Source organism: Pan paniscus, chromosome 1, assembly GCF_029289425.2.
Source record: "Pan paniscus chromosome 1, NHGRI_mPanPan1-v2.0_pri, whole genome shotgun sequence".
Classification (NCBI taxonomy): Eukaryota; Metazoa; Chordata; class Mammalia; order Primates; family Hominidae; genus Pan; species Pan paniscus.
Window position 1 is genome coordinate 44,761,257 of NC_073249.2, and position 213,012 is coordinate 44,974,268.

At 46.3% G+C, this 213,012-nt stretch overlaps 3 protein-coding genes, 1 long non-coding RNA gene, 2 other non-coding genes and 2 pseudogenes across 19 annotated transcripts; 5 read left to right on the plus strand and 3 right to left on the minus strand.

Moving 5' to 3' along the window:
• Window positions 1–34,950: 34,950 nt before the first annotated feature.
• On the minus strand, window positions 34,951–44,260 carry LOC134729305 (uncharacterized). Its single transcript, XR_010110279.1, has 2 exons — window positions 42,863–44,260; window positions 34,951–37,351 (listed from the first exon to the last, which is right to left on the minus strand). It is a non-coding gene; the product is annotated as an uncharacterized LOC134729305 (long non-coding RNA).
• A 9,837-nt stretch (window positions 44,261–54,097) lies between these two features.
• Window positions 54,098–54,206, plus strand: LOC112438219 (5S ribosomal RNA; annotated as a pseudogene).
• A 4,297-nt stretch (window positions 54,207–58,503) lies between these two features.
• On the minus strand, window positions 58,504–102,714 carry MDM4 (MDM4 regulator of p53). Of its 11 annotated transcripts, none has more exons than XM_055109302.2 (12): window positions 100,102–102,690; window positions 98,104–98,183; window positions 91,047–91,159; window positions 90,211–90,285; window positions 85,828–85,961; window positions 84,400–84,455; window positions 79,148–79,215; window positions 78,336–78,435; window positions 73,710–73,870; window positions 71,985–72,119; window positions 69,779–69,859; window positions 58,504–67,544 (listed from the first exon to the last, which is right to left on the minus strand). In XM_055109302.2, the coding sequence occupies exons 3-12, from the start codon at window positions 91,122–91,124 to the stop codon at window positions 66,975–66,977; spliced, it is 1,458 nt and encodes a 485-aa protein (XP_054965277.1). In that variant the 5' UTR covers window positions 91,125–91,159; window positions 98,104–98,183; window positions 100,102–102,690; the 3' UTR covers window positions 58,504–66,974. The 11 variants fall into 11 exon arrangements, with proteins under 11 accessions (XP_054965277.1, XP_034800559.1, XP_063453745.1 ...); XM_034944668.3 differs by having other exon boundaries at window positions 71,970–72,119; window positions 100,102–102,684; XM_063597675.1 differs by having other exon boundaries at window positions 71,970–72,119; window positions 99,992–102,684.
• LOC103786850 (peflin-like) lies at window positions 85,972–90,202 on the plus strand (annotated as a pseudogene).
• Window positions 102,715–109,477: 6,763 nt separating the features above from the next.
• Window positions 109,478–109,550, plus strand: TRNAK-UUU (transfer RNA lysine (anticodon UUU)). Its single transcript has one exon. It is a non-coding gene; the product is annotated as a tRNA-Lys (tRNA).
• A 426-nt stretch (window positions 109,551–109,976) lies between these two features.
• Window positions 109,977–110,049, minus strand: TRNAK-UUU (transfer RNA lysine (anticodon UUU)). Its single transcript has one exon. It is a non-coding gene; the product is annotated as a tRNA-Lys (tRNA).
• Window positions 110,050–120,878: 10,829 nt separating this feature from the next.
• Window positions 120,879–199,236, plus strand: PIK3C2B (phosphatidylinositol-4-phosphate 3-kinase catalytic subunit type 2 beta). 4 transcript variants are annotated; one of them, XM_055109324.2, is made up of 34 exons: window positions 120,879–122,223; window positions 125,820–126,660; window positions 145,933–146,949; window positions 150,492–150,592; window positions 151,209–151,363; window positions 151,682–151,802; window positions 155,160–155,271; window positions 155,418–155,497; window positions 155,880–155,943; window positions 157,942–158,088; window positions 158,746–158,779; window positions 159,745–159,940; window positions 161,005–161,127; window positions 165,755–165,922; window positions 166,476–166,587; window positions 168,193–168,335; window positions 169,627–169,815; window positions 171,348–171,441; window positions 171,610–171,704; window positions 172,175–172,355; window positions 173,139–173,246; window positions 174,211–174,303; window positions 175,450–175,579; window positions 176,701–176,837; window positions 181,167–181,336; window positions 181,828–181,984; window positions 182,352–182,461; window positions 183,375–183,576; window positions 183,992–184,116; window positions 185,747–185,864; window positions 187,577–187,658; window positions 188,043–188,149; window positions 190,051–190,179; window positions 190,752–191,260. In XM_055109324.2, exons 3-34 carry the CDS (start codon window positions 146,017–146,019, stop codon window positions 190,938–190,940), a joined length of 4,905 nt encoding a protein of 1,634 aa, XP_054965299.1. In that variant the 5' UTR covers window positions 120,879–122,223; window positions 125,820–126,660; window positions 145,933–146,016; the 3' UTR covers window positions 190,941–191,260. The 4 variants fall into 4 exon arrangements, with proteins under 4 accessions (XP_054965299.1, XP_008974824.2, XP_063453771.1 ...); XM_008976576.4 differs by lacking the exon at window positions 125,820–126,660 and having other exon boundaries at window positions 190,752–199,236; XM_063597701.1 differs by lacking the exon at window positions 120,879–122,223 and having other exon boundaries at window positions 125,417–126,660.
• Window positions 199,237–203,705: 4,469 nt separating this feature from the next.
• On the plus strand, window positions 203,706–212,378 carry PPP1R15B (protein phosphatase 1 regulatory subunit 15B). Its single transcript, XM_003822966.5, has 2 exons — window positions 203,706–206,270; window positions 209,447–212,378. Exons 1-2 carry the CDS (start codon window positions 204,351–204,353, stop codon window positions 209,666–209,668), a joined length of 2,142 nt encoding a protein of 713 aa, XP_003823014.1. The 5' UTR covers window positions 203,706–204,350; the 3' UTR covers window positions 209,669–212,378.
• The last annotated feature ends 634 nt before the right edge of the window (window positions 212,379–213,012 follow it).

Here is a 213,012-nt window from a genome sequence, read left to right on the forward strand (position 1 = left end):
TTTCGGTATAATTTGCAATGAGCATGGTTTGCTTTTTTAGTTTTTTTGTTTTTAAACTGATTGAGTTCTTAGGACTACATGTGAAGAGGAACATCTGTTGGGAAGCCAACAGAGCCAAGGGCAGAGGGGCCACTGTGGACCCATCAAGGGGCTGTGCCAGAGCCAGAGGCCACTGAGCCACCACTCCCCATTTCTGAGATAGGCTGGGAAGGGAATGGGTTTCCTGAGACTGACAGAAAGCAATGCACATTTGGAGGGTCCCCCTGTGTTACAGAGCACATTTGGCAGACTTGTTGGAAGCAGATCCTAAGCCACCATCAAGACTGCAAATGTATACACGGGCGGAAGCCAGACCAGGGACAGAGCATCAGGCCCCATGGACCTGGAGCACTCACCTAAGCGAGGGTAGTGTCCCTCTCTCAGGAAGCTCAAAGAGAGCAGGCTCTGCGAAGACCATCAGCAAAGAGCCACGGTAGGAGCCTTCTTCTTTTTGGCCGAGGTCCTCACTCAAGGCTACATCAGTCACCTGTGGGGCTTGTTAAACACAGATGGCTGGTCCCGCCCCCAGAGTTTCCCATCTACTAGAGCTGGATAACAACTGAGAACCTGGATGTCTAACCAGTTTTCAGGTGACACTGATGCTGCTAGACTGAGGACAACACTTTGAGAACCACTGGGCGTAGGCCTGCAGTAGCTGGGATTTTGCACTCCTTCTGCTCTAGGCCTCAGCTTTTCCATAGACAGTGTTGTGGCTTATGGCTCCAGAAGAGAGTTGGGAAGGGGCTGGAGGATGGTCCCTCCTCCCCACTCTTCTGACGGGTTGCTCAGCCCCCATTTCAATGACACGCTGTCCTGAGGGCAGCGGCTCCTTTCACAAGTGTTTTTCTGCACGGCCATGTTATACATTCTTTAGGGGAGGGGATGGCAGAGATGCTTTCTACATCTACACACATGCTCCCCTTCCCCTGCGGCACCCTGGCAGACACTCCTAGCACCCCACAGGGTTCTCTGCTATTGAGCTTTGGGATCATCACAGCCATGTTCTAGGCAGCCCTGCCAATGGACTGGAGCTGGCCTGTGCAATTTAGCCTATTCTCCATCCTCCAGGATCCAGAAGCTCTGTAGGGAGGAGGTGGGACAGAGTCTGTGCTGATCATAGAAAACTGGAGTCAGAAATCGACGCCTCTCCTTTCCTCCCAGAAGATCCACAGTGCTGCCTTTCTTCTCTGGCCCACGACACATGGAGAATCAAGGTGTTCCCTTAAATAAGCTCCCGAGCCCTGTAAGAGCCTGTGGAGCCCTGTAACACCCTCCCATCATCACCTCCACTGCCACCCCAGAACTTACCGAAGAGCCCCTGGTCAGTCAATAGCTACCAAAACAGGGACCACTTGCAGATCCAGAAGTCCCAAGGCTTTAGATCCCTCAGGCTGAAAAGACACGTACATGTGCCTGCAGTTGGAAGGTAGAAAGAGGGAGTGTTCCCAGCCCCAGAGGACCATTTGCCTGCTCTGATCTCTTTGCTACCCCCATTTCCACCAGATTCCTCAGTTACAGAATGATTGCAAGCTGTGAGCCCCTGGGGAAAGGCAGAAATCATCCAACCCAGAGGATGTAGCTCTGCCTCCCAGATGCCATGTGCCTGTACTTGACGCACTGTGGCGTCTCAGCTGCCGTGGGGCTCAGAGCTGCTCAAGTCCTTGAATGTGAATGCTTTCTTCTCAGAAGAAAATGTCAGTTATGGGGACTTAATCTGTGTCTCACCTGAATCCCCAGGTCCTGGACTGTTAGGCTACAGCAGAGAAGTTAGGTGAGGTGGGGAAAGGAAAGTAGCTCATGGCATCTCTTCTGTAAAGAGAGATGACACCGCAGGGGCACTCCCCAGTTGGAGAGAGTGAGGACAAGGCACTCTGTGGGTTGCTGTGTCCTGGAATAGCCAGAAATGGAGCAGCTGAACGTGAGCAGCCCCTCCCCTGGTACAGAGCTGGACATGTGGCTCTGGTGTGTTTCGAGCAGGAGGAAGGACAGTGGGACTATCCCCTGCCCTCCTCTGGCTCTATGTGTCCATTAACACAGCCTAACAGGTAACATCTGAAGTCTTAGCTTCAACACTAGACCAGGCATGTGGGCAACTAAATGTACTGGGTTTAAAACAAAACAGCTATTAAGCCTGGTGTCTTCTGTACCTTTCAGATTGCTTTTTTTTCTTTTAATCCTAAATAGGAAATAATACTTACAGCCAGGAGTGGTGGCTCATGCCTGTAATCCCAGCACTTTGGGAGGCCGAGGGGGGTGGATCACCTGAGGTCAGGAGTTCGAGACCAGCCTGGCAATATGGCGAAACCCCATCTCTACTAAAAATACAAAAAAATTAGCCGGGCGTGGTGGCAGGCACCTGTAATCCCAGCTACTCGGGAGGCTGAGCCAGGAGAATCGCTGGAACCTGGGAGGCGGAGGTTACAGTGAGCCGAGATTGTGCCACTGCACTCCAGCCTGGGCAACACAGCAAGACTGCATCTCAAAAAAGAAAGAAGAAAGAAAGAAAATGATACTTACTTCTGTTTAAATTTTAAGCTGATGGCTTATCATTTTTTTCTATTGAAATGATTTCAAAACCTAACCCAATTTGTTGAGTGTATTAGTTTTCCCTCCCTAGTGCACTAGCAAATTCAATCCTGGCTTCTGTGTCCTCATGCATGGCTCAGATAGGTCACAGAGCAGAACTGGGCCCAGAGACAGTTCTGTGGCTCACCACTGCAGCCTTCCCGCCAGCCTGACAGGGGTCCATTAATCAACATGTCTGGTGTGGCCACTCAGCTAGCTACAAACCACCCAAATACACTATCTTGCAGCCTGTATTTCTGCATCTCATCTGTAGGGTTATCAAGACAGACTTTGTGAGAGGCTGAGCTGAGATGAGGATGTAATGAGTGTGTGGCATTCCTGGGAACCATCAGTCTAATCACCATATCACAGAAGTAGAGAAGAACGGCTGGTCTAGTGTAGGGGACCAGTTGGGACTCTCCTGATCTTAGCATTGAAAGTCCCATGTTTCAGGAACTCTCTCTGTCCTGGGGAAACTGGGATGGTTGGTCACCTTGTCTAGTGAACTCTAAGTCTACCCAAGCCATCTTCCTCCCTCCCTTGCAATCAACAAATATTTAGTAAAGAGGACCATGCGATAGGTGCTGTTCTATGAACTAAGGATACAAACAAAAGTCCCAGAGGCTGGAGACCTTGCATTTTAGTAAGGGGAGAAAGCTAATGAACAGGAGAAGTAAGTCAAAATATGTAATATGTTGAATGGGGATGAGTACTAAGGAGAAAAAAATGTCAAGAAAGATAAGTGGGGCCTTGATAGGGTGGCCATAAAAGGCCTCACTGAGAAGATAACATTTCAGCAAAGACATGGGGGAGTGAACTAAGCAGTTGTCTGGAGGAAGAGTGATCCAGGCAGAGAGAATGGCAAGGGTGAAGGCCAAGAGCAAGGAGGCTAGCGTGCCCCGAGCAAGAGGGGGTGGAGGAAAAATACCCGTGAGACCTGCTGTCAGAGAAGCAGCAGGTGGCGGTGTTGGGCCCTGTAGACCACTGGAAGGACTGGCTTTTCCTTTCAGTAAGAGGGGGAGCCCCTGGAGAGTTCTGAGCAGATATGGCATGATTTGACTTAAAGGGAACCCTCTGGTCGCTAGACTGAGAACAGAGCATGGGAGTCTGGGGTGCGCAAGTGCAGAAGTGAAGAGGCCAGATAAGAGGCTACCAGGATTGTCACCTCGGTTAAATAATTTCCTCTAGAATTTTGCCAGGATGGACACTAAATGCACCTTTGTACTGTCTAAATCTATCCTTTACCCTGTTTTTAAAAATTGAAGCCACATTTGCTCTTTTGCAGTCTTCTGACTCCTCTCCATTTCCCCATGATTCTTCAAAGTACTTATGCAAAGTAGTTCATGTAGATCAAGCCTCCGCCATCACATTTGTAAGCTCTATCAGTGCCCTGCAGTGAGAATGACACTCACTTAAGGTGGTGAGGAATGATCTTGACTGGCCTTCAACTCCATCTTAATTGTGTTTGTTGTTGAAGCACATCATTCCAAGGGAGACAACAGTGACACAGGCAAGTCACTATCCTGCTCTTCCATCAGCATCAACAACACTTTGACAGGTCCAGGCATGACGTCTGCCTTCCTTCTTGATGATTTTACCCAAAGAACTCTTGTGTGTTCTTCACAGGTTTCACAAGTGTCAGAGAAACCTGTCCTTTAACCCATCCAGTATATTCTTACCCATTTGCACTATTCTTTTGCAGTTACCCTTTGTTTAAGAACATCTCCTATATTTTGTAGAATGGCAATAATGCTAATATTGATGAAGCACTTACTACATGCAAGGCACTGTAGTAGGAATTTCACAGGTTCCATTTCATTTCATTCACAGTTACCTTATCAAGTGGGTACAATCATCCCCATTTTACAGATTTAGATATTAGAGCTCAGAAAAGTTAAATGATTCATCCATCCAAGGTTGCACAGCTAGTAGGAGGCAGACCCAGAATTCAAATGCTGTCTTATTCCAAAGGCCCTGTTTTCACCCCTCTACCCTACTGTATTCAAATTTATATGCTTTTGGCATGGCGCAGTGGCTCACGCCTATAATCCCAGCATTTTTGGAGGCTGAGGCAGGCAGATCACCTGAGGTCAGGAGTTCGAGACCAGCCTGGCCAACAAGACAAAACCTCATCTCTACTAAAATACAAAAATTAGCTGGGCTTGGTGGCAGGTGCCTGTAATCCCAGCTACATGGGAGACTGAGGTAGGAGAATCACTTGAACTTGTGGAGGTGGAGGTTGCAGTGAGCTGAGATTGAGCCACTGCACTCCAGCCTGGGTGATAGAGCAAGACTCTGTCTCAAAATAAAAAAAAATAAAATAAATATATATATATATATATACTTTCAAAGTATGTCAAAAGTTTTTGGAGAGCAGAAGGACTTCTAAGATCTGTGTGCACTGGAGAGCTCCCTGTGCAGCCACTTTTATTTTTAGAGGCTGCCCTCTTTTTTTTTTTTTTTTTTAACTCAGGATAATTTGTGACTTTATTGTCAGGACTTCAGTTTTAAAACCTCTTGAACTATATTCTCTTGAGAACCACAGCTGATGATTCCTTTCTCTGAAGTTTTGAAGCATGCTTTGTAGAAGTCTGACTTTGTATTCTCACCTTTTCATTCCCTGGATCCTATCAACTCTAAAATTCTGTAGTGGCTTCCTCTGGAGGCTCTGATCACTCCCCTCAACAATCAGTTCTCTTTTGTTGGTCAGAATTAAGTCCAGAACAGCTTTTGTCCATGGGCTTTCTTTGCTTTTGAGCTTAGATGTCAGCTGGGCAAGTCAGGAACTCATCAGAGGCTTAACGCTGAGCTCAGCCCTGCACCAAGCAAGTGCCTAGATGGCAGGAGTCGCCCCTCACTGCTTCCTAATCTGCATGCCTATTTTACAGCATCAATGAGAAAACATGGTCTCCATGGTCTCCTTCTAGCCAAGTGGGCCGTGTCATTCTCATACACAATGTCCTCCCAAACCATTCTCCTTTATCCTCATCCAAATGCTGCTTCTGCCTTTTATTGACCTTCCATGGCCCTGTTACAGACATGAATCAGTACCCCCACCCTCCACCTCCACCACATACTCCAAACCTTTGTGTTTCCCTCGGTTCCTTTATCTACAGCCCCCAGCCAAAGAACCCTCCGCCTGGTTGTAGAAATTTCCAGTCACCATAGTTTCCTACTCCCACCTTCAGTGCCACTGCACACTTAAAGAGACCTGGTTTGTGTTGCTTCTGGATGTCTCAGAGCTCTGAAAGAGCCATTGTTTGAAAATGGCAACTTCCTTCATGACAGAACACTAGTAGGTTGGGAGAATGCTAAGGAGCTATTCCTCAACTTTTAGTTGCCACCCTTATGAATCAAAAGGGCCAGGCTGCCAGCCTGCAAGGAAGGAAGAAAGACCCAGACTCAACCTATGTGAAAAGGATCATGTGTGGTCTATTTTGGAGGATGGCTAAGCTCATTGATATCAACCTTCTCACTTGCTCTTAGTAATAGCTCAGTAAGTTAGGCCCAACAGATATTATCATCCCCATTTTTACAGGTAAAGAGACTGAGGCTTGAAATATTTAAATAACTTACCAAGGTCACACGACTAATAAGGTTAGAGCTGGAGTTAGAACTCAGGTCCTCTCACTCCGAATTCCCATGCCCTGTTCAGTTACCGCACTACCTTCTACATAAAGAACAAGCATGTGGATGGTGTGTACTCCTCTCAGGGGTGTGTAACACTCAACAGAAACAATCAGGGGCTAACTACAGAGGATAAAGAAGAGACGGCATCGCTTATGCCAGTGGGGATTATAGGAGCTGTGTGTGTGGCAGGCAGGAGCAAGAGCCCACAGGGTGGTCCCAGGATGCATGGGGGTGGCACTGAGCTAGGCAGAGGAGCCACAGCTGAGTGTGTGCTTCACCATTCCAAAGCTCTAAGACCATTGATCGGTAAAATCCAAGCTCTCTCAGCTGAAGCCAGCCTCAAGGAGACATCTGATTTAGGCCCCTACCTTCTAATGGCTCAAATACCATTATCTCTATTCATTTTACAGTGAGTGATGGAGGAGGAACTAGAATCCAGGTCTCCTGACTCAGGGAAGGGCTGAATTAAGGATCACTGGAAGACAGGTGGCCATTTTTCTCAGGGCTCTCCACTAGAGTCAGTGGGTCAAAGATGGACTTCCATGAATTGCTGACAAATTTTTCTGTGTACATGTAGATGTAACATTTCTGGAGAGAGGGCACTTTAGATTTAATAAGATACTGAAATAGGTCCAAAACCCAGAAAGGTCAAGAACTACTGCATTAAAGGGTGCGGGAATCATACAGCTGCAGAATTCGAGACTACAGCTGGGAGTTGCCAAGGGAAACAGAGCCACCCACAACAATTTGAGGGTCTGCCAGCGAGGTTTAGATCAAAGAACATTCACCATCTCTACACCTAAATGGAACCCAGATTTATGTATATAGACATTTCCTTTAAAATAGGGAAAATGAAGTGAATTCCCAGTGTTTTCATTTGCAAAGCAAAGGCTCCTATGTCAGCTCTTAACCTTCAAGCTTTCAGCCCATCAAAACCTCCAAGCTTTCTGGAATTTCACTGCAATCCCCCGTATCATCCATGGGTCTCTGGCTCCTGAGAGCCACATTAGAGCTCACTCAACCAGTCAACAACACCTGTCCCACCACCACGTGCCCAGCGAAGGCAGTGGATTCAGCCAAGTGCCATGAGAAACCTAATCTAAAGCTCTTCTCTTCTTTAATCTTGGGTAGATTAGAATCACCCATCCTGTTCCATTGCTCTTTTATGCCTCTGCCACAATTCCTCAACCTCTCTGACCCTACCATGCACACATGCAAATACATGGGCTGTGTTCACACATGCATGTACATGTGCTCGCACAAACACACACAACTTTGTAAATGTCAGGTGCAGCTCTGCTCCAGTCCTCCATTCTACACACACCATCTGCCAGAAGCTATTTTCAGCACCTAATAAAACTGTTTTAGAGTGAATCCTGGGGTGTTCTGCCCTTTGCTTCCCCAGGGCAAGAGCAACTGAGCTCCAGATGGAGCTAAATTTTGCTACCAAGTGAAGAGGAGGAGAAAGAGTCAACCAAGGGCTATCAAGAGACCCTAGTGACCTCTCCACAAGCAGTATGGTGTGTCTCAGCTTTGTACTTACTGTCCCTTACTATAACATCCTTGGGCTAGTAACCAAACCTCCCCACCTCACCCATAGGTGGCTACTACCTTACTCAATGGTTCTCAAATCTGAGCACACATCAGAATCACCTGGAGGGTGGCAAAATCACAGGTTACTGGGCCTCATCTCAGAGTTTCCAATTCCCTAAGTCTGGAGTGGGGCTTGGAAATTTGCATTTCTAACACAAGTTCCCAAGTGATTGCTGGTTCAGGGACTACACCAAGAGCTAGTGACCTAACTCATGAGCTTGTTGTGAAGATTAAATGAGAAAACATGCAAAGCACCTGGCACATAGTAAGGTAGTGGGTCTCAACCTTGGCTGTGCATTAGAATCACCTGGGGAGCTTTAAAAAATCCAGATGCTCAGCACTGCAGACCAATTAAATCCAGGTCTCTAGGGGTGAGATACGTACATTACCACCTTTTAAAAAGCTCCCAGGTGACTTACATATGCAGCCAAGGTTGAGAGTCACTGAATTAAGTGCTCAATAAATTTACAACGCCCTTTATAAGCTACCCAGCCACCCCCATCCTAACAGCCTCCCTCTCCTCCTCCTTCCCCAGGGTCCCATCTCTCACTCTGGCTCCCATGGGAAGACCTGAGTGAAGCCTAACCTTGGCTTTGGCTTCTAGAGTGGATGCTGAGGACCACGTGGAAGATGAACTCCATTCACTCAGTGGCTCATCCACTCAGGCGCTCCTTCACTCAGTCATCATCAACCCAGCTGCCATTACGGCACCCACGAGGTGCTCGGGGGATGCAGGGATGAGTCAAATCCAGTGCTGTCCTCAGGAGTTGGTAACAAAGAACAAAAGATGTAGAATAATAGACTCTCAGATTCCAAAGGGTCCTCCAGCCCCACCTCCCACCCACCACAGAAGTTGTCTTTACAACCTCCCCATCATCTCTTCCCAGCATCAATACTTTAAGTGACAGAAAGCACATCACTTCACAAGGCAGCCCGTCCAGCTTAACAATGCTACTTGTTAGAAAGTTCTTCCTTAGACAACTGAAACCCACTGCCCTGTAACCCCCACTTGTTAGCTCTAAACTCTGGAAGCTCCTCATCCCAGGCTTGGCCTCCCACACGACTAGACTGCAGCTATCCAAATTCCTTCCATGGTAAGGAGAAAATACAGCTGAAAAATCAAGGGTACATTAATCCCATCAAAGTACAGAGGTCCTCTCTATGAAAATTGACTGCCACGCATGGTGGCTCACGCCTGTAATCCCAGCACTTCGGGACACCAAGGTGGGTGGATCACCTGAGGTCAGAAGTTCAAGACTAGCCTCGTCAACATGGTGAAACCCTGTCTCTACTAAAAATACAAAAATTAGCCAGGCATGGTGGTGAGCCCCTGTAATCCCAGCTACTTGGGAGGCTGAGGCAGGAGAATCACTTGAACCCAGGAGGCAGAGTTTGCAGTGAGCCAAGATTGAGCCATTGCACTCCAGCCTGGGCAACAAGAGTGAAACTCTGTCTCAAAAAAAAAAAAAAAAAAAAAAAAACAAAGAAAGAAAGAAAAGAAAAAAGAAAATTTACTTTCTGGCTCTCATAGCTTGTGCTGGGAAGCTAAAGTCAAGATAACACAAAAATATTCACTAATGAACCAACCACAATTTACCCTTAACCCCTCACTAATAGATTCTTTTGGTTTAACTCCAGCCTTAGCCTGACCCAACCTATTGTGTCAAAGGTCTTTGTTGGTCTCTGCTAGTTGTGGGTGGCTACCACCATACAAACAAATATACAAGTCAACTGCAAAGTGAAATTGCATATCCTGCCTCCCAAAATGCAGATTTTAATGAGGTTGATGAAATCAATGTTAGAGAAATTTTTACATCATCCACAAAGCCATTGAAAAGATAAGGAGCTAGGGGAGACCAACTAAACTGAAGAAAAGAAAACCAACAAGGATCATGACAACATAATTACCTCCAAGTCAACGATCTGGGTATCAAAAATTGAGAGGCCTTTGGAAAATGAATGAAGCATAGCAATATTTTTGCAAAACAAGGACCCTCTTTAAGATCCTGCTGCATTGGCTGGGTGAGGTGGCTCACATCTGTAATCCTAGCACTTTGGGAGGCCAAGGCAGGCAAATCACAAGGTCAGGAGTTCAAGACCAGCCTGGCCAATATGGTGAAACCCTGTCTCTACTAAAAATACAAAAATTAGCCAGGCGTGGTGGTGGCCACCTGTAGTCTCAGCTACTCGGGAGGCTGAGGCAGGAGAATCACTTGAACCTGGGAGGCGGAGGTTGCAGTGAGCTGAGATTGCAACACTGCACTCCAGTCTGGGCGAGACAGCCAGACTCTGTCTCAAAAAAAAAAAAAAAAAAGATCTTGCTGCAAAAAAATCGAGGAAGCAATGAAGAGTGTTTCCCTCCAGGAGTCTAACACTTGGTTAAGGAGTCCAGTATTACCAGTGAAAGAATTTCTGTACTATGTCAAGTACAAGTCAGCGATGATCAAGAGTTAGATTAAGGGGAATGCAGATTAACAGTTCAGAAGGGGAGGTCCAAGAAGACTAGAATGGTTGGTGAAGGCTTTGCCAAGGAGGAGGGAGTGGGCTTGTTTTTGGAGGAGGATGTAGATCCACCATCACCACCTTCCTGTTGGCCTCCTATATGGATACCCGCCACACTCCAGTCAAGAGAGGCCCAAAAATCTACATCTAACATGCCAGGCATATTGAGGAATTAAATTGTGATGTATATGGTCAAGATCTCAGGAACATAGACATGCAATGGACCAGGCCATGTGGCAGAGGAAGCCAAGGGCTAGAGGCACCCCTGGAGGTAGAGCAGGAGGGCACATCTGAGAAACCACTCGAGCCCCCAGGTGCCCTATGTCCAGCCCATCTGGGTGTGTGCAGCCCGCCGGTGTTGAGGGTCCCCCATAGGTCTGGCTGCTTCAGCCAGCAGGAGGATGGAGAAGTGCAAAGTCACATTTCACTCAGTGAAAGGGAAATCGGCAGCAATTAGCAGCCTTTCCTTCCATGCTGACGTTCCCCTGTATGGGCAGGGAGGCTTCCCAGCTTTCATCCCGTACATCCTCTGCCTCCACTGGGACCCCAGAGAGGCAAAACAGGTGGCAGGAATAGGAAGGCAGACCTTCCTGGGTATGGGACCCAAAGCAACACTGTGTTTCCACCTCTCAGCCTCCCCACTATTTTTATAGAGAAGAAACAGGCTAAGGTGAATGCCAAGAGGAAAGTAAGTTATAAATACATGCAGAGAAGAGAGAAGAAGTGGGGTATGTGTGTGGAGGAGGTGCAGTTAGGGAAAACGGCAGCTGTGATTCTTGGCTGTTTTGGTTTCAGTTAAGCACCCAGGGCCTTCTCCTCCAGCTGCCTCTCTGGGTCCCCACCCATCCCCAGGCAGGGGAAAGAGTGCCTGGGAATCCAATGCTACTCAAATGGGGGGAGTCTGAGTCAGGTTTGACCTCTCACTTCCTATACCCCTTACCTTCACTTTGCTTTTTTTTGGTTTTTTATCCAAAACCTTACCTTTCCCACCCTTACCTTCACTTTGCTTTTTTTTGGTTTTTTATTTTTATTTTTTTAAAAGAAAGGGCAGGTTCTATGTTTCGTTTTTGTGTATGTGTATGGTTTGTGTGTGTGTGTTTTAGGTTTGTCGTTGTTGTTTTTTGTTGTTGTTGCTGTTTGAGATGGAGTCTCACTCTCTTGCCCAGGCTCACTGCAACCTCTGCCTCCTGGGTTCAAGCGATTCTCCTGCCTCAGCCTCCCGAGTAGCTGGGACAATAGGCACACAACCACCATGCCTGGCTAATTTTTATATTTTTAGTAGAGATGGGGTTTCGCTATGTTGGCCAGGCTAGCCTCGAAATCCTGACCTCAAGTAATCTGCCCACCTCAGGCTCCCAAAGTGCTAGGATTATAGGCATGAGCCACCACGCCCAGCCTTGTTTTTGTTTTTTGAGACAGGGTCTCACACTGTCGCCCGGGCTGGGGTGCAGTGGCACGACCATAGCTTACTACAGCCTCGACCTTCTGAGCTCAAGCAATCCTCCCACCCTAGCCTCCTGAGTAGCTGGGACTACAGGCAAGCACCACCGTGCTTGGCTAATTTTTGTATTTTTTGTAGAGATAGATTTTCACCATGTTGCCAGGGCTGCTCTCAAACTCCTAGGCTCAAGTGATCGCTTGGCCTCCCAAAGTGCTGGGATTCAGACATGAGCCACCGTGCCCAGCCCTGCTTTGCTTTTTTAAAAAATGTAAATCATCTACTTTCTTTTCTTATTATTTTTAATGGTGGTAAAAAGCACATAACAAAATTTATCATCTTAACCATTTATAAGTGTTCAATAGTACTAAGTTTGTTCACATTGTTGTAAACCAATAGCCTGAACTCTTCATTTTGCAAAACTGAACTCTGTATCCATTAAGCAACCACTCGCCATCCCCGCAAGCCCCAGCCTCTGACAACTGCCATTCTACTTTCTATCTCTATGAATCTGACTGCTTTAGATACTTCATGTAAGTGGAATCATACAGTATTTGTCTTTTATTTCACTTAGCACAATGTCCTCAAGGTTCACCTATGTTGTAGAACATGTCAGACTTTCCTTCCTTTTTAAGGCTGAGTAATATTCCCTGGCATGTATGTACCGCATTTTGTTTATCCATTCATCTGCCAATGGGCATTTGGGTTGCTTCCACCTCTTGGTTACTGTGAATAAGGTTCCTATCAACGTGGATGTATGCAAATATCTCTCTTCAAGACACTGTTTTCCATTTGTTTGGATATATACCCAGGAGCGGGATTACTGGATCATATGGTAATTCTATTTTTTATTGTTTGCCATAGTGGCTGCATCATCTTACATTTCCACCAGCAGTGCACAAGGGTTCCATTTCTCCACCCTGCTTTGCGTTTGAGTCTTTGAGAACTAGGGGCTGCCCCAGCACCTCTGGACTTGAAATGAGAACCCAAGACCTCAGTCGGGTTTGGCCCGCGATCTCAGCCCTTCTCTGCCTTCTCTTCAGCACCCCCTATTTTCATTTCTGGAGAAATCTCATGGCCATTATCCAGCCCCTGAGGAGTCATGACCTCCAGCAGGCCTGAGAGGAACAAAGAAAACCAGGGCTTCCAAGGCAAGGAGTAAAACAAATACCCAAGAGCAGTGGTCTCAGGTAGAAGCTCCCACAGCAATGAGACAGATTTGGGATGAGGAAGCAGTGGGTTACCACCTCCTCCTGAGTTGGCTGCGTGGTCCACAGCAAGGGCAAGGAGATGAAAGGAGAGTCTGGACTTGGGAGAACAGGTGTGGAAGTGCAGGAACAGGTGTGGAGGTGCAATGCCACTGCCACCTCTCCCCCATCCACCATGATATCCTCCAACCCAGCCTCTCTGCTTTGTGGTGGAGAGTCAGCAGCCAATAGTCTCATTCTAAAATCCAAATCTGGTGCTACCATGTCCTGGCTTTAAATGTTTCTGAGGCTCCTTACTGTCCTCAGACTAAAGTCCAGATGCCTTGCACAATTACAGCCCTGCATGACCTGGCCTCGGTATCTCATGCTGGCTCTCTCCCGTCACTCTGAGATCCAGCCACATCAAATGTGTTTCAGTTGCTAGAACAAACCACACTTGCTGTCTCCTTTGGGCCTTCATACACAATGTTCTCTCAGCTTGGAACATTCTCCTCCACCCGACCCTTTTTCCTTACCTTTTCATCTGGTTAGTTCTACTCATCCTTTAGGTTTCAGCCTAGATGGCACTTCCTCCAGGAAGCCTTCCATGATGTCCTCCAGTTCTGAGTCAGGACCTCTTCTCAGTACAGCCACAGGACTTATTATACTAGGGGTGTAGTCTGCTGACTTGGCTGTGTCCTTAGAATACTCGGTTCCAAGAAGAGAGCAGAGTCTTGTCCACTTTTTTCCCTAGCACCCAGAACACGGCCTGGTTCAGTGTAGGTGTTTATTAAAAGCTTTTTGAAGAGTGAATGAATGAGTGAATGTGTGAAGGACTGAGCCATGAGGATGTTGAGACCTGGGAGTGGTGGGTGGGCATCAGACTCCTACCCCCCCTCCCACCCACACAACCACAGAGGGCTCTAACCTGCCACCATATCAAGTTAAAAATCAGCCAGAGCTTTTGATTTCTTTCTTTGCTTTTAGTGCCTCCCCAGAATTATGGATAATAAGGGTAGGGAAAAAAAGGGGCAGGGACCACACAAATGAAACACAAACCCTTGAGTTTCTTTGGAAAACTGCTCTAAAGCTCTGGGTGATGGGCATATTTAAATTTATCTGGCTTTACCCTGCCACAAGGCACTTAGTAATGAAGAATTCACGGTTTCTTCAAGCCCCTCCCTGACTTTCCAGCTTCCGACCAAAGATCATGTTCTGCCCCCTCCAGCCCTCACCACCTCCCACCACCCCACCCACACCTCCTCTTCGTCTTGCTAGGAGATGGCTGTGATCTATGGGTGCCTCCCTGGGAGCCGGCCCGGCCCCCAGGCCCAAGGAGCCAGGTGTGACAGTGATGTATGAGTCTGGGCTGGACTCTAATTGGCCATTCCCTGTGGAGCATGGAGACTTAGCAAGACAAAAATCTACCCTATTGCATCCTGAATCTTTTCCTGTGGCTGATAAACAGCAAGTCCCTGAACTGGGAACATTCAGATGGGAAGAGCAATGATTCAGAGGAGAGGAGGGGAGGAAAGCCTGCCTCTAGAAGTGCTCATGCTCACCCCAGGGCACCAGAGCTTCACATTCTAGGGACACAAAGGATTAGAAAATTTTATGTAAGTACTATTGTCATGTCATTTTAACTAAAAACAGCATGTGGAAGCCCAAAGAACTTCCACATCTATTAGCCCTTTCACTCCCATGCCGTCCAGGAGAGGATGGGAGGGGTGGGCAGGGGTCTCTGTACAACTAGAGCTACTATTATGGATTATTATTATTATTGCCCCCATTATTACATTGTTTATGACACATTATCCTCAATCCTCCCAACAATCCCAGGAGGTAGGGAGTCGTTTGTGTCATCTAAAGCAGTATACAAAATTATGTTTTACAAGAAGACTAAGTATAATTCTGAATTCATGATTCACAAATACTTCATGATCTTGTTTTATTTTGCTTTGTGTTTGTTTATTTGTTTGTTTTTTAATGGACTTTACTTTTTAGAGCAGTTTTAGGCTCAGGGCAAAATGGAACAGATGGTACAGAGAGTTCCCACACAGCCCTGCCCTCGTGCTCACAGCCTCCCCCGTGCCCCACCACAGTGATCCATTTGTTACAATCAATGACCTACATGGGCACATTGTTGTCACTCAAAGTCTACAGTTCACATTAGGGTGGCTCTTGATGTTATACATTCTGTGGGTTTGGATAAATGTATAATGACATGTATCGACCATTAATTACAGTATCCTACAGAGTACTTTCACTGCCCGAAACATCCTCTGTGTGGTGGTCAAGAGTTTTAACCTCACATTTAGACAAAGAAACAGAGGTCCAGAAAGTTTATGTGATTTACCCAGTGCCAGGTCCAGGATTCAAACCAGAGTCTATCGTATTCCCGAGCCCAAGCCCTTTCTCCCCTCTAGCACCAACCTCTCCCATGGCAGGTGGGTGAAATGTGGACCTTTGTTACCCAGCTAGCCAGGGGCAATGTTGGAATGGAAGTCCAAGATGCTTGCCCTAGTCCCAGATGTCTGCTGGGTCCCTCCCTGCCCTGGTGGCCAACCTCAGGTATTACCCATGACCCGGGGATAGACTGGGATCGCTGGATCAGAGATCCCAGAACATAAAGGAGACCTTTCAGTTTAGAAAGAAAACGTTGCTGCCCAGTGTCCTCTTAGGCTGGAGCCAGCTGGGAAATTCAAGTCCATCCTCCTCTGGACTTCCAGGCCCTGCAGTCCCACCATGGCAGAGCATAGCAAGTCCTTTCTGTGCCATTGAGAAGAAGGGAGCGAGATGGTTACAAATTTCATAGTAATCATGTAAGTCAGGGTTCTCTGATGCCAAAGGGCCTAGACTAGAGGTGGCCAGGTGGCCAGGTGGCCTGGCCAGGGCTGGAGTCTGGCCAGATTTGTCTAGCATCGAAGGTACTCCCAGCCCACTCCCCTCAAAAAAAAAATGCAGGTATGCACATATACATGCTCTTAATTACTCCTGACCTGGCGCCAGCCTCATCGTTGTGTCCTTTTCTAAGGGACCCTGTCTCCCACAATAGCCATTAAAACTGACAACTCTGAATGCAAGCCGTGGTGACAAAAGGTAAGCTCCCAGCCCACCACCCGCTGGCAAACTGGCATGTCAGTGCTAACATGCTCATCACCACCACTGTAGTCATCCTCGTCCCTACAGCCCCCACATTTGGAAAGCCATTCACAGAGGCTTTTCCCATCCACACCACAATCCCATGAGGTGAGCAGAGCAGTATTTGTCTCTGCAGTTGGCAGATGGGAAATATGAGGCTCAGAGAGGTTAGGTAATCTACCCACGGTCACACAGCTGAGACTGGAATCTCAGCCTCTTTCTACTACCACACATAAAATTGCTTTGCAGCAAGCATTTCTCCAGTTACAGGCAAAACACCAGGCTGCAGAGCTATGATGCTTCGGGAGCGCAAATGCCTGTGATGAGAAAGAACACAGAACTTCCCTTCCCTCCTCCAGGCGGGGAGGCCCAGCTGGAGTCTCTGAAGGTCTCTGAGGACTGTAGCTCTTCAGACTCCCTCTCGCAATGGCCACTCTGGGTCCCTCAGAAGAGAGGGACGTGACAGAGCAAGGTGGCGGCTGAGGAAGAGCAGAGCCCCACCCATCCTTCCTCTGCGCCCACCATCCCCTCGTCCCCCGAATACACTTTGACTCCCCTTCCCTTCCCTATTTTGGGACTTAGGAAAGTCAGATAAAGTATCCAGGACCTCTCACCCTCATTATTCCTGTCTGTCAGGAGCCATGTTAAGTCTTAATTAGAGGAAATCCAAGGCCATTTCCACGGGAGGAGAGCAGTAACCCCCAGCGCACACGCACAGGCTTGGGGGGACAAGCCCGGGCAGCGCAGAGGCCTGGGGCTCAGGTGAGTCCTCACAGGCGTGCTGCAGGCTGCCAGAGCTGGCCTTTTGGACTTGCTGGGCATCCAGGTAGGTGCAGCCTCCTTATCTATCTCTTTGCACTGGGGCTCAGAAGAATCGGGGAGGATCCGGGAGCCATCTCATGCGCAGAGTTCAGTTCGGTCTGCAAGACGGTTTTCCCAGTGAAATGAAATTCAGTCACACCCAAAGTGAGAACAGAAAGGCCCAGATAGGTGAGGCTAAGACAGGTGCTCCACAGCTGTTCTAGGAACTGACCCTGCTCCATCACACACACACACACACACACACACACACACACACAGACATGCCAGTACGTGCACACACACACGTGTACATGCCCCCCAGACTGCAGCTCCCCTCTAGAAGAAACGATTGTCAAGCATCACCCCACAAACCAGGAGCAGCCCCCAGTTCGTGCACTACCTCCCTCACTGCCCTAGCACTTAGACTCAGAGACCATAGTCACACTTGACTCCGGCCAGACCCAGGGGTGCCTGCTGTTCTTGCCCTCTCATATTATTTCCTGCTCTGAGCTAAGCTCCACAGTCATTCAGCCAAGCAGTGGAATAACTCCTCTTGCCAAAAATGCTAATGCGACGTGAAATGGTATTAATAACAGTGCAGTGTCTACACAGGAGGTAATGGTACTGAAACGTTCTGTACTGGTCCACCTTCACCTTCCATAGCCTAAGAGCGAAATACTAAGGACATTGGTAAACTTGAGTTCCTTCAGCAAGGGTTCTTAGCATACAGGTCTAGACAGGATTCTTCCATCCTTGATGGAAGAGAGCCATCCTTAGACAGTGTAGGATGATCACATGGAATTGGGGAGGGGAATCGTTCTCAGAGGTTTGAAAGGAGACATTTAGAACAGTGTATGTGAGTTACAGGGAGGTTTCAACTCAATGGAAGAAAATTTTCTAACAGCCAAAGCTGGCTAACGATAACACAGGGTGTCTTGTGAGGTGGTGAGAGCTCTGTCACAGTATTTATTAAGACAGTACAGCACAGTGCTTAAGAGCTTAAGCTATAGAGTCAGATATACCTGGCTTCAATTCCTGGCTCTGTCATTTACTAATTGTGTGACTTTGAGGAAGTTACCGGAAATTCAGTTTCTTCGTTGGCACATAAATGTAGTAATACCTCCTCAGGTTTTGAGGCTTATATGAGATTAAAGCATATAAACTGGAGTGCCTCACACTAACTATTATTACAAATAAAAAGCAGAAGTTAGGTGGCTACCAGTCGGGGATATCAACAAAGAGACTCCCACAGTGGTTGAGGAGGAACTAGATAATCTCTGTGGTCCCATCTGACTCAAAGGATATATACATTCATTCTTTCTTTTTTTTTATTTTCCTCATCCAACAAATGAAACTACCCCTGTGACAGAATGTATGCTGGACCCTGAATAGACAAGGGGTCAGAGACTGCCTCACTACCTCACTCATTCCTTGCCTTAAAGCCATCCCCAGGCCGGGGTGCGGTGGCTCACACTGTAATCCCAGAACTTTGGGAGGTCGAGGCGGGTGGATCACCTGAGATCAGGAGTTCGAGACCAGCCTGGCCAACATGGTGAAACCCTGTCTCTACTACAAATACAAATACAAAAAAGCAGCTGGGCATGGTCGTAGGCGCCTGTAATCCCAGCTACTCAGGAGGCTGAGGCAGGAGAATCACTTGAACCCGGGAGGCAGAGGTTGCAGTAAGCAGAGGTCGTGCCACTGCATGCCAGCCTGGGCAACAAGAGTGAAACTCCGTCTAAAAAAAAAAAAAAAAAACCGCACCCAGCTGATCAGAAAGATGAAATGTTGGCATGCAACACACACGTGCGCACGCACACACTGCCACACTGCCATGCCCTCATCAGCATGACAAACACAGCCCCGCGCAAAGCACGAATGTGTCAAGACTTGGTTATTCATTTCTTCCTGTAGCTGACTCTGGATCATGTACCACTTCACAGGCTGTCTCTGGACCCTTTTGATGATAAGCCCATTGCAGCAAGATCTATCTGTCACAGCCTGGTGTACCATATATCTATTCCTTGGGCAGAAAAAAAAAAAGGTAACAAAAAATGGTCTGCAGGCTGGCCCCATCATTACAAAAGTGACTGGTTGGCAGAGATCGTCATTCCACAAGGAGTGTATGTTTCAGAAGGACAAAGCATAACTCTTCCATGAGTGGAATCTGAAATAACCAACCTGGCCTGAAGCAGCAGGTTGGTCCCTCCACGGTATGGCACCAAGTCAGGAGCTCAGGGTTGGTTTCTGCTGTAGAATGTTGGGCATTCAACAACGGCTGTAACCAGGTTAGTCTTGGTGAGTCCATGTGGCTAAGCCTATACCAAGCCCTCCACTGAGCCATCAGGGCCACTCTGTCCATGAGCCCACTGAGCAAACCCTGCGTCACTGGAGGAAGAGATTAATCAGCATCCTCAAAGTAGACCACCTTGTCTACCTGTCTACCTGACTACCAATAGGAGCTTGATTAATGTTCACATGAAACATAAATATTCTCATATTTTTTGGTCATTCTAGGAGGCCCATCTACATCTCTGTTATTCTAAACTTCCTTGTCACCAATCCTTGAATCTTACCTCTTCCACATTTTTGATCATCTGGCCAAACCATTAGCAAAGCATGTGCATTAGTAAGAGCCTTACCTCAGTCGATCTCTCCTTCCAAGTAAAGCAGTCAACAAGCAGTACTGCTCAAAGCACGGCCCACTAGAAGGATTTCTGGTCTCTACTTCGGAGGCTCTTCTGAATGGAGCTAGAAGGCTAGAGCAGTTTACTTTGAGTGGGGACCAACATATCATGAAGAGTTTTGCAAAGCAGTCGTGGGTGTTTTCCTCCTCAGTCAACTCTGCATGCAGCCATAGATGCAGATTGAGGGAGAGGGAGTAGAGCAGCAGAAGTAGGCACACTGGAGCTTAAGTGAGTAGCTCATCCCATTTACACCAGCCATTGGTACCTGCTTGGCCCAGTCCCACTCACATCACTTGCACTTGATTATGGAGTGTGGCTGGACATGTCTGAATTCATGGCATGGTTCATGATGAGCAGTAGCTTGGGTTGCATGCTGATGTGGTGTCCAACGGTCAGGGGTTCAGTTTATTAGGGCCAATAAAAAGCCTAAACTACTTATTAAAAGGAGAATAATCACCTGAGAAAGAGAGTATGTCCTTGCTTCCAAAGCCTCGAGATTTCTACATGAGCAGAATAGGCAATAAAAAAATAAAGAAAGAAAGAAACAGGCTGGGCATGACGGCTCACACCAGTAATCCCAGCACTTTGGGAGGCCGAGGTGGGTGAATCACAAGGTCAAGAGTTTGAGACCAGCCTGGCCAATATGGTGAAACCCTGTCTCTACTAAAAACATAAAAAAAAATTAGCTGGGTGTGGTGGCACGTGCCTGTAGTCCCAGCTACTCAGGAGGCCGAGGCTGGAGAATTGCTTGAACCCAGGAGTCAGAGGTTTCAGTGAGCTGAGATTGCGCCATTGCACTACAGCCTGGGCGACAGAGCGAGACTCCATCTCAAAAAAAAAAAAAAAAAAAGAAACAAAGCCTCAGGATCTCCACTGGGATTCTCCTATTGGGTTTGCCCCAAGTTCCACACAGCATCTGAAAATTGGTCTACCAAATCCAAAGAGACTGACCTTCCACCAAAATGGAGTAACAGAGACAGGATTTACCCTCCCACCTAAAACAACCAAAAAGCGACAAAATCTGTGAAACAACCATTTATAAGATACAGTGTACCAGATAATGAAAGGCAATAATCCCTGAGAGATGGGAAAGAAACAAGGTCACTCCTGTGATTGCCCCAGCTTACTGTCTTAAGGGAGTTTCCAGGCCCCCATCCAGGTAGGGAGGAGGGGCCCAAGTGAGGCCTGATGGATTCCCCGAGTGGAGGAGACAATGCTGAGATTCTAGCTACAAGGCAGCTAGAATTCACAGGAAAGAAAACTGGAGAGGAAAGCACTGCACAGAGAGAGAATCCTGGAGATCTAAAGAGACAGCCCCCACCTTATGTATTCAGCTGAGTACCAATCAGCACATGTAGGTCAGGAATCTATGCGAGGCTGGGGAAAGAATCATCTGGAAGGATGAAAGTTTGCCGGGCGTGATGGCTCACACCTGTAATTCCAGCACTTTGGGAGGCTGAGACAGGCAGATCACCTGAGGTCAGGAGTTTGAGACCAGCCTGGCCAACATGGTGAAACCCCGTCTCTGCTAAAATTACAAAAATAAGCTGAACTATACCTGTAGTCCCAGCTACTTGGGAGCCTGAGGCAGGAGAATCGCTTGAACTTGGGAGGCAGAGGTTGCAGTGAGCCACGATCTCACCAGTGCACTCCAGCCTGGGTGACAGAGTGAGACTCCATCACAAAAAAAAGAAAGAAGAAAGAAAAGGATGAAAGTTTAGCCAGGCACAGTGGCGCACGCTTGTAGTCCCAACCACTTGGGAGGCTGAGGTGGGAGGAGGCTCAAGCCCAGGAGGTCGAGGCTGCAGTGATGATTGCACCACTGCACACCCACCTGGGCGACAGAGACAGACCCTGTCTCAAAATAATAATAATAATAATAATAATAATAATAATAATGATGAAAGGGAACAGTGCTCAACACTCACACAAGCTAGGAATGGTGCCTGTTCCTACAGGCCAGATTAGAAAGTCCCATAATTCATGGGGCATTAGATAAAGTACATACAAGAGTCTTGCTTCCGTAGTGGGTAATAATTAGCCCTAGACCCTGGTTTCTCAGCTTTCTCAATTAATAATTAGGCTGAATAGTTCTTTATTGTATACCTATTCTAAGCATTTACATACTTTTTAACAGAGCTCCAAAATACATGAAGCAAAAACTGATAGAACTGCAAGGAGAAATGGACAAATCCAACTCATAATTATAGTCAGAGATTTTAATATCCTCTCTCAATAGTTGATAGAACAAGTAGTCAGAAAATTAGCAAGGATATAGAAGATTTGAATGCTATCAACCAACTTACCTAATGAACATTTCAAGGACACTCCATCCAACAACAGAGGACACATTCTTTTCAAGTCTTCGTGAAACTTGTATCGAGAGATCATCTTCTGGGCCATAAAATAAAACTCAATAAATTTAAAAGGATTTATGTCACACTAAATATATTCCCTGACCACAGTGGAAATAAATTAGAAATCAATAACAGAAACGTAACTAGAAAATCCCTAAATATTTGGGAATCAAATAACAAATTCTAAACAATCCATAGGCCAAGGAAAAGGGAAATTAGGAAATATTTTGAATTGAGTGAAAACAAAAACACAACATACCAAAATCTCTGGGATTGGCCTGGGCACAGTGGCTCACACCTGTAATCCCAGCGCTTTGGGAGGCCAAGGCAGAGGATCACTTGAGGCCAGGTGTTTGAAACCACCACCTGAACAACAGAACAAGATCCCATCTCTACAAAAAGTAAAAATAAAAAACATTAACCAGGCACTTGGCAGGTACCTGTAGGCGTAGCTACTTGGGAGGCTGAGGCAGTAGAATGGCTTGAGCCAAGGCGTTCGAGGCTGCAGTGAGCCATGATTGTACCACCGCACTCCAGCCTGAGCAACAGAGATTCGAGACCCTGTCTCTAAAAAACCAAAAACAATAATAACAACAATAACAAAACCCTGGGATGCCACAAAAGTAGTACTTATGGAGAAATTGGTAGCATTAAACCTGTTTTGCAAAAGAAGGTTTCAAATCAACTCTCCAGCTTCTATCACTGCCCTGCTGTAATCTATTTATACCTCTCTCACAAGATAAGTGCTCTGAGAGCTGTAGATATATCTCATCCATCCTTGTTCTACAGAACCTAACACCTGGTCCACTGCAGGCCTCCAGAAACGCAACTTAACTAGAATTCCACCCTCACTGGCTTCCCTGTCACAGCAGCTGGGAGAAGCCCTCTAGAGCTGGGCCTTCTATCCTATTCTATTTGGAATAAACAAAATTTTGGTCCCCAGACATGTCCCACGGAGACCCTGAGAACTGCAGATAGGCTTATTTTTCAAGCTCAATCTGTGGGGGAAAGCAGAACCCAGCACCTTGGCCATTGAAAACCCACTGAGCTCTTTCGCACCACGGGGCTTCTGCACCTGCGGCTCTCTCTTCCCCCAGCTCTTCATGGGCCCGGCTCCTATCTTTGTCCTGGTTACAGCTTAGAATGGCCTGCAGTACAGTGCACACTGATGTTTCAGCATGCCCAGGTCCATCACCTGGAGCCCCTTCCTGCGGCATCGCCAGATCTTGCTTTGGATAACTCCTCCTCCCCCAGTGGATACAGTCCTGATGAAACTGTCAATCACAAGTCCCTGGTCTTCATCCTGCTCTCCCCTGGCCAAAGAGTGAGGGCCTTTGTCCCTGGACTGCGAATCCTAAACAAAGTGTCACAAACCCAGAACACCGTTGGGAGATATTTGTCCCAGTGGCCACCCCCTGAAGAGACTGTCTTTGAGTGCCTGCCATAAAGATGCCCAAAATAGCACTGGTTCCTGTGCCTTCTTTTATTCTTTTTCTCTCTTCTTCTTTCCTTTGATCCTGTGAACTCCCCTTATCCTTCCAGAAATTTCTTTTTGCTTAAGTTTTCCAGAACTAATTTCTATTGCTTGCAATAAAGAACTCTGATACTAAGGTCCCATCCTCAGTCAACAGCTGCATTTTTCAAAATCTAAACTGATTTTAGAACATGTCTTTGTTTCCTTGTGTATTGTCTGTCTCTGCCACTGGAATGGAAGCGCCATGTCAGCAGGGACCTTTTCTGTCTGCTCCCTGCTGTTCCTCAGCACCTAGCCCCTGCCTGGCACATAGCAGGGACTCCAGAGGAAGGAAGAACCACACCCTGGTCTGTATCTTACCGTGAGGTCCACTTTGAACACGGGGCCGTGTGAAAGAGAAGGAAAGGAGAGGGCTTATGGGAACCAGTGAATGAGCTTCCACCTCTCCCAGGAGAGTGAATTCTAGCTTTGGATTCCAAGCAACAGATTCCAAGACCAGACCTCTCCTCCCCTCCCTCTTTGCTCTCTACCAATCCTTCCTAAGTCTGGAGCAGTGTCTTGTAAATCTTTAATTACAAGAAAATTGCAACCCAACCAACGAACACACGAACAGTGTTGATAAATATTTAAAGTTGCTACAGCAGCAGATCTGAAGGGATTAAGAAAAGATATATTGGAGTGACAGTTGTTAAACACTAAATCCCAGTAAATGTTACCGAGCAGATATATAATGCAGACTCCTGACAGCCGCTCTGTTGCTGACAAGACAGGAGGAACATCTGCTCAGGAACATGGCATCAGGGGAGGCAGCAGGCCCTCACGGCCTGTGACAAGGGTTTGGGAAGAGAGAGGACAGCCATGCACTTAGCTCTCTGCCCCCTGGAGTCATGCCCTGCCTCACAGTCCCTTGGCATCCCTAGCTCCATGGAGGGGTGGCAGATAGTGGCTGGAAGGAAAGGAGAAGTTTCCAGAATGAGTACATTTGGAGGACCCCAGTGGCTGGGCTGTCACCCGTGGCTGTCTGTCAGGTGGACCAGCTCTAACTCTCTCCAGGGCTCTGGAATGGGCCCATTTGTATTGCCACCAGCACATAGCCCTTTGGAAGAAAGGTAACCAGCTTTGCTTCATTCGTTCCTTCACCTTCACTCCTTTAATTCTCTACTCATTTCTTGATTCACCATTCACCTATTTCCCCCACTTATGCACTAATTGTCTCATTCTATTATTCATACATTCACTAGTGTATGCATTCTTTCATGCATTTATTCAATTGCTCATGCATGAGTAACTTAAAAGTTACTCAGTGGTCAAATATTTATTGAGCACTTTTGACAGCTGGGGAGAAGCAAAGCTGAGAAATATCCACGTTGTACCCTCAAGATCTGAAAGCCTAGGAGAGAGTAGGGACCAGAAAGATAAAAATGTTCCAATATAGTAGGCTCTTGGCATTTGCAGATTCCATATTTGCCATTTGACGATTCAGTAAATACCCACAAAGGTCTGTGACTGTCAAAGATCTGCACTGTTGTTGACACACGGCTTTGAATGACACATGCATCAAGGCTGGTGTGTGGAAATGAAGGTACCTGACCAGGTCTGGAGAAGTCAGGGAAGGCTTCCTGCAGAAGGAGCTGCTTGGGCACCAGCTATATGCCAGGCACTTTACTGTATTAGCTCATTTCGTCATCACAACACTCTCCCAGCCCATTTTAAAGATTAGAAAATTGGAGATCAGCTTGTCCAAGGCCACAAATGGCAAAATAGAATCAGAATCAGAGCCTGACTCCAAAGCCAATGTGTTTTCTACCGCATTTAACTGCTTCCTGGGGGCCCCAGCCATCTACCTCTTTACAATGAAGAAGAGTGGGAAAATCTCTTCTTCCCAAGGACAGAGAAAAAGTTGTTTTGTTTGTTTGTTTGAGATATAATTATAATTTATGTTCAGTAAGATGCACAGATTTTAAGTGTACCATTCAACACGTTTAGACAAATGTATACACCCATGTAACCAACATCTAAATCAAGGTATGGAATACTTCCATCACCCTAGAAAATTTCCACCAGAGACCACCACTGTTTTAATTTCTACCACCAGATTTGTGTTGCCAGTTCTTGAATTTCATATAAATGGATTTAATGTATGAATGGTTTCTTTCCCTTAACATAATAAGGCGAGTAATATAGTTTGGATATTTGTCCCCACCCAAATCTCATGATGAATTATAATCCCCAATGCTGGAGGTGGGGCCTAGTGGGAAGTGTTTGGGTCATGGGGATGGATCCCTCATGGCTTGGTGAGTCCTCGAGATAGTGAGTGAGTTATCACGAGATCTAGTCATTTAAAGGCGTGTGTGGGCCAGGTGCAGTGGCTCACACCTGTAATCCCAGCACTTTGTGAGGCTGAGGCAGGTGGATTACCTGAGGTCAGGAATTTGAGACCAGCCTGGCCAACATATAGAAACCCTGTCTCTACTAAAAATACAAAAATTAGCTGGCATGGTGGTGTGCACCTGTAATCCCAGCTACTCGGGAGGCTGAGGCAGGATAATTGCTTGAACTGGGGAGGCGGAGGTTGCAGTGAGCCGAGATTGTGCCACTGCACTCTAGAGCAAGACACTGTTTCAAAAAAATAAAATAAAATAAATTAATAAAATAAAAGTGTGTGGCACCTCCCCGCCGACTCTCTTGGTCCTGCTTTTGCCCTACATTGTGCCTGTTCCTCCTTTGCCTTCTGCCTTGATTGGAAGCTTTCTGAGGCCTCCCCAGAAGCAGATGCTGCCATGCTTCCTGTATAGCCTGCAGAAACATGAGCCAATTAAACCTCCTTTCTTTGTAACTTACCCAGTCTCAGGCATTTCTTTATAGCAACGCAAGAATGCCCTAATACAACAAGATTTTTAAAAAGAGACTTTTCAAGTTGGGCACAGTGTCTCAGGCCTATAATCCCAGCACTTTGGGAGGCCAAGGCGGGTGGATCACTTGAGGTCAGGAGTTCGAGACCAGCCTGACCAGTATAGTGAAACCCCATCTCTACTAAAAATACAAAAAACAATTATCTGGGAATGGTAGTGCATGCCTGTAATCCCAGCTACTCAGGAGGCTGAGGTGGGAGGATTGCTTGAACCTGGTAGGCAAAGGTTGCAGTGAGTCGAGATTGTGCCACTGCACGCCAGCCTGGGCAACAGATCGAGACTCTGTCTCAAAAAAAAAAAGGGGGGGGGTATGGGGGGGACTTTTCTAAGACGTTAGGGACAATTCCTCAGAAATACCCAAAAGTAATGAATTGACCTATCGCCAAGTTCCAGTTCAGTCCTGACTGCACTGAAAAATGGTTAGATTGGTTGGCACTGCTAGGCCACCCAAAACCCTAGTTCCTTTTTTTTGCCCCACCTCTCTAAGGGGTAGGTGTTAACCACAGAAGCTCAGGGGTCAGACTGCCAACATTCTGGGTCTGAAGTCATCTGACCTTCCCGGGGCCTGTTCCCTTAACTCTTCTTAAGGTGCGAGCCCTTGTGTACTTGTGTGTGCCAGCCATCTGCTGGCCTCCTGCACTGGGCCTCAGGAATCTCATTCCAGACTCCTGGGTAAGGAAAGCTCATTCCTCTCTGGGCTCAAGATTCCTCCCCTGCATGTCTGCCTGTCCTATATTTGCTTGGCCACACCTTCCTTATAACTCCAGGAAGCAGGAATCTAGACTGGTTCAGGGAGGCCCGACTTCTTCCTCAGGGTCCTAGGCCACCATCTTGGTCAAGGCTTTCTAGGAGCCTGGCAGGCTCTGAGGGGAACACCATCTTTTCCAGGGTCTTCTGGCTTCACATCAGCTTCTCTGTGAGTCAGCACCTTCTCCACGCCTCTTGTACCTTTCACAGCCTGTGTTCTCATTCTGGAGGCCCACCAAGTCCCTGCTTCCTGCATGAAAATTGCCTCTCTTCTCTTTTAAAGAGCAGGAACAACTGAGGCTGGGTATGGTGGCATGTGCCTGTAGTCACAGCTACTTGGGGGGCTGAGGTGGGAGGATTACTTGAGCCTAGGAGATCGAGGCTGCAGAGAGGACCACTGCACTCCAGCCTGGGCTACAGAGTGAGACCCTGTCTCAAAAAAAAAAAAAAAAAAAAAAGCAGGGACAACTGAAATGCCCTGACTTGCTGAATGAACGAGCTCGCAGAACCAGCCCTGCAGCCCTGTGGATGAAGGTTATGCTCTCCAGGTGTCCCCAGGGAGGAGAATAACATTCCCCGAGGCTCCTCAATTATATTCTCACTGTCGGGGAAAATTCCTTTTAGACATTACAATTGGATAGCAACATTTCCTGACACAGGGTGACTGGAGGAGGCTAAGGAAATGCCCCAAAAGTCTGTAACAAGGCCCCGGATGTGGCCAGAGCCTGGACCAGATGCAGGAATGGGGGCAAGGGCCTTGGGGACCCCCTGGACAATCCAGTATCTTTCTCTAAAAAGGGCTGGAACTGAGCCGGAACTGCTGGAGACAATGGACTGAAGCTTTTTAATTGGTGTCCTGCACATCTCAGTGGTCATCACCTGCAGCCCAGGCTGTCTCTACCCCAGGCAGCTCGGTACTGTGGCACCCTGTGGCATCCTTCCAACATGCCCCTTGAGAAGGACCCAGGCTATTGATCCCCAGAAGGAAAGAGAGGCTGGAGCAGGTTACATATCCCTGTTCCAGACTACATCAGTCAGTCGATCAACAACCATCAGGGAGCCCTTCAGAGACAAATGGTAATTTCATTCGCTCTGGTCTTTAACCAGCTGTATTCTCTTACCATTTCCTAATTGCCTCTGTCTCTTTCTCTCTCATGCTGTCATTCAGTCAACGAAGATATACTGCATTTGAGAAGCAACCCAGTATTATAAAGAACATTAACACTGGAGCCAGATTGTCTGGGTTGGAACCCCAGCTTTTCCACTTACTAGCTGTGTGATCTCAAGCAAACTGGGCCTCAGATATCTTGTCCATAAACTGGCAATAATCAAATACTCACAGAGGTATTGAGAAGAGCAGGGGAGCTAAATATGTAACCTGTTTAGAAGGGTTTCTGGCACGTGGTGCAATAGATATTTTTGCTATTAAAATAATAATTATTACTATATGCAAAGCACAGTGCTAGGTTCTGAAGATAAGACAGTGACCAACAAAGAAATTCCACCTGCTCTCATGGAACTTAACCCTTGAAGCTGCAGGGAAACTGCATCTTATGACTGTGATACATGGAAGGAAATGGAAGTACAGTGGCTGGGGGAGATATAATCAGGGCCTGAGCTGGACTGAGACACCAGGGAAGGCTCTCCCAAGGTAGTGATACTGAGTTGAGTTTCAAAGGATGGTGGGAGTTGACTGGAGAAGAAGGGCACAGCAGGTGCAGTCTGGGGTGGGGAGGGGCCCGGCCGTCTGGAACTGAAAGGCTAATGTGAGTGGAGTTTGCAGAGATCCCCAAAGTGCAGAGCGGGGAGGGCAGGAGATGAAGCAATGCAGGGGAGTCGGGAGTCGGGAGTCAGGAGGCCGTGGCTGGTACAGTCCACATAAAAGTAGACACAAAACCAAAGGCACAATCCATGACAGAGGTGACTGATAAGATGCACGTCATTCAAATGAAAAACTGCTTTGCAAAAGATGCTGTCAAGAGAGGAAGGAGACAAGCCACAGACTAGGAGAAATATTTGCCAAAGACATATCTGATCCAAAATACATAAAAAAATTCTTAAAACTCAACCATAAGAAAACAAACACCCAATTAAAAACTGAGCCGAGGCCAGGTACAGTGGCTCACGCCTGTAATCCCAGCACTTTGGGAGGCCGAGGCGGGAGGATCACCTGAGGTCAGGGGTTCAAAACCAGCCTGGCCAACATGGCAAACCCCCGTCTCTAATGAAGATACAAAAATTAGTGGGCATGGCGGCGTGTGCCTGTAATCCCAGCCACTCAGAAGGCTGAGGCAGGAGAATAGCTGGAACCCTGGAGGCGGAGGTTGCAGTGAGCGTAGATCGCTCCACTGCACTCCAACCTGGGTGAGAGCGAGACTCTGTCTCAAAAAATAAATAAATAAATAAAAAGAAAAAGAAAAAAAGAAAAAACTGAGCCAAACACCTTAACAGACATTTCACCAAAGAAGATGTACAAATGATAGATAATCATATGAAAAGATCACATCACATGCCATTGGGGAAATGCAAATTAAAACAAAGTGATACCACTATATACATTAGAATGCTCCAAATCTGGAACACTGATAATACCAAATGCTAGTGAGGATGTGGAGCAACAGGAACTCTCATTCATTTCTGGTGGGGATGCAAAATGGTACAGCCACTTTGGAAGACAGTTTCATGGATTCTTACAAAACTAAACATACTTTCACCATATAATCTAGCAGTCGCACTCCTTGGTATTTACCCAAATGAGTGGAAAACTTATGTCCACAAAAAAACCCACACACAGATGTTTATAGCAGCTTTGTTCCTAGTTGCCAAAACTTGGAAGCAACCAAGGTGTCCTTCAGTAGGTGGAAGGATAAATAAACTGTGGTACATCCAGACAATGGAATATTATTCAGCGCTAAAAGGAAATGAGCAGCCAGGTGCTGTGACATTCGCCTGTAATCCCAGCTACTCGGTTGGTTGAGGCAGGAGGATGGCTTGAGCCCAGAAGTTCAAGATCAGCCTGGGCAACATAGTGGGCAAGACCCCATCGCAAAAAAAAAAAAAAAAAAAAAAAAAAGAGAGACAAGAGAGAGCCAAAAAAGAAATAAAAAAGAGCTGCCAGGCATGGTGGCTCATTCCCGTAATCCTAGCACTTTGAGAGGCCGAAGCGGGTGGATCACCTGAGGTCAGGAGTTCGAGACCAGCCTGGCCAACCTGGTGAAACCCCGTCTCTACTAAAAATACAAAAATTAGCTGGGCATGATGGCGGGTGCCTATAATCCCAGCTACTCGGGAGGCTGAGGCAGGAGAATCACTTGAAACTTGGAGGCAGAGGTTGCAGTGAGCCGAGATCACACCACTGCACTCCAGCCTAGGCAACAGAGCAAGACTCTGTCTCAAACAATAAATAAATAAAATAAAAATAAAGAAAGACTGGTTAAACCATGAGCACAGAGAGACTGCCCAGCACACCAGGAAGAGACAGAAAAACAGCAAGCCAGGTCTCTACAAGGGTTCCACATATGGCCTGAATGTATAATTTGGAAAAACTGCCACCCCTACCTACCCCATGCATCCCAGCCACCCCTCCGCCCTCCCTCTGAACCCCCAAGTTTGCACCTTCTTACCTGTCCCCAACAAATCGCAGCCAGCCCGGGCCCCCCCTGTTGGGAAAGGAAATCTCGGTCAGAGACTCCACGGCCCACATTTTTAGGTGGGGGTGGGTTTGGCAGATTGGACGTGGGGATGGAGAGAGGGGAGATGTTTGAGGGGGTAAGGGAAATAGGAAACCAGCTGGGAGGGAGGAGGAGGAGAAGAATAGGAAGGGAAAGAGGTAGAGGAGGGAAAGGAAAGGAAAGGAAAGGAAAGAAGAGGGGCCTGGAGGAGGGAGAAGGAAAGACAAAGGCCTGCTGGGAACCAACCCAGTAGGAATTACACTCATTTTTTTTCAAATTTCTGGAAGCTAGCATTTACCTAGGTGGGAAAGGGAGCTTCTTCGCAAATATCCGACACATGTATGAGTGTACGCTGCAGGTATGAATGTGAATGGCAACGGGACATAGCACTGGCTGTGGCGGTGGCTGTGGCTGCGGCTGCGGGTGCAGATGGAGGGGATGTGGGTGCCGTACACATCCTGATAAGGAAAAGAGAAATGGGGAGAGGCCTCAAAATAAGCAAACCACTCTTCGACAGCCCTAACAAATCTGTTTTCGTTTCCTGTGTGTCTTCCCTGTCCTCATCGATGTGTACGTGTGACCTTTACCTCTTTAACACACCAGAGTTGAGGGTGGCAAAGCCATGCCACATCCAGCAGAGTCCCAGACCACAGTCCGCAGATGCCTTCTGAAGTCACCTCCTCCTAGCAAGCCCCTCCCCAACTAATGCCCCACACCTGCCCCACCCCTCCCCACTTCCGCCAGGCTCTGGGCCTGGTCTTGCGTCTGCTTTGCATTTCCCGTGAGTGCTCCACTGCTCCTCTCAGGCTCTAGACATCACCCCTCCCCAGGACTGCAGTGTCTCTGCCTTTTCTGAATCAAGGCCCCCACCCCACTTTCCTGGGCCCAAGGTGGCTGGAAGGTTTGCACAGAGCTAGCGGTTCTGAGGTGCTGGGAATGCACAGGGTCAGTGCCTCCTCGGTGCACAACATAAGTACCTTTCTATGTCATGTGCAGTCTTTGTGGCATAAGGTTACTGACCGTGTTATAGGCCACCCACAAGATGTCCTCTCTCCCTAACCATTGCCCTAGGGTTGAAAACATTGGATGACTACAAAAAAAAAAGTTTTTCCCTTTGAAAAATGTTCCCTGTGAGCCTGAGAGGTGAGGAGGAAGGCATTTCTTCAGCTCCTTGAAGCAGGTAGGTCCAAAAGCTGCCTGCTCTGCAGAGAGCCCGGGAGAATGGGTGTTTCCTGGTGTCCTGACTTACCTGACATCACTCCAGTAGCCCCTGGGGAGCATCTGAGAGGAACCCAATCCCAGGAGCACTATCACTTGGTAGGATTACTACCATTTAATTTGCCACATTGCTTTTTAATATGCTTTTTGTGCCATCTCCTCTGGTAAATCATAAGTGTCCTAAGGGCTGGTTACATTCTATTCATCTCTCAGTGCCTGGCACCTGGCCCAGTGCCTGCCACATTGTGATATAAACAAGCAGAGCAACCACTGAGTGAGCACCTACCCTGTGCCAGGCACAAGCACTTGACAGGCATAAATGACGTATAAATAGATGCCACTATTATGCCCACTTCACAGATGCTGAGATAGAAGCCCAGAGAGGTGAATTAACATGGCCATGGTCACACAGGGAATAAAAACCCAACTCACGTTTAGGCTTCTCAGTTTCTAGGGGAAACTTCCCTGAAATATTCTCAGGCAGCAGAAATCTGGAGCCAGCTCCAGGTCTGAGAGAGATGGCGCAGAAGCAGCACTGCCCCAGGCCCTGCCTCTGTTGTGCAATAAGTGGCGCCAAGGATTTAGAATTTCCCCAGAACTGAAATAATGATCATAAGCATCTTTATTACAAGATGTGCACTGCTTTTGCAATCTGCTTTTGTTTTTTTTTTTGTTTCTTGGTTTTTTTGTTGTTGTTGTTATTTGTTTGTTTTGAGACAGGGTCTCTCTCTGTCACCCAGCCTGGAGTGCAGTGGTGTAATCTCAGCTCACCGCAACCTCTGCCTCCTGGGCTCAAGTGATCCTCCCACCCCAGACTCCCGAGTAGCTGGGACTGCCGGCGTGTGCCACCATCCTCGGCTGATTTTTGTACTTTTTGTAGACACAGGGTTTTGCCATGTTGCCCAGGCTCGTCTCAAGCTCCTGGGCTCAAGTAATCCACCCGCCTTGGCCTCCCAAAGTGTTGGGATTATAGGCGTGAGCCACTGCACTCGGCCTGCAATCTGCTTTTAAAAGCACTTTTCTATCAAATGTCTTTTTAGATGCTATGAGGAAGCCAAGGCAGGTATCATTTCATTTCTGATGAAGAAACTGAGACTCAGAGAAATGACCATCCAAGACCGCACGGCGAGGTGAAGGCAGGAATGGCATCTGTGTGCTGGAAAGACTTTCAGAAGAGGATGCTAGGCCCGGCGTGGTGGCTCACACCTGTAATTCCAGCACTTTGGGAGGATCATGAGGTCAAGAGATGGAGACCATCCTGGCCAGCATGGTGAAACCCCATCTCTACTAAAAATACAAAAATTAGCCAGGCGTGGTTGCGCGTGCCTGTAGTCCCAGCTATTTGGGAGGCTGAGGCAGGAGAATCGCTTGAACCCAGGAGGCGGAGGTTTCAGTGAGCCGAGACTGCACCACTGCACTCCAGCTTGACAACAAAGCAAGACTCTGTCTCAAAAAAAAAAAAAAAAAAAAGAAGAGAGAGAAAAAGAGGATGCTCTTCCTCTAATACAAGTATGGGTAACAGTCCTGCCTTTCTGCCCATTTACCAACAGCTCCAGGTGCCCACAGGGGACAGTCTCTGTCCTCAGGGCTAGGTCTCAGGGCCATGCTGACTGCACACCGACCTGCTCCCTTCTTGAAGGCAGAGGCTGGATTTTGAGCACTCCAATTAGTGCAGGGACAGCACGGGACCCCTGTACCTCAGTGGCTGCACACTCCAAGGCCGAGTTTATGAAGGAGGACCAGCAGTCATCTACTTCCCCTGTCAAACACCATTACAGACTTGCAAACGCCAGTCTCTAAAGTTGGCTCTCTAGGCTGGACCTGTTCAAGTAAGCTGCATCAGCCAGTCAGTCACAGAGGAATTGGCCCCTCCACCCCCAAAAGACCCCTAAACCAAAGCCTGGGTGGCAGAGCAGTTGCCACCATCAAGCCAAGCTTGGACATCTAGGCTGAACTATGAAGGGTACACCGTTGAGATAGACAGTCCCTGGCCTTGTAGCCAAAGTGTCCAGTGTTCTGTTGTGTGGGCATCTAGGGGAGTCCTAAGGGATCAGCTGCCCAGCAGCCTTTTTCTAGAAATACAGGCACATCCACATGGATACAACAAGATCTCCAGGAGCCACGTGTCCTTCCTGTCCCCCGACAGCCACACTGATGGGACCAGCTGTGCATAGCCCACCTAAGCTGCGCATCTCAGAGTCCTTCCCTGAGCATTTGGAACCAAGAGACTCCATGGTAGCCTGGCTTTCTCATAAACACAGGGACATAAACTTCAGAAATATTAGTGGTGGCCGTTCTCCTCCTCGGAGTCAAGAATAGAGAGAAAGCCAGTCTACAGCAAGAGAAAAGAATGAGGCAGCCCTGAAAAGAGGAGGGAGGCCCACTTGCATCCATGCCTTTGGGTTCCATGATACCTTAAGACTTTTCTCACAAAGTCCCCATTTTTGCTTAGAGTTGGTTTCTGTTACTTGTAACCAATAGAGTTAATACAGTATAACTCCATCATTCTCAACCAGGGGCGATTTTGTTCCCCAGGGGACATTTGGTGATGTCTGGAGATATTTTTGGTTATCATAACTGGGGGAAAGGGGGTGCTACTGACATCTAGTAGGTGGTCAGGGATGCTGATAAACATCCTACAACGCACAGGGCAGCCCCTCACACCAGGAACCATCTAGTCCAAAATGTCAAGTTGACAAGCACCATGCTTGTCAAAGACAGGAGCGATCATCATGAAAAAATAGGCTTTGTGTCTCACTTCTCCATTTGGCAAAGACTCTTTCATTTTAAACAATATTCTGGTGGTGAGAATTCTCATACCTTGATAGCAGGAGGACAGACAATGAGTGCAACCTCTATGAAGAATCATTTAACAAGACATTTACCTGGGGCCTTAACATGTTCACTGTTAAATCAGCAATTTACTTTGTAGAATTTATTCTTGGTAGAAAATCTTAATTCAGATATACACAAAGATTTATGCAAAAGGATGTTCAGTGTAGCTTTATTTATAATGGTGAAAAATGGAAACAACTTAAATATCAACCACTGGGTATTGGTTACATAAATTATGATACATTCATAGCACAGAATAATATACGTAGCACTTAAAATTATGTTTATGAAGATTATTTAGTAACACAGGGAAATGCTCATTATGTTAACTGAAAAGCCAGAATATAAAATTTTTGAAATATGCATAAGCACAGAAAAAAAGGCTGCAGGGAAATATATCAAAATATTAACTGTGGCTATCTCTAGGGACTAGGATCACAGCTATTTTTTTGTTTTCCTATTTTTAAAAAATATTTTCCAATTTTTCTGCAATTAACATGTATTATAATTTGGAATTTAATACTAGAAAGGAATCGTGATACCAGAATTGAGGATAGTCTAGATTATTCATTCATCAAAAAATAAATAAATATATATATATATATTAAGAGCCTACCATGTGCTAGACAGACATTGTGAATAGGAAGACAAGGCCCCTGACCTCAAGGGGTTTCCAGTCCAGGAGAGGAAGCACTTCAGAGGTTCCAACTATTTGCAAATTCACTGTTATAGAAACCATCTGAAAAGGATTTGTTATTAACACTTAAATAGCTACCATTTGTTGAGAGCTTATTATGTCAGTACTAGATGCCTTACAATTTTGATCTCATTATCTCTGCATAACACCCCGAAAAAATATGGTTAAGTCTTGGTCACATGGCTGGTGGGCAGTGGCCAGGATTCAAACCATATCTATTTACCATCAGCACAAATTCCCAGTCTCCTCTGCTCCCTGCCTCAGTGACAGGGGTCTTTTCAGGACCATAAGATATGGCAAACTGGAGCCACCAAGAAAGATTTTAAAGTCTAGAAAGCCAGATAGAAAAGGGTATGCAGGCCAGGTATGGTGGCTCACAACTGTAATCCCAGCACTTTGGGAGGCCAAGGTGAGAGGATTGCCTGAGTCCAGGAGTTCAAGACCAGCCTGGGCAACATAGTGAGACCCTGTCAACAAAAAAATTTTAAAAAGACAAAATTAGCCAGGCATCGTGGTGCACACCTGTGGTCCCAGCTACTCTGGAGGCTGAGGTGGGTGGATGGCTTCAACCTGGGAGGTTGAGGCTTCAGTGAGCCTTGATCATGCCACTTGGGCTTCAGCCTGGGCAAGATCCTGTCTCAAAAAAAAAAAAAAAGAGAGAGAGAGAAAAGAAAGAAAGAAAAGAGAGAGGCATGAGTGGGAGGAATGTAGGCCACTGACCAGATATCCAGCAGGAGGCCAAGAGTGAAGTTGTTTGCAGTGTTAGGGAAGGTCGTGGGGCCAGGGCTGGGGCAGAAGGGTGGTCACTGTCACAGATAAGCTCTGAGCTGCCCACGAGAAGGAAGAAACAGAGAAAAAGCAAAACCATTTAAGAAGTGGAGATAGAAAGACGAGCGCTTTGATGTACATTGGAATGGCTGCAGCTGCGGCCAGAAAGGAGCACGTCCTCTCCCCAGAGGTGAGTCTATTAGAGAAGGTTCCACACAGTGAGAGGGGAGCACAGAGGGGAATGAGCTTGTGCTGCAAACCAAAGCTCAGGGGACTCCAAGAACACATGGAAATCAGGAGACCTCATGGGTTGTTGTAAAGGGCTATTGAGATGGCCTCCTCCCAGAAGAAATCAACAGAAAGGGTCCTGCTTCTTGATGACCCAGAAGCCCGGAATAGGCTGGGTGTGGAGGGAAAGGGAAGCTGCGGAAGTCAAACTGGGGACTATTAGGAGCTTGGATCACTGGATTAACTTTGCAAAGTGAATTAAGTAATGAAGCTGGATGCAGATGGTGGAGCAACCGGGGTAGTTTGTGACTGGGAGGGACTAGTTTCTGCACTTCCAACAGCTGGCTGAACAGGTTAAATGCTCCACTCAAAGCCCAGGTCATTACCGTTGGTGGTGACATCCTGGCCCCTTCAGTGACAGACACAGGGGATCACCGTGGAGAAACACCAGGGAAGCCGAAGCTGATTTCCACTCACAATCTCGTTGTGTGCTTTGGTTCAGACATTTTTTTTTTGGTTCAGAAACTTCCAGGGGAAAACACCAGGCTAGGAGTCCAGAGGCCTGAGTGCGAGTCCCAGGACTCCTGTAAGTCACAGGAGCAGATGCATGCCACTTACCCGTGTCCTCAGCTGGAAAGTGAGAATGACGGTGCCACCCTCTCCTTCTCGGGCCTCCCCTGCCCAGTTTTCTCGGTGCCTCAGTGCCCTCCTCCAGACAGAGGGGATGAGGAAAGTGCCTGCTTCGCAGGGCAGTGATGAGGGTCCAAGGAGGCAGCGCACGGTAAACTCCCTCCGAGGAAGCCAGGCTCGCAGTCAGCACTCAGCATCGTTGTTGCTGCTGCTTCTGCTGTTGTTTTTAGGCTAATTGGAGATAATAGATGTGAAAGTGTTTTGAGAAATACAAAGCACTCTATGTTCCAATAAAAGGTGTGGTTTCCATTCTTCCCTCTTCCTGTTTCATTTCTCAAAACTCCCCTCTGCACTGCTGGACTGAGCTATTGAACATGTCCCATCTCCCACAGGCTCCCCTGCCTCCAGCGCCCCCATCTCCTCCCCTTCACCCCCTCCTTCCTGGCACACAAAGCCCAACCCTGCTTCCTCTCCCCTGGGAGCCTCCCCTGACCCAGGCTGGGCTGGAGCCTCCTCCTCTGGGTTTCACCAGCACCCGTTGACTGCTGGCTGCACATACTGCAAATTTTCTGTGCTTTCATTTTTGGTTTTGTTTTGTCTTTTTCGGTCTTTTTCCTGCACTCTCCCCACCCTGACATAAGTTTCTTGGGCATAGAAAGGGTGTCTAACTTGTCACTGCATGCCCAGAATCTAGCAAAGTCCAGGCATATTATCGTAAGCCCAGCGAATGTACATGGATTTGAATGAATGAGGAAATAAGATCACGTATATGAAATCACCTTTTATGGTCTTAGAAATAATCATTATTAATAGCTCACTCAACAATATTCATTGATCACCTACTAATCTTTGAAAGGCCTCTACCAGGTACCTAGGGCAGCACATAATAGGGTCTCCGCTCTCAAGGACTTTTCAAGGGAATAAGGGAGAATCCCTAGTGGAATTTTACCACCTGCAGATGACAATAACATAAATGTAGTAACATACGTATGTGCCCTAAAAGAGGCCAGGCTACCTGTTGCAGAAGTACAGTCAGGGACAGCTCCCCAGGGGCTTCAGGAGGCTCCTAAAGGAGGAGCTGACTTGAGCTCTGCCTTGTCCAGCCTCTCTGCAGCCCTGGGCCCTTCACTTCATCTCTTCCTTCAGCTTTGGGATGACTCAAGAGAGCTTGTGTCCTGCCCCTAGCCGCTCCTGAGGGGCCAGCAGCTCCCTGGGCTTCTCTGAGGCCACCACCTGGCAAACCTGGGGAGTCCTTGATCTGAGGCCCCCGCAGGGTCACGCCTGCTACAACTCCATCTGGCCAAAGCCTCAAGGCAGCAGAGGCTGAGGGATTTGGAGCCCCCCAAACCCTGGTTTGAGTCCTGGCTCTGCCACTTGCCAGTTGTGTGAAGACATAATTACACTTTATCCAGGCCCCAAATTTCTCGTGTATAAAATGAGGCCAAGCCAGGTGCAGTGGCTCATGCCTGTAATTCCAGCACCTTGGGAGGCTGAAGCGGGAGGAGGATCGCTTAAGGCCAGGAGTTCAAGACCAGCCTGGGCAACATAGCAAGACCTTGTTTACATACAAAATCAAACATTTAGCCAGGTGCGGTGGCACACGCCTGTGGTCCCAGCTACTTGGGAGGCTGAGGTGGGAGAATTGAGGAGCCCGGGAGGTCGAGGTTGCAGTGAGCTGTAATGGTGCCACTGCATCCTAGCCTGGGTGACAAGAGTGAGATCCTGCCTCAAAAAAAACAAAAACATAAAGTAAATAAAATGAGGACAATAGCCATTAATGAGATGGTGACACTTCAATGAAACAACAGATACGGAGAACCTGGAACATTCTTTTAAAAGCCTTCAATAAATGTAAACCATTTTTCGCTCTAGGACCTATAAAGCTGCAGTGCTTTGCAGCCAGCGGTGGGTGCACTCTAGGCCTCATGGGTGTGTTAGACATCTCACAGGGCCCTGCCCCACCCTCTGGTCTGGGAATCCTCCTGGGATCCCAGAAAAATGATGCAGGTTAGTAAAACTCAGACCTTCTAAATTTTATAGACACATTTAAGAATCTCTCAGGGTCAAGAACTAGTTGTAATTAAATTTTAAATGTCTGGAAAAGAGAGAATGAGCTCATTTTAGCCTCTGACCCCATGAGGCACAAGAAGGCAGGTATAGTTACCCCAGATGAGGAAACCAGGCCCAGAGAAGGGAAGTGTTTTGGCCAAGGGCACACAGTACACAAGGGGCAGAACCTGGACTAAGTCTGCCCTTTCCTCTCTGCATAGTTACCATCTAATAGGCTGGGTGCCCAGAGGGGCCCCTTCTTGCCTAGGGACCAGTCTGCCTTTGTAGGACTAACAAATTAGCTACAAGATTAGAAATTACAGTTTACGGGTCATGTCGCCTCTGGCTCCAAGAGTCTGAACCTCCCCAAATTGTTCCTGGGAATAACATCACTATTGTAAAACCTAAGATCAGTGCTTGAGATATTTTGCAGACCCTGCACTCGACGGATCAGCTGACACCACCAAGACCAGTAATCTGGCTCCACCAGTTCTGCCATCCCACCCAGGAACAGAAAACAGCAAGAAAACCTCACTCCGACCCCCTGTGATTCCATCTCCAACCTGACCAGTCAGCACTGACCACTTCCCAAGCCCCTACCCACTGAATTATCTTTAAAAACTCTGATCCCTGAATGCTCAAATGCTTGGGGAGACTAATTTGAGTAGTAATAAAACTCCGGTCTCCCGCACTGCTGGGTCTGCATGAATTACTGTTTCTTCACTGTAATTCCCCTGTCTAGGCAGCAGGCAAGGTGAACCCACTAGGCGGTTACACTGTCCTTACAGTCTCTAAGGCTCCTCCTGCCCCAACGCTCAGGGACTCCCGGGCATTCAGTCGAGGGGTGTAAGATCAAGCCAGGCCTGACATCCTGCTGACTTGCCTGTCATAGAACAAAGGTCCCAGGGTTATCTGGCCCATCCTCCTGCTCCTGGCTCCGCCCATCTCCTCTCTGCCACCTGCTCCCAAACCAACCTGTCTGTCCACCCCAGTTAGCACTCCAGCTGGCTGGAGGGGAGGGAAGGAGAGGCTGCATTCATTGCAGCCTTGTACATATAAGCAAGTTTGTGGGCCCACAGCCTTCACCCCACCACCCCTGCTCTGCCACTGCATCATCTCCAGTCTCTTCTCTCCTCCCTGCACCCATCCCCCAACCACAGAAGCCTAACAGATTCCAAGGGAACAGCTGGAACCTCTTTGCTGCTGGAACTTTTGCTGGTGGGAAGGGGTAGGGCATGCCCTGACCTGGGCATCTCAGGGACACACTGCTCGGGCCTCTGCCTTCTGGGTCTCCTCTTGGTTCCATTTGTCCTGTAGCCTCTCCCTGTACAGGAGGTCAGGAGGAGCAGTCACAAGTCGCCCTGTCTGATGCATTAGGACACAGAAACCCAGGAAGGTTGAATGGCTCACTCAGGTTCACACAGAGCAGCCCGAGGAGGAAACCACTCAGTCCAACAGGAGCTCGGCCAAGCTGCCAGCTGGCCTTGCCCTCCTCCCTGAGATGGCCAGCATCCTGTATGGATTCAGGGAGAACTCAAACATCAAAACTGGCAGAGGTGGAAGTGGAGAGTGGCAAAGGGGGAAAAAGATAAATCAAGGCATGCAATCCCACTAAAGACAGAAGGCTTCAATGTATCCGGTGGCCCCCTGCCGGCTCCCAATGCCAGCCACAGCGCCATCCTCCTACTGAATGTTTAATTAAAAGAACAGGACTAATGGGATGGGTGTCAAACTACACACTTAATCTGCACCAGAGACAGCCCCTCTGGGAGCCACTGAAAGAGATCAAAGCTGCTTCTGTGGAGCCCTCATTCTTCAGGGGAGTCGGCAGCAGGAAAAAGATTTGGAAAAACCACCAAAAAAATAAAAATAATAATAATAAATGAGGAAAGAGAGGAGAGTTGGGAGTAGGAGGGTGTGAGGAGCGCGGGCCAAGGAAGGCAGCAGGTTCCAGGCCATGCTTAGTCCCCTAGTGTCTCTCCTCACACCCAGCCCCAGTGACAACTGGTGTCCTCAGCTCAGGCCATGGCGGTGAGCCCCTGCCTCCGTGTGCCTGACCCAATTGAAGGTCCTCCTGTGACTTCCCTCTGTCTCTCTTTCCAGTAACTTAGAACCCTCCCTGACCGCTTTCCTTCTTTTGGGTCTCCAAGCCTTGCAAATGCTGCCTCCTTGCCTGGAGCGTCCTTAGCTTGGGTTTCTGTCACTTGCATTCATAAGAGAAATGGTCAGATAGGAGGGCAGAATGGATCACTGCTAATTATGAGGACTTTGGAGGCAAACTGCCCAGATTCAAATCCCTGTTCCACCCCTTGCTAGCAGTGTGACCCCAAGCAAGTCGTTTAACTTCTCTGTACTTCATCTGTCAAATTCACTCATCACAATACTTAACTCACAGGGCTGCCGTTAATTAGTTAATGTCCACATGTATCTGATTAGAAGAGCACACTGTGTAACACAGCCCATTACGACTGCTCTAACTCCAGCCCACAGGGCCAGCTGGCCGGGGCCCCTTTCCACAGCAGTGGTGAGTCCAGATGGGCCACACCTGCTGCTGCTCCATGGCTGCATCCCCCTTGTGCTGTCCTCCCAAGGCTACATCTGCAAGTGGAGAGGATTTGGCTATCACTCACTGGGGGAGAGATAAGTGTGGAAGCAGGAGGGGGAATTGGGGAAGGAGGGAGTCTGCGTGTGGGACACCTTCGGAAGCCCTTGTCTTCTGCATAGTCCCCAGGGAAAGGAACGCCTGCCTGCTCTGTAGAGGGCAGGCTGAGCTCTGAGTGTGGGTTTCCTATCCTCACAGCAGCTAGTTTCATACTTAAAAGTCTGAAGCCAGATATATTCTGCCACCAGATTAATTTTTTTCTGAAGCTCCCATTTGGTCTGTTGGAGGAATTCACATTCCTCCGGCTATCATAACTTTCCTCTGTCTTTCAAGAGCTCACACCCCTGGCCTTGTTTTGCAAATAGAGCATTCTTTCTCTCCTGCCTGTCCTTTACCTTACAAAGCTTCCCCATACTGAACAAAAACATTTCCAACTGCTCTGTAGTGGAAGGTAGGGAGGCCGGGATGGAAGTAAAGGGTAATTAAATAATTTCTGCTGCAGCACGAAAAGCTGAACAGCATGAAGTATTATTAATACGATGTGCTCTTCCTAATGAATTAACACAGGCAATCCCTCTCTCCTGTCTGGTGTTCAGTAAATATTTGTTGAATGAATGAATGTTAACAGCTTATGATTCTGTCTTTCCTGCTCTGATGAATTATGAAGTCCATGTAGCCAAATCAGCATCAAACCCATTTTATATGCAGTCTGTGTTTTGAGCTCCAGGTCAAAGTGAATAAAATATGTGTGAAAATGAAGTGATAATGTCCATTGGAGACCATTGGCTTCCTGTATTTGTAGGGGATAGGGTCTACCTGGCTTGGTATTGGTGACTTGAGAGTAGCCTTCCAGCTGCTTTTCTCTGGTTCCCAGGTAAACCAGGGTCAGGCTGTCCCTTCTAGGTGGAACTCTGTTGAGACCCCACAGGCAGCTCTGGTGAATGACCAGCATGTGCAAACTCATTGCTCTCCAGCTGACCCCAAAACCATGCAGGAAGAAGGGCAATTCCTGCAGGACTGAGTCTGCCCCCGGCTGAGCCTTGCTTTGCTCATTGCAGATATTTAAGTCTCTCCATAGTGCTGTGACTCACCTGTCTGTCCTTGGTTGGAATTCCACAGGGAAATCACATGCAGAACCTGGTCAGTATCTGTACACAAAGCACATGGAGAGATTCTAGGGACAATCATTTCTAAGTAAATTACTTAAGGGCAGAAGAGTCTGCCCGGGAGCTGGGGGAGAATGGAGCAGGGACAGGAGGTGGGAATAAGTGACTTGTACATTAATCACAAAGTAATCAGCAGATGACAAGGGGCCTTGGAACCACCACGTCTGTCTAGCTGGACGAGGTGAAAGGAAAGGTCACCCTTGTCTGGGAACTCTCATCCATCTTCAAGACACACACTTACCTGGCTTGCATGTGCCTGAGCTTCCTGTTTTCCCTGCCCAGCAGAGATGCTGCCCTGGCCTGGTTCATTGTCCATTATCCACCCTCTGGGCCATCCCAGCATCCACCTGGCCTGCCCCACCTGGCCCAGGCCACAGAGGAGGGCATGGCTTTGGCTAGTTGACCTTTAGGAAGTCATTTACTGGGTGTAACCTACCTCAGTTCCTGAGACCTGTAAACTCCTCTTTCTCTGCCCTGAATCTTCCCCAGTTATCAGGGCCCAAGCAGGAGAGTGGGCGTGAACTCTCAGAGCTCTTCCACTAACTTTTTCCCTTGATCCTCCCCAGTTTCTTCCCTCTCCTGGCAACCCACCCCCTGCCCACTGTCCCCTGAACACAGACGCTCCTGATGGATGGAGCTGTCTTCTTACCTCCGCTGGCCCTCCCTAGGCTGTACACTAGCCCTTGGATCAAAACCTGTTCCCAAGTTCAGATCAATTTCTTTCTGACATATTTTCACAAAAGTGGGTTTTGTCTCCCAGGTCATTTCAATTTGAACTGGAGCAATGTCCTTGCCCAGGTGTAACCCTTGGCAGTGGATTTCGGCAGTGGTGATGAGTTTGGAGTAGAAAAAAAGCGTCCTGATTAGAATGGCTACTCCATGGCTCAGATCACAGATAGAGCATGAGATTTGGATTTAGGCATTGGATTTATTTTATATATTTATTGACTGATTGATTGATTGATTGATTGAGACGGAGTTTCATGCTTTCGCCCAGGCTGGAGTGAAGTGGTGCAATCTTGGCTTACTGCAACCTCCACCACCCCTCCCCCGGCCCTCACCAGGTTCAAGTGATTCTCCTGCCTCAGCCTCCCGAGTAGCTGGGATTATTGGCATCTCCCACCACGCCTGGCTAATTTTTGTATTTTTTTCGTAGAGACGGGGGTTTGGCCATGTTGGCCGGGCTGGTCTCGAACTCCTGACCTCAGGTGATCCACCCACCTCAGCCTCCCAAAGTGCTAGGATTACAGGCGTGAGCTACCGGGCCCGGCCCCTGGCATTGGATTTAAATCCTGGCACAACAACTTCCTAGCTGTATAACCTTGGGTGAGTCATTTAACCTGTCCTAGTTTCTCATCAACAACAAGGACAAACATGTTCACCTCACAGATTTAGCTGAGGAGCGGATTTAATAAAGTATATATTTTTAAATCCTGGTACAAAGTTGTAACCATTCTCCTTAGCATGGTAAGGCCAGCACTCCCAACATGGGGGAAGGGGTGAAGGTCGGGGAACTGAACTGCCCTCTGCAGCTGAATAGCACCTAGGCAGGTTATTTTAAAGGCCCTTGGCCCCCAATATCTGTGGCACCTGTGTACTCCACCCCTCTGGATTTCCACCATTGCAGGAATTCCTCTGGGTAAGCATTATAGTCTCCCTAGGGTCTCCTTTTGAAAGGTGAAAATTCTCATGAAAGTTACTAATGCTGTAATGTGAAAAGTGTAATTAAAAGATTTTATTTATTTTTGTGAGAATACAAGGTGCCCTAGAGCCCAGAAACCAGGAGGAAGCAAGGATTGTCCCAACTATGAGAGGTGAATTCAGGCCCTGAGCCAGGCACTCTCTTATCCATGATCTCATTCTACCTCATAACAACCTTCGGGGGGAGTTATTGTTAAAGAAATGTTTAAAGGTAAAATCAAGGCCCTTGTATAAATACAACCTCTTACAAACATGAAATTCAGACATGCCAATGATTTAACTCGTCGATTAATAAGGGAACTAGTAAGATGTTACGACCGCTCAAAAAAGAATCCAAAGAGCAGATGCATACAGAAGCCGTCGGGAATGCTGACATTAATTTGCTTAATAGATATAAAACTGGTCAATATCCATAGGGCAATAATCAGTTGCATTTCCAATGGATATAATTTGCATTTCTATGGACAAAATCATTTGCATTGTTATCAGTTTTCTACAATTTTCAGAGTCATAAAATAGCTCAAAGACAATGAAAGAAAGGCAGGGGTAACCCATAGGCAAACAGACAGAATGCCCAATAACAACTTTCTTTTGCCATTTCAAAGTCTTGCACAACTTTTTCTAACATTATGACTATCCTCATTTCATCACAAAGCAGAAAGCATGGAGACAGGCACCGAAAGTAGAAATGAAAAGTGGAAATCTAGTCCAGAGGCACCCAAGTGCTAGTCCCATCTGAGGGCCAGGGAGTGTGTAACAAGGATGTCACATGGGGGATGAAATTAGAAAAATAAGAATGAGGTCAGTTTTTTGACAAAGCTAAATGATTTCCTTCAAAAGACTGTCCATTATTGGAGATTATATTCTTCCTACATTTGTGGCATTAAAATGTCTTTTCCATCTGGGCGTGGTGGCTCACGCCTGTAATCCCAGCACTTTGGGAGGCCGAGGTGGGCAGATCACCTGAGGTCAGGAATTTGAGACCGGCCTGGCTAACATGGCAAAACCCTGTCTCTACTAAAAATACAAAAATTAGCGAGGTGTGGTGGCACATGCCTGTAATCCCAGCTACTCGGGAGGTTGAGGCACAAGAATCACTTGAACCCTAGAGGCAGAGGTTGCAGTGAGCCGAGATCGCACCACTGCATTCCAGTCTGGACGACAAAGTGAGACTCCATCTTCTCAAAAAAAAAAAAAAAAAAAAAAAAAAAAAAAGGACAATGCCTGAGCAACATTACCTGGGTCCCCTAGCCCAGCAGGGTTCTCCTTGTCTCAGCCAGATGGGAAGCTGACTTGGTTAGGCTGGGCATCCAGACACCGAGGCTGAATAGAAAAGAGATAAGAAAATTACGACTTACAGACTGACCCTGGGGATGCCAGAGGGTGGTCCAGATGGAGTAAACGCCGAAAATGACCTTCTCTGGTGTTAGCCTCCACATGCATTCTGTCTATTGTGCTGCATGGCTTGTGCTATGGTCTGAATACTGGTGTCTCCCCAAAATTCATATGTTGAAACTTAATTCCCAAGGTGATAGTATTAAGAGGTGGGGACTCTGGGAGATGATGAGATCATGAAGGCAGAGCCCTCATGAATGGGACTAGTGCCTTTATAAAAGAGGCTAGAGGAAGGCTGTTTGCCCTTCTGCCATGTGAGGACACATAGAGAGCACCACCCATAAAGAATGGGCTCTCACCAGACACCGAATCTGCCAGCACCTTGATCTTGGACTTCCCAGCCTCTAGAACTGTGAGCAATAAACAACTCATAAAGATATTTATGAGGCCAGGCACGGTGACTCATGCCTGTAATCCCAGCACTTTGGGAGGCCAAGGCGGGTGGATCACTTGAGGTCAGGAGTTTGAGAACAGCCTGGCCAACATGGTGAAACCCCATCTCTACTAAAAATACAAAAATTAGCTGAGTGTGGTGGTGCACACCTGTAATCCCAGTTACTAGGGAGGCTGAAGCACGAGAATTGCTTGAGCCCGGCAAGTGGATGTTGCAATGAGTGGATATTGTGTTACTGTACTCCAGCATGGGCAACAGAGTGAGACCCTGTCTCAAAAAAAGAAAAAAAAAAGATGTTTATGAGTTACCCAGTCTAAGATATTTTTTATGGCAGTGCAAGGGGTCTAAGGCACTTGTCAGTAGGCTTTACCTACACTGTCCTCCCCGCCTATAATGAAGAAGATCCGATCCTGAAGCTCAATAAAAACCTGGCCTAAGCTGGCATGCAGACCAAGAAAGACAGGAACAGGGCTTGGCACCATCTCCCTTCCTGAGAGTCTGCTCCAGCACCCAGGGTGCAGGGTTGTAAGCAAAGCCAGAAACGAGAGGGATTACAGACTTCACAAGCCAATGACTAACTAGTATCTGGTGAATTGAAGCAGAGATTTCCTAGCATGTGACAATATTAACATTTGCAGCCTGGGTTTTCAACTCGTCCACATCAGGGGTTTGGTTGGCAAAGCCCTGTCACCTCCCCCTCATTTGACTATCTGCTGCTAAAAGTCAGAAATGATCAAAGGCCCTGCTTTTAAAGGCACAGTGGGGCTCCACCAGACAGCGAGAAGCCCAGGTAGGCCCCACCTGGAAAGAACAGAGAACGCACACACACTGGAGTTTGGGTTTTCATTCTAAACAAGTGGGGCATCCCGTCATCACTCCACAGGGGAAGGAGGGTCGCGTCCAGTGGAGGATCTGCAGGCACCAGCATGTTAAGCACTGCTACCTTGTAGAACCTACTTTCTGCTGGGTTAACAGGAGAGGAAACAAGCATGGGGGAGGATACAGCTCCTGGTGGTTTTTAAAGAAGAGTGCGTTTAAACTCAGAGTGTGCCTGAACAGCTGGGCTGGAAAATCGCTTGTTTAGCTCTGCAGTTTGTGTCAGGGACTCACTGGCTGAGAGAGAATAAAAGCAGCTTGATTTTGTAAACTGTCAGTATTATGAACCAAGGCAAAGACCTCTAGGGAGCAGGGACTCACGCGACTTCTTTTCCTCATTCCTACACAGCAGAGGGAATGACAGGACCAAGCTCAAGAACAATTGCCCAGGGGTCTGAGCTGTTAGCACTACAGGCATTGATTAGGGTCTACGGTTTTCATGTTCCCGGCTCTGCCTTCAAGGAATCACAGCCCCAGAATTCCTGAATCTCAGATCCAGAAGGGACCGGAGATGGCACAGGAATCCCTGCTTTAGCTCCTGTGACAGCTCCTGGCCTGTGCGGAGCCCGGTGCCCCAGGGAATGCTTACTACTCCTCTGCCCAGCCTGCTCACTGTTTGCCAGCATAGACTGGTGGTAAATTCCATCTTGTGTGAGCTGAAACCTGTCTCCCTTTCATCAACCAGCAGAGTGGGCATGTACCACAGCACCTTAGATGAGAATGGCCCCTCAGAGATCCCATGAGTCGGACTACCCAAATTCACCTGCAAGCATTTTTCTCTGGGTCTACCTAGTGTTTTAAAACTTTTCTTTTGATCCAATATTTACAACAGAGAGATTTCCTAGAAAAATCTAGCCTTGTGGATTTTCTTGGTATATTGGAAAGGCTGGCAACCACGACCCACACTACCATCTGAAAAGACCTGGCCGGAGTTGGGTGTTGGTTATCCCATTGTTATGGGCATGGATCTCCAGTTTACTCTCACCTCCTGCACTCCCTACTGTCCCCATTCCAGCAGCTCTCCTCTGAGATCGCACTGGTCTCTATAGCTTATGAGTTTGTGAGACCAGACCTTGTTCATCCTCCAAGTTTTACCTGTGACCATGTGCCAGGATCCTCCTTGGCCTATGGTTCATTCCCTTCCTTTATAATTTAACCTCTTCCCTTCCAGAGCCACACTCACCCCAAGGGATTTCCTTCCTCTTGTCCTGCTCCTATTTCCATCTTGTGGCCTTTATTGATATAAAAATAACCAAACTAACAAAGCAACTTTGTTAACTACTCCTTTCCCTGTGCCCATGCATTTAAATCAGTAGTGTTCAGCTGGGCATGGTGGCTCACACCTGTAATCCCAGCACTCTGGGAGGCTGAGGTAGGTGGATGGCTTGAGCCCAGGAGTTCGAGACCAACCTGGGCAACATAGGGACATGGTGGCGCATAGCTATAGTCCCAGCTAATCGGGAGGCTGAGGTGGGAGGATTGCTTGAACCTGGGAGGTCGAGGCTGCAGTGAGCCTAGATTGTGCCACTGCACTCCAGCCTGGTGACAGAGTGAGACCCTGTGTAAAAAAAAAAAAAAAAAAAAAAAAAAAAAAACAGTGCTCAACCAGCAACAGGACCATCTATAGTCTACGTTTAGGGACTTTTGGAAATTTTTTGTATTATAATGACTGGGGCAATTAGTGCTTGGGGTCCAAAAATGCTAAATATCATGCTATGCTAGGAGTAGTCCCATTAAAAAACAAACCAAAACCTTATTCCATTCAAAATGCCGCTAACCCTCATGGGAAAATATTGATTTAAATAGAATGCTAGCTAATTTTGTCCTACATCATTTTTCTCTATGCCTGTGTAAAATGAGAATAATGTATTTCATTCTTATACCAATTCATTTCTTTCATAGAGTTGTTGTGAGGATTGTGTGAGATTTAAAGAACAGATACTTGACACATACTAAGCAAACAACAAATGCTAGCAACGATGGCTGATTCAGAAATGGAATGGTGAGACAGGAACTGGTGTGTCTGCCCATAGACCTGAATTCTAGTTCGAGCTGGAAGAGCTAGTCTGCCATTCACAAACCACATGACCCTGGTCATGTTTCTCCCCTCTGAACAATGAAGGGTTGTACTAGATTTCCAGAGTCCTGGTCATCCCGAATATTCCATGGTTCTGTGTTCCTAATAAGACAAACAGCATACCTTTTTTTTTTTGAGACACGGTCTCACTCTTGTCACCCAGGCTGGAGTTCAGTGCCGTGATCTTGGCTCACTGCAACCTCTGTCTCCTGGTTTCAAGTGATTCTCCTGCCTCAGCCTCTCGAGTAGCTGGGACTATAGGCACACACCACCACACTTGGCTAGTTTTTTGTATTTTTAGTACAAATCCATGTTGGCCAGTCTGATCTCAGACTCCTGACCTCAGGTGATCCGCCTGCCTCAGCCTCCCAAAGTGCTGGAATTACAGGCGTGAGCCACCGTGCCTGGCCAATACCCTTTTTCTAGTCAATATTCTTGTTGGCTTTTCTTGTCTGGGCCAGCATTCCCAGGTGCAATGGTGAAAGCTAGCCCAAGGCTGTATTACCTTCCCCAGCAAATTAAAGAACAAAGACAAAGAACAAACCCTATGTGTATACAGGACACAGATACACATTGGTTATCATTGCGTCCCTGAAGTCTGTAATGTTTTCAGGGAGGTGGTGGTGGGTAGCCTCAACTTCTCCTAGTCGTTTCCCTTCCTTAGATGGGGAAAGAGTTTTCTCCTGGAATACAGCCTTTTGTGATAGGTACCTGTCGACCACTAGGCTCTCATCACAAAGGGATTCAGGGAAACAGCTTCTGAGGCTCTACCCAGGCTCAGAAATAGATCCCTCCCCCTACTGCCTGCTGGAAGGAAGGCTGGCCCGATAGGGTAGGAGGCGGGAGGTTGTACATCAAAGGGAAAAAAACCAGCAGTTCAGTTCATTTGAATAAACCAGGAAGAAGGGAACTGCAATAGGTTATTACTGAGAGAATAATTTGTAACTAGGTTACAGATAGTCTCGAGGAGATGGAGACTGAATGGTAAAAATGGACAAAATACAAAATGGAAATAGAACTCTCTTGGTGGCTGGTGGGGAGTTGGAGCACCATTTACCCTACACTTCTACTCCGTATTTTCCTTCTGGGTGTGAGAGGTATTTTTCAAATGATTTCTTAAAACACCAGGGGTAAGAATATTTCAATAGACTTAAGGGAGTTATCCTCAAGCAGATTCAACGATGTTAAGGGCAAGAGGGACCGCCCGTCCCTTTAGATTTTTATAGGTTACTGGTGCCCTCTGGTGGGAGATAAAGGTTACGTCTGTGGAGTATAGGCCCGAGATTTGATTGGTCATTCGTGTTCAGACGCTGCAATCCTCCAGCTCGATGTGCCAGCAAGAAGAGGCAGTATCAGGTGATAAGCACCTCACAGGCGTTATCTCACTGGTCCATCAGCCTGTTTCACAGATTAGGAAGCTGAGGCTTAGAGACACGAGGTGAACTACCTAAGGTCACCCAGCAGGCAGCTAACTGGCAATCCTAATTCATTGCCAAGAATTCCAGGAATGCTGATGGTCAGTTTTTCAAACATAGACAAACTGTCATGCACACTCACACAAAAAGAAAAGACAAAGAAGAAAGTAGATGCAATTTTCTCCAAAATGTATCCCCTACGAAGGTAGCAGCTTTACCCAGTTTTGAGCATTGTACTTTGCTGGAGTTTAAGATTTCCCAGTTTAGGGCACTGGAAAGTTCGAGTCTCTTTACCTTGAATCAAAAGCATAGCTTATTTCCCACTAGTGATTCTCTTAGAGGTTAATGATGAAGGGGAACAAGCCCTAGACTGAGAGGGGGCAAGAGCTGGTTACCAGACCAAAGGTGTGAATTGGCCATGTGATACTTGATATCACTTCTGTTGTTGTAAAGTAAGGGTGTTCAAGAAAGTGATCCTTAAAGTTATAAAAGATATTTTTTTGCACCCCTTGCCCTAAACTTAAAATAAGTGCTCACTCACCTCTCCCTTCTTTTCTCCACTCTTGCAAGGTTTTCCGTGTATGTATGTGTCAGAAATATCGGAGTATCTGCCTAAGCCTAGTAAAACAAAACAAAAATCCATTCTCATCCCCATGATGCTTTCATAATCTTGTCCTTAACCATTTCCCACTGTTCCTCTTTCTCTCCCCAAACCTTTCCCCTTTAGCCTTAGACTTCAGCAGTGGTTCTCAGAATGTGGTTTCTAGGCCGGAAACATCAGCATCACCTGGGAACTTGATAGAAATGCAAATGCTTGGACCGCATGCAGACCTATGTTACTGAAACCTCTGGGTGAGGCCTAACAACCTGTCAAACACCGTCAGACCTGTCAAACTGTTTGCTCAAGTTTGAGAGCCACTGTTCCAGATCAGGGTTCTTAATCTAGGGACCACAGATGGTTCTAGGAAGTCTAAATGTTTTTTGAATTTTGCATATAACATTTTGCACAAGTACATGCCCTTTTTCTGGAGACAAGTTCTCAAAGCAGTCAACTCTTGACTCCAACTACACTATCATTCTGTTTCTTTCTTTCTTTTTTTTTTTCTTTTTGAGACAGTTTTGCTCTTGTCGCCCAGGCTGGAGTGCAATGTCTTGATTTCCACTCACTGCAACCTCCGCCTCCTGGGTTCAAGCGATTCTCCAGTCTCAGCCTCCTGAGTAGCTGGGATTACAGGTGCCCACCACCACGCCCAGCTAATTTTTGTATTTTTAGCAGAGATGGGTTTCACCATGTTGGCCAGGCTGGTCTCAAACTCCTGACCTCAGGTGATCCGCCCACCTCCGGCCTCCCAAAGTGCTGGGATTACAGGTGTGAGCCACCGCACCCGGCCTATCACTCTGTTTCATAAACAACTTCCTGCCTACATCTGCAAACTCTTCTTTCCTCCTCTTCTTTGCCTTAAAAGATACCTGGCTTTCCCTCCAAAGGATCTTGGTGGTCACTTTCCCATACCTCATGTGCTTTCAGGATAGGGTATGGGGCCTCCCCAGTACTGCACTCAGACCCCTATTCTTCCACACTTCCAAATCTCTGCATATATATATATATATATACATATATATATATATACACACACACATATATATACACACACACATATATACACATATATATACCAAATCTCTGCATATATATACACACACATACACACACACACACACATATACATATATATATTTAGATCTATACTCCCCTTTACTCCTCCTTTACTGCTGTCATCTGCTGACTTTGCTCACACTTTCCCTTGTTCATTACAGACTTTGGGTTCCTACCTCCTACCAGCTTCCTGGATGATAACAACATCACATGAATGACCCATCTAACACCACGGCCTCGTGGGACCTTAACCACTTCACGTCAAAGAATTTCACCTTCACATACTCCAGCCACTCACTCTGTTAGGCCCTGGGGGCTTGCCCTCATCTGGGATGCTCCACCGTATGCCAGTCAGCTTATGCCAAATTACGCTGTGGTAACAAACCCCCAAATCTCAATCGCTTGAATTAACAAAAGCTTGTTCCTTTGTCCATCGCAGGATAGGTACAGCTATGCTCCCTGTTCTCTTCAGTCTTGGAGACAGGCCAAAGGAGCAGCCCCCATTTTGGGACACACTAGCCTCATGTGGAGGAAAAAGAGCACTGACTTACCCACACAATGGTCCCTAAGCCTCTGCTCAGAATAGCACAGTTCATTTCCACTTGCATCCCATTGGCCAGCCCGCTGCCAGTGGTGCAGGAAGTGCAATCTTTTCCAAGGCCTGGTAGAGAAAAGCTGCGCGGGTTTTGACAGTAATACATCTACCACAGCCTTTGAAGTCCTATTAGATCTTTCTTCCTCTCTCTCTCTCTCAACATAGCGATCTGTCTTTTCAGCTCCTGGTCCCCTCCTCCTACTGTACTATTCTTCAGTTTCAATCAGCCCCCTCCTGGAAATGACAATAGATAACATTTACTGAACACTTAGTAGGTTCTATCTTGACATCTATTATCTCGTGAGTCATTGAGAGCTTAGAGAAGTTAGCCTGTCTTCACCTCATTCTGTCTTCTAGGTTAGAACCATTACTTCGCCTATGAGGAAAACAGAAGAACCAGATAGAATTGAGAGGCCAGGTCAGAGCCATAAATGTGTGACACCAATCTGCAGGTTGTGTGATGTTTCCCCTGTAGTACGCATTGGCTGGCCTCAGTGGTCTTCAACCAGAGGCCATTCTCCCACTTAAGTAATATTTACCAATGTCTGTGGACATTTTTTATTGTCATAATTAGGGGAGTGCTACTGGCATCTAGGGAGCAGAGGCCAAGAATGCTGCTAAACATCTTAGAACACACAGGACAGCCCCCATCGCAGAATTCTTCAATCCAAAATGTCAACAGTCCTGAGGCTGAAAAACCCTGGTCTACAAATTGGACAGTCTCAGGCAATTGCCTTGTGGAAATTTTCCTACTCTGTTCTCTCCCCTGTTCTCCAGAATACCTGTTCCAGACCTGCTCCACTCTCTTCAAACTCTTATCCCAACCACCATCTCTGCTGTATGGCTGGAGGTTCTGGGAAGCCGGTGGCAGGCGCAGCAGGGCAGACCGGCGGTGCTTGGGCGTAGAAGGGGAGAGCAGTCCGACCGCAGGCGAGCGGCTCAGGGGTCCCCAGTCCGAGCCCCACGACCCTGGGGTGGCAGTGACGCCTGGAGTCGGGCGGGCGTGGCTGGGCCGGGCTCTTGAAGAGGCAGCCAGGCACCACCATTAGTGTCTACGGCCATACCACCCTGAACACGCCAGATCTCGGAAACTAAGCAGGGTCGGGCCTGGTTAGTACTTGGATGGGAGACCGCCTGGGAATACCCAGTGCTGTAGGCTTTTTGGCTCCCTCCCTCCTTTTGTCTCCGAGCTTCCCAACTGCCCCCTGACTCTGCTCCCCCTTTTCCACCCGCCTGTGTACCCCGCGGTAGCCCAGGACCTCCTCGTGGAGGTCTGCCGCTGCAGCACCGCCAGGCAGCAGCATCCCACCTCTTCCGCCTCACTGCAGCCCCACCCGGAGCTGGCTTCAGCCCTGGCGGGGCAGACCTGGACCTGACCCCGAAAGCGCAGGCGCCGGTTCCCTGCCATCAGGGTGTCTTCCCGTTCCCAGGATGCCCAGGCAATTCAATTCACTCATCTCTCTCTGTCCATGCTTTCAGTGACACTAAACTTTCTAGTTCTTCCCAGATGCCACTGTTTTCTCACCTCAAGACCTTGGCATGTTTCCTCCTAACTACGGCACTTTTCCCTTCCTCTCCTAACTCCTAACCTTCCTTTAATCTCAGCTCATCTCTTCCTGGAGGTTGTTCAGAAGCTCTTGGCTACATTAGGTCCCCCTTCTGTATTTCTCATAGCAGCATGTAGTCTCACAACAAAACATTCACTATGCTAATATTTACATGCTTAACCAGTTTCCCTAGACAGGAGAACAGGAACCATGTTCATCTTCATCACGGTATCCCCCAGTGCCTAGACAATACGAAATACATGATATGTACTTAATATTTACAGCTCAGGTGTCTCCTAAGCTCCACTTCCATTTGGATGTTCTCATATGCACAAACTCAACACAACCAAAACTAAACTCATCATTTTTTCCTATCTCACCACCATCATCAAAAACCTACTCTTCTATTGTCTTTTTTTTTTTTTTTCCCTTGGTCTGTCACCCAGGCTGGAGTGCAGTGGTATGATCTCGGCTCACTGCAACCTCTGCCTCCCCAAGTTCAAGCGAGGCTCCTGCCTCAGTCTCCCAAGTAGCTGGAACTACAGGCTCGCACCACCACACCCGGCTAATTTTTGTATTTTTAGTAGAGACGGGGTTTCACCATGTTGGCCAGACTGGTCTCAAACTCCTGACCTCAGGTGATCTGCCCACCTCAGCCTCCCAAAGTGCTGGGATTACAGGTGTGAGCCACCACACCCGGTCCTATATTCTTTATCTCAATGAATGGCACCACCATCCATCAGTTACCCAGTCATCCTTGACTCCCTGCTTCCCTCAAACCACATTTATTCATCTTTTTTTTTCTAAAAACGATGGTCACTTTAAACATACATTGTTTAAAGTGCACGCATTGTCATGAAGTCTGTCTCTTCTACCTTGATTTCTCTCAAATCCTTGCACTTCTTTTGGGCTTTTGTCTCAAACATACTGGGTTTAACCACTGACTATCTGCAATTCTGAATTGCCTTTGACAGGCTATTTAACATCTCTGAGCCTTAAATGCCTCATGGAATAACAGATGTCAAGTCAGCACCTACTAAGTGTTCTATTACAATAATGCATCTATTACTATTCTTGCCCAGCCCACTGCCATGACTTTAGGAGTATCAATGCAGCCCAGATTACTGCCATGGCCTCACTGTTATCCCTGCTCTAAACAGCACTCCAGTCTACTCTCACCAATGCAGCCAGAAGGATCTTTCAAAAATGCCAATGAGATGATGTCACTCTCCTGCTTAAGACCTTTGTAGCTCTCCACTACCTTCAGGATAACATTCAAACCTACTAGGTTAGTATATCACACTTTCAACACCCAGGCCCCTTCCCACTCCAGCACCATCTCTCATCACTTTTCCAAGCACATCATTTGCTCCAGGCACAACAAACACTTAAGAGTTCCCCCCAAAAGCCATTCTCTCTCCTTTAGTTCTTTCAGCTACTGTTTCCTTGGCTCATGTGGAAACCGTCTTAAGTATCTAACTCCATTGTCTGGCCATAGGCAACTTGAGAGCAGCTTCCTTACTGTTGTATTCTCAGTATCAACCAGTCTCTGGCTCATATTAACATTTAATAAGTATTTATTTGTTAAAGCAAACCAAATATGGCCTGAGAAGGACTCCAGACTTACATATTTGAGTCCCTGTGGATGAACTGTAACCTAGCTTAATAGGCAGACAAGATTGAAAACCTAACTTACGAGTATGTGCCTGTAACAATAGCTGAGTCTTGGCCAATCCCAGCAGCCATACTTCAACCACTCATACACTGCTGAGTGTTCAAACTGTGTTCAAATAAGGCAAACGCCCACCTGTAACCAATCCAGCCAGCTGTTTCTGTACTTCACTGCCTATTTCTTTACGTCACTTCCCTCTTTTTGTCTATAAATTTGTTCTGACCATGAGGCATCCCTGGAGTCTCTCTGAATCTGCTGTGATTCTGGAGACTGCCCAATTCGTGAATCGTTCATTGCTCTATTAAACTCCTCTAAATTTAATTCGGCTGAAGTTTTTAACAAATTGATTGAATGTAATCCTTTATTTTAAAGAGGATTAATCAAATAAATTCAGGGCTGGGGATGTACATCACAAGGTTAACCCTGTATGCCCAAACCTGTAATGACTTGAATTTTTCCTAATAGCAATAACTCTTTTCATACCTTTATATGATGGACTTGTGTAACTCCAGCAAAAACAAACAAAAAACCCCCAAACCCTCAAAACAAACACTGATGTGAAATTTACCTACTAACAATTGTGCCAGGCAAAAGCAACATTTTGGGAGGCTGAGCTAGGAGGATCGCTTGAGCCCAGGAGTTCTAGACAAACATGAGCAACACAGTAAGATCACACCTCCTCACAAAAAAAATATTTTAAATTAGCCAGGTGTAGTGGCATGAGCTTGTGGTCCCAACTACTCAGGAGGCTGAGGAGGACGATCACTTGAGCCTAAAAGGCTGAGGCCGTGGTGAGTTGTGATTGCATCACTGCACTCCAGCCTGGGGGACAAAGCGAGACCCTATTTCCAAAAAAAACTGCAATACTCTGTAAGCTTAGTTACCAGTTTCAGCTTGCCTTCTTCCTCTAGTATCAAGAATACATTCAACAAAAATGATACATCTACAGCACCAGGAACTCAAGGTGAGCAGGATGGAAAACCCCAGGAAACACGTTATGCCATTGAAATTGCATTAGAGTACCTTATACAGGTCACATACAAAATGTGAAAAGGCTTAAGTAGACAAAGAAGCTGGCCCCATTTTTGTTTCTAATGTTCCTTGTTTTGTTTTCATTTAAAAAGTGTTACCCTGGGGGCCCAGTATGGTGGCTCCTGCCTGTAAACCCAGCACTTTGGGAGGCTGAGGTGGGTGATTACTTGGGCCCAGGAGTTCAAGACCAGCCTGGGCAACATGGCAAAACGCCATCTCTTCAAAAACACAAAAAATTCAGCCAGACGTGGTGTACATGCCTGTGGTCTCAGCTACTCGGGGGGCTGAGATGGCTGGATCGCTTCAGCCAGGAGGTCAAGGCTGCCGTGAACCTCTCGCCACTGCACTTCAGCCTGGGTGACAGAACAAGACCCTGTATCAAAAAAAAAAGTTACGATGGTATGTCCATTATCACCCTACCCCATCCCCAAGGCCTCCTCAGATATATATTACACATCTCTAAAAGATATCATTTATATGGCAGCCTATGAACAGTGCCCCAAGAATTATACAGTTCACAGCAATCTGCACCAACTATATGGTAATCCTGCCCCTACCCAAGCTCAGGACAACTAGCCGGATGTTTCACTCACCTTAATGGCTTTAGCTGTAAGTGAATGACCTTTTGAAAAGCATATGTGCTACCAGGCTCTTTGTTGGGCCATTCACTCTTCTTTGGCATCCTGCCAAAGAACAGAACCTGAGGGTCATGGATCAGTGGCTTCAATGAAGCCCTGAAATTGATGTTTAATATTGTGCTACTTATAAGAAGAGGTTTCATGAGGTTCATTAGCTTTTCAAGGAGGACTATAATCCCCAAAGTTTAAGAACCGCCATTAGAGACCCTAGCAGATGCTAGGCATGCCAACTGATTAATGCATATGGTGTGACAAACCCTCAGTACCTCTCGTACTAGCCCCAATTCAAAACCACAACGAGCTCAATGTTAGAAAATACTCTGTAAAGTTTAATGGATTTCTTCAGGATTGGGACCCTGAAAATAAAATATAGCAATTGCTCTAAAAAGTAACTGGGGGAAAATATCCAATGCTGCTGATTTTAAGTCCATTAACTTCCCCAAAGAAGTAACAGAAGTAATTTTCTGTTGTATCTTTGGTCTATCAGACCAAAAGATCTAATAGCAATGAGATTTAACTGTATACACACAAAATTACCTATTTCAAAAATAATGACAACACACAATGGCAAAAGGAAAAACATTTAATACACAAAAAAAGCACAATTAAAAAGTATTAAAAGCATTACATAGTGCAAACACCAAAAAGACAGAGCTATTAACTTAGTGGTGCTTATAAGGAAAACTAGGCAAGAATGCAGAAAATGCCTTCCTCTTTCCTCATCTAGTGAGCTGGCCACATTCAATAAGTTGTTATTATTATTATTATTATTATTATTAGCGAAAGACTGAAGTTTTATTATTACTCAATTCAGTCTCCCAAAAAGTTATTTTAAATTGCTGCTTTCTTCCCACTTGATGAAACCACATTTGCTGCTCTTGTGATTCTCTGATCGGAAATATTTGGAAAATTTCATGTTTTCTATATATTGACAGTGCATTTTATGCCACCTACTCAAGTGTATGTAGAAAGAGACGTTTTGGGCCAGGAGCAGTTGCTCACGCCTGTAATCCCAGTACTTTGGGAGGCCAAGGCGGGCAGATCGCCTGAGGTCAGGAGTTCAAGACCAGCCTGGCCAACATGGTGAAACCCTGTCTCTACTAAAAATACAAAAATTAGCCAGGTGTGGTGGTGCACGCCTGTAGTCCCAGCTACTTGAGAGGTTGAGGCAGGAGGATCGCTTGAACCCAGGAGGCGGGGGTTGCAGTGAACCAAGATTGCGCCACTGCATTCCAGCCTGGGCGACAGAGTAAGACTCTGTCTCAAAAAAAAATTTTTTTTTGTACATCAAGACCACAGCAAGGTGGTTTTATCAGGATAGAATGTACTATCCAAATTTACAAACTTATCTCAGAACACCTAGAGAAAGAACTCTTTTCTGGTCAAGAGCCTCATATCAAAGAAAGAATACCTAAACTAGAAGCATGGGTAAAAGGGCTTGCAGTAATCAAACAGGCTCTGCCAGGCAGGCAATAAAGGGGAGCTAGTGCTCAGCTTCCAGAACGTGAGGTATTCTGAATATATACCCCAGAGCTTGGTACACCAAGAGCATAATAGGTTCTTAGATCTCTTCAAGGAAATTTATAGGCTTCAGAATTGCTCTCCCGGATTTAATCCCTACAACAAACGATGAGGTAGAAAAGGGTAGGTATGTATACTGCTTTTTATATATGAGAAAAACTGAGGCATACGGACGTCAAGACTGGCACTCAATACTTAACTCTACCTCTACCCAAGAGGCACTTAATAGTGCATAGCTAGAGACTAAAGAAAGTCATATTCAAAGGTTGCTATGAGGTCTACCTTGCCAAGTGCTGAGGAAGCCAAGAAGCATTTCATCCATCCTTTGAAACATTTCCTGTTGATTTTAAAAGGGGGGAAAAAAAAACCCAAAAGAAACACTTCGATTCTCATTGAAAAGAAAGTGAAAAAATGAGGCAAACTACAGAGAAAAAAATAATTCTGTAAGAAGGAAGCCTGACCTCAATTTCTTTGAGACAGGGTCTCTGTCACCCACCTTGGATTGCAGTGGTGCCATCTCAGCTCACTGCAACCTCCACCTCCCAGGCTCAAGCGATCCTCCCACCTCAGCCTCCTCAGTAGCTGGGACAACAAGCATGCACCCACCATGCCCAGCTTTTTTTTTGTATTTTTGGTAGAGACAGGGTTTCACCATGTTGCCCAGGCTGGTCTCGAGCTCCTGAGCGCAAGCAATCTGCCCACTTTGGCCACCCCAGTGCTGGAATAACAGGAGTGAACCACCGCGCCTGGCCTGACCTCAATTTCTTAGTGCTGAGACAACAGGGGAGCTAACTCCCTATCCCCCATCACACACAGAAAGGAAGCCTCAACTACGAGTTGTTACTTTATTAGATAGTAGCTCTGCCATCACAGCTTCCCATCTACCGCCTAACTCTGCAACAGAAACATTTCCCAGGACTGACTGGAAAGAGGAATCTTATCTAAAGATGCTGTAGTTACAAGGGCTGATAAGGGTCTTTGGTATAAAAGCAATACCCAGAAATAAGATAACTTTGGAACTAAGGGGATATAAATGACACAGTAAAGGTGGAAGGGTTTTTTTTTTTTAAGGGAGACCAGAGTTTTATTATTACTCAAATCAGTCTCCCAAAAAGTTATTTTAAAATGCTGTTTTCTTCCCACTTTATGAAACCACATTTGCTACTGTTGACAGGGGACTATCTGATCAGAAATATTTGTTTGTTGACATCAGTACTTAACTGTTTAAAAAAAAACAGTGCCTTCAGATAAGAAATTAGGGGCTCTAATAAGATGTTATAATGATAAATGTCCTTTTTTTTGAGACAGAGTCTCTGTCATCCAGGTGGGAGCGCAGTGGTGCAGTCTCGGCTCACTGCAACCTCCGCCTCCCAGGTTCAAGCGATTCTCCTGTCTCAACCTGCCGAGTAGCTGGGACTACAGGTGCACGCCACCACAACCGGCTAATTTTTGTATTTTTAGTAGAGACAAGGTTTCACCATACTGGTCAGACTGGTCTCGAACTCCTGAGCTCAGGCAATCCACCCACCTCGGCCTCCCAAAGTGCTGGGATTACAGGCGTAAGCCACTGCCCCTAGCCTAATATCAATCTTCGATAAAGCATTTGCCAAATTACAGCAACTGCTCTGAAAGAGGAATTGTTCTTCTAGCATTATTTGACCCTTTTTAGGTATCCTTGACCCTCTTTACCTTAAGAAATGGAGAGTTCCGGCCGGGCGCGGTGGCTCACGCCTGTAATCCCAGTACTTTGGGAGGCTGAGGTGGGCAGATCATGAGGTCAGGAGATCAAGACCATCCTGGCTAAGACGGTGAAACCCCGTCTCCACTAAAAATACAAAAATTAGCCAGGCGTGGTGGCGGGCGCCTATAGTCCCAGCTACTAGGGAGGCTGAGGCAGGAGAATGGGGTGAACCCGGGAGGCGGAGGTTGCAGTGAGCCGAGATCGCGCCACTGCACTCCAGCCTGGGCGACAGAGTGAGACTCCGTCTAAAAAAAAAAAAAAAAAAAAGAAATGGAGAGTTCTACTAACTGTCCTGTGCTCCCAGAGGGGATTCAATGAGGATCGTAAGAAGGAAAACAACCTGCAGGGGAAGCAGCATCTTGGATTTCAGATAAAGTACCAAAAAATATTAGCTATCTCTTTCTGCAGACATGCCTCTTTCTCTGTTAACACTTTCAGTCATTCAAAAGGCTATTGGTAGAGGTGCAGTAAATCCAAGTGTAGATTTACTGTAACAGTTTATTTAACTATGCTGTATTCACCAATAACGGCATTACCAATAATGGCATTAGTGCACATCAAAAGATCTGAAAATGCTAATGGGACATTTCCCACAAAAGGAAAGAAATCCAATGGCTCCTATAAAGGGAGAATATAGCAATGGCAAGCAAAATGAAAATTTCTGTCAAAAGAAAGTACTTCTCAAAGCAATCAGGAAAAACTCTTCCCAAATTAGGCCTGGGGAGCCACATTAGCCACTATCTCAGATACTGATTATTTTGTTTAGCCTTAGGGGCCTCAATATTCCCCCTCATCTGCTAAACTTCAACTTGTTTACTCACAAGTCTGATAAATTCCAGCCAAGTAACCTTAACATTCCCTATGGCAGTGCAAAATTCCAGACATTTGTAAACACTGTAAATTTCACGTTTGGTACATGAGACAGCTTACCGGTTCATCTTTGATTCTAAAAACATAGCTAGTTCCTAATCTATGGCCATTTTTAACAAAGGTAGCATCAGGATCAAAACATGCTTGCACACATGCACACTCATGACTGGGAGAACCATCAGAACTAATTGCTCGTTAGGATATAGTTCTGAACAATTTAAGCAGATAACTGACTAAATGGAAAACAGATTCACAGTATCTAAAGCCATATATCAGAAATTCACATAATTCTGAGGGGAAAAAACTCAAATATCTAGTTAACAATTGTCTTCCTTTCAAAAGCGAGTCAAGAGGTAACATTACATAGCTTTGTATTATAGATCAGAAGAATATTCACCAATATATCAAAGACTTCAAAAGGCAGCCAACATTGCATTGAATTGACACACACAAAATGTTACAAATGACCTTGACCCTTAAAAATAAATTCTTACAAACCAAATAATATCACACAATGCATTACATACATCTAACTATACATAAATTATAATTAAAACACAACTGCATATTTCAAATGCTTGGCAGTGACTCAATCTTACATTACAGAAGTTAGTGGCAGTGTGGAGGCTGGCATGGCTCAACTCCAATCCATTGTACAAGCCTAGGATTAGAAACCCATACTATTCCATTGGTAGACTGGGGAAATGGCATACCATATTAAAGATCTGGTCTAAGATTTTTATAAAGTTTGATTTAAGCATTAAATAAAAAAGCATACCAATTACTGTGAAGTACACTGCAAGGAGAGTGAGTTAATATTCAGACAGAAGAACTTTTTAGCCGTAATACTGAAATTCATCGTTGTTCTAATGATTTGTCATCTCTGCTCTGAACTTTTTGCCCAAGATAACAATCATAAATATTAATTTAAATGACAAAACAAGAAATCTGATGGTAATGTGGTGTGATTTCATTATTCATAGTCTACAGCACGTTGCAGCAGAAACAACAAGCTCCAATGACACAGATCCTTCCTCAACAATCAAGATTTCAACTCGAACAAGGCTTACCTATAACTAGGTGACCATATAATTTAACATCCAAATGAAGACGTTTGAAAGTGAAAGGGGACAGGCAGAAAGAAACCAGGTGGGATGCAGAAAAATGGGAGCAATTTGGCAGTCTCCAGAAAACCAGAGCACATGGTCCCAATAACTACAGCTAAAAGGTGAATGTCAGTATTTGGAAGTTTCCTTATAGCAGTAAACTCTGAACACTTCACATATAAACTATGCCTTGCTTTAGTTTAGTGGCAGTGAGTAAAAAAAATCTGTACCGCAGTGGCAAGGAAAAAAGAAAATCAAAAACAGACCAAGAAAATAGTTTAAGCTGGGCGCTGTGGCTCATGCCTGTAATCTCAGCACTTTGCGAGGCCGAGGTGGGTGGATGACCTGAGGTCAGGAGTTCGAGACCAGCCTGACCAACATGGTGAAACCATCTCTACTAAAAATACAAAATTAGCCAGACATGGTGGTGCACACCTGTAATCCCAGCTACTTGGGAGGCTGAGGCAGGAGAATCATTTGAACCCGGGAGGCAGAGGTTGCAGTGAGCCGAGATCACTCCACTGCACTCCAGCCTGGGCGACAAGAGCAAAACTCCATCTCAAATAAAAAAAAAAAAAAAAGAAGAAAAGAAAAGAAATAGTTTAAAGTTTCCTACAAGTAAAGATGAAATTCGGCTCAAGCACATATCTTAGGATCGTCTAAGTACTTAGTGCTAACAGAAGCAGTGAAAAACCCCGGTGGGCAAGCAGGAAGAGGAATGAAGCTGAGCAGCCTAAGAGGATTCTTTCATGGGCAATGATGTGTCAAATTTAGCATCAAATATCTATAAACATAAGTAAAATGTTTACTTAAGTTTTATTAAAAATTACAACTTGGCTGGGTGCGGTAGCTCACGCCTGTAATCCCAGGACTTTGGGAGGCCGAGGTGTGTGGATCATGAGGTCAGGAGTTCGAGACCAGCCTGGCCAACATAGTGAAACCCCCATCTCTACTAAAAATACAAAAATTAGCCGGGCATGGTGGTATGTGCCTGTAGTCCCAGCTACTTGGGAGGCTGAGGCAGGAGAATCACCTGAACCCGGGAGGCAGAGATTGCAGTGAGCAGAGATCATGCCATTGCACTCCAGCCTGGGCAACGGAGTGAGACTCTGTCTCAAAAAAAAAAAAAAAAACCAACAACATTATGAGATTTTTCTTTTTGCGATTTTTTTTTCTTTTTTCTGAGACAGTTTCGCTATTGTTGCCCAGGCTGGGGTGCAATGGCGCAATCTCAGCTCACCGCAATCTCCCCCTCTCAGGTTCAAGCGATTCTCCTGCCTCAGCCTCCCGAGTAGCTGGGACTACAGGCATGCACCACCATGCCCAGCTAATTTTTTGTATTTTTAGTAAAGATGGGGTTTCTCCATGTTGGTCAGGCTGGTCTCAAACTCCCGACCTCAGGTGATCTGCCCGCCTCGGCCTCCCAAAGTGTTGGGATTACAGGTGTGAGCCACTACGCCCGGTCCACGATTTTTTTTTTTTTTTTTTTTTTTTTTTAGCTCATCAGCTATTGTTAGTGTTAGTGTATTTTATGTGTGGTCCAAGACAATTCTTCTTCCATTGTGGACCAGGGAAGCCAAAAGATTGGACACCCCTGTCTAGGGCAAGGATTCCAAAAGTATGTTCTGTATAAAACTTGCATAGAGATTCCAGGAACACTTGTTCAAATGCAAATTCCTGGTCCAGATCTCAAAGATCAGTCTCTGCACGTTTGGGCATTTTTAACAAGCAACCCTCATGATTTTTATGATCCTTAAGTTTGACAATTCCAGGGCCTTGGTCTTCAAAATGACACATGCATACCCTTGAGAACACACCAACATTTTCCCATGGGGGTAAGGATACATGCATAGCTCTATGGAAACCAACTTAAAGATGTCCAATTTCCATATGTGTTGTCCTAAAATATGTGCTCTGATGAGCCCTCTTCAGATCTACCATTTCTCTTTACCTCCCTTTTCACAACAGCCATACTCCGTATCCTCTCAAAAAAAAAAAAAAAAAAAAAAAGAGGCTGCCTCTCAACCATCCAGTATATCAAGGCGTATTGCCTTGGTGTAAGCAGCTCCAGAGGCACTAAACAAAAGGATCAAAAAAAATCTAAATGACTTCTAAGACGCAAAGAGGGTAGGGGGCAGTAGCTCAGGACTGCAATCCTAGCACTTTGAGAGGCTGAGGCAGGAGGGTTGCTTGAGGCTAGAAGTTTGGGACCAGCCTGGGCAACATGGCAAAATGCTGTCTGTACAAAAAATACGAAATTCAGCTGGGCATGGTGGTGGCACGTGCCTACAGACCCAGCTACTTGGGAGGCTTAGGTGGGAGGATTGCTTGGATCTGGGAGGTCGAGGCTGCAGTGAACTGTGATTGTGCCAGTGCACTCCAGCCTGGGCGACAGAGCAAGACCCTGTCTCAAAAAAAAAACAAAAAAAAACAACAAAAAAAAACCTGATGCTTCTGAAGGCTGTGCCAGAGAAGTGTGTTTGTGTGTTTATCTGAATTAAAACCAAGACATGTTCTGACGGAAGTTAAGTCTGATTTGGCTAATTAAATTAAGAACAGGCTTTGCCAGTTTATATGACAAGACTTTTTCTATAAATTTAATCAGCTAAATCTATAGTCCCAGGGCTTTCATAAAAATATCTTTGAGCCAAGCATAGTGGCTCACGGCTGTAAGCCCAACACTTTGGGAGGCTGAGGTGGGGGAATCACTTAAACCCAGGAGTTCGAGACCAGCCTGGGCAACATAATGAGACACCGTCTACAAATTATTTTAATTAGCTGGGAGTGATAGTGAATGCCTGTGAGGGAAGCTGAGGCTGGAGGATCACTTGAGCCCAGGAGGTGGGCTGTGTTTGCACCACTGCACTCCAGCTTGGATGACAAAGTGAGACCCTGTCTCTCAAAAAAAAAAAAAAATCTTTAAAGCACATATATAATATGCAATATGTTGGATAGTATATCCTTTGTAAGTATTTAAATTTTAAAAATTTAGATTTCAGATTAAAGTCTTGCAAAAGGGCCAGACTAGGTGCCTCATGACTATAATCCCAGCAATTTGGAAGGCTGAGGCAGGAGGATTGTTTGAGCCCAGGAGTTCGAGACCAGCCTGGGCAACATAGTGAGACTTCATCTCCACAAAAAATTAGCCAATGTGGTTATGCTAGTCTATAGTCTCAGCTACTCAGGAGGCTGAAGTGGGAAGACCACTTATGCCCAGGAGACCAAGGCTGCAGTGAGCCATGATCATACCACTGCACTGCACTTCAGCCTGGGAGACAGAACAAGACAGACCCTGTCGCCCCACACCTCCCCTATACCCCTGGAAAAAAAAAGTGCAAAAAAAAAAAAAAACTAGGGTGAGAGCCATGAAATAGCTGAAGGACTGTCTGAAGAGGGGCAGAAGGGAGTGTTTTGGGGTGACAGAAACATTCTATTGCTTTTTTTGGGTGGTTACTCAGATTTCTACAACTCGTTAGAAGGAAACACTTTATCATGTTAATTATACCTCAATATTGTAAATGTGCATGGAAGAAACCTCTTGTTTTCAAGAGTTTTTCTTTTGGGTTCACCTAACTATGTACCTGACTGCTGCATAAAGTAATCCATGGCACTTCATAATTTGACTAATCAGATTACTTCTGTTCTTCATTGTTAGCTCCAGTATTTTTCTTACAGCTACCTTGGATTTTGATGCCTAAGAACATTCTCTGACAGGTTGGAAATAAAATTAAATAAAGGACTGATTTTCAAATAATGTGGTAAGTGAACTGAATAAATGCATTTTTATGTTCGTACTACCATTATGCTATAAAAACCTTAATAACCAGCTGAATCTCTTTCTTGCAAATAGGGCATGAAGCCCCAGCCTTCTTTAGTCTTCTGGCACAGTGAAAACAAGTGACAAGATGGCCCGTCCTTCCATGAATAATGTTCCCGTCTCGCGGTCTTTTCTCACATAAGCTACATGGCTTCAAGAGATTCTGGCAATCCTCCATGTTTTCTGTATCTGTTCTCTGTTCAGAAAGGTTATCTAACTGTTCTCCCATGCTTGAGATGGTCTCTTGGCTTTCAGAACTGTGAGCCAAATCCAAGAATTCCACTGAGTTGCAGGGATCAAAAAGTTTGGAGTTTTCTTTCTTTATATACACATCTTTAGGTCTAACGACAGGAGCCGAAATGGTTCTTCGACAATCAGGGACATCATTTCCTTCATTTTCCTTTTCAGGTATGGCAGTGATATCAGACGTGGAGAGAGAATGGGTTAACTTTGAACAATCTGAATACCAATCCTTCCTCAAGGCCCAACAACGAAAACAGTACCTCTTGCTTGGAGAGTTAAATTTCTTGCATTCAGTACACTGCCACTCATCCTACAAAGACAAGTGAAGCCAATTAATACTCAGGGGGTTAATATGATGCTGAGAAAAAGGAAAGGAGGTCAAATTCATTCACATCCTCTCACTAAGCTATTCCACACCAGTGATCTAGCCTAGGATTTGAGCAAATTCTACAGCCACATGAAGGAAAGTCTTTGGAAGGTGTACACTGATAGTGCCACAACTGCTATTTTCAAGCCAAAATCTGATATAGTTATCTTTAAGAAAGTGGCTTTAAGAAAGGTGGCTTTCTACCTCATCTCGGTGAAATTTACGTTGTTTGCTGTACCTTATGGGCTTCTTTGGAGTTACTTTTCTTTGCACAACTTACTCCTTTATCGGGCAAGAGGCTGAAGAATGAAGAGAATACTCTGTCATTCTTTTCTACACTAATAGCAAATGTTATAAAGTTTGGCAAAAAAGAAAGCTAAAACAAATGAGATTTGAAAACTACTAAATTTACTCATGCACTCTCATTGCACCCAGAATTATAGGTATAACTGTATGCCTAAATCATGCCCTCTGAAAAATAAATGTTATTGTCCTTGAATGCCAAGTAATTTTTCCCTACTTCTCCATATTCAAATTAGGAGACACTAGATCTCAATGAATTTTAAATGCTTTGCTTAATTCAAAAATAGCTACAGGGAACAAGAAAGAATATTTAATGCGGTTAACTGGCTTTGACAGGATTTGATTTGACATAAGCTGAACTTGATTACTTTTAGGTCAAAGGCCAAGCACTTCAAGTCTAGAAGTCATAACTCAATTGTCCAGACTGAGGCAAGGGCACAACTATGTGTTAAACTGGGATTCCAGATGGCCTCAAAACACTCATGCCAGTCTAAGATCTTCCAATCTCATTTAAAAGGCTATACAAATAATCAAAGGAACTTCATAAAGATTTGGAATTCATGACTGATGGTGTGCCACAGTTTAATTGGCATCACTTTTTCTTAGTAGGACATAAAATAATAGGGCTTATTAAATTCAATGGCATCTTTGATATGATGAAATACAGTCCATTTGCTTAATAGGTTTTCTGCACCCAAGTAGCCACAGAAGTCTGATTAAGATGTAAACATGGCCGGGAGTGGTGGCTCACGCCTGTAATCCCAGCACTGTGGGAGGCTGAGGCGGGCGGATCACCTGAGGTCAGAAGTTCAAGACCAGCCTGACCAACATGGAGATCCTCGTCTCTATTAAAAACACAAAATTAGCTGGGCATGGTGGCACATGTCTGTAATCTCAGCTACTTGGGAGGCTGAGGCAGGAGAATCGCTCGAACCTGGGAGGCAGAAGTTGCAGTGAGTCGAGATTATGCCATTGCATTCCAACCTTGGCAACAAGAGTGAAACTCCATCTCAAAAAAACAGATGGAAACATTTATCTCTGTTATTTGTATTACGGTCAAGAACACTTACTGGACCAATATATTTTACTTTATTACTAAGCTACACACAGATCATTGGCAATGAACTACCATAATGCTCAACAGTGGTGTGGTGGGAATGGGGGAAGGATCAACACCAGAAACAACCTAAAAATGTTTCTCTTTCCAAGCAGCAAAATGTAAAATCCCCTTCTTATCCTTCCTCCACCAACCTTTTTCCCATAGTGTGTTACCTGCGGCAAGACTAAAAGAAACATGGGGAAATAGCAAGAAAAAAGCAAGGTATACATTTGGGTCTAGACTTGAGTTGTCAACTAGTGACAAATCCATCCCTATTAACCTAAGAGTGGAATATCAAGTCTTCTTTAATAGTCCTCCATTAATACTAATCTGTGTGGAAATTAAGCTGTTTTCCATTTGCTTCTTTTTAAGAAAACAATGACAATATTATTTTTATATTCAACAAATAATTTTAGATAGCCTATGGGTCTGTCTTTGGGATTGCAGAGAGGTGTTGAGTCAGGGAAAGAAGTGCAAGACTATTTTGAATAACTTTGTGTCTCCAAAGAGATTTGATGGCAGGGAGAAAGGCACACAGAGGCATTTATCTCATCCTTTTCAAGGTAGGGAGAGGATAAGATCAAATTATCCCCTTCCCTTCTTAAGTTCCAATAAAAATCTCTTAAAAAATGTAAAGAAACCAACATCACTTAGCAACTAGGCAAGGGAGACAGAAATGAGGGGTAAACAGCACTCTTCAACACAAATGAACTGCTGGGATTACATCATCTGAAGATGGGGCTGGTGCAAAATAGCTTTTGCTAAAGATTCATACCTCAGAGGTAACTTCTACATCGGTATCATCACTTAAGGACTTAGAGTCCTCCAGGTCATCATTTTTTCCCACTTCAATCACCTGTGAAGGCAAAAACATCTCATTAGTAATGTTTACTTGTTTTAGATGAGGCTAATTAACTAAAAGCAAAAAAGACAACTGCTTCAATTTAAAACTCACATTCTTCTCCCATCTCTAGCACTTAAGGAGACAGCTTAAATGCAAGACCAAACACATGATTCTGTACATCTAGTTGGCATTTCAGTAGTAGCACAAATGACAGAAAAGCACCCAGAAGAGTTACCAAATAAATTCTGCATTCAGAAGAGAGAAGATGCCCATATTTATGACTTTAAAGAAAATAGCTGGGCATGGTGGCTATTTTACAGCCAGGTGCCTATAATTTCAGCACTTTGGGAGGCCAAGGCAGGAGGATAGTTTGAGCCCAGGAGTTTGAAACTGGCCTAGGCAACAGAGCAAGACCCTGTCTCTGCAAAAAATAAAAAAAATTAGCCAGGTGTGGTGGTGCACGCCTGTAGTCCCAGTTACTTGGGGGCTGAGACAAGAGAATCGCTTGAGCCCAAGAGTTCCGGCTTGCAGTAAGCTATGATCTCACCACTGCACTCCAGCCTGGGTGACAGAATAAGAGCTTGTCTCTAAAACAATTTAAAAATAAATAAATAAATAAATAATTTCAGAGTAGAAAAGCTCCAAATTGTTAAACGTGAAATTTTTTATCTAAGCAGACAGGAAGAATGAAACAAAGTATCTTAAAAATTTACTTTTCACTTTCAAAAGTGAAACTAGTTATGTGATACTCTGGCTGTCCTATAAAAACATGCCCATAGAAACAGAAACAAACAAAAAAAGTCCATTTCAAAAGTAAGGAGTGTTCTAAATTTTAAAATTTAGAATTTAAAAATTTAAAGCCCTAGTTTTGTGGTCCAATAAAAAGAATAAAACCAATTATGAAACAATTATGAACCTCTGTACAGCAACCTTCTCACAAATGGCCAAGTATTTTAAGTCTCATCTCTCTCTATAGAAGTTTCCTAGGCCAGGTATGACTGCACATGCCTGTGACCCCAGCTACTTGGGAGGCTGAAGTGGAAGGACCACTTGAGCTAAGAAGTTTAAGACCAGGTTGGGCAAAACAGTGAGATCCCATCTCAAAAATAAATAAATAAAAGTTTCCAAATGTCACTTTTGTCTTAATTCAAGCCACCTGCATTCCTTCTAATGCTACCCATATAACTAGTCTAAGAGAACCCAGGTACCATTTGACTACAACGAATATACTAGGGTATCCTTCAGGAACTCAAAATTCTTATGAAAATCCCTTAAATAACTAAAAAGGATGACCCAATTTTTTCTTTGCTGTATTTATCCGATGGATGTTTACCAACACTCTTCTACATGCTGGCCACTGGATCTCCTCCCCAATTTCTTCTGAGTCTTGAGCAAGTTGCCTCTATGACTCTTCATCTGTACATGAGTACATACCATACGCATGAGTACTTCATGAGTACATACCATATGTATGTACTCAGAGTTCAATCTCCCCTCTTTTCTACTATTTTAACACTAAAATAGCTACAAAGAAATAATCTTATCTTTCCATTTAGGTATAACATGGTTATGGAAGCTATCAAGATTTCCAAGAAATAAGTTTTCTCCTACAGACTGCTATTCATTTAGAACAGGGGTGTCCAACCTTTTGGCTTCCCTGGGTCACACTGGAAGAATTGTCTTGGGCCACACATAAAATACACTAACACTAATGATAACTGATGAGCTAAAAGGAGAAAAAAAATCACAAGAAAACTCATAATGTTTTTAAAAAGTTTATGAATTTGTGTTGATTCAAAGTTGTTCTGGGCCGCATGTGGTCCACAGGCTGTGGGTTGGACAAGCTTGATTAGCACCTTACCTTGTTAGCAAAGGGAGACAAAAGGTAGCTTGTTGCTATAAGCAGGGGAAAAAAGAGTAGCTTACTGCTTTTGACTAAGTAGGGGCTTTTAAGGCAGCCCTGGTTAACATTACTTAATGTGAATCTTAAAATTGGATTGAAAAATTAATTAAAAAGGGGATTATGTGAGCAATCTGTTGTAAAAACAGATACAAAGAAATCTGAACAGATGATACTATGAGCATACAAACAGAATCAACATGGAATTTTTCCACAACATACCTTTTTGTCACTTACTTTCCCTACTTCTTCACTTGTTTGTTCAGTATCAGCAGCTTCAACTTTTATTCCAACACCTAACTGCTCTGATACTGACTCATTCAAAAACCACAAGTCATCTGTAGTATCTGAAACAATGGCAGTACCCACATCCTAACAGAAAAAAAACAAACATGAGTTTCTGTATTCAGAGGTTTATCAGAGATGTTGAAACAACACAAATGAACCCAAAACTCAATGTCGTCACACTACATCACCAAAGAACATCTTGCCTTTATTCAGTGGACATGTATTCATTCAACATATATCTACTTGACACCTACTGTGGATAAACTAATGGATGGATATAATGGAGTCAGGCATGGACTTTTCTCTTTTAACACTAAATCAGGTATAACACCTAAGAAACAGTACTGAAGAGTTTAAAAGGTAAGGACTTGTAGTTGCTCAAGTAAATAGAATCTATTCCCTAAATTCCCTTCTACAGGTGACACTCTAAGAAGCTAGAAAACATTCCATTAGTTCTGACATATTCTTTCCCTTAAAATGGTCAAGGATGCTTATTAAAGAAATATGAGAAATACTGATGGTCACCCAAACCTTTTGTCCTGACACTTTCTGAACTCCATATAGAATTAACCTTCTGCATTCATCTATGAATATTTCATGACATGCTTTTCTACAACATTCATGAGAGACAATTTATTATTTTGCACACTGTTAAATACTCATTCATTTATTAAACAAATACTCACTGAATACCTATTATGTGCCACATACTGTTCTAGGTACCAGGTAATGGAAAAAGTAGTGAATAATACAAAAGCCCTGGCCTTACATTTCAGTGGTAAACAGACAACACATATATTAAATATAGCAATATTTTTACAAAGTGAGAAGTACTATGGAGAATAAAATAGGATAAAAGAGAAGAGTGGCTAGAGAGGAGGCTATTTTAACTAGGGATGGGTTTTGCAGGGCCACCACCTATAACTACACAGCTCCAAAACAAAAAGCGAATGGATCCTACTGGAACTGTGTAACATAATAGCCTTTGCGGCCAGGGATGACCTCTTTGAAGAAATTACATTTGAGGTGAGTCCTAAATCATGAGAAGGCAAAGAAAGAATGTGGGGGAACAGTGTTCCAGAAAGAGTAAAGAACAAACTTAAGGTGCCTGAGGAAGGCAGCAATTTTGGGCTACAGTGTCAGAAAGGAGCCTAGTATATCCAAAATGCATATAGTGAACAAAGAAGAATGACAGGAAGTGAGGAAGGAGGGGGCTGAATCAGTTATTACTATAGTAAAACAGGTGCACGCCACCACGCCTGGCTAATTTTTAATTTTTTGTAAAAATGGCATCTATGTTGCCTAGGCTGGTCTCAAACTCCTGGGCTCAAGCAATCCTCCTGTCTCGGCCTCCCAGTGTTATAGGCTGAGACTCCCAGAGATTACAGGCATGAGCCACTATGCACAGCCAAAGGCTCCATTTTGAAATTGTTCAATGTCAAATCCTCTAAGTAGAGTTGTTAGTTAAATAGGCATCTGGAAACTGAAGTTGGGCATTTAGGGAAGAGGTAAGGACTAGAGATACAGATTTGGGTATCACATGCATACAGATGGTATTTAATGCCATAGGAGTAAATAAGAATTCTTAGAGAATATAATGTGTGGTCAAGAGTAACCAAGAATGTTACCCTTTCAAAAGAAAAAAAACCACTCCCCTTCAAATGTGAAATTTACCTGATTTGTCTGTAAATCAGTTGAGCCATTACTTCTAGGTGTATAGTTGCTTCTCAAGTTTCCTAAAAACCACCAAGGCAGGCCAGCTACATCCCACTCCTCAAATCCAAGGTCCAGCCTAGATGTTTCATCTTGGGCTAAATTTTCAATTAAGTCTTCATCTATAGAAGTCAAATGAAAAGAATGATAACTATGCACAATACGTAATAACCAAGACTATCCTTAGAATACTTAAAACTTCTTTATAAAATAGGTAAAAAGAAATTCCTGTTCTAAGAAAGAAAGAACCAGAAATCAAGTATCTGTCTTAGTGGCAGAGCTCAAATCTCCTCCCTTGTTTAGACTTCATTAGCAAGTAATGACACTACAAATAGATCATCGTTTATCAAGTTTAAACTCTAAAAGCATTGTCTTCTAAGAGAAGACAGGAAAAAAAAAAAAAAGACTCTAAAAGCATCTGAACAATGACCTTGTTCTAAAAGAATTTCTAAATGGGCATTTACTGGCATTTTAAACACTCCTACCATGTATAAACTATAGAATTACTTGCTCTAGTACATAGTGCCTGATAATAGTTTGATTAACAGCATTGCAAATGATGGTAACATAGTGGTCTAACCCTTAAGGTCAAAGCAAGGCAATACAAACCATAATAGGTGATCACAAGGTTGTCCAGGCAATCTCACTGGTACCACATATTCTGGGTCATTTCTCAATAATTCGTATGTTTTAGTAGGTAACAACCACTATAAAACACTAAACTCCAGGTTGTCCAAACACATACATATGCCCTCGCTGGATCAATGGGCTCTTAGAGTTAAGTATCTAGACATACCACAAATACTAAGACCCCACATTATTTCAAGTAAAAGATCTCACATTGTACATCTGAATGACACTGAGGGCAGCTAATAACATAAGTCTGTTGTTATCACATGATACTCTTTTCTTTCCCATACTCCAGTCTTTTGTTGGGCTCTACTGCTCCTTTCTTACTTTCTCATTCTCTTCTACCTCCTCCCAATACATTAGGCCTGCCCATAGCAACCATGGGCGTTAACGTGTGCTGAAGTACATGTGGTGAAAGAATTTCTGCAATACATGGGTCCTTGCCAGAACATAAGGTTACCCTATTTACTTATAAATTATGTCAATATTGCTGACTAAAAGGCTTATCTGTGGCCAGGGAAACTTCAATTATGTTTCCACTTATTCATTATTGAAACTATCAGAAGCCAAATTCTTGAAATGGTGCCATATTAAAGTTATTCTTCCCTACTCGAGCTCTACAACTTATGAAAGAAATGAAAATAGGTCATTCTTTCCACAAATAAAAATTCTGTCCCTTCTACCTATAGGTCTTCCTGAAAATACTATTATTTATTCCCAAATTTTCATCACAAACTACATATCCCCCCTTGAGTTGGCTATTCTTAAATACCTGCCCTTGCCAACTTTTTTTTGAGACAGGGCACCACTTTGTTGCCCAGGCTGGAGTGCAGTGACATGATATTGATTCACTGCAACCTCCGCTCACTGCAATCTCCACCTCTTGGGCTCAAGTGATCCTTCCATCTCAGCCTCCTGAGTAGCTGGGACCACTGATGCGCACCATCATGCCCAGCTAATTTTTCACTGGGCTGATTTTTTGTAGAGACGAGGTCTCGCTATGTTACCCAAGCTGGTCTCGAACTCTTGAGCTCAAGTAATCCCCCTGCCTCAGCCTCCCAAAGTGCTGGGATTACAGGCAAGAGCTACCACGCCCAGCCTTGATTTTCTAACAGTGCCCAGCCATGTTCTTATATATCTTAAAATTGCCTTTTGAGTACAAAATAAGCAGGGATTTGCATTAAGGAATAAAATTACACACTTAATATCATATAGACTGGAATAGTTACAAAGTAACTAGGTAGACCAAAATTCAGTTTATGCTCAAATGCAATGTAAAGAAAACAATCCAGCATGATAAACTTATTCAAATTTAAGCTTTTAAAATAACTTCAGCAGCCAAAGTTTCTCAGACATAACTAGAGGCTTAACCTGCCATTGGTCCACATGCCTAGACTAGAAGCCATCATGCCATAAAATGACTTTGGGGAATTTATGATTTTACACATCTTCGCCAACACAAAAACAGAAACAAAAAACTAATTTTAGAAAGTGTTTTTTTTGTTTGTTTTTTGAGACAAAGTCTTGCTCTTGTCCCCCAGGCTGGAGGGCAATGGCGCGATCTCGGCTCACTGCAACCTCTGCCTCCCGGGTTCAAGCAATTATCCTGCCTCAGCCTCCCGAGTAGCTGGGATTACAGGCGCCTGCCACCATGTCAGGCTAATTTTTGTATTTTTAATATAGACAGTGTTTCACCATGTTGGCCAGGCTGGTCTCGAACTCCTGACCTCAGGTGATCCGCCTGCCTCAGCCTCCCAAAGTGCTAGGATTACAAGCATGAGCCACCATGCCCAGCCTAGAAAGTGTTTTTTAAAGTAGAGTTTTGGGGAAAATATGGATGAAATCATTAGCCTGACCACAACATATCTAATGGAATGGCAAAGATCTGGTGACTACCACCCAAGGGCAAAAACAATTTTTCTGGATTTGGAATATTTGCATATACATAATGAGATATCCTGGGGATGGGACCCAAGTTTCCCTTTTGTTTTTTTTTTTTTGAGACAGAGTCTCGCTCTGTCGCCCAGGCTGGAGTGCAGTGGCGCGATCTCGGCTCACTGCTAGCTCCGCCTCCTGGGTTCACGCAATTCTCCTGCCTCAGCCTCCTGGGTAGCTGGGACTACGGGCGCCCACCACCACACCCGGCTAATTTTTTGTATTTTTTTTAAGTAGAGACGGGGTTTCACCGTGTTGGCCAGGATGGTCTCAATCTCCTGACCTCGTGATCCGCCCGCCTCAGCCTCTCAAAGTGCTGGGATTACAGGCGTGAGCCACCGCGCCTGGCCAATGGGACCCAAGTTTTCATGTACACCTTGTACACACAGCCTGAAGACAGTTTTTTATAATATTTTAAATAATTCCGTGCATGAAACTAAGTTTTCACTGCAACCTGTCATATGAAGTCAGGTGTTAAATTTTCTACTTGTGGTGTCATGTGAAAAAGTTTTCAGAGGCTGGGTGTGGTGGCTCATGCCTATAATCCCAGCACTTTGGGAGGCCAAGGCGGGTGGATCACGAGGTCATGACATCAACCCATCCTGGTCAACATGGTAAAACCCCGTCTCTACTAAGAATACAAAAATTGGCTGGGCGTAGTGGTGCACGCCTGTAATCCCAGCTACTTAGGAGGCTGAGGCAGGAGAATCGCTTGAACACGGGAGGCGGAGGTTGCAGTGAGCTGAGACTGTGCCACTGCACTCCAGCCTGGTGACAGAGCAAGACCCTGTCTCAAAAAGAAAAAAAAAAAAAAACAAACAAGTTTTCAGATTTTGGATGCTCAACTTATTCTAAGATCCTTTGAAGGGTCTTGCACCATCCTAGTACTCATGAGTTGCTAAAAGAGCATTACCATCTTTCAAATTGAGAATGCTCAACATTTCAAATTTAGAGTGCTCAACTTATACCTCTTATATCTCATTCTTGGCTTTGTGATTAAGTATATTATGTCATCTTTGCAAACTTCAAAATGTGTAAAAATTGGGCCAGGTGCAGTGGCTCACGCCTGTAATCCCAGCACTTTAGGAGGCTGAGGCGGGTAGACCATTTGAGGCCAGGAGTTCGAGACCAGCCTGGCCAACATGGCAAAACCCCAAAATTAGCCAGGCGTAGTGGCATGCACCTGTAATCCCAGCACTTTGGGAGGCCAAGGCAGGCAGATCACCTGAGGTCGGGAGTTGGAGACCAGCCTGACCAACGTGGGGAAACCCCATCTCTACTAAAAATACAAAATTAGCCGGGCGTGGTGGCACACGCCTGTAATCCCAGCTACTCCAGAGGCTAAGGCAGGAGAATGGCTTGAACCTGGGAGGCGGAGGCTGCAGTGAGCTGAGATCACGCCATTGCACTCAGCCCAGGTAACAAGAATGAGACTCCGTCTCAAAAAAAAAAAAAAAAAGGCCAGGCGTGGTGGCACACACCTGTAATCTCAGCTACTCAGGAGGCTGAGGCACAAGAATCACTTGAACCAAGGAGGTGGAGGTCGCAGTGAGCTGAGATCGCACCGCTGCACTCCAACCTGGGTGACCCAGGGAGACTCTGACTCAAAAAAAAAAAAAAAAAAGTATGAAAATTGGCCTTTGCCTCAAGTAGATAAATCAAAATAAAAATTCTAACCAAATCATATACATACAAGAATACTAAGATTGAAAAGTCTAAGGCAGCTGAATTCATGTATGTAGAAAATTCACCTGGTGGCAAATCAATAAATGTGTAGCTATTTTCTAGTAGCATGCTAGCTCATGGAAGGGTCTTGCACCATCCTAGTACTCACGGGTTGCTAAAATAGCACTACCTCTTCAAAGCTAACAATGGTAGTAACTAGGTTGATAAAAAGGTTTTCAGAAAAGGATGAGAAATTGTGACATATCCCTCTCCTACTTCACATATGGAGAGATTAAAAATAAAAAGGTTGGAAGAGGAAAAGAACAAAAGTCTATATAGCCTTAATCCAAAACATACCTTCTCTAGAATGTAGGCATTTATGCTCTGAGGTAGGCAGTGTGGGGATATTGTCTTCTGTAGTTCTTTTTCTGGAAGTGGAACTTTCCTCTGCACTTTGCTGAAAGAAGGGAAAGGTGTCCATCAGTGCAGTAGAAATAACTGAGACCAGGGGATGTAGCAGTTCCATTCTGGCTCACCAGTTAGTGTGCAACACAATGGGTTACACACAAGAAAGAGAACTCAAGTTCACAACAGTCATCAAATAAAGGCAACACCTCTCCTCAACCCACTGTGAGCAAAGCTAGAAGAATCCCAAACCTGGGGGGAAAAAAAAACCTCTGCACAAAGGCCAAAATCTACTGTTAAAAACAGGCTATCTGTATAAACCCTCCAGTCTACTACAAAACTAGGCATAATTCAGAAAACATATGAAACCCTCACCACGTACCAAGATGACTATAAAGTTTCCCCAGGTTTGGGGAAGCTTTAGGAAATGGCCTGACATGAACTTAACTGCAACACGCCTATTAAAATCTAATAAAGCAATATCCTCAAACACACACACACAGGTACACACAAACCCAAAGAAAAATGCAACTGGAAGAACTGAAGATCAGAAGTGCTACATCCCAAAGAAAGATTCAGAGACTGGAACTCTGTTATGGGCAGAACAGAGAAGGTTCACTCTGTCCCTGGTCTGTGAACTCCCAAGAACCTTTCTTATTAAATTCTTACCACATTCAGGGAAAGGTCTTGGGAGTCCAAGATCCATAGGTACAGAGAAGGGGCCACTCTGTACAACAAAAGAAGTCACCGTGTGGTGATTTTACCTTCAGTTGGTCTTGACTTGGAATATCCATACTGTGATCCTGTGCGAGAGCGAGAGTCTGAGCAGCATCTGGATAGCAAGTAAAACAAAAGGAAAACCTTCCCTGGTAATAACCATTCTTTCCACACAAAAAGGACCTCAGCAAACAACCCGGGAGCCAGGTTTAGTCCCTAGAAATGTACTTCTCCATGTTGGCTGGACAAAGCTCTCATTTGCAAGGGAAAAATCAAAATTGATAAAAATGACAAAGACCAAGACAGGCCATATCCAAAATATATTACCAAAATATAATCGGGAAAAAAAACAGTGAAAAATAGCTAAAAATGTTCTTCCATATCAAGCTTTTAAATTTTTATACGAAAACTGGTTCCAAGCAGGACATAATGGAGTCTATTTTTGTCATCTCTTCCTATATATTACCAAATTCGCCTAACTCACAAACAATAGGAAAAGAGTGTGTGGCTTTTTACATTTAATTTCGACTTCCAAGTGTTAAGTCATACAGGGTTATGGGATCTTAAAATCTGGATTTTTCCCCGTTTGCTTCATAAAACAATAGCATCTTCATCTAAAGCGACATTCTAAGTGTCAAGGATAATTTTATGGTTTAAATTCCCATCACCATCACCTGTATATAAATTAATTTTTTTCATTGTCTTATTTTTCCCAGTTACTATAAACATTTCCTAAGAAGCAGCAGCAAATAAAGTTTTTCTCAAGGCCAATAAAAAGAACCAAGGAAAACAACCCAGTACAGAGAAATTCGTAGATATTACATTAATCTAAAAGAGAAATGCATTCCAAGGACTTACAAAGAAATTTTTCAAGTAGAACAAAAGACAAAAACTTGGCTACACGAAAAGATCAAGCTGCAAACAATTTAATAATCTGGACTATTCATTATTTGAGGCTATGTAAATGAGATACACCCAAAATAAGTCTACTGTGGGTCAGGTTCACCAACCACTACCAGGTTCAGAGATAAAATATGGAAAATATCATCACCATCTGATAAAGGCTGCTAGAGGAAGGATACAGATCCTACAACTGATCTGTCAATGCGGTTCTATTGAAAAAAGCAAACATTTTCAAAATTCTAATTATAAAAAACATTATTTCCAGAAACATTTTTGTGGACAGAGACAACAAAAAGTTTGAGAGACAGCATTTTCTGACCACAGTGGTCTTCAAAGCGAAGTTGGACTAACATATAATGCAGATGGAGCAATTTTTTTGTTTGTTTGTTTGAGACGGAGTCTTGCTCTGTCACCCTGGCTGGAGAGCAGTGGCGCAATCTCGGCTCACTAAAACCTCCACCTCCCTGGGCTCAAGTGATTCTCCTGCCTCAGCCTCCCAAGTAGCTAGGATTATAGGCGCGCGCCTGACTAATTTTTGTATTTTTAGTAGAGACAGGGTTTTATCATCTCGGCCAGGCTGGTCTCAAACTCCTGACTTTGTGATCCACCCGCCTCAGCCTCCCAAAGTGCTGGGATTACAGGCATGAGCCACCGCGCAGGCCAGGAGCAATTCTTTAATAAAGCAATCCTATTACTGTCATTTATATTTCTAAAGCCTTACTACCTTACTTAGGTTAAAACAGTTACAAGCAAAAATAAATTATCTGGTGAAACCACAATGTAAAAAAGAAGTTTTAAAATTGGCCGGGTGTGGTGGCTCACGCCTGTAATCCCAGAACTTTGGGAGGTCGAGGTGTGTGGATCACTTGAGTCCAGGAGTTTGAGACCAGCCTGGGCAACCCACCAGCCTGGTGAAACCTCATCTCTACTAAAATCACAAAAATTAGCCCGGCTTGGTGGTGCGCACCTGTAATCCCAGCTACTCGGGAGGCTGAGGCAGGAGATCACCTGAACCCAGGAGGCAGAGGTTGCAGTGAGCCGAGATCGCACCACTGCACTCCAGCCTAGTCGACAAAGCGAGACTCAGTCTCAAAAATTAATAAACACACACAAAGTTAGTCATATTTATTTCATTTGTATACATGGGAAAATTTGGAGAGATAATTTAGAAAGAACTACCATTTTAGGCTGGGCGCGGTGGCTCACGCCTGTAATCCCAGTACTTTAGGAGGCCAAGGCGGGCGGATCACGAGGTCAGGAGATCGAGACCATCCTGGCTAACACGGTGAAACCCCGTCTCTACTAAAAATATAAAAAATTAGCCAGGCATGATGGCGGGCGCCTGTAGTCCCAGCTATTCAGGAGGCTGAGGCAGGAGAACTGCGTGAACCCGGGAGGTGGAGGCTGCAGTGAGCCAAAATCATGCCACTGCACTCCAGCCTAGGCGACAGAGCGAGACTCCGTCTCAAAAAAAAAAAAAGAACTACCATTTTAAACAATGGCATCTTCTTGATCAAAATGAAAAGTTTAACCCATTTGCAAAGGTATAAAATTATATGAAAAGCACTTCTCTCATTTGTCCTTTCAAATAAAACACAAGCAACCCAAATCACAAAAATCAACAGAGATGGCCATCCACAAGCACCAATGCAATTGCAAGTCAGAACAGATAACCAATCAGAATTACTTGGGGCAATTTTCTGGTTTTGATCATCATACTATTATTATGTAAGATGTTACCATTTGGGGACTCTGGATAAAGGGTATAGAGAAACTCTATGCAATACTTTTGCAACTTTATTAAGTCTGAAATTTTTTCAAAACGACAAGTTAAAAAATAAAAATGGGCCAGGCATGGTGGCTCACGCCTGTCATCCCAACACTTTGGGAGGCCGAAGAAGGGGGATTGCTTGAGTCCTGGAGTTCAAGACCAGCCTAAGCAACAAGCGGAAAACCTGTACCTACAAAAAAATATACAAAAAACTAGCCAGGTGTGGTGGCATACTCCTGTAGTCCCAGCTACTGAGGAGGCTGAGGTGGGAGGATTGCTTGCGCCACGGAGGCGGAGGTTGCAGTGAGCCGAGATCTTGCCACTGCACTCTAGCCTGAGCAACAGAGAGATCCTGTCTCAAACAAAACAAAACAAAACCAACAAAATATTCTTTATATGGCATGTTAAATTCTGCAGAGAAAGTACAAGAAAGAAAATGAGAGAAAAAAGGAGAATTATAGATATTCAGAAAACAGATCAATCCAAAAACAAATTTTACTGAAAAAGTAGATCAGCAATTATAAAATCCTCCATGTATCTCAAACCTTTAGTGACTATCGCAGGAAAGCCATGCTATTTTACAAGTGATTGAATTTCAATAAAGCTGCCATATCATTTGCAGGATCTTCACTCTCAAATTTGCAGCTATGTGAAGTGGGCATATGACTCAATGAGACTAACAGGCTTCAAAATTCAGTAAGTTCAAAATCATGTTTCGGTATGACAGCAATGTCTCTTTCTCTGCCTTTAAAGAATAAATCTTTATTAGGAATTGATTTAGGTCTGGGGGCGGTGGCTCATGCCTGTAATCCCAAGACCTCGGGAGGCCGAAGTGGAAGAATCACTTGAGGCCAGGAGTTCGAGACCAACCTGAGCAACATAGCAAGACCCCATTTCTACAAAAAAACAAAATTAGTCAGGTGCAGTGCAGTGCCGTGCACCTATAGTCCTAGCTATTTGGGAGGCTGAGACAGGAAGATGACTTAAGCCCAGGAGGTAAAGGCTGCAGTGAACTATGATTGCACCACTGCATTCCAGCCTGAGTGACAGAGCAAGACGCTCTACATTTAAAAAAGAAAAGAAAGAAAGAAAAAGATAAAAAGGAATGGATTCTTCTCAACCTACTTATTTCAGTAAACTATCAAAAGACAGTGCAAAAGACAGTTCAGTAAACTATCAAAAGACAGTGGCAGTGGCCAAGTGCAGTGGTTCACACGCATAATCCCAGGACTCTGGGAGGCCAAAGTGGGTGGACTACTTGAGTCCAGGAGCTCAAGATCAGCCTGAGCAACACAGCAAAACCCTGTCTCTACTAAAAATACAAAAAATTAGCCAGGCATGGTGGCATATGCCTATAATCCCAGCTACTCGGGAGGCTGAGGTGGGAGAATCACCTGAGCCCGAGAGGTCCAGGCTGCAGTGAGCTGAGATAGTGCCACTGCACTCCAGCCTGGGCAACCTGAGACCCTGTTTCAGAAGAAAAAAAGATGGTCAATCTAAAAAGATTACTAACTTGGGCTTTCTTCAAAGGGCAATGTTAATATGAAGCTCACAAAAGGGCTTTATGTAGTAGTGGAGAGGGAAAAAGTTTCATTATTTGGAAATGGCTATGTTCAGTCTGTCCAGTTTATTTACCTATCTCTTACAGACCACCATTTTGGAGACTCCAGACTCCAGTACAGCCAGTTTCCTATACATACCTAATAGTTAAACTCAAAGAGCAGTATTTAGAAGGTCTAGAATCAAGCAAAGGGTTAGACAAATTGGCATTCAGATAAGAGATGGCTAAAGCCATTAGGTAAAAGGTTCTTGAGTGACCTGTGTAACAGATGGATCAGACTGATACCACCTGAGCCCACAGATTGTTAACATGACTGACTAAAATAGAGACAGGCAGACCTTACATGACTCTGATGTGATTAAACAGAAGTACAAAGCACCACCTATAAAGCTTTCTTGGCAAAAAATTTAAACTTGAATTTATTCAAGCACTACCAGTTTACCAAAAATAGAGAGGGTAAAGAAACACATTAAACAAAATCACAAGGATACAACCTGCCAACTCTAGAGCGTGGGAAATTCTACAGAACAAATGACCCATTTCTTCAACAAGTAAATGACATGAAAACAAAAGGAAAGTTAAGTTTTATAGATTAAAGACACTTATGAGACATATCAACCAAAGGCAATGTGTGGACTTTGGATCTTAATTCAAGTAAGACAAAAATACAAGGTATTTTTGAGATAACTGGGGGAAATGATACATAAACTGGCTATGAAATAGGATTATGGAATTACATGTTAAATTTGTTATGTGTAATAATGATATTGAATGTTTGGAGAAAAAAGTCCTTATCTGCTAGAGATTTTTAAAAGTGTGTCTAGATGAAGCAATATGACAAAACGTTAACAGTACGTCTAGAAAGTGGAAATCCTTCTACTCTATGTTTGATTTTTCAGTAAAAAGTTAATAACATAACATTCTGTGTGACAGGTAGTATGTATTTCTCCCAGTCATGCCAAAGATAGCATTCCATTTCCACCTTCTTCTTCTTTGTTTTCCCATCATTTGCCCCCTTGAACTCAAAGCTGTGATACAGACTGAAGAAATATGATGTGACATACCTGTAGTAGCAGTGGCTAAAGTGACAAGATTCTTTCTTAGCATATCATAGAGAGGGCTGTTAAAGAGAGAAGATAAAAAATTAACAACCCCAAATGCCACTATGAAGATATCAGTGGTTTGCCGTTAAATATTAAATGTATTTCTGATGTTATCTCCCAAGTCTCTCTGTAAGGCATACAGAGGCAGAATCTTTTTCCCAGAACAGTTTTTAATTATTTAAATATTAAGATGTTAATGCCCAGGCCCCTGTGTTACTCTGCCCCCATTAAAAAACTGATTAATTTACATTTTATTTGATTAGCGAACAGTAATCCAAGTGGGGAAATCTCTTTTGGAAACTATTCCTCCCTTCCAGGACTGAAGTTTCACATTGTAATTGGAGAGTGGGGGTGGAGGAGAGTCTTTTTTTTTTTGGAGACGGAGTTTTGCTCTTATTGCCCAGGCTGGAGTGCCATGGCACAATCTCAGCTCACTGCAATCTCTGCCTCCCGGACTCAGGCAATTCTCCTGCCTCAGCCTCCCTACTAGCTAGGATTATAGGCGCCCGCCACCACGCCCAGCTAATTTTTTGTATTTTTAGTAGAGACGGCGTTTCACTTATGTTGGCCAGGCTGGTCTTGAACTCCTGACATCAGGTGATCCACCCACCTCAGCCTCCCAAAGTGCTGGAATTACAGGCTTGAGCCACCACACCCAGCTAAGGGAAGTCTTAGTGTAAGACAGAATGAGCTCAGAAGCAGCAGTCATCAAAGCTATAGAGAAAGAGAGCTTCTAAATTACTAATTAGCTTTTGACTATATAAGCTAATAACTTACACCCCATGCAGCTGGAGAAAAGTAACAGGTCAGGTTAGCCCTACTGTGATTCTTACCAGGCTCATCATCAACCTCTAACTGCCCAGCAATTCTACATTTCTCTCATCTGCTCACTCTTCCTCCCTCTCCAACAATTATTTCACAAAATTCTAACCTAGTCACATCAAGCTTCCTCCTACCCAGGCCTTTACACATGGTGTTCAATCAACCTCAAACTCTCTGATCGACTACTTAATTATCTATCTTTCAGCTTTTGGCTGAAATTTCACTTCCTCAAAAGAACATTTTCTTGACCTCTAACACTCTAAATCCCACCCACTCCCTGCTTCATGTATCTTTTCTGTAGCACTTACCATAGTGTAGGTTTACCATGAATTAGTGTGATTATTTGACTAAGATGGGCAAGAGCATCTACTGACTCACTACTCTGTATACTCCATAAAATCAGACTGTGTGTCGCTCACTACCATATTCTCAGTGCCTCATAGGCTACCTAACATATGTAGGCCCTTACATATTTGTTGAGTGAAGTAATAAATATTAATAACCCATAGAAATTAAGTGGCTAGGTATAAGCACCCAAAAAGATACGCAAGCCCTCACTGTTTTTACCTTGGGTCTTTCACGGAGAAGCTCTGACGTCCCAGTAGTTCTCCCAAAAGATCTCCACCACAATATACCATATGCTGCTCCTGCTGATCATAAAGTTGCTTCACCATTATGTACTGACCTAAATAGTGCATGACCTGTGTGGAATAAAATACCATGTTGTGATCTGTCCAGCTGCTACCAAAAACACAAATTCATTAGAGGAGGTAAGGTAAGTTAGTTTGCTAAAGAAAGAAATAACATATTTACAAGACTGTCAAAGTTTGTGTAAGGGGTCCTACAACAGGAAAGCCGCTCCCAACTACTAGGTCCATCTACTCATTGTCTTTCTGACAATTAACAGACAAAGACTTTTCAGCACAGAAATGAACTGATCTGACAATGAGAAAAAGCAGTGAATTTACCTAGTATCCTCTTAAAAATTTTCTCAGAAGTCCAAATAAAGAAGTCTATTCTATTACTAGAGTAATTTGCCTGGATTATAAAAATATTTTCCCAGTCCAGGGCACATAAACGACTTAAGGCTTTTGATATGTGTTCACATAATAATTCTTTTTGGCAAATGAAGTACAATGTTTAATAAGAGCCATCAGCATTGTAAGTGGACAAAACATAAAATCCAAGTGTTTATCAAATAAAAATTTAGTCGGCTGAAGTGGTTCACACCTGTAATCCCAGCACTTTGGGAGGCCAAGGCGGGCAAATTGCTTGAACCCAGGAGTTTGATACCAGCCTGGGCAACATGGCAAAACCTGTCTCTACGTAACATACAAAACTTAGCCAGGTGTGGTGAGGCACGCTTGTAGTCCCAGCTACTAGGAAGGCTGAGGCGGGAGGATCACTTGAACCTGGGAAGCGGAGGTTGCAGTGAGCTGAGATACCACCACTGCACTCCAGCATGGGTGACAGAGTAAGACCCTGGCTCTAAATAAATAAATAATAAAAATCAGGAAATTCCCTTTATGCAATAGATAGAGGCAAGGTTCATAACAGAAAGCTCATCGTGTAAACTCAGGCAAACTCTGCCATGCTAAATGAAGGAGATGGCATAATTCATCATAACCACTATAATGATATTAAAATCCAGACTTTACCCCTTGCCTGCGTGTGACATCAGAATTGCCACAGCCAGCTATCTGTATGGGCAGGGCTGCCCTGGAGATGTAGGGCAAGCGCCAGGAACCCCTCCAGGTAGCTACTACCTTGGACCCCCCCCAATAGTGGAGGGCAGTATGGCAGCGTGCTACCCCCTGGTGGCGGCTATGGGGGTCCTGCCCCTGTAGGGCCTTATGGACCACCAGCTGGTAGAGGGCCCTATGGACACCTCAATCCTGGGATGTTCCCCTCTGGAACTCCAGGAGGACCAAATGATGGTACAGCTCCAGGGGGCCCCTAGGGTCAGCCACCTCCAAATTCCTACGGTGCCCAGCAGCCCAGGCCTCATGGACAGGGTGGCTCCCCTCCCAATATGGATGAGGCCTACTCCTGGTTCCAGTCGGTGACTCTGATCACAGTGGCTTTATCTCCATGCAGGAGGTGAAGCAGGCTCTGGTCAACTGCAACTGGTCCTTGTTCAATGATAAGACCTGCCTCATGATGATAAACATGTTTGACAAGACCTAATCAGGCCACATCAATGTCTACGGCTTCTCAGCCCTGTGGAAATTCATCCAGCAGTGGAAGCAGCTCTTCCAGCAGTTATGACTGGGACAACTGAGGCTCCATTAGCTACACAGAGCTGCAGCAAGCTCTGTCCCAAAAGGGCTACAACCTGAGCCCCCAGTTCACCCAGCTACTGGTCTCCAGCTACTGCCCACGCTCTGTCAATCCTGCCAGACAGCTTGATTGCTTCATCCAGGTGTGCACCCAGCTGCAGATGCCGACAGAGGCCTTCCGGGAGAAGGACACAGCTGTACAAGGCAACATTCGGCTCAGCTTCAAGGACGTCGTCACCATGACAGCTCGGATGCTATGACCCAACCCATCTGTGGAGAGTGGAGTGCACCAGGGACCTTTCCTGGCTTCCTAGAGTGAGAGAAGTACGTGGACCTCTCTCTTCTTTTCCTGTCCCTCTAGAAGAACATTCTCCCTTGCTTGATGCAACACTGTTCCAAAAGAGGGTTGAGAGTCCTGCATCACAGCCACCAAATAGTGAGGACCAGGGCTGAGGCCACACAGGTAGGGGCCTGATGAAGGAGAGGATGAAAGCTGAATGTCCCGAAGGCCATGAGCAGTTGAGTGGCACAGCCTGACACCAGACGCAGGAGATTCTGGTCCTTGTAATGGAGTTAGTGTCCAGTCAGCTGAGCTCCACCCTGATGCCAGTGGTGAGTGCTCATTGGCCTGTTACCATTAGCACCTGTGTTCCCTCACCAGGCCATCCTGTCACATGAGCCCATTTTCTCCAAAGTGGAATCTGACCAAGCATGAGAGAGATTTGCCCCTGGGACCAGTGGCTTGGATTCCATCACACCCATAAATCCTTGGGTATTAACTTCTAGCTGCCTGGGGCTGGCCCTGCTCAGACAAATCTGCTCCCTGGGCATCTTTGGCCAGGCTACTGCCTCCGCAGCTGGGATCCCTCACTTGCCTGCCACGCTCTGCTCGGCTTCGATCTCCAGGGGACAGTGGTCACCTCTCCTTGCCAATACTTTTTTTAATTTGCATTTTTTTCATTTGGGGCCAAAAGTTCAGTGAAATTGTAAGCTTCAATAAAAGGATAAAACTAAAAAAAAAAAAAAAAAATTCCAGACTTTAATAAGTTTGGGGAAAAAAAGGTCTTACGTGTCAAATTTTATACTCCAAAACGATGTGCTTAATTTAAAATTGTAAAAGTAATATAGGTATTCTAAAAAATCAGAAATGCCTCCAGATTTGTCTCCTTGAGAAGTGTAATGGTTCTGGAGTGTGGCAGTGTTGATAGGTGTGAAGGTTTTAAGTTCAAAAAAAAAAAAAAAGCCTGATAATTTTGTTTCTTCTCTTTAGGAAGGGTTAGATATCCACCCCACCAAATGAAAGCAGTTCCCAACATTAACATTTTAATACTGAGTCTTTTCCACTTAAAGAATACAAATTGTTTTTTAAAAAACTTCAGAAGCTAAATAAGTTATTTAAATGCATAAGTGTTTAAAATAACTCACAGTGCTCAGAAGAATGTCTGATACTTTTTTTTTTTTTTTGAGATGGAGTTTTGCTCTTGTTGCCCAGGATGGAGTTCAATGGCGCAATCTTGGCTCACCGCAACCTCCGCCTCCCAGGTTCAAGAAATTCTCCTGCCTCAGCCTCCCAAGTAGCTGGGATTACAACCACGCCCAGCTAGTTTTGTATTTTTAGTAGAGATGGGGTTTCTCCATGTTGGTCAGGCTGGTCTCGAACTCCTGACCTCAGGTGATCTGCCCACCTCAGCCTCGCAAAGTGCTGGGATTACAGGCGTGAGCCACCATATCTGACACATTTATAATAAAAACTACTGCATTTAATTCCTGCCTCGAAATACAGCCTGTAAATCAGACAGTGTCTTTTTTTTCTGAGACAGGGTCTCTCATTCTATCAACCAAGCTGGAGTGCACCTCATTGCAACCTTCACCTTCTGGGTTCAAGCAATCCTCCCACCTCAGCCTCCCATGTAGCTGCTGGGACTAAACGAGCAGACCACCACGCCCGCCCAATTTTTGTATTTTTTTTTTTTTTTTTTAGAGACAGGGTTTCATCATGTTGCCCAGGCTGGTCTCAAAATCCTGGGTTCATGCAATCCATCCACCTCAGCCTCCCAAAATACTGGGATTGCAGGCGTGAGCTATGGTGCCAGGCCCAGTGTCTTTTTAATCTTTACTTGCTCTGCATTTTAACTCTACGATCAATGAATTCATGGTTCATCTTATGTTTATCTTATAACACACTTCAAAAGAAAGGAAATATGATGTTCAACCTAACAGTCTTTAAAACAGAGTAAAAGTTGCCCCTCTGATACCTCAGGAGTAGAACTTCCTTTCTTAGGCCTGATTTCAAAACTACATATTCACTGGCTTCTACTTCTCAACTGTTCTTAAAACTGAGAATTTGGCCGGGCGCGGTGGCTCATGCTTGTAATCCCAGCACTTTGGGAGGCCAAGGCGGATGGATCACGAGGTCAGGAGACCGAGACCATCCTGGCTAACACGGTGAAACCCCATCTCTACTAAAAATACAAAAAATTAGCCGGGCGTGGCGGCAGGCACCTGTAATCCCAGCTACTCGGGAGGCTGAGGCAGGAGAATGGCGTGAACCCAGGAGGCGGAGCTTGCAGTGATCTGAGATCGCACCACTGCACTCCAGCCTGGGCAAAAGAGGGAGACTCCATCTCAAAAAAAAAAAAAAAAAAAAAGAGAATTTTATTTGATGGCTTACCTCTTTAACAGTGAACATTTCACCTTGCGCACCTGCTGCATGCAAAATCTTCAAAAGTGGCAGTTTTGGTCGTACCTGATATAAACATAAAATAAATGTGCTATTTACATTTCAAGTAGGTTTCTGAAACTATGGAACAAGAGAGCCTCTTTAAACAGCTCCCCCCGCTTTTGTTTTTTGAGGCAAGGTCTTGCTCTGTCACCTTGGCTGGAGTGCAGTGGTGTGATCACAGGTCACTGCAGCCTCAACCTCCCAGACTCAACTGATCCTCCCACTTCAGCCTCCAGAGTAGCTGGGACTACAGGTGCACACCACCATATCCAGGTAATTTTTGTATTTTTTTGTAGAGAGGGGGTTTCACCATGTTTCCCTGGCTGTTCTCAAACCCCTGGGCTCAAGAGACCTGCCTACCTCCGCCTCCCAAAGTGCTGGGATTATAGGCATGACCCACCTCGTCCAGCACAACCCCCACCTCCCCTACTTTTTTTAAAAAAGAGACAAGGTCTCACTCTCTTGCCCAGCCTGGGGTGCACTGGTTGTGATCATAATTCACTGCAGCTTTGAACTCCTGGGCTCAAGGGATCATCCCGCCTCAGGCTCCCAAGTAGCTAGAACTAAAGGCACACCCCACTGCACCTAGCTAATTTTTTCTTTTAGAAATGTTTTGTAGAGATACAGGTCTCACTATGTTGCCAAGGCTGGTCTCAAACACCTGGCTTCAAGTAAGCTTCCTGCCTTGACTTCTCAAAGTGCTGGGATTACAGTCATGAGACAGCTAAACTTTTTAAAAATTAAAAAAAAAAAACAAAAAACTAGAAATACCCAAAATGATTTACCTGATTGATTTGTCCAGGAGAGATCCTGCAAGCACTGTCAGATGTTGAACACTGGGCAGAGGTGGAAAATGATGTCATTTTGGTAGTGAAGAAACTGCAGTCTGTTGGTAAAACTAAATAGAAAAAAAAATTTATAACATCTATTCTAATGCAGAAAATTCCCTATTTAGCATTCACACAAAGGCAACCAGCAGAAGTAAAAGACACATATGACACATATAATGGAGCACCGTACACAAATGCTGTATACCCTTGCTGAGGTTCTGCATATCTTCTGACTACTTTCTAGTTCTGATTTAATTAAGAGTAAGAATCGTCCAAGCTTCTCTCAGGTGAAGGCTGAAACAGAAACAGTTTCAGGCACGCTCCAACCTCCAACTGATGTTAATCAGTAAACCGTTTTAGCTGAAAGTCAAATCATTATCTCCCCAATGGTTATCAGGTGGAGCACTCTCTAGGTGCAAGACTGGGGATTTACCAAGGTAAGTCACAGGTTTTAAGATTCCAAAAGGACTTCTAGGAAAACCTCTACAACATGTTGGAACATGTCTTGACAAAGGACCACAGAAAACTAAGAGTCAACATTTTAAGTACCAGTTAAAACAGCTTGTAAATGTACCGACCCCAGAAAAAAACATAGCAATTACAAACCTACAAAACGGGTTAAACCGAGATGGACATATATCATCAAAGAAAAGATGTAGCATGAAGTGAAATACAGAGTAAAGTTCAATGAAAATCTTTCACCTACCTTTTATCCTTAAAAAAAAACAAAAGCTACAGAGAAGGAAGATAGATTATTTATTTATTTTGAGACACAGTCTCGCTGTCCCCCAGGCTGAAGCGCAATGGCACGATCTCGGCTCACTGCAACCTCTGCTTCCTGGGTTCAAGCGATTCTCCTGCCTCAGCCTCCTGAGTAGCTGGGATTACAGGCACACGCCACCACGCCCAGCTCATTATTGTATTTTTAGTAGAGGCGGGGTTTCACCCTGTTGGTCAGGCTGGTCTCAAACTCCTGACCTCGTGATCCGCCCACCTCAGCCTCCCAAAGTGCTGGGATTACAGGCGTGAGCCACCATGCCCAGCCGGAAAATAGATTTTTAAATAAACTTAAGTTAACCTTCATTTATGCCTTTTTCTAACAAAAGGCAACAGTCAATTATTAAAACTGATGACTAACAAGCCACATCAGGGAAAGGGTAAATGGCGCCTAGAATAGGCCAGGTGCAGTGGCTCACGCCTGTAATCCTAACAGTTTGGGAGACTAAGACGGGCAGATCACCTGAGGTCAGGAGTTTGAGATGTAGGATTTAATAAATTCCTCTTCAAAGGTTTTAGCCTGTAAATTGTTAAGTACAATGAGTTCTGAGATGCTCTCCAAAAAACCAATGTATCTGTATGTTCAGCTCCCCTGTTCTTTGTTCTTCATTTAAAACTTTAAAAGTTTAACTTCCTCATTCTCTTCATCTCCTTGCCCCTAGTTTCAGTAAACAACCCCCTCCTAGCTTCTATCACCTGCTCCATCCTGAGTCACTCCTGGTCACCTCCCTTGACCTGAGTCATCCTGAGTCACCTGTTCTGTAACTGTTCTTCCCGCCATACTACTCGCCCAGCCACTCCAGCTCATACCCCTGCTCTCTTTAAAATAGCCCATCAGTATTAGCTTAGACTGTGCGGTCCAACCCTAGCCAATACGGGAACAACACAGAAGTAGGGGCTACCTGTGTCAGGGATAAGAACCCCTTCCCCTCCCTTGTTCAGGTGTGCTCTCACCATTGCTCCATCCGTGAGATGCACCCTTCCATAGAAGTAAAATTGCCTTGCTGAGAAAATTAAATTTATGTTTGAGTGATATTCATTTGCAGCTTCGAAAATTTATTTCTAACAGAGGCCAGACTGGGCAACAGGGCAAAACCCTGTCTCTACTAAAAATACAACAACTAGCTGGGCATGGCACAAGCCTGCAGTCCCAACTACTAAGGAAGCTGAGGCATGAGAATCACCTGAACCAGCAAGGTGGAGGTTGCAGTGAGCCAAGACTGTGCCACTGCACTCCAGCCTGGGTGACAAAGCAATACCCTGTCTCAAAAAAAAAAAAAAAAAAAAAAAAATTTTTTTTAGATGGAGTCTCGCTCTGTCGCCCAGGCTGGAGTGCAGTGGCATGATCTCGGCTCACTGCAAGCTCCGCCTCCTGGGTTCACACCATTCTCCTGCCTCAGCCTCCCGAGTAGCTGGGACTACAGGCGCCTGCCACCACGCCCAGCTAATTTTGTGTATTTAGTAGAGACGGGGTTTCACCATGTTAGCCAGGATGGTCTTGATCTCCTGACCTCGTGATCCGCCCACCTCAGCCTCCCAAAGTGCTGGGATTACAGGCATGAGCCACCACGCCTGGACAAAAAAAAATTTTTTTAAGACTATCAGCCAGGCACACTGGCCCATGCCTGTAATCCCAGCACTTTGGGAGGCTGAGGAAGGTGGATCACCTGAGGTCAGGAGTTCAACACCAGCCTGGCCAACATGGTGAAACCCCATCTCTATTAAAGCTACAAAAATTAGCCAGGCGTGGTGGCACATGCCTGTAATCCCAGCTACTCAGGAGGCTGAGGCAGGAGAATCACTTGAACCTGGGAGGCGGAGGTTGCAGTGAGCTGAGATCGCGCCATTGCACTCCAGCCTGGGTTACAAGAGTGAAACTCCATCTCAAAAAAAAAAAAAAGACAATCAGTAAATACACTGGCTGAAGATAACAAGATCCCTCATGCTTCTGAAAAGGCTTATAGCTGTAATCAAGTATAAATTCCTACCTTACTTTGCTATAAAATAAGTCAAATAGGAAACAAGCACAATTTAAAATTCAGAAGTGGGCCAGGCATGGTGGCTCACGCCTATAATCCCAGCACTTTGGGACTGTACTCCCCAGATGAGGCAGGCGGATCATGAGGTCAAGAGATCAAGACTATCCTGGCCAAAATGGTGAAACCGTCTCTACTAAAAATACAAAAATTAGCCAGGTGTGGTGGCACACGCCTGTAGTCCCAACTACTCGGGAGGCTGAGACAGGAGAATCGCCTGAACTTGGGAGGCGGAAGTTGCAGTGAGCCAAGATCGTGCCACTGCACTACAGCCTGGTGACAGAGCAAGATTCTGTTTCAAAAAAAAAAAAAAAAATTTAAAACCTGGCTTTTAATGGGTGGCTATTGATCTCATCACCTACTTCCTCATTTGCTTTTTGTGTGTGTGTGTGATGGAGTCTCACTCTGTCACTCAGGCTGGAGTGCAGTGGCACAATCACAGCTCACTGCAGCCTTTCAACCTCCTGGGCTCAAGCAGTCCTCCCACCCCAGCCTCCCAAGTAGTTGGGACTACAGGTGCATGCCACCATGCCCAGCTAATTTATTTTTTGTAGAGACGGGGTCTTGCTATGTTGCCCAGGCTGGTCTCAAACTCCTGGGCTCAAGTGATCCTCCTGCTTCAGCCTCCCAAAGTGCTATAATCCCTGGGATTACAGGCATGGGCCACCACTCCTAGCCTGCCCTCTAATTCTTATCCTTCTTTTTGTCTATGCTCAAATGACAGTTTGTCAACAAGGCCTCATATGAACACCCATTTTTAAAACTAAAACTCCCAACCGCTTGTATTCCCTATCTCCTTCCCTGCTTTATTTTTCCCTACCAACCTTTTTACCAACCAAAACACTACATATTTTAATTATTTATTATGTAAAATATAAACTACAAGTGGACAGGAATTTGTAACTGTTTATTTATACATTTCCAGTGTCTAAATCTGACAACTACATACATGGTAGAGCAACATGGTAGATAGAAACATTAATTATAATGCGCAGACCATTTCCAAAAATGGCTCCCAATGAACCACGCTCCCTAACTGGCCCTATGACTTAATAAATAGAATGCAGCAGGTGATAATGTGACAATTCCAGGCCTGGCAGGCTCATGTTTTGTACTTTTGGAGGTGCTTGAAATCTGGCTACTCTACTGGAGACTACACAAAAAGGCTACAAGGAGAGGGAGGTGCAGTTGCCCAGCTGAGCCCAGACTCTTAGCCATACCCTCCAAAGCACCACACATCTTCCAGCCCCAGTTGCCACCTGACTACAACAAAGCACTTACTCAACGGTCTCGAGGTGTCCTTAAAAAAAAGAAAGAAAACAAAACAAAGCATCACACACGTTCCAGCCTCAGCTGCACCTGACTTAACAGCTGCATGACAAACCACAAAACCACGAGAACTATCCAACTCAGCCTATCATCCCACTGAATGAAAAATAAATAAAATGACAGTTTCAACTCACTAAGTTTTGGGGTGGTTTATTCCATAGTATTAGATAATTGAAACAAATGGTAAGGACTCATCAAGCCTATTATGTACCAGGCATACATATAAACCCATTTAATACCAAAACAGCCCTATTATGTAGCTATTATCCTTATTTTACATATCAGGAAAGAGAAACAGAAGTTATTTGTCCAAGATCACCCAATGAGTAAGTTGTTGGAGTCAAGATTTCAAACTCAGACAAGCACTAACATCCCCATTTAGCAGCATTTTTTCCCATTAGACCTCAAGTACACAGAATTAATCATAATTCTTTTATTCAAGACATATGCTGATTATTCATCCACACATGGCCCATTTTACTTATTTTTACCTTTTTATTGTCATAATTTTTTTGAGACAGGGTATTGTTCTGTCACCCAGGCTGGAGTACAGTGGCACAAACATAGCTCACTGCCACCTCGACCTCCTGGGCTCAAGTAATCCTCCCACCTCAGTCTCCTGATTATCTGGGACTACAGGCATGCGCCACCATTCCTGGCTAATTTTTTTATTTTTTGTAGAGACAGGATTTCGCTATGTTGCCCAGGCTAGTCTCAAACTCTTGGCCTCAAGTGATTCTCTCAACGAAAGTGTTGGGATTACAGGCATGAGCCACCACACCTGGCCTGGATTATTTTTAACGCAATAATCTTCCACAAACTAAGACTCTGATCATAACCTGTATTTAACGATAATATCCCCCATCCCATTTTGCTGCCTTCCTGCAATAATAATCATCCTGAACCCTATTGTTTTCATTTCCCTTGCTTTCCTTTTTATACATTTTACTGCATCAAAATGGATTCCTAAAAAGTATTTTTAGTTTAGTTGCTCTTATTAAAAAAAAAAAAAAAAAAGCAGGGATGTTGCATGTAATTTGGGAAATTTTGTTCCACTAACATAGATTAATTCCTACTGTCATATCAAAATTCTTTTTTTTTTTTTTTTTTGAGATGGAGTCTCGCTCTGTCGCACAGGCTGGAGTGCAGTGGCGAGATCTCCACTCACTGCAGGCTCCGCCCCCCGGGGTTCATGCCATTCTTCTGCCTCAGCCTCCTGCATAGCTGGGACTACAGGCGTCCGCCACCTCGCCTGGCTAATTTTTTGTATTTTTAGTAGAGACGGGGTTTCACCGTGTTAGCCAGGATGGTCTCGATCTCCTGACCTCGTGATCCGCCCGCCTCGGCCTCCCAAAGTGCTGGGATTACAGGCGTGAGCCACCGCGCCCAGCCTAAAATGGTAGTTCTTTCTTATCTCTTAGTTTTTCGTTTATATTTTTCTCTTTCTTTGTTCTAGATTTTCTCCTTCTAGAATTCTAATTCATTCCTCAGTTGTATCCATTCTGTTATTTATTCCATAACATTACAGATGGAATAAATAACAGAATGGATACAGATGTTTTGAGACAAGGTCTCACTCTGTCGCCCAGGCTGGACTGCAGTGCCGTGATCATGGCTTACTGCAACCTCAACCTCCCCAGCTCAAGCAAGCCTCCCACCTTAGCCTCTGGAGTAGCTGGGACTACAGGCATGTACCACCTAATCCAGCTAGTTTTTTTAATGTTCCCCAGGCTAGTCTCAAATTCTGAGCTAAAGCAATCCTTCTCAGCCTCCCAAAGTGCTGGGATTACAGGCATGAGCCACCATGCCAGGCCAATGTTCTTTAATTCAACCACTGTATTTTTTTTATATACATATATTTTTTGAGACGGAGTTTCACTCTTGTTGCCCAGGTTGGAGTGCAATGGCGCGATCCTGGTCCACCGCAACCTCCACCTCCTGGGTTCAAACGATTCTCCTGCCTCAGCCTCCCGAGTAGCTAGGATTACAGGCATGCGCCATCACACCCAGCTAACTTTATATTTTTAGTAGAGACGCGGTTTCTTTTTGTTGGTCAGGCTGGTCTCGAACTCCCAACCAGGTGATCCGCCCACCTTGGCCCAGCCTGCCAAAAGCATTTTAAAAAGTAAAAAAATCCTATAGTGTCAGGCCCTGCTCAACAGCTTGCTATTGCTGTAAAGATAAACACGTGGTCTATCCCCTCAGCACATTTTCAGTCTTATCTTGCACTGTTTAGTCGTATCTTGAGCCTCAGCCACCCTGATCTTTTAGTTTCTCAAACAGGGCCTTTGCACAAATTGTCCCTTCATTTGGAGCACTGTGAGTTTTGTACAAAACTGATTCATCCTAAACCTTCAAGTCTCAGGTTAAATGTCACCTCTTCAACAGTCATCAAGAGATTCCAGGCCAGGAGCAGTGGCTCACACCTGTAATCCCAGCACTTTGGGAGGCCAAGGCAGGCAGATTGAGGCCAGGAGTTCAAGACCAGCCTGGCCAACATAATGAAAACCTCTCTCTACTGAAAATACAAAAATTAGCTGGGCGTGGTGGCACAACGCCTGTAATCCAGCTACTTGCGTGGCTGAGGCAGAAGAATAGCTTGAACCCAGAAGGCAGAGGTTGCAGTGAGCCAAGATCATACCACTTCACTCCAGTGGCAGGGGTAGGGGATGCTAAAGCCATCTGAGTGAAAGGTTGGGGTGGAAAGAAAACACGTGGAGTAGGCTGACCATTCCACCATCCCCAACCTTATCACTAAAAGAGGGTCATTCACACACCATATACTACTTGATTATGAAGCAACAAGAAACTAGCACACCACTTATTAAGTATTCCTGAACAAAAGATAAATAATCCAAATCTAGACCTACCTACTAACTGCAAGTTACTAGGGAAAATGGAGAGCAAGCAGTTAATCAGTCAAATCCAGAACGTAGGTGTTCTACAGGACCTGGGACGCCAGGGAAGATTAAAGTGGGAAGATTAAACTGGGAAGATTAAATCTTTAATTAAAGATTAACGATTGTTATAGAATCTTAAAAAACCAACTGCAGCCGGTGGCCTGTGCCTGTAGTCCCAGCTATTCCGGAGGGCTGAGGCAGGAGGATCCCTAGAGTCCAGGAGTTTCAGGCTGTAGTGTGCAATGATCACACCTGTGAATAGCCACTGCACTGCAGCCTGAGCACACAGTGAGACCTCATCTCTTTTTTTGAGACAGGCTCTCGCGCTGTCGCCTAAGCTAGAGTGCAGTAGCTCCATCCCGGCTTGCTGCAGCCTTTACCTCCTGGGATCAAGCAATCCTCCCACCTCAGTCTCTTGGGTAGCTGGGACTGGAAGCTCGCTCTATGACACTGATTTTTTTATTTTTTGCAGAGATGGGGCTCAGTTTGTTGCCTAGGCTGGTGTCGAACTCCGAGACTCAAGCAAACCTGCCCCCTTGGCCTCCCAAAGTGCTGGGATTAAAGGTGTGAGCCACTGGGCCTGGCCGAAATCCCATCTATTAAAAAAAAAAAATGTATGAGGAGAGAGAAGACTAAATCTAAACTGAGATACAGTAATACTTAACACCAAGAGGTTCCAAGTATCTTTGACAGGTACTAGTTCCACGTGCCAACAGCACAGAGCTGCAGCATTTTCTCCGGGTGTCGCTTTTAAACTGTGGTTTTCGGCCGGGCACGGTGGCTCACGCCTGTAATCCCAACACTTTCGGAGGCCGAGGTGGGCGGATCACCTGAGGTCTGGAGTTCGAGAACCGCCTGGCCAACCTGGTGAAACCTCATCTCTAATAAAACACAAAATTAGCCAGGCGTGGTGGCGCACACCTGTAATCCCAGCGACCCGGGAGGCTGAGGCAGAAGAATCGCTTGAACCCGTGAGGCAGAAGTTGCAGTGAGCCAAGATCGCGCCACTGCACGCCAGCCTGGGCAAAAAGAGCGAAACTCCACTCAAAAAAAACAAAAACAAAACAAAAACACAACCAAAAAAAACCTGTGGTTTTCAAGCTTTAAGGTATACAAAAATCACTGGGAGGTGTGCTCATTAAAATATATTTCTCTGAGCCCCATCTCGATACTGTCTGTAGGTTTCAGTGTGGCCCCAAAACGAACATTTTTTCTTTTTTTTCTTTTTTTTTTTTTGAGACGGAATCTCCCTCTGTAGCCCAAGCTGGAGTGCAGTGGCGCAATCTCGACTCACTGCAACCCCCGCCCACGGATTCAAGTGATTCTCCGGCCTCAGCCTCCCGAGTAGCTGGGATTACAGGCATGCGCCACCACACACATATAATATTTTTGTATTTTTAGTAGAGACGGGGCTTCACCAGGTTGGCCAGGTTGGTCTCGAACTCCTGTCCTCAGGTAGATCCACCCACCTCGGCCTCCCGAAGTGCTGGGATTACAGGCGTGAGCCACCGCGCCAAGCCAAAACAAGCATTTTCAAACAAGCACTCAAGTGCCTCTAAGGTAGACTGTCCGCAGACCTAAAAACTAACTTAAAAACTTAAGACACGTCAATGTCATTCTCCCCGCTTCCCTCTCTCCCACCTCCTTTCTCCAAATTGCCTCAACAGTCCTCAAATGTTGTGTCCACTTAAACTCAATCCAACTACGTCGACTTTAGGTTTGTCACCTGTTGGCCAAAGTTACATCACGTCACCCCACCTCCACTTTTATCTTCCGCGAGCCCTCATCCCACAACTCTTCCCCTCCCCCCGAGCCCTTCTTCCGCCTGGCGCGGCCTTCCCCACGCCGCCCGACCCACCTCTCAAGCTCCTCCCGCCCGCTACCCGCACAACTGGCGGTACGGCCGCCTGCTCCTCACTCTCCAGCTCCCGCTCCCGGCACCCCGCCGACGAAGGCCAAGAGCCACACCTTACGGCAGCTCCATGAGTCGCTCCCCCGCCGAGCCCGGGTGGGGGGAGGGGTGGCAGTCACAGGTCCTAGGGCCTCGGCAGCATTTTGAAATGGCGAGTAATGAAGCCGCAACTTCCGGCCTCCCACACGGCCTCACACGAGGGCTTCCGGTGAGGCCTCCGGAAACCATAGATGGAGCAATGGGAGGACTAGAGAGCTAGAAAGGCTGAGCTCACTACCATAGAGTAGATCCTAGTCCGGGGAGAGAGTCGTGGGGCCCGGACGGTTGAAAGTCGTCAGATTTCAAGAGATAATAAGTGAGGGACTTGCAGGGTCTTGTGATATTTACAGACGTGTATTAGGAGATCAGAAAACAGAGAAGGGGAAGAGCTAAGGTCATAATCACAGGCTGCCTTCAGCTCTTCGGAAAAACTACGCTTCCTCTGCCATTCCCCAGTCCTCACCCTTACTCCCCAAGGGTGGTAGGGAAGGGAAACGGAGCGATGGCGGCACTAGGGTGGCAAGGAAGCTTGAAGCCATGTCAAATAAATAGTTGAAAGCACCAGCCGCTGTGGCTTACGCCTGTAATCCCAGCACTTTGGGAGGCCTAAGGCAGGCGGATCACCTGAGGTCAGGAGTTCGAGACCAGTCTGACCAATATGGTGAAACCCTGTTTCTACTAAAAATACAAAATTAGTCGGGTGTGGTGGCGCATGCCTGTAATCCCAGCTACTCAGGAGAATCGTTTGAACCTGAGAGGCGGAGGTTGCAGTGAGCCGAGATAGCGCCATTCCAGCCTGGGCAACAAGAGCGAAACTCCCCCCCCCAAAAAAGAAAAAAATAGTTGAAGGCTCAAGGGAGTTTTTAACCTGCATATAAACGAGGGAGGCCGGGCGCAGTGGCTCTCCCCTGTAATCCCAGCGCACTTTGAGAGGCCGAGGCGGGCGGATCACCTGAGGTCAGCAGTTCGAGACCATCCTGCCCAACATGGCGAAACCCCCGTTTCTACTAAAAATACAAAAAATTAGCTGGGCATGGTGGCGGTCACCTGTAATCCCAGCTACTTAGGAGGCCGAGGCAGGAGAATCGCTTGAACCCGGGTGGCGGAGGTTGCAGTGAGCCGAGATAGCGCCATTGCACTCCAGCCTGGGCGACAAGAGCGAAACTGCATCTCAAAAAAAAAAGAGGGAAAGGGTTAAGCATAGAAATTGGAAGCTGTCTTCAAATAACTGAATAGTATAATATTGGAAATAACGGAGCCTTATTCTCTTCTCCAAAGTGCAGAACTAAAACCAATAGAAATTACAAGGCAGTATTTTTAAGCTCAGAAAATCCTCTAACATTTAGAGTCGTTCTGAAATAAATGAAATTAGGTATTTGGGGGAAGCAATGTCATTTGAAGACAGCCTGCCTGAGAGGTTTGTTGAAAGCTCTTCTATATTAGGAAACATTAAAACTGGCTGTGTAACCCAAGAAAGCGCCATCTCAGTGTTCTTTGCACCTGTCTTTTAGCATTTACCATGTATTTTTTTTAGTTATTTGTGGATATACCATTCTTATCTCTCCCAATAAGCAACAACAAAACGTGGCTCCCAATGCTAGATACAGACCCATGCAAAAGAACATAGGGCAGTAACCTTCCTTAAATTTGTACATTCCGCTTTGTTCTACTTCTAGCATAACCTCCTGCATAGCTGGGAGATCCAGGGTTCCATTAAGGAGCTGAAGAATTAACTTCTTTTTCATAGAAATCTGCAAGCACCTCACTCACAAAAAAAAAAAAAAAAAAAGGTCAAGGGTGCTTTTTTAGGTGAACCACTGTCAACTATTTCCCCTGTCCTTTTGTGCGATTAGTATTTTTTAAAACTTTCAACAGGAATTTTTTTTTTGTAACTTTTAAATAGCATCTGGTTAGTTTGGATCCTTTCCTAATGTCTCCTGGAGCCTTGGAATATGATCTGTTCATGCAATTCAGTTTCTGTGAGATGAACAGGTATTTGTTGAGGCCAGGTGCAGTGGCTCACACCTGTAATCCCAACCCTTTGGGAGGCCAAGGTGGGAGGATCGTTTAAGCCCAGGAGTTCAAGACCAGCCTGGGCAAGAAAGCGAGAACACCATCTCTACAAAAAAAAAAAAAATTAATTAGCTGAGCATCCTACGTGTGCCAAGCACCAATCTAGAGGATTCCAAAACAAGACCTGAAATCTGTCTAGTGGAGGAATCAGACTGTCCAGGTAAAAAGAATGTGGTAAGTGCAATGATTGATGAGCTGCAGTTAACCTCCTCTAGGTTAAGAGAGATGAGCCTTTTCAATTTGGGCAAAATATTGACCAACATCTTTAATTCGTCTTCATTTAAAATCTCGAGGGCCCGGCGCAGTGGCTTATGCCTGTAATCCCAGCACTTTGGGAGGTCGAGGCAGGTGGATCACGTGAGGTCAGAAGTTCGAGACCAGCCTGGCCAACATGGTAAAACACTGTCTAAAGATACAAAAAAGATTAGCCGGGTGCAGTGGTAGGCGCCTGTAATCCCAGCTACTCGGGAGGCTGAGGGAGGAGAATTACTTGAACCCGGAGGAGGAGACTGCAGTGAGCCGAGATTGCTCCACTGCACTCTAGCCTGGGTGATGGAGCCAGACTCTATCTCAGTCAATCAAAAAAAACAAAACGTTGATAAATATGTTGACGAGGCCATGGTGAAGAATAGAGTTTTTCCCATCATGGTTGACACTGATTTGTGAGTAATTGCTCATCTTCTAATTTTTTTAAAAAAATAGACACAGGGTCTTACTATGTCGCCCAGTCTGGTCTTGAACTCCTGGCCTCAAGTGATCCTCCCCCACACCTTGGTCTCCCAAAGTGTTAGGATTACAGGTGTAATCTTATAATCCTACAGGTGGCACCCGCCAGCACGCCCAGCTAATTCTATGTGTGTGGTTGTTTTGTTTTGTTTTGTTTTGTTTTGTTTTGTTTTTGAGACGGAGTTCCCTTCTGTTGCCAGGCTGGAGTGCAGTGGCACGATCTCAGCTCACTGCATTCTCCGCCTCCCAGATTCAAACGATTCTCCTGCCTCACCCTCCCAAATCGCTGGGATTACAGGCGCGTGCCACTACGCTCCAGCGTGGGCGACAGAGGAAGACTCCATCTCAAAAAAAAAAAAAAAAGAAGAAATGAAAGAAAGAAATGAAATTGGAAATTGGCTTAAAAACTCAACTGAGTGATCACCACTTCCTTCTTTAAGAACTATGCTCACAAACCATTGATTCGAATAAAAAGACAGGAAATCTGGGTTCTAGTCTAGCTATTTGCAGAAAACAGAAGAAGTTACACAGGTTTCCGGTCTTCAGTTCCCTAATCTGTAAAATAAAATGGCTGAATTCAGCCATTTCTTATGGCCCTTCTAGTTTTAAAAAAATTAAAAGTCAGTATTATTGGTCTATAGCCTTTCTGAAAAAAAAATATAATTAATGACTTTATACATATCAAAAGGTATAAAGAATATGATCTCCCAGCTGGGCGCAGTGGCTCACGCCTGTAATCCCAGCACTTTGGGATGCTGAGGCGGACGGATCACCTGGGGTTGGGAGTTCAAGACCAGCCTGCCCAACATGGCAAAACCCCATCTCTACTAAAAATACAAAACAATTAGCCGGGTGTGGTGGTGCATGCCTGTAATCCCAGCTACTCGGGAGGCTGAGGCAGGAGAATCGCTCCAACCCTGGAGGCGGAGGTTGCAGTGAGCTGAGATGGCGCCATTGCACTCCACCCTGGGCAACATAGTGAGACTCTGTCTCAAAAAAAAAAAAAAAAAAAAAGAATATGATGTCCCTTTTCCCATTCCTCTTCCTAAGAACAATACACATACAAAGAAGTTCCCTGTAGTCACCTCTATGGTATCTCCTTTCTTCATCCTCTGGGAACCACTATCTTGAATTTTGTATGTACCCCTGCCATGCATTTCTTTAGACTTTTAGAGTTTATATGTGTATATATTCCTTTAAAATCTGTTTATGCTTTTAAAATTTTTATAAATGGCATCAAACTATATGTGGTCTACTGCAACTTACATTTTTGCTCAGCATTGTGAAGTTCAGTGCCGTTAAACCGTGTAGTTATGGGTAATTTAATTTTGTTGTTGTTCGAGACAGAGTCTTGCTCCGTCACCCAGGCTGGAGTGCAGTGGTGCAATCTTGGCTCACTGCAATCTCCACCTCCAGGGTTCAAGCAGTTCTCCTGCCTCAGCCTCCGGAGTAGATGGGATTACAGGCACGCGCCACCACGCCCAGCTAAATTTTGTATTCTTAGTAGAGACAGGGTTTCACCACGTTGGCCAGGCTGGTCTCAAACTCTTGACCTCGTGATCCGCCCGCCTCAGCCTCCCAAAGTGCTGGCATGACAGGTGTGAGCCACCGCACCTGGCCCTGGTTAATTCATTTTTAATGTTTCAACGTTGTTCTACAGTAACATACTGAATTGTATAAATGTATAATGAATTGTATAGTAATTGTATTAGTTTTCTAGAGTTACCATAACAAAGTACCACTGAATGGCTTAAACAGAAATTTATTTTCTCATAGTTCTGGAAGCTGGAAGTTGAAGATCAAGTTGTTAGCAAGTTAGGTTTCTCCTGATGCCCTCTTTCCTTGGCTTGATAAATATGTTGACTAGGCCATGGTGAAGAATAGAGTTTTTCCTATCATGGTTGACACTGATTTGTGAGTAATTGCTCATCTTCTAATTTTTTTAAAAAAATAGACACAGGGTCTTACTATGTTGCCCAATCTGGTCTTGAACTCCTGGCCTCAAGTGATCCTCCCCACTTGGCCTCCCAAAGTGTTAGGATTATAGGTATAATCTTGTAATCCTACAGGTGGCACCCATCAGGACGCCCAGCTAATTTTTTGTTTGTGGTTGTTTTGCTTTGTTTTGTTTTGTTTTTGAGGTGGAGTTCCCCTCTGTTGCCAGGCTGGAGTGCAGCCTGTCTTTTCACTGTGTCCTTGTGTGGTTGCCCATTGTCTGTATGTTTTCTATATCCTAATCCCCTCTTCTTATGAGGACACTAATCATATTGGGCCCATCCATGTGACCTCATTTTACCTTAATCACCTCTTTAAAGGCCCTGTCTCCAAATACATTCCCATTCTGAAGTACTGGGGATGGTGTTCAACATGATGTTTGAGAGGGACACATTCAGCCCATAATAGTAACGGATGCACCACAATTTTTATTCATCTCCTCCTTTAATAAATACTTAGGCATTATTCAATTGTTTGCCGTTGCAAACAATGCTGTTATCATTCTCATGCTTATCTCCGTGTGTACTCTAGAGGAAATTATTGAGTCACAGACTATATATGTTGTCCCCCCTATTAGACCATGCCAAAGTGCTCTCCAAAGTGATCACAGAAAAATACTCACTCCTGACAGATGTGTATAAGAATTACCTTGGCCAGGTGCAGTGGTTCACGCCTATAATCCCAGCACTTTGGGAGGCCGAGGCGGGCGGATCACCTGAGGTCAGGAGTTTGAGACCAGCCTGGCCAACACGGTGAAACCCTGTCTATACTAAAAATACAAAAATTAGCTGGGCATGGTGGTGCGTGCCTGTAGTCCCAGCTACTCGGGAGGCTGAGGCAAGAGAATCGCTTGAACCCGGGAGGCGGAGGTTGCAGTGAGCTGAGATCCCGCCACTGCACTCCAGCCTGGTGACAGAGTGAGACTCTGTCTCAAAAAAAAGAATTATCTTGCTGCATATGTTTGCCAGTACTTGGCATTTTCAAATTATAAAAAACAATCTGATAGATGCAAAATGGTTTCTCATGGTGGTTTGTTTTATAGGTCCATGATAATTAGTAAGGTTGAGCACTTTTTCATATTTATCGACTTAAGGTTCCTTTTTTTTTTTTTTTTTTGAGACAGAGTCTCGCTCTGTCACCCAGGCTGGAGTGCAGTGGCGAGATCTTGGCTCACTGCAAACTCTGCCTCCTGAATTCACGCCATTCTCCTGCCTCAGCCTCCTGAGCAGCTGGGACTATAGGCACCCGCCATGACGCCTGGCTAATTTTTTGTATTTTTAGTAGAGATGGGGTTTCACCGTGTTAGCCAGGATGGTCTCAATCTCCTGACCTTGTGATCTGCCTGCCTCGGCCTCCCAAAGTGCTAGAATTACAGGCATGAGCCACCACACCCCGCTGACTTAAGGTTCCTATATATGAATTGCCTAATCAGACCTTTTGCCCATTTTTCTATGGGATTGTCTTTTACTTTTTTTTTCTTTTTTGAGACAGAGTCTTGCTCTGTCGCCCAGGCTAGAGTGCAGTGGCACAATCTCGGCTCACTGCAACCTCTGCCTCCTGGGTTCAAGCAATTCTTCTGCCTCAGCCTCCCAAGTAGCTGGTACTACAGGTGCCCGCCACCATGCCTGGCTAATTTTTTGTATTTTTAGTAGAGACGGGGTTTCACTGTGTTAGCCAGGTTGGTCTTGATCTCCTGACCTCAGGTGATCCACCCACCTCGGCCTCCCAAAGTGCTGGGATAATAGGCGTGAGCCACCACGGTAGGCTTGTCTTTTACTTATTGATTTGTAGGAGTTTTCCATATAATCTGGATATTAATCCTCCTTGTTATATATGTTATAAATAATGACTTCATGTATGTAGCTTTTCACTTTTTAAATGTTGTCTTTGATTAACAATTTTTAATGAAATAAAATTTGTTAATTTTCTTATGTTTTGTGCTTTTTAAAAATTTATTATGTAAGAGATTCTTCCCCATCTCTGGGTCATAAAGATACTCTCATATATTTTCTTCTAAAAGTTCCAAAGATTTGTTTTTCTTTTTTCAAGGGTCCAAAGGGCCAGCTAGAAAGATTTGCTTTTCACACTTAGGGCCAGCTAGAAAGATTTGCTTTTCACACTTAGGGCATGTTGTAACATGCAGATCCAACATACAGTGCCCTGACTGGAGCACAGTGGCTCCATCCTGGCTCACTGCAGTCTCCACCTCCTGGGCCCAAGCGATTCTCCCACCTCAGCCTCCTAAGTAGCTGGAACTATAGGCTCATGCCACCACACCCGGCTAGTTTTTAATTTTTGTATTTTTTTGTAGAGAGGGAGTTTCACCACATTGCCCAAGCTGATCTTGAACTCCTGGGCAACAGCGATCCTCCCACCTCAGCCTCTCCAGTAGCAGGAATCACAGCCAGGTGCCACCACGCCCAGTTTATTGATTGATTATGTGGGGGGAGGTGGCGGCAGGAGGGGGCAGGTCTCGCTATGTTGTCTAGGCTGCTCTTGAACTCCTGGCCTCAAGCAGTTCTCCCATCTCGGCCTCCCAAAGTGCTAGGATACCGCGCCCAGCCTTAAAAATCAGCTTTATACATCTCGTTCCACTTCAATCAAATATGTTAATTCTTTGTTGAAAGGTGAATGGTGTCACAGAAGGTTGAAAGAGCAGGATCCATAGGATCTGTTCTTGTTACATCTTTGCCATTAAATCTTTACGTGCCTCCATGAATGCTTATTACATGTCAGACACTATTGCAAACAATGTCTATATACTATATTATTTAAATCTCACAGTCATCCTATTGTCCTGACACACAGAGAAATAGCTTGCTCAAGGTTACACAATGGTAGTCAGGAGTCAAACAGAGCACCTAACTTCAGAACCCAGGTTTTGTATAAGCATTTATCCTTTGTTTGTTGTCTTTTTTTATCCTTTGTTTTTCAGTGCACATATATGCACCCTTTTCTTGAAAATACAAAACAAACAAAACCCTATTGATTTGAAATGTTTCCTAACTTAAAAATGTTTTCTATTTTTTTCCCAAATCCTATTCTTCCGAAACATGATTATTAATGGCTGCATAATAATTAAGGCCGTACCATAATTTATGTAGCTATTTTTCTCGTTTCTGATTAAAATGCCGTGACGATCTCTCCTGTAGTCAGATCTTTTTGTACACCCCTGATTCTTCTTTTTTTTTTTTTTTTTTTTTGAGACAGAGTCTCTCCCTGTCGCCCAGGCTGGAGTGCAGTGGTGTTATCTTGGCTCACTGCAACCTCCGCCTCCCAGCTTCAAGCGATTCTCCTGACTCAGCCTCCTGAGTAGATGGGATTACAGGAGTGCGCCACCACGCCCGGCTAACTTTTTTGTATTTTTTAGTAGAGACGGGGTTTCACCATGTCGATCAGGCTGGTCTCGAACTCCTGACCTCGTGATCCACCCTCCTGGGCCTCCCAAAGTGCTGGGATTACAGGCGTGAGCCACCGCGCCCGGTCACCTCTGATTATTTCTTCAGGACAAATTCCTAAAAGTGGAATTGCTGGACCAGAGCAATCACCCCGAAATAGGTTAAGGATGGAATTAAGGTGAAGTAACATCAGCTAACAAAGACCTTTACTGTCCCACTCTCAAAGCTCTACCGTGGTCATTCTCAACACCAGCTCCATAGCAAAGGGCAGTGCTCAAATTACTGATGGCTACGGAAGGGAAGAACCTCCAATGCCAAGATCAAAACAATCTCTCTTCAATGCCATGTTCAGTTTTCCTGTCTCTCTAGCTTAGTAGGGCTTCTACCCCCAAGGTCGCTGCTGGTGAACTCCTCCAGAGTTTGCGCCCCTTAAAATTACTTGGATGCGCCGGGAGAATCACCGGAGGTCAGGAATTCGAGACCAGATTGGCCAACACGATGAAACCCAGTCTCTACTAAAAATACAAAAATTAGCTGGGCATGGTGGCAGGCGCCTGTAATCCCAGCTACTCGGGAGGCTGAGGCAGGAGAATTGCTTGAACCCGGGAGGTGGAGGTTGCAGTGAGCCGAGAGATCGTGCCATTGCACGCCAGCCTGGGCGACAGAGGGAGGCTCCGTCTCAAAAAAAACAAAAACAAAAACAAAAAAACAACTTGGATGCTTTCAGGCGACCTATTGGATAACCTCACCATCCTTCCTTTCTCTCACTTTATACCGCACAGTGCAACCCGATAGCTTCAGAACAGCATATTCATAGTCTCTTAGACAGATTCATTTTTTTCTATTATTGGATAGGTTTCAGCACTGATGCCCATTCTGTTATCAATGGTAAAATAGATCGAAGGTTATTACAGCACTTCAAAAGTGACACCTCGCCATTCTTTTAATCCTGAACCTATTTAATTACAAATAAAAAAGCCTACCTAATCATGCTTACTAGGCGCATAAATATCTCGCAATTCTAAATTAGCTGGTGATGCTGGTGAAAGGCGCAGAATTTGGGCCTTCTGTTTTTCCTTTTACGCACGAATCACGAACTTTCTGAATGGCGTTAAAGCAGTCTCACAGCGTGGATGATGCAATCACTCAAGGGTCCTCATTCTTATGTAAGAAATGGCAGAAGAACCAGTTATCTACGGGAGCCCGGATAGCTCAGTCGGTAGAGCATCAGACTTTTAATCTGAGGGTCCAGGGTTCAAGTCCCTGTTCGGGCGTGTTGTTCCTTTTTCCTCAATGGACAAATACAAATTGTATACATTATGGTGTATAACACCATGTTCTGAAATACGTATATATTGTCGAATGATTAAATCAAACTGATAAGGTTATGCATTACCTCGCATACCTCTTTTTGTGGTGAGAGCACAAGGTGCTTGCTTTTAAGTTTTTTTCTTCCTTTCTCAATTATGAGCCATCAAAAAACAAATATTTTTCTGGGAAACCACTGTGCCAGACCTCGATACTCGCCAGGAAATTAAATGACTTTTCAGTCATTTTTTTTCCTCCCTGAGAACACGTCTATCTAGCATATTCTGAAACCAGTGAAAAATGATTTGAATTCAACTTGAAATGTAAGGGTTTACGATGTCCACACGTGGGACTTGATGGGATTTAGCAGCTTAAAGTGACGAAAAGCACAACGCCCGAACAGGGACTTGAACCCTGGACCCTCAGATTAAAAGTCTGATGCTCTACCGACTGAGCTATCCGGGCGCTCCCGAATAAAAACTGTTTCTGTTCACTTCATATAGGTTGCTATTTTTTTTTTTTTTTTTTTTTTTTTTTTTTTTTTTTTTTTTTTTTTCAGTTTTGAGATGGTGTCGTCTTACTCTGTCGCCAGGCTGGAGTGCAGTAGCGCGATCTCGGCTCATTGCAACCTCCGCCTCCCGGGTTCAAGTGAGTCTCCTGCCTCAGCCTCCCGAGTAGCTGAGACTACAGGCGCGCGCTACCACTCCCAGCTAATTTTTGTATTTTTGGAAAAGACGGAGTTTCATCATGTTGGCCAGGACGGTCTCGATTTCTTGACCTCATGATCCGCCCACCTTGGCCTTCCAAAGTGCTGGGATTATAGGCGTGAGCCACCGCGCCCGGCCTGCTTCCTTTTAAGTAGCTACATTTAGGTTTTAATTAGAATTAAAGGGGTTTTTTTTTTGTTTTTTGTTTTAGCAAGATAAAGCAAAACAAATATTTTCCTTTCCTTTTCTTTTTGTTCCATTCACACATGTTCCATGAAGAACATGTGTTCTTCAGCTGTTTCATGTTTGATAAGTTACCAGTATTTACTAAACTCTCTAAAAGGAAATTAATGGTAGTAAATGACAGAAAAATGGGCAACCAAGATGAATATTCAAAATTTAGACATGGGGTTACAACCTCTCTTTCCTTCCTTCCTTTCTTCTTTTTTTTTCTTTCAATCTTTGCAGCTGTGCCAAGGAGCAACCTCTTTTTATTATACTTCTGCCTTCTATTTAGCACTTCTCTGATAAGATCTCTTAATTTTAATTATTCTACCAAACTAGATTACAACATCTCTCCCATTAATGAAAAATACATTTCCATTCATCAGATGATGTAGTTGTTAGATAAGTATTACTTAGCAAAAAAGAAGGAAAGACACTTTTGATTCATGCACAGAGGAGCTAATACTATAAGAAAATAGACGTGATTGTGGAAAGGTCTGAATTAAGATTGCGGGAAAAGGAGTTTAGACCTTTAATTTAGATTGAATTTTGGCTTTCCTCCCCTTTCAGGCAAGTTGCCGTTTTCTTTTCTTTTCTTTTTTTTTTTTTTTTTTGAGTCGGAGTCTTACTCAGTCGCCAAGGCTGGAGTGGAGTGGCAGGATGTCGGCTCACTGCAACCTTTGCCTCCCAAGTTCAAGCAATTCTCCTGCCTCAGCCTCCCGAGTAGCTGGGATTACAGGCGCCTGCCACCACGCCCGGCTAATATTTTTGAATTTTTTTAGTAGAGATGGGGTTTCACCATGTTGGCCAGGCTGGTCTTGAACTCCTGACCTCAGGTGATCCGCCTGCCTCTGCCTCCCAAAGTGCTGGGATTACAGGTGTGAACCACCGCACCGGCCTCAAGTTGCAGTTTTCAAGACAATCTCATAAGATGAATCCTCCCAAAGCAGTGTGCACCAGTGGGAGCAACATAGAGTATTAAGAATACAAATCTCCAGATCAGCCTAGTTTTTCCTAAAATCAGTTTCTTTTCTTTTCTTTTTCTTTGAGACGGAGTCTCGCTCTTGTTGTCCAAGCTGGAGTACAATGGAGTGACCTCGGCTCACTGCAATCTCCACTACTTCGGTTCAAGCGATTCTCCTGCCTCAGCCTCCCGAGTAGCTGGGATTATAGGCACGAGCCACCACGCCTGGCTAAATTTTTGTATTTTTAGTAGAAATGGGGTTTCACCATGTTAGCCAGGCTGGTTTCGAACTCCGTACCTCAGGTGATCCACCCGCCTCGGCCTCCAAAAGTGCTGAGATTACAGGCATGAGCCACTGCGCCCAGCCACCTAAAATCAAATTTCATCAACCCTGACACATGGGGTGTGGAACACAAGATTATGAAATTTCAAATACTGATAAGGGAATTTATTTTAGTTTCTGGGAACTAGTGGCTTCTGAACACAATGAACAACAAAATAGCTCAGCCTCAGTTGGAGGAATTTTTCTTTCCTACAATTGTCTGATTCTTACAGAACAAAGACCAACAAACTGTGTGATCCTGAGCAGGCCTGGGTTTCCACATTTATAAAACAAGGGAAATTGATTAGATGGCCTCGAGATAACTTGTAATTCTAAAGTTTTACCATTCTGTTACTTTTTTCCATTGTGAATAAGATTAGAAGGAACAGACTCAAAATTTGCCAGAATGGAGTGATTTAATTCAACAAACATTTACTGATCGTCTATTACAGGTTAGGCTATGCGCTAGCCCTAGAGTCTGAGATGAGTAGGACATGGGTCCTGCTGACAGTCTAGGAAAGAAGACACACACAGAAACAAACAATTTCAACATAAAGTGGAGTGGCGGCAGATGAAGATGGACAGGAAAGCAGGGTTTATAAAATAAGGGTGGCTGGGCCCTTGAGTTTTCAGCAGGGAAACTGCATGATCATATTTCAGTTTAAACAGTTTAAACAAGTTAAACAGTAAAACAGTTTAAACAATGTTAGAGGTGTACTGAAGAAATGGTAATGAGCAAAACACAGACATTTATTTATTTAGACATATTTTTTTCAGCACCCACTGTGTTAGATAAGGAAAAACTGCTAGAACTGTTTCTATGAATGAGATGTGGAAATAAATTATAACACTTAAATTTTAAGGAAGGGAAATGGTGTCTATCCAGGCCTCCTTAAAAGGGCAAGAATAGATAAAGGGGTCTTCAAGTTTTTTCCTCCCCAAGGCTTTGTTACATCACACTCCCTTTCTTCCGGGATAACAAAACCTGCTGTTTAAAATTAAACTGAATGGGATTAATCAATCAAAAATTTGCTTACTCATTACCCACTGCTTCCACAGCAGTGAGCTAGGCACAGTAGGGAGGAAAACAGGAAATCTGGAAGGAATGTGGGGACTGCAAGGTGTATTTAGAGAATGGGGAATAACTTAATCTTGTTGGAGCAGAAGGAGATAGAGAGGAGTAAGGTCACATTGGAGACTACACTTCCATCAGGCTAAGGCAAACGATTTTATCCTACAGGCAATGGTGAGCTATTGAAAGATCGGCTTGTTAACATTGCAAAGTCCACCCGAAATAGCATGAAATGAATCTGTTTGCTTCATTTATGTTGCATCAAAAACACTACAAGTGCCATCTTGTACTTTAGCATAAAATCTTCCTGGAGTGCTTCTTGAAGCTTCTTTATGCAGACTGTTGAACTTAATTTTCCCACTAGAGGGCAGACTAAACTCACAGATTCTATATATTTGGTGATTCTCCTACTTCTTAAATTTAATTTCTCCCATTATTTTTAAAGTGTGTGCGTGTGGTGTGGTGAGAACACTTGAGATTACACTCTTAGCAAATTTCAAGTACACCATAAATTATTAATAACTATAGTCACTGTACTGTATGTTAGATCCCCAAAATTTATTCATCTTACAACTGAAAATTTGTACTCTTTGATCAAGATCTATTCGTTTCCCTCACCTGCCAGCCCCATGGTAATCATTCTGCTGTATCTATGAGTTTAACTTTTTTGGATTCCACATATAAGTGAAATAATATAGTATTTGTCTTTCTGTTTCTAGCTTATTTCACTTAGCATAAAGTCCTCCAGATTTGTCCATGTTGTCGCAAATGGCAGGATTTCCTTATGTATCACATTTTCTTTCTTTGTTTCTTTTTTTTTTTCTTTAGACGGAGTTTCACCCTTGTTGCCCAGGCTGGAGTGCAGTGGCATGGTCTCAGCTCACTGCAACTTCATCCTCTGCCTCCTGGTTTCAAGTGATTTTCCTGCCTCAGCTTCCCAAGCAACTGGGACTACAGGCGCCTGCCACCACGCCCAGCTAATTTTTGTATTTTTAATGAGACAGGGTTTCATCATCATTTTGGCCAGGCTAGTCTTGAACTCCTGACCTCAGGTGATCTGCCCACCTCGGCCTCCCAAAGTGCTGGGATAACAGGCATGAGCCACCGCACCCGGACCCCATTTTTTTTATCCAGTCACCTGTAGACAGATACTTCTGCTGATTCCACATCTTGTCAATTGTGAATAATGCTGCGATGAACATGGAGGCACAGATCTCTCTTTAACATACTGATTTCATTTCCTTTGGATATATTCCCAGAAGTGGGATTGCTGGTTCTTACAGTAGTTCTATTTTTAATATTTTAAAGGAACCTCCATACTGTTTTCCATATGGCTGTACCAGTTTACATTCCCACCAACAGTGTACAAAGATCCCTTTTCTCCACACCCTCGACATCACTTGTAATCTTTTGACTTTTTGAGAGTAGCCACACTACCAGGTGTGAGGTGATATCTCGTTATGGTTTTGCCTTACACTTCTCTGATGATTAATGATGTCAAGCACCTTTTCATATACCTGTGGGTCATTTGTATGTCTTCTCTGGGAAAATGTTGATTGAAGTCCTTTGCACATTCAAACAAAATTCTGGTTATTTGTTTTTGTTTTGTTTTGCTATTGAGTTTTATGAGTTCCTTATATATTTTGTATGTTAATCCCTCATCAGATATATGGTTTGCAAATATTTTCTCCCTTTCTGTATGTTGCCTTTTCATTTTGTTGATCCCTACTATAATAATTTTTAAAGGGATGTTTTTTACCCTCCTTCTCATCAGACTTACTGCCTTTGAAAAAAATCACCATCAATCTGATTACCCACTGTTTCCACAGCAGTGAGCTAGGCACAGAGGGGGAAAGTTGTGGACCCTTCCTTCCCAGAGTTCCCCAAACCAACACCAAGTCCTAGCTACCTACTCTGGGGCCCAGTCTTCTATTGTCACAGTATAGTGCATAGAGTCTTTGGAGCTGACACCATCACAAGGTACTAAGAAGATGTATAGTACAGGTTGTTTTTGTTTGTTTGTTTGTTTTGAGACAGTGTTGCAATCATAGCTTACTGTGACCTCAATCTCCTGGCTCAAGTGATTCTCTCACTTCTGCCTCCAGAGTAGCTGGGACTACAGGCATGCACCACCATGCCTGGTGAATTTTTTTTAAAAATGTTTTCGTAGAGATGGGGTCTTGGTATGTTGCCCAGGCTACTTTTGTACTCCCTTAGCTCAAGGGATCCTCCTGCTTCAGCCTCACAAACTGTTGGAATTATAGGCATGAGCCACCATGCCTGGCTGAGCCCAAGAATCTTACACAGCATCAAGAGCTCAGATACTGGAATAAATACTCCCTAAACAATGCAGCCCTCAAATGTCATGGATCATTGAAAAGGTGTAGGGAAGAAGTAGGACTGATTTCAAAGCCAGTAAGAGTCAAAGGATTGAAGAAGTCAATCTATCCATAAAATATTTACAGAGCACCCCACCCCATCTCTAACATCCAATCATCTTTCAAAGATATTTGAATATTTTTGAAGAAAGCCTACTGAAGGATTTTAAAATAAAATTGTTATAAATACTGTCTTTCAAAATATTAGTTTTGAGTTGTATTACAGCTTAGTCCTAGCCTAGAGCAGACCTATGAGAGAATATAGCACAGATAAACAGATTCTACCATCATCTCCTTCCATTGATTTCAGCCATTTGCTCCCTGACCAGTAATCTATTTATTATTACCACTGAAATCTTTTTTTTTTTTTAAGATAGGACCTCAACTCTGTTGCCCAGGTTGGCATGCAGTTGTACCATCATGGCTCACTGCAGCCTCGACCTCCTGGACTCAGGTGATCCTCCCACCTCAGCCTCCTGGGTAGCTGGGAGTACAGGTACACACCACCATGCCCAGCTAATTTTTTGTGTTTTTTGTAGAGATGAGGTTTTGCCATATTGCCCAGGCTGGTCTTGAACCCCTGGGCTCAAGCAATCCACCAGCCTAGGCCTCCCATAGTGCCAGGGTTACAGGCATGAGCCATCACACCCGGTCACCACTGAAATCTTAGACTCTCAAGCTTTTCATTTTCTGGCTCTGTCACTCTGTCTTCCTGTAAACTAGATCCAGGTTTTCATCCATTCACTCATTGACCAAGAATTTATTGAGCACCAGCTTTGAATGAGGCAATGAATTAGGCCTAGAAATTCAAAGGTAAAAATAATGGAGATTCCTTGTCTTTAAGGAGCTTACAGTCCGTTGCCCTCCTCTTCTGTCCCCTCCCCAATTCAGAAAAAAGTGGACAAGCAATTATAACACCCATGATCAGTGTTATAATCCAAGTAGCTATTGGGTGTGTCTAGACACTCTTAGGAGGCACTCTAGGGAAACTTTGCAGAGAATTTGTTGTAGGATGTATTAGTTTGTTATTGCTACTGTAACAAATGACCACAAATTTAGTGGATTAAAGGAACACAAATTTATTATCCTACAGTTCTGCAGATCAAAAGCCCAACATGGGGTTCACTGGGCTAAAATCAAGTATCTGCAGGGTCATGTTCCTTCCTGGAGGCTCTAGGGCAGGATCTGTTTTTTGACCTTTCCAGTTTCTAGAGGCCATTCACCCCTTCCAGCTCAGGACCTCCATGCTTCAACTTTCAAGCCAGCAATGTTGCATTTTTCCAACCAGTCTTGCGTCATCACATCTCTCCCTGACTTCAGCTAGGAAAGGTTTGCAGCTTTTAAGGACTGACGTAATTAGATTGGGCCCACCTGGATAATCCAGGCTAATCTTCCACTCCCAAGGGCCTTAACTTAATCACATCCGTAAAATTCTTTTGCCTTGTAAAATAATGCAGCCATTGGTTCCAGGGATTAGGAAGTGGACATTTCCTCCTTTGGGAGGCCATTATTCTGCCTACCATGTAGAGAGACAGCTGCATAAAAGGAAGCGGGTAGAGGTGGGGATTGAAGGTAGGAGGCCCTTTCCAGGAAACCGTGTGGAAGGGCCGTTAGGTGAGAATATTGTGCATTCTAGGAACTGTAGGGAGTTTCGTAAGGCCCAAGTATGAAGTTTACATTGGAATGTGGGAGGCTATTCATTCAATACATATTTATTGAATACTATGTGGTGGGTGCAGTTTGGGAGATGCAGGGATGCACAAGACAAAGTCCTTGTTCTCTGAGGCTAGAATGAAAAGCAAGGGATGACTGTGAGAGAATTCAGAGTTTCCTTAGGAGATTGGACTTTAAGAGTTAGAGAAAGTCATGCATTAATTCATCTGCCAAAAATTTTGTGAGCACAAGTGCCAGGCATTGTTCTAGGCTCTGAGAATACAGATGTTTAAAAACCAAAGTCAAAAAATGCCATGTCCTACATGTTAGTTGATTTTAAGCAGGAGAAGCAGATGTTTGCTTTGGAAACATCACCCTGGCTGGGTTACTTGAGAAAAGATTGGAAGGGGAATAAGACTAGAGGTAGCTCAGTCCCTTTCCTCCCGCTTCTTGAAGATTCACAGCCTTTGCTGAGCTTCACTTCCGTCCTTGAGGACTTCCTCTTTTGTCAGGAGCCCTCTTTTCCTTTTATGCCTCTACTGTACCTATCTTGGAAACCTGACCTCATGTTCTACACCTGGGCTTCCAAGTGCTGCAGAAGAAAATGATGAAAACATTCGGATGTTTTTATTCATAGCCACAACATATTAGAGTATCCAATGCCAGCTGTATCTTCAACTCTGCTGACAATTCTCTCTCTCTCTCCTCTCTCTGGAGCTACCACTCTCATTCCTTATTCCTTTCTATTTTAACCTTAACCACTTTTTTTTTTTTGAGATGGAGTTTCACTCTTGTTGCCCAGCCTGGAGTACAATGGCGTGATCTCGGCTCACCGCAACCTCTGCCTCCCTGGTTCAAGCGATTCTCCTGCCTTAGCCTCCCGAGTAGCTGGTATTACAGGCATGCGCCACCACGCCCAGCTATTTTTGTATCTTTAGTAGAGACGGGGTTTCTCCATGTTGGTCAGGCTAGTCTGGAACTCCCGACCTTAGGTGATGCGTCCACCTCGGCCTCCCAAAGTTCTGGGATTATAGGCATGAGCCACCGTGCCCAGCAACCTTAACCACTTTCTTTAAGCCTTTAACCTCATCTTGAGCCTTTCTCTCTCAGCAGATTGCTTAGAGACTACAAGGCAGCAACTAGTCCTCTCAACATCTAGTCTCAAGTTCTAGTCTCTTTACCAGTCTACAGATGCCTCTGCTTTTGTACAGCCTTCCTCTCAAAGATATCAGAGGCAGCTCCACCCCACATACCTGGGTCCCAACTCCCTCCTATTCATGATCTCGCTCTCCTTGGTCTTACTCTTCAGCATATGAACATGCTTAAGCCTTTCTTATCCTAAAAAGAAAAAACAAAAGTCTCCCCTTTGATCCTGCATTCCCCTCTACCCACTGCCTTATATTTCTCCTTGTCTTAAATCGCCAAGCCTCTAGAAAAAGCATGTCTCTTTTATTCTAGATCCAGGTTCATTCATTCACTTAGTGACCAATAATTTGTTGAGCACCAGCTTTGAATCAGGGAATGAATTAGGCCTAGAATCCACTGGAGGCATTTTCCAGCCTACCCTCCTGGAGGTTCCTGCTGCACTGGTTATCCAGTCGTTCTCTTCTGAGATTCTCCCACCCTAGTTTCTGACACTCTGTGGCCTCCAGTTTTTCTCTTACCTCTCTGGTTGTTTCTTCTTTCCTCCTTATGCCCATCTGGACGACCTCATACAGGCTTATAACTTCACTGACTACTCATAACCTACAGAATCCAAAGCTGCTATCACTTGTCCACACCCCAATATGAGTTTAGTTTCATAAGTTTGCTGTCTACTAGACATCCCCATCTAGACATTCCACAGATACCTCAAACCCAACATGTTCAAAATTAAGCTCAAGATCTCTCTGCCAACACCTGGGCCCTGTCTTACTAATTGTCCCTAACTTAGGGAATGGTACCACCTGCCAACAATTTCTAAGGCTTCGAATGGGGAGTAATTCCAGAGTCCTCCTCTTCCCTAATTTCCTACATTTTATATATTTATCAAATACTATTGATTTCTCTTCATAAGTATCTTTTGTATCTGCTCCGTTTTTTTCATCCCCACTGCCACAGCTCTGGCACAGTTTTGAGATTCCCTGATTTCCCACCTGGAACGTAGCCATGGTTTCTCTGTTGAGCTCCCAGGCTGCACTCCTGACTTGTGTTACTAGGTCCTGGCAGAAAGCAAATGGCACACTGCACTTGAGGGGTAATTTGAGGAGAGGTTAAAAAATAAGGAGACAATTTATAAAGGGTCGGCGGAGTACAGGAAAATCACAAGAAATAGTGTACAATCTACTAGGGCCAGTAGCAAATCAATGTTTCCACCCCCAGGCCCGAAAAGTCAAAGGAGGGGAGTGATTACCTGAATCAAGAGAGAGGAAGGGGGCTGGCACTGTGGCTCACGCCTGTAATACCAGCACTTTGGGAGGCTGAGGAGGGTGGATCATGAGGTCAGGAGATTGAGACCATCCTGGCTAACAAAGTGAAACACTGTCTCTACTAAAAATACAAAAAAAATTTGGCCGGGCATGGTGGCATGCGCCTGTAGTCCCAGCTACTCAGGAGGCTGAGGCAGGAGAATCGCTTGAACCCGGGAGGCAGAGGTTGCAGTAAGCCACTGCACTCCAGCCTGGGCAATAGAGTGAGACTCGGTCTCAAGAAAAAGAAAAAAAGAAAAACAAAAGAGAGAGGGAGGGGAGAGAGAACCACCCGTGGAAGCTGTGATCTTTGGTTGAGGGTGGCAGCCAGTGCACTGTGACCCCAAAGAGAGGAATCCTGAAGAATAAATATCCAGTTTCCCCTGACCTCCCTCCTTATTCAATCTTCAGCCATGGCTCCCATTGGCCAACCCAGTCTAGGAAGCCAGAGGGCCAGGAAGATCTGGAGGGGCAAATGGAAGACATGCAGTGCATCTTCCAAATCCTTCTCTATAATATGCCAGGAAGTCTTTTTCTGGTCACACTACTTCCCAGCTCCATTTGTGCACAGCAGGTTCTCTGTCACCTACAGCACCTAAACTTTTTGGCATGCCCTGGTTTCTCTTTATTCAATTTTTTCCTTACCAAAATGCATGATAAAGCCTGTGATCTGATCCTCCACTCAGCTACCCATGCCTACTTCCTGTTAGTTCTTTCCTTCAGACTTTTCACCCTAGCAGCATAGAACCACCAGTGGTAGCCGGGCACGGTGGCTCACGCCTGTAATCCCAGCACTTTGGGAGGCCGAGGTGGGTGGAACACAAGGTCAGGAGATCGAGACCATCCTGGCTAACATGGTGAAACCCCGTCTCTACTAAAAATACAAAAAAAAAAAAAAAAAAAAGAAAAAATTAGCTGGGCATAGTGGCGGGCGCCTGTAGTCCCAGCTACTCCAGAGGCTGAGCCAGAAGAATGGCGTGAACCCGGGAGGCAGAGCTTGCAGCGAGCCGAGATCACGCCACTGCACTCCAGCCTGGGCGACAGAGCGAGACTCCGTCTCAAAAAAAAAAAAAAAAAAAAAAGAACCACCAGTGGCCCCTGTAACACTCTGTTCTCTCAGGCTCCTGAGCTTGACCTGATGACAGACACAGAGTAAGCTGTCATAAATATATGTATGGTGAACAAGTGCACGGACACGTTTTTTAACCCCTGTGGCTCCTGAGATCAGGAGTAGCATCATATACATTATGACATATGTGCAGACCAAGCTGCCTTCAGTTAATTATCAAGATGTTTCACCTACATTCTCTCCTTTGATCATTACGAAAGCGTGACAGGTGAGGACGCTATTCTTGATATTCAGAGGGTGAAGTGGACTACTGAAAGTCACAAGCATTGGGTACAGAAGGCACTGTAGGATCAGAAACGGGAGTGATCCCTTTCCTCCCCATCATAAGAGTCACAGCCGACACTTCTATAACAAAAGACAAGTTAACAAGAGAAAAGCACAACAAATTTATTTAATCATGGCTTTACTTGAGAGGCTGAGGACCAGGTGTTAATCTTCATAGTCTGTCGAGAAAGAAAGAAGAAATGAGGGCAGTGGAGGAAAACACGATTCACGTTTTTAGGAAAATATACTTTGAGATTAGTGATCGTTGGTACTATGCAAACCAAATGCAAACGAGGAGCTGGCCAACTCATGGTTTCTTTTGGGTGGAGCCTTTAGGAAAATTCTTCCAGACACCACTGCTGGAAGAAAGGTATTTAGAGTAGAAAATTTAAATATAACATATTGTATGAAAGGTTTGTTTTTTTTTTAAATTTTTTTTCTCACTACCCTAGTTGGGTTGGAGGATCCTCTATCTCCCCTCCCTACTTAGGTTGACTGCTGTTTCCTCGATCGCAGCTCGGAAGATCCACCTGGGCGAATACAAAAACAAACGAGACTCCCCTTCCAGAAAGGGAGGAAGGAAGGAGACAGAAAGACGAATGACACTGAGCGTGTAAAGCCCGGAGACAGCCTCTCTCTACCCCAACCTAACCCTCAAGGTAGGGGATCCCCCGAACATCGCTACCGTAATTATGGTAGAAATTCCTGAAACGGATAACTGGACCTCAGCACCGTCATTTCTAGCAGAATGATTGCGCTTTCCTCTGACCCAAAGCCAAGGGGTTCCAGCAGGGGAAACTAACGACCATCCGCAAAAACCCTCACCCAAGTGGGGAGTGGAAATCCCGGCTCTTGGGTTGCAGAGCACAACTTGACGCCAGCGCGTTTCTCTTCCCCCACGCAATGGCAAGTGGGGCGGGAGTCGGAGGGCAGAGGAGGAGAGGAGAAGAGAAGAGGAGGGGGAAGGGGAGGGGAGAGGCGAAGGGCGGCCCGGGTTCCAGCAGCCGCCCCGCCCTCCGGCTCGCGGCGGATTCGGCGCTGCGGCTGGAGCCGGCAGCCTGGTGCCTGCCTGTCCAGGCAGGGTCTGGCCGAGCGTCGCGTCGCCGTGCAGTGCGCCGGGTGTCCGGGAGATGGCTTCCCCTCTCTCGCCTGCTGCTCCCGCTATTGTCTCACCCGGGGTGGCCTGACTCTGCGAGCTCGCGCACGCTCTCGGCGGAGAGCACCCCTCCCCACCCCCACAAGCTGGTCCTTGCGCCCTTTGCTGCCTCTCCCTCTGCCCCTTGGAGCCTAGGGTCTGTGCGGAGCCTGGAGAGGGGAGCGGCCCGGGAGCAGGCGGCGTGCGGCCGGCCAGCTCCTCTCGCGCTGGTGCAAGAGGCGCCTGGAGCCGCAGAGCGAGCCCGGGAGGCGCGGAGCGAGCAGCCCACGTCGCCAGGCACAAGACACGTCGGATGTTGCAGCAGAGCCAGCAGCTAGCGCAGGTAGGACACGCATCCTGCGGGTTGCATCGGCCCCAGCGTCTGTAAAGTGCCCCCAGAGTGGAGGAAGCCGAGGTCAGGGGGCTCTCCCTCCAACATGGCAACAGCGGAGGTGCAACAATGGAAGCAGCCGAGGGTTCCTGGCGGCGGGCTGAGCGGCGGACGCCGTGGGAGCCTGAGCTCCTGCCCGCCGGGCAGAGCAGGTTGCCCCTCACCCCACTCCACTCCACTCCAGCAGCTTCAGGGCCTCTGGGGCTCCAGGCACCCGCGTCTCCACCCCCTTCTCGCTAAACACACTTCCTGGCTCCCAGCTGCAGGGCGATCTGAACCAGTCAATGGCTTTGGGGTTTGTTTATTTAAGATAAGAAATAAAAAAAGCAAAACCTGTCCTGTGATGGGGTTAGTGCCTTCTGTGGACTGGGTGAGAAGTCAGCATCTAGCCTGGGGAATGTGTACGTTTCTTAGTCGGGCGGAGGGTAGAATTGGATTCTCCCTTATAAGGATACTGCAGCAAAAGGAGACTGAAAGCTTGAAAGAGGGAGAGGGACCCTCAGGCCTGAGTTCGCCGGTGCTGGGAGAAGGCGCTGCTCTCCTGGCCTATACTTGTCCCTCATTTTCAGCTCCCGACAGCGGTGACTTTGATGTTGGAGGAGCAATCGCAGCAGGAAGCACAAGCAAGGCTGCCAAGCTGGTGTGGGGTGGAGTAGGGTGGGGAGCCCAGGGGCTTGGCAGGCTTCTGGATTGTGGGAAGAGGTTACCAAATGTATGAGGTTAGTGCACACACCCTAGTTGGCTGATGTTGAAGTGTGTGTGTGTGTGTGTGTGTTTTCTGCCATTGCTCTTGCTCCTTCAGGCCTGCCTTTTCTCCATCTCCACCCGCTTCTGGGGTCTTCGTAGCTTCCCCGCCCCAGCCCTTCCAATCATGCCTGGGATGGAATCGCTGTATTGTCTCTGGCAGCCCTCTTGGGCTGTTTTTTCTCAACTCTGTTGGAGAGTTTTGTACCCTGGGCTGGCTGGTCCCAGCATGGCACCAGATTCTTTAGCAGGCGGCTACCCGGGCTCCAAGAAGTGGGCCAATGCTGCCCCTCCTCCTTGCTCTAAACTACCTATTTGGGATATGGCCAGGCAGATGTAAGCAATTTGTACTAAATTCCAACCCTGAATCAGTGCTGAATGAAAACTTACTCTGTTGCTGCATCAGGCTTTGGGAAGATATTAGGAAGAGAAATGGCCCAGGGGGTGGCAATGCCGACCCCCAAATAATTCCCTCTCCCCAACTCCAGCTGCCGATCCCAGAGCAGAGAGGCAGTGAGCCTTTGGAATCCCAGCTCCTCCAGAGTCTGGCTGGCCCATCTTGAGGTTGTGTCCATGGAAAAATTAAGTCGAGGCACATTTTATAGCTCTGCTTGGCAGCCAGCGTCTGAAGAGATGGTGGCTCTGAGCTGGAGCCCTAGACCCAGGCTGTGGCTGCTTCTCCTTTGGCCTTTGGGTGAGCCTGAGGTTTGATTGCCATGGCTCTGAGCTTACTGCTGAGTGTGTATGGCTGAATCTGATCAAGCTCTCAGGCCTGGCTGCTTGTCTATTTCCTTCTCCACTGGAAGCATGAGTGAGAAAGGGCCAAGGGGGTGTGCTGGGTGAGGAAGGGTCAGTTTATCTGGGGACTTGGGCTGTTTCTGGGGGAGCTCCTTTGGACTTCCTTGGTGGTCTGGAATGCCTTTGGTCTTTGTCATGACCTAGTATGCTCTGGCAGATACTCTATACCCTCGTGGGCCTTTGGTCCCCGCTTGGTGGTGTCCCCACTCCTCCTGTGCCTGGTGCTTTGCATCTATATCATGTCTGTGGTGCTTCAGCTGGGATAGCCCTGGCCTGGACCAGTGGGTAGAAAAATGAGGTCTCTGTTCCTTTTAGGGGCTTGTAACTAGCCATAAGGTTCAGGCTCCTCATGTTCCCAGGATGTGAACTTGGACATCATAATGTGAAGTAGTAGAGAAAACAGTGTCTTCGTGTGACTTTCTTTTTAGCTATGTGAGCACAGACAATTTGTGGACCTAAGATTTAGTTTGTATATTTGTAAAATGGAGGTGGGGGAGTAGCCATGGCTCACAGGATTAATAATGAAATGCTGCTTACCAAGAACTAAACAGAATCATGTGTGCAAAAGTACCCTGAAAACTACAGAGTACTTTACAAATGATTATTCTTACTGGGTTTAGCCTCCCACATAAGGGAGGGAGATCTGTGAGGGATGGGGATAGGGTGGGATCTGAGGGCCACATGGAGTAGGGAATGTTTTGGGACCTTTTCTTTCTTGCTAAGGAAAGAGTAGTGTGACAATACCAAGGTAACTGCTGTATTCCTTGGGTATTTTTCTTTAAATAGTGTTGGCAGGATGGGAACTGGGAGAGAAGGAAAGGATGCCTCATGATATTTGTAGGAATTGAGGAGGGATAAACACCTTCCAAAGGCTGGCTACTGCCTATAGAGAGGATAATGCTGAGCTGGCAAGTAATGTAATCGCTAACACTCACTGATGTCAGCCAGCTAGTAAATGATAGAGGTGGGATTTGAAGCAAGCAGTCTCACTCCTTACCCTGTGTTCATAGCCTCAGTGCTACTCAGAGAGATATTGGGTCTTGGGAGAACAGAAAGGGACAGCAAAATTGTGGAGTTCATTCTTTTTGTTTGTTCTTGAGACAGGGTCTCTCCCTGTTGCCTAGGCTGGAGTGCAGTGGGCTCAAGTGATCCTTCAACCTCAGTCCCCACCCTGAGTAGCTTGGACTATAGGCATGCACCACTACGTGTGGCTAATTTTTTAAGTTTTTGTAGAGATGGGGTCTCAGTATGTTGCCCAGGCTGGTCTCAAACTCCTGGCCTCAAAGGAACCTCCTGCCTTGGCCTCCCAAAGGGTTAGGATTATAGGCATGAGCCACTATGTCCAGCCTCAGAATTCATTTTTTTTTTTGAGACAGAGTCTCACCCTGTCACCCAGACTGGAGTGCAGTGGTGTCATCTCGGCTCCCTGCAACCTTCATCTCCCAGGTTCAAGGGATTCTTGTGCCTCAGCCTCCCGAGTAGCTGGGATTATAGGCGTGTGCCACCATGCCTGGCTAATTTTTTGTATTTTTAGTAGAGACAGGGTTTCACCATGTTGGCCAGGCTGGTCTCGAACTCCTGACCTCAGGTGATCCACCTGCCTCAGCCTCCCAAAGGGCCAGGATTACAGGTGTGAGTCACCATGTCCAGCCTCAGAATTCATTCTTAATGGATTCCTTGAATGCCCATGAGACATCACCAGCCTGGGACATCTCATGGGCATGTAGGCATAATAAATTTTTCTGGGCCTCATCTGCTTTTCTATGCATTTTTATTTCTATGTCTACCTTCCAAGGAAGGAAGAGATGTGGGATAATCTGATCAAGTCATATTGCTGCCTTCTGAGCAACACTAATAGAAGGTTTGGGACTTGGAGGATCCTGGGGAAATTAAGGCAGATTTCTTGTTTTGGTATTTTCATATCTGCTTTATTTTGCATCTGTTTTATAAAATGAAACTTGAGGGACTATTCTTGCCTTTTTTTTTTTCTTTTTCTGTTGAGACAGGATTTCACTATGTTGCCTAGACTGATCTCGAACTTCTGGTCTCAAGTGATCCTCCCACCTCGGCCTCCCAAAGTGTTGGGATTACGGGCATGAGCCACCTCTCCCAGCTTGTTCTTGCATTTTGTAAGATCACATAGAGTATCAAAACTGGAAAGGACCTGGGCCATCACTTCCCTGAGAAAAAGTGACTTTCTCAAGGTCATGCAGTTAGTAGCAATGCTGGAACTGAACGCCTACCCCGCAGATCACAACATGACCTGTGAAAGGACCTATCCTGCAGCACTTTGGAGTTTCGTGCCGACCCAATTAGTGGCTTTGTCTTTGGGAAATTTACTTCCCCAAAACACTGGGACATTGGGATGGAATTCACTCACCCCAAATCATCACCCTGGTTAAGGAGACTAAAGAATCAGAAGACATTTGTGCTTTGGGGAGCAGAGGCCCTCAGGGTATAGAGAAGGAAGAAGAGAGAGGTTCACTGTAGTCCTGAAGCAGAAATAAGACCTGTGGCTGAAGGAAGCCTTAGCAATTCACTCCTTCCTCTTCCTGAGAACTCTCTGTAGGAAGTCTCACCTAGCAGAGGCTTCACAGTATTTCAGAGAAGCCAAAGATTGTTTGCCTCTTTGGAAACTGTTATCCTTCCATCATGACTGTGTCACTCCTGCCACTGTTCCACCACAGAGGTGGGTGCCTAGTATTAGAGAGTTGTTTCACACACATGGCTCATTCCTCAAGCCTCGCTAAGCCAAGCCCGCCAGGAAGAAGCTTGAGTGGAAGCATTCTCTCCAGCCACATCTTTCTCTCTTTCTCTCATACTAGATGGCGTCCTTTGCAGCAAACCGTAAGTTATAAGGATGAGGGAAGAAGAGTAGAGGGCCAAAAGGATTCCATTTTGAGTAAAAACTACAGTTTGCCTTGCCAGGTAGAAAAATCAGGTATGAGTTCTTTTTGTCTCAGGTAATAAACTAACCAAAGCCCAGATAGTAGTAATGATGGAGCCCTTCAACTATTGACGTCTCCCTAAGAGCCCTCATTTTCTGAAAGCAGAGTGTTTGTCCCATTCCTGACTCGCCATGCTGTGTGTCTCCCAGAGAGTGAAAGAAATTGATGTGACTGCGAGCACCAGTAGAGTGGATTTAATTCTCACCAAGAAAAGGGAGGTGGTTTGCAAATGGGTTGTTTTGGGATCCTGGGAGAAGAACTTTGTAGCCAGAGATATTAGATTTTCACTCTAGACTTTACGGAGGCAGATTTTTTTTTTTTTTAATTAAAAGATAGGGGCCAGGAATAGTGGCTTATGCTGTAATCTCAGCACTTGGGAGACTGACATGGGATGATCACTTGAGCCCGGGAGTTTGAGACCAGCCTGGGCAACATAGCAAGACCTTGTCTCTACTAAAAATAAAAATAAAAACAATTAGGGTGTGATGGCACACACTTGTGGTCTCAGCTACTCAGGAGGCTGAAGTGGGAGGATCTTTTGAGCCCAGGAGTTTGAGGCTGCAGTGAGCTGTAATTGCACCACTCTTGATTGCATCCAGGTTTCACTCTAGCCTGGGTGACAGAGACCCTGTCTCTGAAAATAATAATAATAATAAAGAGTTTGTACAATTAACTTGAGAGGAGCCAAAATTTGAGTCTAGGTCAGGAAACCTCTAGAACCTGTGTTCCTTCTGTGCTATGCTGAAGGGGACTGTGAGAAAAAAAATGTTCATGAGGCTCGAGTCCTGAATGAGATGGAGCTTCCCCAAGAGCCAGTAATGACACAAGTGGTTCTTAAAGTCATTTCTGGAAGACGATAGGATCACAAGGGTTTAAGTCTATCAGATCATGTTAAAAAGGAACTCATTCATTTATTCATTAATTTGACTAACATCTTGATTGTTTACTAGTGACTTTAGGTACTTTTAAGTCATTGAGTAGGGGAAATATGGGTTGCCTTGTGAACTCATAAGTGGGGCCTTTTTGATGGTCAGACTTCTTGGAGGAAATTAAGTGTTTGCAGAGATTTGAACAATGAGTAGGAATTGGGGCAGGATGGGGAATGGAGTGTGGTGAACGAGGTGAACTGAAAGCAGTTTAATCTCGCCAGAGCCACTGAAGGAGTTTGCATTTTATCTTTTGGGCATTCATTCCACCATTGTACATTGAATGTGCACTGACACTCTTCTACGTGCACAGCAGTGAAGAGGACAGGTAAAACCCTTGCCTAGTGCTTGGTGTTCTGAGAAAACTTAGTTCACTCATAGTTCTTAGTCCACTAAGAGTAGTTCACTAAGAATTAAACCAAGCTTTTTAATGTTACTGACAGGAATTCTGTACTGATAGATAGGGAATTACTTGGAGAGATTCTCTAGTTGAACGCAAGGAAAGTTTGAGAAGGACTCTCATGATAATCCTATAGATTATACAGGGTAGAGACAAAAGGTGGGTTAATGATTGGTTGATTGTTCATTCAGCAAAAACATCTTCAGTGCCTCTGCTCATTCATTCTTACATTTGTTCACTGATTCATCAAATGAGGGGCAGTGCAAGTTCGGCAGATGGTTAAGAGCACGGCTTTGGAGCCAGATTACTTGGGTTCAAAGCCTGGCTCCACCACTTACAAGCTGTATGACCTTGGAAAAGTTATTTAGTTTATCTGTGCATCACTTTCCTCATACATAAGATGAGGTAAATAATAATACCAGACAAAATTTGTTGTAAAATGAAATGAGTTAATTAATGGACTACTTAGAGCAGTGCCCGATGCATGTAAATGGTGACTCAACAGCTCATGGTTCTTGTAATTATTATTCCTCAATAGCAGGTTTGTGCTAAATTCTAGGAATACAACCTTGAATTGAGTGTGGTCCCTGACCTTGAGGGAACCACATTGCACCCCCCTCCCACCCAAAATGCAGGTAAATGGATGAGTTTCTTCATGGAGTGGGGTAATTCTATAAGCTCAATATGAATCGATTGTGATAAGGTGCCCCAAGAGTTATATATATACAGTCTTAGGCAGCATTTCCCAGCGTCTTAATATATACAGTCTTAGGCAGCATTTCCTAGAGATTATAGAAACTAGAACTGTGGTGTTTATTATTTTGGAGATCTCTAAACTTAAGAATCTGATAAATGCTATGGGGTGTCTACTTGGAAAAATACATTACAATTTTGCCTTCAAACAGCCTCCAAACCTCTGATCCTATGATGAGGAGCTGTTAACTCTTCTCCTCTGGGTTGGTCAGACCACGGTGAGAACACAGTATTAACAGTTCTGTACTGGAGCATGTACTTCGTGTAAAACATTGTGCTAAGTATCCTGGGGGAGACAAAGATAAATACGAGGTAATCCATGCGGTTTAAAGGCTTAGTGGAAAGGAATGTTTTGTATGTAATGAGGTGTTTGTAGATACATGTTGAAATGATAAAAGTAAGAATGTTCATCTTGAGCAATGGAACGAGATTTATCTATACAAAAATTTAAAAATTAGCCAGACATGGTGGTGCGCACCTGTAGTCCTAGCTACTTGAGAGGCTGAGGTGGGAGGATCACTTGACCTGGGGAGTTTGAGGTTACAGTGAGCTATGATTGCACCACTGCACTCCAGCCTGGGCAACAGAGTGAAACCCTGTCTCTTTAGAAAACAAACATAGAGGCTGGGCGCAGTGGCTCACGCCTGTACCAGCACTTTGGGAGGCTGAGAAGGGCGAATCACCTGAGGTCAGGAGTTCAAGACCAGCCTGGCTAACATAATGAAACCCTGTCTCTACTGAAAATACAAAAATTAACTGGGCCTGGTGGCATGTGCCTGTAATCCCAGCTACTCTGGAGGCTGAGGCAGGATAATTGCTTGAATCCAGGAGGTGGAGATTGCAGTGAGCGGAGATTGTGCCACTGAACTCCAGCCTGGGCAGCAGAGTGAGACTCCATCTCAAAAAAAGATTACCTCTTATTTATTTATTAACACAGTTACCAACACAACTTTTAAGTAACAATCTCGGGTCATTGCAACCTCCATCCTCCAGGATCAGGCAATTCTCCCACCTCTGCCTCCCAAGTAGCTGGGATTACAGGCATCTGCCTTCATGCCCGGCTACTTTTTGTATTTTTGTAGAGATGAGGTTTCACCATGTTGGCCAGGCTACTCTTGAACTCCCTACCTCAGGTGATCCATCTGCCTCAGCCTCCCAAAATGCTGAAATTACAGGCATGAGCCACCGTGCCCAGCCATCTTTATTCTTTTTGTTTTGTTTTGTTTTGTTTTTTGAGACTGAGTCTCACTCTGTCACCCAGGCTGGAGTGCAGTGGCACTATCCCAGCTCACTGCAACCTCCACCTCCCGGGTTCAAGTGATTCTCCTGCCTCAGCCTCCTGAGTAGCTGGGATTACTGGCGCGCGTCACCATGCCCAGCTAACTTTATATATTTAGTAGAGACAGGGTTTCACCGTGTTAGCCAGGCTGATCTGGAATTCCCGACCTCTGGTGATCCGCCCGCCTCGACCTCCCAAAGTGTTGGGATTACAGGCGTGAGCCACCATGGCCAGCCTTATTCTTAAGATTAGTGGGCTAATGTCTGTAAAAGTGCTTTGTAGCTATAAATACCTATACAAATAAAAGCTATTATTTTTATTCTAGTCACTAGTAGGGATAATCCAAAGCAGAATGCACATAAATGCAGTAGAGCACATTAAAAATTATAAAAATATTCAAAAGAGCAAAGTCACTTTTATTCATGGGGGATGTGCAGGCACTGCTCTTATATTACAGCCATCGCACATCCCCCATGAATAAAAGGGTGCGGTGGCTCACGGCTGTAATCCTAGCACTTTGGGAGGCTGGGGCGGGCAGATCGCTTGAGTTTGAAATCAGCCTAGGCAACGTGGTGAAACCCCATCTCTACCAAAAAGACAAAAAATTAGCCAGGTGTGGTGGCGACCACGTCTGTAGTCCCAGCTTCTCAGGAGGCTAGGATGGGAGAAGATCGCTTGGGCCTGGGAGGTGGAAGTTGCAGTGAGTCAAGATCCTGCCACTGGACTGCAGTCTGGGCGACAGAGCAAGACCCTGTCTTAAAAAAAAAGGAAGAATGACATGATCAGAGCTGCCCTGTCAGACGATTATCCTGGCAGTGGAGAGCAGATACTTTAGGGGGTCAGCAAGGAGACAGACTAGTTAGTGGTCTGTTTCAATCATTCATCATTCAGGTGAGAAAAAGGAATAATAATTTTTTGGGTGCCCAATAAAATAATTTTTCAGGTAAAAGAATAATCATTCAGGTAGAAGAAAGGAATAACAAATTTTTTGGTGCCCAATATAGGCTTTATATAGGTTATTTCACTTAAAGTCATCAGAGGCTTGGAAAGGAATGGACCAATTTGAGAGAGATTAGAACAGGAAGGCTGGGGGATTTCCTTTCCTGAAGGATTCTAAGAATGGGAGAGATAGCTGGGTGCAGTGGCTTACCCCTGTAATTCCAGCCACTTGTGAAACTGGGATGGGAGGATTGCTTGAGACTGGGAGGTCAAGGCTGCAGTGATCCGTGATCACACCACTTCACTCCAACCTGGATGGCAGAGTGAGACCTTGTCTCTTAAAATTAAAAAAAAAAAAAAAGACTGGAAGACTGGTTATAGCTCAGCCTGGGAAGAGCACTGGAGAGGGAGTCTAAGGACGTGGACTCCCACTTCTGGTCTCACCTCTATCACTGACCAGCTGTATGACTTCACACAGTGCCCCCTGCTCATTGGTTCTCTTGTCTACCAAACTGTGGGGTGTGTTTGTTTGCTTTGCTTGTTTGTTTATTTTTATGTTTATTTTTTTGAGTGGCCTGGGAGAGTGAAATGTTCTGGGATGGGGGTGTGGAGAGCATGGAGGTGTTCTAGAATAATCACCAACATCAGCTTAAACACTTTTTTTTTTTTTGAGGCGGAGTCTCGCTTTGTCGCCCAGGCTGGAGTGCAGTGGCACGATCTTGGCTCACTGCAACCTCCACCTCCCAGGTTCAAGCGATTCTCCTGCCTCAGCCTCCCAAATAGCTGGGACCACAGACATGCGCCACCATGCCCAGCTAATTTTTAGTATTTTTAGTAGAGAAGGGCTTTCACTATGTTGGCCAGGATGGTCTCGATCTCATGACCTCGTGATCCGCCCACCTTGGCCTCCCAAAGTGCTGGAATTATGTGAGCCACCGCGCCCGGCCATCAGCTTAAACACTTAATCAAATGTGATGTGCCTGGGTTTCCACAACAGGATGGGAAAAAGACCATGAAGTTTGGGCTCACACACATTTCAGTTTAACTCTTGATTCTATCATTTACAAGTTGTGTGACCTTTGGGCCAATTATTGCATCCCTTTCCTGTTTTCTACTTTCCTCTTCCATAAAAGAAGGATGATAACATCCACATTTAAGGATTGTTGTGAGGACTAAGTAAGGACCTGGCACAAAATACCAGAGGGGGGAAACAAAGGTATATTTCCTTCCTTCTATTTCTGTGATGCTCATATGCATGTAGTCTTCCCTCCTGTCTCCCCACTTCTCTGCCTTCCTTCTCTTTCCCTTTCACCAGCACAAAGTGTAACACCCTCACTCCTGTTGCTACAGTGGGCTGTACTAGTTTCACAGACCTTGAAATGGCACATACACAGGAAAGGTGTTTCGACACAGTTCCTGTGGACTGTTGTGCAGGATGCTTACACAGTCACACCCTGGCCGCTCATCCAGCTTAAGCAGTCAGTGAATCCCTGCTGAGAATGACCTCTGACTGTTGCTACCCTGGGAGACACTGGGCGAGGGTCACATGGGCAAGGGGCTGGTGGAATGTGAGCATGCTATACTGTGCCAGTGGTTCACCCTGCTGCCGAGTGTCCCCTTTGCTTAGTGTAGACTTAGGTTCTGTCTTAAGGACATCTGTCTCCCTTGGGACCTTCCTGTGCAAATTGGAGGGATAAGAGATCGGAGAAAGGCATCAAGGCATGTACAAAGCAACATTAAAACTAATTGACATGATTCTTTGCTCTATACCCCTCCCCCTCGCTAAAGTCACTTTCTTTTTTCAAAATCTTCATGACCCATAACCATTCCATGCACAGAGATGCAAAAATGGTCAGTTAATATCCAAAGCAAAAGCATTGCTCTTGTTCCCCAGGCGACAGGGCCACCATTTTTATCAGTGTGAAACACAGAGTATCAGGGTATTAAGGAGACACTGAGAATAAAAGTGAGGAGATATTGGAAGGCTTAACCAGGGAAGGCTTCTGAAGATCGTTTTTTTTTTTTTTTTGAGACAGGGTTCTCTGTCACCCAGGCTGGAGTGCAGTGTCTCAATCATGGCTCAGTTGAGCCTCCTATTTCAGCCTCCCAAGTAGCTGGGACTACAGGTACATGCCACCACACCCAGCTAATTTTTGTGTTTTTTGTAAAGATGGAGTCTCACTATGTTTCCCAGGCTGGCCTCAAACTTCTGGGCTCAAGCGATCATCCTGCTTTGGCCTCCCAAAATGCTGGGATTGCAGTTGTGAGCCACTGTGCCTGGCCTTTCTGAGGATCTTGAATTCAGATGGAAGCAGGAGAGAGAGAAAGCAGGAGGAAGAGAAAGGCACCCCCAGTGGTAGCCATGGCTTTGGGACCCTAAGAGTCAGGTGCAAATGGAAATAGGGATGGGGAGTCCATACCACGCTGTACGTGCAGGTGAGCAGGGCTAAGGGGAAACTGAAACCTACGGCTGCAACATGTCTAGGGGTGACCAGGCTGACATGGGCAGTCCTTCTGGGATCCCCAGTGGTCTGGCACCATCAGGACCACTGCCTTCTTCCCATTCCCCCCATCGAGATATTCTTCCTGTGGTTTGAGGATTCTGGGACACCACAGGCATCTTGGAGAATATCTTGTTTCTCAGTTCTTTTTTTTTTTTGAGACAGAGTGCAGTGCAGTGGCGCGATCTCGGCTCACTGCAGCCTCTGCTTCCTGGGTTCAAGAGATTCTTCTGCCTCAGCCTCCCAAGTAGCTGGTGTTACAGGCACCCACCACCACACCAGCTAATTTTTGTATTTTTGGTGGAGACGGGGTTTCACCATGTTGCCCAGGCTGGTCTCGAACTCCTGACCTCAGTCTGCCCACCTTGGCCTCCCAAAGTGCTGGGATTACAGGCATGAGCCACTGCACCCAGCCTTCAGTTCTCTCTTAAGGCGTTGCATCCTGAGTAGGGTTTCTCCTTTGACCTGGCTAAAGTAGAATCCTTGGTCTTCCCGCTGGGTTCAGTGTCCTTGACTGACCCTGGAGCAGGATATCCTTCTGGCCTGCTACCAGGAAGAATGGAGGCTCCCAGCTTGGGAACTGCATGGCTGTAGGCAGAGGACCGTGGCCACCTGGATCAACCTGGGCTAAGAATAGCCAAGGCCAGGGTTTGGAGGGGTCAGTGCCTTAAAGGGGCAGGCTGCCCAGTGGGCAGCATTGTGGGGACTGTACTCTAGAGGGGCAAGAGGTTCCTACACTCAGGAGCAGAGACCAGGGGGAGGCCATGGAGCTATGGGGCCTAACATTAGAGAGCACCCCATCTTTTCATGGCTCATTCCTCCCTGGGAAAATAGAAGTCTTACCATTTCCAGGGCCTGTTGGGTTGGGTGCTCCCCTCCTTAGATTCTGGTTTTTAATGCAAATGGCCCTGGGAGGGACTAACACCTTGACCTCTCACACCCCTGTGTAAATGAGTATCAGATGTTTAGGGGTGTTTCATTTTTCTGTTTTTCTCTGGATTGAAAGACTGGAACTGCTTGAAAACCGGTGTCCCTTTCCTTTCCTACCCTGGTCTGTGGGGACCCCACGGCTTCTTTACACCTTCCTGATTTAGGGAATGACCGGCCACCCTGGGGGGCCTGCCAGAAGGCCTGGGGGCATTTGGGAGAGGGCTCTTGTGAAGCTCTTCTGCCTGAGGCTCCTTCTGTGGCATTCTCTTTGCCTGAGTGCCCTCAGCCTGCTGGAACGCAGAGAACAGCCTGCTTGGGGAAGGGCCGGAGCTGCCCCCTGGTGCTGAGAGGGCCTGTTTACCTTTTTCTTCTGGGTTTAAGCTTTTTTCTCAGACTTCTTTGCCAGTGACAGTAAGAATGTGACCTCGGCGTGGTGGCTCATGCCTGTAATACCAGCACTTTGGGAGGCCCAGGCAGGTGGATCATGAGGTCAGGAGATCGAGACCATCCTGGCTAACATGATGAAACCCCGTGTCTACTAAAAATACAAAAAATTAGCTGGGCATGGTGGCGGGTGCCTGTGGTTCAGGAAGCTGAGGCAGAGAATTGCTTCAACCTGTGAGGCGGAGGTTGCAGTGAGCGGAGATCACGCCACTGCACTCAGCCTGGGCGACAGAGCGAGACTATGTCTCAAAAAAAAAAAAAAAAGAATGTGACCTTATGGGTCTAGGCCAGCTTCCTGTCTTCTCTTCTGGGAGAGCTGGTGAGGGAGTGAGTGAGCAGGAGGGTGTGTGTCGGGGGAGAGTAGGGTGTGTATGGGGAGGGTGTGAGGGGTATGGGATAAGCATGGGAGGTGTGTGGTGTGTATGTAGCGGGGAGACATAGATGTGTGTGTGGGGTGCAGGGGGAAAAGTATGTGGAGGGGTTGGGGGTTACACATGGTTTGTGTGATCCCTATGGCTTCAGGCCCCCAAGAGTGACTGTAATCTATTAGGGATTGCCTTGATATTTGAGGAGTTAGCATTAACTGAAGATATCCTGCTTTATCATTAGACTCTGAGTCTAGCTTGCTGGTTGAGGAACACCATGATGGCACAGGGACAGTGGGCTGGGCTGTGGGCATGTGGTGGAGAGCCTTCCTATCCCAAGGGAGGAAAGAAGCGTGGTGCGGGGGCTGGTCGGCGCCTTAGCCGGTTCCCATGAATGGCTGGCTCTGCCTTTTTCTGCTTGACTTCCTTTGACCCTTCTCAGAGCTGAGCAGGTGGCTGTCAGCTGCCGGCAGCCCACCACCCACACAGCCTGGCCCTGCCCATTGGCTCCTGCACCCAGGCTTACAGGCAGTCACCCCCATCCTCCCCACAGACAGCACCACCACCTGGGAGCTGCTGGCCCTGCCTCCTCTACTCTTATGTGTGTGATCCTTCTGGGTACTGGGGCTCTGGCATATCTGTGCTGAGTGTATACTTGCAGGGGAGAGCACAGGGCTGGAGCCAAGAGTGTTTCTGAGTATTCCCACCATGCCAGCCTCCCTTCATCGGGTCTACAATCTTTTCCCAACTCTGGAACAGCTCCAGTAGGAGAGACAGTACAAAGTCACTTAGCCTTAGTGGTCCTCCCTCTCATCTGGGACAGAAAGGAGGACTCTGTCTTCAAGACCAGAGAGAACCTTTCAGACATCTGAGAAAGGTGCTACCAGAAAGCACCCTAACAATCATTATAATTGAACAAATTGGAGACACTTGCTCAAAAAGCCAGTGTCAGCCCAGCAAGGATGTCTTCCTTCTGGAGGATGGTCTCACTGGCATTATTCAGTGCTCTCTGGTCAGTCCAGTGCCTCTGCAGTTACCCCGACGTACATCCTCATCCCCTTGGAATGGGGCTGGGCCCTCGTTTGAAGTACGCCTCCACACTGCCTCCTTGCTCCTTGCAGACCTGGATGGGTTAGCCCAGCCCCGCCGAGCCCAGTGCAGAAGACCTGCGGAGGCAGCTCCTCTGCCGTGGCCTCTCCTGTCCTCTCTCTGATGAGCCCTCCAGGCAGAGCAGAGCCTTGTTGTTATGTTGTTTCCTCACTTTGGTGCCCTGGCTGGATGGGAACAGCTGGGACTTGCTTTATGGACTCTGCTGAACAGGCTGGCATCCTCCAGGGAGTTTTCCCCGCCCACACAGGAATGAATCCTGCAGAACTGGATTCCCAAGGGCATGAGCTAAGGAAGCTGAACTGAGGCTGGAGGTGACAGTGGTGACAATCTGGGCCTTGCAGAAGACCTCAGTTTATAGGAAGCAAATGCTGTGTCGAGGCAAAGCTGAGGAGGGTGGTAGATGGGGGAGGCCAGGCCTAAAGAGAGCTACTGTGTCTTCGTCTCTAACTCCACCCATTTTCTGTGTCCTCTTTCAGAGGACCTTTGTTTATACTTCACAGCATCTACAGTATTTTCAGAGCGTTTAGGGTTTCCTAGGTGTTGCTTTTTGGAAATTCTGTGGTTGTTTTTCTGATACAGGATGGGCTGGTGTGAAAGTTGTGTGTAAAGAAGTTCCCTCAGTGGTCTCCTCAGCTGGAGGCCAAGGTTGGTCAGGGGAGGTCATCCTGGGACCTTCCCTGTCCCCCTACCTTTCTCTGGAAGGCCAAGAAAGCTGGAGGAGTCCCTCATAACTACCATGCCCTTAGAGGGAACCTGGGGTGAACTGGATGAGAAGGATTGGTTCTTGGGTGAGGGAAGAGGGGAGGAGGAAGCAGGAAGTAGGAACCAGACAGAGATGTGGCTGCTCTGGCTCCTGGGATGATTCCTGGGTTAGAAATACACGTACTGCCAAAGCTTTTCTTCCTTCTTTGCCAAATGTTCCATTCAGTTGATTGCCAGCTTCTGGTTCCTGACCCTGCAATCAAAATTGCCAGCTCTAGAGGAAGGAAAGTTTTTAGAGGAGCCACAAGCTGCCTCACCTCTTCCATCCTGGTCTCCTCATACGCAGAGCCCACAGTCTACAGGGTATGTAGCAGGAGCTGTGATCTCCAAGGATTCTATGTGTGCGCATGAGACCAAATGGTTTCTGAGCTAGAATTGGGGTCTCTGAGTTGGAGTCAGCAGTGCATGCAGACCTGACTTTATGTAGCTGTGTCCCACAGGCTCCAAGCTTCTGTCCCTCTGATTGTCTAGGACCCAGAAAGACTTCCACTAAACTCTTGTGTGCACTTTGGCTTCAAATTAATGGAGAGTCCAGGGTATGGTATGCCCAGAGAGTAGAATAATGGAGAGTAAGTCCTGGTAGGAAATGCCAGACCATGTGCGGCTGCTTTAGTTTAGCTATAGAGGTTACTAGAGAGGGGATGTATAAGTGGGAAGAAAACACAAGCTGTTATTTTGTCTTCTCACATTTGGAACTAGATGAGAGGCACCCAGAGGGCACGCACACTAGAGAAGAGAAAGACCTTATGGATGCATGTGATTCTGTAATAGACCTGCCATCAAAAAAGCTTATAGAGCTGTATACAACGTGTGGGTTTTCCATAAGGAAGCAGGGATCAGATGCACATCTGTTGGAGGCTGGGGGAGCCGGCTTGCTTGACCTTAATACACCTCCCTGCTGTAGGAGTCGGATTCCTGGCAGTGTGTTGATGTTCCCTGTTAGAGCTGGGCTGTGGGAGCGGCAGTTGGAGCCAGCGGCATGTGTGTGGAGTGAGATGCGAGGCAGGGTCCCTGGCTGCACAGGAGGTGGGATTGGGGGTATGGGTGAGTGTGGGTGCTGGGGGATGGACAGAAGTGGAGGTCCTCTCTGAAGAGAAAAACCTGGACACCAAAGGGTTTAAGTCCTAATGGCCTCTGACTCCCTGACCCTGCCTGTCCTTAGGGGAAGTGCTGAGGGTCCCTTCCTGGGGAAGTCCTAGAGCTGAGTCTCTTCCCTTAGTAAAATCTACTGAAAATCAGGATGCCCAAGACTGGGGGCTTGAAACCCTGCATATTCTTCACCGCCTTGCTTGAGAGCTTTCCATTTTCCCTGCCCACTGAAGATGGTCCAAGACATGCAGTACCTTCTTGCTTCCTGCTTTACACCCCAAGAGGGGATTGAATTCTTTATGTATGTGTCTGCCACCTTTGCTAGATTGTAAGCTCCCTGGAATTGTGCCATAGTCATCTGAATACTTGTAGTCTTTAGATATGTATGTGCCTGGCCTGGCATGTAGCTGGTACTCAACACCCTTTGGGATCCAATCTGTGGCTCAGGGTATGGGGAAGAGATGACCCAGACCCCTCTAGATTCTCCCAGTCCCAAGGAGAACAATTCTGTTAGGGTGCCTTCCAGCAAGACAGCAGGAACCCTCACCACCCACTGGCTCCAGTGGTGGCCCCTGGGCTCCTCCCTCTCTGGCACAGGGACTAAACAGAGCCAGCTCCACTGGAGGGAGTGCCCTCTCCTTTCTTTCCACCCTTTGACTCTGAACCATTGTGTCACTCTGTCCTGACCCCATTTCCTCCCCGGCCAGCCCTCAGCCATCTGTGGGCAGCTGTGAGACTGAGTTTGGTGCCTGGTGCAGCTCAGACCGTGGCACCGACCTGCTTGGCCATAGGCATGTCCTCTTGTTTCGTCAGCTGACTGGTGCTTTTTGGGGTGCCTCTACCCAGGTCTTCTTGTCTTCCTGAGAGTTCTGAAACCCTCTTCTGTGGGGTCAAACCTGGCTGCACATTTGAATCACTTCAGGGGCTATTGAAGCATCCAGCATCCAGGGACTCACCCTACTGAGTCAGAACTTCCAGAGGAGAGGTCGGGAATGTGTATATTTTTAAAGCTTCGCAGATGACAATTGCGGTCACTCAAATGTGGAGTGTGCATTAGATAATATTATTGTTGTCAATGTTAAGTTTTGTGGGTGTGCTCATGGCATTGTGTTTTACATAGGAGAATGCCCTTGCTCTTAGAGATTCAGGCTGAAGTTTTTAGAGGCAAAGTGTTTCTTACAAACACTTTGCAAAGGGCATCTTACTTTTAAATGGTAAAGCAGAGCAAGAAAGAGAGCAACTGTGGAGAAATGTTAACAATTATTGCAGGCAGGTGGTGAAAGAAAACTGGCTGTAACAGACCTTCTGGACGATTTCCATCTGTTTTCTAAGAGGTGGACATTAGGAGAGAACGCAGCCTGAACCACCAAGGTGTATAACTCCAGGAGGCACCATTCACATGGTTTTCATTTTTGTGGTCGGGGGTATCATTCACATAGAATACAATGTGTGGGGTGCCCCCTAGAGTTGTGTGACATAGTGGCATTGGCCCCAGCCATCTCTCCCTGGATGGGCTGCAGAGTAGCAGAGACGCAGGCCCTGATCTACCCTTCCTCTTTCAAGGGACCGACATGGCTATTTGTTTTTATACAGAATCCCTAGTAGCCCTTGAAGACTAAGGGAATGGAGCAATCTTAATTTAAATTTAAATTTAATTTAATTTAATTTGAGACAGGGTCTCTGTCACTCAGACTGGAGTGCAATGGCACGATCACGGCTCACTGTAGCCTCAGACTCCCAGGTCCAAACAATCCATCCACTTAACCCTTCCCAGTAGCTGGGACTATAGGTCCATGCCACCACACCCAGCTAATTTTTTTTCCCCCCATAGGGATGGTCTTGAACCCTGGGCTCAAGCAATCCCCCTGCCTCGGCTTCCCAAAGTCCTTGGGATTACAGACTTTGACATGAGCCACTACGCCTGGCCCTAGAGCAATTTCTAATGTAGCCTGACAGAGAGAGAACTGAATTGGGGAAGTGGGGAGGCAGGAAACATGAAACCCTGATTCCTAAAATACTTTCTGCGTGTCCTCTAGTCCTGGAAAATGAAATCTAGGGCTTGAATTTTTAGAGGAAGCCAGGTCGCTGTGTTTCAAGGTCGCTGGGACTGGTTGCTCCTGTCTTTCTGTCTCTGGAGTTTCCTCGTGTCTGGCTGCTGCTCTCTGAACCTTCGCTTCACCTTGGGGGTGGCCTTCTTGGTCCTGTGGGGGATGCTGTTTGTCCTATTTCCTCACTGCCACCTCTCAGCATCATAGTGAGCTGAGTGCTGAGCCTTTGGGAGGAGGATTGCCAGTGTGGCCCTGGGCGTGAGATCTGTCAGAGGGCTGGGCTTCCTTCCCTGTGTGGCTGAGACAGTCTAGTGGTGGCCTGGCCCAGAGCCAGGAGGATGGTGGTTAGAGAGGGGTAGCTCGCCTTTCCTCTGTCTGAATTCCAGTCTGGGAAGAGCTTCAGGAACAGTGCCTGCTTGGATCACCCTGGGACCTTTCCTTCTCTTTCCTGTGACTTTGGAGTCCTCTGAGAGATTTGACCTAAGGAATCAGTAGGTTGGAATCAAGGAATCCCAGAGCTGGAAGGGACTGCGTGTGGTTTTCTTGCCATCCTTGCACCTGCCTTACAGATGCCAATCCAACCTGGTTAGTTCCAAAACCCAGTCCTGTGTCTGAAGGATACTAAGGAGCACACCACCTACATCCTGACCACCCATCTCCATGTCTGAAAATTCCCCACCTCCCAGAAGGTTCTGCCCTGACATTCCAGTTCAAGCTCAGTGGAAATGATGGGAATTTGGAACTTGAGGAACATAGTAGGGGTGATGGATCCATAAACATGTAATTTTGAATAAAATATCTTAAGCCTGTGTTTGAGATATACACTGGTTGCTATTGGGAGCCAATAGCAAATAGCAAATTGGAACAATTTGAACCAAGTCACGGAGGTATCACATACGTGGTCATGAATGGTTGGAGGTGAGAGGGAGAGCAGGGCAGGAGAGAGTCTTATAGAGAAATCAGAGAGCCTTTGAAATATCTTAGGCAGGAAGCGAGGTGATCAGATTTACATTTTAGGAAGAGCCCTCAGGATGTTCTGTGAAAAAGCCTTGAAGAGGCCAAGGTTAGTAGGGGGAAGGACTATTAGGAGGCCATTGTAATAGCCCAAATGAGAGAAGATAAGGGCTTGAATTAGGGCAACCACAGTTAGGATAGAAGGAAAGATTAGCTTTGGGAAGTATTAAGGAGGAAAAGGTGGCAGGCCTTGGCAATTAGAGAGAGGGGTGAAAGGAAGGGGGACTCTAGGATGACTGCAGGATTTTTAGCTTGGGGGACTGGGTGGTGCCATTCACCACAATGAGGAACCAGGAGCAAGGAGCAGATTGTGGGGAGGAAAGAAGATGATAGTTGAGTTTTGGACATTTGGATTTTGAGATATGAGTGGGCATGTAAACTTGAAGGAGAGATACATATTTGGAATCATCAACATGTGAGTAGTATGGATAGGAAACAAGAATAGATGAGATTGCCCAAGCAGAGGGGGTAGAGTTAACAGTAAGCTGAGAATAGAATCCTGAGCCAACACCAACATTTCAGGGGTGGACAAAGGAAGAGGAAGACAAAGAAGGAGGAGATGGAGAACAAGAAAAAAATATCTTCATGAAAGCCAGGGGGAGAGGGTTTAAGGAAGAAGGGAATGGTTTGGAGAGCCAAATACAGCAGCAATGTCCAGGCAGGTGGAAATGGCTACGGAACTGGGCAGCCCAGGCATTGTTGCTGGAGCAGTTTTAGTGGGATGTGGGGGGCAGACATCAGATTACAATGAGTTAAAGAGTAAATGGGAAGGGAGAATTTGGAAACATCAGGTGTAGTCCATTCTCTGGAAGCTTGGCTGAGAACGGAAGGATGAACAGAGAGGACAAAAAGTCAAGGGGAGCTGGGCATGGTGGCTCACGCCTGTAATCCCAGCACTTTGGGGGGCCGAGGCGGGCGGATCACCTGAGGTCGGGAGTTCGCGATTAGCCTGACCAACATGATGAAACTCTGTCTCTACTAAAAATACAAAATTAGCTGCGCGTGGTGGCGCATGCCTGCAATCCCAACTACTCGGGAGGCTGAGGCAGGAGAATCGCTTGAACCTGGGAGGCGGAGCTTGCGGTGAGCCAAGATCGCGCCATTGCACTCCAGCTTGGGCAGCAAGAGCGAAACTCCATCTCAAAAAAAAAAAAAAAAAAAAAGTCAAGGGGAGGTGTTTAGGGTTCGGAGTTTTTCCTTTCTTGTTAAGATTAGGTGAAGCATGTTTATGTGCTGAAGAGAAAAACCATGTTAAGAAGAGATTGAAGATACAGGAGAGGGAAGGGAAATCCATGGAGCATTATCCTAGAGATGAAGTGGATGGGGCAAGAGCAGAAGAGGATTGTGCCTCAGCAGGAGTCAGGAATCTGCTTCCCCTGGGCCAAAAGGAAGAAAGTGAAGCTGAGTGCAAGTATGCATAAGTGGGTGTTGGAAGAGCGGCTTGAAGTTGAAAAAGATTATTTCCAATGGCCTGAATTTTCCTTCTCACAATAGTGCCTGCTAAGGCAAATCTTAATACTCTGCTTGTCCTAGCTCAGCGCTGAAAATACACAGTCATTCTCTGGATTAACATACTTAAGCCCAATCCAACTTTGAGCATTTATCTGGTATCTCCTATCTATAAGGCACTAGGCCCTCCTTTTCCTGGGACTAGTCTCCCAGCTCCAGGCAGCTAGGTTCTGGATATCTCCATCTGCTTATGCTACTCCTTTGAATTTCAAATAGCAAGACTCCCTCATACCCACTGTGGATAAAAAGTGATCTGTAAGGAGCTGTGGAAAGGCAGAGAAATTAAGTTAACAGTGAACTGCTTTAGATACTCTGAGGCTGGGCTTGGGCCGGTCTGTCCTTGGTGAACTAATTCCTAAGTGCAATAGTTGTCAGATTCACTGAGCCAGAACCCTTCAGACCAGGGTCCTGTGCCTATACCTGACAGATGTACCAGGGTCCTGGGAGGGCACCCCAGGGTAAGGGATACCTTTGTCCTAACTTATTTTGAATCTAAGCAACTTGCCACCCAAGAGTCTATCTGAGCCTTTTTCCTATTGATGTTTTCAACATTCTAATCATGAGGTATAATTTCACGTTTGTTACCTGTTGGGTGAAGCAGTACAATAGAATGAACATTTTCTGATAATTTTTATGAAACTGTCAACCTCTTGGCTGCTGATGCTAAGAGTCAGAAGTGACTACTTCACACTGGTCTCCCCCAACCTAATCACAAACACACATTCATAGATCCACAGTTCTGAGGTTGGGCTACACATTAGAATCTCCTGGGGAGTTTTTAAAAAATACCATTACCCTACCACAGAGCAATTAAATCAGAATCTCTTGAGAGTATTCAGGCTTCAGTACTTTGTTTTTTTTAGACAGAGTTTTGCTCTTGTTGCCCAAGCTGGAGTGAAATGATGCACTCTCAGCTCACTGCAACTTCCGCCTCCCGGGTTCAAGTGATTCTCCTGCCTCAGCCTCCTGAGTAGCTGGGATTATAGACGTGTGCCACCACGCCTGGCTAATTTTTTGTATTTTTAGTAGAAACGAGGTTTCACCATGTTAGCCAGGCTGGTCTCGAACTCCTGACCTCAGGTGATCTGTCTACCTCAGCCTCCCAAAGTTCTGGGATTATAGGCGTGAGCCACCGTATCCGGCCGGGCTTCGGTACTTTTTAAAAGTTCCCCCAGTCGGGCCGGGTGCGGTGGCTCACGCCTGTAATCCCAGAACTTTGGGAGGCCGAGCTGGGTGGATCACGAGGTCAGGAGATCAAGACCATCCTGGCTAACACGGTGAAACCCCATCTCTACTAAAAATACAACAAATTAGCCGGGCGTGGTGGCGGGTGCCTGTAGTCCCAGCTACTTGGGAGGCTGAGGCAGGAGAATGGCATGAACCTGGGAGGTGGAGCTTGCAGTGAGCCGAGATCCTGCCACTGCACTCCAGCCTGGGCGACAGAGTGAGACTCCGTCTCAAAAAAAAAAAAAAGTTCCCCCAGTGTTGCTAATGTTGCAGCTGGGGTTGAGAACCACTGGGCCAGACTGACCTTGTCATTACCACCATTTGTTGAGTGCTTCTCAACTCTGTTCACGTCATGGCTTCTAGAGAAAAGGATACCACCGCTGAAGTAAGTGGAAGCACTGGCCTGGAGATCCAGTGTGGCTTCCTGAGGGCTGGGGGAAAAAAATCAATATTTTGGCACACCTGTAAGACATCAGGTAGCCGGGTCTCACCTGTTGGCAAGCTTTGTTTTATTTTATATATTGGTGTATTTTGGGAGGATCCTAGTGCAAGCTGAGTAATTACAAGGTCCGTTTCACAGGGTTCTCTTGTACTTTTCATTTATAGTTTTATTGAGGTGTAATTGACATATAATAAAATATACAGATTGAAAGTGTGTAATTTGATAAGTTTTGACATGTGAGTATACCAATGAAGCCATGACCACAATCAAGATAATGAACATATTCATCACCTGCAAAGGTTCCCTTGTGTCCCTTTGTAATCCACCCCTCTTTCCACTCTGTCCCCCAGATACCGCTGATCTGCTTTCTGTCATTATAGATCAGTTTGCATTTTCCAGAATTTTATATAAATGGAATCATATGTACTCATACTGTTTTGTCTGGCATCTTTTACTCAGCAAAGCTATTTTAAGATTAGCCTTGTTATTGCATTTGTCAATAATTCATTCCTTTTTATTGCCAAGTAGTATTCAATTGTATAGGCATCACATTTTTAAAAATCCATTCACTGTTGATGGACATTTTGGGATATTACAAATAAAGCTGCTGTGGATATTCATGATCAAGTCTTTGTGTAGACATATGCTTTTATTTTTCTTGGATAAGTAGGAGTGATAGTTGAATCCTGTGTTAGGTGTATGTTTACCTTTTTAAGAACCTGCCTGTTTTCCAAAGTGGTTGTACCATTTTACATTCCCCACCAGTAGTGTATGAGAGCTGTCCTCTTCAAATTGACTGGAGAAGCTTTGCTTCCATCTCTTCTTCTTGGCTAATGGAAGGTGCCTCTTGGCTGGGTGTGGTAGCTCACGCCTGTAATCCCAACACTTTGGGAGGCCTAGGCGGGTGGATCACCTGAGGTCAAGAGTTCGAAACCAGCCTGGCCAACATGACAAAACCCTGTCTCTACTAAAAATACAAAAATTAGCCGGGCGCAGTAGTGGGCGCCTGTAATCCCAGCTACTAGGGAGGCTGAGGCAGGAGAATCACTTGAACCTGGGAGGTGGAGGTTGCAGTGAGCCGAGATCGCACCATTGCATTCCAGCCTGGGTGACACAGCGAGACTCCGTCTCAAAAAAAAAAAAAAAAAAAAGGTGCCTCTCTCTCTTTTTGGGGCACAAATGACAGAGGTGAGTATAGGGATTAGGGCGCAGAGATGAGGCATGTAGAGATGAATGGATGGATAGTTGGATATAATAAATAGGTAAAGTTGTCTTGGTATCCCTTTTTTCCTCCATCTTCCTGTACATTCCATTAGTTGTACACAACGAAGAAGCAGGCACTGGCCCAGATAATATCACCTAAATTGGATTATTATGGATGATTAGTAAATCTCTCTTTGTGACTGATTGATATTGTTACCCCTCACCTGCAGGCGCCCAGACACCATGTCACAACCCTCCAGAACTGACGTTGGCAGGAAGTAGAGACTTTGTCGCCTGTGTCCCCCATCCTCACCATGTCTTCGACTCAGGGCAATGGGGAACACTGGAAGTCCCTGGAGTCAGTGGGCATCAGCCGCAAAGAGCTAGCGATGGCCGAAGCCCTGCAGATGGAGTATGATGCCCTGTCCCGGCTCCGGCATGACAAGGAGGAGAACAGAGCCAAGCAGAACGCAGACCCCTCTCTCATCAGTTGGGATGAGCCTGGGGTAGACTTTTACAGCAAGCCAGCAGGAAGGCGGACCGACCTCAAGCTGTTACGCGGTCTCTCTGGCTCTGATCCTACCCTCAACTACAACTCACTCTCCCCACAGGAAGGGCCGCCCAACCACTCTACCTCCCAAGGGCCACAGCCTGGCTCAGATCCCTGGCCCAAAGGCTCCCTGTCTGGAGACTATCTCTACATTTTTGATGGTTCAGATGGGGGAGTCTCTTCGTCCCCAGGACCAGGGGACATAGAGGGCTCTTGCAAGAAACTATCCCCACCTCCTCTGCCTCCCCGAGCTTCTATCTGGGATACCCCTCCCCTGCCTCCCAGAAAGGGGTCCCCCTCATCCTCCAAGATCTCCCAGCCCAGTGACATCAACACTTTCTCTTTGGTCGAACAATTGCCGGGCAAACTGCTAGAGCATCGGATCCTAGAAGAGGAAGAGGTGCCGGGAGGTGGGGGTCAGGGGCGCCTACTGGGGTCTGTGGACTATGAGGGTATCAATGATGCAATTACTAGGCTCAACTTGAAATCGACCTATGATGCGGAGATGTTGCGGGATGCCACCAGGGGCTGGAAGGAGGGCCGAGGGCCGCTGGACTTCAGCAAAGACACCTCTGGAAAACCCGTGGCCAGGAGCAAGACTATGCCCCCTCAGGTGCCCCCCCGCACCTATGCCTCCCGCTATGGCAACCGAAAGAATGCGACGCCTGGCAAGAACCGCCGGATTTCTGCAGCCCCGGTGAGGACCTTCTTGTGTTTCTTCTGCCTTCCTTTCTCCATGTCCTTCAGAAACAGGGACTAGTCTCTGCTGTTCTACATCCAACTCTGCCAAGTCCTTACCCCTTTAGGCCTCTCCTACTCTCTTTGGGACCCTGGCCCTGGTGGGGGAGGTCCAAGGGAGGCTTGATTAGGGGTGGACACCAGTAGAGGGAGGGCTCCTTCTCAGGGCCAGGTTTCATGTATCTTGGCCAAAACGGCCCTTCTGGGGCAGGCATTTGGGAATCCTGGTTCCTAGCGTGTGCCTGCTTCCTGATGTAAGGACTGAATTGGGAGTTATGGGATTCATTATTGACTAGCTGAATGGCCCTCTGGACCGGAGCAAGTTGCTTCCGCTTGCTCTGAGGCCCTGCTCTGCCAAAAACGCTGCGTGGCGATGAAGATCATTCACAATAGTAACCACTTGTTTAGTGCCCACTGAATGCCAGACCCTGGTCCAGATCTCCACAACAACCCTTCCTGATAGTCCAAAGCCACACAGCAAGTAATAGCAGGGCCAGCATTCAGCCCTGGCCTCTCTCGTTCCTAAGCCTTCTCTCTCCTCCTCTCCTTCTCCCTTTCTCTCTCTCTCTCTCTCTCCCTGCTCTGTTCTTTATTGTGATAAAATATACGTAACGTAAAATTCGCCACCGTAACCATTTGGAAGTGTGCAGTCAGTGGCACTGACGACATTCACATTGTCGTGCAACCCTTGCATTATTCATCTCTACTCATTCTCTTCTCACAATGAAAATATTTAGAAAAAATATGCAGTATGACAAATAGTTTTATTTTTATCAGTACATAGTGTAAAATAGCGAACTATCTAGGTCAAAGCCCCCAGGCAGGTGCCAGGGCAGCTCTGATCTTTTTTCTGGTTTAGGGGAGCTTCAGCAGCATCTCCTGGGTAGGACCAGAAGGCCTATTTGTGTTTCATCCTTGGTCCCTGGAAACCCTGGCTGCAAGGAGTCAAGAGACAAGTGACACCCCCATGGCTGATGCCTTTTTTTTTTTTTTTTTTTTTTTGAGACGGAGTCTCGCTCTGTCACCAGGCTTTAGTGCAGTGGCGCTATCTTGGCTCACTGCAGCCTCTGCCTCCTGGGTTCAAGAGATTCTCCTGCCTCAGCCTCCCAAGTAGCTGGGATTACAGGCACCTGCCACCATGCCCAGCTAATTTTTGTATTTTTAGAAGAGACGGGGTTTCACCACATTGGCCAGGCTGGTCTTGAACTCCTGACCTCAGGTGATCTGTCCACTTTGGCCTCCCAAAGTTCTGGGATTACAGGCGTAAGCCAATGCCCCTGGCTGCTGATACCTTCTGTGACAGCTTAGCATTCTACTTCATTCTGTCCTGGTTTCCTCCATAGCCATTGTTTAAGGGGCACTGGGGTTTTCCCGCCTTGTGTCTAGCCTTTGGGAACCTTCCCAACAGTTCTTCCTTCCTCTGCTTCTGCTAAGAGAGTCCCCCCAAAAGCAGAATCAGCTCCTGGGATAAGCCACATCCCTAGAGCTCAGGGATTTTTAAAGGCCCTGCTCTGAGAGGTGGGGCTGTTCCCGCTATTTATAGGGACTGGGAGATTCCTGTTCCCAGCTCTGAGTTCCTCACACCCAGCTGGGCCTGCTCACTGAGTCAGGGCACCCTGGTAGGTGGTCACCTCTGTCACTCCTTCTCTCTCCTGCCTCCCCTACTCCCTCACCCTTCCCCATCCCCTGCATGTCATCAGAGTTCTGAGACAGAGCTCAGCCCAGAGTCTCCTTGAAGAAGCGGGCACAAAGCAAAAAGCTCTTGCCAGTTCTGAGTGGGGAAATGCGGCCTTGGTCCTCCCCGGCTCAGCTTGTTGCAGGGGCTCAGCCTGCTGGGAGGGGGGACCCCTTGGGCCCTCGGCCTATACCACCGCCCCGCTTTCGTCGGGCTTCCAGCCAGAGGGAACCTCCTTATCCCAGGCCAGCGGAGCCAGCTCTGGAAATGGCTGGCTCCAAATGCCAGCCTGATACCCCTGTTGCCAGCCTCTGCCCGGCAGACTCCCCCAGCCAGCATCGGGTGATGCCACCAGGGCCTGCCAGCTGGGCAAACGTAAGTGGCTTTTGTTTTCTTATGGTGCCAGTGAGTGGTACAGAAAGGGCATGAGAGTGGCCTTCAGTGACCACTCTGTTCTCTCCCTCTCTTGCCTTCTCTTCCCTCCCCCCACTGTCTCTCTCTCTTTCTTTTTTTCTTCCTCTCTCTCTCCTTTATCTTGTGGGTTAATTGCTGACAGTGGTGCTATTGTTTTGACTGGGACACAGGCACGAACTTGGCAGAGCCAGGGCCTCACATGCCAACTGTCCCCACTGCTGCCCTCCCCTCTGTGCACCCCCACCTCCCGCCGCCCATGCACACCCAGGGGAGCAAGGCTAACAAGAGAGGGTCAACCAGAGGAAACAGTCTGGATATTCAAATGAGGAGCTCAGTTGCTGTCATCTGCCCCAAGAGGCAGAGAGGACTTGAGAGTAGCCAAGAGGTTGGGTGAGAGATATGAGGCGTTGCTATGTGCACAGGCCGGAGCTAGACTCCCCCCAGAAACAGCTGTTGGAACCACATGCCAGCCAAATCTCCATCTGAGCTGAAGCCTTGTCCCCGGTGTGGCCTCCCAGGCTGCCCTGAGCAGACCCCTCAGGCAGAAACCTGTCATGCACCAGCTCTCCCTCCCCCTCACTTCCTTCTCCCTAGGGCTGGGCTACAGGCCTTGCTAGGGGCTTCTTTAGGAACCCTCCTGGGTGACTGAAAGCAGCTCTGGGATGGGAGACCGTTTGGGACCTTGTCTGAGAATCCTACCACCACACACGTATTTTGAGAGAGGAAGTGGGGCCAAGGCAGGCTCCCTGACATTCCGGCCGTTCAGAGCCGGCTGACTCGGAAGCCAGAGGAGCCAAGCTTCTACCAGGTCCTCCCCTGCCCAGACCACTGCTTTGACGCTTTCTTCCTCAAATAGCATTTACCCAGAAGGCACATGTGTCTGAGTCATCTCCTCTATCTAAGGGTTCTGGGTCTCTCTCTGCTTTGGGTCCCTGGGGCTTGTGGATATTGAGGCTTTAGACCAGGGCCAAGCTTCCCTGGGCACCATTTGGGCCACCCACCTGCTCTAGCCTCAGTAGAGGGGCTGGGAAAAACAGCTGCCTGCTCTGCTCCCTGTCACGCCTCTGGGAGAATCCCCCGGAAAGCCCGTGTTGCAGGAGAGGCCCAACAGCACTGGATTGCCTTACTGGCTGCCTCACGCTTATCAGACTGTCCCCTCCTGAAGTGGCTTTGGCCACACTCTTGTCCATCTCAGCCAGAGCTTCGCCTCCTTCTTCAACTTGGCTCCTGGTCTCCTAGGACAGCAGATACATGTATTCCCAGATGTCCCATATGTTCTTGTGCCCCTTTCATTGAATGTCGAGTGACTAGAAAGTCTTTTCATCTAGAGTTTGAGTTTAGGTCTGGAGTACCTCATAGGGAGGGGACACCATGAGGAAAAAGGCACTGAGTCGTCTGCTCTTCTCTTAAAGGTGGGCTCCCGGCCCCACACTGTTGCCAATGGCCATGAGTTGTTTGAGGTCTCAGAAGAGAGAGATGAGGAGGTTGCTGCATTTTGCCACATGCTGGATATGTAAGAGTTAAAGAATGGGGCAGGGGATTTGGGAGGGCTGTGGGGGATCGGGAGGGGGGCCATCCATTTCCAAACTTTCTTTAGGAGGGAAGAAGCACCATAATAAGTAAATCTCAGTTCATAGCTATGAAAATGCTTCCTACAACAAGTGTCTGCAGGGTTTTTGAAATCTTAGAAGTCTCACATTTTTAGCAAAATTCATGAAACCTCCATTGAATGGTCAAAGTATCCTGATCACTCTAGAGTATGACCCTCAGTTGCCCTTAAGAGCAAATGCACCCCAGCTGGCGATAAGAGTGTTATCTGGAACTAAAAGAGAAAGGAAATGGATTCATAAAAAATTTTCCATTAAACTTAGCATGGAAAGCTTTGTCATTTTAGAACTATTTGTACTATTCAATGGTGGGAAACATTTTGCAATTATAAGAGAAGTGTCAAGAAGGGGGTTTCTCAGAGCTGCTACCCCACTGCCCCCATCCTGGCCTGCAAATTTGGAGGGCTGGGCTGAGTGGGGACAGAGGGGCTCTTGAGCCTCAGAGCATGAGGTTCCCAACACACGTCTTCTTGACTACTCTCTTCTAAAGGCACAGTGAGGGTTTTTTTTCTTCCTGTACAGCCTTCGATCTGGCTCTGACATCCAAGACTACTTCCTCACTGGCTATGTCTGGAGTGCTGTCACCCCTAGCCCAGAGCACCTCGGGGATGAGGTCAACCTGAAGGTGACTGTGTTGTGTGACAGGCTTCAAGAGGCACTCACTTTCACCTGCAACTGTAAGTTAGTGAGTGGGGAGAGGATGTGAGCATCCCTTGAAGTGGGGTGGGGATGACTGTGTTTTGGACTCGATTTCCACCTCGTCTTGTGGCCCAGATGAAGGGCAGTGAGGATGCTCCTTTGGGGGTGAGGGGCTGGCTCTGGGGCCAGCATTCTAGTGCAGTCACTTTCCTCAACTCTGAACTACTTGCCTGCTTTATCTGGTTGGTGATGGTGCTGGAGAATACTTAGCTGGGAAGGGGGATCAGGGTGGGGAAACTGAGACCCATCTGTCTTGACATCCATCATGATTGCTCCCCCTACCTTACCCTTCACAGGTTCCTCCACTGTAGACTTGCTTATCTACCAGACCCTGTGCTACACCCATGATGACCTGAGGAATGTGGACGTGGGTGACTTTGTGCTAAAGCCCTGCGGGCTGGAGGAGTTCCTGCAGAAGTGAGTGAATGGGTGGGAGGTAGCCCCTGCCTTCCTGGTAATAAGATTGTGAGGGGGCTTCATGGGATTGGTGCTGGGACCGGCCTGGCAGCTCCGCCCCAATCCCACAGTCAAGACTCTTGCTTTCTGGGCACACTCTCGGCCACGTAGCACTTTCCCCAGGAGCTCTGTCTTCCAGCAGGGTTGGCTGACGTCCTGAGCCAAGTCTGCTGTGGAAAGAGCTTGGAGCTGGGATTAGGCAAAGACTAGGTCATATCTGCTTGCAGATTCTGCTTATGGAGAGATGTGTGTATTTGTGGGGAGGGGTGGGCTTGGGGAGACTATATGGGTAGTGCTGTATCTCCTGCTCTAGATTATGTGTGGTGTTTTTATGGCTGGGGCAAAAGGAGGACTGGGCAGAAGTTCCCTTGTGGAGCCCAGGGGAGAAATTACAATTACTGTCTCTCCCCATTCTCCTGCCAACAAGTCTTTTCCCCAGCTGGCCCGTGCAGCTAGTTATCCTCCTCCCAAAGGCGTGCCTCCAGCTCCTCTCCATCCAGTGCCCTCTCTGGAAAGCAGCCTCCCTGGAAAGTCTGATGTGGACCAGCCGAGGCAACCCCCTTTCCACTACCCTGGGCTCTGGAGGGCTGCAGTGGAAGAGAGGCAGGGGCAAGGTTATCACTTCTCAGATGGTACAGCTGTGTGACAGCAGACAGATAAGATCTGCTTTCCTCTCTTAGGCTTCAGAGCCGCTCCTGCCCCCAATCTCTGTCCACTTGGAGGAAGCACATTTTGGGAATAGAGAAAGGAGAGACCTGTGTCTCACTTCTTAGGAGTGCCCTATAAGTGCCACTGCTTGCTTTTTCTCTCTCTTACATTCAGGTCTAGATGCAAGGATGGTTGATCTATGTCTAGAGCATAAGATTTGGCAGTCAGGATGGAAGATTCATTTCTGGACTTCTTTCTTTTTTTGAGACAGAGTCTCACTCTGTCGTGCAGGCTGGAGTGCTGTGGCGCCATCTCACTCAGCTCACTGCAACCTCCGCCTCCCAGGCTCAAGCGATTCTCATGCCTCAGCCTCCTGAGTAGCTGGGATTACAGGCATAAGCACCACCACGCCCAGCTAATTTTTGTATTTTTAAATAGAGACTGGGTTTCACCATGTTGGCCAGGCTGGTCTCGAACTCCTGACCTCAGGTGATCTGCCCGCCTTGGCCTCCCAAAGTGCTGGGATTACAGGTGTGAGCCACTGTGCCCAGCTATCTGGGCTTATTTCAAATTTAAGGATATTGTGGGGTCCTTTCTGGCCTCTGCCTCCTCATCTGGAAGCTAAGGGAAAGGAAAGGGGCAGGGTTCTGTATGGTACAACTCCAGGGTACCCTTCAAATGTGCCCCACCTTTAAACTCACTTATGTACACACTTTCCCCTAGAGGAACAGGAGGGGTCCTAGACTCAGGGTTGCCTGGCAGAGAGAGTGCCAGGTGGCCTGCCCCTGTTAGAAGGGAACAAGGGGACATAGTGGGTAAGTTGGAGCTCCTGCTGACACCATTACACAGGTTTGAATTCTGACTTGCCACTTACTAGTTGTGAAGGCTGATTGATGCTCAGGGCCCTCTGTGAGCTGCAGTGAGGGTGAAATGTGAGAATGACCTGTGAGCAATCAGTAAATACCAGCAGGGAAGGAGCAGCCCACGGAGAGAAGTCCTAGGGCTCTGGGCTGCACAGATACTGCCATTTCCCTTGCAGCACCCCAAATCCTGGAGCCCCTGGGTCCGGAGGTAATGGGAGCTATCAAGTTCTACCTTCCTGCTAAGACTCAGGTGAAATATTCTTAGTGAGGTGGGACAGGGTCAGTGGTCCTCAGATCACACCCCTCATACTCTCACTTGAATGCATAGAGAGGAAGGCCTTCCACAGAGAAGATCAAGCAAGTCCCCAGGGGACCTGTGTGCATGACTCCTGGCCTAGGAGCCCCACTCCCACCCAACAGAAAAGCACAATGCTGTCTCCTGGCCCAGCCCCCAGCCCCCCAACACATGACAACTGCCTGGGGTGGGGGTGGAAAGGATGCTCTGGGGGTTCCAGAAATCTGCTAGTTCCCAAGGAAGCCCTGAGATTTTCTACCCCTGCCTGGCAGGAGGGGCTGATACTGAGGGGGTGAGTGGGTTCAGGATGCAGGCTGCTCTCAGATAAGAACCTTGAGGCAGTCCCGTGGGAGGGTTGGGTTTCCTGCCACCTCCCCCAGCCCCACCACACTCTTCCTTCCTCCCAGGCTCTCCCACCAGGCCCAGCCCCGCAGCCCAGCCTCACCACCTCCAGGTTTTGGCTGCACTTCAGTCTTAGATCTGAGAGGGCCTAGATCGGAGATTTGGTCCTCTCAGGATGTGGAGAACCCCTCACTCGAGTCCTCGTGGGACCTAGACGACCCTGGGCCCTGCACCTCCGCCAGCCTTTGCATATACTGCCCCCCTTATGCTCCTGTCCTCTCCTCTCCATTTCTGGCCTAGATTCCCAGCTCTGCTGAGGAAGGAAGTCCTTTTCCGGCTTCTGTTACCCAGCTGCTGAGGCCAGGCCCAGGCCTGCAGTGCTGGCCTGGAGGTAGTTCTCCCTCTGCCCCTCCTCTTGGGTTTCCTTGCTGTTGAAGGTGTGATTTGGGAGAGAGGAAGAGGTTGGATCGCTGAGGGCTCCTAGGCCTTCTCTCTGAAAGGGGGAGTCTCACACATGGGTGTTTGAGCAGGTGGGACTGGCATGCATTTGGGAATTTTCAAGAAGTCATAGAAATTTGTAAGGTTATTCACAAGCAGGCAGGGCCAACAGATGGAAGGCAGAAAAAGAAGTTGGGTGGGGACACTGATCTGGAGGCTTGGTAGGCTTGCCCCAAGTTTTTTTGGCCTCAGCACCCTAGTTGGTAGCATTGGAAGAGGGGTCTCTCGCTGAGCTCCCACCCTGGAGCCTGAGCACAGGCGGACTCCAACATGTCACATGTCTCTTCCTGGTTGTCCCCTATACAGAGGCCCAGAAGATAGGGCTTCAACAACTGCTCCCTGTGATGTGCCTCTGTTTCCCTGCTCTCTCCAACAGTTCCCAGCCCTGGAGTGAACCAGTGATTACTACACGGGTAATAAATATCTAAGAGAGTCAATATTTATACCGGCCAAGGATTAAGTATATTAGGTGGCTTTTGTTTAGATAGACCTCTGTTCCTTCTCCTAAGCTCTACCATGACATTTTTCTAGGAGCCAAAGTAGGGTACAACACAGGTACTACCCCCTTACCTAAACCTTCTTTCTGTATGTCTCTCCCCAAGGCTAAGGTATGCATCTCCCTTGCCACTGAGTCCCCAGGATGCTAATGGTCTTGTCCCTCTACCCTACCAGCAAGCATGCCTTGGGCAGTCATGAGTACATCCAATACTGCCGCAAGTTTGACATTGACATTCGGCTACAGCTGATGGAGCAGAAGGTTGTGCGCAGTGACCTGGCCCGGACGGTTCGTGTGAGGGTGGTGGAGGGTTGCCCAGGGCTGGGGAGGTGGAATGGGAATACAATATAGAACACATCAGGTGGGAGGGGGGTGGGAGTGCTGGGCTGAGATAAGGGCACCGCCCCTCTCTGAATAGGTCACTTCTTACACAGGTGAACGATGACCAGAGCCCCTCCACCTTGAACTACCTCGTCCATCTCCAAGAGAGGCCTGTCAAGCAGACCATCAGCAGGTGAGTGTGGGCACCATCTTGGATGTGCTCCAAACAGGAACTGTGCAGGGATCCCATCAGATGTGCCTGCTTGCCTTTCTGTCAGGGCTAAGGGATTCTTGCAGGTGTCAGGGGTTGGGGCCCACACATCTTATCAGAGAAGATCCCCACTCCAGGCATGTTTCATCTCTTCCCTCTGGAACTTTGCCATCATTCTCTCCAGGCGAGAAGTGGCAGAATAGAAAGACTCTCCCTCCTTCAGTCTTCACAGGACATATAGAAAGAGTGGGAACTCCTTTAAATCAGAGTGTGAGCTGAGGAGAGGGAGGGAGAAAATGGGTTTCCCAGGGCACTGGGTCTTTCATGACCTCTCCTGTGGTTTTTCCCTGCCCCCAACTCCCAGGCAGGCCCTGAGTCTTCTGTTCGACACTTACCACAATGAGGTGGATGCCTTCCTGCTGGCTGATGTGAGTACGAATCCAGGGGCTGGCCCTGCTGCCCGAAAGCTCCTCCTCTCCCCTTCCTCAGTCCTCCTGGGATCACCCAGCACTATGAGGGGTCTGGGTGGAGCCTGAAAATCTGTTGGCAGAGCACTTCTTTTTAACCCCTCGCTCGTGGGCAAACTAAGACTACTAGATGTTGGGCAACGGCAAGTGCGTAGTCAGGGATTCTGCTCCTCTATAGAAGAAGCAGGTCGGAAACTGCATGCTGGTCCCATTCTCTGGAATAGGATGTCTCCAGAGCTAAGGAACCTAGAGCTGTCACCCCCCAGCTGCTGCACTTGGTGTACACTGGAGCATGCATCCTATGAGCAATGTCAGAAACCTCCAGTTTGAGAGGTTCTGTTTTGCTGTTATCGCAGGTAGGAAACCATCAGGAGGTAGAAGGTTTCACATGTAGGGAGGGCCAGAGCCCTCCCCACTTGGATTCATGCGGAGTCTCAAGCCTCAAAACCATGAGAGTCAACATTTGTCTTAAATGTCACAACACCAAAGAAAATCTGACAGTGATCTTCAAAAACAATCCCTTGCTGAGTGTGATGGCCCACGCCTGTAATCCTAACCCTTTGGGAAACTGAGGTGGGAGAATTGCTTGAACCCCAAAGTTCAAGGCCAGCCTGGGCAACACAACAAGACCCCATCTCTACAAAAAATACAAAAGTTAGCCAGGTATGGTGGCACACACCTGTAGCCCCAGCTACTCTGGAGGCTGAGGTGGGAGGATCGCTTGAGCCCAGGAGTTTGGGGCTGTAGTGAGCTATGATCACACCATTGCACTCCAGCCTGCGTGACAGAGTGAGACCCTATCTCAAAAAACAAAACAAAAACCAATCCCTGTCTCATTGATCCAGTTAATAGTAGTCATAAACGCTTCCTTTTTGAGGGGTTCAGCATTATGTCTAGTCACTGCCAGAATCCCTTCTCCAGCAGCCTGTGCTTGAACATTTCCAGTGATGCGGGGGAAGCTCTCTGAACACCTGTGCTGTGCTGGTCTGGCCCTTTGCTAGTGGCTACGATGGGTAGAGAAGTGTAAGAATCGTCATAGCCTTGGCCAGGTGCGGTGGCTCACGCCTGTAATCCCAGCACTTTGGGAGGCTGAGGTGGGTGGGTCACCTGAGGTCAGGAGTTTGAGACCAGCCTGGCCAACATGGTGAAGCCCCATCTCTACTAAAAATACAAAAATTAACTGGGTGTGGTTGCAGGCGCCTGTAATCCCAGCTATTCAGGAGGCTGAAGCAAGAGAATCGCTTGAACCCGGGAGGCAGAGGTTGCAGTGAGCCGAGATCGCGCCATTGCACTCTAGCCTGGGTGACAGAGCAAGACTCCGTCTCAAAAAAAAAAAAAAATTGTCGTAGCCTTTGGGGAGCTTGTGTTCTTGTTAGAAAAATTGAATAGTAACACAAAGCTATTAGTAGACAGAACAGGATGGTAATAAATTAATTAAGGGCTCCTGGAGGATGCTAGAGGAACGGGATTGGCCAGGGAGGGCTTTATGCAGGAGGTAGAATTTTAGCTGCTCTGTGATTTAAATGTACATAGGTAATCAGAGCTGGACAGGTGAGGGAATTCCAGGAGCATAATTCCAGAGGGGAGGTTATGGCGGTGGCATGTCTGTAGAAATGAGATGAGATCTGTCTGGAAATTCTACAGTCTCTGGGAGAGACCCTGTATATATGTGTATAGTATAAGTAGACTAACTATAGAGAGAGGCTAGAGATAGGAGGAGCTTCAAGGGGAACGGCTGAAAGAATTGGGGCATGTGGGCGTGGCCCATTGAATTCAGTGGGAGAGATTATTTGCTGATGATGAATATTTGAAAATAAAATGTATTGCACATTTACCCCTGAGGATCATGAATCTCTCTACTCTTCCCAACCCTTTCCTTTAAAGACTGGGGTGGGGAGGGGTTGGAGACCAAGAGCATGAGAGCAGAGCCTGCCAGCCTCACTGTGCCACCTCCCACAGGGAGACTTCCCACTGAAGGCTGACAGGGTGGTCCAGTCCGTCAAGGCCATCTGCAACGCCCTGGCCGCCGTGGAAACCCCTGAGATCACCAATGCTCTCAACCAGCTGCCCCCCTGCCCCTCCCGCATGCAGCCTAAAATTCAGAAGGTAAAGGGGCCCAGGGTGCTAGCAGGGGAAAGGAAGAGAGGGATACTGTCAGGTAACTGAGTTGCCTGTTGCTAGGGTGTGTAGGTGTTCACTCACTAAAAAGGGGCTTCTCTCCACCTCCATCTTTTATGTTTAAGGAATTCAACCGCAAGAGCTCTTCAGAAATGGATGCCAAGTGTGTCTCCTCTTCCTGAGGTTGAGGGAGAGCTACCTGGGACTGCTTGTTGAGAGCCCAGGCCAGTAAAGGCTTTATTCACAGTCACCAAGGCATTGCCTGACAGTCTGCATATCCATCAGGGTGCAAAAACAAACCAGGAGGAAAATCTCTCTAGATCCAGGGGCTCCAGGACTCCAGCAGGGGCTGTGTGCTCTGCAGACAGGGCCAGCACCATAGGCACTGTGATCTGCAGCCGAGTAGCCTGAGGGTTGGGATATCTCAGAAGGGTGGACACGATGATTGCTATCCTCCATCAGCTCACTCTGTCCATCATACAGATCTGGTACAAACCATTACTCTATCCTCTCTGGGGATTCTCAGCTACTCACATTTCAGCCCATTCTGGTCCAGATGAGCGCAGCTGTGAAAAGCCCTTCTTCCAGCTGTGACGAAAAAGGCTATGGCCCTGAAGCTCCCCTCCCTCTTCTTTTTCCCAACAGGATCCCAGTGTCTTGGCTGTGAGGGAAAACCGAGGTAAGGGAACTGCTCTCCATCTTCATCCAGTCGGGCTGCCGAAAACTGCAGTCTCTGCCCAGATTCCTTTTTCTGCCTGGCCCCCTTGATTTATGTGTCGGAGTTCGGCTGGGGGGGGTGTGTGTGTGTGTGTGTGTGTGTGTTCCTATATGAGGTGTGGATACAGCTGGAGAGCACATTTCTTTCCACAAAGTGTTTTCTTATTATTTTTCCTAGTCATTCCTCCTGGTGTCCCTGGGAGATGGTGATGAGGGGGTAGAAGTGTGGGAGTGGGGTGGTGGGGCAGCACTAGCCCTGTGATCCAGATGGGAAGCCTCCCACTTGGGTTGATTGTGATTATTCTCCCAACAGCTCACACTTGCTACCTTTCCGATTTAGAGTGGGCCTTGGGAGAGGATGAGAAAGAATTTTCCCTACGATTTTTCTAGGATTCCCCTGTTGTGCCCTTCAAGCTGAACTTTGCCCTAAGACTGACCTATATCCCTGGGATTCCTTTGTTTTGGTTTTGTTTTTTGTTTTGGCATCCCTGGGATTCTTATGGTGATTCCCAGTCTTTTGGATTTCATAGACCAGTAAAATGTCCCCCAAAGTATTTGGGGGACCAAGAGAGAATTGGCAGCCTTTTACTTGGCCAAACTTTTTTGACTTTTGCTTTTTTGAAGCAACTGACAATAATTATTAACACTGTTTCCTAAAAGAAAGGACATTTTAATGCTAAGTAGCAATACATAAAAATAAGGATTATGTTTAACATTGTATAACTGTCATTTTATGAAAAGCTCATGACATGCTTCTGCTTTTTTCTCATTTCACCGCAGATGGGTGAACTTTGTCACAGCTATTAGAGACGGACTAGCATTTGGGGACCACTGTCTTAGGCCATCCCATTCTAGCCAATGCCATGGCAACAAGGTAGGGCTTGTGGAGGCCTCATGACTTTCCCTTCTGACCCCTTCCCTTGCCAGAGAAGGTCGTGGAAGCCCTGACCGCTGCCATCTTGGACCTAGTGGAGCTGTACTGCAACACATTCAACGCAGACTTCCAGACGGCAGTGCCCGGGAGCCGCAAGCATGACCTGGTCCAGGAGGCCTGCCATTTCGCCAGGTCCCTGGCCTTCACTGTCTATGCCACCCACCGCATCCCCATCATCTGGGCTACCAGGTGAGCCCAGGGCTGAGTAGCCGCTAGGGAGCAAGCTGAGTTTGACCTCCACCAGGGCTTTTTCCTATCTGCATGTAATACCACTGTCCTAAGTCTTAGGATGTGTGGCATTGTGTGACATTGTGGTGCAATGGGGCTGCGGGGGTGAGCCAAGTGCCTGAGGAGGACTTGGGCTGGGGACATCCTAGAGGAGAGAGGAGGTCCCTTAGGAGATGAAGAAGATCCTGTTATTCCCTCTTGGTGCTGGCTGCCTCTGCATCCCTGCCCCCTCCAGATCCAAGACCAGTGGAAGGAGACATGGCAACAGATGGCCGATTCCCAGATAGAGTGCACGCTCCCTGGCCAATGGGAGGGGGTGGGGAGGTGGGATTGACCCTTTGTCTGGGGTTCTCTAGGCCTGCAGGGGTGGGTGGAGGAGGATGTTCTTTTGGTAAAATCCTCAGCGCCTCTGTTGGGTCCCCAGCATCCAAGGCCTGAGGGAATAGGCACTGGGCCCTACCCCGCCCCTGCCGGTCCCCTTTCCCCAACCCCCTTCCCCTTCTCTCTTTGTTCCTCACTTAATGTATTCCTCTGGGCGATTGGCAGAGAACAAAGGAGGCAGCCTGGGAAACCGGGGCCTTCTCTGACCTCTTCTGTCAGGCACCTGTCATGAGCCACAGGGACCCCCGTGTGTTGGCATTCATGTCGGCATATGTCGTCTTCCTCCCCCACCCTTCTCACTTGCGCATGCACGTGCACGCACACACACGCACGCACACACAGACGCTCCATGGGCTGGAGCTTTCTATAAAGAGGCTGGGTGGCCGGTTCCCATTAAAGAAAGAAAAACAACAAGACTCAGAATGGAGCCTAAAACCGAGCAGAGGAATCTAGATTGAGTTGCTTTGGCCTGAGCACATTTCCTTACATCCAGTTTGGCTGTCCTATCCGGAGATCCCGTGTTACAGCCCTCAGAGACTGAGAGTTTTACCAGGGGAAATGGATTTTGGCCTTAGAGGGACGCATAGGTTTGGGTGATTGGTTTTGGGAGCTGGGTGTCCTGACCTGCTCCCTTTCTTTTATAGCTATGAAGATTTCTACCTCTCCTGCTCCCTCAGCCACGGCGGCAAGGAGCTGTGCAGCCCCCTGCAGACCCGAAGAGCTCACTTCTCCAAGTACCTCTTCCACCTCATCGTCTGGGACCAGCAGTAAGCCCTTCCCCCAGGCTTCAGTGCCCAGGCCACTGTAGACCTGCTCAGCCTCTGAAATATCCCTGGGGCCAGATAACTAGTCCAGGACTAATGATAAAACCAGGCTCCTTGTTAACCCTAACTGGACAAGTCATTCAACCTTTTGAGTCTCCACTTCCCTGACTCATTTTTTTTTTTTTTTGAGAGGCAGCCTCGCTTTGTTGCCCAAGCTGGAGTGCAGTGGTGCGATCTCGGCTCACTGCAAGCTCCGCCTCCTGGGTTCACGCCATTCTCCTGTCTCAGCCTCCCGAGTAGCTGGGACTACAGGCGCCTGCCACCACGCCCAGCTAATTTTTTGTATTTTTAGCAGACATGGGGTTTCCATGTGTTAGCTAGGATGGTCTCGATCTCCTGACCTCGTGATCTGCCCGCCTCAGCCTCCCAGAGTGCTGGGATTACAGGTGTGAGCCACCGCGCCTGGCCTCCACTTCCCTGACTCTTAAAGGAGCCAAGTATAATTACCACTTCTCAAGTTGTCATGAGGATCCAATGAGAAGTATCTATAAAGGCTCTTTATAAACCATAAAAAACATATAAATTTTAGTTGTTGACCAGGCGCGGTAGCTTACGCCTGTAATCCCAGCACTTTGGGAGGCCGAGGTGGGCAGATCACCTGAGGCAGGGAGTTCAAGACCAGCCTGACCAACATGGAGAAACCTCGTCTCTACTAAAAAAAATACAAAATAGCCGGGCATGGTGGCGCATGCCTGTAATCCCAGCTACTAGGGAGGCTGAGGCAGGAGAATCGCTTGAACCCGGGAGGTGGAGGTTGTAGTGAGCTGAGATCATGCCATTGCACTCCAGCCTGGGCAACAAGAGCGAAATTCTGTCTCAAAAAAAAAAAAAATTAAATGTTAGTTGTTAATTTTAATAATACTTTATTTTTTGATCTTGTCTCCCTTAAAGAGTTTAACTAGTTGGAGGGCTTCTCATCCTCTCCCTTCTTCCCTCAGTTCCTGTAGACTATGGAGAGGAGACTGTGCTTTTTCCTTTATATATAGAGAAGGGAGGGTTGTCTAGAGAAAGAATATTGAGCTTGGATTCCCAGGAGTGAGCCTCTATTTCTAGCTCTGTCTCGAATACTACTTTCTCTCTATTCTTTCTGTGCCTCATTTTTTCAAACTGAGAAATGGGGACATTTGTTTCACTCAGAGGCAGTTATGGCATCGAGATGAGATAGGTGGGTTATAAATATAAATATGAAACCAAAAGCACAAGGTAGTATTAATCACCACATGTAAACAATAATTTGGTGTCGGGAAGGTAGGCGTCAGCCAAGCAAAGCAGGAAGGAAACGGAGGAGAGGGTGCCTTGCTTGAATGGGGGCACCGCAGGGGTTTTCCTGCCCTGTGCTTCATCTGTGCTATGCTCTACCTTCCTTCCAGTCAGTCAGAAAATCCCCTGTTTGCTGCCCCCAGCTTTGCTTCCCCACACTGACTATATTAGAGTCCTCATTTGCAGAGCAGCACTGCAAGCTAAGTATTTGGAGCACAGATTAAAGAGACTGAGGAGGGTCCTGGGGAGGCCGAGGATGCAAAATAGGTAGATGAAGAATCTGGAGATGCTGGAAGAGGTGGGTCCTTTTACAGATGGACAACTGGGAAAATGGACCCTTTCTCATGCCCTTCACACTTAGGTAATTCTTAGAGCAATAAAGGTGTATATGGCTGGGCACGATGGCTCACACCTGTAGTCTCACCGTACTTTGGGAGGACAAGGCGGGATAATCACTTGAGCTCAGGAATTTGAGACCAGCCTGGGCAACACAAAGAGGCCTTATCTCTACTAGAAAATTATTTTAAATGAGCTGAGTGTGGTGGCGTGCATCTGTAGTCCTAGCTACTTAAGAGGCTGAGGTGGGAGAGTCACTTGAGCCTGGGAGGTCGAGGCTGCAGTGAGCCATGATCACACCACTGCACTCTAGCCTGGGCAACAGAGTGAGACCCTATCTTAAAAAAAAAAAAAAAAAAAGGACATGGGGTGTGCATTAAAGGTCCTTAAGCAAACAACTGCCAGGACAGGAGAAACTCCTTGCAGGCAGAGGATAGCTGCATTAAATGGCCCTTGAGTTCCACCATTCCCTTGGGATTTTTTGGTCACAATTATTGCTGCTGTCAAGAGAAGGGGTGCCAGCCTGGGCAACAAGGGAGACCCAATCTCTACAAAAAATACAAAAAATTAGCTAAGTGTGGTGGCATACACCTGTGGTCCCAGCTACTTAGGAGGCTGAGGTGGGAGAATCACTTGAGCCTGGGAGGTCAAGGCTGCAGTGAGTATCCAGCCTTGGCAACAGAGCAAGACCCTGTCTCAAAAAAAAAAAAAAAAGGGGTGCTGCACAGTGTTCTGGCCCAGGAGGAACTTTAAAAAATTGGCCTTAAACCCTTTTCTCATACAGTATCAGAGGTAGAGAGGCAGCCCAGCCTGCCCCATGAGTTTCATTTTGTTCCCTGAGATCCCTACCTTGAATTTTAAAGGGGCAGTCCCCTGCCTAGAGCCTTGTGAAGGGCACTATCTTGCACTGTCCATCCAGAAGCCCCGAATGAGACTTCTTGGCCCTTCATGGTCAAGACCAGGACATTTGGGGGAAGGCGTGCCAGCGTTCAGAGGACAGTCTTTGGGCCAGTCATTCTCTCCTTCCTACCGTAGTTGCAGCCTGGGGCAGGTCTTTCAACCTAGAATGGTAGCGATAATAGGGCCTACCCTACAGGATTGTTTGAGGAGCAGTTAGGACACTGTAAATAAAGTACTTGGCACAGGCTTCTCAGCTGGGGAGCCCTCTTGGTTTTGGTTTCTCTGTTCCAAGTGACTGACAGACTGGCTGATACATGGGGATACGTGCGCATGAAAATACTATCTGTATAAGCCAGTGCCAGTGCAGTAACCACAGCATCACATAGCAAAAAGTACACAGTCTGCACACACATCATGCAAGTGAAGCTATGTTCCCCTTTTCCCTGATGAGAAACTGAGGCACAGAGATGGGAATTAAGTTGCCCAGGATTGTGAGTGGCAGAACCAGGACTGGAGCCAACCAGCACATTCCAGGAATCCTTCCTGGAGGAGGCAGCCTGTGTGATATGATGTTGTTGAATGGGCTGCAGGAAGGAGAGGGGTTTCTCAGGGAGGAAGGTAAGGGCTGCAGCCAACATAATCGTTATCCTGACCAGCCCTGGGTGAAGATCTGTGGGAGAGGTTGTGGAATACCAGATATACCCAAGGACTGAAGGGAAGAGGGCCTTGGCTGGCTCTGGTTTCACTCATAAAGTCTTCTCACTCCCCTTTTCCTTAAGATACGAAGCTGGAAGCTTCTTCCTTGGGTGAAAAGAAAGGCTCAGGACCAGCTCCCTCTCCCCTTTGCTATGGGGTCAGCTGATTCTCTGCCCCACTGTAGCGGTCCAGGGATCAGCTAACTCTCAAAATAGGCTCAGCAGCCATGCTTTGTCACCTCCAGCCAAGCCCTGGCCTGGCATGTCTGCTGGCTGCTGGAGGGGCCCTAATTATAGCTGTGGGCCCCCAGGGTAGAGGCAGCTGGGACAGAGCAGGGCTCTGCCAGTCTGTGGTGGGCTGGAGGGAGTGCCTCAGTTAGGTGGAGATTCCTCTGGAGGACAGCGGTGGAGGCAGGCTGCTTTATCATGAAACTGCCAACCTTGGGGGTGGCCGCCCTGCCCCTGCGCCCTCTGGCATAGAAGTTGCTGGGCCCTGGGCTGGCCAGGAGGGTGTGACAGTATGGACTTTGGCCCAGGGACAGCTTCCCCGAAAGGTAACGTGGGTCCTCCCTGCCTTTCCACAGCTCCCCTCCCCTGTGTACTTCACCCCACCCAGCAGTTCCTTATCCTGAGCTTAGAGGGAGTGGCTAGGTGTGATTCAGACTGAGGGACCTGGAGAGAACTTATGGGCTTGAATAGTGGTGGGGCTTATGTGTCTCAGTTCTCTTGGCCCTGCCATTGGCTTTCTCACCACTGGGGGACTTGGAGAAACCCCTCCTCTTTGTCCCTTTGGCTTTGAATCTGTTTGGGGGTGGGGGTGAGAAAAACCCACTGTGTGTCCCTGGGGCTAGGTGAAGGGGACTCCTATGAGGACAAGTGAGAGGGCTGTGGGGGAGGGTGAACCGAGGGCAGAGAACATGGTGCTTCTTCCTGGTGGCTCTCAGCAGCAAGAAGTGGGGGAGGGATGGGGACTGTCAAATGGAAAAGGAGGACAAAAGGAGTAGCTTTGCGGACCCTCTGCGGAAATCCTAAAACAAGGAAAGGAGCAAGGCTGACAACATGGGACGTGTCATCACCTGAACTCCGAGGTGGCTCTGCTAAGCAAGTTCTGTCCAGGCACCACGGGTAGCTTCAAAATCGGGATGTTTGCCTCACTCTACTGCAAAGCTCCAAGGACACCACATTGTGCTTCTGGGAACATCCAGTCGGGGTTTTGCCTAGTTTGGGACCTCTCCTGGTTCTGCAGGAGGGAGGGCTTCCTCAGGGAGTATGTCCGAACCCTGTATCCTCAGCCTCAGCCTCAGCCTGACTTCCTGGGCCACCTGTTGCTTGAAGCCACAGGAGTGGCCCCTCCTAATTTGACTTCCTGTCCTCCATAGGATCTGCTTCCCAGTGCAGGTGAACCGGCTGCCTCGGGAGACACTGCTGTGTGCCACTCTCTATGCTCTGCCCATCCCCCCACCGGGGAGCTCCTCAGAGGCCAATAAGCAGCGGCGGGTGCCTGAAGCCCTGGGCTGGGTCACTACCCCACTCTTCAACTTCAGGCAGTATGTGAGCCCCAGGGTACAGCTTCTTGGCCTTGGAAGGGGAGGAGGGGGACAGAGAAAGGGGCCTGGCTGCTGCACTGGCCAGTGCGCCTTGGGAGAGTTGGCCATGTGAGGCTCACTGGTGAAGTCCAGAGGATCCCCAAGCACAGAACTGGTGACCAGGACTATTGATGTAACCAAGAGCCACTGAGCGGTTCTGGTGGCACAGGACCGTGTTGAGGATACATGGAAAAGCAATGCTTGGGTAATAGATCATCTGGTCTTGTCACTGGAAGAACCTTAGAGGTCATCTAGCCCAGCCTCCCCACCTCATGAAGGCATCCCTGCCACCAAGTCATCCAGACCAGGGTGTGGTTAGCTCACAAGTCCTCTTGGAGGGCATAAGCTTTTACAGGACTTGGGAGAAGGAAGAGGCTATGGTCCACGGTGAGAATGAGAGGGGAGTTGGATGGTGGCTTCAAACAGAAAAGGCAGATTTTTGGATTGGGGGAGCAGTAGAAATATTCTCTGCTTAGCCACTTTAGCAGCTCTTCCCACTCTCCCTCCTTCTTAGGGTCCTGACCTGTGGCCGGAAGCTTCTGGGTTTGTGGCCAGCAACACAGGAAAATCCCAGCGCCCGTTGGAGTGCACCTAATTTCCACCAGCCAGACAGTGTCATCCTGCAGGTGAGGCTTTAGCCCTTCCCTCCCAGTCACCAGCAAGACCATTCCAGTCAACTCTACATTTTTCTCCTGGAGATTTGGGCTGGGACAGCAGGAGAGAGTGCTAGAACTTCAAGCATGGGAGGATGATGTGACTGAAGCAACTGAGGGATTATGGTTAGATGTGGATTGTGAGGTGAGCTCTGGGGTATCCATCTCCCATCTCCTGGAGGTTAAATTGATTTCGTGGAGCCTGAAGATGGGGTCTGAGACCCTCTGCATTCAGGGCTCAGCTTCTGAGTCCCTTGTATTGAATCTTCATACTTCTAAGTCTGATCAAACCTGACCTGTGTCCTCTTGGGGCCTGAGGGGACACCTTTCCCCCTGCCAGTGACTCAGTGCTTTGGCAGGATGGACCTATTCTCCAGGGAGAAGAGGAGGAGCTGGTCACGCCCAAGGTGCACTTCTCAGTTCCCAGCTTCCCCTTCTTGTGGTTATGAGATACTTTGGTATGGAGTATGAATGTTGACATAGAATGAAAGCTCCCTGAGGCAGGTTTTTTTTTTTTTTTTTTTTTGGAGACAGGATCTCTGTCACCCGGGCTGGAATGCAATGGCACAATCTTGGCTCACTGCAACCTCTGCCTCCCAGGCACAAATCATCCTCCCACTTCAGCCTCCTGAGTAGATGAGACTACAGGCGCACACCACCACGCCCGGCTAATTTTTGTCTGTCTTATTTGCTGCTTTATGCCCAGACTCTGGAAAATGCCTGGCACATGTTAGGATTCAATAGATATTTGTTGAATGAGGCTGGGTGTGGTGGCTCATGCCTGTAATCCCAGCACTTTGGGAGGCTGAGGCAGGGGGATCACTTGAGGTCAGGAGTGGCCAACATGGTGATACCCTGTCTCTACTAGAAATACAAAAATTAGCTGGGTGTGGTGGCGGGTGCCTGTAAATCCCAGGTACTCAGGAAGCTGAGGCATGAGAACCACTTGAACCGGGGAGGCAGAGGTTGCAGTGAGCCGAGGTCACACCCCTGCACTCCAGCCTGGGTGACAGAGCAAGACTCTGTCTCAAAATAAATAAATAAATGAATAAATAAATAAGTTTTTTGAATGAAAGAAAGTAGACCTCCTTTGGAGACTTGGCTCACTCAGCTCTGATACTTTAGTAGGATGAACATCTGGTGGCATAGAGTAGGGACCGAGTGTCCCAGGGCCTTCTCCCAGTGTGTGGTCTTGCCTCCCCTCTGGCAGCAGTGTCCTCTGGCACCCCATGGAAGTCACCCCGGACTCAGCCTGGATGCACCCCGTGTTTCAGCTGGGTGACACCTCTGTTCAGAGTTCTGGCTGGGGCTTGTCCCCTCACCCCTCACCAAGGTGCATCTCCACCGAACCTCTTCCTCACATGTCCATTCTTTTTCTCTTTTTGTTTCCCTCTCATTTTTTGCTGAGAGTTATAGCTGGAAAGGACTTTAGAGATCACCAAGTCTAACAGGGCTATTTTACAAAGAACCTGAGGGAAAGGGAGGGACAAGGCCGGAATGCTGGGGTGAGAGAAAGAAGCTGGGAGTCCACACACGCTGCCTGTTTTCTCTCCTCACATCCCTGATCTCATCCCCCAGATTGACTTCCCCACCTCGGCCTTTGACATCAAGTTCACCAGCCCCCCTGGAGACAAGTTCAGCCCTCGCTATGAGTTTGGCAGCCTCCGGGAAGAAGACCAGCGCAAGCTTAAAGACATCATGCAGAAAGAGTCCTTGTACTGGTGAGACCCGGGCCCCCACTGAATCTGTCATGTTTCATCTGACCTCCCAGCACTGAGTCTCCGTCCTCCTGCTTTGGGAGTGGAGGTGGGAAGGGGTGGGCATTGCCACCTCAGCAGGAAGTGGAGGCAGCCCCCAGGCCTTTTTCCATCAGCTGACACTAGGAAAAGTGGAGAGGTCAAGGTCAGGAAATTAGATCTGAGAATACCCAAGTCCCCACCCCAGGGACTTGGTCCAGACTCAGCTACCCAGGAGGACCAGAGCTCTGCCCCACATCCCAGATGTGCTATCTACTACCTTCTGTCCACTGGGGCAGCTGGCCCCACCACCCTGCCCCCACCTCTTGCTCTCACCTCCTGCCCCTTCCACACCAACAGCCTTTGAATTTTTCTGGCCCTGTCACTTTCCAAAAAGGATCAGGTGTCAAGGCAAGCTGGCAGCTCTCAGGGGTATGCGAGTCCAGGCTGATCTCATCCTTGGGGCTGCTGCTTTCACAGGATTGGAGAAGGAGGGGTGAGAACAGAACTGGAGGAGCTGGAGGGACCTGGTTCCGCTGTCTGCTCTCTGTTTACCTCTCTGGCTCCTGCGCAGCCCTGTGCGTGTGTTGTGTGTGTGGGGGCATGAGAGAGATGGGGCTCATCTCTGTCCCTGATGTCCACCCCAAGTAGCTGGAGTAGCTGAGCGACTGCAGGCCTCCCTTCCCCCACTCTGCCGACTACACTTCATTAGACCCTCAGCTCCCTTCTCCCATTAGACACCTGATCTCAGGCAAGGCCCAATTAGCTGCAGGTCCTTGAAAGCCGACAGCTGGTCCCTGGAGGCCCCAGGAGGCCTCTCAGCAGCACAGACCCTGGTGGTGGGGGACCACTGCCCTCTGGTGGTTCTATTGAGCGTGGTGCCCTCAGGGCATCCGCAGGAGGGGTAGCAGATTCGGTGCCCTTGGCCCATGCATTCTCCATCCAAGATGTCCCTGAGTTGGGATCAAAGATAGGATTTGGGCTCTGGTTCCCAAACTTTGATTCATATTGGAATCACCTGGTGATCTGTGGCATAGACTGATGCCTGGCTTCCCCAGCCATTTGGACTTAACTGGTATCAGGTGTGACCCAGGCATGGCGAGGGTGTTCACTCAGCCCCTCAAGTGGGTGTCATATGCAGCAAAGCTTGGGAACCGCTGAATTGCAGTGTGTGCAGCACTCCCTTGAGGGTAAGGGCTGCACCCCCTGGCTGATGCTGTTCTCTCTCACTGCCCCCTACCCTCCCACCACCTTCTCCTTTCCGTGTGCCCGCCAGGCTCACTGATGCTGACAAGAAGCGCCTGTGGGAGAAGCGATATTACTGCCACTCGGAGGTGAGCTCGCTCCCCCTGGTGCTCGCCAGCGCCCCCAGCTGGGAGTGGGCTTGCCTGCCTGACATCTATGCTCTCCTGAAGCAGTGGACCCACATGAACCACCAGGATGCCCTGGGGCTCCTGCATGCCACGTGAGTTGTAACATCTGCCTTTTCTGACTATGTGTTCTTGTAGAAGCCAGGGCACGACACTGCCCATCAGTGATCTGAGCCAGCCCTGGGGAAAATGGTAAAGTGGGTGTGGATATTCAGGGATTTTCCATTTCTCCTTTTTGCTTTTTCTTTCTCATTTTCCCTCCAATGTTATATTGTCATTTTTCAAGCATACAACAAAATTGAAAATTGTACAGTGAATACCCATGTGCCTACCACCTAGATTCTATTGTTAGCATTTGCTCTGTGTGCTGGATTGTGTACATTTCATTTATCCATCGCTGTATCCATCCATCTATCCATCTTATTTTTTATGCTTTTTTTTTTTTTTTTTTGAGACAGGGTCTTGCTCTGTCACCCAGGCTGGAGTGCAGTGGCATGCATATGGCTCACTGCAGCCTCGACCTCCTGGGCTCAAGCACTCCTCCTGCCCCAGCCTCCAAGTAGCTGGAACAACAAGTGCACAGTGCACACCACCACACCTGACTAATTTAAAAAATTTTTTTGTAGAGATAAAGTCTCACTATGTTGCCCAGGCTGGTTTCAAACTCCTGGGTTCAAGCAATGCTCCCTCCTTGGCCTCCCAAAAATGCTGGGATTATAGGTGTGAGCTACCATGCCCAGACTTTTTATACATTTTGAAGTAAATTACAGACACCATTAAACTCCCTGCTTTGGCATGCACATCATTAACTAGAGCTCGATGTTTGTTCTGTTTTTTTTTTTTTTCTTTTGGGGCAACATTTATACATAAGCAAATACCCAAAGTTTACCTGTACATTGGCTGAGTTTTGACAAATGCATACGCCTGTGTAACTGAAATCCTTATTACTTAGTTTTATTTTAATCATTGCCCATTCCCTCTTTCTCTTGAAGGGTTCTCTTGGGACCCAAGGCTTCCAGTCTTAGATCTGTTAGGGCTGCCTTTTCTAGATGGTACCCAGGATTTCCTGCTTATTTCTCGCCACTCTCAGTAATCAAAATGTACCTATCCATGTGACCTGCCTTAAGGAGTTTTTGAGCCAATGGTTTTGTTAATCTCTGCTAAACTAATTCTGCCAAGGTTTATTGGCTTATATAAAATACTGTGATTTTCTGTTATTTGCGTGGTACATTTTGCATTAAAGGATGTTAACAAGACAAAATAATGCTTTTACCCACATCAGGGCCCTCCAACGGCAGGAATTTCTGGCACAGTGGGAGTCAAGGGAGAAATCTTTGGAGTAAGGTTGAGGACTTTGTCCCATTTTCTTTAAATCCTCCAAGGAGTGAGAGTGGCTACCCAGTTGTTCCCCCATGGCTCAAGGCAGACTCTGACCGTGAAGAAGGCTCATTCCCAAGGGTTGCTATCCAGGGAAGTAGCTAAGGATTCTTCTAGTGACTTTAGCAGAATCTAGGGCCATTGCATTTTCTTTCTCCATGCCTCTGAAGCCCAGGTGTGAGGGTGCTGGGCTCACAGCTGTGCCTCAACTTGCAGCTAGGTTGTCAGGGCACTGGGCTCTGTTTTGCAGCTTCCCGGACCAGGAGGTGCGTCGTATGGCTGTGCAGTGGATTGGCTCACTCTCAGATGCTGAGCTGCTAGACTACCTGCCCCAGCTGGTACAGGTGGGTGGATTGGTCCTCCCTCCAGTTTTGCTGGTCCCATCCCCAATATCCCAAGTGAGTCTGCATTCTGCCCCTTAGAAACCAGAGATCCCAGTGCAATAATAATAAGTGTAGGTTACAGGCAGTTAATGAAGCTTCATATTCTCTTTCTCCCTTTCTCCGAAACAGGCCCTGAAGTATGAATGCTACCTGGACAGCCCGTTGGTGCGCTTCCTCCTGAAACGAGCTGTGTCTGACTTGAGAGTGACTCACTACTTCTTCTGGTAAAACTGCATGTAGAAAAGTGGGAGGTAGACACGTGTCTTTCACGTAGGAGTATTTCACTCTTAGGCACGCAAGGGCAAGGAACTGAGTTGTCCGGGCTTCAGTATGTGCTGACTTACCCTGTGGCCTTGGAGCAGCATCTTTTCCTCAGGGGTCTCAGCTCACCCCATGTAACATAGTGAGGATTATGTTATCCTGTCTCTCCTCTACCCACACATGGCAGAAATAGAAAGGAGAAACAAGATGCAGAGGGGCTGTGAACTCTACTTAAAGACAGAGTGAGGGCACAGACTGGGGTATGGGCACAGGTGAGCATCTCCATATGAGCCGTACATACAGAATGTATTTTCCCTCCCAAGTTCGGGGTGGGTTTTGCAGTGAGTTGGAGCTGGGCCTGACTCTGTCTCCCCCTGTACCCTTGCCTTTGATCCCTGGAGTGCCCTGACTCCTGACTCCCTCTGCCTTGCAGGTTACTGAAGGACGGCCTCAAGGACTCTCAGTTCAGCATCCGCTACCAGTATCTGCTGGCAGCCTTACTGTGCTGCTGTGGCAAGGGGCTGAGAGAAGAGTTTAACCGCCAGTGCTGGCTTGTCAATGCCCTGGCCAAACTGGCCCAGCAGGTCCGGGAGGCAGCCCCATCTGCAAGGCAGGTTAGTGGGGTGAGGCTGCCCCTACCCATTTCTCATCCAGGGCTTTGGCAGCCAGTTTCTTCTTAGGAATCCTGAACAACAAGATTCCACGTGACGATTTTTGATTTTGGAGCGGGGAGCAGCTGACTCTGGAAACTGTAGGCCGTAAACAGGCAGTCCACAAGCTGGATACAGCCTGTGGATGTGTTTTGTTTGTCCTGTAAAATATTGAAATTTATTTAGCTGCTTGTTTTAAAGGCTAAGCACAGTTGTGTAAGTTGTTCATTGCACAAGAGCACTCAGCCAGAAGGGGCAAGTGAGGGCTGAAATCCAGCCATATTTTGTTCACCATGCTGTGACCCATGGCTCAGGCCTGATGCCACCCAGAGAGGACACCTTTATCTGTTTGTACGAAGGCATTGTAACCAGCCAGCAGTGTTCCTGGTTAACGACATTTAAAAATTGAGAGATTTTGTATCAACGTCCAGATTGTTAGCTTTTTTTGGCAGAAGCCTAAATAGCTCTTCCCCCTTGAGAGACAGCCTGCCCTCTCTGTGCACTGTGGCCTGCTTCATGCTGTTCTGCCATCTGCTCCCCTCTAGAGCTATTTGGTCTTGCTGTTAGCGTACAGTCCCAGGCTGGGGTGTAGGGGGTCCTCCTCCTTAAGGATCTTCTGGAGGGTGTCCACACTTCTCGGGGTGGTTTTCATACCGACTACTACCGAGAACCCACCCCTGGGAGAGGTCTGGTTCTCAGTATGGACCCTCCATTTCACCCCTGCTGTACTCCTCCCCTTCTTTCCAGGGAATCCTCCGCACAGGCCTGGAGGAGGTGAAGCAGTTCTTTGCCCTCAATGGCTCGTGCCGCTTGCCACTCAGCCCCAGTCTGCTGGTTAAGGGAATCGTGCCCAGGGTGAGTGACTGGTAGGTTTGGGGCTCTCAGAGTGGGAGGGCTCAGTGGAGGTGAGGTCTTCACTAACCAGGCATGCAAGGTCGAGGAGCTGAGTTGTCTGGGCGTCAGTATGTTGCTAACTTACCATGTGGTCTTGGCCTAGCATCTTTTCCTCAGGGGTCTCAGCTCACCCCCATGCAACATGGTGAGGATTATGTTATCCTGTCTCTCCTCTACCCACACATGGCAGAAATAGAAAGGAGAAAGAAGAGGCAGAGGGGCTGTGAACTCTGCTTAAAGACAGAATGAGGGCACAGACTGGGGTATGGGCACAGGTGAGCATCTCCATATAAGCCATAAAATAAGAGAGAGATTAGGAAGAAAGGCATATCTGTGGCCTCTTCCCATTCCTAATGTGTATGGACTTTTAGAAGCCTGACAGCTTGCAGGGTAGAGGAATTGGGTTGGAGGTTGGGCGGCTAGGCAGGTGTCTTTCTCTGATGATGTTGGGGATGAAGTCGGAGCTGGTGGTGGTGATAGCAGCTGTCATCTGTCATTTATTGAGCACTCTCTGTGCCCGGCCCTGTTCTGAGTGCTTAATGTTGGTTATGGCATTTCATCTTCACAACTCTTAGGACGTTGGTACTATTGGGAGTCCCCTTTTACAGAGGAGTAAACTGAGGTGTAGATGGGACATGTGACTTACCAGAGGTCACACAACTAGTAAGTTGTGTGCAGAATGAACTAACAGGATGGGAGGTTAAGTGCCGGAGCTGAGGTCATAACAAACTGAATTGGGATGATGACTATTTAACGAGAGAAGGAAGGAAATTGGGTTTCTGGGAAATCCGGAAGAAACAATGAGCAGGTCTTGGGTGGACCGGCAGCAGCGGGGAGGCAGCATCTTGGTCTGAAGTGGAGAGGTCGTTTTCCTTTCCTGGCACGGGCCACTCTGACCCTCGTCACTATCTTTTCACTGTGGCAGGACTGTTCCTACTTCAACTCCAATGCTGTCCCCCTCAAACTCTCCTTCCAAAATGTGGATCCCCTGGGTGAGAACATCCGTGTCATCTTCAAGGTGAGAATACTTTACTCAAGCCTGGTGGACCAGGGTGGGAGAGAGAAGGAGGCAGCCTAGAGTGGCATTAAGTAGCCCCTGGGTGGTTCTCTTCCAACTGTTCCGTGCTGTCTTAATGTAGGAAAGATGATCAGGTGAAAAAGGATTTAGACGAATTCTGCATGGCCCCAGAGGCCTAAGAACAGAGTGTTAGGTATAGGGAGGCAACTGGCAGCTCAGTATCCCGAAGTGCTTTCTAGGAGGCAGAGCTCCCTCAACAATGGGTTGGGTAAGGTGGTGATCCGCTTGTCCCTCGGGTATTCAGGCAGAGGCTGAATGCCATGTGGCAGGGCTGCTGAAGAGGAAATTAATATATCAGGTGCAGGTCCAACTAGATGAACCCTAAGGTCCCTTCTAACTCTGATGTATCCACAATTCTGAGAAGTAAATGATAGTCTCAGAGCATATAATCTAATGGGGGAGACAAAATACATGCATGTGACTTAGTAACTTATATATTTGCTATGCGCAAGTTCCAAATCCAAAGTCTAAACGTTCAAGTTTAAAAAAGGCCTGATGGCCTGGGTGTGGTGCCTCATGCCTATAATCCCAGCACTTTGGGAGGCTGAGGCATGCAGATCATTTGAGGTCAGGAGTTTGAGACCAGCCTGGCCAAGATGGTGAGACCCCATCTCTACTAAAAATATATATATATAAAAAAATTAGCTGGGCGTGGTGGCAGGCACCTGTAATTCCAGCTACTTGGGAGGCTGAGTCATGAGAATCACTTGAACCTGGGAGGCGGAGGTTGCGGTGAGCCGAGATCGTGCCACTGCACTCCAGCCTGGGTGACAAAGTGAGATACTGTCTCAAAAAAAAAAAAAAAAAAAAGGCCTGATGGTCAGAGGGGCTGCATGCAGAAGCGGACTGTGAATTTAATTCAGATGGGGCCATGGGATTGCAGGACAAGCTGGAACAACACATGGGCAAACAGGGAAGCTTCCTGGGCCATCTTTGACCTGGTGTGAGCTGAGTGAGCAGGTCAGGGGTGTGAGGCTGGGGAACTCCCTGTCACTGTTAGTTTAGGGCCAAGGTTGAGCACTTGGGAGACCTGAGAGCTGGGGAGGTAGTGGAGATTAGATCTGGTCACTTTCTCCCTCCATCCAGTGTGGGGACGACCTTCGCCAGGACATGCTAACGCTGCAGATGATTCGCATCATGAGCAAGATCTGGGTCCAGGAGGGGCTGGACATGCGCATGGTCATCTTCCGCTGCTTCTCCACCGGCCGGGGCAGAGGTCAGTTGGGAGTAGGGGTGAGGGTGGAGGAGGGGACCCCTTTGCTTATTGTCCTTCTGCCCATTGCCAACACAAACTGTGTCCTCCTCCAGGAAAGTGAAAAGGGCAAGATTATTTCATGAGAAGCTGTGGGATAGCCTTAAAAGGGAGGCATGGGAGAGAGACTGTTATAAAGTAAAACAGACTTGGTGCCGTGACAGCCAAGCATATTGTGTAGACTTTGGATCCTGATTAAAACAAACCAATTGTAAGGAAATATTTTTTGGGCCAGACATGGTAGCTCATGCCTGTAATCCCAGCACTTTGGGAAGCTGAGATGGGAGAATTGCTTGAGCTCAGGAATGTTTGGGACCAACCTAGACACCTCATCTCTAATAAAAATTATAAAAAATTAGCCAGGCCTAATGGCATGTGCCTGCAGTCCCACCTCCTCGGGAGGCTGAGGCAGATGGATCGCTTGAGTCCAGGAATTTGTGGCTGCAGTAAGCCATGATGGTGCCACTGTACTTCAGACCAGGCGACAGAGTGAGACCCTGTGTGAAAATATATATAGAGAGAGAGAGAGAGAAGGAGAGAGACAGTTGGGGGAAATTTGAATATAGATTGAGTTAGATTAAAGAGTGATTGTTAATTTTTTGGATGTGACAATGGCATGGTGTCTTTGTTAATTACACTTGAAATATTTATGAGTGAAATAAAGTATCTGGGATTTGCTTTAAAATACTCCAACCAAGGTGGCAGGGAGTGGAGAAATAGGGTTGTGTGATTAGCAAACAAGATTAGCAAAATGTTGACAATTTTTGAAGCTGGGTGAAAGTTACATGTGAAGTCATGATACCATTCTTTTTATTCTTATATATATTTTCAAATTCCCATAGTAAAAGCTAAAAACAAAGGGAGCAGCAGCTATGAACTGGAGAGACCAAAAAGTCACAGTATGGAATAGGAAATGTGGGAATGACCTTCCTTTCTATGGTTATTCTTTTCCTGTTATTATCAGACTTAGTCCAAATGCCTTACAGCTTAATTTATAGGGAAGCATGAGCACAGTCCTTGTAGTCCTCTCCCTGCAGTCCCCTTCATTCTGGTCTGGAACGTGACCCCCACTTCTCCCCTCACAGGGATGGTGGAGATGATCCCTAATGCCGAGACCCTGCGTAAGATCCAGGTGGAGCATGGGGTGACCGGCTCGTTCAAGGACCGGCCCCTGGCAGACTGGCTGCAGAAACACAACCCTGGGGAGGACGAGTATGAGAAGGTAGGGTTGTGGGTGGGGAGTGCATCTGGTGTGTGTGTGTGCCTGATGCCGGCACACAGCTCTTTAACCACAAGACCTGCACTTGCTCAGAGAGGACAGCTCAGCTTTGTTGGCAGAAGGACCTACCCTTTCTTGGTTGACTGGTGCCTCCAAATATCTGGGGGTGACTCACTCAAATGCCTCTTGTAAGCTGGCTGAGAAAATCCCCTGATACTGGACTGAGAAACTTTCACTGAGTTCTCCTGGCAGATTAAGTCTTGGAGGAGGCGCCAGCTTTTGAGAGCCCATCTGTATCCCTCCCAGTTGTGGATCCTCTTCAGGTTCCCTTATGTTCTCAGAGGGTTCAGTGGTACTTTCTAGAAAAAGAGTTGGTTGGAAGAGACTTTAGAGATCATTTTATGCCAGCCCCTTCTTTTCATAGCTGTGAATTAAGATTCACTCATTCATTCCTAGTTATGGAGCTGATATGTGGCAAGGCTGTAACTCAAAGCTAGGATTGAGGTTAGATATGAGACAGAGACGAGTGAAAACAGGGCTGGCTGGTTCCTGATGAAAGAAGATTAGATTAGAAGTGGAGCTTTCCTGGGTGGTAGGGCCCTGGTAGCCTGCTAGGGTCCATGGCCTGTTCCCAGCATCATAACTCTAGTCTCTGGGTTAATTAGGTTGAGGGAAGTAGGGACACTGGGAAGGAACAAATCACAATAACCAAACTCACAAGAGGCTGGCTATAGGCCAGAATGCTAATTCGTATAATTTTAACTTCAAGGGACCCAAATACTGATTTATATTGATCAATGTACTTTATCCTGGAGGGAAAACCAGCATGGGCAGCCAAGGTATAATCAGAACATTGTTTGGTGAATGTGTAATTAGATGATCTTAAATGGCTTTCAGTGTTTGTGTTCCCCGGGGCTTAATTCCTGGCCTGCTGGGCCCTCTTTGCACTCTTCTTGTGCCAGCTCATCCTCTTATTACTTCAACTACCACCTGTATCTTGATGACCTCCGAAGCCATTCCTCTAGCCCTCTTCCCTTCCTCCAGGTGGTTCTATAGCCACCTTCTTGCTGGACTTTTCCACCTACGTTTCACCCACGTCTCAAACTCGGTGTAGGCAAAACTGAGCCCGCTGCCTCTCCTTTGCCTCTTGAAACCTGCTTTTTGTGTTTGCTATCAGTCAATGGTGTGACTCTCTCTGTGCATTTACCCAAGCCAAAGCCACGGTCTTCCTGATGCTTCCCTCTATCTCACTTCTGTACCATGCTCTGTTTATTCTTCTTCCCAGCTATCTCTCAAATCTGTCCTCTTCTTCCTATTTTGTTACCATTGATTTTGTTCAGCTCTTTGCTGTCGGTCCCCTGAACCACTGGAATGCCTCTCCTCCATCTAGAGCCAGCCTCTGCTTGATTTCAGAGGTGTTTTTTGTTGTTGTTGTTGTTGTTGTTTTGAGACAGAATTTTGCTCTTGTTGCCCAGGCCAGAGTGCAATGGCACGAGCTTGGCTCACTGCAACCTCCACCTCCTGGATTCAAGCGATTCTCCTGCCTCAGCCTCCCAAGTAGCTGGGATTATAGGCGTGCACCACCATGCCCAGCGAATTTTCATATTTTTAGTAGAGAAGGGGTTTCACCATGTTGGCCAGGCTGGTCGCGAACTCCTGACCTCAGGTGATCCACCCACCTCAGCCTCCCAAAGTGCTGGGATTACAGGCATGAGCCACAGTGCCCAGCTGTTGTTTTTTTTTTTAAGTGCAGATAAGTTCTTCAAAGCCTCTGTGTATCCTAACAGATAGCATTGCACACAGAGCCTTTTATAATCCAGCCCTGCCGACTCCTGTAATCCCATCCACTGCAACCTACCGTCTTATGCTAACCTATGCTCCAGCTAGGTTACTAGCTAGATCATGCGGTGGGGGCAGGGGGGGCTACTACTTTCATTTCTGCAGTACTGTAGGCAGTAATATTTCCCTTGCCTGGAAAGTCATTTCTTCCCTTCTCATTCCTCAAAACTCTGCCACTCTATGCTATACATTTCAAGGCCCTCTACCCTTGGAGAGGAGTAATGATTTTTTTCCTTTCTACTACCAACCTCCCATATACTTACTCTTTATGCTAATATGCATTTTTCAGGTATTAAACACCCATATGCAGAGGCACTGTACTAGGTGCTGGAGTTGTGATTACTCCCTGCCAATGTAATAGTCATATATGTGTAAATGTATGGAAATAATACTAAATAATAATAAATGTACAGATGAATGTATAAGAATATAGTAAAAATAAATGTACAGAAGAATGTACGAGAATACACACAGAAAGAAACTAACTGTGTGTTCATGTTTAATCTCAGTCTTTCAAAGATAGCTTCTCTGCCCTTCTAGCCTTTCTCCAAGAATAATGCTGGTAGTTTCTTTTTTTTTGAGGCAGGGTCTCACTCTGTCACCCAGGCTGGAATACAGTGGCACAATCACTGCAACCTCCACCTCCTGGGTTCATGTGATCCTCCTGACTCAGCCTTCCGAGTAGCTGGGACTACAGGCATGTGCCACCATGCCCAGCTAATTTTTCTATTTTTCGTGGAGATGGGGTTTTGCCATGTTGCCCAGGCTGGTCTTGAACCCGTGGGTTCAAGAGATTCACCCACCTCAGCCTCCCAAAGTGCTGGGATTACAGGCATGAGCCACCTCCCCCAGCAATGCTGGTAGTTTCATTTGATGACTTCCAGAAGAAAGAAACTAGAGGTATTTTCTCTTGGCCACCTACTCAGCAAGAGAGTATCCCACACCCTACACATGAAACCCCTGAAATCAGAGGCAGAGTGTCCCTTTATAGAGTGAGACTTCTTGCCAGTAAGTGGCTAACACCCTGCGTAACTTAGGGAGGTGAAAACAGTTTAGTCATTTACCCACAGGCACACAGCTATTTTCTCAGCCAAAATAGGATTCATTTAAGGTAGAAAGAGCATCTGTGACAAGGAGAGGATTTGATAGAGATCCAGGTCACGACTGGGAGTTACGCGTTATGCTCCTTATTAAGTGCTTTTATTCATTTATTTTACTTTCTAAGAAATAGTCTTTTTCTTCCAGAAGATGAATGCTGTGATTTCTTTATAACCTTTCCATTCTTAGTTTCTGGTGGATCCATCATCAGGTTTTAATTCGACAAGTAGCTGGGTGGGTGCATTCTGTGTGGAGCTAGTTTTGCAATAGGCCTTGTGAAATAGGCAAGAAGCTGTTAGGAGAACAGATCTGTAAACCCCATGGGACTGAAAGGACGAAGTCAGTGCTGTATGAATGGAGGTGACAGTGCATCTGTAGGGGTTCAGAGGAGGAGAAGTCAGTATGAGCTTGGAAGGTCTGGAAAGTTATGGGACTCAAGGTCATTGAAGGATGATGGGTGGAAATTTATGGAAGGAGGCAAGGAGGGCGGGCATTCCATATCTAGTAAGCTTTCCCTCATTCCTAATTTCATGCATTCCTACCTGGCTATGACGATCATTGCTCTCTGCTGATGTCTTTCCTGAGTTCTTAGGAATTCTATAAACCTCACGAAGAGGATTTTGAAGGCAGGAGTGGTCTATTTCCTCGTTCCATGTAGTTTTTCTTTCTGGAAAGACAGATAAGGGGATGGATGTTGACCAGACAAAATAAGATGGAGTCAACCCCTCACCACTCCTCTCCTGCTTTAAACTCAGAAATATCTCTAACATATTTTACTAACTAAAGATGTCCCATTTTCAAGTGTAAAACACTCTCTAGACGTGTTAAGCTGCCTCAGCTCTTCTTTGGAGTGCAGTGACTTTAATTAGATTAGCATTTAGCTGTTACCAAGAACTCTGGAAATGGGAATTTTATTTGGGGCAGGAAGAAGGATGATAGAATTCTGAGCAGGGTCAGGAAGAGATTCTTAAGTTGGCTTCCTCAGTGGCTGTACTTAAGATCATCACGGCCAGTTGGGGAAGTTGTAAATGTCAGTCTTCCCATCTCTTAAGGTCCCCTCAGTCTGGGCTGATCAAGACTGGGCTCTTGGATCAGTCCACTGTCTTTCCAACCAATCTCCCTAGGAGAAAGAAAAGAGAAGATGGTATTCAGATGAAGTGGTGAAGATATACATATAAACCTCCATCTTTTCCATAAGACATGGGAGATGTTTCTGTGTGTGTAAGTGTGTAAGTTAGCACATGATGAAGGATGAACAGGCAGATGGGAGACACTGTTGGGGTTCACAGAAGAGAGAGAGGCCAGGGCTGGCTGAGTTCTGTCTGGCTGTGGCCCCTGGAGTCCTTCCAAGCCAGCTTTATGTCCTCTCCTCCCATCTGCCTTGACCCCTCCCAGGCTGTGGAGAACTTTATCTACTCCTGCGCTGGCTGCTGCGTGGCCACGTACGTCTTGGGCATCTGTGACCGACATAACGACAACATCATGCTGAAGACCACTGGTCACATGTTCCACATTGATTTTGGCCGCTTCCTGGGCCATGCCCAGATGTTTGGCAACATCAAGCGGTAAGTGATCTCCTGAAGCCAGGTTGTGAGTGAAGGGCAAGGAGGTGAGCAACAGTGGTTCAGAGCTCTGGGACACAAGCCCATGATGGAAGCAGCTGGGCCTCAGATCATGGTCCCAGGGCTGAGCAGCATTGGAGGAGAGAAGACGGATAAAGAGGTCAAGTCCTTGCAGGGCCTTGCAGAAGAATGCGGGGACCAGCTGTTCTTCCCTACCAAGGACTGAACAAAGGGAAATGAACCAAACTGTAGCAAAAAGGAATGCAATCAGATATCCAGAAAAAAATATTGCCAGCTCACAGATAAGGAACCAATGAAGGATATAGAGATCTTTTAAGATTAAGGTAGGAAAGGAACAAAGAAAAAAGTTCGAGCCCCTTCTATCCAGTGTGTCCACGTGATGAGGGATGAGGGAAACTGACCCCTGATGCAGCCCATATGGTGGGCTTCCTCCTCCATGTTGACCTTCTACCTGTATGTTCCCCTTGGCTCAGGGACCGTGCCCCCTTTGTCTTCACCTCGGACATGGCGTATGTCATCAACGGGGGTGACAAGCCTTCCAGCCGCTTCCATGATTTTGTTGACCTTTGCTGCCAAGCCTACAACCTCATTCGCAAGCACACCCACCTCTTCCTCAACCTTCTGGGCCTGGTGAGGAGCTCCATCCCTGTCCGAATACCTTCTTCTTATTATCTGGCATCATCTTTAAGACTTCCCTGTCTTGCCGCAGAGGATTTCTAGAGATTTACCTCTCTGAGCCCCAACTGAATACCTGCCTGCCCTAGATAAAGGCAGGGACCCAGACTACCTGAGGACAATGATGTCTGTGTAGGTGCCTGACTCCCTGCTCCAGCCCTTCAGTTCCTGTGGCCCTCCAGCCACTGCCCACAGCATCTGTCTACCACCCTCTAGAAGGGTTAGGGAGCCTAGCTGTAGAAAACCTTGCCTAAGGGTGGAGAAGCAGCAAGAATTCTCTGTTGTTACAGGCACCCTCTCTTGTTATTTCTGCTCCTTCTAGATGTTGTCCTGTGGGATCCCTGAACTCTCAGACCTGGAGGACCTCAAGTATGTGTACGATGCCCTGAGGCCTCAGGATACAGAGGCCAATGCCACTACCTACTTCACTAGGTAATATGATTCCCTGAGCGAATCAGCACTGCCCACCCTGAGTAATTCCCAGCCTGCCGGATTGGCAGGAGGAGGACTGGGGAAAGGTGAAAAGCTTAGCTCAGCTGCTAGAGCCTAGAGCTGACCACGTGGATACATTGTCCCAACTTTGCCCGTGATTTAGGTAAATCATTTTGCTTCTCTCAGCCTTGGTTTCCCATCTGTGTTTTGGTGCTAACCTTTGCACACAAGGGTATTGCCATCACTCTTATCTACATTCTCACTAGGTCCCATCAAATACTTTGTCTATGGGGCAATGTATAATGTGGCTTTTGTAATAACTTTTAACTTTCTTGGTCAGACGCTTCCCCCTTGCCAGAACATAGAGTTCCATGATTCAGTCTCCTCATATTTGACAATGTTTTTAGGTACACTGTGTGTGAAAGCAAGGATGTGTTTATCTATGAATGCCTGCAAAATGTGGTCCCTGTAGATAATGTTCTCCACTCTTTTTGGAACTCAGAGAATTAAACTTTCTCTGTTAGGTCTCCTAACACAGGACCTCTCCCCTGAATTGAAATCTGAGATTCAACAGTGCTTGGTGAAGTTCTATTGTAATGAACCTTGAAATTTTTTGATATTTAGACATTTACACAGAGAGAGTGAGTTCCTAGTTCCTTTCTACCTTGGTTTGATGGTCTTTGGCTCAGGTGGGCAGCCAGGGGAGGAGATAAGACCCTGGGGTTCACATGAGCAAATTGCATGAGATTATTGTGTGCCAGTCATTTGCTTTATGAGGATATGACACAGGAAAATGGTTTGATCTGAGCTGATTGTTAGTCTCAGGAGTCAGGAATATTCCTTGGAACACCCCTGTCGAGGCAGCAGGAATTTGGGTTCATGGTTATATCCTCTTTTCTTATCCTCCTGCCAGGTTGATTGAGTCCAGTCTGGGCAGTGTAGCCACAAAGCTCAATTTTTTCATCCATAATCTGGCTCAGATGAAGTTCACGGGCTCAGATGACCGGCTGACCCTCTCCTTTGCCTCCCGAACACACACTCTCAAGAGCTCTGGCCGAATCAGTGATGTTTTCCTCTGCCGCCATGAGAAGATCTTCCACCCCAACAAAGGCTATGTAAGTGTTTTCTCCAATCTGACCCCCTTTCCTGCTCTCTGCTGACCGTGGCTTACTGGGATCCTGACTTTTTCCACACTTGCCCAGTGGGCACAGGAGTTGACCGAGCGTCCTGTGCTGGGAGCAGTCCTGGACCACTTCCCTCTCCTTTGCTCACGTGATCTGCCTAGAATTGGGTAGCTGAATTGGATGGTTATTCCCTCTGAGTCAAGGATCCTGGCAACATATGTGGGAAGTCTGCTTTTAGATTCCTGTGTATGTGCTATCATCTGTCTCCACTGGAGAGACTCTTGCTCTCTTCCTTCTGGAATGTGCCCCTCCCCTCAGCACATACATACACTTCCGGACCTTTCCTACACCCTTCACTGGGTGCAGAGGGCTCGGCAGGTACACCCTAAGATCTGGACCTTTGCAGATATATGTGGTAAAGGTGATGCGAGAGAACACTCACGAGGCCACCTATATCCAGCGGACCTTTGAGGAGTTCCAGGAATTACACAATAAGTTGCGGCTGCTCTTCCCTTCTTCCCACTTGCCCAGGTAGCTGCCCCCTTTACTATCTGCACAGAGGGATGTCGGGGAGGGGGAAAGGATACGGGATGGGAGGTGGTCAGGGCTGCAGGGGCAGAAAATACCCTTTTGGACTAAACACCTGCCTGCTTTGCTTGGCCTGGTATGGAGTTTGATGACAAGTGCTCCCCCTGCTGGCCAAGCTCTCCTTGCACGCAAGAGCTCTCACTCCAGGCCCACTGGCCAGAAAGGAAGGCATGGTTGAATCTGATGTTTCAAAATTTCTAATTTTTTAAAGAGGTACACCATTTTTCAAATGGATAAGCAAAATGTCATATGTACATACAGTGGGATATTATTCAGCATTTAAAATGGAGGGAGATTTCGACACGGGTAACAACGTGGATGGACCTTGAGGACATTCTGCTAAGTGAAATAAGCCAGTCACAAAAAAACAAAAACGGCATGATTCCACTTATCTGAGTTACCTGGAGTAGTCAGATTCCTAGAGGCAGAAAGTAGAAAGCTAGTTGCCCAGGTCTGAGGGGAGGTAGGTGTGGTTGTTTAATGGGTACAGAGCTTCAGTTTTGCAAGATGAAAAGAGCTATGAAGTTGGATAGTGGCGATGGTTGCATGACAGTGTGAATATGGTTAATTCCACAGAACTGTACACTTAAAAATGGTTAAGATGGCAAATTTTATGTTACACATATTTTACTGCCATTTTTTTAAAAACTGCTTTTCAGGCCGGGCGCAGTGGCTCACGCCTGTAATCCCAGCACTTTGGGAGGCCTAGGTGGGCAGATTGCCTGAGGTCAGGAGTTCGAGAGCAGCCTGGCCAAGATGGTGAAACCCCATCTCTACTAAAAATACAAAAATTAGTGTGGTGGCCTGCTTTTATAATCCCAGCTACTCAGGAGGCTGAGGCAGGAGAATCGCTTGAACCCGGGAGGCAGAGGTTGCAGTGAGCTGAGATCACGTGACTGCGCTCCAGCCTGGGCGACAAAGCGAGACTCAGTCTCAAAACAAACAACTTTTTAAATGAATTTTTTGGCCGGGTGCGGTGGCTCATGCCTGTAATCCCAGCACTTTGGCAGGCTGAGGCAGGCAGATCACGAGCTAAGGAGTTTGAGACCAGCCTGGCCAACAGGGTGAAACCCCCCTCTACTAAAAATACAAAAATTAGCTGGGCGCGGTGGTGTGTGCCTGTAATCCCAGCTACTGGGGAGGCTGAGGCAGGAGAATCGCTTGAACCCGGGTGGTGGAGGTTGCAGTGAGCCGAGATTGCGCGACTGTACTCCAGCCTGGGTGACAGAGTGAGACTCCATCTCAAAAAAAAAAAAAAAAAGGATTTTTACATCTATGGGAGAAACTGAGGGCTCCCGAGCCATATCTGGGGAGCCACAGGACTCTGGCCTGCTGTTTGGTTTTCTTGTCTGGGGCCCTTGGAAATGTAGGCATGGGATGCTGAGCAGGTGTCAGACCTGGGCACAGATGTGCAGCACAGGAGGAATTGTGAGGGTCCCTAGAAATGGAGGCTGCTGGGAAATGGGTGCTAGGGGACTGGAAATGCAAATGAAATGTGAAAAAAGCCCATTGTGTCCATTTTCTTTCCCCATCTTCACCTCCTGCATCCCCGCTGCCTACGCTGCCACGCCAGCTTCCCTAGTCGCTTCGTGATCGGCCGCTCCCGGGGAGAGGCGGTGGCCGAGCGGCGGAGGGAGGAGCTAAACGGTTACATCTGGCACTTGATCCACGCACCCCCCGAGGTGGCCGAGGTGGGTGGGCTTGCCTCTCCTCCTGGCTGTCCAGGCTGGTGGGGATGGTTGGGGAGGCAGAGGTGGAAGCATCCGGAGGCACTAGGAGTCAGGAACAGGACTTGGCACTTCGGGGTCTGTGGGCTGAATGACCAATGCTCCAGTCTGCAGAAGACAGGAGGAGGGTGGGTCCGGCCTCACAGGGTTATACACAGAAATGCAATTAAACAGAAACGTGAATGCATCGAGGCACATGGGCTGAGAATGATGAGAATGAGCAGAGCCTCAGAAAGGAAGGCTCCTCTTTGAGGAAAAAGTTTTTTGAGCAGGTTGAGTATGTATTATCAACCTAGATTTTTTTTTAAACAAATAGTAGTATAATGGCCCTAACAAAGTCATGAGGAATCCTATTATTAAATACTTTAACAAATCATCTGCCCCTATTGTCCATGTTCCCTTCCTATTTGTCCATATGCAAGCATGATTTTTGCAGTTTTATAGTGGTTATAGCTTGAGTATAACTCTATATTCTGAGCTTTTTTCCCTTAGCATTTATAGTATACATATGCTATAACTTTAAATATCTGTTCCTTCAGACACCAACTTGCAGTACCATAATCTTAACCATTTTATTTTTGAAAGATATTTAGAGTATGTGTTTTTTTTTTCCATTAATGTTCAAGTGAGTATTTTCACACAGTTTTTTTGTTTGTTTGTTTGTTTTTTGAGACAGGATCTTGCCCTGTCATTCAGTCTGGAGTGCAGTGGCACAATCACAGCTCACTGCAGCCTCGACTTCCCAGGCTCAAGCGATCCTCCCACCTTAGTCTCCTGAGTAGCTGGGACTGTAGGCATGGGCCACCACACCCAGCTAGTTTTTGTATTTTTTTTTTGTAAAGACAGGGTTTCACTATGTCACCAGGCTGGTCTCAGACTCCTGAGCTCAAGCGATCCTCTGGCCTCAGCCTCCCAAAGTGCTGGAATTACAGGCATGAACCACTGCACTCGGCCTGTTTTTTCTTTTTAAACTTTTTAGGGTTAAAACTTTCAAGCATGCAGAAAAGTAGAGAAACAATATAATTAGCACCTATATATCCATCACCTAAACACTTAACATTTTGCTATATTTGTTTCTTCTATTTTTTATGAAGTATTTTAAAATAAATAACAGGCCAGGTGCAGTGGCTCATGCCTGTAATCTTAGCACTTTGGGAGGCCGAGGCAGGTGGATCACCTGAGGTTAGGAATTTGAGACCAGCCTGGCCAATATGTCTCTACCAAAAATACAAAAATTAGCTGGGCGTGGTGGCGCAGGGCCTGTAATCTCATCTACTTGGGAGCCTGAGGTTGCAGTGAGCTGAGATCGCCCCACTGCACTCCAGCCTGGGTGTCAGAGCGAGACTCCATCTCAAACAAACAAACAAAGTAAATTACAGACATCATAATACTGTACCCCCTAAATACTCACTATGCATCTCTAAACAATAAAGTCTTGTTTTTAAAGTAACTACAGTATTATTATATTATCCAGTCCATAGTCCATATTCAAAATTTCCCTGTCATCCCCCAGATTCCTTTTACTGTTGGCTTGTTAGAGCTATAATCCACATAAGAACTGCATGTTGTTGGTTGTTATATTTCCTAAGTCTTTTTAAATCTGGAACAGTCCCCTTCCTTTTTGTATTGGGCCATTGTCTTATTGAAGAATGGCCCTGTTTCTGATTCTGTTCCAGTGTGATTTGGTGTACACCTTCTTCCACCCACTGCCCCGGGATGAGAAGGCTATGGGCACCAGCCCAGCTCCTAAGTCCTCAGGTACAGTATCTTCTCTGAGACGTTACTGCCAACTCCTCTGAACTACCCCAAGGGTAACTGCTTCTGCCCCAACCTCTTCTCAGTTCTGTCTCCTTGACTTGCCTCCTGTTCCTTTTCTTACTCTCTGGGAAATCTAGTTTCCCACTCAGGCTGTGGGGTCCATAGTTCCTTACCTGGATTCCCCACAGGGTGGATATTCAGTCGATTATATCCTCAGACCCATCCCAACCCAATTAACTCTAATCACATTCAGACTACACTTATGTAGATGCCTCATGAGTATCAGAAACCTGACGTGGAGAGGCTGGGGCAAGGGGGTTCAGGAAGAAAACAGAAACACCTGCCTGGCCTCTTGACCCTTCATGGTTTCATTTGTCCCTACAGATGGCACATGGGCCCGGCCCGTCGGAAAGGTGGGAGGGGAGGTGAAGCTGTCCATCTCCTACAAAAACAATAAACTCTTCATCATGGTGATGCATATTCGGGGCTTGGTAAGTGCCTGCACAGCCGTGATTTTTTTCTTTTTTAATCTTTCTTGAGCTACTTTTTTGGGCAGACCTTCTCCGCCCCGTGTCATACGGGTAACCACCACAGTCTACTGAGCATCCACCATGGACCTATAACCATAGCAAGCCTATGGTATGACCAGGCAATACATGATACAGCTTTTTGTAGCTGTGGTCTTTGACAAGTAACCTAATCATTCTGAGCCTCATTAGAATGAGGAAAATGTTAGCACCTACCTCATAGAGTCATTATGGGGATTAAATGAGATAATGCTTGTGGAATACTTAACACCATACCTGGTTTTATTAGAATAATGATTTTTATAGTAATTATAAGGGAGAGGCCCAAGGGGCTCATTACCTGGCTATAATGATTCAGCAGCCACGTGACATCCTTTGAACATGATCAAGGCAGTATATAATTACTAAATTTTTGGTACGAGTTCTAAGAACATTGTGACTAGAAGAGGAAGGGAACTTTTTTTTTTTTTTGAAATGGAGTTTTGCTCTGTCACCCAGGCTGGAGTGCAGTGGCGCAATCTTGGCTTACTGCAACCTCCGCCTCCTGGGTTCAAGCGATTTTCCTGCCTCAGCCTGAGTAGCTGGGACTACAGGCACATGCCACCACACCTGGCTAATTTTTGTATTTTTTAAAATTAGAGACCGGGTTTCACCATGTTGGCTAGACTGGTCTTGAATGCCTGACTTCAGGTGATCCGTCTGTCTCAGCCTCCCAAAGTGCTGGGATTATAGGTGTGAGCCACCACGCCCAGCCAGGAAGGGAACTTGAATACTTGCATTGTGCTGCATCCTATGTTAGGCATTTTATGTAGGTTGGGGCAGTGGGATATGGCAGGAGGAGCATAAACATTCATCCATTTATTCTTCATTCAATAAATGTTTGAGTGCCTGCTATATACTGCTACATTAGCTCTGGGTATGGGGGAAAACAAAACAAAATCCCTGCCCTCAGGGGGCTTACATTCTAGTTGGGAACGGCACACAGGCAGATAAGTAAAATATATGGCATAGAAGATGGTAGTAAGAGCTATGGCAAGAAATAAAGCAGAGAAGGAATGCTAGGATGGAATGAAGGGAGTGGACTTTGCAAAGAGTGCTCAGGGAAGGCCTCATTGTTGAGGAGGTGTCTTAGCAAGATGGAGAAGGTGAGGGAGGGAGCCATGTTTATGCATCTGAGGGCAGACTTTCCCAGGCAAAGGGAGCAGTTAGATCTGACCGCCCAGAGCGAGGAGCCTGCCAGGGGTGTGTCAGAAACAGCAAGGGGCCAGCGGCTGAAGCCGATGGAGCAAAGTCGAGAGGAGTGGATGATGAGGTTGGAGAGGGTATGATGGACCAGCACCTCACCCTGATAGTAAGAACCGTGGCTTTTTCCCTGAATGAGATGGGTTTTGAGCAGAGGCATGACATGATCTGACTTAGGTTTTAAAAGGATCAGGCTGGGTGAATCACTAGTTGGCTGCCCTTGAGCAAGCAGCTCAATCTCTGTGACTCATGTCTCTACCTCTTAGGGGTTAAGTGGACCAAATGACAAAACAGATAAGGATAGTAGATATGGCAGGAAGATACCTGGGTACATGATGGTTCACTCAAAACAGAGCACATTATGGGATGTCCTGAGGATTTGGATAAAAGTATAGACTTGATATCATAGGCAAACCAATTGATGTTTTAATAGGACACAATGTTATCATGGTAGATATTTTTATCAGAATAGAGTGAGCTTGGAAGCAGACAAATAAATTAGTTGTGCATTGCAAGATGCCACATGGCAGATGAGAGTCTGGATCAGAGTGTGATCACAGGAATGGTGGTGAAGAGACAGATGTTAAAAATCTTAACATTTTTTGGTTCTCATTCTATTGTAGCAACTGCTCCAGGATGGAAATGACCCTGACCCCTATGTGAAAATTTACCTCCTTCCTGACCCTCAGAAAACCACTAAGAGGAAAACCAAAGTGGCCCGGAAAACCTGCAATCCTACCTACAATGAGATGGTGGGTGGGGAAAATGGTGGGGTAGGGCAGGGGTTGGCAACCTGCGCCTGTTCTCCTAGATAAAGTCATATTGAAGAACGTATTAAGATGTTGTATTAAGAACATGGCTGTACTTGCTGATTTAGGTGTTACCTGTAGCTGCTTTCGTGTTGCAATGGCAGGATTGAGTAGTTGTAACATAGACCATATGGCTTATCAAGCCTAAAAATATTTACTGTCTGTCCCTTTACATAAAAAGTTTGCCAGCCCTTTTGGGCTGGGATTTCATGGCTGGGATCTGGCCCTATCCTGTGGGAAGGAGAAGCCTGCTGGTCCTATGCTGAAAATGAGCAGTGGCCCCAGTACAAAGCCCTCACCTGCTTGAACTCTGAGCAAAGAACAGAGTTCATTAACACTTCCCTTGGAGTCTGTGTACCTTGCGTGCCTTCTGTATTACCTGGGACTCTGCAGGGTGAGTGCTAGCTTCAGCTGGATCAACCCCCAACAGACTTTACCATCTCCTTCTCGGGTTCCCTCTGGATTCTTCTTGTTCCTTCTCTCACCACTTCCCTCACCCATCTCTATGTTTGCAGTTGGTATATGATGGGATCCCCAAGGGAGACCTGCAGCAGCGGGAGCTCCAGCTGAGCGTGCTGAGTGAGCAGGGATTCTGGGAGAACGTCCTGCTCGGTGAGGTGAACATCCGCCTGCGAGAGCTGGACCTGGCTCAGGAGAAGACCGGCTGGTTCGCCCTGGGATCTCGAAGTCATGGCACCTTGTGAGCCCAGCAGAGCCACCACCCAGCATCCCAGGCTGGTGGCAGGAGCTGGGGGAGAGGACTCTCCCCTGTGAGACTCCTCCTTGTGAAGGGCCAGGGCCCTGGGCAGGCCTCCAGCTCGGTCCAGGTGATTCTGGCCTCTGTGGTAGGAGGCAGGGAGAGTAAGACATGCTCTGCTGTCTCCTCCTCTGGAGACTGAACTTGGGTTGGTTGTGATGAGCAGCCCCTTGGAGGCTGTGAGGTTGCAGCAAAGTTTTAAGTTTACCTTGTGTCAAGGGAGCAATGCTTGGTTTGGGGAGTGTGTGGGGTGGGCTGTATGAAGTAGCATTTTGGGGGTGGGTGGGTGGATATCTTAATTTTTATTTTTAAAAAATGAAATAGTGATGTTGTCCTAACTGGGACAGGAAGCCTTGCGAGAAGGGACGTACCTATGCCCCAGAAGGCAAGAGAGGAAGACTATTTGGACTTTTTGTATGATTAAGGTTCTTATTGGACTTTTCCCTAGGGTTTTTTGGTTGTTGTTGTTGTTGTTTCGTTTTCTAGCTATAGGAACTATTTGGGGAGGGGCCCAGTGGGTCCTCGGCCAGAGCCCTCTCTAAGGACAGGTTGGGGAGGGTTGGGGAGGGCTGCCTGTGCTGGACTGAGGCTTGCACCACTGGGCCTTTCTGATTTTGCCTCCAAAGGAGAGCGCTGTGATACCTACATGTGTAAGGAAGGGCCTTCCGTATTGGGGTTCTGCCAAGGACCCGTATTCAGGGACCCATGCTCTTTTGGGGGGACTTTTCCTCTTGTCTTCCCTACTTTATTAGGACTTGCCCTGAATACCATTTTCTACCCCTTGCCCCTCCATTCTCCTGGCCCTTCTGGGGGTCAGCTGGTCTCTATGAATATGCTGGGGGTGCTTCCCCATAGGTCTCTCCCTTCATTTGTCTCTGGTGGGACAAAATAGTGACTCAGTCCTTAGATGTAGTTTCACCCAAGAGCATCTTGGCCCTGGGAAGAGGTCCCTAGGCTGCAGATGCTACTGACTGCTTGCTAGGTAGCCTCTGGAAAGCATTCCCCATCCATCACTCCCCACTTCTTTCTGCTGTGCTGCTTCCCTCCCAAACTCCATTTCTGTCACCCTTTTTATAAGACTTTTCCTCATTCTGTGGGGCCATAAACCTATTTAGTCTGGAGCCAAAGGGATGCCCTATCTGAAGGAAAGGGGCATGGGGTGGGGGATTCCATCAAAAGTGTTGTTTTTTGCCTCATGATTTTTCTTTGGTCAGTAGGAGGCTGGATTGGAGTGGTGATTATTCCCCTGGAGCTAAGCTCAGGAGCCCGAAGGGAGAGACTGAGACTGACTCCCTTATCTCTTCATATTCTTTATTCCCTACCAGATGGATTTTTTTTTTTTTTTTTTTTTTTTTTTTTTTGGAGACGGAGTCTCGCCCTGTCGCCAGGCTGGAGTGTAGTGGCATGATCTCGACTCACTGCAAACTCTGCCTCCCGGGTTCAAGCGATTCTCCTACCTCAGCCTCCCGAGTAGCTGGGATTACAGGCATGTGCCACCACGCCAAGCTAATTTTTGTATTTTTAGTAGAGACGGGGTTTCACCATGTTGGCCAGGATGGTCTCGATCTCTTGACCTCGTGATCTGCCTGCCTTGGCCTCCCAAAGTGCTGGGATTACAGGCGTGAGCCACCATGCCCCGCCCCAGATGGATTTTACATTTGCTCTTTTGTGTTTCACTCCAAAGGGTTGTCTTCCTCGCCAAAAGGAGGGAGGGACTTTGAATTTGATATGAATCTTTAAAACCAGAATTGGCTGGATATTTCCCATGATTGGGAAAAGAGTGAAATGAGGACATTCTGTAAACTGTCCCTCCCTAATTCCAAGGATCAGAAACTCCCCGTTTTGCTGACTCATTCCATAACTGGAGAAAGAAGCTCCATTGACCGAAGCCACAGGGCAGCATGGAAGTTTAAATTTTCTCTAAAATTAAAATGCCAAGGATAAAGCTGGCTGCTTCCAGGAGGGGGAAGAGGAGTGGGGAGTGGGCGGTGAAACTTTTCCAGATGAACGGACCATAAATGTGTTACTGGCTTTGTGCCTGTAGCTCATTTTATTATGACCTATATGCTCCTGATTTAAAGAGATCTGTGTACTGTTTACTTCCCACTTCCCAGAATCCCTTGTATCTCCTTTCTCGGGAATTGTATTTTCTAATAAATGACATTTGAGAACAAAATGAAACTATAATTTTATTTATTTTTTTGACACAGGGTCTCTCTCAGTCGCCCAGGCTTGGAGTGCAGTGGTGAGATCTAGGCTCACTGCAACCTCCACCTCCCGGACTCCATCCATCCTCCCACCTCAGCCTTCCCAGTAGCTGGGACCACAGGTGCACACCACCATGTCTGGCTAATTTTTTTTTATTCTTTGTAGAGACAGGGTTTTGCTATGTTTCCCAGGCTGGTCTTGAACTCCTGGGCTCAAGTGATCTACCCGCCTCAGCCTCCCATAATTTTTAAAAGTAATTTTTAGTAGAGACAAGGTCTTGCTACATTGCGCAGGCTGGTCTTGAATTCCTGAGTCCAAGCAACCCTCTCACCTTGTCCTCCCAAAGTGTTGGGATTACAGGTGTGAACCACCGCACCCAGCTGAAACTATCATTTTAAAGATTGGTTGATGTTTGGCTGGGCAGAGTGGCTCATCCCTGTAATCTCAACACTTTGGGAGGCCAAGTTGGGTGAATCACCTGAGGTCAGGAGTTCGAGACTAACCTGACCAACATAGTGAAACCCCGTCTCTACTAAAAATACAAAAATTAGCCAGGCATGGTGGCATGCGCCTGTAACCTCAGCTACTCAGGAGGCTGAGGCAGGAGAATCACTTGAACCAGGGAGGTGGAGGTTGCAGTGAGTCGAGATTGTGCCATTGCACTCCAACCTGGGCAACAAGAGTGAAACTCCGTCTCAAAAAACAACAACAACAACAAAAAAACATTGGTTGATGTTCACATGTTTACATTGAAACATCTGATGTATGAGATGAAAATAATAATAGTGGTTTTTTATACCACCACATGGTAACTTTTATATGCACTAGTGCACTGCACTGACCATTTTTACATTTGTCAGCTAAATCTATCCTCACAACTTGATCAGGTGTGTACCATTACCCATTTTACAGATGAAGAAACTGAAGCTCAGAGGGATGAAGTAACTTGCCTAAGGGCACACAGCCAATAAGTCTTGGAGTTTGAACCCAGGTTTGTTGCACTCCAAACCTTGTGCAACCCCTCCTAGGCAATGTTTAATACAATCCCTTAAGTTGGTCTAATTGGTATTTCGGGTGCTTTTTATACATGATATCTATCATCTTCCATTACCACTGCCCTGGACAGTAAGTATGGCTCATTCATGAATTCTGCAACAAACATTTACAGTTCTTACCAGTGCTACCTAGTGGCATGCCTCCATTCATAAAAAAATACATTGTATTGAATGCATCCTGGGCCCTGTACTCTAGGTACTGGATTGGGGCTTACCAGGGTAAATTAAGACAGTTCTCTGCATTTAAGAAGTTCACTACCAGGGCCGGGCACAGTGGCTCACGCCTGTAATCCCAGCACTTTGGGAGGCCGAGGCAGGCAGATCACGAAGTCAGGAGATCGAGACCATCCTGGCTAACACAGGGAAACCCCATCTCTACTAAAAATACAAAAAATTAGCTGGGTGTGGTGGCGGGCACCTGTAATCCCACCTACTTGGGAGGCTGAGGCAGGAGAATCGCTCGAACCCGGGAGGCGGAGGTTGCAGTGAGCTGAGATTGCGCCATTGCACTCCATCCTGGGCAAAAAGAGCGAAACTGTCTTAAAAAAAAAAAAAAAAGAAGTTTACTACCTAGTAATATTTGACCAACTCCATTTTATAGGAGAAAAAACTGAAACTTGAGATGCTTCAAAACTATCAAGCCACTACAGCATAACCATAGCCCAGAAGTGAATCCCCCAAGTGCAGGATGGAAGTGAAGTGACCCTTGTTCAAGCATTGTACCCAGAAGTCTTCAGAACTCTCCAGTGGGGAGTCATGTTTCATACTGGGGAATTCTGTGGGGGCTTCCAGGGATTTTTCAGTAGTAAACAGTAGGAAGTGTTACTGCTTTATTTCTAAGTGGTCTTGAGGTGTCACTGCAGTTCTGGGCAAGTCCCTATGGACTTTTTAAAGGTTAGTACTTGAATCTGCCAAGAGTCTTAGTGAAGGAAATTTCGTGGCCAAATGAGGTAGAAATCTGAACCCTCCTGAGGGAATGGGAATGAGAGAGGTGGGGAATGAGAGAGAGAGGTTGCCCAAGGAGAAAAGAAACAAAAGCAGCCCGGGGGCCCAGACTTCTGAGTTCAAAGAGAGGTGACAAAAATGAAGCAGCCCAGCTTGCCGAGATTTGGGGAGCAAAGATTAGACGGGATTTGAAAGGTGAAAAACTGAGGCAGCATTTTAAATTGGGAGAGAATTTTCTGGTGGCTGGGACTTGTCTAAAGTGTCAACAAACAACACTAATGGCTTACTCTGGGTGAGGTGAGGTGTCCGGTACTGTGGCTACTCAGATAACAAAGGTGTGGATCCTGTCTTCAAGGAACTCAGTCTTCAGGCATGGAAATAAATACAGTGCAGTGTGATACGGACAAGGTGGCATAAGAAGGGGTGGGGCAGGCAGAGTGGGCTTCAGAGAGGATATCTGATCTGAGTGTTAAAATCAATCAGAGCTTCAGGTTTTATTCTTAGGGTGACGGGATTTTCAGAAAGGGAACTGCAGGGGCCGGGCACGGTGGCCCATGGCTGTAATCTCAGCACTTTGGGAGGCCAAGGCGGGTGGATCATCTGAGGTCAGGAGTTCGAGACCAGCCTGGCCAACGTAGTGAAACCCCAACTCTACTAAAAATACAAAAATTAGCCAGGTGTGGTGGTGAACGCCTGTAATCCCAGCTACTCAGGAAGCTGAGGCAGGAGGATCACTTGAACCCAGGAAGTGGAGGTTGCAGTAAGTTAAGATGGCACCACTGCACTCTAGCCTGGGCAACAGAGAGAGACTCTTATCTAAAAAAAAAAAAAACAAAAAACTGAAAAAGAAACGGTAATGTCTAATTTATGTTTTAAGAGATCATTCTTCTGGCTGCTGTTCGAAGCAAGAATGGAAGCAGAAGAGGAGGCTATTGTAGTCCAGGAGGGAAATGATGGTGGCTTGGGGATGGTAAAAGTGGTCAAATTCTGGATATATTTTGAAGGTAGAGCTGACAGGACTTGCTGATGGACTGCATATGGAATCGAGGGAAAAGGGAGTTGAGGTTGACTCCTCAGTGTGGAGCCTCAGAATGTAGGCAAAGAGTCCTCTGGAGGAATTACTGGGAGTGGGGAGGTAGGTTCAGTAGAGCTGAATCAAGACTACTGATTGTGATAAGTTTGAGATGTGTGATAGAAATCTAAGTAGAGAAATAATAGAATGGAATCTGAAGCCCAAGGGAAGTCAGTCTGGAAGTTTAGATATGGAAGTCATCAGCATTCAGATGGCGTTTAATTCCATGGAATGAGATGAGATCACCCAGGTTAGAGAGGCATGTGGGTGGATTGAGGCCAACATTTAGAGGAGGAGGAGGAGCAGATCAGTGGTGTCCTGGCAACCTAAAGGAAAGTATGATCAGTGTCCTGGGGCTGCCATAACACAGCTTAAACAGCAATGTATTTCTGGAGGTTGGAAGTCCAAAATCAAGGTGTCTGCAAGGTTGATTCCTTGTGAGGGCTGTGAGAGAGTCTGTTCCATGTTTCTCTCCTGGCTTCTGGAGGATTGCTGGCAATCTGGCATTCCTTGGCTTATATATGCATCAACCCAGTCTCTGCCTTCACATTGCCGTGGCATTCTCTCCCTGTGCATGCACATGTCTGTGTCCAAATCTCCTCTTTTTATAAGGACGCTGTCATCTTGGATTAGAGCCCACCATAATGACCTCATCTTAACTTGATCATCTGCAAAGAACCTATTTCCAAATAAGATCACATTCACAGGTACTAAGGGGACTTTAGTACTTTATCTTTAGGACTTTATCTTTTGGGGGACACAGTTCAACCCCTAACAGTCAAGAGGAGTGAACATAGCAAAGTGTTCTTGGTGACCTTGATAAGAGCTGCCTGAATGAGTGGTGGGGGTGAAAGCCACATTGGTGTAGGCTGGGGAGAGTATAGGTGAAGAGAAAGTGGAGACCATAAGCACTAACAACTCTCGAGAGGTTTCACTCTGGTGGTGCAGAAGCTTGGAGGGGTGTGTATCTAGGGAAGGCTTTTTTTTATTATTTACTTTTTTTTGAGACAGAGTCTTGCTCTGTCACCCAGGCTGCAGGGTGGTGGTGTGTTCTTGGCTCACTGCAGCCCTAACCTCGTTGGCTCAAGCAGCAGTCCTCCCACCTCAACCTCCTGAGTAGCTGGGACTACAGGTGTGAGCCACCACGCCCAGCGAATTTTTTAAATTTTTGTAGAGACAAGGTCTTGCTATGTCGTCCAGGCTGGTCTTGAACACTTGGGCTCAAGCCTTGGCTCAAGCCCCCTGCCTTGGCCCTGCAAAGTGTAGGGATTACAGGCGTAAGCCACCATGCTGGGTGGTCTTTTTATTTTTAATATAGCTGATATTAAGTTATGTAAATGTGAATGATCTATTAGTGAGAGAAACGTGTATGTTACTAGGGAGAAGGGATAAGAGAGGTCAGAATTCCTTAAGTGAAAATGGAGGGATGGCATCCAGGAGGTTTCTTGGGTTGTGGCAGGATTGAAGGCAGATTATGTGGGTCCAGATGCCGGTGGATTTGTTCAGGGAAAGATGAGGTGATTTATGTCCAGTTGTATCTGTTTTTTCTTGAAGTATGAGTGTGATCATAAACTGAGAATGTGTGTTTATGGGAAATGCTGGAAATTTGAAGAAAGAAGTATTGTGAGACAGTCTCAGAGTGTAGGAGAAGCAAAGCTTCTAGGGAACTGTGGTGGGAGTGCCTGGCGTCAATGAGATTGTGATCACAAGTATGAAGTGAGTCACTCAGCATGTCTGAGCGATCTTCTTAAGCAATGATTAGCTGCAAGGGTGCAGGCGCAGAATGCGTGAGTAGTTGGGTTTAACTAGGGTTGGAGTTTTGCCAGGGAGTAGAAGGGCAAGGGGGTAGTTTTAATACTGGATCATGGAAATTCATGCTGAGTAAGGAGGGAAATGAAGAGTGTGATGGATCACAAAAAGTGGTAAGAGCAATGGTTTGTGGTCTCTGAGGAGTTAACCAGCAGCTGAATAGGGATATCAGGGCAGTGTGGATTGGTAGGAGGCGGCAGCCAGAGTGGGAGATACTGGGATATCAGATTTTGGAGCTGGTGGTGACTCCGAAAAAATCAAGAGCCATATACCCTTTACCTCAGTCTGGCAAAGTCTTTTAAAATAAACAGAATTAACTGAGGTTTTAATTTTCTCCGGCCAAAGTGCCAGTCAGCTTGCCAATGGAAGGACTTTTTGTCTTCACCAGCTTGCACACGGCCTTGGCAACATGTTATCTCTGTGTACAGACCTGGCCTCCCTCTGCCCTCTAGCAGGCTTGGGAAGGCTGAGTCACACTTTTCCAGCTGAGACGAACAAGGCAAAGTCACATATTCTCAGAGGCAGCTCTCAAATATTTTAATTTTTTAAACTTTTTTTTCCATAAACTTTTGTAGACTGTTGCTCAGGTTCTTTCTTTCTTTTCCCTCCCTTCCTTCCTTCTCTCTCCCCTCCCCCCACACTCCCATCCCCCTCCTCTCCCCTTCCCTCTCCTCCCCCTTCTTCCATTCTTCCTTTTCTTCTTTCCTTTCTTCCTTCCTTCCTTTTCCCTCCCTCCCTCCCTTTCTTCTTCCTTCCTTTTTCCTTCTTCCCTTTTTTCTTTCTTTCCCTCTCTCCCTCCCTCCCTTCGTTTCCTTTCCTTCTTCCTTTTCTTTCCTTCTTTCTTTCCCTCCCTCCCTCCCTTCTTTCCTTCCTTCCATTCCCTCCCTTCCTTCCATTCCCTCCCTTCCTCCCATTCTTTCTTCCTTTCTTTTCTTTTCCTTTCCTTTCCTTCCTTTTCTTTCCTTTTTTCTCTTTGTTTCCTTCCTTCCTTCCCTCCCTCCCTCTTTCTTCTTTTCTTTCCTTCCATCCCTTTTTCTTTCAAGACAGGGTCTCAGTCTGTCACCCAGACTGGAGTGTGGTGGCATGTTCTCAGCTCACTGCAGCCTCAACCTCCTGGGCTCAAGTGATCCTCCCACCTCAACCTCCTGAGTGGCTGGGAACACAGATGCACACCACCACACCTGGCAAATTTTTTGTAGAGATGGGGTTTTGCCATATGTTGCTCAGGCTGGTCTTGAACTCTTGGGCTCAAGCAATTGACCCACCTCCCAAGTGCTAGGATTACAGGCGTGAGCCACCATGCCTAGCCCAAATACTTTATGATTGCATTTTCCCTCTTTAGAACTTCTAACATAAGGAAGAATAAAAATTATATATCCAATGACTACATGGGGAAGGGGAGTTCCATTCAAGAAAGTTTTAAGAAATTGTTTTCAGGGGTGTGTGGTGTCAGTCAGTGACAAAGTTGAGAGTGGAATGCAAGAGGCTTGGTCTTAAGGAAGACGACATTATTTTAAAGTATTATTACTCTTCCATTCATTCAACAAACATTTATTGGGTGCCTATTATGTACCAGTCAACATACTACCTCAGTGGTTCTTAAACTTTTTGGCCTCAGGAAAAAGTTTATACTCTTAAAAATTATTGAGGGCCCCAGCCAGGTGTGCTGGCTCATGTCTGTAATCCCTGCACTTTGGGAGGCTGAGGCAGGCAAATTGCTTGAGCTCAGGAGTTTGAGACCAGCCTGGGCCACATGGCAAAACCTCATCTCTACTAAAAAGAAAAAAAATCCCAACTTGGGCAACCTGGTGAAACAGTCTCCACTAAAAAAATATAAAAATTGGCCGGGCATGGTGGTGGGTGCCTGTAATCCCAGCTACTTGGGAGGCTGAGGCAGAAGAATCGCTTGAACCTGGGAGGTGGAGGTTGCAGTGAGCTGAGATTACACCACTGCACTCCAGCATAGGCAACAGAGCAAGACTCCATCTCAAAAATGTAATAATAAAATGAAAAAAAAAAAAAAAAACAACAGGTGTGGTGGTACACACCTGCTATGCCAACAACTTGGGAGGCTGAGGTGGGAGGATTGCTTAAGCCTGGGAGATCAAGGGTGCAGTGAGCCGTGACTGCACCACTGCACTCCAGCCTGGGCAATACAGCAAGATCTTGTCTCAAAAAAAAATTACTAAGGACCCCAAATAACTATCTTTATGCCTTTATGTGGTTTATAGCTATCAATATTTCCTATTTATGAATTCAAGACCGAGGAACTGAAAAATGTTCATTTAGGCTGGGTGTGGTGGTGTGCACCTGTAGTTCCAGCTACTTGGGAGGCTGAAGCAGGAGGATTGCTTGAGCCCAGGAGTTCAAGGCCATAGTGTGCTGTGATTGCCCCTGTGAATACCCACTGCACTCCAGCCTGGGCAACATATGAAACTCTGTCTTTAATGAAAAATACAATAAAATTTTAAAATTCATTTAAAAATAACCAATTACATGTTAATTTTTTTTTTCTGAGGCAGGATCTCACTCTGTTGCCCAGGATGGAGTGCAGTGGCACAATCTTGGCTCACTGCAACCTCTGCCTCCCAGGCTTGAGCAATCCTTCCATCTCAGCCTCCTGAGTAGCTGGGACCACAGGCGTGCACTGTCATGCCTGGCTAATTTTTGTATGTTTTGTAGAAACAGGGTTTTGCCATGTTGCCCAGGCTAGTAATGTTCAATTATTTTTCAAAACATAAAAAGCTTAGTGAGAAAAGTGGCATTGTCTTACATTTTTTCCAAATGTCTTTAGTATCTGGCTTAATATAAAACAGCTAGAATCTCGTATCTATCTGCTTTTGCATTCATTCTGTTGACAGTTCACACACCATGTATCTTCCAGAAGACTTCACTGTACATACATGAGAAAATGAGAGTTAAAAAAGCTGAGAATTATCATGGAAATATTTTTGGCCTTAAGGACCCTCTGAAAGGGTTTCAAAGGAGGATCCCCAGGGGTGCCCAGACCATACTTTGGGAACCACTTTTCTAGATAGTTGGATACAGCCCTCAAGGAGTTCAGGGACCAGCAAGAGAGAACACTTACAGGTATATGTAATGCAATGTGTTAAGTGCTCTAATAGAGCGGAATAATATAAGTACCGTGAGGGATCCATTAATTCTGGCTGGAAAGGTCAATGAAGGCTTCAAGGAGAAGCTGACATTTGAATTGGATCTTGAAGGATGAGTAGGTATGTAACAGGAAAGGTGAAGCTTTTCTTGGCTGAGAAACAGCATGAGTAAAGGCAGGAAGCAAGGAGTACAGGTAAGTCCAATGTTCCTAGAATATAACATGCATGAAGACAAGTGACAGAGGAGGCTGGAAGAGTACAGTGGGAGGGCAGGCTGAATAGAGCCTTTATTCTGCAGGCAATGAGGAAACAACTGAAGACTGTAAAGCAGAACCACACAAGAATATTAGCTAATCTTTGTGCTCCTACTCTGTCTAGGCTAGGCACTGAGAAAACTTAGTTTTCTTACCAATCCATTGAAAGAGGAATTACTAGCCTCACTTTACAAGAAACAGGCTTCTGGTAACAAATTTGCCTACTTGGATCTGTATTATGAAACTGACCTCTATTATTAATACATTTTTCTGAAGTTCATAGGATTGAGATTTTCCAGAGGTATGGATAATAATACAGGGTAAACAACAGAAACTGAGGTCCTCTTGGCTTCCTAGAAAGAAGTGGTTGTGCCGAACGTGGTGGCTCACGCCTGTAATCCCAACACTTTGGGAGGCTGAGGCGGGCAGATCACAAGGTCAGGAGATTGAGACCATCCTGGCTAACATGGTGAAACTCCGTCTCTACTAAAAATACAAAAATTAGCCGGGCTTGGTGGCATGTGCCTGTAGTCCTAGCTACTAGGGAGGCTGAGGCAGGATAATAGTTTGAACCCAGGAAGGCGGAGGTTGCAGTGAGCAGAGATCACACCACTGCACTATATCCTGGGCAACAGAGCGAAACTCGTCTCAAAAAAGAAAAAAAGAAGTGGTTGTTCCTTGAACAGGCCCAGTAAGGCAGGAGGAGCTGCTGGTCTCCCAGCTCCCTAAAGATTTTTCTGCTGTCCCTAGTGTTCATAACTGCCACCCTCCTTCTGTAATTGGTACTTGACTTCAGGGGTATCTATTACAGAGTTTTAGCAGAAATAAAGAAATGAACTAAGACCAAACTCACAAGAGATAATCAAACACAGCAATTAAAATTACCAGCCATTTTTTTTTTTTCAAAGGATAGTGGTCCATGTTTCCTTTTTGGCTGTTGTATTCTGTGGTTCTGGTTGCTAAGGAAGTATTAATAAATATGAATTGAATATGTTGCCTGCTTGGAAGCATAAAAGAGAGTAAATAGTTCTGGGGACTGAGCTGCTTCTCTGTGAGTTTAGTTTGCCCCACACCAGACATGTATGTACGCAGCACTGCCCAACTTTTACATAAGATCTCAGGTTGATGGTCTACATAGTACTGAACAATAGGAGAACCCTGAAATATCTGTCAGGCTGGGCGCGGTGGCTCACGCCTGTAACCCCAGCACTTTAGGAGGCCGAGGCGGGCAGATCACTTGAGCTGAGTTTGAAACCAACCTGGGCAACACGACGAAACCCTGTCTCTATAAAAATATGCAAAAATTGGCCGAGCACGGTGGCTCACGCCTGTAATCCCAGCACTTTGGGAGGCTGAGGCGGGCGGATCACAAGGTCAGGAGATCGAGACCATCCTAGCCAACATGGTGAAACCCTGTCTCTACTAAAAATACAAAAAATTAACTGGGCGTGGTGGCACAGGCCTGTAGTACCAGCTACTAGGGAGGCTGGGGCAGGAGAATCGCTTGAACCCGGGAGGCGGAGGTTGCAGTGAGCCGAGATTGCGCCACTGCACTCCAGCCTGGCGACAGAGTGGGAATCCGTCTCAAAAAAAAAAAAAAAAAATTAGCTGGGCGTGGTGGTGCGAGCCTGTAGTCCCAGCTCCTCCGGAGGCTGAGGTGGGAGGCTCACTGGAGCCCAGGAGGTTGAGGCTGCAGTGAGCCGAGATCGCACTACTGCACTCCAGCCTGGGCGACAGAGCTAGACCCTGTCTCAAATAAATAAATAATAAAAATCTAAGACTACGATAACCCTACAGTTGGCCCGCGGGGCATTCAACCTTCCATGGATTGAAAATATTCGGGAAAAATAAAGACAATAAAACATAATACAAATAAATACAGTATAACAACTAGTTCCATAGCACTTGCATTGTATTAGGTATTATACTTAATCTAGGGGATGGTTTAAATATCTGGGAAGGTGTATGCAGGTTATATGCAAACACTATACCATTTTACATAAGGGACTTGACCGTCTGCGGATTCTGGTGTCTACGGGGTCCTGGAACTAATCCCCATTTCATGAGAGGGGATGACTGTACACACGTCAGTGTGTATTAGGCCATCAAAACGCCTCCGGGAAATTCTCGGGTTATTTTGAAAACCCCTTCCCTCCCCAAGACCTTTAACCTAGAGGGCTGTTGGGGCGGTCTCCTAGGAGACCACACAGAAACGACTGCGCATGCGTGCATTCCCCCCGCCCCCCCCCCCCCCCCCCCCCCCCCGGCTGATGCAACCTCACGCTGCCTTGCGGCTCTACCTCGAGTAAGGAAGCCGACAGGGAAATCTGGCAAAACCAATCGGCGGCCACACGGAAGTGGGCGGAAAGGCCCGCCCCCCGGGGATTTTGCGAGTGACGTTGGGCGGCGCGGCGCTAGCGGCGTAGACGCCCAACAGTCCTGCGTCTCTTCCGGCGTCTAGGGGGGTGTCCTGCCGGCGCGCGGGCCCTGCGGCCATTTTGGGCTTCGCTTCCACCGCACCAGCCGGCCTACTCAGTCCTTCCGGTATCGCGTTGCTCAGGGGCTTTTCAACCCTCTGTCAGTCGGAAAACCATCGCCGAGGCCGTGGGGGGACTCCTATCCATGGTGTTGAAGCGTCGAGCCGACTAGGGAACCTCCTTCCCCGCCAGGATGGAAGTCGCATCAGTCGCCGCCTATTGCGCCGGCTGTTCTTCCCTGTGTTCTGCCGCCCGCTGCCGCATTCGCTGCCCTCTGTGGCTTTTCTGCTGGCTCGAAGATCGGCCTGGAGCAGCGACGCCACCGCTGGGCAAGGCCGAGACTCTGTAGGCTTCCTCCGAATCCCGTCGACCTCCAGCCGCTGAGCGCCGCGGCCCTATCTGAGAGACTGTCAAGAAAAAGGAGATGGAGCCGGGGACAGGCGGATCGCGGAAACGGCTTGGCCCTCGGGCGGGCTTCCGGTTCTGGCCACCCTTTTTCCCTCGGCGATCGCAAGCAGGCTCTTCTAAGTTCCCGACGCCTCTTGGCCCGGAAAACTCCGGGAACCCCACACTGCTTTCCTCTGCCCAGCCCGAGACTCGGGTCAGTTACTGGACGAAACTGCTCTCCCAGCTCCTTGCGCCGCTCCCCGGATTGCTTCAGAAGGTGCTAATTTGGAGCCAACTTTTCGGTGGAATGTTTCCGACCAGATGGCTAGATTTTGCTGGAGTCTACAGCGCCCTGAGAGCCCTGAAGGGACGGGAGAAACCAGCCGCCCCCACAGCGCAGAAATCTTTGAGTTCGCTGCAGCTCGACTCCTCAGACCCCTCGGCCACCAGTCCCCTTGATTGGCTAGAGGAGGGGATCCACTGGCAATACTCGCCCCCAGACCTAAAATTGGAGCTTAAGGCCAAGGGAAGTGCTTTGGACCCTGCAGCACAGGCTTTTCTCTTAGAGCAGCAGCTGTGGGGAGTGGAGCTGTTGCCCAGTAGCCTTCAATCCCGTCTGTACTCTAACCGGGAACTTGGCTCTTCGCCCTCTGGGCCTCTAAACATTCAACGCATAGACAATTTCAGTGTGGTATCCTATTTGCTGAACCCTTCCTACCTGGACTGCTTTCCTAGGCTAGAAGTCAGCTATCAGAACAGTGATGGAAATAGCGAGGTAGTCGGCTTCCAGACACTAACCCCAGAGAGCAGCTGCCTGAGAGAGGACCATTGTCATCCCCAGCCGCTGAGTGCAGAACTCACTCCGGCCTCGTGGCAGGGATGTCCACCTCTTTCTACGGAAGGCCTACCAGAAATTCACCATCTTCGCATGAAACGGCTGGAATTCCTTCAACAGGCTAGCAAGGGGCAAGAGTTACCCACCCCTGACCAGGATAATGGCTACCACAGCCTGGAGGAGGAACACAGCCTTCTCCGGATGGATCCGAAACACTGCAGAGATAACCCAACACAGTTTGTTCCTGCTGCTGGAGGCATTCCTGGAAACACCCAGGAATCCACTGAAGAAAAAATAGAATTATTAACTACAGAGGTTCCACTTGCTTTGGAAGAAGAGAGCCCTTCTGAGGGCTGTCCATCTAGTGAGATACCTATGGAAAAGGAGCCTGGAGAGGGCCGAATAAGTGTAGTTGATTACTCATACCTAGAAGATGACCTTCCCATTTCTGCCAGACCAGCTTGTAGTAACAAACTGATAGATTATATTTTGGGAGGTGCATCCAGTGACCTGGAAACAAGTTCTGATCCAGAAGGTGAGGATTGGGATGAGGAAGCTGAGGATGATGGTTTTGATAGTGATAGCTCACTGTCAGACTCAGACCTTGAACAAGACCCTGAAGGGCTTCACCTTTGGAACTCTTTCTGCAGTGTAGATCCTTATAATCCCCAGAACTTTACAGCAACAATTCAGACTGCTGCCAGAATTGTTCCTGAAGAGCCTTCTGATTCAGAGAAGGATTTGTCTGGCAAGTCTGATCTAGAGAATTCCTCCCAGTCTGGAAGCCTTCCTGAGACCCCTGAGCATAGTTCTGGGGAGGAAGATGACTGGGAATCTAGTGCAGATGAAGCAGAGAGTCTCAAACTGTGGAACTCTTTCTGTAATTCTGATGACCCCTACAACCCTTTAAATTTTAAGGCTCCTTTTCAAACATCAGGGGAAAATGGGAAAGGCTGTCGTGACTCAAAGACCCCATCTGAGTCCATTGTGGCCATTTCTGAGTGTCACACCTTACTTTCTTGTAAGGTGCAGCTGTTGGGGAGCCAAGAAAGTGAATGTCCAGACTCGGTACAGCGTGACGTTCTTTCTGGAGGAAGACACACACATGTCAAAAGAAAAAAGGTTTGTTTCTTGTCTTTTAACATGCCTGATATGTTCTGACTGTTTTTATATGCTTAAATATAGCAGCATGACTTTGGAGGCTTAGGAGTGCATGTATTTTTGAGGAAGGCCTCTAAATTCATATACTTGGATTGAGAAATATGTAAATGACCCTTCTCCTCCTGTCCCTCACCCCCCACCCCAATGCACATTGTTGCTGTCCAAAACGAACATACCAGTGTGTAGACGTTAGCAGGAAAGTGCCATTTTTATTTGGGTTGGTAGTTCTGGACTGTTTCCTTACAAGCAACTTTTCACACTTTTTAACGGACTATTAAACTTTGTGTGTACACGATTTAATTTTTCTAGAGATTGAAAAGGTCCTGTTACAGCCATAGAGTTTTAAAATGATTTTAAATGTATGTTGTCTGCAAATACTTAATATTTTGTTTGCATATAACAAGAGTGTCTTCATTCCTGTCCATTACAACCCAAAGGGATGATGATATCAAGTAGCAAGTCAGATTTATCTGGTCCAATTGGCCATGAAATTAAATAGTAATTTCAGTGGTTTTGACATTACATGGTTTTAATTGAAAGTCAAAGCCAGTACAGGAAATGGTATTGCCTTTTCTTAGGAATGCAATGCTAGTTATCAGTGGTCAGCTACAGGTTAATATTAATAATAAACAGTGATGGCCACTTACTTGGTTTATCTTGACTAGTTGCTTCCTGTTCCCAGGCTAGTCTTAAAACTTCATGCAGCGTTTTACGCTTTCATTACATTGTCAGGTTAACCTTATTTTGGGAGTCTTTAGAGTTGGTTTGTTTTTCTTTATAGTTGATTCAACTAAAGTTATTAATTGAACTCTTCCTCAAACTCAAAGGTGTCTATTATTGTAGAGGGAACGTTTTTTTAGTTTTCTATACCGTTACTTGGAGAGAGAAGTTAGTGGGTGAGTTATTATTGACCTCAGATTCTGCCTCACTGGGGCGTTTCAAATGGACAGTACCATAATCTCTTGGCTCCACATGGCCAGCTTACTACTTTGAAATTATTCCTGGGTAGAAAATGTCTCAAAATGGTGATAATCTTACGTCTTACCTTTAGGGCAGAATAAGTCATGTTAAAAATTAAATTTTAGTTCACACTTTGTAAATGCCATCTCTCTTTGTCCTTTTAAGGGGCCCCTGACAAAATGACCTATTTAGAATGAATAGGTAAGAAACAAAGTGGGGCAATGGAATGAGCACTTGGCAGCTGGAGCCCTGTGTTCTCTACTCCTCAGTGGTTAAGGCGCAGAGATTTGGAAGGCAGCCAGACCTGGGAAGTTGCTTGACTCTCATGGCCTCAATTCACTCTTACTTGATGGGAAAAATAATAATATCTATTGTACAAGTTATTGCAAGATTTAAATGAGACAAGTAAATAAAACTCAGAATTTATTGCCTTGCCTTTAAATGCTAGCTCTTATTGAGAGACCTCAGGCCAGTCTCATGTCTTGTTTTAGCTTGCTCGTTGAGTAAAATGAAATGAATGGAGTAGATGATACTATTGACTATGAACTAGAAGCAGAATTTATAAATGATTATGTCTGAATATGATATAATTATTTGACAGCCTTTGACTACCTGCCATTGGTATATATGGGGAATGGTGTATGGAATATATGGAGTATATAGCATGATGGACAGTGAGTCTAAAAAACCCTTCTACCTCTGTTTTCTTATCGGTATAATGGGGATGATAATAGTCCATACCTCATAGGGTTAATGTGAGGATTAGATGAGATAAAAATGTAAAGCTCTTTGAAAAAAGCCTGGTATATGGTAAACACTGTACGTTTTTATTATTTATCTTAATGACACAATGAATGAGTAGTATTCAAGACTAGAATGCAATAACTAGTAAGGTGTTACATACCTGCTAATTGTCCTCAGGGGCATCCCTTGGCCTGATGTAAAGGGAACGAAAGTAGTAGGCCACATTGGGGTTAGCTGATGTAACTATTAAACATACTTGAAAGCAAGTATTTACTTTTGGAGTTTGGTATCTTAGAAAGAAACTTCATTAGAAATTAAGTAGCGATTAGTAATGAGTAGGGATTGTCACTCATTACATGTCATTATGTATATTAGAATCACAATTTCATATATAGTGATAGCATATTGAATACAAAGGTTTTTAAAATCTTAACTACAAAGTTTCTTAGAGTAACACAGCTTTAAAAATACTAATTTTGCTATACTTTGTTTACTAAGTAACTTTTTCTCTTCTGTATTGTTATTGCCAAAGTAATGATACAAAAATAGTACTACATGTTGATTTAAAAGTTGGAAAGTGAAAAAAATTTTTAAAAGGAAAAAGAATAGAAGTAAGCAAAAATATTGTTAAAGCCTTTATGCAGTGATAAAAACAGTGACTTCCAGGGATATAGTGGTTATTTTCAGAAATATTTTGCTTGTCATTTTGAGGGAAAAATATCACAGAACTGTATTTCCCTAAGGATTAAAAAATAGCAGGGGTTAATAACAGCATGAAAAATTCAATTCCCTACCTGGATTCATTTTATTAACACCAAAAGCCAAGGGCTGGTGGGGGATGGGGGGGCAGACGACTGTGTGTGTATATTATGCAGATATAGATAAATGAAGTATATATAGATGAAAGATATGTATCTCTATATGAAATATTTAGGTGACAATTGTTCACTATTTTATCCAAATGCCATCTAATCTGAACTTTTTTTTTTTTTTTGAGACAGAGTTTTGCTCTTGTTGCCCAGGCTAGAGTGTAGTGGCACGATATTGGCTCACTGCAACCTCCACCTCCCAGGTTCAAACTGTTCTCCTACCTCAGCCTCCTGCGTAGCTGGGATTACAGGCATGTGCCACCACGCCTGGCTAATTTTTTCGTATTTTTAGTAGAGACAGGGTTTCACCGTGTTGGTCAGGCTGGTCTTGAACTCCTGACCTCAGGTGATCCGCCTGCTTCCGCCTCCCAAAATGCTGGGATTACAGGCGTGACAGAACTTTTTTTTTAACTTCAAATATAGCTGGGACCAAATATTCCTAATAATAATATGTTATTCTTAGTTGGGAATATTCTGAAAGAATTGGTAGCATAAAGGGTTATTGACCTCAATGCTGATTGCAAGATCCTAGACAGTTATTAAAATTAGTCTTTGTTTTTGTAGGTAACCTTCCTTGAAGAAGTTACTGAGTATTATATAAGTGGTGATGAGGATCGCAAAGGACCATGGGAAGAATTTGCAAGGGATGGATGCAGGTTCCAGAAACGAATTCAAGAAACAGAAGATGCTATTGGATATTGCTTGACATTTGAACACAGAGAAAGAATGTTTAATAGACTCCAGGGAACATGCTTCAAAGGAGTTAATGTTTTCAAGCAATGTTGAGTTGGCAGCCTGTAGTCCTAGCTAGCATACACTACCTCTTACCTGAGAGGTGTCTTTTAAAAACAAATCTTGGCAGCTGTCCTTTGACATTTTTTTTTTAGAGGAAATGTAACTTGGATCTAGTTTAATTTTTTTTTTGCAACATATCCCACTCAGAAACATTCAGGTTTGAAGCCAGCCCTGATAATGAAGGATGAACTAGTGTGATTTCTAATCCTCCCTTTTTTGATTTAGTTGGATGTGCTTTTAAATGTCCTTTGCCTGCATGAGGTGGAAAGGGGACCTTTTTGAGTTGTCATTTTGCACTTTCAAAACTTATTTTCTTGGAAAACAATATTTATAGGGCTTAAAGCCCATTTTCATTTCTAATCTAAATTTTATGTGTGCCTATCTGAAAACTTTGGGCTCTTTCTTGTTTCTTTCCCAAAATTCAGAAGTTAATGGGCTTTTATGTTTTTCTATATTTTTTTTATTTCAATGATTTGGCCTGTCTATGTTAGGCTAAAAAATAACCTTGTGTATGCTACCAACTTAAAGTACATTATTTTGTGTCACTTTTTTTTTTCTTGTAAAAATGACTTGGATTGAAAATATGTGGTAGCCTTTTTATTTCTACATTAAGTTCTACCTAGGATATTTCCAAGGACTGCCACAAAACCCATATGTGCAGTACTTTACTACTTTGGGAAAGCTGCATCTTTCTACCAAATTTTAACATCTAATATATTTAATTTCTTTGAAGAGGGTTCTGTGTATGTTATTGTAGTTCCCAGTTTAATATAGTTCTTTGTATCTCTTAACAGGTTGAAGTTATTGCAAAACACTCTGGAAAGTAATAATTACATCATAATCATTTATTTTTTAAACTTAAAAGCCTAGAAATTTCCTAGAAAGAAAATAGGAGACATCTCAGAGCAATTTGGTTTTGGTGTATATGTTCTCAACAGAAAATCAGTGTTAATGAATATCATGCCTCAGCACTGTCACTTTTAAAACCTGTCAGGATCCCACTGTAAAATTGGAAATGGGCAGTTCTGAATTTTCACGTTTGAAATGTAAAATATAAACTTCAGTCAATATCCAGGTTTATTGTGTCCTACTATTTAATAATGAGAGAAGTAATGGCAAGGCCTTTACTTTCAGGAAAGGATAGAAGTATAGATTAATGACTGGAAAGTTTTAATATATTTAGCCCAAAGGTTACTTTGAATTGAAGTCTTTGCATTGACTGTTTGTGTTTGGTTTATTTGTTTAGCTTTACAAGGTACACATAAGTTAGCTTGAGGGGTTGTTAACCCTTCGGTGGTCTGCTTTCATTCCGTGTGCTTCCTGTCACAGGTAATGGAAAACATAAGTAGAATAGGTGACCTCTTAGTTTTGAACTTATTTAAGTGTGGGGATGAATTTTTCATCAGAAGTGCTTACAGGGTTACTACCTCAGTTTACAATCTACCTGGTCATTATTTTATTTCTATCCGGTTCTAAGAACTGCCTCCACTGTTTATATATTCATAATTAAACACATTGAGAATGCAACACTATAAAAGCTGGTCAAATTTTTGCAGAGCCCTTATTCTGTGTGTTTTTTGTTTTTTTCTTTTTTTTTTGAGACAGAGTCTCGTTCGGTCGCCCAGCTTGGAGTGCAGTGGCGCGATCTCGGCTCACTGCAACCTCCGCCTCCTGGGTTCACGCGATTCTCCTGCCTCAGCCTCCCGAGTAGCTGGGATTACAGGCACACACCACCACGCCCGGCTAATTTTTTGTGTCTTTTTAGTAGAGACGGGGTTTTGCTATGTTGGCCAGACTGGTCTTGAACTGCTGACCTCGTGATCCGCCCGCCTCGGCCTCTCAAAGTGCTGGGATTCTGTGTGTTTTGCGCACCTCCACTTTAGGTAATCATAGGGAGCACATTTACAGGATGGTCTAATAACATGAAAAGAGGCTAGTTTCAAGCAACAGCAATGTCGGTTGGAAAGCAGGCGTCATTTGCCTTGAAAAAAAAAAGCCTTTTGACAACATACAGGCATTCTTTTAAAACCAGGCTGAAACATTTTATTTCCGAGACTTAACGTTGTGTTTCCTGTTTCTTAAACCTAGCACCTCTGTGTATTTGAAAATAATGAGACATCTTTCATTGGATTTTGGAAAATTGTTCCCCATGGGATTCTAACCTCACTACCAAATGAGTGAAAGCTTGATTAAGAGTTCTTCCATATACTAGCCTCCTTGGAAGAAGTGATCAGAAGGTGATAAGAAGGACAGAAAGGACTATTTTAAAGTTGGACTGAAGGAGAAAAAAGCAAAATTCTTGTTTCATCCCAATTCTAGTTAGAACAAAGTTAAACCCCCATAATCTTAAAGAGAAAATCTTTGGAGGTTTTAATTAAACATTTTATACATTTAAAGTCTTGTTAATGGTGCTTTAAGTGTCAATGTAGCATGTAAAAGGCTTTGTACAGACAGGTAAAAGTTCCATTTCTGAGTGATGAAATGTAACACTTCTTCATCTTTAACTTGAAATCAAAACTATCAGATTTTATTTTTGTATAATTTAAGGAAGGTAAAGTTAGGGGACTAGAAGACTCTAAATTGGCTTCTACAGATCAATATAAATGTAACTAGTTGGGATTTTATAGTTAAAATTATATTTGTGTATATAACATAACTAATCTGTAAATTAATAAATATATTTGCAATTATTAAATGTTAAGTGATATTTTGGTTCAACTTTATATTATATGTATCATAGTATTTTACAATGGTTTTGGAATTACTAAGCAGGATTAGTATAATTGCAAACAACATTTTAGTAATAGAAGAACTTGGTTCTTGTAGTATTATGAGAGGCCCTTCTAAGAAACTGAAGATTTGATTCTGAAATTGGCCCTAGCTTTTCAGTTCTGCTGCAAAGAAAATTAAACTGGGTATTCACAGAAGCAATAACATTCAGATGTTGAGCTTAGCCTAGTGCTTAAGTAGCAGGGAAATCTCTATTTTGTGCATTATTATTATTTTTTTTTTGAGACGGAGCCTCTGTCACCCAGGCTGCATTGAAGTGGCACGATCTCAGCTCACTGCAACCTCCACCTTCCGGTTTCAAGCGATTCTCCTGCCTCAGCCTCCTGAGTAGCTGGGATCACAGGCACCTGCCACCATGCCCGGCTAAATTTTGTATTTTTAGTAGATAAGGGGTTTCATCATGTTGGCCAGGTTGGTCTCGATCTCCTGACCTCGTGACCCACCTGCCTCGGCCTCCCAAAGTGCTGGGATTACAGGCGTGAGCCACCGTGCCTGGCTATTTTGTGTGTTACTAATCACGATAATCATGGTATTGTAAAATCATG

What these genes read in the sequence shown, in the direction of transcription:
- MDM4 (XM_034944668.3), bottom strand. Translation starts at nt 91,124, where the DNA reads ATGACATCATTTTCCACCTCTGCCCAGTGTTCAACATCTGACAGTGCT. An exon ending in ATGCCTACATTCTAGAGAAG is followed by an intron (nt 73,871 to 78,335) that starts GTATGTTTTGGA and finishes TGACTTCTATAG; the next exon opens with ATGAAGACTTAATTGAAAAT. An exon ending in CTGATTTACAGACAAATCAG is followed by an intron (nt 72,120 to 73,709) that starts GTAAATTTCACA and finishes TTTTTCTGTTAG; the next exon opens with GATGTGGGTACTGCCATTGT.
- PIK3C2B (XM_008976576.4), top strand. Translation starts at nt 146,017, where the DNA reads ATGTCTTCGACTCAGGGCAATGGGGAACACTGGAAGTCCCTGGAGTCA. An exon ending in CTGGAGGAGTTCCTGCAGAA is followed by an intron (nt 151,803 to 155,159) that starts GTGAGTGAATGG and finishes CTACCCTACCAG; the next exon opens with CAAGCATGCCTTGGGCAGTC. An exon ending in GTCAAGCAGACCATCAGCAG is followed by an intron (nt 155,498 to 155,879) that starts GTGAGTGTGGGC and finishes CCCAACTCCCAG; the next exon opens with GCAGGCCCTGAGTCTTCTGT.
- PPP1R15B (XM_003822966.5), top strand. Translation starts at nt 204,351, where the DNA reads ATGGAGCCGGGGACAGGCGGATCGCGGAAACGGCTTGGCCCTCGGGCG. An exon ending in CACATGTCAAAAGAAAAAAG is followed by an intron (nt 206,271 to 209,446) that starts GTTTGTTTCTTG and finishes TTGTTTTTGTAG; the next exon opens with GTAACCTTCCTTGAAGAAGT.